The sequence below is a fragment of the Amblyomma americanum genome, chromosome 1 (assembly GCF_052857255.1).
Source record: "Amblyomma americanum isolate KBUSLIRL-KWMA chromosome 1, ASM5285725v1, whole genome shotgun sequence".
Classification (NCBI taxonomy): domain Eukaryota; kingdom Metazoa; phylum Arthropoda; class Arachnida; order Ixodida; family Ixodidae; genus Amblyomma; species Amblyomma americanum.
In genome coordinates this window covers 69,597,450-69,810,911 of record NC_135497.1, presented here as the reverse complement: position 1 = coordinate 69,810,911, position 213,462 = coordinate 69,597,450, and the positions used below count along the sequence as shown (strand labels likewise).

At 47.6% G+C, this 213,462-nt stretch overlaps 1 protein-coding gene and 17 non-coding genes across 18 annotated transcripts; 17 read left to right on the top strand and 1 right to left on the bottom strand.

The window, feature by feature from the left end:
- Positions 1 to 42,184: 42,184 nt before the first annotated feature.
- On the bottom strand, positions 42,185 to 183,840 carry LOC144112969 (uncharacterized). Its single transcript, XM_077645818.1, has 3 exons — positions 183,729 to 183,840; positions 175,351 to 175,375; positions 42,185 to 49,261 (listed from the first exon to the last, which is right to left on the bottom strand). The coding sequence occupies exons 1-3, from the start codon at positions 183,771 to 183,773 to the stop codon at positions 42,483 to 42,485; spliced, it is 6,849 nt and encodes a 2,282-aa protein (XP_077501944.1). The 5' UTR covers positions 183,774 to 183,840; the 3' UTR covers positions 42,185 to 42,482.
- TRNAN-GUU (transfer RNA asparagine (anticodon GUU)) lies at positions 71,575 to 71,648 on the top strand. Its single transcript has one exon. It is a non-coding gene; the product is annotated as a tRNA-Asn (tRNA).
- TRNAN-GUU (transfer RNA asparagine (anticodon GUU)) lies at positions 71,905 to 71,978 on the top strand. The gene has a single exon. It is a non-coding gene; the product is annotated as a tRNA-Asn (tRNA).
- On the top strand, positions 72,236 to 72,309 carry TRNAN-GUU (transfer RNA asparagine (anticodon GUU)). Its single transcript has one exon. It is a non-coding gene; the product is annotated as a tRNA-Asn (tRNA).
- On the top strand, positions 72,567 to 72,640 carry TRNAN-GUU (transfer RNA asparagine (anticodon GUU)). Its single transcript has one exon. It is a non-coding gene; the product is annotated as a tRNA-Asn (tRNA).
- On the top strand, positions 72,899 to 72,972 carry TRNAN-GUU (transfer RNA asparagine (anticodon GUU)). Its single transcript has one exon. It is a non-coding gene; the product is annotated as a tRNA-Asn (tRNA).
- Positions 77,122 to 77,195, top strand: TRNAN-GUU (transfer RNA asparagine (anticodon GUU)). Its single transcript has one exon. It is a non-coding gene; the product is annotated as a tRNA-Asn (tRNA).
- TRNAN-GUU (transfer RNA asparagine (anticodon GUU)) lies at positions 77,451 to 77,524 on the top strand. Its single transcript has one exon. It is a non-coding gene; the product is annotated as a tRNA-Asn (tRNA).
- On the top strand, positions 92,386 to 92,459 carry TRNAN-GUU (transfer RNA asparagine (anticodon GUU)). The gene has a single exon. It is a non-coding gene; the product is annotated as a tRNA-Asn (tRNA).
- On the top strand, positions 94,861 to 94,934 carry TRNAN-GUU (transfer RNA asparagine (anticodon GUU)). Its single transcript has one exon. It is a non-coding gene; the product is annotated as a tRNA-Asn (tRNA).
- Positions 111,197 to 111,270, top strand: TRNAN-GUU (transfer RNA asparagine (anticodon GUU)). The gene has a single exon. It is a non-coding gene; the product is annotated as a tRNA-Asn (tRNA).
- On the top strand, positions 111,527 to 111,600 carry TRNAN-GUU (transfer RNA asparagine (anticodon GUU)). The gene has a single exon. It is a non-coding gene; the product is annotated as a tRNA-Asn (tRNA).
- Positions 111,859 to 111,932, top strand: TRNAN-GUU (transfer RNA asparagine (anticodon GUU)). The gene has a single exon. It is a non-coding gene; the product is annotated as a tRNA-Asn (tRNA).
- On the top strand, positions 116,848 to 116,921 carry TRNAN-GUU (transfer RNA asparagine (anticodon GUU)). Its single transcript has one exon. It is a non-coding gene; the product is annotated as a tRNA-Asn (tRNA).
- TRNAN-GUU (transfer RNA asparagine (anticodon GUU)) lies at positions 117,178 to 117,251 on the top strand. The gene has a single exon. It is a non-coding gene; the product is annotated as a tRNA-Asn (tRNA).
- TRNAN-GUU (transfer RNA asparagine (anticodon GUU)) lies at positions 122,578 to 122,651 on the top strand. Its single transcript has one exon. It is a non-coding gene; the product is annotated as a tRNA-Asn (tRNA).
- Positions 122,913 to 122,986, top strand: TRNAN-GUU (transfer RNA asparagine (anticodon GUU)). Its single transcript has one exon. It is a non-coding gene; the product is annotated as a tRNA-Asn (tRNA).
- Positions 132,696 to 132,769, top strand: TRNAN-GUU (transfer RNA asparagine (anticodon GUU)). Its single transcript has one exon. It is a non-coding gene; the product is annotated as a tRNA-Asn (tRNA).
- Positions 183,841 to 213,462: the final 29,622 nt, after the last annotated feature.

The window sequence follows — 213,462 nt, the reverse complement described above, 5'->3', positions numbered from 1 at the left end:
ATCCCAGAACCAGGAGCATTCAAATCTGCACTTCATCATTTATGTTAATATCTCCTTTTGTATTTGATTTTGATTAATCACTTACCACTCCTATCTGTAACACCTCAAAGGCCCTGATAGTAACAAACGAAATAAATAAAAAATATGACTTTTAATTGGCTTACTACAACTAACGTGACTACTTGGAAGAAAACGTTTAGAACTGAATAATGTTTGAAAAAAAAAAGGCCAAAATTGCAAAACAATTGCACTGTGCTGCATATTCTTCACACGAAAATTTAATACTGAGGTGCTCTTTGCAGAAATGCAAAGCATAGTTCAGCTGATAGCCTGTTTGATTGTCATTTCGCTCAACAATTTTAATCGTTTTTTTTGTTTTAGTCGGGAAAAAAAATTGTTTAAGTTGAGCACTGCAGCACCGGTCATGGTTTCCTCGTACTGTAACTTCACTGCAGAACACACACAGTCTCGGCGGCGCTGCACTGCTCTCTCTCCGTGCACTCACGTGTTCGGGCGCTGCTCATCCGCTTTAAGCGAAGCCGGCATCATCGCTTCTCACGTGCGAATGATCGCCTCGGGAGACCAGAGTTTCACCACCGCGTCCCTCTGCTTTTTTCTCTTTCCCACCAAGCTCCCTGCCGGAGTAGATTTTCGCCGGGCTCCCGAGTTCTTAATCAACCACGGTGGCAGTCAGCGCATTAATTAAGGTGTGTTGTGTAGTTTTAGTGAACGTGCTAACAAAAAAAAAATCACCCCTTCGTCAGCTTCAGCCGCAGTAAATATGGAGGTTATAATGCGAAGAATAACATGAGTCGGTAACATATTCGAGAACATTATTGTGAGCATTCATGTCTTACAGAAACAATATATTGAAAGAATTGCAGCCGCGTCTTCCATCGTCCTTGCTTAATTCATACCGTGATCGCACTGAAATGACGCTTTACCAACTGCGAAGTGCGTCGGCTCAGGCAGAGTGGAAACAAGAGAAACCAGAGGGTAGCGGTGGCGAGACATGTCCGGTCTTCCGAGGCGATCACGTTCGCTGCTGCTGGATTCCCCTTCGAGCCACATAATTCCATTCTCGCATAGCACTGGTATTGTACACGCGAGAAGCGACGTACGTTTCCGGTTCTGCACATAGCGGATGAGCAACGTCCGCATGTACATGCGAGTGCACAGAAGGAAAGCAGTTTGAGCAGCGCCGAGGCTGTGTTCTGCAGTGAAGTGGCAGTACGGGGCAACCATGACCGGTGCTGTGGCACTACACTTGACAATTTTTTTTCTCGACTAAAGCAAAAAAGACCGATAAAAATCGCTTAGGAGATTTACAATAAAACAGGCTATAAACTGAACTCTATTTGCATTTTTGCAACGAGCACTTTAAGTATAAAATTTTTGTCCGAATACGGTGCACAACCATTTTTTTTTCAACTTTGGCATTTTTTTCTCTGAACGTTTAAATTTACTGAAAGTTTAAATTTACTGCTAAGATTTTTTCCAAGTAGTGATACTATGGCCACGGCCGCCTCGATCACGCGCGCGCGGCGGGGCTCGCGTGATCGAGGCGGCCGTGCTATGGCGAGCCGATTAAAATTCTCATCATGCCCATGAATTTCACGTGGTTTTTAAATAAAGTTAAAAAGTGTTGCGTTTTGAGCTAAAAAACCGAACTACACACGAAAAACTCTGTGCTGCCAATTTCTTGATGTTTCATTACAAAGCACAACTCGTATAATTGTTATAAAAACCTTAGAGCGCAAAAAAGACATACAATTTTTTGTAATTTTTTGACGGAGACCTTCTTTCGCATTATGCACTCTTGAAAATTCTAAGAGCTGTCTTATGGCGGGAGAACTTTTTTTCGGCAGATATTAAAGGAAATTTCTTCTTGCGCGTTTTCTTCTTTCAAATGGTGCGTTAATTGGGCATTGGTATATATGGAGCACCCCGTGGTATTCGCCTACTACGGCTAAATAATTTATAATTGAATTTCTTCTTGACGCTGTTTGTTTCGCGGTTTCATCAGTACCGAACAATGGCTGTGACGTGTTGAAACTTTAGGTCGCGTGATGCACGAAAAAACGGCACTATAACTGCTGATACGTCAGCTCAATTCAAGCAGGCTGGTTTAAATGCTGTAGTGAGCTAAAACTACGTATCAGCGCTTATACTGCAGTTTTTTCCGTGCTTCACACATGACCTAAAGTTCAGCTACACGTCACAGCCATCGTTCAGTCGGTGAAACCGAAACAGCATGAGAGAAAAAATTTAGCAGTCGTAGGCGCGAATACCACGCGGTGATTCATATACAGTATTGTGATCGAGTTTTTATCGTGAAGACTTTCAAAAATTTCCCTCCTCAACCGCTGGCTCATTTGCGGTGAAACTGCACACAGAGCTTGCGTATTATGGTAATTTTTGTATCATAGCAAGCTTGACAACGGTACTTAGCTGAGCCGTGCATGATACGAAAACGTAATCGTCTACGTAGAGATCGGCGAACCAAAACCCGCAGACGACGTTTTTTTTTTTTCGCTAAAGGGCGGCAGTGGCGCCATCTGTTTCCAGCAGTGGAAAGCGTGACGACAAAAGCCGCCGAGGCGAGAGTTGCAAGAAGCGCGGGCCCTTTGAATATGCCGTTCCGGCAGTTTCGTCTACTTCAACTTCACGTGGAAGGTGGGGCCCAACATCACGTGGAGCATCACCCGAGATCCAGGCACCGATCTTCGAGCCGGGCGAGGAACCAAACATGGAACCAGGGCAGAGATAGATCCAGTTCCTTCCCGCCGCTGAGTGGGGCGGCTGATGGAGAGAAGAGCACAAGTTCAGACCGAGGCAGAAGCAGCAGCCGAACCAACAACAAGGTGAGCTGGCCAAATCCGGCCTCCCAACAGATGAGCGCTAGGGAGAAGGAACTTATAGAACAATTCCACAAAGAGCTTAAGGCGCGTGACGAGGAAAACGCCAGACTAAAGAAAGAAATGGCGGAGCTTCGTCGACTTGTCATGGCCTCGAGAGAGCAAAGAGCACAGTCACAGCAAACACCTGTGCAAGCCCCTCTTTAAAAAGCACTCATTCCCGCATGCGAGGCTATAGAAACAGACAAACGCACCGCAGTTAAAAGACCCCCTCCCCCAGCGGAGAATACCCAAAACAAACGAGCTGCCGAAGCCTCTGCAGGCGATGTACCGCAGCCGGCTACGCCCGCTCCATTAAGAGCTGACCCTAATGCAATCACTACAAGAGTGGATAGCATTCAGAACAAGGTAGACAGCCTAGAGGTTAGAGTAGGAAACTTAGAGGCTAAGGTAGATGCCTTAGCAGTGGAATTCAGACCGTTCCAAACTCAAGTAATGTCTATGTTCCAACAAGTGATGGAGAAGCTGACCGCATTGGAGAACAGCTTAACATCATTACAGCAAAGAGTGGATCACCAATATGGCCCCGTCGCAACAAATTGAGGTATGGCAGTGGAATTGCAGAGGCTTCCGGCGCAAACGGGGGAATCTGCAGTTTCACATTCAAGCACAACAACGTCCACCAGGCATTATTGCTCTACAAGAAGCTAGTGGCGCGGTCAAATTACCGGGCTATAAGGCGTTTCTTCCGCCAGGATATGATGCCGGCTCAATTACGGGCGTGTCCACCGCCGTATTATTGCAACGCAATATTACTGCTCTACAGCACTCCATAGAAAGTTCAAAGGAAGACTACATCCTCCTTGAGATTTTACCCAAGAAACGAGGAGATACAAATTTGTTTCTGCTTAATGTATATAGCCCACCCAAAGATAAGGGTACCGGTATACCGGAATTACTTATCAAGACTCTGAAACTAGCGACTAAAGCCCAGCTATTAATAGTAGGGGACTTTAACGCACCACACCCGGAATGGGAATACACTAGAGCCGGTCCCAAAGGCAACAGGGTATGGCAAGTGGTCCAAAATCTAGGCCTAACTGTCCTGAACAACCCCCAGAAATCACGAGACTAGGCAACAGTATATGTAAAGACACGTCGCCAGACCTAACCCTGGCAAAGAACATACAAAACCGAACATGGACTAACACAGGACACAAGCTAGGCAGTGACCATTACATTATATCTACCACCTTTGAGACAGCAAAGCATAAATCAGTCTTCAACAAAGTAAAAATTACGGACTGGGACAAGTTCAGGGCAATAAGAGAACAAAGACAAAAAGATGAAAGCACAGACCCAGTAATTCAACATCTCGGGGGCTGGGTGGAATCACTAAAAATGGACATTAAGGCTACCACAGCCGAAATCGGCATGGAAGAAGGACAAGTCACTGACTCTAGGTTATTGCATATGTGGGAAGCACATTTCAGCTTGCAAAAACCGCTGGAAGAGGAACAAACACAACAAAAATCTTAAAAAGAGAATTGCACAGTTGCAGAGACCAATTGAAAAATATACTCTAGAGCTTCAACACAAACAATGGGAGCAAATTTGCGACCGCATGAATGGCAAGCTCGAGTGCAGGAAAACTTGGCATCTGCTAAGGCACCTTCTTGACCCCACAGAGGCTAAATCAACTAAACGAGGTCAACTTATGAGATTAGTGCATCAGTATCAAGGCACCACAGAGGAGTTCTTAACGGAACTACGAGATCGATACTTAAACACAACCCCAGATGGACCGCTGCCAAACTATCAGGGAACACCAAACGAGGACTTGGACGCTGAGATTACAGAGTCGGAAGTGTGGCTTGCCATGGGGCAACTACGCACCACGTCTGCAGCCGGGCCTGACGGTGTTACTAACAAAGCACTTAGAAACTTGGACGCAGGGTCAGTGACAGCACTCACTGATCTCATGAACAAATACTGGACGGACGGAAACATTCCACAAGAATGGAAACATGCAAAGATTACATTCATTCCAAAGTCAGGCAAGAAATTGTGTATAGAGAATCTACGCCCAATCTCTTTAACATCCTGCTTAGGAAAGTTAATGGAACATATAATTCTGAATCGGCTACAAGAATACGCTGAGGACAATAACTTACTCCCTAACTCCATGCTAGGCTTCAGGGCTAATCTTTCTACACAAGGTGTTATGCTGCAACTCAAGGCAGACATAATAGACATGGGACGCAGCAGAGGAACTAAAGCCATATTAGGCTTGGATTTGAACAAGGCGTTTGATAATGTCACGCACGATGCTATCTTAAGGAATCTCTCGGACATCAACCCAGGGGAAAGAACTTTCCAGTACATCAAGTCATTTCTCAGTAACAGAACGGCAGAGATAGCAGTGGGAGAGATTAAATCAGACTCTATCTCACTTGGAGGTAAAGGAACGCCGCAGGGCTCAGTCCTGTCACCCTTCCTTTTTAATCTCTCACTAATTAAAATTCCTTCTAAATTAGCAGCCATCCCGGGGCTGCAACACACATTCTACGCAGATGATATCACTTTATGAACCACAACTGGCAGCGATGGTCAGATAGAGGATACCCTGCAACAAGCTGTAGACATAATACAAGACCTGGCGGGTAAAGCAGGGCTAACCTGCTCGCCCTCCAAGTCCGAATTATTTCTAATCAGATACAAACCAAGGGGCGCTCGAGCAAAAAATTACAAACCTCCGCCTCCACTGAAAATCTGGGTGGAAGGGCTCCCTGTAAAGGAAGTTCAAACTATAAGAATCCTAGGACTCTTTCTTCAGTCGAACCGGAAGAACAAGGAAACACTAGAAAAACTCCAGACAACCGTCAATACGACGATAAGACTAATTAGACGAATTGCAAGCAAAAGGAAGGGAGTGAAGGAGACAGAACTTTGCAAAATAGTACAAGCATTTGTAATAAGCAGGCTTGTCTACGCACTCCCATACTTAAAATTAGACAGTAGTGAAAAAGCCAAAGTAGAGTCTATGATTAGAACAGCATACAAGGTAGCATTAGGGCTACCGAACTGTACCTCCACCGAAAGGTTTCTGGGCTTGGGAGTACACAGCACCTTAGACGAGCTTACAGAGGCACACTTAACAATGTAGAGAGGCCGGCTTTCCCGCACCAAAGCAGGAAGAACCATACTTGATCGTTTAGGATTAGGCATACAGTTGCCACCCCAAGATACCAAAACACAGATACCTAAGCGCATCGCTAAGGTAATAAGAGTTAAGCCACTAGCTAAGAATATGCATCCTGCTCACCACGAGGGGAGAAGAAGGGCTAGGGCAAAAGCTCTACACAACATATACAACCAAGATGAACATGCAGTATATGTAGATGCCGCAGAATATCCCCAGAAACAAGTGTTCGCACTAACGGCGGTGGATACGCAAGGTAGACTGATAGTCTCCGGCACTACCATAACGAAATCCTCGGAAACGGCAGAAGAGGCGACAATCGCCCTTGCTATCATTAACACAGAAGCTACTACCATACTCAGCGACTCTAAATTTGCCATACGCAATTATGCGAGGGGCAGAATTTCTCAGGCAGCAATGAGCATATTGGGTAAAACCAAAGACTTAGACAGAATTATTGAATTGATATGGGTCCCGGCTCACTCGGGGAACCCTGGTAACGAAGCGGCACACATAACAGCTCGAGGATTCGTCAGCCGAGCAGGGGACGCTGTCGTTGCTGAGAGTTTTTCGAAGGACGGCCTATCATCTTTTCACGATATTACTAATCATTTTAAACTTGAAAGGAGAATATTCCCTCCTCCAGACAAAGCCTTTATTAAGGAGCAGGAGACCACTTGGAGGCGACTCCAGACGCGATCCTTCATGACGCCTTACCTGTTGTCAAAATTCTACCCCGGTGAATACGACCCTGCATGTATATTATGTGGTGATTTAGCCACTTATGATCACCTATTGTGGAATTGTAAAGAGGAGCCGCCCCCGAAATCTCTAATGCAGGTTCCTACTCTCGAGCAGTGGGAGGCCGTGTTGGTCAGCTCAGACTTGGGAGTTCAAACCCGGGTCATTGAATGGGCTACCCAGATCGCTGTCAGCCGTGGACTGATAGCCACCTAGCACGGATCGTCTGCATTCTGCCTTTTCTGACGAATTAAATGTTTTCCAATCCAATCTACTTCAACTGAAGCGCTTACATTTTCGGCTAATTGAGCGGAAAAAAATATCAGAACAACCGATTTAATGAGGCTTTACTTTTCAAAGAATATTGTTTGCAACGCTCACCTCGGCGGCCTTGTCGTGACGCTTTCCACTGCCGAAAACAGATGGTGTCACTGCCGCCCTTCAGCGAAAAAACGTCTGCGGGTTTTGGTTCCCCGATCTCTACGTAGACGATTACGTTTTCACATCATGCACGGCTCAACTAAGTAAGTACTGTTGTCAAACTTTCTACGATACAAAAGTTACCATAATACGCAAGCTTTGTGTGCAGTTTCACTGCAAATGAGCTAGTGGTTGAGGCGGAGAAACTTTTGAAAGTATTCACGATAAAAACGCACAATACTGTATTATAATGGGTAACGCATCATTTGAAAGAAGAAAACACGCAATGAAATTGTCTATAGTCCTTTTGAGGGAAATTGCATTTGGCAGTTCAATAAAAAATTCAATTAAAAAAATAGGAGAGGGTCGAGCGCAAGCAATAGTGCGTTTGGCTGGCAAGACAATTCACTAATTTCTAATAGTTTTTTTTTAACTATTGCAGTTAGGCGCCTGGTTGCAATTGAAGGTTTGTAGCATGTCACCGCTTAGAATTTCGAACCCTGGGCGAAATGGCACAGCAAAGTTGCTATAGTGAACTAGAATATTTTAGCACACTAAATTTGCGCCGCCGCTTGCCCTTTTAATAATAATAATAATCGGTTTTTTGGGGAAAGGAAATGGCGCAGTATCTGTCTCATATATCTTTGGACACCTGAACCGCGCCGTAAGGGAAGGGATAACGGAGGGAGTGAAAGAAGAAAGGAAGAATAGGTGCCGTAGTGGAGGGCTCCGGAATAATTTCGACCACCTGGGGATCTTTAACGTGCACTGACATCGCACAGCACACGGGCGCCTTGGCGTTTTTCCTCCATAAAAACGCAGCCGCCGCGGTCGGGTTCGAGCCCGGGAACTCCGGATCAGTAGTCGAGCGCCCTAACCACTGAGCCACCGCGGCGGGGCCAAAACGCGCGTCTTTGGCTGTGTAACGAGTGTTTTTTTTTTACGTCCGTCATGGTGCGTCACGCCGTGCCGCGCGTGTCACGTGACCTCTCTTCTGTGTGGGCTCGAGCAGCGAGTACCGCAGAGCGGGTGGGATAGAAGAGGTCACGTGGCACGTACGTCACGCGTAGTGAGGCGTTGTGGTGGACGCTTTTCGAAAAGGGCTCGCGGCGATCGAAATTTGTTGAGGCACAGCGCCTAGGATGATCGCGTTTTTGAAATTCTACTTAGTGATTTCGCTATATTACTAATGCCCAACTACAAATCCTCAGTTGTAACCGAGCGCATAACTGTGATGCCGTATTTACTTGATTCTAACGCGCTCTTTTTTTTTCGGTTAAACGCCTAAAATTGAGATGAGCGTTAGAACCGAGCACGAACATGAAACTACGCCAGCAACACCCTATATTGTCATCAGCATCACAAAATGGCTTCTTCGTATTTGTTCGTACTTGCAGTTAGAACTCGTTCTGTAATGCGGGTAATTATAACAGCCGCCGCGATCTTGGCCAGCGCTGCGTTGCGCGTACGCGTCCAGGTACGACAGACACGGCAAGCGATCCTCAAAATAGGCCTACTGAAACCTTAATTGCATCTTGCAGAGTTGCCCGTGCACCACTGACATGCGCGCAAGGGAAGGCGCGACGAAAAATGGACGCCTCACACCCGAGATTACTCCGACCACATAGTTTCGGTTTCACTTTCCTGAGCTTCGCCCCAGCACTCAGCGATGCCGGCTGATTGATGAATTCTTATCTTTTTAAAATGATGGTCTATTTGCATAGTTAATAATAATAATAATTGGTTTTTTGGGGAAAGGAAATGGCGCAATATCTAGCTGTCTCATATATCGTTGGAAGCCTGAACCGCGCCGTAAGGGAAGGGATAAAGGAGGGAGTGAAAGAAGAAAGGAAGAAAGAGGTGCCGTAGTGGAGGGCTCCGGAATAATTTCGACCACCTGGGGATCTTTAACGTGCACTGACATGGCACAGCACACGGGCGCCTTAGCGTTTTGCCTCCATAAAAACGCAGCCGCCGCGGTTGGGTTCGAACCCGGGAACTCCGGATCAGTAGCCGAGCGCCCTACCACTGAACCACCGCGGCGGGTTGCGTAGTTGGGCTAAATGCGAATTCGGTGCGCTAGCAGGGACCCCGGAACAGGAGGGGGCAAGGGAAGCGGTCGCCCCCCTCTTTCTCGCCCCCCCCCCCCCAACATTTTTCCAGGGAGGCGTGGTTCATGCGTCCACCGAGATGTGTGACTGCGCTATTTCCTTTCCCCAAAAATTACTTTTCAATTTTTAGACAGCGATAATTTGTTAATACCCATACATGCGGAATTATTCATTCTCTACTTTACATTCATATAGACCGTTTACAGAGAGCAGTATGCTCTCTCGACGGCAGGCGGCGCCACTAGGACGGCCGCCACTTCTGGCCTTCGGAGCCGTCGTTAGCAGCATCGGCGCGCCGTGCGGAACGCTGCTGCGCTTCTTGTATATGAACGTCAAGTCACTCAAGCAATCTGGCTGTGATACGGATGTCATGCGTATTGATGAATTAATATCTAGAGCTGATGTCCCTATGGTCTAGTGTCGAAAAAATAGTTGCACTAGTTACATACGGCAAACTTCGCAACACAACAGCCGCCGTCTTTCGAAGAGCTGTCTTGCGACTTCATGACGCTTTCAGGGAGAACAGAAGGTTAATGTTAAACATCTTACAAATGCAATGCGTCAGTTTATTTCAGAGCCAGCAGTAGCTACGGGAATGCCAGATCGAGCGTACATGCCTGTAACCTTTCTCATTTTTGACAAACAATGGTCTAATACATTGAACACGTTACAGTATTATTTGTCAATGCAGCTTAATACGCATTTAATGGCCGCGTTTTATCTTCTCCCCTTTTATATGTTTATTTTATCTTTTCCGCACCGCTCTCTTTCCGCCTTTATCTCCCAAATTCCCTTCTCCGCGCAACGTAACATGCCAGAGAGTTTGAAGCACTGGCTAAATTATGTTTTTCCATTAAGGATTTTTTTCTGTATATAATCGGTGCTATTTTAGACCTTTGCAGTAAGTGCTTCCTGGGCGTCGGCACAGTGCTCACTAAACTGTCGTGCCTACTTGGCGCTAGCACAGTGGAAGCGGCAACGGAGCTTTTCAGAAGTCCTCGGAGCAGGCGCTTTGACATCCAATTCTATCGCCCAGTGCAAAGCTCTACAGAAGTACTGTAATGCACCGGAGAGAGGTGAAATTTATCAAGACATGTATATTTCAGCTTACTCCGGCAGGCTACATCTGCGGGTAATGAACTCCGGAGCAGTTTTAAGTTTTACGCTTATGTAACAACAGCGCACAGTCGAACGTCGCCGAGCTTCTGAACGGGCCCTTGAAAAATATGCATCTTCTTTTGGAAGCCGGAATGTTAACGGAGGATAAAGTAAATACCTGGGCGATCGGCCGGCAGGCGATCACGCGCACGTTCGGTTGTAAGTCGTGTGCACAGTGCTGAGCAGTGAACGTTCTTAATAGCTGTGAACCCATATTCCTTCACTTGGAAAAAAACATCGGGCTCTAAAAAGCAAGCTTTCAGGCATTGTCCCGCTTTTAATCTGCAGTTCGACAGCTAGTCATGCTGTCCACAAATTGCGTTATACGGTGAATTGACTGAATAAATATGGACGCGCAGGTAGCTAATCGCCGTTTGGTGACACATTCGAACCGATGCGGGCGGTCTGAAGGAGACGAGTAAATTAGCTGTTTGAACCAAATGTTTTGCAGTACCAGTACGTTCTATGAGCGCTCACACTAAGTTTTCGTGCCGTCCGACAGCTCGTTATTCACAGCGAGAACCGGAGAAGCGTCTTGCAGCCGGGCATCAGCACGCCGGCAGCCGTCGGAACGAGAAGGCCCGAAGGCCGGCGATGGCGAAATGGTCACGTGACCAAATATGGCGTCGCCCATGCTCCCGCGCTGTAAATCGTCTATATTCCTGGGAGTCCTCATACCATCCTCGCGCAATGCTGCAGCTGTTAAACGATGCGCCACTGCCCTGCGATGGCGGTGTTGCCATCGGTGGGTCTTGTGACATCCAGGTTTCTCTACCCGAGCAACCTCTCGCGATCAATCATTAATTGAACTAGCACTTGCCACGGTGGGCAGTTTGCTAGGTGTATTTATATGCAGGGTGTTCCGTGTTTATCTGTCTGGGCTGTAAAATACTCTCTTGTGCAAACTGCTTGCCTGCTTGGGCTGAAGCACGGCCATAGGGCAGCTTATGATAGTCTGCGTTTTTCGGTAAGTAATTTAAATATCAGAATTTGCCTGAATTGTCCGGAATCAGCGAAAAACTGCGGTCGTCTGCGCGGGAAATTTTCGTCTAGGCGAGCGGAACAGCAGATCTGACAGCGCTTGTCTTTGTGTATCATCCTGTGGTCCTTGCCTTTTCGCGCTGTTCTTCTTGAACATGGCATACCAACTCGCCCAAGCATCAGTCCTAACGAGATCTGACAGGCTGCGCCATCTGGGGTACTGCGAGACCTACCCGAACTCCCAGCAAGGATATTGGTTGCCTCGCAATTCGCCAGATGGCGCAGCCCCTCAAATCAGCTATCCCGCTCGCCTTGATGAAAATTCTGCGCGCATACACCAGTTTTTCATCGATTCAGGGCAGTCCAGGCAAGTTGCGATGTTAAATTATTGGCCAGAAAGCGCAAACTATCATAATCTACCTTGTGGTCCGTGCTTGAGCCAAAATAAACCAGTGGTTTGCGCAAGAGAATTTTTTGCAACCCGGACAGATAAATACGGGGTTTTGCGACAATGCGGATAGTAATGCTAACGATCATTGACTAATACCGAGTTGCTGATACATGCATACCCTCATACGGGCAAATTTCTTGCCACAGCCGCCTCGCAGCTGCCGCTGGCCCGCCGTTGCGGTCCGGCTCGCACGCCCGGCGTCCGCTAGCTCCGCTGCGGAAGGTGTACCGGAAATTGACCGTATTTTTATTTTATTTTGAAATTATGCTGTTGACAGTAAATCGGTGCCATATATTATATCGCAGGAAATCTGCGAAGCGCCGTGCGCTGCGGCTTCGATGACCAGGGCAGCCAGGCAGTAGCTCAGTTCGTCGCCCGGCGCGTGCGTGTCCCGCCGTTGCCGAAAGCTCGCTCGGACAGGCAGCTTTGTCGCTGTCCAATAACATTGCTATTTTGTCGTTTAAAAAAAGCAGCAGTTGCTAGCACTGTCCGCAGTCGCAACAGTAAAGACATCTGCTTTTTAATCTCTGACTATATTAAACAAGCTAAGTATCAGAATTCGAGAGCTTATAATTTTTTTATTGGTGATAATCTTCTTGTTTAAGTATCAAGAAAAGTTTCAGCAACGGACTACTTTTTCGTCGTGGAGGGTTCTGTGCGGCGGTCCTGAATGTTGGCGGAGCTTCACTGCAGACTTTTTAGCCAATCAGCGCCCAGGCACCGCTGTGACACCGGCTGTGGGCGGAGCTTGAGTCGAGCTGCGCATCGATGCTTGCCGCTCCGTGTGCCCTGCTTGCAGTGGGGAGGCAGTTAACAATTGGCAAGCGGCGACCGGTGCGGCTTACCGGCAAATCGCACATATGTGTCGCCGTACGGCTCAAAGCCCAACAGCCGGCTCCGTTCTCGCAGGTGACACTGCAGCTCGGGAAGATCGACCATTTATTAATTACCTGCATTCACTTTACGGTGGCTTCTGTGCGCGACGTAATTTTGACGCCACATTCGAGGCTCTGACCTCGGTCAACTATGGCCATCTGCTATGGCTCAACAGGCGGCGCTAAGCCGCCAGTGACGACATGAGTCGCTGATTGGCTGCTTAAGATGACGTTTGCTGTAGAGCTGAGGGGGAGGCGCGCTCGGGAACTGAAATTTCGTTTTTTTTTTCACTATTCAGTCAACCCGCATGATCAAACAAAACAAACCAAGCTATGCTATAGAATGAAAGGTAAGAATTCCAAATACACACGTCTTTCAAAATTTTCGGAAAGCATTTCACGACCCCTTTAATTGGCATCCGACTGCAGTTAACATGATTAATCTGTTTTACGATGTCCGCGAACACTGGTATTGCAGTGTCACAGAAGCCATCTCTGTAGCTAAAAAAATCCCCCCTTTTTTTTCATTCTGGTTCGTCCTTCCCTTAAATAGCCTATATAGTATATAAAACGCGTTTTAGACCAGGGATCTCAAACTTGCTTCAATTATGGGGCTGCACTGTGGTGAAACAGTGAAGGGAATGGAAGGGAGAGATTTTCCTTAGCACACAAAGTACATATGGATTACGCAAAAAAATAGCACAAAGCACAAAAAAATGTTTTTAATAGATTTATTTCTGGCGGAACGATGTCCAAATTTTTGGGCAGTTTGAGGCAATGATCATCACCAACTGAAAGTGTTATCACTCTGTTTTGGTTGGAGCCACTCTTTATTCATTTTCAGCAAAGAAAACTGCTACCACTAATAGTTACCCCTAGACATGGCTGCGATGATCAGTGTGCAATGCTGAGATACTACAGGCTTGTAAACTCTTGGTACACAGGCATCTTCAGACTTCAGTTCATATGTTCTACCGGCCTGCAGTTCACTGACTGAGAAATGCAATGAAAAATATACGGGACTCTTAGTTCAGGTGGGCAACTGGCTCACAAAATCGTATGCATGCTTATTAGCTTGGCGCACTAAGATGGGCAAAGTGCACTGCTGAAGACCCCTTTCCTAAAACATTTGCAAGCAACCATGAGATATCAGACAGAAATCCTGAAAATGACCCAAATTTGTACACCAGTGCCACTGAACCATTGGATATACTGAAATTCTCTGCCGCTGGGCGTCCACATTATGTGCGGTGAATATTTGATGGACGTGCAAGATTAGCTGTTTTTGTTTTTTAGGGAGAGACAAATATTTCGTGCATATTGAGTGTGTCTTTGTAAGACAAGTTTGAAGTTTTTGGCTAGATATGTCCTTTATATGGAGTGCAAATTTGCTGGGGTTAATGCTTTTGCAGATGCCAGGAAAAGCATCCGGCTGAGGAAGTCCTCACAGCATACAAGTGATACTGTAAACGACTTCATTTTCAAGAGGGCCTAATTTTTGCGCTGTGTTTTTCCAAACCACTTTAGAGCCTGCAGAAAATTAGTCTCGTGAATAATCTGGAAAAAGGAGCGCTAAGGGGCCTATCACCTCGCGAAGCAGAGGTGATAGATCCCTTAGCGCTCTTTTTGCGGGACGAATTTTTCGCGAGCTCGCCTATACCTCGCTCTATATTCTGGTACAATTACTTTACCCGAATTCGCGAAAAATAAGTCGTTTACAATATTTGTCTCTGCTGCATGCAGCTTTATAATGGTGTGAAATTCAATTTATGAGAAGATGTTCACACAAATGTTTTATGTACTTAACGTCAATAGCAGACATTTTCTTTTACTTTCAAGGGGGGACATCAAGGGTGCATTTAGTGTAGTCCAGGAACATCACATCAGGAAAACAACATCAAAAGTAAAATATGCATTTATAGAAAAAACCTGTGTCAAATAATCTTCTTTAAATGTTCTAAAAAATATGAGCCCACTTATAAATGGTAAATTTTCTTTTTTTGAGCGCCACCTTCGAATACCACCCAAACAAAGCCTAAAATCCTTAACCTACCTTACATGACTTTTCCAGCCAATGTGAGATTGTTGTTTTAAGTGTTCACAAACATGCAGGTGAACTCTGGCAGGATGCAAATACAATGTGCGGGCAAAATAAACATGTGTACAGCAGAATTTACGAGTTGCAAAACAGGAAGTAGCTTGCAGTACGCGTTATGTGCCAGGTGCAACTGTCGCAAAAATGCATTCGGAGACTGTGGCACTAACCAAGGGTTGAAAAAGAAAGAGAAATCTCAAAGTTTCGGGACCAACTCTGTCGGAAATGGTCAGTAGGGAGCAGAGCTCACTTTCGCTCCGTGGTCACGTGACGAAGACCATTCACGCTGGCAGAGGGGTGAGTTCCCGGGAACCTGTTCATGTTCTCCTTCGTGTGCTGGATGTGCCGATTCGAGGTAAAGCCTCTAAACCGTATTATGTTCCATGCCCAGCACGCTCGCTCTCTGGAAGGTGAGTCGAAACGTTCGCAGTGTTTGGTGACCATAGTCCGGGCGCCGTTTGTGTGTTCAGTCTAGCTCGCGCAAGTTCTTTTCCTCGCCGATGTATATGAGCCGGCACACGTGGCACAAGACCCAAGGGATATATTGGCGATTAAAAATGATGCTCCTCCTCTGCCCCCGGAACACGTACGCGCTGACGCGCCAGAAAAAAACAAAAACACAATAAAGGAAGCAGGTCGGGACTGCACACCATCGCGCCCCATGCCCAACGAAAAGGCTCGTCCAGTCTGCCCATTCGCGTCATGCGTGCAGTCATTGGTTGCGGCGATAGCATAGTGCTTTCGTGCAGCCGCCACTAAAGCTGTCCGGTTCGTACATCTGAGGGTTCGAAACCCAGGCGCTGTGCAGTCGCGGCCATACTTATTTTATTTATCCAGGTCTAGCTGCCTTCGGACACTCAAGACAACGGCCTTTTTTTCGAGACAGAAGCCTTAGTGCTAGCGCACTAAAAAGAAGGCGTACCGGCATTCCTTACATCCATAATTTCTCTCGCCGCCTAAAGAGAATCGGGCAACGCGCCAATGTGGACGTTATGTTCTCAGCTCCTAAGAAGCTTTCTAGGCTTTGCAATCACGTACACCTGCCTAAGGAAGCGCATGCAGCATAAACCGCAGACTGCAGTTCGTGCCGTGCACTATCGGAGTTGACTCAATTCCATTAGTCTATGGTGCGGTTTGCATTGGCCAATCCGGTAGCTGCATGCGTCAATGATCGCTATACGTAAATACCAACATAACGTGGAAAAAATGATTGCGTGAGAACAACGTGAAAAATCATACCTGAAAAACAACGGACGGCAACCTTGTTTTTTGTCTTCCTTCTTTAGCACTTCCTGCGATGTGTCGCCACATGTGAATATGGGTTGAAAGCTAAGACCGCTCAATGCTCCTTCAGACGGGCACTGATACAACGGCGCGTCTGTCCAACACAAACCTTCCCACATAATGGGGGGGGGGGGGGGTTATGTGGTTATCTTTGACCTTTCTGTATGCTATATTCATTGTGCATCACCATCATAGCCTGACTACACCCACAGCAGCACAAAGGCCTCTCCCATATCTCTCCAATTAACCCTGTCCTGTGCCAGCTGTTGTCACCTTATGCCCGCAAACTTCTTATTCGCAGCCGGCCAACTAACTTTCCGCCGGCCCCTGCTACGCTTGTCTTCTCTTGGAATCCAGTCCGTTACCCTTAATGACCACCGGCTATCCTGCCTTTGTATTACATGCCCTGTCCAAACCCACTTCTTGATTTCGACTAGGATTTCCTTAACCCACGTTTGTTCCCTGCCCCATTCTATACCGTCTTCCCGTCTCTTAACGTTACAGGAATCATATCCCTTTACACAGCTCTCATTAAGTTAAGTTTAACCCTTTTAGTTAGCCTCCACGTTTGTGGCTTTTCTCTTGAGGGATATTAATAACCCGCCATTCATCATCTGAGAGAACCTGTCAAATGCGCTCCAATGCATTGTTTCGCTCTCGTGATCCGTATCTGCGGTCACTACCTGCCCTGAGTAGACGCAATTCCTTACCACTTCCAGCGCCTCGCTACCAACTGCGAACTGCAGTTCGCCTCCAAGGCGGTTGAAGTTTACTTTGGTTTTCTGCATATTGATTTTCAGACCCACCTTTGCTCTGCCTGTCATTGTTCATGCTCTGTAGTTAATCCCCTGAGTTACTTAGAAAGGCAATGTTATCGGCGAATCGCAGATTAGTAAGGTATTCTCCGTTAACTCTTATCCCGAACTGTTATTTCAGGCCTGTGAATACCTCCTGTAAACAGGCTGTGAATTGCATTGGCGAGACCGTGTCTCCCTGCCTGACATCCCTCCTTATTTGAATTTTATTGCTTACTTTCCGAAGGGCTATGGTGGCTGTGCAGCCGTTACAGATACCTTCCAGTACTTTTATATAAGGCTCATCTACACCGTGATTCTGTAATGGCTGCAAGGCTGCTGAAGTTTAGACTGAGCCAAATGAATTCTCGTAATCTATGAAGGCTATATATAGGGGTTGGTTATCTGCACATTTCTCTATCACCTGATTGACAGTGCGAATATGATCTATTGTGGAATATCCTTTAAGAAAGCCTGCCTGATCATTTGGTTGATTAAAGTCTAAGGTTGCCCTGACTCTATTAGCGATTACCTTAGTAAATACCTTGTCAGCAACGGACAGTAAGCTGACAGATCTGTAATTTGATGCACGCGTGCATGTCCTAGTAAAATAAGTTGAGAGTCTGCACGTTTCCTTTCTCCTACGTGGTTGGCTGTGTCTTTCTAACTCAGTAACGGTCTCTCCGTCGTGGAACTTTGTAATTCATCAGTCGTGTGCACTTCAGTCCCCTGCTTTTTGGTAATCACGTTGTTGATATTAAGCATGGCGAGGTAGTGCTTTTTTTTGCAGCTTGATTCAGAGTAAAGTGTTTTGTTGTACGGTGTGTTGTGCGCGCTTCGTGCCTTCGGTCAGCGGCTGATCAGGTGTGACCCCTGTCATTGGTCAGTGGTCCGAATTTCCCTCTTGTGCTCGTGGTGTGGAGTAGTTTTTCGCTCCGCCCCCTCCAAACTCATGAAGTGTGAATCGATGGGCAGGTTGACCTGATTAATTACGGCAGTGTCTCTTCTACTGACATCTAGGAGAATTTTCAGGCTGAAATACTTCTTGAACTCGCATGTGATTGGATACTTAGGGCGCCGTGAAAAGTTTTCTGCGCTTTTCACGGTCCCGATTCTCCCGGCACAGTTCATTTTAGCCGCTACCGCGGGAATTATCAGACTTACCCGGCTGTTTCCAGTGATTAGCTACAGTTATTAGCTACAGCTACCTCTGTTATTTCTTGGAACCATTTTTGGCTACTGAGAGCTCCGGAGGGCTAAGCTTAAAGTGTCTACACGGCTGGACGCAGCCGGAAACGCACGCAGTGAAGAACTGTTTGCGCCTTGTGCGACTCATTAACATCGGCACATATCGGCAGTAAGGAAGGACAAGTTGAATGACAAAACTTGTGATTGGGAGGGTGAGGGAGAGGCGATGAATTTAGGGCGAGAGTGGGTGAGCAAGTTTTACGAAGTGAGCGTGAGGGCGAGGGATGGTCAGCGAATTTTACAAAATGAGGGTGAGGGAGGGCCAAGGATTTATAGTTGAGGGTGAGGGAGGATTGCCGAAAATGAGGGCATTAGCCTACCTCTGCATGTACCACATCAAGTCAGGCTGGACAGTGGCATCTCGCCCAGTGCATGCGGCGGAGCGGGCCAGCCGCTCCCATCTTGAGCCTGGTCTGCTTTTGTTACCCGAGTGAGGAGGAGGAGAGGTGCCCCAAACCTATTTCCATTCATTGCGGAAGTCGACTTGCCTTTCTCGGAGGGGGCGAGTCGGATTGATGCTGGTGACGTCACTCGCGTGTGGCGTCTCTGCCACGGGTTTCTGGCACGCGTGCTTGCCACGGCTTTCTGGCTACGGCGTGGCTTTCACACAACGAGCCAAGTAATGCTCTCGCATTAAAATGTTGTGCCTTGCAAGCGCTCACTTAGCTCGGCATGCAGGACAGTGCGCTGCGGAAGTGTAATCGTTTTCAATTATTAGCTCAGAAGCATTCATAAATGTCAGTGGCCGTTATGACGAGATCAACGGACGCAGTTCGCGTTCTTGTTACTTAAAAAATTGACGTGCTCGTGCTTAGCATGCGCGTAACCTTGCTGGTAACGCAGTTGTTGCAGTTATCGCTGGCTGCATGCTATCGTAATCTTGGAGGTCTGTATTCTGCAGCAGCGAGGCGCCGTAAGGCGGCAGCCCGCAACCAGCTAGCAGCTTCGATCACGCAAAAGCGAATGGCAGTAAGAGCTCTTACTGACACTGAAGGAAAACAGGACACCAGTTAGAGGAACAAAGCAATCAGGATCATAGCTGGAGGGCGTGAAGTGGATAAATTCGATGGCCAAGAAGCAAGTTATAGGCCAGAATAGACCAAAACCGTGTTTACAAGCATGGATGCGCTTGCGGGCCACGGAGGTTGACGTGGGTATCGGCGGCGCCATCTACTGCTACCGTGCCCGGTTCGCTTATGCCATTTGAGAAGCTACCTTCCATGTATAGCTAGGCTGTGTATTTTTAACGACTGTATTTGCGAGCATATATTGCTGACGCAACAGCATGTCAGGCTACACGAGAAGTTTGTCCAATTCTAAAAACATCCAGCTGATTGAGTGCCTAACGTTGTACCTTACAAAAATGCACACTGAGTTTTAATTCACTGCTTACTTAGTCTGATTGCAGTCAACAAGAAGCCATGCAATTGCCTACACATCAATTGAGTCTCGTTTGAATCTGAGTCAAGAAGAAGCCAAATGCTTACGAGTCAGTTGAATCTCACTTAATTCTGCTGGGCAATAATTTTGCTGGAGTTTAATTTTCATGGAACGCTCAATAAGCAGCTGATCAGTAGTGCTAGAGGTAGAACGCTTAAGAAATATTTATTAAACACTGACTTGAAGCATTAAAACATTGCTGCAAACCAAACAAAAAAAGATATAGACGATCACTGCGATTGATGTGACAGAGTACGCGTTAGCATTAGTGTTCTCCCCGCACGGAGCATCCGCTTCCGCTGACGGGTTTAGACCGTGCGAGCGAGTGGCGTGATCCAGTTCGATAATCACCTGTTACACGCCGTGCCCCCACTCCACTCTCCCCGCTCGCAACCCGTCGCCTCTCACCCTCTCTTCATCTTCCCTCCCCTCCCCTGAGAGGGGAATTTCTCCCAGCACTTTTCCGCCCGTCGTCTTCCCTCTCTCACTTTTCCGCTCCCTCCTCTCCCCTCGAAAAAGGAATTTCACCGCTTTCCACCCGTCGCCTCTCACCCTCTCTTCATCTAACCTCTCCCACTTTCCCGCTCCTTCATCTTTCCTGAAAGGGAAATTTCTCTCACCACTTTCCCACGATTGCCTCCCTCCCTTTCTTCATCTTCCTTCTCCCACTTTCCCGCTCCCTCCTCTTCCCTGAAAGGGGAATTTCACCACTTTTCCACCCGTCGCCTCTCACTCTGTCTTCATCTTACCTCTCCCACTCTCCCGCTCCTTCATCTTCCCTGAAAGGGAAATTTCTCTCAGCACTTTTCCACCATTGCCTCCCACCCTTTCTTCACTTCCTTCCCCACTTTCCCGCTCCCTCTCTTCCCTGAAAGGGCAATTTCTCTCATCACTTTTCCACTCGTCGCCTCCCATCCTCTTTTCATCTCTCGCCCACTTTCCCGCTCCTTCATCTTTCCTGAAAGGAAAATTTCTCTCACCACTTTTCCACCATTGCCTTCCACCCTTTCTTCATCTTCCCTCTCACACTTCCCGCTCCCTCCTCTTCCCTGAAAGAGAATTTCTCTCACCACTTTTCTACAATCGCCTCTCACCCTCTCTTCATCTTCCTTCTCCCACTATTCAGCTCTCTCCTCTACCCTGAAAGGGAGATTTCTCTCACCATTTTCCGCCCATCACCTTACACCCTCTCTCACTTTCCCTCTCGTCCTCTTCCCTGTAAGGGGAATTTCTCCCACCACTTTTCCACCTGTTGCCTCTCACCCTCTCTTCATCGTCCCTCTCCGACTTTCCCGCTGCCACCTACTCTCCCCTGAAAGGAGAATTTCTCTCACCAGATTTTCACCCATCACCTCCAACTCTCTCATCATCTTCCCTCTCCTACTTTCCCGCTCCCTCCTCTCCCCTGAAAGAGGAATTTCTCACCATTTTTTCACCCTTCGCCACCCACCCTCTTCATTTTCCTTCTCTCACTTTCCCACTCCCTCCTCTTCTCTGAAAGGGGAATTTCACCATTTTTTCCACCCTCACCTCTCACCCCTCTTCGTCTTCCCTCTTTCACTTTCTCCTCCTATTTCCTTAAAAGAAAATTTCTCTCACCACTTTGCCATCCATCGCCTCCCACCCTCTATTCATCGGCCATCTCCCACTTTCCCGCGCCCTCCTTTCCCATGAGAGAGGAATTTCTCTAATAACTTTCCCACCAGTCGCCTCACACCCTCTCTTCATTTTTCTTCTCCCTCTTTCCCGCTCTCTCCTCTTCCCTGAAAGGAGAAAGCCACCTTTTTCCTCCCATCACCACACACCCTCTTTCACTTTCCCGCTCCTCCTCTTCTCTGAAAGGGGAATCTCCCACTTTTCCACCCGTTACCTCTCACCCTCTCTTCATCTTCCCTCCCACTTTTCCACTCCCTCTTCCCTGAAAGGGGAATTTCTCTCACCACTTTCCCACCCGTCGCCACTCACCCTCTTTTCATCTTCCCTCTCCCACTTTCCCGTTCCTTCCTCTTCCCTGAAAGAGGAATTTCTCTCACCACTCTTCCACCCGTCGCCACCCACCTTTTCTTTATTTTCCTTCTCCCACTTTCCCACTCCCTTCTCTCCCATGAAAGAGGAATTTCTCTCAACACTTTTCCACCCATCGCCTCCCACCCTCTCTTCATTTGCCATCTCCGATTATATCTTCCCCTGTTCTCTTCCGAAAGTAGAAAGGGGATTTCCCTCTCATCACTTCCTCACCTGCCAAATGAGGTTTCAGATAGATGGACACAGATTTTTCCGATATAAGGGTTCTAATGATAACTCATTAAAAAACGTTTCACATTGTAGAGGTCTATGCCAAGCGTCGATTTCAAGCAATGCACATTTTTTTTCGCTGCTCGTGCAGTAAGGACTGATTTCAGTTCACATAACTTTGCAGTTCATTGCACCAACCAATTGGTTCGTGGCACTCACAGACCGCCTGAATGGAGCCGACATTGTGTTCGAAATTTGTGCTTAATAAGAATTCACCGCTAACACTAGATTACTCCCGTTCATAGCCAGTACGCATATAAGCATGAGCATGTAGGTTCGAGACAAGTGAATGTATTCGTTATCATCACCATCCTTAGTATGCCCACTGCAGGGTAAAGACCTCCCATGTCTCTTCAATTAAACCTGTCCTTTGCCAGCTGCGGCCGCCGTATCGCAAACTTAATATCTGCCCACCTAACTTTCTGCCTCCCCCTGCTTCGCTTACCTTCTCTTGGAATCCACTCTGTTACCCTTATGGAGCAGCTGTTATCTTTCCTTCGCATTGCATGCCCTGCCCAAGCCCATTTCTTCCTTTTGATTTTGACTAGGATGTCATTGACCCACGTTTGTTTCCTCACCCACTGTGCCCGCTTCCGGTCTCTTAACCAACGTTTATAGACATAAACGTTGCTCTTAACGTTACACCTACCATTTTTCTTTCCATAGCTCGCCGCGTTGTCCTTAACTTGAAGCATTGTTATGCTTGGTTGCAATGCTAGCTCTGCAACCTTGCTGTTACCTGGTTCCTCCAAAGCGCTGGCAGAGTGTGCGCGCTCTATCATTTGGTGATTCTGGCAAGATAATGATAACTTAATGTTTCAGCGAAAGTTGTATACACGTCTTTGGTTTCGTGGAAGCTTAAAACATTAACGTTCAAGTGCATTTGTGATGTTTCAGGAAGGCTAGAATGTGTTGGACAATTACTTTATTACTTTTTATTCAAAGAAATGATTTTAAGCATTTTGTTAACCTTTTCGTACGAAAATCTGTTGAGGTGGGTGAAATGAATTTAATTTGAAACGCGGAGGCCAATTTTGGTATCTAAACTCAACGTAAATAGTCGTTTAGGAACAAAATTTGTTCAAAAGACAGCCTTTGCCGCAGAGCACTGTCTATACACTCGGAGAACTTGCACTACGAGCTAAACGAAGTTCGACGAGTGCTATAGCTGCTGACCTAAGTTCGCGTTCGAGCCCAGAAAGAACACTCCTGAGCTGCTATCCATAATGAGGAGAATTTCACCCCTAGCCAGCGCAGCCGACAACGACCGATGCATTCTGGAAGGCGTGGGCGTCCTGTCGAGACCTTGGAAAGCTCCAGGCGACTGCCCGTAAGAACGACTGTTGACTTTCTGAAATGCAATTCTCTGCCTTTGCTACAGTTCCATTAGGAGGGAGGGTTTGTAATGTCGAACGATTCTTTCCTAACCAAAGCAAGCAACGCGCGGCGTGCTGTATTCAAGGAGGGCTGTATAACGTGTCCCTACAGAAGGAAAAAAAAAACCTGCAAAGAAGCGGTGTAATGATTGCAGCCTTACGAAGCTGGCTCAGGAGATTACCGATAACACTAATCTTTGTCTCAACATGTTTTCCTCTGCGAAGACACAGGGTGACTGTGGCTGTGCGTTACGCGTAATTGTGTCTGAACGGGGTACTTGGCGGAAGTTCCTCGCTGAATTTATTCCGAGACAACTCGCCCTAATCAATCACTGTGGGCGATTCTGTTCAGGTAAAAAATTTCGCGCAAGTAACCGACTTCCTGACAAAAATCCTCAAAACCTTTTAGCCTTTTCCATTGGCGCGAAAGATTTGTCACTTTCGATTCCTCATGACGGACTACTATCGAGTGTCAGTATGTATCGATCAACATGGTGTGCTTGCCTTTCAAAAAGCTTCCGAAATCTCCGTGGAAAGATTTTTACTCTTGCTTTTTGTTTACCTTCAATTCACGTTCACAGAATGGAACTCGGTGATTTTCATAAAAGAAAAGGCGGGGACAGCACAACAGTGGCGGGACATGACAAGACTAGCGCTGCTGACAGCGCTTGCCTTGTCTATGTCCCGCCGTTGTTGCGCTGTTTCCCTCCAGTGAATGCATACCAACTCGCCCAAATTTCGGCATTTGTATTGGCTCCTGTATTGTCCCCATACTCAGCGTTATATATCTAGCAAGATGTGACTGTGTCCTTAACCACTCTCTTCGGACAACAAAGGCTGTAAAAGCATTTAGGTTTGTTGACGGTTGCCTTGTTTTTATTGATTTCGCTAGAACGCAATTTGCAGCTGAAATGTTTCTTATTCTGCCCATTTTTTTCCGACTGCCTCGCCTCTCCTAAAATAAATCACGAAATCCCTGTTGATAACCGCATCAAATTTCTATACCACTGCACATATTAGCTGGGCTTTCAAACCCCGTCGTAGTAAGCCTCTGCTCCCGTATGGATCAAGTCATTCAAGGCTATATAGTCAAAAGAGGTATCATACTGTCATGCTTCAAAAGCTCAGTCTTGCTGTCATAGACTGGATTTCAGCTTTATAGAACAGATGAGAAGGCTACTTTTGGCAGGTTACCCTCATGAACTTCTTAAGTCCACGGCCGAGTCTGCCCTGAGGAAGAGCATATCTAGTGCAGGAACATGCGATGGCCTGGAATCGGACACGGGTCGCAAACGTGTCTGTGATTCCTCACCTGCATGACATCTCACACAACCTGAAAAAAAAAAGGTGCAAAAAAGGTAGACGTCGATGTCGTGTTCTCGACGTCTGATTGTCTGGCTGACTTGTGCCGAGCCTTAAACAACGAACATGGCAAGCAGGCTAAGTGTACCAGGATGCACCAAGAACGCTTCGTCGCTTGTGATCAGGCTGTTGTTTATTCCATTCCGCTGTCCTGCGGTGGGCAATATGTAGGGCAGACTGGACGGTGTTTTTCACAAGTAAAATCTGGTCACCACGGCGTTCACTGCAGAGATTGTAAACAAGCAAAAAAAAAGCAGAAAAAAAAACAGTGGTTGCCCCGGTATAGCGGACGATACCTTGCGTGGCGTCAGCTCGGCAATAGAGGGAAGCACATATGTCAGGGGACGGAGGGCAAGCGTTGTGCTTCCGTATATTCCCGAGGCTGCCGCCACACAAGTTCTGTACCAACGGCCTCAGGTTCAACCTATCGTATAGTGATACTGCAGTGCTTGCAAAGAATCGTGACAGATGCATAAGAGAAATGATCAAGGCTATCAAGATTAAGAGGCTAGGAAATTCGTGCGTAAGCAGCCCTTCAATCGCACTGCTGCACAAGGATCTTTCACTTGGGAAGCTTAGTAATTGTCTTATTTTTATCCTCAGCATTTGTTTTTGAAGTTATTTGTTCTCAGCGCGTTTGTTCTGAATCTTTGGTGTTATCTGTGTACTTCTACTTGATGTCGAGGAAATAAATCTTGAGTTGTTTAGTCTGCGCTCTGTTCGTCTCGTTCTTTGTCTTACGGTGTTTTTAGGTATTTCTTCTGCCCATTCTGCTCCTTGTGTGTGTGTCTGAGATTGCCCTTTTTCCGTCATGATGCTAATAGGGGCCGCGCTCCCGTCCAGTACCCCGCCCCGAGGGTAGTAACTCCGGCACGCACATATTGTTTTCTGAATATACAGCGGCTTTCAAATAACGTTTCATACTTTCACATTCTGCTGTAGGATGCACTCGGCTTATGTTAGCGAAAGGACGACCTCACAGGCGCAATGTGAACTCACATAACTACTTTGAAAACTTTTGTTTGCATCCTTATCGCTGTAACTCCACTGTTAACCCCACCCGATGATAGCGCCGCCGCATCTAGTTTATGTCGCAGATCGGTGTGTCTATGGAATAGGAAAGCGCTAAACCAGAAATGAATAGCTGTATGATACCTCAAGAGACAGCGCCCTACTGTTTTTATAAGGATGCCTTAGAAGGTGAAGTTATAAAAAGTGTCTACCCAAGATGGATGACTTGCGAGGAGCATGTCCAGCATTCTTGAACAAAAATTGCGAATATTGGAATATTGTAAGCTACTGTTATCGAAATATTGAAGGTAATGGTCCGTTCTTCCGATTCGTAGCAAAATCTTTATTTTAAAGTTTTTCCATCGCTCGCGTTGGGCAGTTAAGACTGCCATTGAAAACCAATGGGGAACGTTTTTGACGATAGCAAAAACGTTTGTAGCAAGAAAACGCAAGCCTTCCAAGGGGAGATCTAAGGATATATTGCTTGTTATAGTGAAACATTAAAGATGAACTAAAGAGGAATCTGAACTCGTCTTTTTACCGCGGGTATTCGATCTACACGTTCCGAGCATCCTTAGAAACTTCAAATCATTGTCCCGCACGGCTGATTTTCCTAATTTAAATCGGATTAAGCGTCTCGGCTCCCGCCTTTTTTTCTTTTAATCAACACTGAAGGTAGGAGGAGTCAATCAACGCGGGGAGTGCCTTTCAGCCAGTCCCGTGGTTGCTTGCCCCTCTGCCATCGGCGGAGTGATACGTAAATCAGAGTCCACGCGTATTTTCATTTCTGTGGGCCTAATATGCGGCTGTGTTGTCTGCGACTGAAACTATTTATTCACAGACACATAAAGCAAAAACAAAATAAAAGCCAAACCGAAGCCGCCACGGGAGTGTCTGAAAGGCACACCATGCGTTGGATGACTCTTGAGTTCAAAAAATGGCGGAAGCTGGGACGTTTAATCCGATTTAAATTAGTAAAATCGGCCGCATAGGACAATAACTTGGAAGTTTCTAAGAATGCTCGGAACGTGTAAATCGAGTTCCCGCGGTAAAAAGACGGGTTCAGATTCCTCTTTAGTGCGCATTTAAAATGTGACAAAATTGCGTTGATAAACTCTTTTTCGTTGAAAAATGCTTTTGTCCAGAATCGCTGGGTATGTCAAAGGGTGTGAAATATGTTTTGTTCGAATGTCGCAGCATCCATCCATTTTCGACGCCGGCATGGGCAGCATCCCTGAGACCCTATTACTGGGCCCTTCGTTTCCGGAGAAAACAAGATTTTCCCGATTCTTGCACCCCGAAGATGTGTCTTAAAAATCGGGTTAAACCCCATTTCTCCCCGAACGTGTTGACTTTCCAGTTCACGAAGCTGAAGACACAGCAAAGAAATTCGTGGATATGTAGTGTTTATTCCAGAGTGGGGCATTCTGTCAACCAGGGGTCTTAAACCTCTTTCAACGCTCGTTTTCATGAGGCGGATGAATTTGAAGATAGGTTCCGAAAGTGAGATTTAAAAGCGAGAGGCCAAAACATAACGACAAGTCGTCTTATCAGAGTCGCTGCATTAAACGCTAACAACGCTAACGACATCCTGATCCATGGACCTTGTGCGTTTAAACTTGTCCCTGTGATGTTGAATGTGTTCGCACTGTACAAATAAAGGCAGGCTAGTCTTGCTCAGACGCGGGAATGCTCCATAGGAGATTGGTAACGTAAGCGAGGAAATATTTATAATAGGTTAAGAAAAAAATCTTAATTGGTGAAAATGTTTTAGCGAAACCTGATTTCTTTGTTGTTTATGAAATAGTGAGCAAAAAACAGGACGGTTTACGTCTAGCAGAAAAACGAACTGTTATATCGAACTGTGTTGTGCTGAGAAAAATGACCTAAAGAAAACCCGAGCTACGCGAATGTTTTCTGTATTATCCGATTTTCACCCCAATTTAAGCTCGAAGAATATCAGCCAATTTTTAGCCCCCGAATTCTAGAAGAAATAAATCCCGAAAACAAAGGGCCCTTATAATGTAGCATGAACGTATCCGCGGTAGAAAACAACGCCGAGATTATTGGTGGCGGACAAACGGAAGGGCACGCAGAAAACACTGTAAGAGTCAGTAAAAGTGGAAGTTTGTAATTAAAGAATGGTTAATTTTAAGTTTGTAATTCTTAACGGGTCACTGAGGGAAACTCCATTCAATTTTTGTTCTCGGTAAAAATCGATTCTTGGGATCTTTCTGGCTAGTTGAGATTTCATCGCCACTTGCTGCTAAGAATAATTGGGCTGAGAAAGGCTCATTTGTTGCTAAGAAAGTTCAGTTTGAAAATTTTCCCGCCTCTCGGCTCAAACTCATGACGCCATGGCAAACAGGCCTCCATATTGCCGTTTGCGTGCGAATGGCGGAGTAGCCTAGCCCCAGTGATCCGCGTGAACCCTGTCTTGACTTCACCATGTGAAAATGGCCGGTGGTGGCGACACCTGTATCTAATTTTGTTCACCTTTTCTAGCTATAGTTAAAGCTCCAATTTCAGTGAAAGAAGTCTCTTTGTCATTAAACTTGGTAATCAATCCATACAGGCAAACTTCAATTTCTCCTTGGTGGCCCTTTACGGATAAGGAAACAAAAAGCCTGCTGACCTCCAACTATCGCCATATGCATCTATCGGGTAGGGCTTCTCAGAACGCTTTCTAAACCACCTGAATGCGAGGTTCGCGGAGAGCGTTGTCAGGCCCGTATATAAATTCCCGTTAAGTCGTGGAAAGATATCCTTTAACCAAGACGTTCCGCTGTATTAATGACTGCAAGCACGCGCTTTCGAGTGGTTCGCACCTGCCGGATCACTGCATACCTTCCTCGTGCCTGTCTTCGTCACTTGCTCAGAAGAAGAGGCACTTTTGCAAGTGAGATCGTTGAAGCGTTCCTTTTCCGCAGAATAGCCCTTCCTGCCTAACTCAACCGTCAGCTGTGCATCATAATAATAAGTTTATTGACCGTACGTGAGCTCTGCTTCTGTGCGTTTGCTTCTATCGATAGTCAGTGGACTGTCGTGCCAAACCCACCTAAATAATTTTACATAAAATCGACTTGTTTTTTACTTAATACTATGTCATCCCTTAAGTAGTAGCCCCCGTAGGAATTCTTGACGTAAAAAAATTAAATTAAGAGAGAGGAGAGTTTTACGAGCAACTCAGACAAAAAAAAATGCGCCTGTAGAGAATAAATTAAGTGCAACTCCTACTGAAAGACGGAGATGAAGTGCTTTGAAAGCTTGCAAAACATCTAGGCACGTCCTGGTCAAGGCCAATCCTCCTTGTGGGTATGCGCCAGTATGTCTAGAGGACAACAACAACAACCCTGTATTCTGAGAAACTCCATCTGTGCCCTCATGGTATACAAAATACTTAATGACCTCAAACGTGCCGTAGCCGTGGAAGAATACGCTAACCTAATATGAATCCACAAGAAGGGTGATGTCAGACTAAAGATTTCACCGGTTAGCTTACTGTCGCTTACAATATTTTTGCTAATAGAACAACTTCACTGAACCAATGAAACGGAACAGTTTTTTTTTATAAAAGTACTCGACAACAAACCATATTTATGGCCCCAATCAACTCACAGAGAATTGTTCAGAATACGAGGAGTCACTGTAATTTGGTCTTTCTATAAAATGGCAAAGCATTTGATTCGTTTGAAACATTAACAGTCATGTAGGTATTGTGTAACCAAAGCGCAGATGTAGCTTAAGTAAATGTTCCAGAAAATAACTACAGGGAGATGCACAGCCACCATGGTCCTCCAACGGGGGAGTGAAATATCATAAAAGGTGATAGGCAGGGACGCAATCTCTTCGCTGTTATTCGCTGCATGTTTACATGAGGTATTCAGACGGTTTGGTTGAGAAGAACGAGGTATGAGAGCTAATAGAGAACTTTTGTAACCTTCAATTTACTGATGACGTTGTCGTTCAAGTAATAATAATAATACCTCATTTGCATTAAGTCAGGAGGGGCAACTCAGCAGACGATTGCAACACATAATTGAGGACCTCAAGGAGCAAAACAGAACGGTTGCCTCAAATATTAATATGAAGAAAACAACCGCAACGTTCAGCCGTCTGGGAAGCAAGCTGTAGTTTAAGATAATTGTGAGGTATGAGAAATGGCAAGAGAGTACATCAACCGAAGCCAAGTTGTGATCGCTGCAAAGCTATTACAGGGGCTAGTTGGTTGATCATAGTGGGAACAAATGCGCTACAAGCGACACAAAAAGGACACATACACACGGAACAAGCGCAACGGGTGATGTCAGACTAAAGATTTCACCGGTTAGCTTACTGTCGCTTACAATATTTTTGCTAATAGAACAACAACGGTGCGATTTCTGCAGTAGAGGAAAGTATTGACAGCTACGGAGCGACTAAGTTTCAGAATGAATGTGGGACGAGCGTCAGTGGGTTCCTTGAACTACTTTGGGTATATTTAAGATCCCTGTACGTGCTGTATGAAGAAAAAGTGTGCGCACAGAGAGGCGGCATATGCATTGGTTCGTGTCTGGCCCCTGTGCTTTCGAACCTGTACATGGCAAAGGGTGATCGCACCCTCAAACGAGAGCTCGAAGGCAGGAACGTGTTGGCATGCTTTCGGTATGTAGACGGTTTCTTGCTCTGTTTTAGTGCGGAAAAAGCAGGCGCGGTTGACGCGGAGGCGATGGTCACGCTTTTTAAACGCATATTTGATGGCCTTGACTTCACGTATGAGCTCCCGGAAAAAGCGATGATAAGATTCCTTGATCTACAAATGCAGGAAACCCCTGTCCATACTTGCTGGTGGTATCACACAAAAAGTGGAAAAAGCATCATGCGATATGATTCCAGCCAGTCTAAGCTTGTCAAAAGGAGTGTTGCCCAATCGTGTATGATGCAGAGCCTGACGAAGTCCTGCGAGCACAAAATGACTGAGAGCATCAGCATGCAAATAAGTCGGCTGACCGATAGTGGGTGCCCTGACAACATGATCGCGTCAGTGGGCGAAAAAGTGCTGAAATCCCTGACGAGGAGGGAAAAAAAGAAGTCGAAAGAACAGAGTAGTAGAGAAGGAATGGTTGTTATACCGTATATACATAAGGTATCGCACGGATTGAAGAAGGTGGCGAACAAACACCAAGTGAAAGTTGTATTCAGCGCACCAAAAAAGCTGATAAGCCTGTGCAGCAAGGTGAACGCAAAAGGAAAGAGTGACAAGCGCAAGGAATGTGACATTGCCCACAGGGAAAGGTTCGTACCATGCCAGAAGAACATCATATATAGAATACCAATATCATGCGGAAAACAATACATTAGACAATCGGGAAGATGTGTCAACACGCGACTTTTTGAGCATCACAATGACTGCGACAAAATTAACCACCCGGGAAATCTAGCGCAACATTGCAGCAGGTGTAAGAAGTGCACACCAATGTTCCACAGGACCACAATTGGAGGGAAACAGAAAGAAAGGAATGAAAGAGAGATAGTCGAAGCATTTTTAATCGAGAAGGCGGAAAATGGAACTTGTGTGAGCACTCCTTCGATTGCACTTACAAAAACTGAGATTGACATGATAAGTGCAGATGCTTTGTCGTGGTGATGGTCATGTGTTGGATGATGGGATGATTGCTTCTTCAAAAACTGACGCTGCGTATATAAACGCACCTTCCGTATGGAATAAACAGTTGCTAGTTTTTGCGCTTGTGCCGTGTGTATGTGTCCTTTTTGTGTCGCTTGTAGCGCATTTGTTCCCAGTGTGATCGCTGAGCGGAACCATGAGGAAGAAATTACAGTGCAGAATAGAAATGGCCTGGAGTGCATTTGGCTGGCACTCTCAAGTTTCTAGCAGCAGCTTACTGATGTACCTCATGTCACTGACCCTGTTCATGAGCATGATTAGCATAATTGAAACAGATTGGGCGCAAACTTTTTAATGCTTTCGATCACTTCTAGGGTATGCGTGTTTTGAAGCTGCCCATGCCAATGCAAGTTTTGTATGCATGAAACAAATACATCTTGAAACAGTACAGAATAAGAAAAATATTGAATGAAAATATATAACATTGAATAAGTAGAAACTAAAAACGAAACAAGCACCCCACCCCCCTCCGGAAAAATAATTTAAAAAAGTTCAGTTGGATCCGCCTATGGTAGCGAAACCTAGAGAGTAATGAAAATTCTTCAAATTAAATTGATGCATCGAGCATTGAAAACAAAAATGATAAAAGGAGCTTTGACACAGAAAAGGAGCAGTGTGGATTAGAGAACAAACTGGAGTTAGTGATATCCTAGCGGAAATCTGGAGGAGAATAAATGCTTCCGATCACTCGAGTCCAGCATTCCTGGAGGTCCTTTTTAATTGTGACGCAACTGTGGGATATTTCAAGATACTATTATGAACTTATTAATGTGAATGATCTAACCTCTCGATGCTTAGCAAAATCTTGCTCTTGATATTTGTCCTGCGCTCGAGCCCAATATAGTTAATACTACCATAAAAAGCCAATGAGGTGTGTTTTTGACGATAAATAGCTGAAGACTATAAGCGTCCAGCGGAGGGATCTGCGGATATATTGATTGTTTCGGCGCAATCTTACGATATGCGAAAAAAATTGCTTCCGTAAACGACTTCCCGTCAAAAAAATGCGTTTGTCCGGAATTTTTCGGTATGTTATGGCTGCCGCCGTGGTGGCTCAGTGGTTATGGCGCTCGGCTGCTGACCCGAAAGACGTGTGTTCTATCCCGACCACGGTGGTCGCATTTTGATGGAGGCGAAATTCTAGAGGCCCGTGTGCTGTGCGATGTCAGTGCACGTTAAAGAACCCCAGGTGGTCGAAATTATCCGGGGCCCTCCACTACGGCGTCCCTCGTAGCCGAATTCGCTGTGGGACGTTAAATTCCGCACAAAACAGCATGTTATGATTATAAGATGGAAGGGAGACTAATCTGACAACTTATAATGAAAGTTGACACGTGAAGTATACAACTTTTGATATGATCATGCTATAAAGATGCGGCTTTTGTCTTATCCGCATGCGCTTGTCTTTGCACGTCAGGTAGTACTGTCGAAGGTGTGCTGACGCATGTGTCACAGCTGTCGCTAATTGCTGAAGCCACTCAAGGAATTCGCGGGGCAATTGGTCTATGCTTATTTCAGCGGCAATAAGCGGCACGGTTGAGGTTTGAAATCAAGATGATCAGCTAGGCGTTCTTTTCAGTCATGAAGCGTGTTCTCGCTGCCGTCAGGTTGATTTATTTTGAGTATTTTTCCTCATCCTGCCGCACATTGACGCTTCGTCACATTTGCGGTTCCCGGGTAAACTGCATCGTTGCTCCCGCTTTGTAGAAATCTTATACAGAGTATGATGGGCCGTGGGTATGCGGTACAACGGCGAAGCGTCGTGTGTCCTTACCCGCTCGCGGAGCAATATCTCGAGCGCTAGCGCTGAAAGAAGGACCTGAAATTTAGCTTAAAGGGGCTGTGAAAGCAGCGTTCAATAAAGGTGCAGTATTCCTGGGGTGTTAGAGGACGCCAATTTACCAATATCCTCCAGCAAGAATTTTTGTAATAGGTAATTCGTAAGCTTAGCTGTCTGTATATAGTCAAAATTTGAATTTCAGCGTCTTCGTGTCTCGGCATATACCTCGATTAACATTTCATTAAAACGCTGCAGAAACAACCTTTTTTTTGCAGTAGTTATTTGACGAAACTAGACGCAAACAGGCAAGTCGAACCAAAGTATTGCTTTATGTACTACCTTTCTTGCTCACTGCACTCGTACCAACAATTATTGCTATTAACAAGGCATACCACAGAAACGTCAATACATTTACCTTTCACATGAGCCAAAGCCGTCATAAGCGGAAGGACTACAGCGATAGCACGAACATTGTGAAAAATGACCAGTGGCCGCGAAAGTGTGGGACACCCGCCTTAACCAACTCCGAGCTGTGCTCGTCACATGAAACTGTACCAATATCGCCAACATGGTCCATGATCGCCAATGACAAGTCACACTCGTCTCGCTCGATATTGCACTGCTCCCGCCGCCAATGAGTTAAAGAGACCCTGAAATGATTTCTAGGAGCATATTGTGGTGCAACACATCTGTAGAGGTGGTCTTTGTGGGTATTCTAGTCAAATTTTAATGTTCTGCATGGAACCTGTAATTTAGAAATAATTTATAAAAATCGCTGCGCGCAGTAGCTCGCAATCGATTAGGGCGACACCTCACCACGCGTCCCCTACTCCGATGACGTCATTGGGGTAGGGGACGCATGGTGATGTGTCGTCCTAATCGGTTGCGAGCTACTGCGAGCAGCGATTTTTAGAAGTTATTTCTGCTTCCGAGCTTAGTAGTGTCTTCATATGTTACTGGACGTCCCTCGTTAATGGGATTTGGTAAAAAAGAAAGTGGTGTGGTAAAAATTCGTAACTTGTATAAATATCGTCTAAGTATCCGGTTTAAACTTGAAACATGTAGGAATGTAAAGTATATACGTGACCTTGCTGAATTACATGCCCGAGAAGCCAGCTACACGACAAGGTATGCGGAGACTTGGGTGGTGCCGACTCCTCGAATAAATTCAGGTAGAGAACGCCTGCAATTCACTCTTCCTTCCCTGTTAAATACATATGCATATATTAATTTTGACCTCTTTAGTTCGTCAAAAAAATCTTTGCGTGCTATGTACGTTGACATGTACAATATGTTTGTTCTTTTTCTTTGTTATCAATCTGTGTTTGTTGAGTGCGAATATCGATTCAATATTGTAGAATGTTGTTTCACTTTATTTTGTAGTTTCATTATTGTACACCTGTTCATACGTTCACCAACTGCCTTTGTTTTATAAGCCTTGCTGTCAAGCCGCTGCCAAGCTAAACGGGGCTACGGCTTTGTCAAGCTGCGTCTTACGGCTTTTTCTGCGCCTCCGCTGTCTGTACCTTTTCAAGGCAGAAAAAATTTGATTTGATTTGATTTGAAATTAAAGCTTCGATACGTTTTTGGTCGTTTTTTTTCTTTACAGTACTTTATTCTCTTTCGCGCAAAAGGTTCTGCAAGGAACTGACATCAGTGCTGTTTCGGCCCTTTTTCTTCACACTACACACTGCAGTATTACCTGTTAAAACTTGGCCTCACAGGAAATGTGTAGTTGTCTCTTCCGTTAACTGCCGTCTGCGTGCTCTACCAGAAACCATCGAGCAGTACCAACTGCAAAGGCACAGTGTTGTTTTGGTACGTCCTCTAGAGAACACTAAAGAAAGACTTCGTTTTAAATTCCCCATAGTCTGCGATATCTTACGGCCATTCATCATGATCATGAACCCTACTATTGCGGCATTCACACTGGGGAGAATTCCACAGCACTCGGGCGTTGAGTGTGCACACGTCACAAAAAACGTCACGCCTTTGGCGGCCGCGGCGGGTCTAGCATGGGGGTGCCAGCCTGCCAGCCACCCCCGGAGGTCAGGGAGGTTTTGCTTGGGCGGTGCAGACACTCTACTGCCTCCTCCACGGGGAGACAGCCAACACCCGCTAGTTTCCCAGCTGGCGAAGGCGCACAAAGAGATGGGGCAGATAAATCAAATTAAACCAGATAGAACTCGGGAGGCGGGACAGGGGGGCTTCGCCGGCTGGCGGCGTCATCAACCCCCCCCCCCCCCCCCCCGAAGGGCCCCCGTGTGGATCCCGCTGATGTGGCAGTTCTTGGAATGCACAGCTCGTGAAAAATGCATATGTTGGACCGGAAAATTTTTTTTCCCTTTTTGTTTTGTTTAATAAATAACCATATACTTGGACAGGAATTCTGAACCTGTTGCTTCTCCTTACACACATTACAGACAGCTGATGCTTCAGCTGAACGACATTTTTGACAGAAGTTACTTTGAACCGGACTGATATCCCATGTTGATGCGCTGTGTCTCCTTGCCCCCCTTTTTATTTGTTACTGTCAGGGTTAAATGCGCATATTTGTTTTCTGCTGCGTCAGTGCAGCGCAGTCATTAGCTGGCTACTCTGTAAATAACCTTTGAATATAGTCTGTTCTTGTACACAAACCTCCGTACGTAATAAATACCGTGCTAGAAAAAAAAAATAGCCCAATGGTCTCGGGCATCGGTAAACGAAGCAGCTGTGTTTGCGCCGCTGGTGGTACGAATCCCACTCCGGATTGAAGTTTTCACTCCTGGTTATTTCTACGGAAGAGTTCGGAAGGTTTCAGGCAACTTTGGCTTCATGTTTGGTCTCCGATTTGGCCAAAAGTTGCACCACAGGTTCGCCGCTGTTTCCGGAAGATGTTTGCCTCAATTTGCCGAGAAAGGGAGCTAAATGCATTTCACTGAATTACCTCTAGTGGGGAGTATTGCAATACAGCGACACTAAAACCTACTGGACAAAAAGTCCCTGTACATGGGCCATCACAAAACCCCTGTACTTTTTAGTGCAGTTTTCTTCTTGCTGTTATGCATTGGTTTATTATATTGGCTCCATCGAATCGCAGTGATAGCCACCAAAATAAGCAACAGAAGACGAAGAAAAGCAGTGCTCTGTTCTGAGCATTGCCGTTTAGAAACTACAAAGTGTGTTGGAAAAATAATTAGAATTTTTCTTCGAAATTCCTGTTTTTTTTGCAAGAATTTACGAACTGATGATATGACTCTTTAAACGCAGCGCTTAGAAATGATGTAACATTTGCAGTGCTTTCACCATTTTAGTATCCTTAAAAAAAAAAACGTGTCGCGGAACTAGTTGACTAACCATGGTTCCAAAGAGAAGAAATTCGGCGCTATTTTGACGGACGGACACGAAACACAAATGAGCGCCCGTCCCGCCATGGAGATTTTGTGTTCGTCCGCCAGAATAGCGCTGAATTTGTTGTCTTTAGTAGCCCTGCTGGAAATCTTCAGCTGTGAGCGTGTTCATAGCCTGTGTCACTGACCGCTAGCTTCTTTGAAATAGTGCCATTCCCGCGTGTCTTCAGCTTCCGGAAGGAAAAAAAAAAGTTCCCGGAGTCTACCCTGAGGTTTAATGTAGACCTGAAATCTCTGGGTTCGCTTTCCAACCAAAACCTTTTTCACATTACACTGAAGTGAAAATCTGTGTGTTGCCATGAACAATGATTCATCAGGCGGCGACGTCGCCATACCCACGCTCGCCTCGTTCCCTCAAATGATCAAGAACTTCGAAGTAAAAGTTTTGATCTGCATGTTGTTTGGCGCCATGGCAGGAATTCCTCATGAATGATTTTCGAAGAGTCAGATGCGGTAATAGGTATTTATTTCATTCCAGATTTTCTGGCGCTAGTCTTTCTGGGGGTAGCGTACGATGCTGTGTCGTATTGAGCAGTTTGTCCCGTCTGGGGATCTCAAGAAAACATTCAGGACTCATCTCGAGTGATTACGATTCTCTTAAAAACGGAACCAGTTTTTATGAGAATCTTCTCAGCATTTTCTCCAAGGATGGGCATTTCCCACGACAAGATGATCTAACAGTGTTCGATGCTAACAGAAATCTCAGCACCGAAAGGCCCCAACTGCCACTTAATTAAAAGGGCTCTAACATGCGCAAATGGAGACAAAAATAAGACAGGACATGCGAGCGCCATCCGAAGTGGATCGCCGCGCCTTCTGGCGGCGCTCTCGTTTTGTCGAGACCTTCGCACTAGTTTATTGAGGGGCTTTGCTTCGCACGCACATGCGCTTTCTTTTGTTCTCACTGAGTGGAGGAAAAAAGAAGAAAAACTCGAGAAAGCGTGACGTCACGCGGCCAGCCTTCGCAAGCCAAGTGGTCATGAAGTCATTCCCTCCCCTGGTTTTTCGCTCTCCGAGTCGGTCCCTAATGATTGGTGCCGGTGTGTATTAGTGCGCACTCTGCGCGGCCTACGGCGCGGGCGACTACAGCAAGGAGGCTGGTCTACGGTCAGCTGCACCGCGGTGATCTGCGCATGCGCGCGCGCGCAGTGGTGATAGATATTGCCACACGCCATCACGCTGTGTGATCGTGTGGAGGACCTACTCTCCCCTTTTTACTTTTAATGACTAGGTTTCAAGGTTATCGCCGGACGCGCCCTCCTGCGTGTTTTTACCTCCATGCTCGCGGACGTGTCTTCTTCCTCGCTTCAGGCAAACTAGTTGAGAGCGTGTGGCGTGGGCGCAAAGGGTTCCTTTCACTTTCGTCGCTTTCTGCGCAGTGATGAATGGTCAGATAATAAATATCGTGCCCCTCTCGGCAACAATCCGGCTCAGTCCGAATTTTCGCTTCTAGGCCTTTCTTTTCTTATCTGAGCAGATGGTTAACCGATGATTGTCTATCAAGTTTTTACGTGCCAAAGCAACGCAGTGTAGGCTACGAGGCATGTCACAGGGGAAAATCTGCGGATTATTTTTGTCGTCTGGGCTGCTTTTACGTCCACTGAAAGGCAAGTACACGATGCCCATTTAACCTCCATCGAAATGCAGCGGCCGCGGCAGGCCGGGATCGAGCCTGTGAAGAGCGGTGCCATTGAGCGACCGGAGTGGAAAATACACACGTAGTGGAGGATATATACCAGGTGCCCCAGCTAATTGTAACCATGCTTTTAAAAAAGACGAAGCGTCCTAGCCCAGTGAATACAACTGAGGGTTGTTCAGAGTCGCGTAGCCTAGTCTGCAGTATGTTTTCGCTCTTCAGAGTTAATTATTAGTTAAGTCTAATTAGCTAAGTTCTTAATTATTGACTTGAGGAACAAAGTGTCAATGAATAAGTTGTAGATCGTCTCGAAAAAACGCTAGCAGCGCTGTCCATCAAGGTACGCAACACGTAAGTTTATTTATTGGCCTTAAAAGAAAGCTATCACGTAGCTGCTGGGTCGCATCTCTGCCCCAATGTGCACGCAAAGGCTCATCGAGGGGAGTACTCCTGTAAACATAGATTTTGTTCTCTAATACGCGTCTTGGGACGTTTAAGTGGCACCGTTCTCACATGGGAGCTTTTTTTTTGTTGTTGTGCGAATTATGGTTTAATGCCGGTAAAAAAATCTACTTTACGTTAAAGGTATATTGTTGCAAACGTTCCAGTCAACTGTTTTTCAAAGTGGTCTACAATTTTTCTATTGACACTTTGTTCCTCAAGGTAATAATTAAAAAGATAGCTAATTAGGCCTAACCAATTAGTTAACCGTGAATAACGAAAAATACTGCATGATAGGTCACACGACTCTAAACAATCCTCAGTTGATCTCACGTGGCTAGGGCATTCCGCGTTTTTTAAATGCTTGGCTACATTTGGCTGGAACACCTGGTATATAGCCAGCGCGTGATGTATTGGTGGGAATTAAAAAAAATCTATATCAACCACGCTGTGCGCATTGTTCGAGTAGCGTTGAGCGCTGAAATGGAGACCATTACACTCATCACACTTAGCTCATGAGAAAAAATTAATAGACGGGGCCCACCTATTACAGCGCGACAAATGCTCCGTTCACTTCAGGTGATCAGTTTGCTCAAAGAACTGGGCCGCTGCGCACACCTCGGCCCAGCCACCGAACGGCGCGGACGCAGATCACTTTGAGGGTGAGCAATCTCAGATAAACTGTTGACGCACTCTGTACAGCCGGTGCCCCGTGGGAAGCCATAAGCAGACCAAAACTTCACGATAACCTTGAGAATGTGCTCGCTGTGTACAATTCTGTGATCGCCATGGACCGACACATCACTCGTTAAGGTTCGTTGCTTAGTGGAAAAGAGAGCAAACTTTTTTTTCTTGTGCCTCAATTGCTGTCAGCCAGTCTTTAATTTCAATTCCTTTTTTCCCTCAAAGCTTCTTGCGCACATATATGCGCTAGTCTCAATTTTGTGTCGTCAACTTAGCTTCTGTTACTTTTATCGCATGCGCCTGGTGGGCTGCATATCACGCATTATTTTGATGGAAAGTAACGAACCTGTTTGTTTTTGTTTTTTTTGTCTCGGAGCTTTTTTCTCCGCTGGCAGATATGTAAAATTCCATAACGTAAAATTTCCTCAGTTAGACACAAAAATACCTATTTCAGGCCCTTATTCCCTGCAGCTGCTTGAAAACTCCTTAAATGCAAAAAATCAGACTATTTAGCTTCTTAAAACTCTCTGATAGTCATTAAAAATGTTCTTTTCGATAAATTTACTTCACGAGTTCCCTGAAAAAGACAAAGCGCCTGATGTCTTAAGCTAGTCTGCAAATGACGCGTTCTGTATAAAATCACAAAAGTGCAATAAAGGGAGAAAAATGACAATTTATGATGCGCTTGTTCGTCGCCAAGACACGCTAGATGCATCATCTGGTCATTCGCAGGCTGTTCACTACCGAACCTTGCGCGCGATATGGCAGCTGCGAAAGGCACTATTCGCATCTTCAACTCCGCGTATGGCTTGCTTGTCGACGGAAGCATAGAAGAAGGCACGTCTTTGAGCGCTAGAGATATAATTCTCGATTGACGTGAAGGACCTTCTTGTTGTGCTCGTATACTCCGTTTCATAAATCAGGTGCAATGCTGTCAAAGGTACGGAAGTAGTCTGCACAAAAAAATAAAGGGAGGTGTATTACTCCGCGCTTGTTCTATGGCAGGTTGTTCTAAATCAAGAGAAAGCGACAGCGTATCGTCAGGAATAAGAGTACATTTAATCAGGGTGATGACAAATGTGTCATGTAGTAAGCCTACAGGCAAATGGTTTGCTATGTTTCGCTCACCACAAGGAGCGCACTACTTTTTGGTCGCGGATGCAGGCAGCGCAAATAAGAGCTCTAGCTTTGACAGCGTTTCACCTAATGTATGAAATGGAGTAACTATAGGGATCACCTTATGACACATACGGTTCGGTGTAGTTTCAGAACTGCACTGGAAAGGGGGTTGAAGAATTTTCGATTTTGCTCGCTCTGTATTTCAGCAGTCTATGTGTAGAGGTGAATGGCGTTTTGTGCGCTGAAAAGGATGACATGTATGGATAGGTTCCGGCATTTCCCCGGCGATTTTCGATTTATACGTGGCAAAAAGAAACACAATTCTACTCGAAATTCGGAGAACTGAGAACCACTGGATGCTTCCGCTATGTTGACGACTTTCTGGTGTGCGTGCTTGTCAGTATTTACTCTAAGCCAGTGGGATAAAATGTCTATCCAATGTTTGAAGATGCACACAGAGGCCTTCAGTTCAAACGGCCGCTTACACTGCATAGAATTCAGCTTACGTTTTGAGAAGACACAAATGCTGGGCGTACTTGACTAAGGAGAAAAAAATACACCCTTGAATATGATTCTGCTCGCTCTAAACTAGTTAAGGGCGTCATAGCCACATCATGTATGTCTGTGGCTCTTAACACTTTCGTGTCCCCATTGGATGGAAGGTGCTTTGCAGAGACAATCGGTGAGGCTCAGAGGCAGCGGGTGACCCGCCCGCGTACTTGTTCCAACCGTTGTGAAGTGTTTGCGGAGCGTGATAGAAAACGCAACTACTAGGGACTATTCGGAACGAGCGTCGGCCTGCCGTGATGGCCGACACAAAAAATATCATTCGCTGCTGTTTCATGCCCAGAAGTGGACAGGCATTATTTCTCTCTCTAACTTCTCTACTTAGTGCACTACCCCCCCCCCCCCTTTTTTTTTTGTCAAGCGCCTTATCATTATTTTGTTCTATCGAGAGATTAAATGCGCTGGAATTCTTGCAAGCCGTACAATATGGTTTACCCTCATCAGACCCCGCGTGCATTTATAACAAAGTCTCTTAAGTGAAGTTAAAAAATAACGCATTAGTTCTGTAGCCTAAAGCCCATTGGAAGTCAGAGGGTACTCACTGTGCTCCCATGTAGTCACCTTTTCAAGTATTGTGTAGTGATAGGGAAGTTGATTTCCAAGTTGAAGTTGTTGGTTAAATCAACTTCCCGCTCCCAGCAGCGGTCAAACGACCCCCAAGTTTCTCGCTTTTCCCAATTAGTTTATTTGTAACTCTGATTATGTATTCTTCCGTGTATGTGTGTGCGTCATGAGACGCTGTTGTATGTTGCTGAGGACACAGAGCACAGAGTATGGAGAGAGGTAATATATAACTGTTGGACTTGCGGATGCAAAATTTTACGTTCATGGGAACATCCAGACTTATGAGATGTACTTATAATAACGCTCACAAACCAGACATTTCCTCAGCTCTGAGCAGTGCATTGTGGACGTTTGTAGTCGTGCAGCAGGACATGCGGGGAAGGGAAACTTGCATGTTTTCGGAAATGTTGCAGCCTCTTGTGAGTGCGCGAGCGACGTAGCAGGGCATGTGTCTCAGTATACGCAAACATGAGCCGGCAAAGCGCTGGAGCCGAGCCGTCAGTACACAACACAGCCACAAATGACAGTGGCAAAAGTGTCAGGATCTGACTCTCCGCTCCATTGCTTGTGGAGGTCGCAGCGGACACTGCGGAAAGGTATACAGTGCGCGGAAGTTAGGACTACGCAGCCAGAGAAAAGGTAAAAGTTATTCCTTGTTTCAAGAATCAGCGTTTTCAATGGTTGAGCGTTATCAATCGCTAGGCTTTTTCTTCTTCTTCTTTTGGGTACGCGTGACAAACACAAGTGCTTGATGGAAAGCCGTGATTTCTTTTTTTAAATTCCGTCTTCTGAAACCGAAGCAAAGTTTGTCCGTTACCGTGCGTGCCGTTACGAAACACCCGTACTGCACCGAATTCTTGGCTGCCCCAGAAGCACATGGTTGTGGCACACTCTGAAGGCTTTATTGCGTGGCAAGACCGGACCGGCAGTCTTTACATGGCGGGCGGGTAGAGGCCACCCCTGGCGTTTTCGTGCCGGATGTCCCGCTTGAGCGCGTCCATCACGCTCTTGCTGCGCGGCAGCAGCGTTGCCGGAAACATGGGGCTGCTGATGGCCGTCTGTACAATTGTGAGCAGCTGCCGGGCCAGGTCGCGGTGGATGATCTCGTGGTTGAGCCGCAACACGTCCTCTACGCCGGCGATGACGTTGCTAAGCGCGCGCGGCGGCAGTGGCAGCATGACCTTGGGCAAGTTGCGCATGCTGCTCTCGTCCATGCGCACAATCTCGTCCCTGTGCGCCGTCTTGAGATACTGCAGGAACTGCGTGATGGAGCGCTCCTCAGTAGTGGTGTGCACCTTGCGGATCACGGTCCACATCTCCTTGCGCAGCTGCTTGTCGATCTTGCCGAGGATTTCCATGGGAATGAAGTGCTGCAGGTCGAGCCGCCGCAGCAGGTCGGCGAGGCGCACGCGCAGCTCGCGCGTCACCTTGCGGAGCGCGAACTTGTTGTCCACAAAGGCGGCCACAGCCTTGATGAAGTGACTCTCGACGCTCGCCGTGCTCGTCGTGGGCAGATCTCCGCTGCGCAGCACGGCGTCCAGCAGCCGCAGCAGTGTCTGCACGTTTACATGGCTCTCGGACTTGTGTGTCACCTTGGTGGCGAGCACGAAGAGGATGTCGTTGACCAGTACGAGCTTGAGGGGCTGCGGGATCACGCTGTCACGCGCCTGGTCTATCACTTTGACCAGGGCTTTCTCAGTGCCGTCTGTGTAGTTGTAGAGGCGCAACAGGCGCATGGCCACGATGGCGACGCTGCCGACTACTTCGGGTTCTCGCCTCTTGGCCATGGCGTCCCTCACCAGGCTAACGACCGTCTGCAGGTCGTTCGGCGTCCAGCTGGGGAAGTCTTCAAATATGCTGCGCACCAGCTCAACGGGCGCAGGTCCCTGCAGTGTTCTTAGGTATTTCTTGAGGTTTCGCAGCGCACTCAGAGGCTCGCTCTGCAGCCTGCGCAGCACTTCGTTGATGTACTTAATGACCGGCTTCAACTCAGGGCTGTCCCTTGCGGTTCGGGAAAGGCGATCCTTCAGACGCGTCAACAGGTCGGCTACATCTTTTAGGGGCAACGAACTGCTCCCAGTCCTTTCATCTAACATTTTTACCAGCTTCATGCTGAGGTCAGCCTGCTCCGGTACATTTCTGTGTTTCAGCAGCGCTGCTATTATGTCTGTAACGACCTCTGTGGCATACTCCTGGCTTGGTGCAAACTTGATGAGAGTGTCGAGGATCGGCTTTGGTATATGTTGAGCCCTGTTTATCATGTGGTGCAGCAGTGACGGAAGTATAGCAGTCTGCAAAGGCGGCAGGGATCGGATGATGGGTCTTGTTATGACAGTCGGGATGTCCTGGAGGAGTAGCAAGCTGTTTTTTGGCCACAGCGAGGGAACCAGTGTAACTGCGGCGTGAATGGCGCGAAGAAGCTGCTGAGCTAGCGTTACGGTCATTTGATCAGTTGTGAGCAAGCGCATGGATTCCACGAGCAGGTTCCCTCGAACGGTGGGATCGAGGGCGGGCGATACGAGGTCGAACGACAGCTCTTTTGTGAGATGGGTGATTTTATAATCGCGATCTTCGACTTCTTTTGCGATATTATCTACCAAGTCCGGCGGCATCTCGTACGTCGGCCAATGAACGTACGACAGAGGCGTAATACCGCTCTTGGGGATGTCCGTAAGCTGCACAGGTTTCTTCTTAAGTAGGCTGGCGATAATGTACCGTATAGAGCGCGGATATTTTGGCTGTTCGGGCGGGTGAGAGTTGAGCTTTACAGCAATGTTGTGGAGGTCTTCCGGCGAGGAACCGTTGTTAGGAGCGATCAACCCTATCACCAGCAAAATCTGGTTTACCGCCGTCAAGCCTTCAATGGGGCCATTGGGCTTCACGCTTATCACATCTCTGCGTAGGGTATTGAATGTTCTTCGTGTTTTAAGGTTGGGCCACTTGAAACTGAGTAGCCTCGTCACAAGGTAGTCATCGACACGTCCGTTCAACAAGGAAACCAGAGTAGTCAGCACCGTGGAACGGGCAGTAGGGGACAGATACTGGAAGCCGTCATTACCGTAAAGAATCAAGCAATCTGTAAGTGCAGCTATCCTCAGGTGAGGCGCAATTAGGTCTCTTCGGTGGACGATTTTGTTGAGGCTTGTAAGCAGCGGTCCAATCTGCATTCTGGGGACGTTGTTGGTGCTGAGTAGCCTGAGAAGCAAAGATACGACGTTTCCAACTACTACCGGATTTCCGGCTGACTGTTTTACTACAGACGCCAAAATCCGAATAGTCTCTGAAGACCCCGGCGCAGTTCCGCGCGGGTTTGGTTGTATCGAGAGCAGAAGCGTGAGCGATATGGGAGCCTTTGGATTTTGCAGGTACTTTCGAACTTCAACAAAATTCGTGCGCTGCACGGGTACCTCCTTCAAAAGAATCTGAAGTATGGCAGTCAGACGTTGCTTTGACGTGTCCGGAATCTTGGGACTTCTTGTAAGCTCTTCTATAATTTCGATCAAGAAATGCCGCAGGTCACCGCTAATGCTGCTTCTGTTAGTTGTCTGGACATACTGAATGAGAATGTGTATGAACTCCTTCGTTGTGAGTGTGGAAACGTGGTGCACAGCTAGGTACGGAAGCAGTATCTCCAACACCTTGTGCACTTCCTCAGTGGGTCCGCGGTACGTTTTGTTGACCAGGATGGAAATGATATTTTCTCGAAGCGTAGCAGTCATCTTCAAAGTGAGGATGGTCTTTAGGATGTCTAGACGAATTCGGACTCCTGTCTTAATTATTCTGTAGAGTTCCATCACTAGGCGTTCGGTTCTGTCGGTAACTATCCCTTGAAGTTGTTCAGCTGTCAAAGCTTCAACAATGATTTGGATAAGCTTCTCGTCCACTGCCCGCTCAATGTCAGGGTGACCTATAGTGATGTTGTGTGCCCCTTCGATCATCATTGTAATGTCTGTTGGGTGTGACATATTGGTAATACTCTCTATGATGGCCAGAATGTTAGTGGTAGACTCATTCGTGTGGGTTATATGGTGCGATATTTTCTCAATGTTGAACTTCACTGTGGCACTTTCGGGGAATGATGGAACCGTGAACACCTTTAGCGTACCCGTCGGAGTGGGAAGCGTCACGACCGTAGTGCCCATGGGCAGCAAGTTGTCTGTAGTTACGATGGTGCTTCCGAAACCGGTAGGTGTTGTGGTGTCATTCTCCCGATTTTCAGGCTGCTCCGGCACCGTGGGCTGCTGCGGGTACGTCACGCTGGTCGACGTTCCTGGCGTAGTGTAAACAACCTGTGTTGGCGTTAACGTCACTTGGCCCGGTGTAGTGGTCGTCGATACAGAATAACCTCCCGTAGGCGTTTCAGTCGACGTTGTGCCCTGGGTAGATACCTCCGCTGAGGGCGTTTCTGTTGATGTTGTCTTGATAAATGCAGTCGATGTCGTCGTCTCAGTTGAATGCGTTCCTGCAGGTGTCTCCGTCGTGGTGCCGTACGTGGATGTGGAACCTATTGGCGTCTCACTGGATCCTGTCGAAGTTGTTGTGGTTGTAGTGGAATAACCCTCGGATGAAGTCTGGGTTGATGTGGAGGTTGTCGTAAATGTTGAATAACCTTCGGATGGAGTCTGCGTCGACGTTGAAGTCGTTGTTTCTGTCGAGTAACTCCCGGAAGGTGTTTCAGTTGAGGTAGAAGTCGTTGTTGACGTCAAGTGACTTTCTGAAGACGTCTCAGTTGTCGATGTTGTTCCCGTCGAGTACATTTGGGACGGCGTCTCCGTTGACGTCGAAGTGGTTGTTGCAGTCGAGTACGTTTCTGACGGAGTCGCGGTAGATGTCGAAGTCGTAGTACTCGTGTAGCTTTCGGAGGGGGTCTCTGTTGGCGCCGATGTGGTTGTCGATGTCGTAGTGTAGCCTGTAGAGGTGGTTGTAGCTGTAGAGTGTGTGCCTGAGGGTGTTTCAGTGAAGCTTGTACTTGATTCCGCAGGTGTTGTTACAATTGAAGGCGTTACCTCAGGTACAGTCTCAGTGGTTGTGACAGCAGATGGTGTTGTAGACCATCTGGAAGGAGTACCTGTGGGAGTCTCGGTCGTTGTAATAAAGGTGGTTTCGGTAGATGTGGTCGTCCCAAAAGAAGGTGTAGCCGTTGGAGTCTCGGTCGTCGTAGTAGTTGAAGTGGTTTCGTATGATGTCGTCGTTGTCGATTCTTTGGAAGTTGTCAGCGTTGACTGACTCGCTGAGGGTGTTTCTGTCGTTGTCATTGTGGATGTAAAAGCAGTGGAAGTCGTCATCTCTTTAGACTCACTTGCCGCAGGCGTTTCGGTCGTTGTCTTTGTGGATGTAAAAGCAGTGGAAGTCGTCACCTCTGTGGACTCACTTGCTGCAGGCGTTTCGGTCGAAGTCGTTGAACCAGATGTTGTCGAAGGGGTCATGGTCGGAGTTTCGCTTGACAGTTCAGTTGGAGTGGCTGTACGTTCTGTGGACGTAGTTATAAGCGTAGATTTGGTCGCGGTGCTTGTTTCGATTGATGTGGATACTCCCGGAGTTTCGGTCGTTGTTGTGAACCCTGTCGTTTCTGTCGATGGTGTTTGAGACAGTGCCCTCTCGGTAGTAGTAGTAATCATTGTTGTTGTGGACGGCATTTCCGAACTCATGACGGTGGATGTAGTGGTTTCCCCAGATGGTGTTGCAGTAATGGTCTCTGTTGCACTCGACGTGGTCGAGAATACTTCTGTCGTAGGTATTGTGTTTGAAGCGGTCGTTGACGTTTCTGTACCTGTGGGTGTTACTGTGCTAGAAAACGTCATGGTACTTTCTGTGCGCCCGGTCGTAGTGCTTGTCGTTTCATAAGTGGATACTTCGCTCGAAGGCGTTCCTGTAGTAGTTTCTTTGGATGTTGTTGGGGCAAAAGAAGGTGATGTTGGCGTTTCCGCTCCCGTTTCCGTGGTCGTTGGTACTTCTGTAGTTGCCGATCCGGGCGTAGTGGTGCTGTAGGATGTTGTTTTCTTGGACGTCACCTGGCCTTCTGGCGTGGTGGTTTCTTCTATTGAAGTAGATGGCGTTTCCGTCATTGCCGCTGTAGGCGTAGTTTGTACGGACAGGCCAGGTGTGCCAGTTGTGGTATGCCAAGTTTGGGGATGACAAGGACCTTTTGGCGTTGGTGGCACAATTATGACGCTCCAGTCAATCTTGAACCACCGTGGCACTTTTAGCAAGTACAGTATGAGACATTCAATGTATGAGAAAGCTTTACTGCTCACAGTTGGAGTCTCAAGCATGCGGAACAAGACGCTGACAAGGTTCAGCTTTTCACATGGGCTTGCGACTACGGTTTCTATGGCCACAAGGATATTTTCATCCATTTTATCCAGCTGTTCAATCAACCGCAGCAGTGTTAAATATAGGTAAGATTTTCTCTTGGGTGAAAGCCATTCGTAGTACGGCCTGGTGTGAATCCGGAGCAATGCCGGTATCATTTTGCGAGCCATTTGGCGACTGACGCTGCCGAATTGGAGGAGGGACGCACTGTCGATTAGCAGGTCGAGCACTTTTCCCGGCGGCCAGCTGATTGTGAGCAACGCAGTGGCGACGCCGAGCAAAGCGACCCGACGTTCGGCGGGGATCTGGCGCGCCATCTTTGCGTAGATGCTGAGCTCCGTCACGAGGTAGGCGCGCACACTCGGGGACTCAAAGAGGACGCTCTTTTGGAAGTCTTCCAGCAGTTGTGGAACGAGGTAGTCGTGCGCGTTGATCAGGTCTCTGATGCTCACCTTGGTGCAGTTTTTCTGGCGCTGGAACGAGCTGAGCACGTGAGTGAACACTCGATTGTTCTCCGGACTGATTCCTCCGCGGCGCTGGAGCTCAGTGATGATGCTGCGCAGGAGTGCCACGGTGCTCCCCGGCGGTCGGCAGTTGGTGGCCACGTCTATGCCGATCTTGAGCAGCAGCTCGATGGAGAGTGAGGACAGGCTGGCATTGCGCATTGACTCGCGCACGAAGCGCAGCATGTCGTTGTAGGCGCGTTCCTTCTCGATCGTACGCGCCCGCGAGTAGTCGGCCGCTTCGGACTCCTGCATGCCCAATGACTTCGGGTAGCCGTGGTCGAAGAGGGACGGCGCCTGCCACATGATGGCCGCCGCCTCGTCGCTCGGGCCCGAGGGCAGCAGCGTCGAGCCGGCGCAGGAGCGCGCCCGCGCGAAGTGGCTCAGGATGACGAGCGCGTGGCGAGCCGATGGGGCCGGCAGCCGATCCAGCTCCGAGTCTCCTGGCGGCGCGCGGCGACAGTCAAACGCGTGCTCGGCCAGCTGGCGGGCCACGACGCGGGCCTGGGCTGACTGGTCCTTGAACAGGGCCTCGTAGCGGCGCACCACGGGCTCGGGAAGGGTCGCTCGGCCCAGCAGCGCACGACCCGCGGCCCTGGCACGCCGGACCACTTCCCCGGGGAGCCGCTGCGCCGGCGTCGCCCACAGGAGCCGCAGCATCTGCGCTTGCGCCTGCCCGTCGGCGGGGGGCGCCCGTTCGGCGAGCTGGGCGATCCGGCCCAGGTCCGCGCCCAGCTGTGCGGCCGGCCAGCGGGGCAGCTCTTCCAGCAGGCACTCGAACAGGTCCTCACGCATGGCCACGCCGGGCACGGCCAGGTGCCGCTGCAGGTAGGGCCGCAGCGACCGCGCATCAGGACCCAGGGCACGCACCAAGCTCTCGCACCCTCCAGGACCGCCTGCGTGCCACCGCGCGTTAAGCTGTGGGCTACGCAATGACACCTTCGAACAGGGAGCCAAGTCTCTGAAATTAGAGGCTAGCGTCTGCTGAGCTTGTCTCTGACAGCAATTATTAATGCGAAAACATTACGATAGTGCCATTACGAGAAAAGTCGGTGGCGTGTGTGTGGTAGCGTATGTACTCACAGATGGCCCGAAAATCCCTGCGATAGCAAGAAAAATAGAGTGACGTCATAAAGCGGCCGTTAGACCCGCACAGCAAGCCGAGCACCACCCCTTCAGACAATCACATACATGTCGTTCATCTTCATATACTCCCCACTGGACGACATCAATGTGGCGCCAGTTTTACCGACAACATTCGTACGAAAATTTTGACGCAGCACTTTGTCGTACAGCGTTCCGGGTGGTGTCATACGATTTCTCGTTGCATTTATTCTCGTTGCATGTGCTAGTCAAGTTGAAGGCTAGCTTGCGACGGGGATTGAAACCGACGACTATTGCACCTTCAATTGTATGCCCTGCCGGACTTTAGTATCAGAATTGTGTTGCAACCGTCCGTCGTACAGCGTTCCGGATGGTGTCATACGCGCGCGTGAGTATGTTGGTGGTGTGAGTATGCGTGGGTGTCAGTGCACCCATGGACAGTAATGCTTTCGCATTCAAATGAAGTGGATTTATCGCGAAAACGGGACACGAGAAGGAACAGCAGACAGCAAGAGTGCTGCTAAAAACTGAAGCTTGATTACAGACAAGGCAAGAAATAAATAAGAAAAGATGCAAACACAAAAACGCACAGAATAAAATATCAGCTAACGGAGGTGATAGGTGAAGGCTCTTCTAGCTATCTATAAATACGGGATTTCTTTAGCTAACAAGCTAAGTGAAGGTGCGCTGACGAGTCTGCGCCCTTTTTGGTGATTGTGAATCCTTGGGTGATTTCGCGCGTCAGCTGATCACGATGAGTCATAAGAATCTTGCATCCTCGCAGGTCTGGCCTACATCTACCCTCTTGGCAATCCCGACAATTGGGGACCATTGGTATAGAAGGGCCATGCTCCCCAGCCTGCAGCCTTGTAGTTACGTATTCTAGTTGCTCATCCATTTGCACTGGAACTGGTCGTACGGAACGTATGACGACGACACGAAACCGGGAGAACCAGACTAGTACCGTTTAAACATAAAACAATTACAGCCGATTCAGCTTACTTGGCCAAATGCGAAGTACTCACGTGCGCTAGCACGTCCTGTTTCATTTCGCTTTAGGTTTGAGACTAGGGTTTCAAGGTCTGGCTTGAGGCAAAGATCGGCGAAATCGGTGACTGGGGACCTCGGTGGTAATGCACTATAAAAATTTAGGACCACTTAACGCATCTTTTGAGAACACTGCGATAGCGTTGTGTTCTGGATCCATTGCGCACGGATAGAAGTTGGTGAAGACGACATGCAATGCACATCGAGAGAGAGAGAGAGAAGTGGCAGAGGAAAGGTAGGGAGTTTAACCAGTAAAATGTTCCGGTTGGCTACCCTGCACTGGGGGAGAGGAATGAGGATGACGTGAAATTAAAAGAAGAAATAGACAAATGCGGTCAGGAGCAATATATACAGTAAGTAATACTTCGAATATTCGCCAAAGGATTTGCACTGGGTTCAATTTGTGGGGTTCTCCATGATTACATAATTGCAACTGGTAGGTTGATTTGCTAATTCTTTTAAAATTCTTCGAGCTCTTCTTTTTTCAGCAAAATGTTGTCTGTTATTTTACTTTAAATATTCTTCTGTCGTTTTTATTGATACATTTTTCAAAATTCACGCTTGGTGCTAAAATTTTGTCATAATCTCCTATGAAAATTTCCTTGTTTATGCCACTGCACCTTGGAAGTACCCCATTTGGGCATGTGCCATGCAGAATAAGAAGAAGAAGCAAGCACAGCAAGGCAAAGATAGTGCTCTCGTGTAGTGGCCAGCGAAACCCAGGCACGGCGCAGTCGCGGCCACAATTATTTTTGTTGTGCAGGTCTAGCTGGTTTCAGACACTCAGATAACGGTTTTTTTTTTCGAGATTGGAAGCTGTTGTGCTAGCGCATAAAATTTTTCAACGGACGGGTCACAGTAAAGAACCACACAGGTCCCGTCCGTTGCGACTTCCACTGCACTCTTCTAGACTAATATGCTTACTGTCGCGATCACGATATTGCGGGACGTGGGAAAGCGTGGTAGAACTGCGTTTTGCGCCCCCTAACGGCACAAGCCCGCTCTTTTGTCCCTCGCAGGCATGTCTGTGCCCTAACTCCTACCTCCTAGCGGCGCCAGGTGCCGCTTCGGTGTTCGGCAGGCGTCTGCACTAGCCACTACGATGGGCGACGCAGATCGCGTGCCGCTTTTCGCGGCTCGGCGACTTTGCGTTGGAGGAGGACGTATAATTATTGGTTTTTCTTTTGCAGTCATGACTGTCAATTTTCAACGCATGTACGCCGAGCGAACGGGCAAACATGGCTCCGAATTCAAGGGTGATCAATGAAGACAAATTTGACAGGCGATCTGTGGGCCGATCCGAGGGAACTGCGTAGCATTGCACTTTGGCGCGAAAGCGCTACTTCACTAGCAAAACTGAAAGAAAAAAACCCGAGATATAGAGAAAGCCTCAACGGAGCGCCAGCGGACCTTGCGCAGCTGCTCGTGCCGTGTCTTTTCATGCGGTTCCCTTTGAGGCGTAGTTACCGCAAGTGCTTTCGCACGTCCTAGTCGATTGAACTGCGTCAAAACCCTACCATTTTTTAATATTTTGCATGGCACGACACATCACGTTTCTTGACGCCCACCTTTATTGCGCCCTTAGTCGTCTTGGGACACCTTCACACTGGACTCCTTTGCACACTTGTTCTTCTCATGTATGATCTCCAGATTCATAGACACTCGGTTCTAAAAGGCGACTGGCGCACAACCACTTCAACGGAAGAGCGGCATACGGCGCGCCGCTCTGCAGTATCCGCTCCTGCGGATAGCTCACCTTACTCCCCATCCATCACCCTCCACGTTATCCACCCGTCGTGTTGTTCCCGTGGCAGCCACTCTCAGGTTACGTATTCCTCCGCACTCGTCAGCACCTCCTCCGTACATGGCCGCCACCCTCTGCTTTCTTTCCTTGACATTGATTTCCCTCTCTTCACTTTGCACCTGGCAGGTGGAGGCGTGAGAGAACGACGCACACTTTTTTCCAACATTGGGGCGCCAATGCTTTTTCTCGTATCACATCGTACGATGTGATGCGAGAAATCTGCACGAGCAGAACTGGTCTTGCATTTCGCTTTTACATTGATCTCCTCCCATTGCGTCTTCGAATTCGATTGTGCCGTCGCGTTTTGGTTCCGCTGCTGCGGGGGCTTCTGGTGGCTGGATGCTTCTGGGAGGTGTTTTGGAGGGTGAAATGGGTAGGTGGGCGGTGGCCTTCTGGTGGGTTGATGGGTAGTGGGCGGAGCCTCGTATGGGGCAAATGGATTCTTACCCTGGTGTGCACCCACCAGAGGGTGCTTCAAGAGGGTGAAGCCAGACACATGCGCGCGCACGCACGGACAGTGCACGACAGAGCAGAGTCGCCGCACAGCGAAAGACAGTACGTGATTTGCTTCACCCATCACACGGCTAGGGCAGACGCTAGCCGTAGCCGGATAACGAATTGGCACCTGCCGCCAGTTCCAGTCTATGTACTGCGCGCGTAAGGTATACCTTACGCGCGCAGTACATAGACTGGAACTGGCGGCAGGTGCCAATTCGTTATCCGGCTACGGCTAGCGTCTGCCCTAGCCGTGTGATGGGTGAAGCAAATCACGTACTGTCTTTCGCTGTGCGGCGACTCTGCTCTGTCGTGCACTGTCCGTGCGTGCGCGCGCATGTGTCTGGCTTCACCCTCTTGAAGCACCCTCTGGTGGGTGCACACCAGGGTAAGAATCCATTTGCCCCATACGAGGCTCCGCCCACTACCCATCAACCCACCAGAAGGCCACCGCCCACCTACAAAAGTACGGGCCTGCGCCGTTAGGTGGCGCAGAACGCAGTTTTACCACTATTTTACCACGCTTTCCAACGTCCCGCAATATTGTGATCGCGACAGTGCATAAAAAAATTGCTGGTGCTTTAGCACTGGTTAAACCTAGTGTGTTCGCGATAGCGATCCCCGTGTTGAACGGGTTCACTTTAGTTTGGTCAACCTTTCGTTTGAGGAGAAGTGTCGGTCTGGCAAGGCCAGACTGTCCTCGCTTCTTGAGCACGCTGCTGACCCGCCTTGTACCATGCTACAACTTCGAGATCCGTAGACGTGGCTTCGCGTAGCTTGTGCTGCTGCCGTACTGAGTACGTGCGCTGTCATTCCGCCTGTTCACTCATCGCGCATCTGACTAGGGAGCGCTTCGCACCCCCTTTCTATAAAGTCACTGGAATGGGAACTTAACCTTTCTATGAGCAGCCGAGCAACGGCGCGTGGCGCGTGCTGTACTGCGCATGCGCGGGTGTGACGTCACTCACGGCGGAGGAGCTGCCGGCGGCTCCGGCGCAGCAGAGAGAAGCCGGCGGCGGAGGCGCGCCTGTGACGTCACGCGCGGCGCTTGCCCAGTAGATGGCAGTGCTAGGCACTGCGAAATCAGCTTTACATAGCATAGTGAAGCAATCGCTTCAAAAGTTGCGGACTGTTAGAAGGCAGCAAACCGGGGGAACCGTCACTGTAACGAATTAAGGCGCGCTCCTCAACGAACGCTCACTGCTCCATGAAACACGCAAAAGTGCTCTCTAGGCCAAGAATCGGCAAAATGTACTAACTGCATCACTTAGTCCTCGCGACGAATGGTTATTCCATGGGGAGGCAGTAATGGTTACTCTTTGGGGGACTAATGGCTGTGGTAACCCAGCTAGTCCCTATGGGAGCCATCGCTGTAGCCCTTGTAGTCCTCACTGAGAGTGTATCGTCTTTACTGTGTGCGTTCTCTCTTGTAGAGCTTGTTTATGAACAGAATTCTCTGGGATGGCTAGGCGCCTGCGTTGCAGCATGAGATATGTGGCATCGAGGAGTCTCTACTATCCTTATCTTCTCGAGGCCAGAGTGAGAATGGTCTGCTAATAACAAGGATGACAAGCTGGGCTTGGTCTGACCCCACCGTTTGTGTGTCGTGCGTTTGCGCGACCGCAACACACTCGCTTTGGCTGCAGATAAATTGCGCTAAATGCCATTCTCAACGATTCTCAACTTTTCACCTAGGGATCGTCAAAAACCACCGACAGATCAGCTAGAGATCTTTTATTATAACAGTTTGCGGAACCGTCCATAGGTCCCATAAAGGGTGTTCGCAGGAAGACTAAGTAAATTTAAAAACTAGGCTTTTTGAGATGCTGTCTAATGGCAGGTGATGGTCCCTAAAACGTGGCACCTATACTTTTAGATTGTTTTTCGCACGTCCTGGAGTCTTTTTGTCCTTGATAGTAATTTCGTTATGTCACAGGAAACGTCTCTGCCTTTAGGGATTATGGAAAAGTACGCTTCACTTTGTTCATTTGGCCGCCGCGGTGGCTCAGTGGTTATGGCGCTCCGCTGCTGACCCGAAAGACGCGGTTTCGATACCGGCTGCGGTGGTCGAATTTCGATGGAGGCTGAGTTCTAGAGGCCCGTGTAGTGTGCGATGTCATTGCACGTTAAAGAACCCCAGGTGGTCGAAATTTCCGGAGCCCTTCACTACGGCGTCTCTATGGCTCTTACAGAAACGTCTGTACAGAAACGTATCTATGGCTCTTACGAGCTTACGAGCTATGGCTGTTAAAGAGACGGTTCTGTAACAGCCGCAACCGCTATTTCTACCTTCCCTGAGTGTCTGCACCCTCTGAAGATCACCCATGAGCTTCCGGTTGAGCGCACTATTCGGCTTCTTGACCTAAAGCTGGTTACTGGACAGCAGGTTTGTTGGATGTATGAGCCCAGAGCTGAGAAGCCCCTATTACTCTTTTCGTCTGCACATACGAGGCTGGTCAAGCGAGGGGTCGTGAAGACGTGCTTTCAAATGCAGTTAGCAAGTCCTGCGCATGCTTGATGAAAAGTAGTTTTTATAACCAGGTGGACCGCCTCAGAGCAGCAGGACTCCCGAGACACTTATTAGTTCCGGTCGCTGAGAGCTTGCATCAGCAGGAAAAGGCCAAGAAGACTGGAACTGATGGCGAAAGGGGCAGCAAGTTAGTGTTGGTGCCATATATCCACAAGCTGCCACACTCCCTCAAGAAGCTAGCGCAAAAAGTGGGAGTGAAGGTGCATATGTCTGCACCAGAAAAATTGTCCCGCATTTGCAAGTCCACCTGTCCTGACAGCAGGCTTCAGAATAGTTGCACGATTCGGCATAGAAACCCCTTCGTGCAGTGCACTGAGGAAATAGTCTACAGTATCCCGCTTTCATGCGGCAAGGCGTACATTGGGCAGTCAGGCAGATGCCTTAATGAGCAGTTAAGTGAGCACCATAGGGAAGTTAGGGATGGCAGTTCCAGCAATTTGGCACGGCACTGTCGTGCTCATAAATGCAAGCCTGGTTTTCAAGAATGCGAGGTGATTGGCAGAAATGCGGATAGATTAACAAGAGAAATTATCGAGGCCGCCGCAATCGAATGAGCTGGACTTGAAAGCTGCGTCAGCAGTCGTCATTGTCGCTGACAAAGAAAGATATGGCTTTTTTAGACTCAGGACAGTATGCCAACCGGTGAAACGTGTTGCATTTGCTTTTTAAGGTTGTTGTTCACAAATTATCTTGTCTAATCTGACACGTATAATTTTTTCTTCATGTATAAATTTGTGTATACCAAATAAAGCCTTAGTGGAAGTTTAGTGCATGTGTTTGTCCCCAGAGTTCTTGCTGCGCTATGGAACATAACGCATACCCAGTAGCCCGAACCATCACCTCGTTAAGGTTCTCAGCTCTAGACAGCTTTCGTCAGTATCCTGAATCTGTTGCTGCTTTCTTTGATTATTCTTACGCAGAAAGCTTATGCGATTTCAGAATTTTCATGGTGCACGTTTAGTTGTATCGTGAACTTAAGCCATTGAAGCAACCACTTGAATGCGTTATTTTACCCTGGACGAGGATCTGTACTTGCAGTTTCTTTTGTTTATATGATTCCCATTCCCTGTGTATTTCACCTTGAGTAAGCTGCGCCCTCTTTGCGTCGCTGCGCTCTCTCGAAGCCATGCGTATTTGTTCGATGACCTCTTTAATTTTCTTATTGTAGTTGCTGTTGTTTGCCTCATAAAAATCCACCAGTTTCGTGGCTTCCTCTCTCTTTTCCACCGGTTTGCCTCTCTTTTTGTCGCTCGGATGAGCCGTTTTACTTCGTTATAATCCCACATTTCCAAAGGGCACTTATCCATTTCTTCCTAAATGTGTAATGCCATTTTAGATATTTATCGGTCATTTGAATTTGCTTTTCCTTGCTGCGTTTCATGTATTTCCCTTTTGGCCAGGTGTCCCATCTGGTGACAAATGCGTTTATGTTCACTCTACAAACTGTGCTCCCACCCTTCGTCTTTCCATTTTTGCGAGCTTGTTATAAATCCGTTACGACATTAAACAGTAGTCAATGGACGGCTGCCTGTTCCGGAATTCTCAAGTGATTCGTACTTCTCATTTAGGTTCACCACATACTACAGCCACGTTACTATAACCGGGAGTTAGCTGACTGTCGCACCGCTAGCGGCAGTCAGTTGAACTACTCAGGATGGCTCAACAGTGTGCCAATCTCAGCTAACTGCGCTGCTCACATGTGGCACCGTCACCTGTTAACCACCTTCCCAATCCCCACCCCCCACCCCCCAAAAAAAACAACAACAAAAACGCGGTGTTTACCCGGGTTCTGACAGCAGTTCTGTAACCAGCATGGTCAAGAAATCCCCACGAACAAAAGCACTCCATTTTTGCAATCACGTCCCCAAAAGTAGTCTAAATAGCTGCACATTGGAGCATTGAAGTTCAGACTGATGTGAACTTCGCTGTGATTCTTGCGGCTCAGTGGACACTGGCGTCGCGAAACAGTTCAAATCGAACCCACCCTGTTTTCCACCTCGTTCCATTTTATTAAATACCTCCCTACCTTCCTTTTCTTAGCTGCTAAGCATGTGTTTCACAACTGTGGACATACGAAGGCGTTTTGGCTCTGAGATGTAAACGATGTAACTAGCAATTAATTGTTTCTCAAGCCCCCCAACCATATGAATCCGACTGAACTTAATGGGATGACTTTTAGCCACTTGTATCAGCACCCAGGTGCTACGTGAAGAATTACCGCTGTACAAGTAGCAACGGAAAAACGAATCACTTCTTTCCTTGAGGCTTTGAGCACTCGCTCATGCAGGACAAAAAAGTGGTAGGGTTTCAACGCAGTTAAACCTAGTAGTGCGCTCAACTGTCTGCGCCGCTTCCGGTGCCGCGATATATGGCACCCCCCCCCCCCCCCCCACACACACACACACACACTCGCGCGCGCACGCGCACGTGTATGACAGGACCCGGAACGCTATACGACGAACTGTTGTATCACAAATATGATACGAAAGTCTGGGAAGGCATACAATTTAAGGTGCATATGTCGTTTGTTCGAATCCCTGTCGTAAGCTAGCCTCAAGATTGACTAACACATGCAAGCGTATGACACCATCCGGAATGCTGTTTGACAAAACGTTGCGTCACAATGTTGGTACGCATGTCGGCAATACTGCCGCCACATGGAAGTCGGCCGGTTGCGAGTATAAAAAGCGAACGGCATGCATAGGACTGTCTGAAGTGGCGGTGCTCGGCTTGCTGTATGTGTCATACGGCCGGTTGATAGCGTCACCCTGTTCTTCTTGCCATCGCTGGTATTTTCTGTAACATCTACGAGTACACGCACAAACGCACGCCGCTATCTTTTCTCGCAGTGGGACTAGTAATGTTTTCGCATTAAAAAACTCAGACTTTTCGTCAGCCTCAGGCACAAAGTGATAGTGACAGTTGTAGATCACCACCTACAAGACCGCCCTCCCCATTCCCACGTAGATAACATAATACGTGCTGGCTAGTAGGTTAGTTTTCAGTTAAGTCACATGTATAGTTATTACTGTAAAAAAACTCAATGTGGAACAGTTAATGATATTGAGTTCAAAAACAAAGGCGAAAACCATCAGTATACTTAAATGGCAGTCGTTGGTTCAAAAGTTTAAAAAGCAGCAAACGAAGTCATTGGAATAAAACGCGGTTACCTATAGCCAATAAAACCTTGGCATCAAGAAAGTTCGTGTCTGTGGTGTGCAATGAGATGGGCGCGTCACTTTTTTTTTTGTGTAGCGCGTTTCCATGAAATGAGGTGTGTTTTGGTCTTGCCTTGTACCCGATGTCTTCATCTCCTCAAAAACTGGTACAGTTGCTCTCGCGCAGTTTGACTTTCGCTTCAGCTCTTTCAATTCAAGCGTTCCTCATAGCCTGAGTCGCTTTGGGACGTTAAACTCCCATAAATCAAATCTTTCAATTCCCGAGCACGCAGTTCACACGAAGCCCTCACTTTTGACTAGGTGATCGCGCTTGAACTTTCTGCTTTTTACTATATTTATCGTCTTGACCAAACGACTTGCCTTAACGTTTTCTCAGTTTTGACTTCTTGATTGTTAGTTTTCTTGTTTTTTTTTACTCGGCATCTTTTGCGCTTAAGATTCGTTAAGCTACCGTCTATTCTGGGGCTTTTATCTCTTATTTTTCTTGGCATCACCAGCTTCGGTGTCAGCGCGTTGTTTTTTCGTTCGACACGTGCTTTCGTTTGAGTCATCTGCAGTGGTGAAGGGAATGTGCATGTTTAAACATTTATCGTCCTTTGAATAAAGAAATTGGCGTTTTCGTTGTGTTTGTGCATTCCAGCTTGCCTGCTGTGCTCTCGGTAAAATGTACTCACATCAGCGGTGCTTCGCAGACTCTTGCTTCTGGACCCTTAGCATGCCGTGTTCGCAGACCCATGACCGTGTTGCGATTTCTTAGGCTTAAGTTGGCCTGCGCAACTCAGCGACAGTGGGTCGTGGGTCGTACAGCCGAGTACGGTTTATGTGATAGCAATCCAATTTTAGTTAGTTTTCTTTTCAGCTCAGATAACTTCCTGCAAGCTTTCATTCGAAGTCATTCGCATTGCTTGGTTTCAGAAATCGAGCCGCCACACTGAGCGGCGTATGCTTGGAAATATCAGCCAACCGATCGGTCAGACGGAGAGCCCCACTGTTCGCCTTTCGTTCTTCTTTTGAAGCTGTGGTTCGTCCCGCTAGTTCCAGACTATTCTTCCCGACGCAATGCAGCCCTGCGCGACACGACGGAGTCGGCGGGGATTCACAAAGCCTCTAACCCTCCGTGCGCACTGCATGCAGCTCTATACGCGGGACGTATCCCCTTCCTTCATAGACTGTGCGTACGGAGCCCAGGCACTGTCGCAAATGTTACGAGGCGAAGGATATTCGCGTCAGAAGCAAGGCTCAGCTATGCATTCCTCCATGCATCAAGAGTTCACCCGTGGGGTGTGTCGTCCCTGCTATAAGGCAAAGAGAAAGCTCTCGAGCGATTCAGAGACGCAAACACCAATGCGAGGCAATCACAGACCTCTCTGTGCCATCTCTTTGCGCCACCCAATGACGGCTTGAGTGCGAAAAGCCCGGTCGGACTCCGTGCAACGCGGTCTATAGCGTCCAAAATAGGGCAAAGCTTTTTTGCGCGCCTCGGTTCAGGGGGACGCTGACGTGCGCGGACTGGTCGCTGGCTGCTGCCCAGGGTTGGGGCGTACCCGCCTATTCTCTTTGTCTTGCTCCCATTAGTTAAGGGCGCATACAATGGCCGCTCGCGCCCTGTCTGCTTCGTTCACTTATTGCGTTCGCGCCGATCCCACGACCTTCCTTTCACAGGTGACGTGAGCCGCGCTGGTTGGAAATAGCCTGGCACGACTCGAACCACAAAAGTGATAGGCTTTGATAGACGACACGTTTTCGTAATAACGTGCCATTCATAGTTCCGAAACCGCCCGGAAGAGGAACACGGTGCTCTCCTCGCGAGCAACGGCTGCTCTCCCGCCTGCACGCCGCGCGGTACGCGGTTGCTGCGCCAACTGCCGCGGCATAATCTCGCTCCTGGCGTGGCTGTACCCTGACTCATATATACTTGCCTACAGGAGGAAACATAGAAGAGACGCACTTACGGTATAAACAAAAAAAAGGACGAACGTCGCAGATACTGCAACATGCGACGCTCGCACGCTCAACGTCTAATGCAGGGGCTTCTCCAAAACATCGCTATGCCTCACGATGGCGAAAGCCTGAGTCAGTGACGGCCTATAAGAGCACTGTTCGTTGTTTTCTTTTCTTTAATTTGTTTTTAAATGAAAAGGAGCGCAATTCAATTATAAATTATGTGTATAAATTTTGTAATTGATGTTGACGTTGCATTTCAAAAAACACCATGAGCACGCAAATGCATGATGCATAAAAAACTGCAAATTTGCAGAAAATTACAGTCGGCGGTTATAACTTGTGGTCGCTCGTCAGGTACAAATGCTAATGAATCTTGCAAGCCTAGGTGCTACATAAAGAAATGGAAAGGATACAGTGCTTGACCTACATGCCTGTGTTAAGAAATGACAGGTTTGCGAGAAACAAATGCAAATGAAAAATCTTCACTGTTCGCTCCCTTTTGCGGATGGGGTGCAACCATCTTGGATAAACCGTCGCGGTGGCTCAGTGGTTATGACGCTCGGCTGCTTATCCGGAAGGTGCGGGTTTGATCCCGGCCACGGTGGTCGAATTTTTATGAAGGCAGAATTCTGGAGGCCCGTGTACTGTGCGATATCAGTGCACGTTAAAGAACCTCAGGTGGTCGAAATTTCCGGAGCCTTCCACTACGGCGCCCCTTATAGCCTAAGTCGCGTTGGAACGTTAAACCCCCATAAACCATGAACTTTGCAAACCGTCAGTCCCGTCAACCTCGTGTTCTGTGTCTGTCTTGTGTGTTTGCGCAATATGTAATCAATCTAAAACCATAAAGCAACTCGACCAGCAAGAAGTACTTCTAAGAGTATGGACAAGACAAACTGAAGATAGCCTACATGCACTGATTCCTGCGTTCTAATGACAAAGAGGCTACTTTCACTGGAAACGGACCTTTCATAAGCTACGGAAATTTAAAAAAATTAAAGATAGGCATCGCCGCCATCGGCTGTGCTTTGGCAATCAAAGCGCGATGACGTCGGGTGCAGTTCTTCTCGCGGATCTTTCAGGCTATGCGCCATCGCTCGCCTCTTCCTGGCCGGCCGCCATGAAAGTCCCTGATGCGCTAGTTTCAACCAGAGCAGCGGGGGAAAACATTCACACTGCAACTTTTTCATCAATAGATGCGTCCTTTGTTGCCGAGCACACGAGTACCGGATTCTGCTGAGAACAACAATTCAGTGCAGCTGTCCTGGGCGTCCCTTTGAAGCGTGCATCGATTTGGACAGCGGAAGGGCTGCGAGGCTTATCAAGTGGACAGTGAACTCGGAGCGAAAAGCGTGTGAGAAGTGGACATATACAGGGACGCACTCCGCGAGCTCAGCCACTTTCAGGATGTCCACCTTTATTGAAAAAAAAAAGACTTTATGGGTGGTTTTCGTGTTATATGACGGCCGTCAGTCGATTATTAAATAGAATCATCATCATTGTCGTCACCAGTCTGGTTACAAACGCTGCAAAACAGAGGCCTCTCCCATTCATTTTCGATCAGGCCCAACTTGAGCCAACTGCAGGAACTCTGTTCCAGCTAATTTTCCAATCTCATGTTCCCACCGTACAGGTGTCCTAGTGGTTACTCCACCTTGTGCGCGCAAGGCGCTGGGCTCGTAGGGGAGAAGGAAGACATATTAGAGTGGATTGCTGTAACCACTAGACCGAGCTTCGGCCTAACCACTATGGGTGCCCGGCGGTAGACCTGCGGACGCCGACGCGAAATGCGCAATACTGAGGGACCGGCGGTCTAATAACAGCTAACGATGCAACAACAATAATAACATTTGCCGCACGAATCGTGCACAATTTCACAATAAGGCGGGCCCGTCAAAGACAGCTTGAGACTTGTTGGACTTTGCCCAAAAATGCAACCATTTCAGATACAAATAAAGATACAGTATACACTCGGTTAAGGGCCGCGCTCGTGAATGGGTCGCTCCCAACTTGAGAGCCAGTAATTAAAAAAAATCCGTAGGGAACTACAGCGTTTTTTATGCATATAAGTTCCTCTGCGTTGCATGCTACCCAGGAAGCTCCCATATGACGACAGCTGTCTGCTGCTGTCATCATTATGACCTTCCAGCATGCAATGCTGTGCAGCCGTGTGCCATTTAGAGCGCGATTCAGAGCCCTGTAGAAGTGGATGCCAGCAGCCGGCCAAAGACATCACTGTAGTGCGTCGGTTCGCAGATGTTGAATTTGTTTCGCGCGGTCTCTCCGCAAGTTTCAGGAATTTCAAACGCAATTGATGGAACTGAAGATGACTTCATTTTCGTGGGTGGCGAGAAGTCGATCCTGAGCAGCGGTGACAGCAACAGCGATGAAGAAACTAAAAGATGTCGGTAACTCTGTGCCGTGCAATATAGTAGTTTCGGCGGCATATAGCCGGAACATCGCAGTGAAAAATGGCGCTTTCGTGTAAGGGCCGCACCCCACCAAAGTCGCAAAAAAAAAAGCGCGGCCTTTATTCAAGTGGATACGGTGTATGACAAAACTTTGAACAAGAAGATATAATAATGATGAAAAATGATATAAAAATAAATAGCAATAAAAATAATTCTTTCTACATGCAAACGCCGCAGAAGTGTCTATGAGCCACGCCGTATTGGAATGCTCCGGATTGACTTCAATCGCCTGGTGCATCGAAAGCTCAGTACATGTGGACGTTTCATACTTCGGCTCCGTCAGAAAACAGCCACCGATGCAGGGTTTTTGGTGGTGCTCAGAATTAAAAGAACGGGTTCAACGTTGTCCAAGACAAAGTCATGTCTTGCACAAAAATGTGCCCGTGGAAGTGAAACTCTGTGAAGCATGGATGTAGTACACACGGCAAGCGAGGAAAACAACAAGGACAGCGAAAAAGAAGCAGGGGACAAGCGCTCATCCGTGAAACCAAGAAAAACGGAAATAGGGGGCGAGAACTAGGGAGAGAAAGCGCTAGCCGACTGCGAGAGAGTGGAGGATACGAGAAGCTGAGCAAGTCGAATAGCGCTCATTTCTGAAAGGAAGGGAAGGGAGACACAAAGCAGTGACAGCCGCTTATCCAACGATGGGACGAATACCAGCGCTAGCTGCCGGGTGGAAAGCTGAACCGAAATGCTTGAAAAGACAGTATTTTAGCGGTAGTAGGGTACGGCGATGAGAGTGAGCCGACTTATACAATTCGTTGAGTAGGCGTACGAAATAATCAGATAAAGCTTTCTTAAACGTCTTTGAAGTCGGTTTCCCCGGGCGTTTCGCTGCGAGAATCTCGCGCGCTTTTACCCTTACGAAATTTTTTAAACAGTTTATAGACTGTCCATAGACTTCTGTCTATAGACTATGATATCCCTATAGACAAAGCCTAGAGAACAGTATATAGTCAATACAAATTCTATAGAAAGTCTATAGATTTATGGCCATACACTTTTAGTAGACTTTTGTCGATAGACTGTCTATAGAGTATGAATAAACAAAAAGAATTATATATAGGAAGGAAATAGAGCCTATAAGAAGTCTATAGACTGTCTATAGACCATTATTATAAGGGTAGTCTCATGCAATAGAGCATCGAGCGTACCTGGACTTTGGGAAGAGCGGCGTAGAGTGCTATAGCAAATGCGTAGTCCTCGAAATAACAAGGCACTCAGGCCAGGAGAGCCGCCATGACTCCCGCTCCATGGGCCACGCAGGCGCGCGCACTAAAAAATACCAAGACCAAAACATTAGGGACTGACTCGGAGAGCGAAAAACCGAGGGAGAGAGCGGCTTCATGAGCACTTGGCTCGCGAAGGCCGGCCACGTGACGTCATGCTCTCTGCCGAGTTTTTTTCCCCCCTCCATGACCAGGCGAGGCCTTTATAGCCGGGCTTCTTAAACACATTCCTCTAACGGATGAATGATAGGACAGATACATGGGGCGCAGTACGTTATGTAGCGCCCCCTATGGTATAGCCATCTTGCAGGTGGCAAAAAATGTGGCACCGCCAATGAGTGTGCTGACATGGGGCTCTAATGCTATGGCATAAAAAGGAACGCTCCGAGAACTCCGCAAGCGTGGGAAAACAAAAACAGGAGTGTATCGAAATCAGACAACACGAAAGAAGACTGAAAGAGCTGGAGGCCCGGGAAATGTCGTCGGCGCCTAGCCTAGCTTCTCCAGGCTAACGACCCAGGCTATAGCGCCAAAGAAAGCGGGACCAACTGCCGCCGTTTGTCATCAGCGAGGACATTACAAAGTATCACGCAAAAATTGAGCACATCTGCGAGGGAAATGATGTTGAATGGTTTATTTTATAATTATAATTAGTTTCTGGGGAAAAGAAATGGCGCAGTATCTGTCTCACATATCGGCGGACACCTGAACCGTGCCGTAAGGGAAGGGATAAAGGAGGCAGTGAAAGAATAAAGGAAGAAAGAGATGCGGTAGTGGAGGGCTCCGGAATAATTTCGACCACCTGCGCCGTGCGATGTCGGTGCACGTTAAAGATCCCCAGGTGGTCGAAATTATTCCGGAGCCCTCCACTACGGCACCTCTTTCTTCCTTTCTTCTTTCACTCCCTCCTTTGGGAGCCCAGTTTTTTAGCCCCCCTTCTTGAGTTAGCAGCTGACGTGATGACGTACTTGCCAAAGAAGGCGTTTGAGAGCTACGACGAGGTCAAGGATGTTCTTTTCAGGAAATATAAGCTGTTACCCGAGGCCTTCCTGCAAAGGTTCCGCTACGCAAAAAAAAAAGAAGACAGTGAGTCGCACATTGACATAGCGTTGCAGCTGAAAGCCTACTTGGATGGCTCAAGGGCGAGGAGGTTTATAGCGGTCGTGATAAGATGGTAGAGCGCATAGTGTTGGAGAAATTCTGCCGCTGCATGCAAGATGCTGCAAGGCTTTAACTGCAGGTTAGGCTTACGGAGAATTCAAAACTAGAAAAGGTTCAAAATAAGGCCCTTCGGTTTATTTATTCCTGATAATCACGCCATGGCAGCGAATCTTCCCTGCGAGCTAAAGCGCGTATCCCTACCCTTGCTTGTCGGCAACACGTAGCTTCTATGACGCTTCTTTTTATTCTTTACAACAGTCGTATATAAGGATTGATAAAAATCAGTACATCAAGGCACCTTATCGTCGTTCAAAGGGATTGAACTATGAAAAGTGCATTAGACCTACCCCAGCGCGATGCAACACATTTAAATTCTAATTTTTTTCGTTAGCCATTGAAGAATGGAATAATCTGCCTCACGAATTCATGGACGACATCTCTCTTGATATCTTTCTGGAAAACGTAGAGTCATTCTTTGAAAAACAGAATTTACAAAAAAAACCTCCTACGATGTCTCCTGTTACTCACCGCGAGTGTTCAGTTTAATATTATTTTTTCTTGTGCCTTTTGACTATCGTGTTGACCTGATTGTATCTCTTCGTGGTTTCGTCGTTCTTCCTTCCAGTGTTTTAGATGCATCGAAATGAACGTGTATGGCAATGCGCTGTCCGTTGACAGTCGATGGTATCTTAACGCACTGTATATTTGTTATCAGCCTACCTGCTATGGTCTATCCTACTGCAGTGTGCATGTTTTGTATCTTGTGTATGTTATACTGGATATGCTATTGTTTTGTATACTGTCCCATTAATTTGCCCACTCCTGTAAGAGCCTAATTAGTCTTACAGTATGTTTAAATAAATAAATAATAAATAAATAATCCTTGAAAAGGCTGTCGAGCTGAGGAGTACTACACCCGCCAAAACTTGCACAGCAGGGCATCACGCAGGGAGCATTCTCGGTCCCCTCCCACTTGTCCTTTATATGAACGATATATTTCCACTATTAACGAGCTTCAATGGATCGGATATGCAGATTATAGTGCACTGTTCATTAAGAGAGATAATCCAAATTAAATGATATACATGGCACATCTAGCATTGCAGTCGATTAAGAATTAGCTCAAAAATAACCTCCCGAGAAATAATATTTCGCACAAGAAACACTACTGTCACACTCACAGAAAAGCTATTTCTAGTAAATTATAAAATTGAGCTACAAACGCACGTTCAATCGCTTAGGGTCTTTTCCTAAAAAAAAAGAAACAAGCTGGGATAAGCGCGTTGAACAAGTTTGCTACGAACTAAATATAATTGCGGGATTATTAAACAGGAACCGACATATACTGCCATCAAAAGCAAAAAGAGTGCTACACAACGCTTTATTTTACCCACACTTAATTACTGTCACCTTGTATAGGCCACCACATCTAAAGAAAACATTCATAAACTACGTACTATCTATGATGGATCATACGTCCGATTACTTCGCATCCTATGGCATACTTCTTGGTTGGATTCATGTACTCATTCCACATTATTTGCCAATACTGGGCTGGTGTTTGCACCCGGAATTACTATTATCTTAAACTGTTCAACCATGCTACTCACAATCATATCCATAACACCAGACAAAAGACTTCATGGAATGAAGGTTTCCGCCCGCACAACATACGGGAATCAATCTTTATGGTTCCTGAGGACCCACCGTCTTCCTCTCCCCCCCCCCCCCCCCCCCCCCCCCCCCCCCCCCCCCCCCCCCCCCCCCCCCCCCCCCCCCCCCCCCTCACCTGACCCTCCTGAACGCTCTTTTTCGCGTTGATGTGGATGTGTACACAGAATCTTCCTGGTCACTTTGCACAAAATTTAATTGTGACGCATCCACTTTCTGGCAGATTCTGAAACGATTGTCCCTATTTTCATTCTTTATCTTTTGCTGCGTTAAACCAAGCTGCGTTATTCATATCCTTTTTCAGTCTCTTCGTATTTTCTGGTGACTTCGCTTCTTACATTATCGTAGTGGTAATGCCCTTTTTCATGTACACTACATTTTTTTAACCGTTTGCTTTTATCCGCGTGCATTGCAGTCACGGAGCCTTTGACAAGCTACATCCGTAAAAAGAGGGCTTTATCGCGGCAAATTGCAAAACAGAAGATTTGCTTTCGCAATCATATGGAAACCGACAGAAACATCCAGCTTCCGGAACAATACATGCAAGAGATATGTGTGAACGGCAAGAAGTGCAGAGCGCTTCGGGACTCAGCAGCAACAGAAGACGTTGTCCACCCGTTTTTCGTTTTCCCTAGTGATTTTACGGGGGAAATCGCGTGGATTAGTCAGGTTACCGAGCAGCAGAGCGTTTGTTTGCTGATCGCAAAAGTGTGTATCGAAGGCAATATTGGTAACCTCAGCATCGAAGCTGCCGGGTCCGCTTCCCTCCCCGAGCATTTTACTTACCTCTTCTCAAATAGCTCAAAGAAGCTATTAAAAGATCAAGGGACATCGTTTTTTGCCGGTGTGGCATGCATGACCCTCACTCGATCTCAAGCGCGGAAGTTCTCGCAGGAACTTCACCTTGCGCCGGAGAGGTGAACACAGCCCGAGAAAGCGGATAAATGACGTAGCTTGGATAAGGACGCGGCCGGTTGGTCGTCAGATCCAAATCTCTCGGGGAAGTGCTGAGCCGGCTGCGGATGTAACCGGGAGTAGTTTTAGTGCCAGTGGCGACGAGATTGTAACAGTTCCACTGTTCAGCGACGCGAACTCGACACTGACCCCAGTTTCTGACAGTTGGCACGAGCTAACCAAGGTTGATCGAGCGACGCTCATTCGGGGACAGTAGGAGGATAGCTCGATAAAAGCTTTCGTAAATAGCGTAAAACTAGGCAATGCAAAGGGGAAAAGCAACTGATGAGGATCAGGTAACAGCAGCTCTGCTGAAGGACGCAGGCGAGATTGTGCTAGAAAAACTAGCCACCCTGTATACATAATGCCTTATGACCTCGAGCGTACCTGAAGCTTGCAAGAACCCTACACATCAGGTTAATCCATAAGAAAGAGGACGTCAAAGACTTCAAAAATTACAGACCATTCAACTATCCGTTGCTTACAAGGTATTTACTGAGGAAATCTATAATAGAGTCAGGACGACCTTAGACTTCAATCAACCAAGTGATCAAGCAGGCTTTTGTAACGGATGCTCAGCAATAGACCAGAAGAATACACATATGGGCAAGTTGGTTCGGTGTCATTTTAAATTTACCGGCGCGGAAGACAATGACAAAGTAGTCACGACTTCATGTACATCACTTCGCGTCCTTCGTGTCTACTTCATGCCCTTGTCTTTCGCGCTGGTAAATTTAAAATGACAATAGACCATATTCACACTATCAGTCAGGTGCTAGAGAAATGTGCAAAATATAACCTCTCCCCCGAATTTCTCCTCTCTCTCTCTCTCTCTCTCTCTCTCTATATATATATATATATATATATATATATATATATATATATATATATATATATATATATATATATATATATATATATATTATGGACATTATGGTGGTCTACCGTGGCTGTGCGGAGGTTATAGTTATCTTCCAGTAATTTTACATAAGGATATATATATATATATATATATATATATATATATATATATATATATATATATATATATATATATATATATATATAGTTTTTATAGATTATCAGAAAGCATTTGTCTGAGTGGAAACCTAAGCAGTCATGCAGGCATCATTCGCGAATAAGGGGTGTAGATGACCCTTATGCAAAATTACTGGAAGATACCTATAACCTCTGCACAGCCACGATAGAACTCCATAATGTCAGCAATAAAATTCCAATAAGGAAACGTGTCAGGCAGGAAGACATAATCTCACCAATTCTTTTCACCGCCTGTTTGCATGAGGTATTCAGAGCCCTAGATCGGGAATATTTGGGGAAAAGAGTTAATGGAGAATGCCTAAGTAATTTGCGATTCCCTGATGGCATTGCTTTGCTATGTCAATAAGGAGATGAGCTGCAAAGCATGATCAGTGACTTAGACAGACACAGCCGTAGGGTGGTCTAAAAATTAATATGCAGAAAACCAAAGTAATGTTCTGCCGCCTCGGAAGGGAACATCAGTTTATGAGTGGCAGCGAGGCGCTGGAAGTGTTAAGGGAATTCGTCTACTTAGGGCAGGTAGTGGCCGCTGATCCGGATTACGAGAGCGAAACAACGAGAAGAATAAGAATGGAGCGTAGAGCATATGGCAGGTTCTCTCAGATCATCAATGGCAGTTTACCAATATCCCTCAAGAGAAAGTATACGACAGCTGTATATATAACAACTGCTACAACGGAAAAGTATATAACAGGCTAATGAAAAGAAAAGGGTTCAAATTGAGGACAACGCAGCGAGCTATGGAAAGGAATGTGATAGGTGTAACGTTAAGGGACAACAAGAGAGCAGAGTGGGCGAGGGAACAAACGCGGGTTAATAACACCCTAGTTGAAATCAAGAGGAAGAAATTGGATTGGGCAAGGCATGCGATGGGAAAGCAAGATAACCGATGGTCGTTAAGAGTAACGGACTGGATTCCAAGAGAAGGGAAGCGTAGCAGGGGGCGGCAGAAGGTTAGGTGGGCGGATGAGATTAGGAAGTTTGCGGGTATAAGATGGCCGCAGTTGGCACAAGACAGGTTTCATTGGAGAGATATGGGAGGGGCCTTTGTCCTGCAGTGGAAGTAGTCAAGCTGGTGATGGTGGTGTAAAACAGGACATAATGAACAAGAATGAACTCGGCAATCGCGCGCCGCGCATGAGATTTTTCTAAGCTACTTTGCGCCCCGACGTTCAAACAGGGTGGTGACGACGTCTCCGGTCACGTTACCAGCCTTGAATCCGGCATTGGAAAAATGTATGAAGGTAAGCGCGTGGCGATTACAGTGGCACAGAAAATCAAAACGCAAGATGACAGTGGGCCGCACTGACGTGAGATGTAAGATAGTTTGCAAGGAAAGGGACAAGTCGGTAGGCAGAGAGAGTAAACCGCCCTCATCTTGTTGATCCCACCGAAACTGAAATGACAAGTAGAAAGAAACAGACAAACGGAGCGCGCGATAGATGTATTGGCCGTGCAGGAGACGAAAGTGGACGGCAACGAAGGAACCGACAGCATGGTGCAACGCTTCACTACCAGATTTTTCGCTGTCGTCAGTCATGCAGTGGGGACATCGTCTGGTTGCGTGCTCTTTGTAAAGAAGATGCCGGGGCTAGAGGTGCAGGCTTATTTTTCTTGTGTGTCTGGCTGGTGAATCGTTTTTTATTTTCTCGCGACGTCACAGACCCGTTCTTGCGCACCGTGTGCCAAGTGAGGCTGCGGTGATTGCTGCCGGAGTTTGTTGTATCTATCCACAGAAGAGCTCTCGGGTGGAATTTTTGGTTACTACAAAGAGATTGTAGCAAGTGTTAGGTTTCTTTCTGCACGTTTTTCCAGCGATTATTTGTACAAAACTAAAATGAAAAAGTTGTACCATGATCTTTGTGATATTGTTTTCCCAGAGCCCATGTACAGGGCCTAGTACAGTGGAGGACCGGGAGGTGATGTTTTAAAAAGGGTGAAGAAAATACGGGTGCCACCAGGAGTAATGACCTTCTTTAAGTTACACACCGGGACACTACCAGTTAAAAAGTTTTTAGAGGGAAAGGATTTCTTTTTACCATGGGGATCGAACGGCTTAATTTGTAAACAGCCCAAAACAATATACCATGTAATATACCATGTTTTTTTTTTGCATTGCTGGGAAGGGGTTTATTTTTGGGATGTGTTACAAAGGACAATAAAGAAAAGAGCTACCACTTGACGCGCAGGGGATTCGTTATTTAAGCACTGATAATGAGTATGGGGTGCCATTTGACCTCATAATGCTCTTGCGCCTCCACAGTAATTGGCGCTCCATAATGGAAGGCTATTATTGTGACAAAGACGCACGACCTGCCCGAATTTATTTTCGGGAAAGAATGGACTGCTTTCCGGCCATCCAGAAAGCCTCTGCGGAGCCTCCCGAGTGGCTCTCGAGGCTAGAGCCGCTCTTTATGCTACGTGAATTTTAGTATGACGAAGCCAGACTCCTGCTGGCTGACCATGACAGTGTCGTATGTACATAGCGCTTTGTGTGTTTTTCATGAGTGTTTTTTGGTTAAATATTATGGGCCAAAGCCAGGCAGTAAAGAAAAAAAAAAACCTCCGTGTCGCAATTGGCCAGCGCGTTCGGCTGTTGACCGAAAGGTTGGAGGTTCGAGCCCTCCCGGGGGCGAGCTTATCGCTTTTGTACTTTTTATCCTCACCCATTTTTTTCGTTATGAGGATTGTGCGCTTGTCCTCTGCTTATGTTCCGCCGTCCTTGTCTTTTCTGCGCTGCCTTGTCCATCTCTTCAAAAATGAAGAAGCTCTGTTCCTGTGCTTCTTTGGCCGTTTTCTGCATCCCCATTTTCTTCATTTAAGAATGCACGCTATCAAACTTTCCCAGCTTACTCCACTTCCCTAGTCCAGTTATCCTCTGCGTACCGTCAGCCTCCGTGGCGCAATCCGCTAGCGCGTTCGGCTGTTAACCGGAAGGTTGGAGGTTCGACCCCTCCCGGGGGCGATGTAATTGCTTTCACACTTTTTACCTAGTCCATTCCTTTTTTCTTTTTGACGGTTGCGCGCTTGCCCTGTGCTCATGTTCAGCCATCCTTATCTTTTCTGCTCTGCCTTGTCCATCTCTTCAAAAATGAGGAAACTTTCTTCCTGTGCTTCTTTTGTCAATTTTTGCGTCCCCATTTCCTGCTTTTAGAAGTGCACAGTATCAAACTTTCCCAGTTGCTCCACTTCCCTAGCCGAGTTCACCTCGACATACCGTCAGCCTCCGTGGCGCAATCGGCTAGCGCGTTCGGCTGTTAACCGAAAGGTTAGAGGTTCGAGCCCTCCCGAGGGCGATGTAATTGCTTTTACACTTTTTACCCAGTCCATTCCTTTTTTCTTTTTGACGGTTGTGCGCTTGTCCTGTGCTCATGTTCAGTCATCCTTATCTTTTCTGCTCTGCCTTGTCCATCTCTTCAAAAATGAGGAAACTTTCTTCCGGTGCTTCTTTTGTCGATTTTTGCGTCCCCATTTCCTGCTTTTAGAAGTGCACAGTATCAAACTTTCCCAGTTGCTCCACTTCCCTAGCCGAGTTGACCTCTACATGCCGTCAGCCTCCGTGGCGCAATCGGCTAGCGCGTTCGGCTGTTAACCGAAAGGTTGGAGGTTCGAGCCCTCCCGGGGGCGATGTAATTGCTTTTACACTTTTTACCCAGTCCATTCCTTTTTTTCTTTTTGACGGTTGTGCGCTTGTCCTGTGCTCATGTTCAGCCATCCTTGCCTTTTATGCTCTGCCTTGTCCATCTCTTCAAAAATGAGGAAACTTTCTTCCTGTGCTTCTTTTGTCGATTTTTGCGTCCCCATTTCCTGCTTTTAGAAGTGCACAGTATCAAACTTTCCCAGTTGCTCCACTTCCATAGCCGAGTTGACCTCTACATACCGTCAGCCTCCGTGGCGCAATCGGCTAGCGCGTTCGGCTGTTAACCGAAAGGTTGGAGGCTCGAGCCCTCCCGGGGGCGATGTAATTGCTTTTACACTTTTTACCCAGTCCATTCCTTTTTTATTTTTGACGGTTGTGCGCTTGTCCTGTGCTCATGTTCAGCCATCCTTATCTTTTCTGCTCTGCCTTGTCCATCTCTCCAAAAATGAGGAAACTTTCTTCCTGTGCTTCTTTTGTCGTTTTTTTGCGTCCAAATTTTCTACATTTAAAAGTGCACAGTATCAAACTTTCCCAGTTGCTCCACCTCCCTAGCCGAGTTCTCCTGTGCATACCGTCAGCCTCCATGGCGCAAGGCGGCGAGGAAACGCCAGTGCCAGGTCAGTCGCCTCTTCCTAGAAAATGAACTGGATATAGTGGCGCTGCAAGAAACAAAGATTGAGAGCCAGGAACACACAGAGCGCAGGTTGAAAATTTTCGGGCCCGGTACATTGTCGGTATATGTCACGCGGTTGACAAATTCCGGAGTTGTGTGTTATTTCTGAAGAATAATGTGGGCATTGCAAATGAAACTGTTGTTGCGTCCGAAGGACGACGGTTGCTGGTTGTTTATTTTTGCTTTTCCGGATATGCTTGAAGAGTGATTTGTGTCGATGCTTCTAACAGTCATAAGGAGAGTATTAGTTTTTTTGAAAAAGTCGAGTTGTATTTGAACTGCGGGAAAAGTGTCATGCTGATGGGCGACTTCAACTGCGTTTTCATGCCAGAGTATCGACAGCCGAACGCCCCGGGGCGTGATCAGAATGCACAGTACCTGGATGCAATAATTCAAGAACACGACATGGAAGATCTCGGCTGGGTGTTGTCCCAAGACTTTGCAGCTATGCTTTACGCACTTCTGACGCGGCAGCATTGCGAGGCTAGATAGTGTATATAAGCATAGGATTTGTGGCCGTGTGCAGCAAATATGAAGTTAAACACGTTTTATTCAGCGTCACAACCTTGTGATGTTAACCTTTGGGAATAAAGCCGTTAAGACTCGCTTCAACTGGAAACTTTGGAAACTAATGTGAAACTGCTATAGAAGACGAAACCTTCGTTGAACAAGTTAAAAGAATTGACCAATCTCTTCCGTCCAGTCAGGAAGCTGTGCAGATAAGTGGGAAAACTTTAGGAACACCGTCAAGATGGTAGCGACAGAAAGAGGAACTAACCTTCATCAAGATCAAAAGAAAAGAATCGAAGAATTGAAGTGCCAATTAAGCTTTTTGACGTGTATGGAACCAGCAGCGCCTGGGCTGCACATAAAAGAAATCCGATAAGTTAAAAGCCAGCTATAAGCTCTGGAAACAGATAAGTACCGGGCAGCTGTGACAAAGGCGCGCGCTGAAAAGCTGTGGCCGGGCGAAACGCCCAACAAGCGTGCGTTGTGCGATGAAAGAAGGTATGCTGCACAAAATGAAATCCGACAGATCCGTTACCGCAACGGAATAACGACCGATAAAGAAGAAATTGAGCAGGCGTTTGTCGAGTATTACAAAGAGCTGATAGGGAATGAAAGAAGCGTGAAGAGAGGGCAGTGGGATGATTTTTTTGCAGCTCATGCCTCGATTAGACAAAGATACCCAAGCTCGCCTAGAGCGGCCTATTAGTTTAGAGGAGGTTCAGAAGGCTATAGATAAACTACCACTTGCGAAAACACCGGGGCCGGGTGGTGGTCTAGGGGCTGCTTTCTATAAAGCATTCAGAGAAGTCAGCCCAGTTTTATATAAAATGATTACAGAAACATATAGAGTGAATAAAATTCCACCTTCCTTTCGCAGTGCTCGCATAGTATTGATCCCTAAAACAGAAGACCGAGAGAAATTGCAGTCAGTGGGGGCTTATCGTCCGATAACCTTCACAAATGTTGACTATAAGATCTATATGAAAATTATAGGACGGCGGTTGCAGGATGGGATCACGAAACTCGTTGGACCGCACAAAACGTGCGGAGTGAAAGGCCGTACAATTTGCACGAATGCACACGTTGCTCGCAGTATTCTTGAATGCTGTGATGTCTCCGGGGACCGAGTAGCAATGATGCAACTAGACCTGTCGAAGGCGTTTGATCGCGTGGCACACGATGTCTTGTTCTCGGTCCTGGAACAAGTGAATGTGGGCAGTGTAATACAAGATGGGCTTAAAATGGTTTGCAGCAATTGTTCTGTTCACATCATTGTCAATAAGAACCTGAGTGAAGCCGTTCCTCTGCGTTCCTCCGTTAGGAAAGGATGCCCACTTTCGCCCTTGCTGCTTGCGCTTTATCTCGCGCCCTTCTGTTTAAATCTTATTAACAGCGAACGAATTAATGGCTTCGGGTTTCAGTCATCTAATGTTAAAATTCTTGCGTATGCAGGCGACATAGCTGTATTTTGCAGTCACCGCGAAAGTGTTCAGAAAACTGTTGGTGTCGCCAAACGGTTTTTTCAGCTAACAGTGGCTGAGATTAATTGGGACAAAAGTTTAGATTTTTGGCATGGAAGCTGGGATATTACACCGCCGGCGTTCGCGAATTTGCAGTGCAGAACCGTGCCATCAAGCTACTTGGGTGTGCCTCTCTAGAGCACTATGACAAGAGCGCTGATTATTGGAATGAGGTGACGCCAAAAGTAAAGGAAAAAGTAAGGGCATGGCAAGGCCGAGACTTGTCGATGTTTGCGAGGGCAACAGTTTGCGACATTTTCTTAATCGCGAAGGTGTGGTGTGTTTTGCAGTTTTTGGCTATGTCGCGTGTAAATGTGCAAAAAATGCATAGGGTGTTTGCTGTGTTTATCTGGAGTGTAAGTTGGGAGAGGGTTAAAAGAACCTATTTGTTTCGAGCTGTTCAAGATGAATTAGAGAAAACCTAGCGCCAAAACCATGCAAACCACAAGGAAGAACGACGACGAGACACAATTCAAGTATGCACCAACTACCCCAAAAAGAGGTGTTAATGCTGTTCAAGATGGCGGTCTTGGTCTCGCACATTTGTTTGTCCGCCAGCTTGTGCCCCGATTTATGTTAATGAGGGATCAAACGACTCCTTTTTGCGTTCCATGATGCAAGTGCTGAGCAGTGCTCTGCCAGATTTTATAGTGTCTACTGTGAGACTGTCAACTTATGCTGCTAGAGGTTACCTAAGAGAAGTTGTGGACTCTGTGCGATTCCTTAAGGTTCGGTTTTCACTGGAGTACCTTAGTGCTGTAAACAGGAAAAAAAACTGTACAGAGATCTGATAGACATCGTAATGCCTGTGCCTCTGTACCGTACAATAGATCCTGGAGGCCCAGGGCAAGATGTTTTTAAAAGAATTAAAAAGATGCCAGTTAAGGCAAGTACAAATACATTCTTTTTTCAAACTACACACGAGTACTTTCCCGGTTAAGACGACGTTTGCGTACAAATGCATATTTGTGCCATGGATAACGAACTGCTTCGTTTGCAAAAAGCCTGAAATCATAGAACACGTGTTCATTGAGTGCTGGGACCCGATTTTTTATAGGGATGTTCTAGAACCTACACTAAGAAAGGAATTACCCATAACACCAATTGGCATTCGCTACTTATCGGTAGACATAGACGACACAGGTCTCCCTTATGACATGACTATGCTTCTGGTCCTCCATAGCTTATGGAAAACTCGAATGGCTGTCCGGAATGCTGATGTTTTTATTCGATCTGTCAGAGAGAACATTGTAGAGAGTGTGTGTTACATACGAGATGTGTACAAGCACAGGCAGACCCACCTTTATGGTTCAGTGTGCTTGATGAATTGGTGCGACTCAAGAAATTTTAACTTGTGACCGGCCGAAGCAGGCCGAGTTGTTTTAGCAATGTATCGTGTTTGTTTCAATAAAAAGGCATTTAAATAAAAAAAAGCCTCCGTGACGCAATCGGCGAGCGCGTTCTACTGTTAACCGAAAGATTGGAGGTTCGAGCCCTCCCGGAGGCGGGATAATTATTTTTGTACTTTGTTTCATCGTCCCCATTTCTAGCTCCGTTTTGACGGCTGTGCGCTTGTCCTCTGCTCATGTTCCGCCGTCCTTGTCTTATCTGCAGTGCCTGGTCCATCTCTTCAAAAATGAGGAGGCTCTCTTACCTGTGCTGCTTTTGTCGTTTTTTGCGTCCCCATTCCCTTCATTTAAAACTGCACGGTATCAAACTTTGCCGGTTGCTCCACATCCCTAGCCGAGTTATGTGCATAACGTCCGCCTCCGTGGCGCAATCGGCTAGCGCGTTCGGCTGTTAACCGAAAGGTTGGAGGTTCGAGCCCTCCCGGGGGCGGGATAATCGTTTTTTGCATTTTTTCCGTCCACATTTCTAGCTCCGTTTTGACGGCTGTGCGCTTGTCCTCTGCTCATGTTCCGCCGTCCTTGTCTTATCTGCAGTGCCTGGTCCATCTCTTCAAAAATGAGGAGGCTCTCTTACCTGTGCTGCTTTTGTCGTTTTTTGCGTCCCCATTCCCTTCATTTAAAACTGCACGGTATCAAACTTTGCCGGTTGCTCCACATCCCTAGCCGAGTTATGTGCATAACGTCCGCCTCCGTGGCGCAATCGGCTAGCGCGTTCGGCTGTTAACCGAAAGGTTGGAGGTTCGAGCCCTCCCGGGGGCGGGATAATCGTTTTTTGCATTTTTCCCGTCCACATTTCTAGCTCCGTTTTGACGGTTGTGCGCTTGTCCTCTGCTCATATTCCGTCGTCCTTATCTTATCTGCGCTGCCTGGTCCATCTGTTCAAAAACGAGGAAGCTCTCTTCCTGTTATCTTTTGACGTTTTTTGCGTCCCAATTTTCTTCATATAAAAGTGCACCGTATCAAAGTTTGCCAGTTGCTCCACTTCTCTAGCCGAGTTCTCTTCTGCATGCCGTCAGCCTCCGTGGCGCAATGCCCCTTCTGGACGCCGAAGTGAACGGACGTGCTATCATGTACTCCGACGGAGCGGTGTCAGCGGCCGTTGCTGGTCGCGGAAACATGTTTTTTGCTGCTTCGGAAGAAGATTACCAGGTTATCTTGCCGACGCTGCCAACAGGAAAAATGTTTTGAATGCCATCTTTATGCACGCTGATCCGAAGAACAGGCCTTACTGTGTCGAAGATTTCCGGGATGCGCTGGTTCGTCCAGGTTTGCTCCCCGAAATGCTGGCTTTGGGGGTGTACCAGATGAACCATGTGTGGGCTGTCACCATGAAGAGCGCCGAAGCGACCAAGAAGCTTTTGACTGCCAGCGATGTTAAAGTGAAAAACAGCCAGTGTATACCCGTGCATCCGAACAACCAAGACCTTCGGCTTAAGATTCACTGGGTGCTGTACGGCGTCGCTGAGGAGAATGTGCACGAGGCCCTATCCCCGTACGGAAAGGTCACGAACGTGACGAAGGAAAGTTGGCGGGCTCAAGGCGTGGTGGACAAAGGAGCCACAACGCGTACCTTGAAACTGAAAGCCTGAGTCAAGACTGACTACATTCCACACCAGCTGAGAATCTCCGGTGAGCTCGCACTTAGTGTTGTGCCGGGAAGGCCGCCGCTTTGCTTGCAGTGCAAGTCGACCGGGCACATTCGACGGGATTGAAAGGTGCCACGCTGTAGCCTGTGCCGCCGCCTCGGACATAACGAGGGGCAGTGTGTGAAAACGTATGCAAGTGCGGCAGGGCCTGGAAAAGGTGATGGTTTCACGGAGCACTTAATGGATGAGGCGGAGGCCGAAAAGGCGTCAGGAACGCAACGGGGTCTCACAGAAACGGATGCGGCCAGCTCGTCTCATTCTTTTGAGCAGGTGCCTGAAAACCGTGAGAACACTGTTCAGGCACCACCCACCGTACAACATGAACATGAACATGCTCTTGCACGGGAAACGAGCTAACAAGAGAATTCCTTAGGCGACGGTTTGGGGGCTGTTGCCAGGGATGGCACAGGCCCCATGGACATGAGTGAGGACGTGTGCAGCGGCGGTGCGGCGAAGCGTACTCGTGAGGATGACGGCATCTTGACAGGTACTTCAGAGAACGCCGAGAATGAGGAACCGCCCCCCAAAGACGGTCCTGACTCGGCGCCCAAGCTTCAAGCCAAAGCCTACCATCCCACCGGAACGGAGACCTGCGGGAACTACGCCCTCCTCATGACGGGGAAAAGTGTTTTTGTTACCAGCGTGGAACTAAGAGGTGTCTGTGGCGTCGGTGACGGGGCCGCGACACCTAAGCAGTTGCCGAGGCGCCAACCACTGGACCTTCGGAGCGATGTTGTGGCACAGGGGACGTCTTTATTCGCCGACGAGCTCAAGGTGAGACCATGCGGCTCGTTTCACTATTTGCGAACATGGCAGCAAATTCCATCACAGCACTGCGTGTAGCCACTTTGAACGTGCGAGGGCTGTCTGCGCGGCGCAAGCAGTATCATCAAGTGTGACGTGTTTTTTTAGAAAATAACTTAGATTTAATTGCAGTGCAGGAGACGAAGGTTGCAAGCGAAGAGCAGACGAACCGCATGGTCGAGCCTTTTAGAGAAAGATACGACGTATGTGTGTGCCATGCTGTTGTGGCTTCGGGAGGTTGTATGTGATTTTTCTTTGTCAAATGTTGAGTGGCGTATTATCTGCGTTTATGCGCCAAACAGGGAAGAAGAACGTAGATTTTTTTGCAAACGTAGGGCGTTATCTTAAATGTGACAGATTCGTTATTTTTCTTGGAGACTTCAACTGCGTATGCAGAGCCGAAGACAGAGTTAGTAGGCAAGCCGTACGAGATAGGAGTGCACATTTTTTGAGGGAACTAACCATTGAAAATGTCTTGGAGGACATTGGATACGCTTTATCGAGTGCTGATATACCAGAGTTCACGCACTTTGAGCGGACAAGCCATGCGGGGCTCGATAGACTGTATGTGTCCGCCGATCTTCTGCCAGTGTGCGCGCGCTATGAAGTCAAACATGTATCTCTAAGCGATCACAGTATAGTAAGCGCCACAATAGGATTAAAGCAAACGAAGACGCTGTTCAACTGGGGAGTTATGGAAATTGAATGTTAAACTGCTACAAGACGAAGTTTTCCGAAATCAAGTTAAGGAAAGTATTCAGCTTCTAGTGGAAGCTCAGCCAGAGAGAGCAATCGTATTGTGGGAACAGTTTAAAGAACAAATAAAGATAAAAGGCATTGAAAGAAGTAGCCTCCTATGGTACAATCAAAAGAAAAAAGAAAGAATTGCAATGCGACCTAAAATTTATTTATTTATTCAAGTTACTCACAGGCTCCTTTACATTGGAGCATTGTGTGAGTGGGGCAGTACATAGAAGTTAGAGAACAGCGCAAAAAAAACACAAAATAAGGACAGAAAATAAGGACAGAAGAAAAACTTTATACAATAGTTAGCAAGAGGCACTCAGAAGAATACAAATAAAGTAATACAACACACAATAATTACGTATTTCAAAATGTGGCAACATGGAAATGGAACACGATTTGACAGAGAGGCTAAAAAGTGCACAAGTTAGTTCACACTAAGCAGCAATAAAACATTTTTCGCAAGAATACACAGAACTGAGACAACTAGGCGAAGATTGCGGTTATTTTATCACGAAATGTAGCAGGATTTCTGGTATTAGTAGCATCGTCAGGAAGGCTGTTCCAATAGTTTATGGCACGTGGGAGAGCAGACATGTTGAATGCTTTTGTATGACCAAAAATACGCGTAAAGCTACTATGATTATGGAGGCGATGAGATGTGCGACATGGCCGTGACAAAGGTAATGTGTGACTGTGAAGACTGAAAATCATTTTATGAAATAAGCAAAGAAGGGCTACGGTAGGACGTGATTCTAAAGACTCAAGTGATAGCGATAACTTGATCTTAGTGACGCTGGAATGCCGGTTATAATCACGAGCGATGAAGCGTGCAGCACGGTTCTGTATAGATTCGAGATTACGTGTTAGATACGCTTGGTGAGGTGACCAGATGGGTGATGCAAATTCTAGTTGTGGGCGGACAAACGTCTGGTAGGCTAGTTTTCGAGTGTCAGATGGTGCACCTTGAAGATTACGCTTTAAGTATCCAAGGGTTCGTGAAGCCTTAGCTGTAATTTTATTAATGTGTGTCGACCAGGAAAGGTTTCGATTTAGGTGAATGCCGAGATATTTATATGAGGACGCTGTTGTCACATGATTACTGCTGAGCGAGTAGGTGAAAGAAGAGTTTGAAAGTTTACGGCTGAAAGTCATTAATTTACACTTATCAGTGTTGACCGGCATTAGCCACATGGAACACCAGTTTGTTATATGGTCTAGATCTTTCTGTAAAGCGATATGATCGGTTTGATTAGAAATTCTGCGGTAAATAATACAGTCGTCAGCAAACAAACGGATGTTAGAGGTAATGTCGGTTGGCAGATCGTTAATATATATTAAAAATAGTAACGGGCCCAGGACACTGCCCTGGGGAACACCGGACGATACTTCAGGGAGAGAGGATGAACAATTATTTATACTGGTAAATTGTTTGCGAAATGAGAGGAAATTTCTAATCCATGATAGCGTTAATGAGTCGATATTTAAAGCAGAGAATTTGGCAATTAAACGACAATGTGCTACCCGATCAAAAGCCTTAGAAAAGTCGATAAAAATGCAATCAGTCTGTTGGTTATCCTTCATGTTAGTCAGAACTTCGTGCGTAAATTCCATGAGTTGAGTATCGCATGACAGTCCTTTTCTAAAACCGTGCTGATGAGGGTAAAAAAAAACGGTTTTGTTCAAGGTGCTGCGCAACATTTGAAGCAATGATATGTTCTAGGAGCTTACATGCAATACTGGTTAAAGATATAGGTCGGTAGTTACTGATGTTACTTCTGTCTCCGGATTTGAACACGGGGATGACTTTGCCTATTTTCCAATCAAACGGAAGTTCACCTGTAGATAAAGACTGCTGAAAAATGTGATACAAGATTAAGCTGCTCGAGTTTATAGTGAGTTTAAGAATTTTGGCGTTGGTTCCGTCAACACCAGAGCTAGTGGACATTTTAAGGTTTTTGATAAGTGACGCGATGCCTTCAACAGTTAATTCGATGGGGGTCATATATCTGTAGTCGACTTCGGCGGTGGCAGGAATGTTAGAAAGATCTTCATGGGTGAACACTGAAGTAAAATAATTGTTAAAGATAGTCGCACTTTCTTCGTCAGTAATGAAATTTCCGGTATTGTCCTGTAGAGCGATTTGGGTATGAGTGTTAGTTGGGGATATTGTACGCCAGAATTTTTTAGGGTTGTTGCGCATAAGGGATTGAAGATCATGAGAATAAAATTTATGTCTCGCTTTACGAACGGCACGGCAGTATTGTTTTTCGCAGTCTTTCTGTTGCAGTTTCAGAGAGGGAGATCCAGATTTTTTCATTGCTTTAAATAAGCGCTTCTTTTTATTCTTAATTGTGCGAAGTGACCTATGATACCATGGCTTAGAAATGTTGACCCGAAATGAAGTTTGTGGTACGTGAGCAACCATTAATGACAGCAACTTTTCTTTAAATAAGGTCCAGTTTTCATTGACGGTACGGGAAGAGAAAGTGGAAAGGTACGAGGAGCAAAATTCTTGCAGACCAACGTTAAGAGCTTTGCAATCAGCTTTTTTATAGTTGAAGATGAGCTTAGACGTTAGATGCCGCGTATGTGATGGAATGCTAACTGCAAAATTAAGAATCAGATGGTCACTGAATCCCTCACTAGTAGAGACGATGCTTGAATTGTCGGGGCATGAAGTCAAAACAAGGTCAAGAATATTCGTTCCGCGTGTAGGTTGGTTTACTAACTGAGTTAAAGAAAAATCTAAAGTTAAGTCGATGAAGTCTTTAGAACAGCGAGAGTCAGAGGTGATGTTAGACCAGTCAATGTCCGGGAAATTGAAGTCCCCCATCAGAAATATATTAGCTTTAGGAAACTTGGTCCTTATGGCACTGAGGTTATCGCGCAAGTGAGATATGAAAGCAGCGGAGCTATCTGGTGGTCTGTAACATGCACCTATTATTGAATTAACGAATGATGACGTAATGCAGACCCATATAATCTCAAGGGGACTGGGTAAATTAACAAGATGAGATGCTATACGCTTCTTGACGGCTATTAGGACACCTCCTCCTCTTTTGTTGTCTCTATCTTTGCGGAAGATTATGTACTCGTTGGTATCGGGCAGTACCTCAGTGTCAGAAATATCAGGATTAAGCCACGTTTCAGTTAATGCTAAAATGTCACACTCACTGTTATCCAGGTATGAACATAGTTCAACACGTTTGGGTAGCAAACTACGCATATTAGTGCATGATAAGTGTAATCGTGATGGCGTGTGATTACGACAAGTAGAGTTTGAATGATCGATTGTACCAGCTATCTTTTCCCTTGTGAGCTATCTTGTAGATCGAATGACGCTCCCAGATGCAACATCAAATACGAAGGTGACGTCACCGATGTGCAGTCTGTCTACGCTAAGTTTATACGTGGCGTTTTGTGACTTCGCAAAATCAAGTAGGTGTTTCCTTGATATTCGTGTTTTTAACGAAAAATCTTCTCGTACAGCGTAATTTGTATTCTTGAATTTGGGCCCCTTTTCCAGAACGAGCTGTTTGTCTTTGAAAAGTGCAAATTTAACAATGACAGGTCTGCATTTGCCTTCCTGGTACTTCCCGAGGCGATGTGCGCGCTCTATTTGAGACGGCTCGACTGTTACACCGAGGGTTTCCGAGCATAAGTTTATTACTTTTGTCTCAGCGGATGACCAGGTTTCGTCAGAGGTGTCAGGTAGGCCGAAGAAAAGGAGATTGGAACGGCGTAGACGGTTTTCGGCGTCTTCGCAGCGCGATTCGATAGACTTTAACTTGTCCGAGATTTCGAGAGCAACCTCGGGCGCCTGAACTGGTGAAGCACTACTGTTTTTTAGAGCAGCAGTGTCCACCTCTAGCACCCGAATTCGAGCTGACAGCTGTCTCAACTCGACATCAACGGACGCCTGCCAATTCTTTAAAGCGCGAAGGTCGTTGCGGATATCATCCTGGCCTAATTCAATTCTTTGCACAGTTTGCAAGACAGTTGCTAGAACTTCATCCGCTCCCGGGCCAGGATTCGATTCGACATCCCCTGACAGAAGCAATAGGATTCTACACAGCAGGTCTTTTACAAACTTGTCACAGTTCATGAAAGCAACAGGCCACTCACTGGGGCACAACACCACAATAAGAAAACGATTGTCGCTCTTTACGCGGCAGTAGGAGCAGTCAAGGTAACTGACCTGAAAGAGCAACATCGGTGAGCGCTCCATTGCAGTCGTGGTGCTGTGCCCCAGCGGGGCGCGGTGAAATGGCGGTTGATATACTGTGCATCCTGTGGTGATAGCGTCGACACGTGTGGTCCATCCCGGTTGCCAGCAGAGGCGGTGGCAGCTGTCCAGAAGTGGCGACCGCTTCCAGTTTTCGCGTCCGCCATGCCCGGTAGAGCTCGCGCAGGATTTTGCGTACTGTGCCTCCAGAGACGCGCCGAGAAAAAGGGCCACCTGAAAGAGCAACATCGGTGAGCGCTCCATTGCAGTCGTGGTGCTGTGCCCCAGCGGGGCGCGGTGAAATGGCGGTTGATATACTGTGCATCCTGTGGTGATAGCGTCGACATGTGTGGTCCATCCCGGTTGCCAGCAGAGGCGGTGGCAGCTGTCCAGAAGTGGCGACCGCTTCCAGTTTTCGCGTCCATCATGCCCGGTAGAGCTCGCGCAGGATTTTGCGGACTGTGCCTCCAGAGACGCGCCGAGAAAAAGGGCCACCTGAAAGAGCAACATCGGTGAGCGCTCCATTGCAGTCGTGGTGCTGTGCCCCCTTTTTTTTCACTAATTAAATGACGAGGCATTTGGCTATTTTTTTTTTCATAGCCTAACTTTTTTGGGAATTAGACAGTCTTACTCCCTGATTTTGGGCAGGGGTACCCGTTTTGTCGCACTGCGACGGTTTGATGAGGACTTGGCGATCTGGGTGTGCGTCACTCCGCCCGGCGGCTACCCGTTCACCGAACGGAGGTCGTCCGCTGGTGCACCCAGAAAGCCCTGAGCCCGCCCTGCAGGCACCGGACTGTCATCACTTTAAAATCGTTCCTGGTTAATCTCAGTTCCACAAGAGATCTTACGCTTTCCCTGCACCAGACTCCACGATAGGACATGGTGATACTCCGCACTATCGGGGTCTTTGGGCTGTTGCCCTGCACCAGGGCCAAGAGCGAGGGTTCCCTGTACTTTCTAGCTTTTTCCTGATATGCCTCTTCCAGGGGCACCCTCGTCCCGACTACCTGTACATCCAGAATGATTGCCTGGTCGTCGCTCTTAATCACCAGGTCAGGCTTCCTGGTTCCTAACACAGTCGAGTAGTGAGGCTCCTCCAACACTTCGAACTCCTTCTCGCGCAACCGTTTTGCAAGGTACTTGGCTATCACATTGTGACGCCTGATGCGCTCGTAGTGGGTACGCTTGCATTTTTGCAGGATGTGCCCCATGTTCTCAATGGATTGACACTTCGCGCGGCAGGTCGTTTCACCATTGCGACCGCGCTGTAGCCTCTGAAGTGTGGGAAGGGCGTTTATATGGATTTTTACAAGGTTGATGTACTCCTTGCCTCGGAGGAAAGTTGTACCCTCCCCGAGCCACGCCGTACTTCCCGGTGCATTACTGCACCCCTTCAGTGCCGCCCCGTCGGCGCTACTGTGTAGAGTGTCTCTCCAGAAGGTATGACACTCCTTCTTGGTGCGGATGGTCTTGCCGCGGTACTCTGAGAGTCGCCTGGCCTGGCCCAGACATTGCCCCACATACGCTCCGGCGGCTGCTTGCCGACACATCGGGCTGTCGGAGTCACCAAGACGTTCGAGCCGTCGGACGCGTAGGCCTGGTACTATAGTACGCAGGCAGGGGATGCCCAGTCCACCATGCTTTACCTCTGAGTGGAAAAACCCCAGCGGGACGTCGTGCGGAAGCGCTAGCCACCGCCGGACCGCGGCACGCACCATTTTGTCAATCCCCGAGAGCAGCTTTGCGGATATTGGGCCCCAACACCAAACGGTGGTAAACTCTCGGCAACAGGTAATACTTTAGTATTACCATCCTCTGCTGTGGCTTCAAGGGGCCTTTAGACACCCTAGCCAGCAGGGTCTTCATTTCTCCTTCGACCCGGAGTTTCTGCATCCCCGTTGCTGTGTAACGCAAACCAAGGTAGCGCCACGTGCCAGATGTATCGGCTTTGGGGATGGCTTCACCGTTGATATAGTAGGTGTGAGTACCGTCCACTTTGACAACTTTTCTTCTCCCACTCGGCAGGAGTGTGAGCGACAGTGACTTGGAGGGGTTAAGATGTAGTCCCCTCTGTGACAAAAATCTTTCGAGGCTGCTCAACTGCTCCTGCAGACCTCGTGGCGTGGATGCCATGACGACGATGTCGTCGGCAAATGCCATGGCTCCCACTTTCAGGTCTTTGCCTGAGAAGTTGATGTTTTGGTCGCAGGTCTCTAACCATTCATCGACCACCAGATTGAACAACAGGGGTGACAGCGGATCTCCTTGTCGGACCCCTACGGTGGGATGTACTAGCAAACTGGTTTCGTCGTAGCTGAGCACTGTTGAGGATGTGACGTAGAATTCTTTGACGTACTCTACAAACTCGTCACATATCCCTTTTCGGCGCAGACCCCTTAGGATCGCAGGAAGGGTAAATCGGTCAAACGCTTTCGCCACGTCTAATGATGCCATACACAGGGGCCTGATTCCGCGTTTAGCTTCCTCAAGCGCCGCTGCTAGCACCATGAAGTTTTCTGCGCAGCCGTCAACTGGGATAAATGCCCTTTGGCGATGGTCCAATTTCACCTCTGACAAAATCCTCGCGGCATACACTCTGTGTAACAGTCGTACGATGACTGACGACATGGTGATCGGCCTGAAGTCTGCAGCGCGCGAGGCACCCATCTTTTTAGGGATGAATACTGTTCTCGCGCTCCGCAGACAAGCCGGAAGCCGCTCGACTGAGACCATCAGGTCCAGCGGCCGAACCAGGGGATGGCATTGCTGCCTTGATCTCCCTGGCAGTGATTGTTCTATAGGGATTTATCATTTGTTTTTCCACCTCGTGCTCTACTACGTCGGAGACAGTTCCTGTGGGCACCGATTCCATCACCGACCTCCACTCTTCCAGAAAAACTTGGGGATTCTCAACCGCAGCCGTGACCTCGCCGTCCAATATTTCCCGGGCGCACTTGCCTTGTTTGCGCTTGAAGCGCTCTTGCGTTTGAGCATAGAGGCGTTTCTTCGCCTTGCGCCTACTCTCGGGTTTTTTTGGCGGTCGGGGTCGAGACCTACCTTTCTTCTGGTGGTCTTTTTGGAGGGCTTCCCGCACATAGCTGTTGATGGCGGTACTTAAGCCACTCCGACTGGTCTCTCCTCCAAGGTACCGCTGCACTATTTCCCAAAGCCGGGAGCCATCGTATTCGGTTGGCGGTGGTTTTGCCACCAGAGCTCGGAGCTCCTCTTCGATGGCCTCCCTCGTCTGATAGACGGTAGGCTGGGAGGGCGGAGGAGTGCACCCTGCGATGGTCTCAGGGGCCCCGCAATCACCGCCCCCGCTGGCGAGCCGTGATCGAAGTTTTACGACCAGCTCTTTGTAGTGGGGGCTCTTGCGATGGGACTTGATGGAATCGAACGATCGTTCATTGAGGCGATTGGCCAGCAGCTCGTTGATGTTGCGCTTGGCACCCGTTAGGGTTAGATCAGCCTCTAATCTTGCCATCAAGTACTCCTCTTCTTCCGTCCATCTCGGCCTGCTCCGAGTGACGTCAATCGCCCGATTGTACTCTTCATAGTGAGCTTTACGCCTGTGGAGACTCAGTCCGACCTTTTTCGTAAAGGCCCTTCCACACTCTGGGCACGTGTGGTGACTGCAGTCTTGACTCCCCGTCTCCCTTTCGGAGCGTCCTTGGCCGGGTGGTTCCTCTCCAACTTCAACTCCGTTGCTGCAGAACGCAGCTTCGGAGGAGCGAACCATCTCCGTGACAGGCTTCGGAGTCTCCCGCCTGCCCTTCGGTCGTGCTCCCGTACCCTCCCAGACTGACGGCTGATGAGGCCCATTGGCACCCTCTCCAGCTGCTGGAAGGCCGGGGGAGACCGGTCCAGTTTGCGTCGAGTCGTCATGAACCAGACCAACATCGTTGTCACTTTTTCTTTGTTGAGGCTCGATCACCTGAGCCTCGGTCACTGTCGCCTCGGAGCGCTCCACCTCGGCCCCACACAGTCGGGCTTCGGAGTCGCGCTCGTTCCTTTTGCCGGGGCGGATGCCGGCGTCGCATGCTCCCGAGTTCGACATTTTCTTTTTTGACACTTTTTTGGTTGCCTCGACCTTGTTGACGTTAGGCCTTTGCGATTTGGAGCTCTTGGTCTTTGGAGCCCTTTCCTCTCCCGTGCCAGAACAAGCCTGTTGTTTGTGCAATCGGGATACGTGGATCCTGAGACCTCTTTCTGTGGGCAGCCATTTCTCGCATGCCTCACAAGTGAATCCAGGTCCAGCGTTCACAGGGGGAGCACAGAGCCCCCCAGACGAGCCGGGGGTTTTCGCCTCATCCCCACCAATACTTGGTGCGACCGCCGCTCGGCGGCCGCTTTCTTTATTCTTTCTTTGATTGTCAGGGCCAAGTGATTCTAGGTCGAGGGGCTGGCAACCCCATCAACCCGTTTTGCGAACCACCCTTTTAGCCCATAGACATCACGGGGAGGGCGGTCTTAGGTGCCCGGTGTGCCCGACATTCAAGGAGGCGCCATGTGTGGGGGTTTCACTGCCTGGGCGTTATAAACAAACCTGTTAGCCCACTCCCTCGCAGTACTACCCCCCGGCCGCATTCCATCCCCGGTTGCGGACGTTGCCCTGGTCTGGAACTGGGGGTGAAAAACCATGCCAACAGACGGTGGCTGGTCGAAAAAACACCCCCAAACGGATACCAGTTGGCCTCCTATGTTGGAATAGAGCCACTGCGGTTTCCTTCATTGCGGCCTCCATCTCCTGGCCGGGCACCGTGCACCCTATGCACCAGCGCCTCCCCTGACACCCATGGGTGGCAGGGGCACCCTTTCGTAGGGCGGTGGATTCGGCTTAGCCTCTCAGCCACGTCATCCGTTCGTTTCCTTGGCGGTCGAGCTTGTTCATCCAAGTTTTCTATCCGGTGCAGCCAGGGTCACCCTGCCGGCTGCCGCCGCAACCGACCTGGTCTAATAAAAGCACCCTCCGGCGTTCCCTTGGCGGTGGGCCTGGGCTTGATTAGCCCTGGCTGCGGTCCCAGAGTGGCCAATCGGACCCAACGTTTGGCTCTAGCCAAGGCACCCACAGGTTTAGGGCCTGCAGGCTCAGGCCTGACTAGCTCTGGGTTGTCACTCCTCTCGGTCACCTACAGCTGGGATCACTGTAGGGTCCGGCACGCACCACGGGGAGGTGGGAGTGACGTCGGACTGGGTATAGATCTGACCACGGCCAGGCGGGAGTGCTTCCACAACCCGCAAGTTCCGTGGCTTCACATTGCCCCCAGCCAGTAACTAGACAACGGAAACTGCCTTCAAGGTTTCCCGCACACACTACCTGCTCGTCGCTCTATCGCCTCCTCTCCTGGCGGCATGGACAGAGTGTCCGAGGGATCTCAGGTTCAAAGCAATGCCTGCCCCAATTTCCCTCTTGGATATGGCGACCTCACGAATCGCCCGAGTCCTCGGCTATCCGATACCGGATCAGGAAGCTCGGAGCAGGAAAATGTGGCGCTTGTCCTTGCGGTTCTGGTGATCTGTCTTAGCTTAAGTTTCCTTGAGACATCTGATCAAAGGACAAGAGAGTCATAGTTCCACAAGAGAGTCATAGATACTCCCGCCGTTTACCCGCGCTTTTTTGAATTTCTTCACGTTGACATTCAGAGCACTGGGCAGAAATCACATTGCGTCAGCACCAATGCTGGAAAGTTTGGAAAGTGCGCATCCAGGCAGGTATACGAAGGGAATCAAATAACTCAAAAATAAATTAGAAGCTATCGCCCAAGAAAAGTACATGGGATCCGTTGTGCGGGCACGTGCCGAGAGACTGCTTTTAGGGGAGGCACCAACGAAGCGGTCGCTATCAGACGAAAAGAGACACGCAGCAAAGAATGAAATGAAACAGATAAGTCAAGGGGACTCTGTGACCAGCGACCCAGATTTAATCCGGCAAGCTTTTGTACATTACTACCCTGATTTACTCGGTCGGAAGAGAAGTGTAGACGACGGATTTGAACACGAATTTCTAAGCCTCATGCCGAAGTTAGATCAGGAACTGAAGTCTGCGCTAGAAGAGCCAATCACGATGGAAGAGATAAGGAAAGCTATTGGTGAACTCTGCCTTGGCAAAACACCTGGACCAGACGGCATAGGCGCGGTGTTTTATATGTCGTTCAAGGACGAACTAGTGGCTGCACTGCATCGCGTATTGAAACAGGCTTATGACGGAAAGCGATTGCCCCTGTCTTTTCGAAGAACGCATGTTGTGATTATTCCTAAAAAAGACGACCTCGTGAAACAGCTCTCAATAACATCGTATCGCCCCATCAGCCTGGCAAACGTGGATTATAAAATTCTCATGAAGGCTTTGGTAAAAAAGACTCCAGCGAGTGATAAAACAAATAGTTGGACCCCACCAGACATGCGGGATTAAAGGAAGATCAATTTTTACAAACATACATGTGGCCAGAATCATCATGGAGTGTTGTGATGCATGGGGGGAACGGGTCGCCATGGTGCAGATTGATTTGCAAAAGGCCTTTGATCGCGTCGTGCATGAAATTCTCTTCAGCATATTAGAAGACGTAAATGTAGGTTCGGTGATATTGGAAGGCGTTAAAATGTCATATGCCGAGAGTTTCACGAGCCTTATTGTCAACAAGTGTGTCACAACACTTTCTCAAGTGATGACATCAGTGAGGCAAGGATGCCCACTATCTCCTCTGTTGTTTGTGACATACTTGGAACCGTTTTGTTTGAAGGTTATTCAAAATGAACAAGTGAGGGGTTTCCGCCTAATGGCGAGTGAGGTTGAACTCTTAGCTTACGCTGATGATATAGCAGTTTTTTGTACAGACAGGGACAGTATCAACGAAACAGGGAGCACTGTAAACAGGCTTTGTAGAATGTCAGGAAGCAATGTGAATTGTGGTAAATGCTTGGGTTTTTGGCACGGGAGCTGGGAGACCAAACTTTAATCGTTCCAAAACATGCAATGGACTGAATCACTGGGAAACTTTAGGGGTACCTCTTGAACATTACAAGAACGCTACTGAATATTGGAATCGCGAAACTGACAGAGCGAGCGAGAGAACACTAAACTGGGGAAGGCGAGAGTTGTCAGTGTTTGCTCGGGCAACAGTATGCAACTTGTTTATAGTGGCGAAAATTTGGTATGTGCTTCAAGTTATGTGCATGAGACGAGTAAATATTCAGAAACTGCACAGAATTCTCGCTGTTTTTGTGTGGGACTTTACATGGGAGCGAACGAGTCGGACCAATTTGTTCCGGTCGGTGAGAGAGGGAAGTGTGGGGCTATCCCATTTGTTTTTGAGACAGGTCGTCTCCACACTTATGTTTCTGCGGGAACAAAGTGACCCTTTCTTAAAAAGCGTCATGCAAGTTAGGCTACGTGAACTCCTTCCCAATTTCGTTGTGTCGACGAGTGACGTAAGAAGCACTTGCGTTCGCGGTTTCCTATTTGAGGTTGTTGGTGCTTTCCAGATGTTGACAGCTCGTTTTTCTTTAGAATTTTTGTGTACTGTCTCTAAGAAGCAACTGTACAATGATATATGTGATTTAATGATGCCCGCGCCTTTGTATCGTTCCATATACAGTGCAGGTCCAGGAGGAGACGTCCTAAAAAAAGTCGAAAAGATGCCAATTCGTTCTTCAGCCAAAACATTCTTCTTTCAGCTCCACAGCAATACACTGCAGGTAAAACCCTGGCTTGAAGCTAAGGGAATCTTTGTTCCGTGGTCTACAAACTGTCTACTGTGCAGAAGGCCAGAGACCACAGAACATAACTTCCTCGAGTGTTGGGATGCCGTATTCCTGTGGGATATCCTTTAAAGAACCTTAAAAAAGGACCTCCCGTTGTAACCTCGTGGCAGCCGTTTTCTACCTGTCCAAAATTTTGGTAGCGTACCTCTAGATATGGTCATGCTACTGGGCCTGCAAAGTCTGTGGAAAGTGTGCATGGCAATACATGCAGACAATGATATTCGCCCTTCGAGGCAGTACTTTATTGAGAGCATTTTATGTCAGAGATGCACTCAAAACCCAAAATGACCCCCCAGAATGGATTTGTATAATTAACAAACTTGTAAACTTGAAACGTTTTTAATGAACGCTCCGCCCAATGTGGGAGGACGTATTTTAACATTTCATGTACAGTAATCTTGATTGTCGCAAAGCCGGCAATAAAGAAAAAAAAAGCCTCCGTGGCGCAATCGGCTAGCGCGTTCGGCTGTTACCTGAAAGGTTGGAGGTTCGAGCCCTCCCGTGGGTGGGATAATTGTTTTTGTATTTTTTTACCGTCCACATTTCTATCTCCGTTTTGACGGTTGTGCGCTTGTCCTCTGCTCATTCCGCCGTCCTAGTCTTATCTGCACTGCCTGGTCCATCTCTTCAAAAAAATGCGGAAGCTCTCTTCTTGTGCTGCTTTTGTCGCTTTTTGCGTCCCCATTTCCTTCATTTCAAACTGCACCGTATCAAACTTTGCCAGTTGATTCACTTCCCTAGCCGAGTTCTCCTCTGCATGCCGTCAGCCTCCGTGGCGCAATTAAAGCTCGGAAAATCACCAGGACCAGATGGATTCAGTGCGGCATTTTATAAAGAATTTAAGCATGGAATTGCCCCGGTGCTGTGTTCAATGTTTAATGACGCCTATAGAATAAACTTTTTGCCTCCGCCTTTTGGGACTTTCCATACAGTGCTCATACCTGAAACTGATGATATAGAGAAATCACAATCTGTTTCCGCATATCGACCGATAGCATTAACTAATGTGGACTACAAAATTTTTATGAAGGTATTGGCGCGTAGACTGCAGACAGTGATACCGGATATTGTTGGACCCCACCAGACATGTGGAATAAAAGGGCGCTCGATTTTTTCAACATTCGCAAAGCGCGCAGTGTACTTGAAAGCTGCGATGACATTAATGGGCGAGTGACCATGCTTCAGATTGATCTCGATAAGGCGTTTGATTGCGTTTCTCATGAAATCTTGTTTTCTGTTTTAGACCATGTGAACGTCGGTTCAGTTATCCGCGAGGGTGTAGCCCTGGCGTATCGAAACTGCACGACAAGATTGATCGTTAACAATTGTCTGGGGGCCCCCATTAGCGTGCAGTATTCGGTAGGTCAGGGCTGCCCCCTCAGCCATGTCTTATTTTGTATTTACATCGAAACACTGTGTAGGAAAATAATAGAAAACAATAGTATTAATGGCTATCGGTTACAAACTGCTGGCGTATGCTAACGACGTTGCTGTATTCACAGTTGATCAGGGGAGCATAAGCGAAGCTGTCGGGTGTGTACGCGAGTTCAGCGAAGTCACCGGTAGCGAGGTTAATTGGTCCAAATGGCTTGGACTCTGGCATGGATTGTGACCATTCCACCCGGACCATTTCGCCAACGTACCGTGGGCGACGACCACGGGCAAGTATTTGGGCGTTCCGCTCGATGCTTATCGCAAAAGCGAGGAGTATTGGAAACAGCGAACAAAAGAAGCACGTGACAGAGCTGGAAAATGGAAAGGCAACAATCTCTCAATTCTCGCCAGAGCTACAGTCTGCAACCTTTTTTTATTAGCAAGCTCTGGTATGTGATGCAGGTTTTGCATTGCTCTCGGGTGAACATTCAGAAGCTGCACCGGATTTTTGCTGTCTTCATATGGGCTTCCGAATGGGAACGTTGCAGCCGAACGAACCTATTGGCGGGTAAAAGAGGGGGGGGGGGGGCTGGGGCTAGGGCACCTCTTTTTAAGGCAGCTGGTGAATCGTTTTTTGTTTTGTCGCGACGTCACAGACCCGTTCTTGCGCACCGTGTGCCAAGTGAGGCTGCGGTGATTGCTGCCGGAGTTTGTTGTATCCACAGAAGAGCTCTCGGGTGGAATTTTTGGTTACTACAAAGAGATTGTAGCTAGTGTTTGGTTTCTTTCAGCACGTTTTACCAGCGATTATTTGTACAAAGCTAAAATGAAAAAGTTGTACCATGATCTTTGTGATATTGTTTTCCCAGAGCACATGTACAGGGCCTTGTACAGTGGAGGACCGGGAGGTGATGTTTTAAAAAGGGTGAAGAAAATACGGGTGCCACCAGGAGTAATGACATTCTTTAAGTTACACACCGGGAGACTACCAGTTAAAAAGTTTTTAGAGAGAAAGGATTTCTATTTACCGTGGGGATCGAACTGCTTAAATTGTAAACAGCCCAAAACAATAGAGCATGCTTTTTTGCATTGCTGGGAAGGGGTTTATTTTTGGGATGTGTTACAAAGGACAATAAAGAAACAGCTACCACTTGACGCGCAGGAAATTCGATATTTAAGCTCTGACTATGAGGATGGGGTACCATTTGATCTCATAATGCTCTTGGGCCTCCACTGTATATGGCGCTCCAGAATGGCAGGCTATTATTGTGACAAAGACGCACGACCTGCCCCAATTTTTTTTCGGGAAAGAATGGACTGCTTTGCGGCCATCCAGAAAGCCGCTGCGGAGCCTCCCGAGTGGCTCTCGAGGCTAGAGCCGCTCTGTATGCTTCGTGAATTTTAATATGACGAAGCCAGACTCATGCTCGCTGACCACGACAGTGTAGTATGTACATACATAGCGTTTTGTATGTTTTTTGAGTATTTTTTGGTTAAATGTTACGGGCCGAAGCCAGGCAATAAAGAAAAAAAAAGCCTCCGTGGCGCAATCGGCTAGCGCGTTCGGCTGTTAACCGAAGGGTTAGAGGTTCGAGCCCTCCCGGGGGCGGGATAATTGTTTTTGTACTTTTTATCGTCCACAATTCTAGCTCCGTTTTGACGGTTGTGCGCTTGTCCTCTGTTCATGTTCCGTCGTCCTTGTTTTTTCTGCACTGCCTGGTCCATCTCTTCAAAAATGAGGAAGCTCTCTTCCTGTGCATCTTTCGTCGCTTTTTTGCGCCCCAATTTCCTTCATTTAAGAATGCACGACACTAAACTTTCCCAGCTTGCTCCACTTCCCTTGTATAGTTCTCCTCTGCATACTGGCAGCTTCCGTGGCTACCTATTCCATTGAAAATATCTGTTCGCCAAGGCTGTCAATTATCGCCTTTGTTGTTTTGACCTATACCTGGAGCTCTTTTGCCTCAGCATTAATAACATTCCCATTATCCGTGGTTTCTCATTGGCGCTATGTGAAATTAAGTATAATGCGATACAGCGCGAATAAAGACGGGGACGAAGCGAGACAAGACACCACAGCGCTGACTTCAACTGAATTTTTATTGCGGAAAGGGGATATTTATACAGGAAATGGAAGGGAACGCAAGATGCCGCTACTGCTGGAATTGATACGCGGGATAAGATATTTAAAGGCGAAAAGAAGAGGCTGCAACAGCGCACAAGGATGACTGCTAATAACAAACAACAACGCAGTGCAAGTCAATGATGAACGATAAGACAAGGCACCGGCATTTTGCAACAAAAACACAAAAACAAGAGCCAAAGGGCCTTAAACCGCAGTACAAGGCGAGGAATGAAACTAGGGAGCAAAAAGCAGGGCACTAACAATTTGCTAGGGGAAAATAAAGCCAAGAAAAAGGGTAAAAAAGATCTAAAACCGTGCGAGAGAGACTAAAATTGCAGGGCCAAAAGGGGCAAATAAGAGGCTGCTCATGACATGGCAGCAAACACACCTGAAAACTACTAAGAGCCAAAAGGTTCTAAAATCGCTGAAAATCAAAACCAAATGAAGAAATCACCTAGATGACATCTGGCTCAAATAATCTACTTCTCGTTTCGTCAGGGCGATCGAGGGAGAGCTGACACAGTCCTCTCCTAGTTTCAAGATGTGCAATGCCTCCATGATTTCGCGAGTGCTTTGATGGGCATTTTTATCTAGAACAGTGCAATCTTGAAACAACGGCTTGCAAGGGCGAGACGGACACTTCAAGCAATGCACTCCCAGGTTCCTCTTTTCTGTGTTGCTGACGTCATTAGAGTGCTCCATCAGTCGCTCATTAAGGCACTAACCAGTTTGGCCTATGTAAGCCCTGCCACAACTCAAAGGAATTTTATACACGACACCGATTTTGCAGGATACAAACGGTGAACGGTGTTTGACCGGGCAGGCTGGTTTACGCTCTGCAGGGGCGTTTACTCTGTGGCAGAGCTTGGAGAGCTTGTCGGGAGCCGAAAACACCACTCTAACATCAGCCCGCTGGCCTATTCTCTTCAACCGGTGAGACACCGCGTGCAGGTAAGGAATCACAACAACCTTGTTGTGCTTGTCCGGAACAGCCACTTCGCGTATTCCTCCCTTAAGCTTCTTCAGGAGGCCTTCTGCTACCGAGATGAGAAGTGACTTAGGGTAGCCTGCTCTTTCCAGCCTAGAAGACTGTTTGTTTAAGCTGTCACCCATAGAGTGCAGGCAAGATTTCTTTAGAGCATTAGTAAAACACAGGTTCGCGATGCCGCGCTTAACAATCTTAGAGTGGGCAGAACTATAAAGAAGCAGGGACTTGCCCCCTCTCGGCTCATACCGCCAGCATAAGTGTCTTTCTGCTAGAGAAAGCCTTAAATCAAGGAAGCGTAGTGACCCACTCTCAGGTGTCTCATGTGTCAGCATGAGAGGTGACAGGCACTGCTCAAAGGAGGAGAGAACACGAGAAACAGTACATGGAAAGGAGCAAACATTGTCAGCAAGTAATACTAAGTAATCGTCTACAAATGTAAAAACTTTTGTGACAACTGAAGGGAGTCGTTCAGCGAGCAGTCGGTCATGATGGGCAAGGTAGATGTCACTGAGGATGGGAGCAATGCATGAGCCAATGCACACACCGCTTTTCTGAATGTAACTGCTCTCGCCCCATTTAACAAAAGTGGAATTAAAATAGACCGTCAAAAATTCTAAGAAGCCACCTACCGACATACCGGAAGAATTTTGAAATGCAACCGAGCCGAACGCATCGATGCTACTTTCAACGCAAGACAAAATCTTGTCATGTGGCAAAGAATAATAAAGATCTTTAATGTCAACCGAGAATGGCATGAGAGCTCTGCGGTTAGATTTCAGGAAGTCAAGAACTTTACTCGAGTCCTTCAGAAGGAAGGGATCGTCAAGTGCCAGAACCTTGAGCCTAGACTGAAGGAATTGCCCCAAAGCTTTCTGCCAAGTGCCATTCTCAGTGACAATTCTCAGTGACTCTAATGACGTCAGCAACACAGCAAAGAGGAACCTGGGAGTGCATTGCTTGAAGTGTCCGTCTCGCCCTTGCAAGCCGTTCTTTCAAGATTGCACTGTTCTAGATAAAAATGCCCATCAAAGCACTCGCGAAATCATGGAGGCATTGCACATCTTGAAACTAGGAGAGGACTGTGTCAGCTCTCCCTCGATCGCCCTGACGAAACGAGAAGTAGATTATTTGAGCCAGATGTCATCTAGGTGATTTCTTCATTCGGTTTTGATTTTCAGCGATTTTAGAACCTTTTGGCTCTTAGTAGTTTTCAGGTGTGTTTGCTGCCATGTCATGAGCAGCCTCTTATTTGCCCCTTTTGGCCCTGCAACTTTAGTCTCTCTCGCACGGTTTTAGATCTTTTTTACCCTTTTTTGGCTTTATTTTCATCTAGCAAATTGTTAGTGCCCTGCTTTTTGCTCCCTAGTTTCATTCCTCGCCTTGTACTGCGGTTTAAGGCCCTTTGGCTCTTGTTTTTGTGTTTTTGTTGCAAAATGCCGGTGCCTTGTCTTATCGTTCATCATTGACTTGCACTGCGTTGTTGTTTGTTATTAGCAGTCATCCTTGTGCGCTGTTGCAGCCTCTTCTTTTCGCCTTTAAATATCTTATCCCGCGTATCAATTCCAGCAGTAGCGGCATCATGCGTTCCCTTCCATTTCCTGTATAAATATCCCCTTTCCGCAATAAAAATTCAGTTGAAGTCAGCGCTGTGGTGTCTTGTCTCGCTTCGTCCCCGTCTTTATTCGCGCTGTATCGCATTATGAAAATTACCAACTAGCCCGATCTGCCACTCGTGCACGTGAAATTAAGTTTTTTACCTATGCAGATGATGTCGCCCTCTTTTGTTCTGACAAAAAGAGTGTGCTTGAGGCATTACATTTGCCTGAACCGTTTTGTGAGTTATCAGGTGCGGCTCTTAATTTAGATAAATGCAAAGGGTATTTCTTTGGTCATTGGGATACAACGCCAAGTCGTTATGGTGGCATAAGCTGGGACTACGGGACTCTTCAGTACTTAGGGGTTCCTCTTTACCAAATTCGCAACAGTGTAGCCTACTGGGATTCCCAGATAATCTTCATAAGGCGACAAACCCAGGCTTCGGTGGGTAGGGACCTCTCAGTGTTTGCTGGGCTCAAGGGCTCAAACAACGCAGGCATTTAGATGTTGACCTGGAGCACATTGTCACACCCGTCATGATGGCGCGGTGGACTTGACAAGCTCGTTAGTCATGCGGTCGAACACTGTCAAACAAGTAGAGCCACCAGCGAGTCATCCGCAGCCCCTCTGCCTCGAACAACGCAAGTTTAGCCGCTTGCACCGAGCAACTCAGACCTCTCCGACCGACCGCCGTGATTTAAAATGGCGTCGCAGCGAGAAAGAGGCGCTGCGGGAGCAGTCAAAGGATGTCACCACCCTGAACGGCGACGCTGGCATTTAGGCACCCTAGCCTCAACTGCCAACAGTGTCGTGTGTTTTAAACACCATTATTCTGGATGGGAACATCAGAGCCAGGCCTTTTAGAGTCGAATATTTCCGCGATGCATTGCTTCGTCTGGAGTTGCTGCCCGAGGTGTTAGCTTTGGGAGCGTTCCAAATGAATAATCTGTGGGAGATGACGTTTAGCTCCCACGCAACAACAAAGAAAATTCTGTCGTTTGGCGGTATCATTGCGAAGGAACACCACTGTGTTATGGTGGACCCGACCAACCTGAACGTTCGGCTAAAGCTTTTCTTGCTTTTGCACAACGTACATGACGAGAAAGTGCGAGCAGCGCTTGCCCCGTACTGTAAAGTGACAGATGTGTGCAAGGAGCTGTGGCGCCTTCAAGGAATCACAGACAAGGATTCTTCGACACTCACGGTGAGTCTTCAGCTGAAGGCTGGTAACACCATCGAAGGAGGGCTTACCCCATCAGCTGCAAGTAGCCGGCATCACAGCCTTAGCGGCCGTGCCAGGCAGGGCGCCCCTGTGTTTAAGGTGTGAGGGAACAAGGGCACATTCGCACAGTGTGTTGTGTGCCTCGATGCAAGGTCTGTCGGCGGTTTGGCCACGAAGAAAGCCAGTGTACGAAGACATGCGCAAACGTCGCTTGGCATACGAGTAGTGACGGAGTGTCAAAGCACATGATGGATGAGGCTGACGCGGATGATGCTGTCGGAGCTGGTGGCAATGAGCCAGCCTCGCAGGCACCCGCTTTGTCAAAGGACTCTGTCCGGAATGTCGTCGATAGTGTGGGCACCGACGGGTTGCGAACCCTGGATGAAAATTATCTTGCCACAAGCGGTGACTCGGTTGAAGAATACGCTAGAAAAAAGCAGCCCGCCTTCGTCAACAGAGATGTCCGGCGACAAAGAAAATGTGGAGGTCGTCAGCGTGAGCACGAATGCTACGTTGGCCAGGCGAACGCATGAACTGGTTTCCGAAAACGCAGATAGTGCTGCGACGGCCAGGGCAGAAGAGCCGCCTGCAACGGCAACCCCAGCCCGCAGTGCGACCCTCAAGCTCGAACCGAACTTTCCGCCGGACCGGAGGCCGCCGGTTACGGCTCCCCCGTGACGAGTGCTTGGCTTTGTGCGACACCTGTTAGAGGTGAAGGTGAAGGGTGGTTAAGGTTATCCTTTCTCATTGAAGCTCGTACCTGTAATCGCGCCTTTTTCGTTGGCTTGCGTACGAACCTGTGCATGCTTTCTTTTTCCGGTACCTTGCTGCGTGCAAAGGTTCGAGGGCTGAACCAGGCGGTCCATCTGTTCATTCACAATAGCAGTAAACGACAAAGCAGCGCTCAGAATTGGCACGCTGTACGTGCGGGAAATGATGGCCAAATGGCGTCAGTACTAGTTATATGTCGGCTTTTTCAGGACGACCTGGACATAATTGATGTTCAGGAAACAACAGTCGAAACTGAATATCAAACGGGCCGTATGGTTGAGCCTTTAAAACGCATTACAATGTCTGCATGCGTATGCCATTCTGTCGGAACTGCTGGTAGGTGTGCCTTTTTCGTTCGTAAAAGTGTGGCACAGTGGAAGTGGCTGTGTCTGCAATGCTGGCCGTCTTGGTGCTTGCGATTTTTTGTATTGCGGCTCAGAATGGCGCTTTGTGTGCGTTTATGCGCCAAATAGCCAAAAAGACCCGCATGAGTTTTTTGAGCTCGCTGATAAATTTTTGAACTGTGATCGAAGAGTCTTTCTCTTGGGTGATTTTAACTGCATATGCTTTTCTGAGGACAGGAATAAAAATCTGCCAGTACGCGATCACAGCGCGCATTTATTATGCATCATAGTTGGGAATTGTGAGATGGAAGACGTTGGTTACACACTCCCCAGGGGCCAAGACACCATATATACTTACTTTTAGCAAGCTCGTCGGGCTAGATCAGACGCAGCATACGTTTTAGTGGCGCTGCTTCCGCTGTGGCGATGCTATGCCGTGAAACACGTGTCGCTTAGTGATCACAGCCTAGTTACGTTCACACTCGAGTACAAAGAAATCAAATCGGGTTTCAATTAACCGGCAGCTATGGAAACTCAGTGCTAAGTTGCTGGACGATGAGTTTTTTTAATGTAAAGGGAAAGACAGAAAGACTGCTTACTTTGATGCATGAAAATTTTGCTTCTTTGTGGGAAGAATTCAAAGAGATAAAAATGATGGCAATTGAAAGATCCTCCGTGTTCTGTTACAACAAAAAACGCAATGAAAAAGTGCTTCATAGCAGGCTATATTTTCGCCCTCCTTGGAAAAGACACGAGCTGGAGATTTTTCAAAGGAAATACGAGAAACAGAAAACCAGCTTGAACTTATCGAAAGATATAATGGAGTGGTGGTGCGTGTCCGCGCCGAACGTCTTTGGATGGGTGAAACGCCCACCAAGCGCGCTCTCGGTGATGAAAAAAGATGTGCCTCAAGGAACGAGACAAAAGAAATCGAGTACAAAATGAGATTACTAGTGACAATGGCGCTATAAAGCAAGCTTTTCACGAATATTACAGTGTACTGCTTGGTCGGGAAGACGAACTTGAAGATGGTTTCGAAACCGAATTTCTTTCACTTATGCCTAGATCTGAGGATGACATGAAAGCATGCCTGGAAGCCCCCATTGCTGTTAGTGAAATCGAAAAAGCCATCGATGACTTAAGCCCAGGAAAGACACTTGGTCCCGGCGGCTTAGAAGCATCCGTTTATAGGTGTTTCAAACATGAATTAGCTGGAGCCCTGCACCGATTGCTTACTGCAACATATGATGTGAAGCAAATGCCACCGTCTTTTCATAGAGCACACATTGTACTCATACCTAAACGTGATGACCCAGTTAAGCTCTTATCAGTACGTTCTTATCGTCCTATAAGTCTTACTAATGTAGACTAAGATTTTCATGAAGACCTTTTCGATGTTTGCTAGAGTTACGGTGGGTAACATGTTTCCTGTAGTGAAAGTGTGGTATGTACTCTAAGTGCTTTGTACGTCGAGAGTAAGTGTGCAGAAATTGCCCAGAATATTTGCGGTGTTTGTTTCGGCCCGGGTTCGAACCCGACCGCGGCGGCTGCGTTTTTATGGAGGAAAAACGCTAAGGCGCCCGTGTGCCGTGCGATGTCAGTGCACGTTAAAGATCCCCAGGTGGTCGAAATTATTCCGGAGCCCTCCACTACGGCACCTCTTCTTCCTTTCTTCTTTCACTCCCTCCTTTATCCCTTCCCTTACGGCGCGGTTCAGGTGTCCAACGATAAATGAGACAGACACTGCGCCATTTCCTTTCCCCCAAAACCAATTATTATTATTATATTGTTTCGGGCTCAGAGTGGGAACAGACCAGACGAACAAACTTGTTTCGATCCCTGAAAAGCGGAGGTATGGGACTAATGCATCTTTTCTTGAGACGGATGTGCACTGTGCTGCAAGTTAGGCTACGTGATGTTCTGCCGCATTTTTTCGTGGCATTGAGTGGCACTGGAAGAAAATGTGTTCACGGCTACTTAAGTGAGGCTGTGAGCGCATTGGAAATCCTTGAAGTTCGCTTTTCATCAGATCATCTCAGTTCTGCCACCAAAAGAAAGTTATGGAAAGAGATTGTTGATATCATGATGCCAGTGCCTGCTTATCGCGTGAGATATCTTGAGGTCGCACGCAGTGAAGTCCTAAAGAATGTCAAGCGAATGTCCTGTTCGACCTTCAGTCAAACCTTTTTTCCTTAATCTTTTATAGTGGTATGCTAACTGTGAAACCATTGCTCCAAAAGAAAGCAATGTTTGTCCCTTGGACGATTCTGTCTCCTGCTTCGAGAACCCGGAACAATTCATAATAATTTCCTAGATTGCTGGGATGCAATATTTCACTGGGGAGGTACGCAACGTACCTTAAAAAAGGACCTGCCTTTAACGCCGCTTGGTATTCGTTCTCTCCCAGTGAAAAACGAAGGAGGTGTGCCCTATGACATGTTCATGGTGTTAAGCTTGCATGCAATGTGGAAAACATGTATGGCTGCCCAAAACGCAGATGTTGACGTGCAAGTGTCGCGTATATTCATGATGTGTTCAAAACGCAAGACGATCAGCCGGTATGGTTCAGTACGTTGACAGAACTGGTAGCCTTGAAGCGTTTTTAACAATATCGCGTCAATCAGGATAAGATTGGCGCTTTTGAACGTTTGCATATGTTGGCTAAGAGAGGAGCCGGTAATAAACAAAAAAAGCCTCTGGAACATCCACATGATGGAACGCCACGCCGAATCACCAGAGTCCTCGAAATCTTTGTTTCGTGAGCAATGCGCTTTGGTGCGGGGAGTATATGCTGCTCTGGACGAGCCGCCTAGCTGGCTCCCCTATCTGGATGCATGTGTGTGCCTCCCAGACATTTTATGTTTTGGAAGGTGGGGTCGTGCAGGCGTATGGTGGCCTGGTGTTTTCTGGCATAAGCATGCTTAGATTTTTCATTTAGGCACTATTTCCATGCAATAAAGAAAGAAAGAAGCCTCCGTGGAGCAATCGGCTGGATTCTGCTTCCGGCCAACGGAGTGAACGGACGCAGCATGCAGGGCTCCAGTGGGGCGGTTACGGCGGATATGTCTGGCCGCGGAAACAGGTCTTTTGCATCAGATGAGGAATATCAGGTGATTCTGCCTTCCCTTCCTACAGGACGTGTTGTGTTAAACAGTTTTTTTTTGCACGCTGACGTGCGGGTCCGTCCTTATCGGGTCGAAGATTTCAGGGATGCGCTGGCTCAGTTGATGCCGCTCCCCGAGGTTATCGCCTTGGGGGCATATCGCATGAGCCATGCGTGGGCTATTACTTTCGCGAGTGCTGATGCGGTGACGAAAATTCTTTCTGCCGGCGAACTGAAAGCCAAGGAGCGCCGCTGTCTGGTCATCGACCCGGAAAACCAGGACGTCCGCGTCAAACTACACTGCTTGCTGCACAACGTGCCCGACGAAGACGTGAGGGTAGCCTTTGCTCCGTACGGCAAAGTGCGCGGAGTCACCAAGGAGCGGTTACGCGTCCAGGGCGTCGCCAGCAAGGGGTCGACGACGCTCTTGGTTTCATTGAAAATGAATCCTGGCGTGAAACTGGAAGACCTCCCTCACGAAGTCAGGGTTGGCGGTGAGCTGGCTCTCGTGGTTGTGTCGGGCAGAGCTCCGCTGTGTCCGCACAGCAACGGTACTGGGCACATTCACCGTAAGTGCAAGGTTTCACGGTGCGGCGCCTGTCGCCGGTATGGGCACGAAGAAAGCAGCTGCGTACGCGAGTGCTGCCGTCCCATTCAACACTGACATGTCGTCCGAGCTTGTCATGAACGAGGCTGACGTAGAAGACGCTGCAGCAGACTGAGGCAGGGGACGGGATGGAGCAGGAAAAATCCCCAACTGTGTCTCCTCCGGAAACATCCACAAGACAAGAGAACCTCAGCAGTAAGCGGCAGCAACAGGTAGTGCAGCCTGCAGAAGTTAAGGCGTCAACGGACGAAGTCTTCTTGGGTGGTAGGTCGTCAGCTTCCGTCGTTCTCCAACATGGTGACAGCATGGAAATCACAGATGCGTCAACCAGCAACCAAGCAGGAAAGCGACCGCACGGGCACAGTGCGAATGGAGAGCCCAAAGTGAGCGAAGGCGACGAGCAACCGCAGAAGACTTCGTGTGAGGCGAGCGACGCTGAATCCGCGGCCGACCAACGAGCGGCGGCTAAGCCGCCGCCTTATTTGAGTGAGTGCGCTGTGAATGCTTTCTGTGGACGTGAGATGGCCTTTTTCGGCGACGGACTGCATGGGCCGAGTTGCTAGTTCATACGCATGAGGCACTTGTGCAAGAGACGTTGGATTACCGCCACCGCACCCATCGAGCACCTTAGACTAGGCAAGTCGCCCCCATCGTAGCCTTGTGTCCCTAGGTACTACATACGCACCACATGACTCCTGTACCTAAACTAGATGGCTTCGACACCTCTTGGACCGTTGCGCATTGCAACAATTAATGTCAAGGGACTCGCTTCCAAGAAGCGTCAGTGCCAACTAAGCCGGCTGTTCCTCGATAATGACCTAGACATAATAGCCGTACAGGAGATGAAAGTGGAAAGGCGGGAACAAACCGACCGTATGGTGCAGCCTTTTACGACACGCTACAATATTTGTGTGTGCCATTGTTCTGGCATATCAGGTGGTTGTGCTGTATTTATTAGGAATTATTAGGGGATTATCGAGCAGAATTTAACTGTGTGTCAAAGTGGCCGTTTGCTTGTAGTTGATTTCTTTTATTGCTATTTGCTACGGAGGGTCATATGCGTGTATGCCCCTAACAGGGAGAACGAGCGCAAGGAATTTTTTGAGCGCCTTGAACAATATGTGTGCTCTGGGCGGTTCATTGTGCTTTTGGGTAATCTTAACTGCTTATGTAAAGGAGAGGACAGAATTAGAAAAAGACTTCTCCGCGACAAAAGTGCGGAATCTTTGAATTCGATTGTACAAGAAAATGCTTTACATGATGTTGCTGATGTTCTTTCGGTAGCGCCGCACTTTACTCACTTCCAGGGTGAAAGTCACGCGAGACTTGACAGAGCGCATGGGTCGCTTGATCTGATTCCTTTTTGCAACAGCTATGAGGTGAGACACGTGTCGTTTACCGACCACAGCTTAGTTACGTTTACCCTGGGAAGAAAAATCTTGTTTCTCGTAGGACCTTTGGAAGTTTAACGCACAGTTACTCGATGATGAACGTTTTGATATTAAAGTTAATGAATGTATTAAAGCATTGCTATCTGCAGAGCCTGGAAACTGGGTAATTAGGTGGCAAGATTTCAAAAAGCAAGTGAAAAAAAAAACGCAATTGAAAGAGCAAGCGTTATATGCCACGATAAACGTTTTAAAGAAAAAAAAAACATTGCCAACTTGACTTGCTCGTAAGCCTGGAAAGTTCCCAGCCGGGAAGATATAAGAAAGAAATAAGAGAAAAAAAAAGTAAACTTGAGATTATCGAAAAGAACAAGCATACAACTGCCGTGATACGGGCGCGTGCTGAACGTCTCTGGATTGACCAAGTGCCTACTAAACGCTCGCTTAGTGATGAAAAGAAGTACGCCACTCAAAATGAAGTAAAACAAATCAGGTACAGAAACGAGGTAACGAATGATATCAGCATGAACTCAGTACAGCGTAAATTAAGAGAAAAATGGCAGTCATCTTGGAACAACGAAGTCAACAAATTACACTTGATTAAGCCGGTTTTAGGCGGATGGAAGTCATGTCTGCACCAGAAACGTTTCAAGGAAGTGATTCTCTGCCGTCTTAGAATAGGCCACACACACCTTACACACAACTTCCTGCTAACAAAACAAGACAAACCTCCTTGCGAAAAATGCGGAGATGAGCTTACGGTTAACCATATCTTATTTTCTTGCATGAAACTCGAAAAACATGGAAAAAAGTACTTTAATAAATTTTATAATGAACACATTCCTTTCCACCCCACACTAATTTTAGGAGATAATGGAATCGTATAGACACGTCGCGTTTTTAGCTTTTTAAGAGAAACGGGATTTCTCGGAAAACTCTAAATCTTTTTCCCACTGGTCTGTTCAAAATTTTAATACACCTCAGCCACATTCTCAGCTCTGAGAAAAAGGCTGAGGTTTTTATTTGTTTTATTGGGAGCCTCAAGACCCTTGCCCAGCCAAGGATAGCTGCTGAGGTTACCCATCCCTCTTGAAAGCTTTTAATAGTAGCCATTTCTAAAAAAAACTTCCCCATCTGTTCACTTGATAGCACTAACATCTGAGGCCCTCTACACCAAGGATGTTTTTCATATTTCTATAAAATTCAGAGAAAAACTTCTCCGATACCTTGTGCTTGGCACATGATGGCCTTAGTTGCCTATGTGCCATAAAACACAACACAACCACAACCACGAATGATATCAAAGTGATTTAGTTAGCTTTTGTTGAGCAGTATCGGGAATTGTTTGGGCGACGACGGCTTGAAGAAGAGGTGTTTACAAACACGTTCTTGTCTCGTATGCCAAAGCTTGGAGACGAAATAAAACAAGGGCTGGAGGTACCAATCAGCGCAAGCGAAGTGTAAGGAGCAATCGAAGAGCTGAGTGCCGGAAAATCTCCTGGTCCTGACTGCCTATGTATTGATTTATATAAGAGGTTCAAAGCCGAACTCGCCCAAGCTCTCCACTGTGTCTTCACCGAAATTTATGAAACAAAGAAAATGTCACCGTCATTTAAAACAGCACACGTGGTTTTAGTACCCAAGGGTGAGGACTAGGTTAAACTGTTGTCCGTTGGGGCTTATCGGCCGATAAGCCTCACCAACTTTTACTATAAACTGTTTATGAAGATTCTTGCCAATAGACTGCAAAAGGTTATAAAGGACCTGGTAGGGATGCACCAAACGTGCGGCATTAAAGGTCGCACCATTGGTACGAATGTGAAAATTGCTAGAACTGTTCTTGAATGTTGCGATGCCTTCGTGGACCGAGTTGTCATAATAAAGGTTGACCTTGCAAAGGCCTTCGATCGCGTGTCACACGAAATTCTTTTCGCCATTCTGGAATATGCCATTGTAGGCTCTGTGATATTACAAGGTGTGCAGATGGCGTACGAAAACTGTGTTACGCGTATTATAGTGAACAAACAGCTTACTGAACCTGTGCCTGTCTGTTCCCCGGTCAGGCAAGGTTGCCCGCTCTCGCCTCTGCTCTTTGCAATCTACCTTGAGCCCTTTCTGTTATCGCTGTTACACAATGATGGGATCTGCGGTTTCACTCTTCTGTCGGCACAAGTAAGAGTGCTTGCTTACGCCGATGATATTGCTGTTTTTTGCGCGGATCAGGAAAGCGTTAAAGAAGTTGTGAAAGTTGCGGGGGACTATTGCAAAAGGACTGGGTACGATATTAACTGGGATAAGTGCATTGGATTTTGGCACGGCGATTGGGAGAGCACACCTGCATTGTTTGCTAACATGCAGTGGACGACCTCCCCTGCGAAGTACTTGGGGGTACCCTTGGAGCACTATAGGAACAGTAAAGAGTTTTGGGGAGAGATAACGCAGAGTGCAAGGAAGAAAAGCGGATAAATGGAAAGGACGTGACCTTTCTGTTTTCGCGCGCTCAATGTGCAATGTATTTTTAATAGCCAGAATTTGGTATTTGTTGCAGTTCGCGCTCCTTATCCGAACATACGTGCAGAAGCTGCATAGACTGTTTGCTGTTTTTATTTGGAGCTCAAACTGGGAGCGAACAAGGCGAGTTAATCTGTTCCTTCCGGTCAAAAAGGGCGGCCTTGGTCATTCTAATTTGTTTCTGAAAAAGTTGTCTCAAGATTTTTGTTTCTACGTGATAAAACCGATCCTTTGTTGCGCACAATGTTGCAGGTGCGCTTAGGCAATGTGTTGCCGGAATTTGTTGTGTCCAGTTTTCCAGCCACGAATCGTGCTGTAACAGGTTTTTTGCGTGAAATTGGGGCAGCCTTTCGCACTTTGAGCGCTTACTTTTCTACACAGTATCTAAGTGCTGTACCCAGCAAAAAACTCTACAAAGACTTGCTAGATATTTTTATACCTGCACCCTTATACCGATCCTTTTACTGCGGAGGCCCAGGCAAAGATGTGCTCAGTCGAGTTTAGAAGATGCCGGGAAGACCGGCTGTAAAATCCTTTTTCTTTAAACTTCATACTGGTACCCTTCCGGTGAAAACGTGGCTAAACGATAAAGGCATTTTCGTGCCATGGACCGTCGACTGCATGCTGTGCAAAAAACCCGAAACCATCGAACATGTCTTTATCGACTACTGGGACCCGGTTTTCCAGTGAGATATATTGCAAAGAACTTCAAAAAACATCTACCTGTTACTCCTTATGGCATCCGGTTTCTACCTATAGAAAGTGACGAAGTTCCCTACGACATGTTTATGCTACTGGGCTTCCACAGCACCAGGAAAACGAGAATGGCGGCTAGGCACGCCCCGCCGCGGTGGCTCAGTGGTTAGGGCGCTCGACTACTGATCCGGAGTTCCCGGGTTCGAACCCGACCGCGGCGGCTGCGTTTTTATGGAGGAAAAACGCTAAGGCGCCCGTGTGCTGTGCGATGTCAGTGCACGTTAAAGATCCCCAGGTGGTCGAAATTATTCCGGAGCCCTCCACTACGGCACCTCTACTTCCTTTCTTCTTTCACTCCCGCCTTTATCCCTTCCCTTACGGCGCGGTTCAGGTGTCCAACGATATATGAGACAGATACTGCGCCATTTCCTTTCCCCCAAACACCAATTATTCTTATTATTATTAGGCACGCAGACGTAAATTGTAAATGTGCGACCAGTGAGGGAAAACTTTATAGAAAGTGCAGTTTTTCTGAGAGATGTTCTCCGCAGTCAACCTCAGCCACCGGACTTGGTTGTAATTATGGACGAATTGATCGATATGAAAATGTTTTAACCCATCGTTTCGGCCAAAGATTAGCTAGAGATTTTTATTCCAGTGTATGTATTGTTCACCGGCAATAAAGAAAAAAAAGTAGCGCAATCGGCTACGGCGTTCGGCTGTTAACAGAAAGGTTGGAGGTTCGTGCCCTCCCGGGGGAAGCTTATCGCTTTTGTACTTTTTATCTTCAAACTTTTTTCCGTTAGGACGGTTGTGCGCTTGTCCTCTGCTCATGTATCGGCGTCCTTGCCTTTTCTGCAATGCCCCCCCCCCCCCCCCCCCCCCTCCATCTCTTCAAACATGAGGAAGCCCTCTTCCTGTGCTTCTATTGCCGTTTTTTTTTGCATCCCCATTTTTTCATTTAAGAATGAACGCTATCAATCTTTCCCAACTTGGTCCACTTCCCTAGTCCAGTTGTCTGCATACCGTCACCCTCCATGACGCAATAAACCGTTCTGCCTGGCGCTTTTAAAGGGCAATAGGATTGTTGGCTACAGGTCAACAGAAGCGAAAGTACTTGCTTACGCTGATGATATTGCTGTTTTGCTCCGATAGAGACAGCGTCCGAGAAGTCGTTGCAGTTGCAGAAAAATATTGCAGAGAGGCCGGTAGTAAAATAAACTGGGATAAGAGTTCCGGTTTTTGGCATAGAAACTGGGATGCCACGCCTGAGCTTTTTGCTCAAATTCAGTGGTCGGTGATGTCACGGAAATATTTAGGAGTGCCCCTTGACAGTTACCGAAAACCCGAGCCTTACTGGAATGAGCAAACGAATCAGGCAAAAGAAAAAGGAATTGGATGGCGGGGTAGATTACTGTCAGTCTTTTCACGTGCCACTGTCTGCAACATCTTTCTGGTCTCCAAAATTTGGTATGTTATGAGCGTTTTGTGCATGTCGAGAGTCAATCTCCAGAAAATTCACCGTGTGTTTGTGGTTTTCATTTGGGCTTCAACGTGGCAGAAGTCGAGTCGATGCAATTTGTTCCGCCCTGTGAAAAGCGGGGGCCTTGGCCTGGCACATTTATTTCTATGCCAGGTTGTGTCGCGATTTTGGTACCTACATGACCAAAATCATGCCTTCATACGGACCGCCATGCAACTTCGCCTATGAAAACATTTCCCGGATTTCATTGTGTCGACTGCTCAAGGATCTGTATGTGCTGTTACTGGGGACTTGAGCGAGGTTGTGCTTGCATACCAATTGTTGCGCGTGCGATTTTCGAGGGAGTACCTTGCTACGATATCTAGGAAAAATTATACAAAGACCTAGTTGACACACTAATGGCAACACCCCTGCTCCGCGCACCATACCTTGGAGGTCCTGGGCATAATATTCTGAAGAGAGTGAAAAAGATGCCCGTTAAACAATCTCTTAAAACATTTTTCTTCAAATTGCACACAGGGACACTTCCTCTGAAAACTTGGCTTGAGGAAAAGGGAATATATGTGCCGTGGACAACAAATTGTTTGCTCTGTAAAAAACCAGAAACCCTAGAGCACGTTTTTATAGACTGCTGCGACCGAATATTTCACTGGGATTTCCTCCAGCGTACTATTAAAAAAGAACTCTCCATATATCCGCATCGAATAAGGTTTCTACCAACAGAAAACACAGGAGGTATACCTTACGACCTTATAATGCTCTTGGGTCTTCACAGTTTGTGGAGAACGTGAATGCAGGTGCGGCACGCAGACGTAAACATACGATCTGTGCGAGAAAATGTTATAGAGTGTGCCGTGTATATGAGAGAAGTGTATCGGGCTCAGCCCAATGCGCCTGACTGGATTAGCCTTTTTGATGATTTGGCCGCTTTAAGGAAATTTTAGCCAATTCACGGCAGCTGGACAAAAGCTGACGTGATTTATTTCTTCGTGTTGTACTTCTGTGTTGTGTTGGAAATCTGGCAATACAGAAAAAAAGCCTCCGTGGCGCAATCGGCTAGCGCGTTCGGCTGTTAACCGAAAGGTTGGAGGTTCGAGCCCTCCCGGGGACGAGCTTATCGCTTTTGTACTTTTCATCCCCGGCCTTTTTTTCGTTATGACGGTTGTGCGCTTGTCCTCTGCTCCTGTTCCACCATCCTTGTCTTTTCTGCGCTGCCTTGTCTATCTCCTCAAAAATGACGAAGCTCTCTTCCTGTGCTTCTTTTGCCGTTTTTTTGCATCCCCATTTTCTTCATTTAAGAGTGCACACTATCAAACTTACCCAGCTTGCTCTACTTCCCTAGTCCAGTTCTACTCTGCGTACCGTCAGCCTCCGTGGCGCAATCGGCTAGCGCGTTCGGCTGTTAACCGAAAGGTTGGAGGTTCGAGCCCTACCAGGGGCGAGCTTATCGCTTTACTACTTTTTATCATCAGCCTTTATTTTTCGTTATGACGGTTGTGCGCTTGTCCTCTGCTCATGTTCCACCGTCCTTGTCTTTTCGGCGCTGCCTTGTCTATCTCTTCAAAAATGATGAAGCTCTGTTCCTGTGCTTCTTTTGCCGTTTTTTTGCATCCCCATTTTCTTCATTTGAGACTGCACGCTATCAAACTTACTCAGCTTGCTCTACTTCCCTAGTCCAGTTCTCCTCGGCGTACCGTCCGCCTCCGTGGCGCAATCGGCTAGCGCGTTCGGCTGTTAACCGAAAGGTTGGAGGTTCGAGCCCTCCCGGGGGCGAGCTTATCGCTTTACTACTTTTTATCATCAGCCTTTATTTTTCGTTATGACGGTTGTGCGCTTGTCCTCTGCTCATGTTCCACCGTTCTTGTCTTTTCTGCGCTGCCTTGTCTATCTCTTCAAAAATGACGAAGCTCTGTTCCTGTGCTTCTTTTGCCGTTTTTTTTGCATCCCCATTTTCTTCATTTAAGAGTGCACGCTATCAAACTTACCTAGCTTGCTCTACTTCCCTAGTCCAGTTCTCGCCTGCATGCCGTCAGCCTCCGTGGCGCAATGTTTGGGCCATCACTTTAAAGGATGCCGAGGCGGTAAAGCGGATTACAGGCACCGGCGAGCTACTTGTTAAAAAGCGTCGCTGCCTGGTGATTGACCCGGCGAACCAGGACGTGCGCCTGAAGCTGCACTGGCTTCTACACAGCGTGCCCGACGAGGAGGTGCGAGCAGCCTTCGCACCGTATGGAAAAGTTTCGGAAACTTCCCGGGAGCGCTGGCGGGTGCATGGCATGACAGAAAAGGGCTCAACGACACGGTTGGTCACCCTAAAGTTGAAAGCCGGCGTGAAACTCGACGACCTGCCACACCAGCTGAACGTCGGCGGTGAGTTGGCCCTTGTCGTCGTTCCTGGAAGGCCTCCCTTGTGCCTCCGCTGTCGGAGTACCGGCCACATCCGTAAAGAGTGGCAGGTTCCACGTTGTGGAGTCTGTCGACGGTGCGGCCACGAAGATGACGAGTGTGCCCGCACTTACAAGAGCGTTGCTGGACCCTGGATAAGTGAGGACTCATCTGGACTTCTAATGGACGAGGCGGATGCGGAGGAAGTAGCTGAAAGTGAAACAGGGCTGAAAGTGAAACAAGATGCGCCTTTCTTGATGGTTCTAACGAAGCAGAAAGTTAAGGTAGTCAGCGATGATAAGGCTAGTGAAAAAGTCGTATATGCTCTCTCCGAAGACGACCACGACACAGAAAGAAACGACGAAAGTTTGCGTCGGAACACCTGAAGACGTGGAGTCTCCAAGTACTGACGCCATGGACGTCAGCCAGGAAATGGCGGCCTCAATGGCTGGGGAACGCCCACATGAAGAGAGCGTCGGTCATAAGCAGCAGTCCGGCAATAGCAGCGATGAGCCGCCGTCGAAAACACCTCGGATACGACGTTCAACGTTAAAACCGCGGCCGATTTTATCGGCTGGGACACGGCAGGCGGGGAAACGGCCTCCGTAGTTGTGTGGTGCTCTGGACGATATGTGTCGGTTTTCATTCAACTAACGTCAAGCGGCCTCAGCAACCAAGCTGGGAATGTGCGCGAAATGGGTTGCATTTGCTGGACATGCTTGCGAATGTATCCGAGCGGTTCGCTGGGAAGATATATGCGCTCCGGATCGTCAAACGAGGAAGGCTACATGACTGCGAAGGTGGGCAAGTACGTCTACTGGTGACGATTTTAACGCATGGCGCATAAGCTAAAGACACCACTTCGCGCAGCTACTTTGAATGTCGGAGGGCTAGGAGCTAGAAGGCGACAATGCCAGCTTAATCGGCTCCTTCTGGATAACAATATAGATATAGTAGCTTTGCAAGAGTCAAAGATAGGGACTCAAGAGCATACCGAACGCATGGTGTCTTCTTTTCAGAAATACTGACGTGTGTGTATGTCATTCCGTTGGTGCATCGGGTGGATTCTTGCTATTTATTCGTAATTCGTTCGGAATAAGCGTCGAGTCAGTGCTCGCCTGTCAAAGCGGTCGTCTTTTGGTAACTGATTTCACTTTCTCGAATTTATGTTGGCGTGTTGTGTGTTTGTATGCTCCTAATTTAGAAAGCGAGCGTCAATTTTTTTTTGAGTCTCTTGAGCCGTGGCTGCAGAGCGACAAGATTTTGCTTGTACTCGGTGACTACAACTGTCTGTGCGCAGCTGTCGATAGAGTGAAACGCAGATCGCGAAGAAACAAAGGCTCCGAACTCCTGAAGACATTAGCGCATAATTACGGTCTTGAGGATGTTGGCAGCGTGTTCTCCACTGGAAACCAGCCAGATTTCACGCACTTTCAGCGGGATAGTCACGCTAGACTCGACAGGATTTACGTAGCCGTCGATCTTGTACCCCTCTGCTCTGCGTACAATGTGAAACCTGTGTCTTTCAATGACCACTGCCTAGTGAGCACGACTTTTGGAATGAAGGAAAAAAAATCTCGCTTTAACTGGCATCTATGGAAAATGAATGCAAAAATTCTTGACCATGAGAAGTTTCTTGCGGAAGTTACAACCGGGATTAAAAAGCGGCTTGCTGCGCCCCCAACCAGTTTTGCAGCTCAATGGGATGGCTTCAAAGAATGGGTGAAGATAAAAGCAATAGAAAAAAGTTCTGTGATTCCTCACAAAGAGAAAGAAAAAGGAAGAAAACTGAATGCACAACTTGAGTGTTTACTGAGCATGGAAAGTATTGAGCCGGGAAACTTTGCTACAAGAATACGGGACTTGAAAAATAAGCTCGAAAGAACGGATACCGACAGGTACAGAGGGGCCGTTATGCGGTCAAGGTCTGAAAAATTGTGGGCCGGCAAATCGCCGACAAAGAGAGCGCTGTCAGACGAAAAAAGATAAGCTTGCCAGAAAGAAATCAGAAGCATCAGTTATGAAGGCCGCATAGCGGAAGATGCCAACGAAATTGAACGCGCTGTAGAAGACCACTTCGAACAGCTGCTCAGCAATAAGCTGAGACTAGACGGCTTTCAGCAGGATTTTTTAAGTCTGGTGCCAAGACTGGATGACGAACTAAAGAGCGTCTAGAATTTTTGCAAGAGATAGAAAACGCAATTGAGAACCTACCATCTGGGAAAGCTCCTAAACCGGACGGACTAAATGCTGTTTTCTTTCAAACGGTCAAAGAACACTTGGCCCAGTTTTTTATAAATGTGATTACGGAAGCCTATGAACGAAAAAAAGTTGCGTTGTCCTTCTCTACCTCCCACATTGTTTTAATCCCCAAGACTGATGACCCGGAGAAACGAATGTTGGTTGGGTCATATCGACCGATTAGTCTCACCAACGTGGACTATAAAGAGTACATGAAGATTTTAGCAAAAAGAATGCAGACCTTAATCACCAAACTAGTTGGGCCTCATCAGACATGTGGCATCAAAGGTCGCAGCATTGCCACAAATACGGATGTTGCAAGAACCATATTACAATTTGTTGACGCGGTTGATTGTCAGATAGCTATGATGCAGTTAGACTTGGCGAAGGCCTTTGACCGGGTCTCCCATGAAATTTTTTTTGCTTTGCTGGGTCACTGTACCCTTGGCAGCGTGATAGAGGAGGGTGTTAAAATGGCTTACACAAACTCAAGACCAGAATTATAGTTAATGGAGATCTCACTGATAGCATCGCAGTACGTTCATCGGTTAGGCAGGGCTGCCCGCTTTGACCCCTGCTTTTTGCAATTTATTTAGAGCCACTTTGCTTATTCATCATAAACAACGACCACATCACTGGTTACAAGCTGCAGTCAGCACATACTAAAATGCTGGCATATGCTGATGACATTGCAGTGTTTTGCTCAAATAGGGAGAGCATCTGGGAAGTGACGAGTGTCGTGCAAAAATTCTGTGATCAAACAGGATGTAAGATAAATTGGGATAAGAGCTCTGGGTTTTGGCACGGTGAATGGGACGCTGCACCAGAATTATTCTGCAGGCTGCGATGGTCCACCTTGCCAACACGGTACCTAGCGTGCCGTTAGATTGCTATCGGGATCCCAGTCTGCACTGGATAGAAGAAACTTCCAGAGCAAAAAGAGGAAGCCCATGCGTGGCAAGGAAGACAACTATAAATGTTTTCCCGTGCTTCTATTTGCAATTTCTTTCTCATTTCAAAGCTGCGGTACCTTATGAATGTATTGTGTGCATCGCGGACAGCTGTTCAAAAAATACACCAAGTTTTTGCGGTTTTTATTTGGGCATCGACATGGGAGAAAACCAGCCGAACGAATTTGTTTCGTACTGTCAAAAGCGGAGGGCTTGGGTTGGCACAATTGTTTGTGCGTCAAGTTGTTTTGCGATTTATTTTCCTCCGTGATCAAAGTGATGTCTTATTAAGAACGGTTATGCAAGTGCGCTTGCAGAGGCTGCTGGCTGGAAGAATAGTGTCATGCGAAAACATGAAAGGTGCGGTGACTGGCTACTTGCGCGAGGTTGTTCTGTCGTGCAAGATGTTGGAAGTACGTTTCTCCCCAGATTACCTATGCAATGTCACGAAGAAATAATTGTACAAAGACCTGGTTGATGTGACGCTGCCGGTACCTTTGTACTGGTCACCTCACCGTGGCGGCCCTGGGCAAGATGGTTTAAAGCGAGTTAATATGATGCCCGTTAGGTCAGGAGTTAAAACATTCTTTTTCAAACTCCATACCAATACGCTCCCGGTTAAAACATGGTTGAATGATAAAGGGATCTTCGTGCCATGGACGACAAATTGTTTGTTGTGTAAAAAACGTGAGACGATCGAGCACGTTTTCTTAGAGTGCTGGGACCCTATCTTTCTTTGGGATGCCCTCCAAAAAACGATTCAAAAAAGATCTTCCCTTACACCCTTACAGCATCCGATTCCTCCCAGTCGAAAATGAAGAAATGCCCTATGATTTGATTATGCTTCTCGGCCTCCACGGTCTGTGAAAAACGCGAATGCAGGCGCGACAAGCAGATGTCAACATTCGCTCTGCACGTGAAAACTTCATTGAGAGTGCTGTTTATCTACGCGAAGCTTTCAGGGTGCAGCCTGACCCACCAGAGTGGGTTTCTGTGTTTGATGACTTGGTTAGTTTGAAAAGATTTTAATTCCTCTGCACCTACTCAAGTGTAGCTGAGGTGCTTTTAACATTTGTTACTTGTGTTTTGCAAGGCAATAAAGAAAAGAAAAAGCCTCCGTGGCGCAATCGGCTAGCGCGTTCGGCTGTTAACCGAAAGGTCGGAGGTTCGAGCCCTCCCGGGGGCGAGCTTATCGCTTTTGTACTTTTTATCCCCAGCCTTTTTTTCCTTATGACGGTTTTGCGCTTGTCCTCTGCTCATGTTCAGCCGTCCTTGTCTTTTCTGCGCTGTCTTGTCCATCTCTTCATAAATGAGGAAGGTCTCTTCCTGTGCTTCTTTTGCCGTTTTTTGGCATCCCCATATTCTTCATTTAAGAATGCACGCTATCAAACTTTCCCAGCTTGCTGCACTTCCCTAGTCCAGTTCTCCTGTGCATACCGTCAGCCTCCGTGGCGCAATCGGCTAGCGCGTTCGGCTGTTAACCGAAAGGTTGGAGGTTCGAGCCCTCCCGGGGGCGAGCTTATCGCTTTTGTACTTTTTATCCCCAGTCTTTTTTTTCCTTATGACGGTTCTGCGCTTGTACTCTGCTCATGTTCAGCCGTCCTTGTCTTATCTGCGCTGTCTTGTCCATCTCTTCAAAAATGAGGAAGCTCTCTTCCTGTGCTTCTTTTGCCGTTTTATGCATCCCCATCTTCTTCATTTAAGAATGCACGCTATCAAACTTTCCCAGCTTGCTCCACTTCCCTAGTACAGTTCTCCTCTGCATACCGTTAGCCTCCGTGGCGCCGGTAACAGGTTTTTGGACACTGCTGACCAGGATTACCAAGTGATACTGCCGTAACTGCCATCAGGTCAGATTGTTTTCAACACCGTTTTTTGCACGGCGATGTGAGAGCGCGAGCTTTCCGCGCCGAAGATTTCAGGGACGCCCTTGCTAATCTTGGAGCACTCCCATATGTTATCGCCCTGGAGGCGTACCAAATGAACCATGTGTGGGCGGTAACTTTCAAGACAGCGGAAGCAGTAAAGAGCATGCTCGATAAAGGCGACGTGCTGGTCAAAGAGCGTCGGTGTCTGGTTATGAACCCGAACAACCAAGATGTCAGGCTCAAGCTTCACTGGCTCCTTCACGGAGTCAGCGACGATGATGTGCGGGCTGCTCTGGCAGTTTATGGCAAGGTGACTGAAATGACCCCGGAGAAGTGGCGTGTCTACAGCATTACCGACAGGTCGTCGACGACGCGCCTGGTCGCCCTGAAGTTGAAGGCCGGTGTCAGTGTGGAAGATCTGCCTCATCAGGTGCGTTTGGGCGGGGAGCTGGCCTTGGCTGTGGTACCGTACCGGGCACCGTTGTGTTTGCGCTGCAACAGTATGGGCCATATACGGCGTGATTGCAAAGTCCCGCGCTGTTCCCGATGCCGGCGCTTTGGCCACAGCATGGACTGCGTTAAAACCTACGCAACCATCGCCGGTCAGCCAAAAAAAGAACGATGTGACAGAGCTCGTTATGGACGTTGCAGACGCTGAAGAGGATTCCAGAGGGGCTGGGAATGTGCCCGTACACTCTCCCCTGGACGACAAAGCTGAAGCTGCCAAGGACCCTCAAGGCGCCGTCAGCAAAGGCGACCAGCAAGATCAAGTGAACAACACCCCCTCGGGGGCGGCGACTACGAAAGAGGACTCTGGCAAGGACTTGGAAGTAGTGTCGACGGGGAGCTGGTGGGATAGTGAGCAAGCAATGGATGCCACGAGTGGAGTGCCAGCAAAAGCATTGCGCGAGGAAACAGTCGTCGTGGGTGACAACGCCGACGTGGAACCGCCTCCCAAGACGGCCGCGACTCGGCGGTCGAGTTTAAACCCCAAGTCGAACATTCCGCCCGACCGCAGAGCGGGCGGCGCGGAGCCTTCGTAGCAGCGTGGGCCAGTCTTGTTTCCTGCCCACGAAACTGCAATTAGCGTGCATGAGGTGTATCAAGGGCCAAGACAACGACGGGGACTATTATCCTGCTGCTGGGGCGGAAAAGTCGAGTGCCACGGTAATCAGCGCCAGTGCCGTATCTCAGACTGTCGATGTAAGCCTCATGCGGTCCTTGTGCCCTAGCGTAAATATGGCAGCAAACTTTAAAAAATCGCTTCGTGTAGCAACATTGAATGTTCGGGGCTTGGCCAGTCGGCGAAGGCAGTGCGAGGTTTGTTGGTTATTTATTGAAAAAGAGCTGGACATCGTTGTCGTCCAAGAAACCAAGGTCAGCAGCGAGGATCAAACGGACCGCATGGTGCAGCCCTTTAGAACTCATTTCAATATCCGTACATCTCATGCAGTTGGAATCTCAGCGGGATGCGCGCTCTTTGTACGTAACAGTGTTGGAATTTTAGAGGAACAAGTCATTGTTTGCGAAAGCGGCCGCCTTGTTATCGTGGACCTTTCTTTCTCTGATTTATTGTGGCGTGTTGTGTGTCTTTATGCGCCTAACAAAGAAACTGACCGCAGAATTTTGTAGTGATAGCTACATTATGGTAGCATTTCGAGCCTTTAGCGCGGCGGCGCCGCCACCACGTGGCTGCGCCGACACGCTGTCACGTGTTGGTCACGTAGTGTGGAGCAGCTGCCGGCGGCGCGGCGCCGTGGCTGATCACGTGGTTCGTCATGTGGTTGGTCACGTGACCATGTTCCACTCCGCCAGCTGTAGCTATCGCGTCCCTCCAGGTTTAACCAGAGCTAAACCACCGCCAATTTTTTTTTTGAAAGCCTCGAGCAGTATTTGAAAACAGAGTGGCATGTTATATTTATGAGAGATTTTAACTTTGTTTGCAGGCCAGAGGACCGAGTTATGTCCGTCCTGTAAGGGATTAAAGTGTGCAGGTTCTGAATTAGCTTGTCAAGGAGTATGACTTAATAGATGTTGCTTGCATGTTATCACCTGGCAGTCAGGCACAGTTTACACATTTCCAGGGTGAAAGCCATGCCAGGCTCAATCACATGCATATATCGGTGCCCCTGGCGCCGCTGTGCGAAAACTACGTAGTCATTCCAGTATCCTTCTCTGACCACTGCATCGTTGCTTTCACCTTAGGATCAAAATTAAAGGAGGTGAGATTTAATTTGGATTTATTGAAATTTAATGCCAAACTTCTGGGCAATAAAAGCTTCGTGAGTGAAGTAAAGAATTTACTGAAGTCATTGGCTGTGTCTGGAGCCGAAAGCTGGTTGGAAAGGTGGGAAGGGTTCAAAACTGACGTAAAAAATGAAAGCCATTGAGAGAGCAAGCATGCTATGACAAGAAGAAATACAGAAAGAAGAGGAATTGCAGTGCCAGTTGAAACTATTGCTGAACATAGAATCTGCGCAGCCTGATTTCTGCAAGAAGCAGATAAAGGAAGTTAAAAGAAAACTCGAGCAGGCCAATGGAGATAAGTACCGAGGGGCCGTTGTGCAGGCACGCACTGAGCGATTATGGATGGGTGAGGCCCCCAGTAAGCGGTCACTGAGCGATGAAAAGGGATATGCCTCGAAAAATGAAATAGAAAGAATAATGTACAGAAATGAAGAAACCTCTGATCCAGAACAGATAGAACACGCCTTTGTTGAGCAATATCGAGTTTTTCTAGGAGAGGAGCAAGTGAAGAAGAACGGCTGTGAACGTGACTATTTGCGATTAATGCCTAAATTAGATGACAGTGAGAAGGAAAGACTTGAAGCTCCAATCAGTATAACAGAAATAGAGAAAGCAATTGACCAGTTAAATGCCGGGAAGTCCCCTGGGCCCGACGGCCCAGGTGCAGCTTTTTATAAATCTTTTAAAGATGAACTAAGTCAGGTCTTGCATAGAGTAATCGAAGAAGCCTATGAAATAAAACAATTGCCACCGTCTTGCAAAGCTGCCCACGTTGTATTGATTCCGAAGTATGAGGATTCAACGAGGCTGCTGTTGGTGGCGTCTTATCGGCCGATAAGGCTCACCAACGTCGATTACATAATCCTTATGAAAGTTTTAGCGAGGAGGACACAAAGCGTTGTTAAAGACCTAGCAGGCCCACACCAAACATATACAAGGACGAAGTATTACCACCAATATACATGTTGTGACAAGCGTTTTGGAGTGTTGCGATACTTTTGATGGACGAGTTGCAATGTTGCAGCTCGATCGAGCAAAAGCTTTTGATCGAGTATGCCATGAAGTGCTTTTTAATCTCCTAGAATCTGTGAATATAGAAAACGTTATTACAGAGGGCGCCAAAATGGCGTACTCGAATTGTGCAGTGCGAATTAATGTAAATAAAAAGCTCACCGAAAGAGTGCCAGTGAAATAATCTGTGAGGCAGGGCTGTCCATTATCCCCGTTGCTTTTTGCTTTATACCTAGAGCCGTTGTGCTTGAGCATTATAAAGAACGAAAGGATACGCGGCTTCGCGCTCGAAACAACGGAGGTAAAAATGCTTGCGTACGCAGATGATGTTGCTATTTTTTTAAGGACAAAGAAACCCTTCAAGAAGCTGTTGAAGTGGCAGATGATTTTTCTGCTAAAACGGGCTGCCATGTTAACTGGGAGAAATCATCTGGATTTTGGCACGGGGATTGGGATAAAAAATCTAAAGTGTTTGCCAATGTGCGATGGACAGCGCTGCCCTCAAAGTACTTGGGTGTACCACTTGACCAATATAATGACACTGAGAAACACTGGAATAAAGAAATAGAAAATGTCAGAAGGAAAACGAAAGCATGGAGTGGCCGGAAACTATCCATGCATGTTCACACAAGCAACTGTTTTCAACCTTTTCCTAGTTGAGAAAATTGGGTATGTCTCGCAGGTATTGTTCATTTCGCACGTTACCATACAAAAAATACAGAGTCTTTGCAGTTTTCGTGTGTGGAAGCATACAAGAATGTACGAGCCGGACTAATCTGTTTCTTTCGTTCGAAAAGGGGAGTGGGTCTTGTGCATTTATTTATCAGACAGATTTTGTCTCGTTTTATTTTCCTGCGAGATCAGAATGATACCTTTTTGCGTACTACTTTCGTGCAAGTGCGCCTGCGCAATGGTTTGCCTGAGTTTTTGGTATCCTGTTCTGATAAAAGAACGACATCTATAAGAGGATTTTGGCGCGAAGTTGTCACGGCTTTTAACATGCTGAAAGTGGCTTTTCTTTAGATTATTTAGGTTCTGTGTCAAGAAAAAAACTGTGTAAAGATTTGTTGGATGTCATGCTGCCTACACCATTGTATCGACAGCTAGGCTGCGGAGACCCAGGGAGGGATGGTCTGAAAAGGGTGAAATGTATGCCAGTAAAATCCTAACGTGAAACGTTTTTTCTTCAAGCTTCATACTAACACTCTGCCAGTGAAAACCTGACTAGATCAAAAAGGTATTTTTGTGCCATGTGACGGTTAACTGTATGCTCTGCAAAAAGCCTGAGACAATCGAGCATGTGTTTATAGAATGTTGGGATCCGGTATTCTACTGGGACATTCTGCAAAGAACAATAAAGAAAGACCTGCCAATCACGCCGTATGGAATCCGGTTCTTAGCGGTAGAAGATGACGGAAATGTTCTTTATGACCTCATCATGCTACTGGGCCTCCACAGCATTTGGAAAACCAGGATATCAGTGCGAAATGCCGATGTGAACATGCGGCCTGTAAGAGAACATTTCATTGAAAGCGTTGTGCATGTGCGGGAATGTTACCGTGCCCAACCGGAGCCACCCGAATGGCTCTTGCGTGTTGGATGAACTTGTAGTCCTCAAGAACGTTTAAGCAACTACTTCTACCGAAGGCCGGTGAACGTGTTTTAACGGTTTGTTATTTGTTATCGTCGTCTACACAGGCAATAAAGAAAAAAAAAGCCTCCGTGGCGCAATAGGCTAGCGCGTTCGGCTGTTAACCGGAAGGTTGGAGGTTCGAGCCCTCCCGGCGGCGAGCGTATCGCTTTAGTACTTTTTATCCCCAGCCTTTTTTTTTTTTCGTTCTGACGGTTGTACGCTTGTCCTGTGCTCACGTTCCGCCGTCCTTGTCTTTTCTGCGCTGCCTTGTCCATCTCTTCAAAAATGAGGAAGCTCTCTTCCTGTGCTTCTTTTGCCGTTTTTTTGCATCCCCATTTTCTTCATTTAAGAATGCACGCTATCAAACTTTCCCAGCTTACTCCACTTCCCTAGTCCAGTTATCCTCTGCGTACCGTCGGCCTCCGTGGCGCAATCGGCTAGCGCGTTCGGCTGTTAACCGAAAGATTGGAGGTTCGAGCCTTTCCGGGGGCGAGCTTATCGCTTTTGTACTTTTTATCCTCACCCATTTTTTTCGTTATGACGGTTGTGCGCTTGTCCTCTGCTGATGTTCCGCCGTCCTTGTCTTTTCTGCACTGCCTTGTCCATCTCTTCAAAAATGAGGAAGCTCTGTTCCTGTGCTTCTTTGGCCGTTTTCTGCATCCCCATTTTCTTCATTTAAGAATGCACACTATCAAACTTTCCCAGCTTGCTCCACTTCCCTAGTCCAGTTCTCCTCTGCATACCGTCAGCGTCCGTGGCGCAAACCATTCTGCTTCCGGCAGCCGAGCTGATCGGATCACAGTATCATGGGCTCCAGCGGAGCGACGACAGCGGCCTTCGACGGCCGCGGAAACAGGATTGATGATTGTGAAGATAAGGAGTACCAGATCATTTTGCCGACACTGCCAACAGAACGTGTTGCTTTCAACACGGTTTTTCTTCACGGAGAGGTGCGAGCGAGGCCGTTTCGGGTCGAGGATTTCCGTGACGCCCTGGCCGAGACCGGTACACTCCCCGACATGGTCGCGTTGGGGGCGTACCAAATCGACCATGTGTGGGCGGTCAACCTGCGGAGCACGGAGGCAGCAAAGATGTTGCTCGCCTTCAATGAGCTGCAAGTTAAGAGACGCCGCTGCCTCATCATCGACCCGAAAGACCAGCAGGTAAAGCTGCGGCTACACTGGATGCTTCATCCGGACGGCATCCGACGACATCCGGACGGCATTAGCGGCACTTGGCAAAATGACCGACGTTACGCGAGAGCGGTGGCGGATCCAAGGCGTCAATGACAAGAGCTCAACGGCAAGAACTGTCCTACTGATCTGAAGCCCGGTCTGAAAGTTAATGACCTACCACACCAGGTACGCGTCGCCTGAGAGTTGGCTCTTGTCGTGGCGCCTGGACGTCCAATGCAGTGCCTACGCTGCCATGGTACGGGCCACGTGCGGCGTTAATGTAAAGTTCGCCGCTGTACGAAATGTCGGCGGTACGGTCACGCGGATACCGACTGTGTCCGCACTTATGCGGTTGCTACGGGCGCTGTGTCGAAAGACAACTTTGCAGAACTCCTGATGGACGTAGCCCAGGCCGAGGAATCTGCAAAAGGCATAGGGGAACCCGAAAAGCACGCAGGCGCGACGGACTCTTCGGGACCCTCCAGCAGCGATGGCGGGCGGAAGCCTGAAGGGGCAGAATTTTCGACAAATGGAATGGAGGCGTCGAGTGATGAAATAAGCGTGCCGGCGATCCAAGAAACCAAGCTAGCGACTCCGAACGAGAACCATGACAAGAGCGGCGCCCGCACTACCAGTGGTCCTGCCCGAGCGAAGCGACCACACGCTCAGGCCGGAAACGATGGAGACAGGGCGGCAGCCCCCAGTGTCGTGTCGATGAGCCGCCGGCAAAAACGACCCAAGGACGGCGGCCATCCATCCGACCACGACCTAATGTGTCGACGGAGAGGAGAACCCTCGACAAACCGCCCCCGAAGCCAGGCCTGGAACCAGCACCGGATGGCTCCGGTGTCAAAGAAGTCGTCTAGCCACGCGCTAGACGGGAAGGGTAAGCACCATGTTCCCGGCCTCTTTCTTCTTTATGAAAATGGCTCCTGCGTCCCCCATAAAAGTCGGCACACTTAACGCCAGGGGACTGGTTAGCAAGAAATAGCAGAGCCAGGTATACTGCATTTTACCTAAGCATTACATAGACGTCCTGGCAGTGCAGGAAACGACAATTGACGGGGAAGATGAGACCGGGAACATGGTGCGACGTTTCACGTCTAGGTTTTTTGCAGTAGTGTCCCAGGCTATAGGCACGTCTGCGGGCTGTGTCATTTTTGTTAAGAATTTACCGGGACTTGAGGTTCAGGGATATATGGCGTGTCCATCGGGTAGGTGTGTTTTGGTTGACTTCGTGTACAACAAAACATATTGGCGCATCATTTGTGTGTACGCTCCAAATGCGGTGGATGAAAGGACAGTTTTTGTCTCAAAACCTACAAAAGTACTTAATTTGTGAGAAATCCCTGATCGTCATGGGTGACTTCAATTGCGTCCTGAGAGGTTGTGATAAAACCAGTGCACGGGCGTTTAGGGACAGAAGCACTGAGGCACTCTCAGAAGTTATAGCGACGTGCAACCTCGATGATGTGGCGGAATGTTTAGAAGGCGAGCGTTGTGTGAGGTTCACACATTTTCAGCGGTCAAGCCATGCACGGTTAGATCGCATTTATGTGCCGCCGGACGTTATTTCAAAATGCAGTACCTACAGTGTACTACCGGTATCATTTTCTGATCATTGTTTAGTGGAGTGTGAGATAGGGACAAAGAATAGAGGAAAGCAGTTTTCTTGGGAGATGTGGAAATTAAATAATAAGCTCATTACAGACGACATCTTTAGCAGGAAAGTAAATGAAGAAATAGGCAAATTAGAGACGAGCGGTGAACTGAAAGTATGGCAGTAGTGGGAACTTTGCAAACAACAAATAGCAGCGATCGAAAGGTCAAGCTGTATACGACAAGAGAAGCGTGAGGAAGAAAAGTTAAGATCTTTACTGGCTCGACTTCTCGAAAAAGAAAGCGAAGAGCCTGGAAAATGGATAGACGACATTAGAAAAATAAAATACAAGAGTGAACTTTTCGAAGAAGAACGCTATCGTGGCGCTCTTGTGCGGGCTATGGCGCAATATGTAGCAGCGGGGGAGAAACCGTCAAAACGAGCGCTAGGAATTGAAAAAACGCATGCTCAGCGAAAGCACATTGAAAATATTGATTGGGGTGGGGCGCTATCTGGAGAAAGCGGTCATATCCAGCAGGCATTTCTTGAATATTATCAGGTGCTGTTTGCAAAGCAAGAAGTGGATGTGAGCGCATTCAAGGAAAAGTTTCTTGGCACTTTACCGCGATTATATGACGAACAGAAAGAAGGGTTGCAGCTGTCGATGACTGCGTCAGAGGTCGAGCATGCGATAGAAAATTTGAAACTTAGAAAATCTCCTGGACCTGATGGATTAAGCGCGGCTTTTTACAAAGCATATAAACACGAAATAGTGCCAGTCCTGACAGCAGTGTACAATGAAGCCTACAAAGTAAAGGAATTGCCTCCGTCTTACGGTAAATCCCACAAAGTGTTAATTCCTAAATATGATGAAGCAGAAAAATTACAACAGGTAACAGCATATCGTCCTATCGCACTCACAAACGTAGATTATAAAGTTTTCATGAAGATTTTAGCCCGTAGACTACTCAGTTATTCATGATATAGTCGGTCCCCAACAGACGTGTGGGATCAAGGGACCCTCTATTGTTACCAATATATTCATAGAGCGAGGTGTGTGCTTGAATGTTGTGATCATACAAATAGCGGTGTAGCCATATTTCAGCTAGATCTTGAGAAAGCATTTGATTGTGTTTCGCACGAAATCCTGTTCTGCATACTCGACCATGTAAATGCAGGGTCCATTATTCGCGAAGGAGTGGCCTTGGCGTACCGGAGCTGCACGACAAGATTAATTGTAAATAAGAGTTTGGGGGCCCCCATCGTCCTGCAGCGTTCGGTGCGCCAGGGTTGCCCCTTAGCCCCCTTCTATTCTGCATTTACATCGAAGCGTTTTGTTTGAATATCATGAAAAATGAAAAACTTCGTGGCTTCCAGCTGCAAGCGGCAGAAGTTAAGCTGCTGGCCTAGCGGATGATGTCGGAGTGTTCACAGTGAATCGGGAAGGTGTAACCGAGGCCGTGGTATGTGTAAAATAATTCACCAAAGTCACAGGCAGTAAAGTGAATTGGTCAAAGTTCCTGGGGCTTTGGCACGGAGAATGGCCAACGAAGCCCGACAATTTTGCGAACGTGTCTTGGGTGACGACCCCAGTAAAGTACTCAGGCGTCCCACTAGACGGTTATCGTGACAGCGAACCGTACTGGAGAGAACAGACGCAAGCCACGCGTGAAAAGGTGGAGAGGTGGAAAGGGCAACATCTGTCAATTTTCGGAAGAGCCACAGTGTGATCTGTTTTTTATGTGTAGGATGTGGTACGTGATGCAAGTGTGTACATTGTGCAAGGATGAACGTACAGAGATTGCACCGGATATCTGCCGTTTTTGTGTGGGCTGCGGGATGGGAACGATGCAGCCGGACGAATTTGTTTAGGCGGGTGAAGGACGGTGGCCTGAGTCTGGGGCACTTATTACTGCGGCAGATAGTAAGCAGATTTTTTTTGTGCGTGATGTAAGTGATCAGTTTTTGCGCACTGTGTGACAATTAAGGCTTGGAAATGCACTGCCGGATTTAGTTGCCTCAACCGAAAGTTTATCGGGACGTATTTTTGGTTACTTTAGAGAGGTTGCCGCGAGTTTTAGATTCCTATCTGTTCGGGTTTCGTATGAGTATTTGTCTTCTGTTAGCAGGAAGAAGTTGTATAGGGAGATGTGCGATGTAGTTCTTCCACAACCTATGTACAGGGCCGTATACAGTGGAGGCCTGGGACGCGACATACTTAAGCGTGTGAAGGCGATGCAGGTGCCGCCAAGTGCAAAAACATTATTCTTTAAGTTACATACCGGAACAGTGCAAGTAAAGAAATTTGTGGAGGGGAAGCATTTATTTCTACCTTGGGAATCACATTGTTTAATCTGTAAACAACCAGAGACAATAGACCACGTTTTTTGCATTGTTGGGAAGGGGTGTACTTCTGGGACATCTTGCAAAGGACTTTAAAAAAGGAATTTCTGCTAGACTCTCATGGAATACGGTACTTGCCTGAAGAGAGTGAGGATGGGACACCATTCGACCTTATTATGCTAATGGACCTCCACTGTATTTGGCGCTCCAGAATGGCAGGATATCATTGCGATCCTGATGCACAGCCAGCACGGATCTATTTTCAAGAGTGTATGCATAAGTATACTGAAATTCGGAAACTCGCTCCTGAAGCTCCTGAGTGGCTCGAAAGATTAGAGCCTTTGGTGGCGCATAGAGAGTTTTGAGTTTTAATATTACGAAGCCACAACCCACCAGGCGGATACTGTCAAGTATTGTTCATTGTGCCGTGTAAGTGTATTTGTGCATTCTGGTACTTGCCGAAGTCAGGCAATAAAGAAAAAAAAAGTTCGTGGCGCAATCGGTTAGCGAGTTCGGCTATTAACCGAAAGGTTGGAGATTCGAGCCCTCCCGGGGGCGAGCTTATCGCGTTTGTACTTTTTATCCTCAACCATTTTTTTCGTTATGACGGTTCTGCGCTTGTCCTCTGCTCATGTCCAGCCGTCCTTGTCTTATCTGCGCTGCCTTGTCCATCTCTTCAAAAATGAGGAAGCTCTCTTCCTGTGCTTCTTTGGCCGTTTTCTGCATCCCCATTTTCTTCATTTAGTAATGCACGCTATCAAACTTTCCCAGCTTGCTCCCCTTCCCTTGTCCCGTTCTCCTCTGCATACCGTCAGCCTCCGTGGCACAATGCAGGCAGGGTCACATACGCCGTGACTGCCGTGTGCCGCAGTGCAACACATGTCGCCGCTTTGGGCACACCGAGGAGCAGTGCGTACGTACTTACGTACGCCAATGCCGTAGGAGTGGTGAGCGGTGAGGATACATCCGAGCTGTTCATGGATGAACATGGATGAGTTGCGAAGACTGCAGGGAACAAGGCCTCGAAAGTGGTATCGCCGGCTCCGCCTCTCGAGCCTACCACGGAGTTGAAGGAGACGCTAGTCGAGGCGCCGAGGGCACAGGCTTCGGGGGCGGATAATTCTGCCAACTCAAGGGAGACTGTAAGTGATACCAATAATGTGCCGGTGATCAAACAGAGCCAACAGCACGACAGCATGGAAGTAGGCGAGAATGGAGAGAGCAATCAGACTGCCAAGCGTTCTTGGGCTGACACCGAAGGGGCGAAAGGGACGACGGAAGACTGCTCAACCGAGGAACCGCCTTCAAAGGCGACCGCGGTTAGGCGGCCGTCGGTCAAACCGCGGCCGAATATGCCGGCCGAACCACGGCCAGCGCCTAAACCGCCGTCGTAGTGCCCTACTTGTGTCGGGCAAGGTGGTACGACACGGCATCAGAATTTGTGTCTGATTCATGCGTGTGGTGCTGTGCCGACGACAGATCGACTCCTCCCCAAAGATGGCAGAAGGAAAAACACGCACGTATGGCTCACATTAGCATCGAGTCGTCAGTACGACGTGGGCCCGAGTTTTTTTCTGGCGGCTAACTTCAACTGATGGCTTTTAAACTACGAACTCCTCTGCGGATTCCCACACTGAATGTGCAGGGACTGGGAGCGAGGAGAAGGCAGTGCAAACTCAGCCGCCTCTTCCTTGAAAATGAGCTTGATTTGGTGGCAGTCCAGGAAACAAAGTTGGAAAGCGAGGAGCAAACGGACAGAATGCTGGCACCATTCCGAGCTCAGTATGATGTATGCGTATGCAACTCCAGCGGTTTGTCTGGTGGATGTGCTTTGTTTATAAGAAATAATTCGGGAATAATTGTAGATTCTGTCACTGTCTGTTAAAGCGGGCGGCTACTTGTTGATTTTTTTTCTGATAAGTGCTGGCGTGTAGTATGTGTTTATGTCCCAAATTTTGAACGTGAGCGTAAAATTATTTTCGAAGACCTTGACATGTATTTGAGCTGTGAAAAAATGATTTTTTTGTTAGGGGACTTTGTGTTTTTAAGGCGGAAGACAGCGAACTGTCACATTGTGCGTGACAAAAGTGCTGAATTGTTGAACGTATTGGTTTCAGAGAATAACCTAGAGGATCTAGGTAGTGTTATGACGAACGTTGTGCGCCCACAGTTCACACACTTCCAGCGGGGAAGTAACGCTAGACTGGATAGGGTGTCTGTTTCTTTGGAGGTCGCGGCACTGTGCACTGGCTACGACGTTAAGCCGGTACATTTTAGTGAGCACTGCTTCGTAATAATCACGTTAGGGAATAGGGAGAGGAAGGCACGCTTTAACTGGCAGACCTGGAAACTGAATACAAAGCTCCTGGACGACGAAGCTTTCGAAATTATCGTGGCGGAGGAAATTGAAAAGTGTCTGGTCGCCTCGTCAAATTACAGTAAGGAATGGGAAGAATTTAAACAAAAAGTAAAAAAAAAGCTATTGAGATAAGTTCTGTAGCCGAGTACAACGAAAGGAAACAGCAAAAAGAATTATCCGATGAACTTGAGTATCTGATTGGACTAGAATCTGATCAACCAGGCTGCTTCACGAAAGAAATACGGGAAGTTAAATGCAACCTCGGCCATATCAGCAGTGACAAGTATAGAGCCGTAGTGATTAGGTGATTAGAGCGAGGGTCGAAACGCTCTGGGCAGGCGAAGTGCCGAAAAAACGGGCCCTAGTGGACGAAAAAAGGCACGCATGCAGCAAAGAAATTAAGCAGATCATGGACAATAATGAGGTAACAAATGAAAAAGAAAACATCCACGCAGCCTTTAAAGAGTATTTACAGGAGTTGTTTGCTCTCAAAAGCGTAACAAAAAATGATTTTGAGCAGGATTTTTTGCATTTGATGCCGAGGCTTGAAGATGTAGTTAAGGAGCGCCTCGAAGAACCAATCACTATTTGGGAGGTCGAATGCGCAATCGATGACCTGGCAGTTGGAAAATCACCCGGGCCTGATGGCCTTGGCGCGGCTTTTTACAAAGCCTTTAAGAACACGATTGGTCAAGTCCTTGTGAAGGTATTCGCTGAGGTCTATGAAACGAGGCGCGCCCCTCCTTCGTTCCGCACGTCACACACTGTGCTCATCCCGAAAACAGACGACCCACAGATGATATTGTCGGTGGGGTCTTATCGTCCGATAAGTCTCACCAACGTCGATTACAAAATTTTTATGAAGATACTGGCGAAACGATTGCAAACTTTTGTAAAACTAGTTGTCGGACCGCACCAAACCTGCGGAATTAAATGAAGGACGATTGCCACCAATATACATGTCGGTCGAAATGTCTTAGAGTGCTGTGACGCTTCTTCAGGCCGCACTGCCATGATGCAGCTTGACCTGGCGAAAGCGTACGATCGCGTATCGCATGACATACTTTTCTGCATACTTGAACACTTAAATGTCGGTGATATAATAGCCGAAGGCATGAAGATGACGTATGCTGACTGGACCACACGTGTCATGGTGAATGGTGACCTCACAGAACCTGTGCATGTACATTCTTCAGTGCGGCTGGGGTGTCCGCTCTTGCCTCTACTTTTCGCCCTTTATCTTGAACCGTCCTGCCTAGCTCTTTTAAATAGCAATAGAATTGTCGGCTACAGGATAGAGTCAACAGAAGCGAATGTACTTGCTTACGCTGATGATATTGCTGAGTTTTGCTCCGATAGAGACAGCGTCCGAGAAGTCGTTGCAGTTGCAGAAAAATATTGCAGAGAGGCCGGTAGTGAAATAAACTGGGATAAGAGTTCCGGTTTTTGGCATAGAAACTGGGATGCCACGCCTGAGCTTTTTGCTCAAATTCAGTGGTCGGTGATGTCACGGAAATATTTAGGAGTGCCCCTTGACAGTTACCGAAAACCCGAGCCTTACTGGAATGAGCAAACGAATCAGGCAAAAGAAAAAGGGAATGGATGGCAGGGCAGGCAATTGTCAGTCTTTTCACGTGCCACTGTCTGCAACAACTTTCTGGTCTCCAAAATTTGGTATGCTATGAGTGTTTTGTGCATGTCGAGAGTCAATGCGCAGAAAATTCACCGTGTGTTTGCTGTTTTCATTTGGGCTTCAACGTGGGAGAAGCCCAGTCGATGCAATTTGTTCCGCCCTATGAAAAGCGGGGGCCTTGGCCTGGCACATTTATTTCTACGCCAGGTTGTGTCGCGATTTATGTACCTACGTGACCAAAATCATGCCTTTATACGGACCGTCATGCAACTTCGCCTATGGAAACATATCCCAGATTTCATTGTGTCGACTGCTCGAGGATTTGTATGTACTGTTACTGGGTACTTGCTCGAGGTTGTGCTTGCATACCAATTGTTGCGCGTGCGATTTTCGATGGAGTACCTTGCTACAATATCTAGGAAAAATTATACAAAGACCTAGTTGACACACTAATGCCAATACCCCTGCTCCGCGCACCATACCTTGGAGGTCCAGGGCATGATGTTCTGAAGAGAGTGAAAAAGATTCCCGTTAAACCATCTCTTAAAACATTTTTCTTCAAATTGCACACAGGGACACTTCCTGTGAAAACATGGCTTGAGGAAAAGGGAATATATGTGCCGTGGACAACAAATTGTTTGCTCTGTAAAAAGCCAGAAACCCTAGAGCACGTTTTTATAGACTGCTGCGACCGAATATTTCACTGGGATTTCCTCCAGCATACTATTAAAAAAGAACTCCCCATATATCCGCATCGAATAAGGTTTCTACCAACAGAAAACACAGGAGGTATACCTTACGACCTTATAATGCTCTTGGGTCTTCACAGTTTGAGGGGAACGTGAATGCAGGTGCGGCACGCAGACGTAAACATACGATCTGTGCGAGAAAATGTTATAGAGTGTGCTGTGTATATGAGAGAAGTGTATCGGGCTCAGCCCAATACGCCTGACTGGATTAGCCTTTTTGATGATTTGGCCGCTTTAAGGAAATTTTAGCCGATTCACGGCAGCTGGACAAAAGCTGACGTGATTTATTTCTGCGTGTTGTACTTCTGTGTTGTGTTGGAAATCTGGCAATTCAGAAAAAAAGCCTCCGTGGCGCAATCGGCTAGCGCGTTCGGCTGTTAACCGAAAGGTTGTAGGTTCGAGCCCTCCCGGTGGCGAGCTTATCGCTTTACTACTTTTTATCAGCCTTTTTTTTTCGTTATGACAGTTGTGCGCTTGTCCTCTGCTCATGTTCCACCATCCCTGGCTTTTCTGCGCTGCCTTGTCTATCTCCTCAAAAATGACGAAGCTCTCTTCCTGTGCTTCTTTTGCCGTTTTTTTTTGCATCCCCATTTTCTTCATTTAAGAGTGCACACTATCAAACTTACCCAGCTTGCTCTACTTCCCTAGTCCAGTTCTACTCTGCGTACCGTCAGCCTCCGTGGCGTTATCGGCTAGCGCGTTCGGCTGTTAACCGAAAGGTTGGAGGTTCGTGCCCTACCAGGGGCCAGTTAATTGCTTTTGAATGGGCGGTTCTGCCCTCTCTTCCTTTTTTTACGTGATAGAGTTAAAGGCCTCGCTACCAAGAAAATCAGGTGATGCCCACAGCGCAATCTACGGGGCAGGTGGGCCACCTAGGTCTCGTGGCCTTGCGGCGTCATCACAACCTGCATTGTGAGAAAACTGCCCAGAGTGGCATGTAGTTAAATTAATGATTGGTTGCTCGGGACGAGCAACCTAGTTCGCACAAGGTCCATCGCTTGGAGCACCTGCAATCGCAGGGCAGTGGCGCATCGCTTAACCACTGCACCACTGCGCCACTAGGGGTATAAGGACTGCGTGATACCGTTACGGCGGGGCTTAAATGTCTCCTGCGATTTTTATTTTTTACTTGCTGAGGCAATAACTTCGTTGAAGCTTTAAATCTAGTTTTATTATAGCGCTAACGCTAACTAGACACCTGACCTACTCTCGTAGATCTAACCTTTCTACGTTCGTGGTCTCAGTGATTTCAGGCGGTATGTCAATGCTGTCAAATTCCACAATAGTTAGAAACCAATGCATGTGGTCCTCTGAAGAACACCATCAGTCCGACCAAGCACATTGAGCTGTTGTATAGCCCTATTTTTTCCCGTCCTTCACGGATCACCCAGACATTGACGCAAATGTATATCGTTGACCTGGCAATCCGCGAAGATAAAAAACTGCGAAATGATCAACCTGAATCTTCCAAAACTTTTCGTTGGACGAAAAAAAAAGGCCATAAATGCACCAATTGGTCTCAGAGTCTGATCACAGATGCGTGCGACGATAAGATTAGATTTCTTTCAAGGTCGCTGAACGCCAGCAGTCCGCCGACAAGGAGTCGAGCTTTATTTGTTTCACGACAGGGGCCATTTTTATGGGGGGCAGGAAGAGCGTGAATTAGCCTGTTTTTCCTTTCGTTCTCGTTCTATACTGAAGGCCAAAGATCAGCTTGACGCTACGATTCCCTTTTTAATCTGAGCCGCACGTAAAATAATAGCCACGGAAAGAAATTAAGGTGAACGTGACAAGGGCAGCATAACATTGTTTGTTAGGTCATCCCACGCTTGCCATATGCAATCTGCAATTTAAATAGTCACCGCCTGGTTATGGCCAATCCCCCTTGTGGGTATGTGCCATTTTGTGAGGAGAACAACAACAACGAATTTACTGTGCCAAATCTCGCGGCAGCTTGTACAGGCACTAATATACAGGGCGTGTCACGTAACTTGAACCAAGGATTTAAGAACAGTGGTAAACCGCAGCTGCGTGAAACCAATGAAATATTGTTTGCTGTCATGTGGCGCTCCTTAGTGTTTTGAAATTTCGCTTAATTAAGTAACCGAGATGAACTATGCAAAATTTTATATATTCACTTTCGGTTTCTTGTAAATTGTAGAAGGGGCCCACGAATAAGCCAAACGTTTTTATAGCAACGTACAGGATTGTCCACTCTTATTACGAACAGAGCGCAGTGTGGCCGCGCTCTGAAGCGGCGCAGGCCGACAGCGCCCTGCAGGCGGCGCTTGGTGTCATTTAAAGAAAGCCCGCTAAAAAAAAAAAAAACTCGAATGTGCTCAGGCGCTACCATATTGCAGCACACTCAACCGTGCTTTGAACGAACGAAACATGCTCGATGATCGTGACAAAATGAGCGGTCGCCTCTCAGTTCGACAGGTTGCACAGTGGCGAATAACGGAAACGGAGGCTGCATTGAACTACGCGACTTCGCTGCTTTTCCTTCATTTTTGTTTAGTTTGCGTGATTTCACAATAAGATGTCAGTCTGAATGGGCTGGCGGTGGCCTGCCTACCACTTATCGCAGATCAGGACTCGCGCTTTCCATGTTACGGACACATGCGGTGACGCACTTTCAAGACTACGCCGACACCGGCATCTGCCTCTCACTTCGACATGTTGAGCCTGCGCTGCCTTTATAGAGGAGGCGCTGGTTGAGCGCTTCGTTTGTTCAACACGTTCGCTCAAAACTCGTTTGGCATCACTACAATACGGCAGCGCAAGAGCGCAGTCACTTATTTTTTCATATTTCGCGGGCTTTCTTTAAATGCTGCAAAAAAAGGAGCACGTAGACGATACGTTGCTAGAAAAAAACCTGGATCAGCTGCTTCCTAACCATGTCTACAACTTGAGGAAACGTACTTGACCCTAAACCGAATAAGAAAAATTTAGCACATTTAGTTTCACCTAATTAAGTAATCAAACGGAATTTTAAAAATAATCTGAGTAGCGCCACACAATCGGGAAAAAATGTCATTGGTGTCACTCAGCTGTGATGCACCACTCTTTTTTAAATCCTTGGCTCAAGTTACGTGAAACACCTTGTATGTATACCCGGAGGCAGTCCAGCGTTTTTAGGCGAAACCCCCTAGATGGAATAGGCTTCTGTTAGGAAACCTCATTAGTTAGGAATTCTGTTAGGAATCACTCATTAGTGCCCATTTAAGCGCAGCCATACGGCTACATAGAGAAGCTATACAGCAACTTTCAGAAGAACCTGGGACCACCGCTTATCCGGGGCAACCATATACAGGGCATTTCTCATAAGGCGTTACATGATTTTTAAAGGTAGCCTTTTTGAGTTAGAACGACGCTTTTTTCGGCGCAGCATTGTCCGCAATGTAGTACATTAAAATACAGCTAAGATGTGCTAACTAGCAGGCTGGTTAACTAATACAGATAGCTAATATAGATAACTAATATATATAGATATAGATAACTAATATAACTAATATAGACTCTTTTACTATTACTGTTAGACTCCTTCGTTATTGAGAGGCGTGTAGCCCACCGTAAGCAACAGTAATAGTTATAAGCTATTCAATATTAGTTAACCAGCCTGCTATTTAGCACGCTTTAGCTGTATTATGATGTACTACACTGCTGACAATGCTATGCCGAAAAAAGCGCTCTTCTAACTCAAAAAGCCTCTTTTTAAAAATTGCGTAAAGTGTTATGTGGAACGTCCTGTATAGCTAGCTGCCACATAGCATTGCTTTGCAGCCGTATCTACTATGTTGCTTTAGGCGGCATGCGGCCAGCCGAAGGGGAAAGAACTCGCATCACATTAGTTCAAATGAGCGAAATGGAGGAACAGCAGGTCCGTGAACACAGCTTGATGTGTTGCCGAGCAAGATGTGGCAGAAAAATAAGCACATACCAAGCTTGTGGCTCTTGGCAATGAAAAGCTGAAAGAGCCAATACATGTAAAGATCTATGGACCGTTGTGCATTCAACGACATTTTCCCGCAGTGAATGATGTCGTGCACAGGTTGCCCATGCAGCCGTTCAAAATAAGTATTTGTAGCTGCAACTGCTCGTGTGAAGTCGGAACAACGCCCTGAACCCGGTGGAACAGACAGCTGTCTTTCATTCGGTACAGCGCATTGACATCGGAGTTGGTTGCCCGCTCTTCGCGACTTAAAGCTCTTATTTTCTGTGTCATTACTAAGATACTATGCCTTGACGGTGAACCCTGTTACAGAACGCCCTTTTCACACGATTGCGCGCTTCCAGTTTGTCGGCATTGTCCCTACTCCAGCACAGCGCGCTGCTTACGATATTGGAAAAGCACAGCCAGCTTTCAGAGAGGCAAGGTGACATATCCTACTAGCTGTCAAAACACTGCAAGCACACGTGCCCAACAATTCTAGACAAAATTATTTTTGAACGAGTTTTATGAACGCAATTTTTTCATACATTGTAAGATTTCACTATGACAATAAATATATCCGCAGATCTCCGAACGACAGGCTTGCATTTTTTTGCTATTAACGTTTTTGCTATCGTCAAAAGCTTTTCCGAGTGGTTTTCTGTGGCAGTTTTAACTACTCCATGCGAGCAATGGAAAAACTTTAAAAGATTTTGCTACGCATCGGAAGAATGAACCATTACCTTCGAGATTTATATATATAGCAGTAACTTAGTTTTCCAATATTCAAAATTTTTGTCCAAGAATGTTGGACATGACACGAAGCGACGGCGGCTGCAGCACATCAACCGCCGTTGCTTACGGTGACGCTTGACTGGCACGTAGCACGCCGCTGGTTGAAGATATTGTGACGGACTAGAAGACGATGAAGCGGGCAGTAGCGGCGGTCACCGTGTCTTCTGGTTGGGGCTTGGGGCGGGGCGGAGGAGAGCGGAGGCGTCGGGGCATACCTGGCTGGCTGGGGAAGCGCCGGTAGGTGCGTAGCCACGAGCACACCACAGAAGACCTTGGTGGACAGCGGGCTCCTGAGCTCTGAGACCGAGATAATGAAGGTACCCAGCACCTTACACCAAATGTTACCGGACGGCAAGCCGAAGAACTAGACCTGATGACCGATGGCGATGATATGATTTAATGGCTGCGGGCCCAGCCCGAGCGCTCCTCTCCGCGTCACTGCCCGCTTCATCGTCAGCTAGCCTGTCACACTATATACAGACTTTCATTTTCATGCTTTCACTACGCATTCACAGCTCGCGTTTGTCGTCAGCTATTCACAGGTATCACCACTCCGCGCTTCTGAGACTTGCTTGCTCTTACGGCTCTTTTGGTCTCACGGAGGTGTATTGTCAACAGCTAAGATTAAAAAAAAGGAGAAAAACACGTCGACGAAAGTCACTTTGGCAGCAGGGGATGCAATGATGATGAGGACGAGGATTTTTCAAGCACATGCTGAGTTGATGTTCATTACAGCTCATTAAGCCAGCGTCAGTGAAAACTTCCAGGAGAATCAGAAGCGCCGGCTGCCTCTTCGAAGACTGTTCAGAGCCCTTGTGGAAGCAGCGTGAGGCCCATCGCAGCGCATGCAATACTATGGCTTTTTGTTCTTCAAGCGCAGCCTATGATCCGGCGTCAACTCCACGAAAATAGCGTATGCGTGTTCAGAGCCCCTCGTCGAACACTGCACGCAGGAAGGTCTCGCAGCTCACGTGACCACGACAGTGTGTTTCCACGAATGCATCCCACGGTGGTCATCATCACCGTCATCAGCCTGACTACACCCACTGCAGGGCAAAGGCCTCTCCCATGTCTCTCCAAGTAACTCTGTCCTTTGTCAGCTGCGCCCACCCTATGCCTGCAAACTTCCTAATCTTATCCGCCTACCTAACCTTCTGCTGCCTCCTGCTATGCTTGCCTTCTCTAGAAATCTACTCTGTTACCCTTAAGAACCAGCGGTTGTCTTGCCTTCGCATTATGTGCCCTGCCCAAGCCCATTTCTTCCTCTTGATTTCGACTAGGATCTCATTAACCCGTGATTGTTCCCTCTCTCACTCGGCCCGTTTCCGGTCTCTTAACGTTACACCTTTTATTTTTCTTCCCATGGCTCACTGTGTTGTCCTTAACTCATCTTAAAGGGCAAGGTTCTTGAAACTTGCTTTCAACATTTTCCAAACAATCAGCAAGAACAACGCACTCTCTCTTCTTTTTCACATCGCTCAAGGGCACCTTTTGTAAGTATACTTTCGTTTGAGCCGCCAGACCTTACGAAGCGGACATTTTCGAGAAAAATGAAATCCATTAAACTTTCGCTCCGACGTTACAGAGAGGTGCGAGTTTCTTGAACTCTCTTTTATCCCAAAACTTTCAATGTCTTTTTTTGTTGTTGTTGTTGTTGATACAGTATAGTGGGAGGGCACATTTCAACAGAAGCGTTTACCATCCAGCGCCTCCCGCTGGCGTCATACCTGCCTTTCCTAACGCGTCCCACTCCACTGCAGTGAAGGCGCCAAAGCAAAGGCACGAAAAAAGTATCAATAGAGGCGCCATTCACAGCACTTATGATGCAGGAACCAGGGCAGTACGCCTCAGAAAGACGATATAGGGTACGATGAGCAACAACGAGAGTGCCCCCCCCCCCCCATTCCTTCCTTCTTTTTCATTCTGGGTGCACACTTTATTCACGCACACTTTGTCGTCTTTGAGAGGCGGCCGAAAAGAGACCGTTCGCCTTTTGTGCACGCGCAACCGCTGCTGCACGCAATCCAGGAAATAATGGGGGAACGCACCCGAGCCACACAGATGCGATTCGCCCCTGCAGCTGACGTTCTCTTTGTGTCGTTGCACTCTAGCACACCCTGAATGTGCAATAAGTGGTGTGCATAATGCCCGTGCATGAAGCCGTTTATCCAGTGTCGCCCCAGTAATGTCTCGGCTTGGATGGCTAAGCATGCATAGTTATGTCTTGTGCCACATATTGAATGACATGCGATTTGGGACAGCTCAAAGCCACGAGACAGATTGTCCATGGAGAACGTCCATGGTTACTTGGCAATTGCCGACTGTACCACTAGATACTCATTACCAGAAATCCGGCACAAGCGCTTCTAGTTCCCTTGGCTGTCACCACGTGGCCCATGGCTTTGAACATTCAAAAATATCGCACTGGCATTATATTGGACATTGACATAATGAACTGATTTTGATTCAGTCACGTTCCCTTTACCAGTACACCGAACTGCGCCTGGAGCGAAAGCATTCGGCTGGCGTTGTGACCTTTAACAGAAGGAATGGAAATGGCCAAAGAGAAAGACAAAGACAGCGGAAATTTCACACGCTGCAATTCTCGCCGACCAACGTGTTAACTGCGACAGGCAATGATTGTAACACCCGCCGCATGCGCCTCTACGCTATATCGTGATGAATGTGCCCATACTCGGCCGTTCATTTAAGGTTGGCGGGCCGCAGTGGGAATCGATAATTTTTGCTAATTTATTGGCCCTTGCGCTCCTGAGTGGGCCCGGTTGTTTAGCGCTAACCGGATGCTATAAAATCTGACAGCGTTCTGGAAGCTACAGCAGCTGGCGTCAGCAAATCAGGACCGAGTTCCCGAAGCTGTCCGCTCGTGAGAGCAGTTCGTGACTGATTCTCGACATGATAGCACCCCGTATCAGATAGCCAGGGTCGTGGACAATTCGCCAGCTACTCTTGCGTGCGAGCAGTTTTCAGAATTCGGCCCCGTGATTTGCTGACACCAGCTGCAGGTTCCACAGCACCGCCACATTCTAGTGAGACAAAGTACAGCGCTCAGTCATTTAGAGACTGCTCCACGGGAACTGATGGGTTTACATAGATATAAATAATTGCAACCTCTTTATGTCAAGGCGGTAACAGTTGCCACGTAGTAAAACTCCTCACGTGTCTTGTTCGAAATCATAACAGAAATTTTATTCTTTACCTGCTTAACTAATTTGGTCAAATGTTTAGGGGAATTCACCAAGGTGGTGTAGATTTGAAATAAGGAAGTAATTACTCATTGAGTAATTACTCCTTATTTCTTAACTCATTTAGGGCTCTCGTTCATTAATCCTTCAATATAATTTCACTCATTTCGATTTGTTAAAAACTGGGCACACATTGCCTGTCTTTAAGTCCTAGAGCGTGTCAAATCTTTGTGGGGGCCTTGTTTACGGGGAGTTGGAGGGCCGGTCTTGCTTGCTGCAGTATCAAAACGCTTGCCCTGATACGTCGAAAACGTGAATCGGCATCATGCGGCAGGAAATGCGTCACACAAAAGCAAGTCATCAAGAGAGTAATCCGCCATGTAAACTTACAAGGGACCCCGAACAACCCCTCGTCAAAGCTGCCGCGTCCTTGTCTCTGACAGATTTCCTCAACCATCACAGTGCTAGCGTGCTGGAGGCTCCTTTGGCACACCCGGTGGTACACCCGCAATGCTTCCGATGCTCGGCCAATTCATTTCATTTGTGCACTAAGAAGGCCGGCGGTGATGTTTTTTTGACGACGCTACGAAGGGTGGTGGGGGTCTACATTGGTTTACAGTCCTCGGGAATCTAATTCGCGTCCAAAGAGCTTCAGCAATTTTCGCTTTATAATAATGTTCGCCCCAGTGCACACTGCTGTGAGAAAGACTGCTTCCTTCGCGTGCCCGATGCATCCGGGGCGCATTTAAAACGCGACCGTCACGCTCGCACGGGGCGGCAGGCGTCGACGCTGACGCCCTTGTCGGTGACTGTCTTCCGGGTGCGCGCCAAAATGCCGACTCTGCTCAACCCACACCCACTGCGCTGACGAAACCACGCGCGCCGTGCGTCCAGCCCCCGGCGTATTCCCCGCAGGTAACCAAGCGTGCGACAGGCGGCCACGTTTTTGGCGGTCTTGTCCGGCGTTCACGCGTCCACGTCTGAATGATCGCTCGTTAGCGCCAGCCGCCGCTCTAAGCCGAGGCCCGCCTCGTGCCGACTACGCCACTGCTGCTCTCGCGAGTAAACACGACGCCAGCCGCCGGCGCATGCAAATGGCGCCGCAGCAGCACGTCATCAGAGCGGAGAATGCGGCGGGCAGCCAGGCTTCCCATGCGCCCCTCGCCAACAGCTCATAAAACCTCATTCGGGCCATTGCCGCGAGCGCCGCTCGCGTTCTGCGCCGATCATATATGCGCGCCCCGAGAGCACTTCGAGAAGGGCGCGAGCAGATTAGCACGGTGCCGGAAACCAGCCGGCAGCTGCTATATGCACCTCAACACAGGTTCATTGGGGGGCTCTTCTCAGTGTCGTGACTTCAGCGTCCTTTTCTTGCGTTTTCGTCCGCGTCTGCAGCCGATCTCACGGAACAGCCAACTTCATCACCGTTAGTCTCATTCGCTGAGATCATTCCCTTCCCCTCTTCTCGCTGAAATTAAGTTGCCAGGTCTACCTGCCTTGTCGAAAATGAAGATCTGGACGAAAATTCAGCCAATCTCAGTGCGGCGATATTTGCCTTGATTTCATTGAATATTTGTAGGTTAACAGCACCGGCCGCTTCTTAAGGACGATTGAAAACGTGCACCTCGGCCGGAGGCTGTCGTTATTATGTATTTTAACTGTCCTGTGCGCCTAATGTACTAAAATGGGGCCGCTCATTCTGACGGCTGCACTCTGATTCTCGGAAAATCAGTGTCGACCGAAAAGTGACGTGCTGCAGGGAATAGGGGCATTCAACACTTTCATTTGAATTCTATACCCTATTCAAAACGCAGCAGCTTATGAGGCGTAATTTATTGAACTCCCCTGGCATTAATCAAGATTGTCTACAGCAACCAAAACATCAATGTCAGTACTGGAGTCATCAATGTTTTATCTTCTCAACAAAACAAGCTCTCGTTAATCGATGCTATGTATCCAGGCACTAGTGCACGCTAAGAACGAATGCTGGTGGGACAGTATCTTTCCAGCACGCAGTAACGTTTAGCTTTTGATATGAGCGTATTTATTAGTTACCTGTGCGTGACGCACATGAAATAATCTGGGACAGTGGTCTAGCTCCCCGACGAAAAAGTCCTCAAACCTTCGACGCGACTAGCCGCACACTTGCTACGTTGGTAACTACATCCGTACTACAGAAATTAAGCGCAAAACTTGAGAATCGCGGTTGCCATAGTATTTACGAGCATCGCTGGCAAGCATTCTTGCTGTAGTTCACTGCCAATGAGCTGCTCAATATTTATCGTCCAGTAAGCGCCACAAGGAACATGTAAAAGCTTACGGTGAACACCGGTCGCCGGCGCTTTTAAATGCAGAATAGCCGGTGTAAAACGTACGCGAAGCTAAGCTGTCGCTTCAGTGAAGTGCATTAAAGCGGCATTTCGCCGTCGACGAGCGCGTTGGCGGCCATTCCGCGGAGCACAACAGCAGTGGCAAGGACTGCCACAAGCTCCGAGGTCGCCATTCAGAGCGGCATTGACGCGCCCAACTGGGAGCGCGTTAAATTATACAACGTCTCGTCGCAACGCTCCGTTATAAACCACTCGCAGTTTTGGAAGAAGAAAAAAAGGGGACGCATCGTAAGGTGCGGCGAGAAAGGGGCTGCCTGGCCGCCGGGGGAACGTGAATGAGCGAGAGAGCACGCGCAGCGCGTGCGGCGGCGCAGAAAAGCACGGCGGGACGACACGCGCCAGTCACGCCTTCGCAAAAGTCTCCTCATTCATCCTCTGTCTGGGCCTGTCACGCTGGCACCGCCAGTGCCTTCGGCCCGTGCTCAATGTACTCGTCTCGGCGCGTCCCCTGAAAAAGCTGTCGCGTGGCGTGTCCTCAACGGCTGCTCGTCCTCGATCGCCGCGGGGCGTTTTTGTTGGTTTCTCTGAAGCGGAGCACTCCCTATACGCGCATTCGCGCATCATGCGTTGAACAGGCCAAGGTGAACGCACTGGCGGCCGCTAATAAGGCGTCGACAGGCTGATGAGCGCGCGCCGAGGATGCGTCGCCTTTCAGCCGGCGGCGAAGCGCGTTGGGGGCGATCGGCCGACTACTAACTCGCCGCCAGATGGGGCTTTTGTGGCGGATGCCTAATATGCCAGCTAGCTATTTATTCGGCTTCTCGGAGGCAGGCCACACAGCGAGGAGCTCAAATGTCCCCGCACGGAAACCGCTCCACCGGCTGTGATGGCTTTTGTTGAGTTAAAAAGAGCGAAGTGGTTTTATTTCTCAGTGGTTGTATAGGTTTATTTCAAGCTCTTTCGCTTCTTCATTTGGTGGCGTGTATCGCGAGGTTTTTGATCTTCAATGCACTCTTGTTGACAGCATCTGTATGCGACGTCACGCGTCTTTCTGTTGTTTGACGAAAATTCATCTGGGGGACGCACTAAAGATATGAAGAAATTAATAAAATACTCCCACACTATCAACTCTCAACCGTGTAGTCTCGTAAGCGCGAATACTCGAGAATGACGAGCTGGATTCTGGTCACGGGACCAATGAGTGCGAAATATAATTCTTCTTAAGCCGCCATATATGCTTGTTCAACGGCAGTGCGCGCAAAGTTCGAGTCGTGTTGCAGGATCACTTCCCAACTCTTGCAAAAAGTTGTAGAATGTTGAATCGACCAGCTGAGATTCCGCTGTAGTGTCCTGAGCAGTGCAAGATGCTTTACGTGCTCACTGACCGGCAAATGCCGCAAGCGACGTGAGAGCGGCAACTCGCCTTTACTACCGTCATTTCCATGTAAGGTCTACAGACAGCAAACGTCGCTCGGCCGCGAAAAGCCGTATCGATTGTGTGGCTTCGGCATTATAACCCCCCTGTTTATGGCACTCTCCTCAATTAATTAATGGGTAATTAGTGAATTGTAAAGTGCCAAAACCAAGGAAGCGGCTGATAGGCACGCCGTCGCAGGGGGCTCAGAATCAATTTCGAGCACCCTGATATCGTGAGGCAGTGAATCCGGATATCGCATATGCATGTCGTAGCTTTTGAACTTGTCAAGCTGCTGCATGCAGTTTTTTTTCCCTCAAACCTGCCCATAAGCAAATGTTTATTGTTCACGGTTAGCAAATATTGCATGTTGTATTACATTGTAGTTATAGACATCTCCGGAGCGGCTCTCACCACTTGGGAAATGCAATTTTTTTTTCATTGCATTTTCTCTCTATCACCAGTTCGGCAGTGAGCGCATTATAGGCAGTGGACATAACAAAAGCAGTGCGGCACAAAAGACGCCACTTGGAGATTATCTCAAGAGCGGTACAGGTTAAGGAAGAAAGAACAAAAAAGAAACCGAAGCGCGAGAGAAGTACAGCGGCAGTCGAAAGCGAACTCGGATGTGGCAAGAATTGGGGGACACAAGTAAACAAAACCCGTAACGAGATACTCCGACTCAATGGGCAGGTTCCGCGGAAACAAGAACCGTGCACGTAAGCACTCGGAGCCATAGAAAGAAGAAAAAAAATCGCAGCCAACTCGAGACACCATTTTAGGCGATTGAGAACACGCCCTGCGCACAAGTGGCTTGAACACATCGCTCCACTTGCTTCATTTTTTTCCCCCGGGTATACAGACTACACCTTTCTCTGAAGAAAACCGGCGCGCTCTTCCTGGCATCCCCCGGCGTGAGACGATAGTGGCATTAGCAGCCGTTCTTTCTCGCCCCGTCTCTCCTCCCAGTCTGCGTGCGCTGCCAGCTGCTGGGAGGCTCACGATTGCAGCACTCACGCCGGCCGAGCCACGACGGAGCGCTGAGCTCCCGCTCGTTGCGTCCTTGCCAAGTTTTAAGCATGAAACGCTTTTAGCTCCCGTTTAAAGCGCGCCGCGGGCCACCTTGGCTCCACAACGGCGGAAGAACACGTCGCATACCGAACAAGAAGAAGGCGAACCCAAGCGAACTTTGACGAACCTTTCCGTCTTCCCCCCGGTGGCTACGTGCTGCGCTGCCGCCGGAGCAGCGCACTCGTATTCCCGGCGTGGGAGCATCATGGGCGCAGCTAGCGTTCGGCTCGAACAAGCCTTCACTATGTTGTTGTTGTTGTTGCTGCCTTCGTGACATGGCACATACCCACGACGGAAGATTGGCCAGGGTTCATTGGGGAGACCCCATACAATAGGGTAAACTGGTGCCAAGCTAATGATTGTGCCTTGGGTGAAATTTCATAGTAATTAGAAAGAAAAGGAAAAAAAACTACATATCGGGAGAGAATATCTGAGAAATAAATATATGAAAATATCCAAACGCTCTTTTAAATGCGGAAATTTTGGAAACAGCAAGGGAATCTGACGGTAGCTGTTACATAATTGTGGAGGTATTCGCGAACTTAATGCAATGCAAATCCCCCGGCGCCCGCGCCGAAAGAGAGGAAGAGGGGAACCGTCAAAGTGAGTCCCAACTTTGTAAAGGGAATTTCTACACTATGTCCCGCAGCCCGAGCGGCGCACACGCGCTCTTCGCGACGTGTGAGTGAGCAGAGAGCGGCGCGCGCCTGCGGTCTGACGATGATGGTGATGTATTGGTCAGTCCCTTTGTAACGGGTGAGCATGCAGTATCTGTCCCGGCCAGAAAAAAAAAAAAAACCTCCCTCTGCCAAACCTCACACTCAACAAAAAAAGAAAAGAAAAATACTGTCGAACATGATAGAAAGGCAGCGCTTGCAGACGAGGACACAAGAGGACACACACACTACTGCGCAACTGTGTCCTCTCCGTGTCCTCGTCTGCAAGCGCTGCCTTTCCATGATGTTCGACAAGTACCAACTAGACCAGCCACATACCCTACAAAATTACTGTACACGACAGAGTTAGCAAGTGAATGGGAAGCGTCTGTCCCTACATTTCGCGCACTGCAGTCCACCACTCGGGCAACCCCTCTACGATCACCAGGAGAAACTTGGGAAACTGCTCGACCAAGCGTGCTCACAGTTGCTGCTCGGCAGGTCAACGGAAGGCTACCTCTGGGACTCAAGCTGTCCGCGCACCACACCCCACCACTGGGTGGTAGTCACGGGCCACGACCTTGGTAAAGCGTCTTGAGCCTCATTGTAGGGCAGCGGGGGGAGGAGAAGTCGAGCGCCTGTGGCAAGGTGGTGCTGTCGGCGGGGCGCGGGAGGAGCACCAGGTGTTCATCGTCTTCAGCGGCGCTCTCGCACACCCGGCACAGAGCTGTTTGGACGTCGGGGGAGCAAACGTAGTGGCGTCGGTAGACATGCGTGTGCAGGGCTCATGCCTGCGTTTCAAGTAAAAGCGTGCTGCCAATGCCGTTGTCATACTAGTTTCCAGCACTGATGCCTGTTGTATGTTGGCGGTACGTAGCGAGCGTGGATTTTTCTTGGATCCACTTCAACCAAGCTGTACTTTCCACTTCTTGGACGCGTTGGCGCACCTCTGCGGTCCATTGAAATGCAGAGTCCGCATTTATCGGGGTACTAAATAGGTCATATTTGCTTCCGATGTGGTGGACACGGCGCAACCAATTTGTCCAGAGAAAGGTGGTAATGAGGTAGTCGAAGGCCTTCCGGGCTTACCGGTCGTGGTGCATCATCAGGAGGCGACCGCGGTGGGCCATCTTGCTGGAGGCTTCTGTGGCTTCGAAACTAGGCCAGCCGAGGTATTCTTGTACGGCTTCATTTCGCCCCATGACAGCTCGCAACGATTCATTCCTCTTCCCGTTGCCGTCACTCCAGCCATTCCCAGGTATCCGAAGGTAGACAAACCACCGTATTTGTAGAGGTGACGCCCGGGACGCTTATCAGCTTCCATAGGTCCCACGCCATTTCGAAGCGGCTGCAACCCCAGAGGCAGGGGCGCTGAAGGATGCGTTGGGCCCCGAGTACTGATTGCCAGAGAGCTGCCTCCTGAAGTTTGAATAGTTCATGTTTGGCGCAGTGCCCAATCCTTGGCCCTGGGGCCCGAGAGCTGTGTCACTGCCATTATCACCAGTTAATCCCCTAGAACTGATAATAGGGTCCTTGCATGGAAAAGATTGACGAGTAACACTGCGTGGCACTCTGAGACATCACTTACCAATGAGCACCGCATAAAAGCTAACGGAAGAATGGGTTCTTTTGAGCAGGTATTTGAAAGATGAAATTGACAACCGCAGCAAAAAAAAAAAAGAAAACAAGGGTAACATATCATGACTAGAGGAAGCAGCGCGAAAAGACGAGGATGAAGCTGACAGGACAGGCGCCGTCTCGTCTTTTTCGAGCTGCTTCCCTATTCATGCAACCAGACCAACAAGCCCAAGCCACTACTCGAGGAACATAGCGATTTTTTGTTGTTTCCTCCTTTATGTTTTTCTTTAGCACTTTCTACGCCTGCTGACGTGTGCATCAGAAACTCCTATTCTCTTTGCTATACACTGAAAAAGAAGTTGACCAACAGGTGATAGCCTGACATGCGGATCATTTTGTGCTGTTAATCCCTGGGCAGAGGCCGAAGAACGGTACTTTACCCTCAAAGACCCAATTGTCGTGGCTCAGCGCAGTCACTCCTTCCCCCGAGCGAGGCGAAGTAACACCGGCCTCTTCCGAGACCTATCCCCTGTCTCACTGTTATTCACTCTTGCGGAATGAAGTAATTACTCATTAACATCGACCAGAGAGCATACATGCTGCTAAAAAGTAAAGTTACATAGATATTTCAGAAGCTTCGCAGTGGAAGCCAAGGGTCGAACCCGAGACCACTACGTTTTTGGTGCAGTCGCTATACCAACTAAGTCAACCAGGACGGCTAGCAGGTGGTAGGACGATGCCGAATGGACCAGAAATTCGAAGCGATAACAGTGATATGTTCTGTAGCTGTATGGCCGCTCTCATTTTGTTCCTAATGAGTAATTACTCTGTTCTTTGAGGTGCACTCCCTCTTGGGGGATTCCCTAAAATACGTTGGGCAAAAACTGTCACTGCCTCGTCCTCATCTCCCACCTCATGTGAGCATTGGACACCTAAAGCTTGCAGGATTCTGTATCCGCGAAAAATGCGAATTGTTGCACATCCTGAGCAAGCATCCTGCCACAGACGGACGTGTGCGAGTCCCATGTATACAGTACTGTGCGTTTTTATCGCTGACACTTTCAAAAATTTCCCCGCCTCAACCGCTGGCTCGTTTGCAGTGAAACTGCACACAGAGCCTGCGCATTATGGTAACTTTTGTATCGTAGCAAGTTTGACAATGGTATTTACTTAGTTCAGGCGCACATGATGCGAAAACGTAAGCGTCTACGAGAGATCGGCGAGCCAAAACCCGCAGACGACGCTTTTTCGCTGAGAACCGGCAGTGGCACCATCTGTTTTCGGGAGTGGAAAGCGTTGAAACAGTATTCTTTGAAAGGTAAAGCCTCGTTAAATCAGTTGTTCTGATATTTTTTCCGCTCAATTAGCCGAAAATGTTGTAAGCGCTTCAGTTGAAGCAGACACAGATGCCGAACGGCATATTCAAAGGGCCCGCGCCCTTGCAACGCTCGCCTCGGCGGCCTAGTCGTGACGCTTTCGGCTGCCGAAAACAGATGGCGCCACTGCCGGTTCTCAGCGAAAAAGCTTCGTCTGCGGGTTTTGGCTCGCCGATCTCTCGTAGACGCTTACGTTTTCGCATCATGTTCGCCTGAACTAAGTAAGTACCATTGTCAAACTTGCTACGATACAAAAGTTACCATAATACGCATGCTCTGTGTGCAGTTTCACCGCAAACGAGCCAGCGGTTGAGGCGGGGAAATTTTTGAAAGTGTCAGCGATAAAAACGCACAATACTGTACAAGCGCAGACTGCACCCTTCATTTATTTCATCCGGCGCCTGCCGCTCCGGCGACCTTGCGATCACCAGACCACTTTCGCGATCACTGTTCGTGTCATCCGTCTAAAAACCGCCTATAGAATTACCTACGTTCAAACATGGTGTGCACCGGCCACCAGGGAGCATGCGGTTTCTACAGATGGAGGTAACCTAAGCGGCACCACACGTCGGGCACTGCACGGCGCGCGTCAGAGAATGCGCGTCCCGGTGGCGGCGTAAACATTTGCGCCCGACAGTAATAATTTATAGATAGAAAATGCACTGAAAGTGCTAGTAATTGCGTTACTGCCACATAACGGCAGTAACGGTGGTGGTGGTGGTGTTGGTGTTGGTAGTGGCAGCAGTGATAGTAGTAGTAGGTCTTTGAGTTTAGTGGCACAGCGGCAACTATAGCCATAATGCACCAAATACAAAAGAAGAAACGGTGAAAAATTCCGCGGAAGAATTCAGAATGCAAAGGGCTGCCCTTGGGATTGGCTGCGGGGTAAGCTGGACGAGTACCGACCTATTCCAAGCTCCCGTCTGCCTATTTTTTTTCATGAAAAATGCATGGTCAAGCTTCAAGAGAGGAAGGAAGGCCTTTCGGAAAGAGGGAGAGACACTAATCTGTACTGGACAGATTTGCCTGGCAACTTGGTGCACTGCACCAGATGACAACGATGAAGTACGATGCAACACGTACTACGTGTTCAAAGCACTCACACGCAAACAAAAGTACACTAATAGGTATTCACGTGGTACTGATGAGTTCTGTTTGTTGGAAAAACAAAAGTAAAGTTTTCATTGTAAGCAACACAAAGATGGCGCTGGCCTGGAAATGAAGAATGTAGACAAGATTAAGGCAGGAGTCGATTCACAATCAGAGCGCAGTCTTGAGTACCCTCAGTGATCACGCGGAACGGCTGCACATTCAAATGACACGCTCAAGGTCCTCGCGCACATAGCAGGCCGCACACGTATACGAGTCCTCGGCAATCCGCTTTCAAAGGGCGCCATAGGCGGAATGGAGGAACCCACGAAATGTCTTAACAGAATGAGCGCACGGTCTGTCTGAAGATGTCTTCGGCGCTATTCACCAAACACCTCAGATTCCCTTATATGTTCCACTGAGCCTATTGCAGACGGGAAGCAAACGGATGGGTGGCAGTTAGCGCTGCTCCTCGGTTCTCTTGTATCGTTTCACTCATGCTGTGCGCCTGTCATTATGCTTGGGGATGTTGTTTCCGAGCTGACTGTGGGTAAAATTCTCACTACCTCTCTTGTTGACCGGCTTAGAAAGGCTGGTATTTTTTTTATAAGTCAATTATAATATAGCTCTGTAAACTTAATGAGCTAACTTGTCAGGCATTACTGTTTTTCCATGTCCATCCATCTAACGAGTAATTTATCCAGATAACCTCTGGGCGATAATAAATGTCGTTTTGGCGGACCAACCAACTCGCAGGCCAACTTCATGGTGGCTAGCACTCTTGCTGGTAGAAGCTGTGTCAAGGCTTCGCACGCCGTCATCAACAACAGGGAGCTGGGATTTCGGAGAGCATGATGATCAGTGAGATCAGTGTCCACCACGTCGCCCTGTCGTTAGACAATGACGGCACTTCTACAGGGCAAAGATGTAGTTGGTGCAGGGGGCTAATCGCGCAGAAGTGTGATGCTACACGGGTAATAAAATGATGAACTGCGGTGTGTGCATCTTATCCTGTTCAGTTCCTAATTTCAGTTCATCCCATTCTGTGGAGTACCGTGACATGAAACTGAGCCCGTGCGTCAAACTGCTATTTTAGAGGGTGTTTCAAGTTATTCAATAGAGATTTTTCCTTGAAAAGCAGTGAAAGATACTTTGGTGTAGTGTCTTTAGTTTTGTTTTACCACGCGAAGGGGGACATTATTTATGTGATAAATTGCAATGCAAAGACTAATAATTAACTGAAATTAACTGCTTACCTTTTTTAGTTTTAGGGCGCAAGTATATATTGCGCAATTGAAGCCCGTCAAGATCGAAGGCGAGCAGTTTTTTTTTAATTTGAGAATCGGCATCATGCTTCGAGATAACGAACGTGAAAAAAATTGGCTGCGGTTTAGTTCTGGTTAACCCTAGTTGAATTGCGAAAGCTTCGTTTCCTTGGCACGTCGTCTACGCAGCGTGTCATTCCGACGCCCTCGAGAACTCAAACCGGTCTCTTCCGCAGTTGAAGAGTCACTCCGGGATGTGGCACGACTTCTAGCCGCATCTTCGTTACAACGCTTCTCGAGTCGTGCGGCGCGTTCTTCTGGCATCTCTTGAGCGCGTTGTCTCTTCCTCGCTTCGTTTTGTCGTTGTTGCGTCTCTTTCGCGCTCTCGATAACGACTGCAATACACTGAGGCGAAGCGCGGCGACACCTCTCCCTCTACCCCAGCGGAGCACATCTGGTGGAGGGAGCGGCGACGGTGGCGCCATCTCTTGGAGCGCGGCTGCGGTGTCGCTAGGCAACGGCGACTCAAGGTCAGGCCACGAGCATACGGCTGAAGTGCGCGACGAGCCGGAATGGCACGCTGGCTGGAGTAGTAAAGCTTTCGCTTTAAAAAAAACGCTTTTGAAATCTCTTCAAGTTGGCTTTCCCACGTTGCACATTGATAAAATTGGCGTTCCTTGAATCAGATGCAGCCGCAGTTTTTTTTTTCTTTTGAGGAAGTAGATGATGTTGACGTGATTACCGTGACGATACCACGAGCAGCGACGCCATTTTGTCAACATGTAACTCGGGAAGGCGAACTTAACTAGCTACCAAACGCGTATATTACACGCTCCATATCTCGAAGAACGATGCTGATTCAGAAATTTTGTGAACTGGGTTCGCCTTTTATGTCGAAGGCCATCTATTTCTCAGTATAACCTTGTGTCCTAAAACAAAAATTAAAAAGTTCAGTTTATTTTAGTTCTTTACTCGCGTTTTGGTTGCACTCTATTACGTAAATAATGTCAGTCATGTTATACAATCATTGTGAACACTGAAGCGCTGGCAGACGACGGACGAAGGGAGGACGAGACACACAGTCTCGTCCTGCCTTCGTTCATCGTCTGCCAGCGCTTCCGTGTTCACAATGTCAAACCAACTCGCCCAGCAACACACCCTGCTTAATTATATAATTAACCTGCACAGACCGCACAGGTATATCGTTCACGGCGGTCCAAAGAAAAACCTGTACAGAAAAATTTGAAACACCCTGTATATTAACTGCCGGCCAAATGCTACGTGTCTTTCGCGACAGGGACTTAGAATGCGTGCCGATACAAATAATTTGAAAAAGCAAGGGTTAAATTGTCATTGCTGTGAATGAATTCAGTCTGTCAACACAAATCGCTCACGAAATGGGCGATTTCGAACGACTGGGTTTCGAATCCGTGGCGGCGCGAACAAATATCAGCTTCGCTGGTCACTGCACGAGAGCACTGTGCTATTGCTGCAGCCGATCACTAAACTAAACTGCAAAACACTCTCGCGCTGTGCACTGCACGTAGTCGTCTTCATCAACTTCTATCTGCGGCTCGAACAGATCAGGTCAGCTTAACCTTAATCAGATCTTGACCTGAGTCTGACGTGCCGACGACCCAGCAAAACAAAACCATGAGACAACCAGGCTAAACACATGTTTTCGCACGTCTACTAGGCTTAGCTACGTTAAAATCCTACCACTTTTTTTAATACCGTGTTTTCTACTTATTTATTAATTTAGCGCGTGTGAACGTTTTAGAGACGTATGGAAACTACCAAAGCATTCCTTGGAGGTTCACCACGATTGTTGTGCGCCCAATCTCTTGTTCGGCGAATTAAGATTTTTTTTCTCTAATACAATGGGTGTCTAACAGCCCTGTCGGCAGAGTCCAGTTTTTCAAAAATTCACGCCGCCACCAAACATTTCCCTCTCCGGTGTCGTGTCGTCCATAAAGGCCTTGCGCTGACTTCACGCGACAAGTATCAACGACAGGAAAAGCGCATGCAGAAAAAAAAGGGACCCAAACCGAAGTTGTGGCATGACACGGACATATTCAAGGGTAACTCTCCTCTTTTCTGGACAAAAGTAGTGAAACCAGCCTACGGAAGCGCAGCATATGATACCGACAAGACAAGAGTGCGGGAACGCATCTGCTTCAAACTTAGCATGTAGTATTTTGTGTAATGTGTAAATGAACTGGCGGTAAAGTAAAAGGTCGATTCCACATATTACTCGCTGCACCTCCCCCCCCCCCCCCCCCCCCTCCATAGAAAAAAGTTTTCCACGAAGGACGAACACATATGCCGTGCCGCCACTGGTGGCGCTTGTCTGCGCAGTTAACAGACGCCCTTGACGTGCTGTGGGTGGAATGATCCACATCGTTACGGAGTTTTTTTTTTTCTAGCTCGGCTTCGTCCTTTCCCGTTGTTCGCTTTAGCGAAACAGTCATGCGCGTTGTCTTCGATGCCAATGGGAGGCAATTCTCTCGCCTCTCGTGCCACGTCTGACTGCTTCTTTGGGTACCGCGGATGGGACAGTGCGCGTTGAGATAAAAGGCCGTTCGGGCAGGCGTCTACAAAACGAGCCCCAAAGCGGTGAGCTGGGGAGCGGGCCCAATGTTCACAATACGAACGACTGCAGCCGACTGCTGTAACGCGACATCTTGAATGGCATAAATAATGGCCCCCGCGTCATCGCCTTGCCTCCTCCCGTTGTTTTATTTCGAGCCGCGTACACTGGGGCGACAGAGGGAGTAGAAGGTTCTCGGTCGCTACGGCACCCATAAGAGCACGCAACGAATGCATGCAGATACATACATCTGTGTGTGTGCTGGAAGGAATAGCATTCAGACGCCAATTCTATTTCTTTTCATTTCCCCTTTTGCTGTAAATTTTGAGATATTATTATTTATTTGTTTATCTTCTCGGAGCGTGGCAATGGAGAAATGCGTCTTTACGTCTTCGTCGAGGCGCAAGTGTTGCACGCCCTGGAGAGAAGCGAATCATTATGGCGTCCGTGAACAGACCCGGCATTAAAAAGCTGGAGGCTCAGCTGCGCGACGGGCTGTCAGCGCGTTTCTTTTTTTTTTTCGTCCCGCGGGTTCGGCCATCGAAAAACTAAGCGAAATTTAACGGAAAATGGGAGGGAGGAAGTGAAAGCTTCGATCCCGGCTTTCTTTTTGCCCCTTTAACCTTTCTCTCTCCCTCGTTTATTTTTTTTTTGTCGTTATTAGTGCTTTATCTTTGCCCTCCTTATTTTGCAATCCCAGGAGCACGCGCGCCGAGCGGGGTCCGTTTAAAATACGACAGCACGATTCCAGCTCGAGGAGAAAAGAGAGAAAAAAAAAGCGCCCGAAGCAGCCAAAACGGTGAGAAACGCGCGCCGGTGCGCGCCTCCGCCGTTCGCCCGAGAAAGGAAACGGGCTGCGCAGAGGTGCGCACAACGGCGAACAGAAGCCTCTTTTTCTGTTCGGGTTTCACACCGGAATCAGCGAGCGGCTGCGGTACTGAAACGTGCCATCGGTCGTGACACTTCCGTGGCCGGCATGTCTCTGGCAGCAGTGGAATCCCTCGATCGGCAGAACTGCTGTGTTAATTCAATCCAGCAGAAACAACAGCAATAGCGGGACTTGGTTTCTACGTTTTTGTTGTTTTTTTAGACGTGACAGGGATCACACTACACCAGTGCAAGGCCGCGCGCATGGACTGTGGCCGGGAGTTTTTGCAGCATGTGGCACATTTAACTTGAGAGAGACAGAGGTAGACAGAGACACGGATTTATTTACAACGCCTTTCTCTTGTTCGGCAAGGGTGACAAAAATGTATGTGTGCCCGTATGTTGGTTTGCTATTACGCTTCGTCGATTCTTAAGTTACTTTCAATTAACTGATCGGATGGCGAGCCATTGCTCCGTGCGGTTCCCTCCAAGTAGTACGTACATGTTATGTTTCGTGACCAGAGCCGGTTAGAAATAGATGGCTGGGTTCAGGTGAGAGTTGTTGAGCGCGGAATAGATGAGCTAACTTATGAACGGTCAAAAATTGAAATTCTCTCCGGCATCCATCCTTTAACGAGTACCACCTCCCACACACGCGCATATACGCAAGCACGTGCACTCACGTACACGCGCAAACACACACACACGCAAACATTTTGTTTGGACTCGAAGGTACTGAAACGTAATTTTAAGAACAACGCCCTTGCACGGGTGTTGCGTGTGTGTGTGTGTGTGTGGGGGGGGGGTGAAGATAGAGAATTCCAACTCGGGACCATTTGCCTTAAGGTCGAACATCTCTTCCGCGCTCAACGACTGCCCCCCTGAGCCCAGTTCGAACCAGTTTCAGGCATGAAATTTAATATGTTCACTAGTGCACTATAGGGCAGTCAGAAAGCACCCTGCAAAGCGCCCGTCCACTAGAGTGCACGGGCTTTGCAGGGCGCCTCTTGACTGGCCTTAGCGTTGAGCATCCATTTTCCGCCACAAAAAAAGCCACCTTTAACGACTTTATTTTCAAGAGCGCAGGACACGACTGAAAAAATAGCACTCAAGAAAACTCCGACGAAAGACTCCACAAAACGGCCGATTATTCTTCGTAATCCGGACTGGCTGCTTCAGAAATTACCAGCATCTATTTCAAACTCAGCAAAGAACCAGTCATCCACGGATTGGCTTCGTGGATATCTGCCCCGAAATTGAAAACCAGCGGCCGTATACTATGCCGCCAATGTCTATACCGACAGAAATTCCTCAAGTCGCAAACGAATATAGTCTGAGGCTACTTGCAGAATTTTACATTTCATGAGGAGGACCTGGCCTTTTTTTTTTGTTTTAATGCGAAAGCATTACTTGGCTATGTTTGCGGTTTCTTGTCCGCAGAAAGTGGACGCAGAACGTGTCGGCAGCCCTTGCGTCGTTCGAGGAAGCGTTAGGGGTAACCGAATGATTCTATGAGATATAGGATGACGTAATGGCACTGCGCGCCAAATTTGGTTGATGTGGAGTAATTAATTAATGAAAGGCAAAAAGGTCAATTAGCCATTGAAATAGCCATGGACATCGATATAGTGGTGTGGTTGTCAAAACAGCCTTGGACGTCGAAATTGTGTGAAATTACGCAACCAAGCCGGATAAAGGTTTGAAATAGCTTAAAAGATGATTAATTAACGCCAATTAGTTCAACAAAAAGCCATTGTTGCTCGATGTAATTAGTTAATTAGAGGCGAGAGATTCAACTAGCCGTCAAAACATCCTCGGACGTCGAAATAGTATAAAACAAAAAACGAGGTAAAAAGAGTTAACCAGCTTTAAAGTGTTAATTAATGTAAAAGTGAAAAGAAATGATAAGTAATGCAAAAACATGCTTCGCGTCATCCGGCGACGAGAGGCGACGAGTGTGGAAGAAGCCTCAATGCTTTCGCATTCCCCCAATGCGGGGCGCCGCTGTGATCTCTACCGTTTTTTTACTACGTAGTCACTATTAATGCTATAATCTGAACAAAGGTTTTTTGTATCTGTCACAGTGAAGGCGCAAAACCTACCAAGTCCATTATTGTAGCGCGCATACTGACATATGCTACACAGCTGGAACACTTTCTTTTGCTTTTTCATTAGAGAAACAGCGTTTATATTTGTTTGCCCTTTATGATACCTAATAGTTTGGTTTATGGTTTATGGGGGTTTAACGCCCCAAAGCGACTCAAGCTCTGAGAGACGCCGTAGTGAAGGGCTCCGGAAATTTCGACTACATGGGGTTCCTTAACGTGCACTGACATCGCACAGTACACGGGCCTCTAGAATTTCGCCTCCATCGAAATTCGACTGCCGCGGCCGGGATCAAACCCGCGTCTTTCGGGCCAACAGCCGAGCGCCGTAACCACTCAGCCACCGCGGCGGCTTTATGATTCCTAATATTGCGCGTCAGACTGCACGAAGAATAACAATGCACCCATGTCTCTTAAAAGCTGCGTACATTTAGGTATGTGGTGATTACCGTCCCCAAGCTGCACGTGGACTGCGAGAGGAATGGTGGGGAGGAGGGGGGCTGGGCTCTGGAATAATTTACACCACCACAGCTCTTTTAACGTGCAGAGACATCGCCCAAAAAACGGGCGTTTTTTTTTGCATTTAGCTCATGTCTAAAAGCGGCCTCCGCGAAGGGATTCGACGATGCTGAGCTGCAGAACGCCTTAGTATACTGCGCCACCACGGCCGGTCACACATGTAGAATTCACGTCACCAGCAATTCGTGAAAAGCGCTTCTAGTTCCATTGGCTGCCACCACGTGGCGCATGGCTTAGAACATTCAAAAATAGCACTTTGATGGCCTCCGTGACGTAAGAAAGATAGAGAATGACCTACCCGCTGTAGAACAGAATGTTACAGGCCGCTAGGCATAACGGCGCAGCCTGGGCGCTGTCCCGATTTCCTGGATAGGGCTACTGCGGTGAAAAAAAAAGTAACCGTCGCACATTCTGAAACCTCAACGCGCAATGCGACCGCTCTGGCGGTTCGTTTCGATGATTCCATGATTACTCTGTATAAGGGTTTCCACAGATGCCCGATGATTTTTTTTTGCTGCGAAACTTACGCGACCGTTAAATATTACCTACCACACGTTCCCTTTCTTCAAGTAAACTGTGAACTGCACGAAGTTCGCGCTCAAGCCACCCTGGCCATTGTCTAACTGGGACAAGCCTGCACTTTTAATCCTGTAACGACTAGGCAGCGAAAACGTCGGGAAAAATTCATCAACCTCCGGTATTTTGTCACTAGAAGTTTCTACGTTGCGGAAATGAAAAAAAAGACAGGTAGATTTATTAAGACAAATATCATTACCGCGCAATAAAAATGTCCGAATTGTCATAATTTGTGAACACCTAAGAACGACAGAACTGCGCACAAATACTCAGGCGCGTAAAGTCAAAAGCAAAATGCAAAACTATTTAATCACCTGCCAATGCGGCAGGATGACCACAGAAAGTTCAGGCTGTTTGGTAATAGGGTAAAGTTTTGTGGTGAATTATGTTCCAGCCGACCTCCTGCATCTCTGGCGCGGTTGGAACCTCGATCTTCTTCCGATAAACACGTTGCCAAAGTCGCATACGACTTAAGTCTGCAGTGAAGCACAATCCCCATTCAGGACCCCCGCACAGAATACCTCCACGACAAAAAAAAAGTAGTTTTTTGTTCAAACTTTTCTTGTTACCTAAACAGGAAGGCGACCACAAGAAAAAAAGTTATCAACTCTAGAATTTTGATACCTGACTTGTTTCATAAATTCAAAAATTAAAAATTTGATTTCGTTTACTGTTATGATTGGCTAGCGGAGTAATACAGGACACCGCGGACCGTGGCCTAGTGTAGACATCTGCAATTTATTTAAGCTGTATCCACTATAAACAGGTCGCGAAATCGAATCTCGGGCGCGGAGCCCGCATATCTATCGAGGCGAATTGTAAAAATCGGCCGTGTGCAGTGCGATGTCAGTGCACTTGTAAGAGTCTGAGGTCATCAGCATCATCAGTCTAGTTACGTCGACTGCCGGATAGAGGTCTCCCCTATACCCTTACAATCAGTCCTGTCCCGTGCCAGCTGCGGCGATTGTATCCCCCCCCCCCCCCACTTTCTAACCTCATCCGCACACCTCACTCTCAGCCGCCACCTGCGGCGATTTCATTGTTATCTTGTAATGTACTCTGTTTCCCTGAAGGACCATCGATTATCGCCCTCTGTATTACATGCCCAGCCCAAGTCCACTTCTTGGTTTCGACCAGGATATCATTAACTCCTGTTTGTTGCCTGAACAGTTCTGATTTCTTAGTCTCAGCGTTACAACTATCATCTTCCTTTGCATAGCTCTCTGTGTTGGCCTTATTCTCTTCTAATGCTCCCAGTTACGTGAAGGACCATCGATTATTTTTTCTTCGCGTTATATGCCCTGCCATTGCTACTTTCTTCTTTTTTTTATTTCAACCAATATGTCATTAACTCGAGTTTTTTGCCTGACCAGCCAGCTCTCTTCCTCCCTCTGAGCGTCACGCCAATAATTTTCCTATGCATAGCTCTCTAAGCTTGCCTGAGTTTCCTACAATCCTCTCTTTCACCCTGGAGAACCACCGCTATTCTCTGCTTCCCATTTCATGCTCTGCTCATGTTCATTTCTACGCGCTTTCAACCAAGATATCAGCAACTATAGATTTTGTTGCTTGAAAGCTCTGGTCTCTTCCTCTCTCTTAGCGTCACACCAATCATTTTCGTTTGCATAGCTCTCTGTTCTTGCGTTGTTCTCTTATAATCCACTCATTCACCCTGGACAACAATCGGTTATCTTCTCTTTTCTTCGCATTACCAGCTCTCCCCATGTTAATTTCTACGTGCTTTCAACGTTGATATCATTAACTAGATTTTGTTGATTGACAGCTTTGCTCTCTTCCTCTCTCTTAGCGTCACACCAATCATTTTCCATTGCATAGCTCTCTGTTCTTGCGTTGTTTCCTTATAATCCACTTTTTTACCCTTGAGAACCATCGGTTATCTTTTCTTTCCTTCGCATTACCAGCTATCCCCATGTTAATTTCTACGTGGTTTCAACGTTCATATCGTTAGCTAGATTTTGTTGCTTTACAGCTCTGCTCCCTTCCTCTCTCTTAGCGTCACACCAATCATTTTCTTTTGCATAGCTCTCTGTTCTTGCGTTGTTCCCTTATAACCCACTCTTTTACCCGGGACAAAAAACGGTTCTTTTCTTTTCTTCGCATTACCAGCTCTCCCCAGGTTAATTTCCACGTGGTTTCAACGTTGATATCATTAACTAGATTTTGTTGCTTGACAGCTCTGCTCTCTTTCTCTCTCTTAGCGTCACACCAATCATTTTACTTTGCATAGCTCTTTGTTCTTGCGTTCTTCCCTCATGATCCACTTTTTTACCCTGGAGAACCATCGGTTATCTTTTCTTCGCATTACAAGCTCTGGCCATGTCAATTTCTACGCGGTTTCAGCCAGGATATCATGAACTCGAGTATGTTGCTTGAGAGATCTGCTCTCTTCCTCTCTCTTAGCGTCACACCTGTCATTTTCCTTTGAATAGCTCTCTATGCTTGCCTTTTCTATTCTTCCTTTTTACCCTGGAGAACCGTCAGTTATCTTCGGATTACATGCTCTGCCCATGTTCATTTCTACATGGTTTCAACGTGAATATGATTATCTCGAGTTTATTGCTTGATAGCACTCCTCTCTTCCTCACTATTAGCGTCACACCTATCATTTTCCTTTCCAAAGATCTTAGTGTTTGCCTTATTCTCTTATAATCTACATTTTTACCCTCGAGAACCATTGGTTATCTTCGCTTTACAGGCTCTGCCCATGTTAATTTCTACGTGGTTTCAACGAGGATATGATTAACTCGAGTTTATTGCTTGATAGCTTTGCTCTCTTCCTCACTCTTAGCGTCACACCTATCATTTTTGCACTCCCCCCTATGCTTGCAGTACCCACTATATTTCTCTACAGAACCATAAGTTATCTTGGAATTACATTCTCTGCATATATTCATTTCCGCGTGGTTTCAATGTTGATATCATTAACTAGAGTTTGTTGCCTGACAGCTCCGCCCTCTTCCTCTCTCTAAGCGTCACACCGATCATTTTCCTTTGCATAGCTCTCTATTCTTGCGTTGTTCTCTTATAATCCACTTTTTACCCTGGAGAACAAGCGGTTATCTTTTCTTCGCATGACAAGCTCTGGCCACGTTAATTTCTACGCGGTTTCAACCAGGATATCATTAACTCGAGTTTGTTGCTTGAGAGATCTGCTCTCTTCCTCTCTCTTAGCGTCACACCTGTCATTTTCCTTTGCATAGCTCTTTGTTCTTGCGTTATTTCCTTATAATCCACTTTTTTACCCTGGAGAACCATCGGTTATCTTTTCTTTGCATTACAAGCTCTGTCCATGTTAATTTGTACGCGGTTTCAACCACGATATCATTAACTCGAGTTTGTTGCTTGAGAGATCTTCTCCCTTCCTCTCTCGTAGCGTCACACTTGTCATTTTCCTTTGAATAGATCTCTATGCTTGCCTTTTCTAATCTTCCTTTTTACTCTAGAGAATTATCGGTTATCTTCGGATTACAGGCTCTGCCCATGTTCATATATACGTGGTTTCAACGAGGATATGATTAACTCGAGTTTATTGCTTGATACCTCTGCTCTCTTCCTCACTCTTAGCGTCACACCTATCATTTTTCTTTGCATTTCCCCATATGCTTACCTTATTCTCCTATAATCCACTCTTTTTCCCTGAAGAACCATAGGTTATCTTGGGATTACATGCTCTGCATATATTCATTTCTGCGTGGTTTCAACATTGATATCATTAACTCGAGTGTGTTGCCTGACAGCTCCACCGTCTTCCTCTCTCTAAGCGTCACAACGATCATTTTCCTTCGCATAGCTCTCTGTTGTTGCGTTATTCTCTTATAATTCACTATTTTGCCCCGGAGAACCTCCGCTATCTTCAGATTACATGCTCTGCACGTGTTCATTTCTACGTGCTTTCAAGGAGGATATCAGCAGCTCGATTTTATTGCTTGATAGCTCTGCCGTCTTCCTCTCTCTTTGCGTCACATCAATCATTTTCCTTTGATTAGCTCTCTGTTGTTACGTTCTCTTATAATCTACTCTTTTACCCTGGAGAACCATCGGGTATCTTTTCTTCGCATTACAAGCGATGCCCATGTTATTTTTTACGTGGTTTGAACGTTCATATTATTAAATCGAGTTTGTTGCTTGACAGGTCAGCTGTCTTCCTCTCTCTAACTGTCACAACAATAATTTTCTTTTGCATAGCTATCTGTTCTTGCGTGTATCTCTTATAATGCACTCTTTTACCTTGGAGAACCATCGGCTTTCTTTTCTTCGCTTTACAAGCAATGTCTATGTTATTTTCTACGTGGTTTCAACGTTGATATCATTAACTCGAATTTGTTGCTTCACAGTTCTGTTCTCTTCCTCTCTCTTAGCGTCACAACTCTTAGTTTTCTTTCCATAGCGCTCTGTTCTTGCCTTGTTATCTTCCAATCTACTCTTTACCCTGGAGAACCATCGGTTACCTTCGCATTACATGATCTGCTCATGTTAATTTCTATGTGGTTTCAACTAGGATATTAGTAAATCGAGTTTGTTGCTGGAAAGCTCTGCTCTCTTCCTCTCTCTAAGCGTCAACCTATGATTTTATTTTCCATAGCACTCTGTGCTTGCCGAATTCTCTTATAAATCACTCTTTTACCCTGGGGAACCGCTGGCTAACGTCGAATTGCATGCTCTACCCATGTTCATTTCAACATCGTTTCAGCCAGGATATCATTAACTCGTGTTTTTGATTGACAGCTCTGCTCTCTTCGTCTTTCATTGCGTCACACCAATCATTTTCATTTGCACTCTATGCTAGCCTTATTCTCCTATAATCTACTACTTACCCTAGAGAACTATTGGTTATCTTCGCTTTACATGCTCTGCCCACGTTCATTCCTACGTGGTTTCAATCAGGACATCAGTACCTCGAGTTTGTTGCTTGACAGCTCTGCTCTCTTCCTCTCTCTTAGCGTCACACCTATCATTTTCCTTTCCATAGCTTTCTGTGTTTTCCTTATTTTCTTATAATCGACATTTTTACCCTGGAGAACCATTGGTTATCTTCGCTTTACAGGCTCTGCCCATGCTCATTTCTACGTGGCTTCAACGAGGATATGATTAACTCGAGTTTATTGCTTGATAGCTCTGCTCTCTTGCTCACTCTTAGCGTCAAACCTATAATTTTCCTTTCCATAGCTCTCTGTGTTTGCCTTATTCTCTTATAATCCACATGTTTACCCTGGAGAACCATTGGTTATCTTCGCTTTACAGGCTCTGCTCATGTTCATTTCTACGTGGTTTCAATGAGGATATGATTAACTCGAGTTTATTGCTTGATAGCTCTGCTCGCTTCCTCACTCTTATCGTCACACCTATCATTTTTCTTTCCATAGCTGTCTGTGTTTGCCTTTATTCTCTTATAAACCACATTTTTACCCTAGAGAACCATTGGTTATCTTCGCTGTACATGCTCTGCCCATGTTCATTCCTACGTGGTTTGAATCAAGAGATCAGTAACTCGAGTTTGTTGCTTGACACCTCTGCTCTCCTCCTCTCTTGTAGTGTAACACCTACCATCTTCATTTGTATCCCTATTCTATTGCCCTATTCTCCTATAATCCACTATTTTACCCTGGAGAACCATCGGTTGTCTTTTCTTCGCATTACATGCTCTTCCCATGTTCATTTCTGCCTCTTGATTTCAACTATTGTTATCTGGGGTTTGTTGCCTGACCAGCTTTGCTCTTTTCCTCTCTCTCTCAGATTTACGCCTATTATTTTCCTTTCCATAGCTCTCTGTGGTTCCCTGATCTCTTATAATCCACTATGGTACCCTGAAAGACTGTCGGTTGTCTTTTTTTCCATTACAATACCGACCCAAGCCAATTTTTTTGTTCTTGATTTCAAGCAGAATATCATTAACTCGAGTTTGTTTCCTCACCAGCTCGCTCTCTTCCTTTCAGTGCCACCCGTGGGGGTTGTGCGACCCAGGTTACTCTTCCCGAGCAGCCTCTTGCGGCCAAACAATACTTTAACTGCCACTTGCCGCGGTGGTCAGTGTGCTCACAGTCCGGTGGACAGGTTGTGATGTCGCCACAAGGTCACGTGACCTAGGTAGCGCACCGAGGTTACTGGGTGGGAGGGAGGGTAGCGGTGGCTCCAGTGCTCCAGCTGCGGGGCTTCAAATGGTCGACCACGCGTAAGGCGGAAAATTTTTCCGACGTGGGTACTAACCCTCTCGCGATAAAAGGGAATGTCTTGAACAGAATGAACAGTTAATTCGCATTGTACGAAGACCATAGAAAGAGGCGTCAATATAGAGGTTGTTAGTTCCTTGAATTTTTGCCTCCAGTGGCTGAGCATTTTGAGCGTACGGTCAATTTACACCCTCCCGATTTTTTAACAATGACACGCGTTGCGCCGCCAAATGCCACACGTAAAATGCTTTTCTCGGCTACATGCTTACTCTTGATGTAATTGCTTATTCGTGTTGTAACTTAACGCATGACGTGGCATTTAAATATTCCTCTTCTGTAATAACATTTTGCTTGCCTGATTCAGTCAGAAATAATTGAAAATCTACATCATCTGCTGAGACAGAATGCCAAACAAGCAGCACATTCTGCCTACAAATGCCGGAAGGGGCTTTCGCTTTGCCTCATCTCACCTACAGCACAAAGAATATGCTATTAATTTACCCTATTTTTTATTTTGTTCAGCTGCTGCGGCGCCCTTAAGATTAACAAGGTGCGTCGTTTTCAAGTGGATCGCCTTGGCTTGGATTCTTGCACCCATGAGGTCGTGAAGAGAAATTGTATCCGTCTCGCCGTCTCGGTGGTTACTGTTTAGTCGATATTGTAGCTCCGCTTAGGGCAGTTTGCTCTTTGCAAGATGGCAGCCTACGTGACAACAGCGTAGAGAAAGCCGGATCCTGCGGTTTGTATTCGCAGATGATATACCGCTCCTTCGGGAGGGGAACGCGCAGACACAGCTAGGCTGAACTGGCTACAGGCCCGGTACGACTTGGCTGATCCTGATTCCATCCATCCATCCATCCATCCATCCATCCATCCATCCATCCATCCATCCATCCATCCATCCATCCATCCATCCATCCATCCATCCATCCATCCATCCATCCATCCATCCATCCATCCATCCATGCATCCATGCATCCATGCATCCATGCATCCATCCGTCCGTACGTCCGTCCGTCCGTCCATCCGTCCGTCCGTCCGTCCATCCATCCATCCATCCATCCATCCGTCCGTCCGTCCGTCCGTCCGTCCGTCCGTCCGTCCGTCCGTCCGTCCGTCCGTCCGTCCATCCATCCATCCATCCATCCATCCATCCATCCATCCATCCATCCATCCATCCATCCATCCATCCATCCATCCATCCATCCATCCATCCATTCATCCATCCATCCATCCGCTTCTCTGCCTCTGCCGATGCACATTTTCGCTCTCGCCTCTTGTCGGGGGCCATACTCACACTCGGTTAACTCAGCTCGCTGCAGGCGCCGGAGGCTTCACTCGGCGGCTACGCAAAGACACACACCAGCATGCTTCCTTAGCGGCACTCGTACTGCTTACGCAGTAAAAATGTCGAACCAGGGTGCTGGCTTAAAGGATTCTTTTAAAAGCTGTACTTGCGTGCGGTTGAGACAGGTCAGAGCGGATTTAAGAAAAGAAAAATGTAAAGGCTGCGTGCGGAGCGAAACGTAGGTAATTTTGGTTCTTGCTCGACAGATATGTTCTATCATGAATCCGCGTCTTTCGGAAAACCGGCTGTCGCTCAGATGTTAGGTTAAAGGAATACCAAAAAAAAAGAATGGGGGCGGAGGGGAGAGAGCTGTGCTTTGTATTAGGGTTCATGAGCATGCACTTCGTTGATCAACAAGTAAACTACTATGATCGGCACAGGGATAACCTAAAAAATGTTAGTTTTAGGGCCTTTGCACGTCAACAAAAAAAAGAGATGTCCTTAAAAGAATGTCTTCCTTGGCAGGTTGTTAACTATTCATCTTTGGCCACTGGCGCGAAAGACAATAAGTATGGTGGGGCAGCCAGAAAAAGAACGTAAATCAATAGGCCCCTGCCTGTGCCAGACACAACACAAGGCATAAAGACGGGACGGAGCGCTCCGTCCCGTCTTTCTGCCTTGTGTTGTCTGTTATTCTCGCCTGTGGCCAAAGATGTAAAGAGATGCCCGTCACTGAATTCACTGAGAATGCAATCATGAGGAATGTTCATAAAGTCACTGCCTTATACAGTAGCCTCTCAAATTTCTTCGCATATTTGTGCCGTATTTTGCATTTTTATAAAAACGTTAGGAACAGGGAGGCGTGAAAATGACACTATCGTACATTTTGCCTAAACTTCTTAATGATCTGAATAAATGTGGAATTGATTTAGGTCGCACTACAGTTCGTGAACTGCGCCACGTGATATGTCATGTTTTTGAACAATTCTAATATTGATTTCCTTGTGATACATTAAATCGAATCAATTTTGCGTTTCTGCATGTTTGTATTCCTGTATGTTTCATGTATGCTCCTGTACTGCCTTGTAGAGGGGACCGTGGGCTCTAGTCAAGCTGTTCAGCAGCTTTTACCCACGGCCCCTCCATCGTTTTGATGGAAATAAAGCTATTATTATTATATCGTGGCCCAGTTTGTTTTTTTGCAAACTGATCGTTTGATTCATATAAAACCTATTCATATACTTCAAAGGCTGCAATGCGAGGGGGACATAATGCAGAAAGAGGTTCCGAAGTAAAATACTCTTCAGAGAACTTGCGAAAAAAATAGGCATAGTTAGTAAAATATAAACGCCATTAAATTCTACCCCCCAAAAAATTGATATAATTCCACGAAACCGAAGGTAGGCTGCAATTTATGACAACACGTTTGAAGCGATATGTCAGCATAATCGGAGTTCATTTTACTTACCGTTCCTTTGTGAGCGTATAAGCTATATATTTGCAGCCGAACCCACTTATAACGACCGCAGCTACAGCTAACGCTCGCTTATAACCAACGAGGGCCGTGCTGCCATGAAAAAAAATTGGAGGGGACACTTAAGCTTCGCCTTAAGGGTATTACGCGATAGCTGCAGTGATTTAATGCCCATACATGCGGAATTGATCATTCTCTACATAGCATTCATAGATCCCTGGGAGTCCACATAACCACTCCAGGCGCAGTGGTGAAACAGTTAAGTGATGTGCCACTGTCCTGCGATGATGGCCGGCGCTGCCACCGGTGGGCTTTGCGACCCAGGCTGCTCTTCCGTAGCAACCTCTGGCGACCAGTCGTTAATTTAACTGCCACCTGCCACGGTGGTGAGTTTGTTTAAGATCCAGTGGACAGATTGTGATGACGCCACAAGGTCACATGACCTAGGGGGCCCCTCCCTAGGTTGCTTGTCCGGGGATTTTCCGCTCACAGCGCCGACGACGCCGACGATGGCGATGACGCCGGATTCTCGGCAGAACGGGAGCGTTAACGCTATCCCATCAAAATTGTGGGTGATTAATTGGATTGATGCGGAGTAAATACGTTGTCATTGTTCATTCACTCGCCAATCTATTCCACCTCTGCTTTTATACAGAGTCCATTGTCTTTCACTCCCTAACCTACTCCTATTCTGATTCTATTCCAATTCCGACTACGCACAGATTACGGCGATCGTCATACCACTACCGGCGCAGCGATTTAGCGATGCGCCTACTGTTGTTTAAGTCATTTCTTTCTTAATCACTTTTTGTTTTATCTGAGTGATTTTTCGTCCGGCCTCTCCCTTTTAGGTGGAGAGCGGGAGGAGGAGAAGGGAACTGTTGATAGGTGGCAGTTGGAGAAAAAAATCCCCCCTAAACACTCCCTAGCAGATGGAGGCTTCGCACAGACTCCGCCGGACAGTTTTCGCCTTCGTAGCCCTCCTCATGCTGTCATGTGTATTAAGGAAATGACACTACGTCGTAAAACGAACAATCACGGCTGCACAACTTTAGAGCGAACGAGGAGGCGTCGTGAACTCGCCACCGTAGTTGAAAACCTCGCACTTTCCGCCAGCGCAGAGACGGTTCGTAGCCACCGTTCACTATGACCCCCCCCCCCTCCTCCCCAAACCTCTCTTCCCTACAAAGAAAGCGGCAATAAAAAAGGCGGGGTTCATATCGCAATTAATCCACAGGTCAAGTGCGCGCAGGCTGTTTACAATGTCAATCAGAGCGTGCTTGTATGCTGGCTGGACAAAGCACCTGAAGTCGAAACAGAATCGTGGTGGGCGTGAGATAGCTAGGGGCAACGTTAAATGCGAAACTACTACACACGTTCGATGATCAACGAATAACAGGGACCAAAGAACTTTGAATAGCAGTTACATGGTATGCCTTGCTGGCCTAGCCAGTCGCGTGGCGTGCGTCACCTGCCCAATCCCGGGAGGGCGGCGGCGTGGCATGTATAGCCCTATAGTCCAATCGGCACTCCACCCTATGTGCTGCCCCCGTACGCAGCTGGAACGCAGACAGCCGTGAGCACATTCAACGCGCACGTGCACCGCTCTAGCTTTATCGCTGCGCCAAAGAGGGGAAAAGGCCCACCTACTGCAAGCTGCCATCAACGCTTCGACCGTGATTAGTTATATCGCGTCCCTAAGACAGCTCATTGGTTGCAAGTTTCGGAGAGCAGCACATGACAGCACTGCGAAGTTTGGAAAGCGCAGCGTAACGGGCATTTTTAAGAAATAAAACCCACTTCTGCCGACTGTATTTCTGGCTGTAATGTAGGCAGCCCGCTTACAACGAACTTCGGATACAACGGATGCAATCCGAACGAACGCTAAGTTCGTTATAAGTGTGCTCGACTGTATAAGCTGCGCTTGCGACATATAAAAAGTCAGCCGAGGGTCAGCACTTGTCTCAGTGTCTTTCTTGTGGCGACGTTTGTAGCGGTTTAGTTGGAACCATGAATGAACACACACTCGCACGCGCGAACACACGCGCGCACGCGCGCACTACACACTACAGCCAAGGCCCGCTTGCACAAACGCGAGCCTCTAAGTCCAGACTTAAATCCGATTCTCGTCTTATTATAACCTAAGATAAGTCTGGACTTCCCTGCAGACGTAGCGTGCTTGCACGAACCGAAAAACTGAACTACAGTCCAGACTTATTGCAGACGGTAGGTAGTTTCAGTACCTAGGCCGGAGATTTAGCCGCCGACCAGGAATGAGATGGGGAATCGGCCGGAAGTCGGTTTGTGAGGGCGACGGATGTTCGCGCTGTCCAATAGCTGACCGCTATTCAATGTCAACATCCGGACACACTCCCGCGCTTTTTGAACTGAACATTGTGGTATCCTCTTTCTCACGGCGGCGCGCCCGTCCTAAGTGCAGAAGTTGGACGCAGCGTTAACGATCCAGACTATGTTGTGCACACAGCTGCGTTTCACCCTCCCTTCCCAATAACTACCAAGAAGAGGGGGGTATTTTATCTGTAAAGCAATGGTTTGGCAGAGGTGCGCTTAATCCCTTACGGTTTAATCCCTTAAGCATTACGGCAATTATCAATATCAACAGAGCCGCTACCACCGCGAGTAACAAACTACTCGTCTTCGTGACGACTGTTGACAGGCGTCCCCCCAAAATCTGGAAAGCGGCGCCAGCCTGTCGTTGATGCCTACCGAGACAGCAGGCTGCAAAGCGATCGTTTTGGCGTCGCGATCGCGCACTGCATTCAACTGTCTGACATCGGCGCCAGTCGAGGAAGCGCATGCTCGCTCGGCTTCGCTCGAGAAACACTCTAACTGCGTCGGTCCCCACTCTCCGATCTTCCCGCGCCGACGGCGTCATTCAAGCGCCGAGAGGTGTGAGCTGTTTCCAGCAAATCGTGGGCGAGAGCCGCGATGCGCCGCAGCGGAGCCCAGCCTTTCGGTTGATTTACCGTCGGGTGGAGGTCGACGATGGCGACAGGGCGCAGCGTGAGCGATAAAAAGCGCGAAACAAAGGAGGGCCCGCGCACCCTTAATGGCCCCGTCGGCGCTGACATTCTGCAATAATGCGCGTCCTCGCAGTCGTTCGACGTGCCAGCGTGGTTTTTCATTGAAAGGATAGATGGGCCAAAGCGTGGGCCCGAAAATATGGACGACCGACACGGCTACACGCGTGACGCCCGCGCACGCTGGTTGCACTTTATATGTACGTATATATAAACAAATAACGTCCACTGATGCGCTTCCTCTAGGAGGCAACGAACTCGGCCGGGTGTGCTCGGGGTCGAGAGTCTGCCGCTGCACGAGCAAGCTCAAGCGATGCAGCGGCAACACACGGGGTGTTAACTCGTTTCCTGCATGCGCCGTTAGCTCATCGACGCGCACCTAGCAGCTTACGGTCGCTTTAACCATAGAAGTGGACATAATAAGTTGGTAATGCATGTTAATTAGTAGCGCAAGGCAGTGCACTCCCTTCCTTCATTAGTGTGGTCGGTGCGCTGCCAGTTCGACACCGCTTTGATCGCAGCTTGCATCTTCTAAACCCCGTGAAGATAATCACGCCCGCATGCGCCAGCGATTATGTTTCCCATGAGAATATCGACTCCACTTTCCCTGTAAGAGCGAGATTACAGCACTAGGTCTGTGATGTGACTGGGAGCACTTGGGTTTGTGCCGTTTCAACTGGGAACCAGTTCTCATCACAGTGTATATATGTAGGTGTATATACAGGGTGATTCTTTTAGAAGCTAAAAAAACGCTTACGTCCAATCGCAAGCTCTTCGCAACCTGGGGCGTACTCTCCAGCAAGACCACGCCATTTCTTGGGTCCCCAGCCACGAGGGCCTGGCTGGAAACATCAGAGCTTAAACACTAGTTCGCGACTATACTCACCAAGCGCGGCTTCCTCACCCTGAGATCTACCCCCTATCTACCCACTAATCAACAGGCCTAGAAACCTTGCGTGTCAGCAGGAACCTATACCCCCACCTCAAAAAAACCTTAGCCCGGAAGACTCCTACTTCTTCCGGGGAGTTCAGACCTTCACCTACGAGCACGGCTAACACGTGACAGAGCGAGGCTGAGTTGATTGAAAGCTTCAAGTTGAAGTGCCGGTAGTCCAGTGAATTCGGAGGCCCCCCAAGTTGCAGCCAATTTCTAATTGCATTCCATTGTAACAGTTATTCTGTTTTTAATACAGAAATTCATTGCGCGACCATATTTTCACCTCCTTTATGCGTCAATTCTTGCCTGTCCGGCTTCTTCCGGCCACACCACTGGAAAACTCGCTAAAACAAAATACACTGAAGAAAATTATGTTTCAGTGCGATTCGAACTCATGCCTTTTGGGTACTAAAGCGTTACGCGACAAGCTTAGGCGGATATATTAGCACACACAAGAAATATGTGGGGTAGCGGCTCCTTTAGGCGTTCACATCGTAGCTACCAGTGTGCAGGAGGTTATACATGTATAGCGTGCTGTACTATGGATGCCTTTTAACATTCGAAGGAATTTCACGCTATTACGCCAGTGACGGTTCAATAAATGGCTTCCAGAGCATGCCCGTGTGGCTGCGTGGATCCGGCAACCGAATCGGTGGACATTGTGCCCGACGCGACCGATGCACTGGACGGTTTCCGTCGCGAAAGCCCTGAAGCCTGGTTCATCACGCTCTCTAAGCTAAATTGGAGGTGGTTGTAGGCCGTTATCAACGTGACACGTGTGCGCGCAGCACACGAGTAAAGGCGGCCTCACTAGAGCAAAGCGCGTAGCCACTATGCAACCTGTTACGCATCTAAGAGCATGCTCAAAGAATCAACAAAATACGCTTTCTTGAGTTAAACGTTCAGCAAAAAGGCTGCCAAATTGACCTGTAGTCGACCAATAACAATATCCCTCAAGATAAAAGCGGACAACAGCTGTATCTTAACGGCACTCACCTATGGGGCAGAAACATGGAGGCTAAAAAAAGGGTTCAGCTTAAAAATGATAGGTGCAACGTTAACAGACCGGAAGCGGGCAGAGTGGGTGAGGGAACAAACGCGGGTTAATGACAACCTAGTGGAAATCAAGAGGAAGAAATGGGCTTGGGCAGGGGATGTAATGCGAAAACAAGATAACCGCTGCTCCTTAAGGGTAACGGAGTGGATTCGAAGAGAAGGCAAGCATAGCAGGGGGCGGCAGAGGGTTAGGTGGGCGGATGAGATTAAGAAGTTTAGGGGATACGGTGGCAGAAGTTGACAAATGACAGGGTCAGTTGGGGAGACATAGAAGAGGCCTTTGCTCTGGAGTGGGCGTAATCAGGCTTATGATAATGATGATGGTCATGATGGACAGGCAAGTCAACGCTTATTATTTTTTAAAACTGACAACAAAGTTGCAGCCTTTATGCTGCGTACACAAATAAAAAAGAGGGCTGCCACCGTCTGGAAGACGTTGAAGTAACGAGCGTTAGTTCTTGGTTTGCTAGAAGAAAGCAAAGAAGAACGCAGCGCCCGTCTCGAGAAACGGAATGTAATACCCTTTGAAACGGGGTGGATTGCCACCATACTCGGCTACGCGTGCACGCACGCCGCCTAGCGGAACGATCGCCACCTAGCGCCATCTATCAGAGAAATTACAATCCACGTCTACCCATTGTCGAGTTGCACCCCATCAAGATACGTCCCAAACGGAATTTGCTTCGTTTGGGGGGCCAAGGTGGGCCTAGAATTCGGCTAGCGGTGCGATATGGTAACGCTTCAATTAGTAATTGCATGTATACAATGCTTACGTATTATTTATTTGTGGTTTTTTTTCTATACCACAACCCATAGGGTTTTATTTGCCAGCCAAATTCGGTATACAGCTGTACCCGGATGGGTACCCGTTGTTGCCGGAGTATATATAGCGGAACAAATGCAAACATGCATATCGGTCCTCTAACCGGACAGTTTTCTTACCCGTTTTAGGATTGGTGAGGGGAGGAGAAAGGGATGAGAGGGCACAACAAATTTTAATGGCCGCCATCTTGGATTCAAGAAACCGAAACTATGCCGTCATTTCTTCCCCTGTCGTCATACACACATACTTCTATCCACCATATTGAACTGTGACGTCATCATTGGCACGCGGCAGGTGATTGTTTCTACAATGCTATTGCAGATGGCGCTACAAGTCTCAATGCGAGATGCGCTGTTTTCTAGTTGCAGCCACAGATGGCGCTTTGATCTCGGGGTGGTAGGAGACCTCACGAAATCTCGAAACATGATGAGTAGCTGCTGCCACAGATGGCGCTGTGATCAAGGGTTGTAGCAGACCCTACGATATCTCGAAACGTGAGGAGTAAGAGCTAACGCTCTTAAAAAACGCTCAAGTGGGGGCAAAAACACGAATTCAAGCGAACAGGTAGGCTACGCTTGCTGAAGCTTTAAAGGGACACTAAAGGGGAGTACTAAACCGGACTAGACTGACAGGGGACGAAATGACGGCAGAGTTTCGGTTTCTTGAATCCAAGATGGCGGCCATTAAAATTTGTTGTGTCATACGATAGCAAATAAGCTATTTAACCGAAAACAATTTTTTATAAGCCAGAAAACTGCGTAAAAGCGGAGTGCGCATGGCGCCACCACTTGCGTATTCCTGCAGCAGCGGCGGTGTCGTATTGATGAGCTTTCTGGAGGAACTCTATTTCCCTGGCATTGGGAAATCACCTTTGAAATAGAGCAGCGCGGCGAGCATAGGCAAGAATACGAAGATTCTCATAGTTAAAACAGCGGAAAAAAGACGAGGGAGATAAAGGTTATACACAGTAAAATTGGTGCCCGATATACCTGGTTAAGCTAAATTCGATCTAGATGCACTAATGCAAAAGTTAAACAAAGAAAAGTACCAGCGCGGGTCATCCTGCACGCAGAACATGAGGTGCCAGCACACAAGGTCGGATTTTAGCGCGTTGCATTCGAGTGCTGGTGGTGAAGCTATAGCGTACAGACGCGATATGCAGCTAAATTGGTATTAACGATACACACGCTTAAGAAACCACTGATGTTGCTGATGAATGATGCTGATGTGTGTTGAAGATTATGCACGCAATCCGGAACGTACTTTGATTCTTTTCCGCTTACAACCCACAGAAAGCAATTCACGAACGTAGAAATCGCAACGACCGCAGTGGGGTCAATCACTAGGGTCGTCTGCAACCACACTTAATGCGCAGTTAGTCAACAAGTACGCGATAATCGACAACACTGCGCGACGTTTGGGGAGCATTGCGCATGTAGTTTTCGCTCAGGTATGGTGTTGAATGAAATACGTGAGAGAGCGACTGATGCTCGCAAGCTTCTGATGTTCTCCCGAAGCTTACGTGTACACTTGACGCCAGCACACAACGCACTGAAGGCGATAAGCTCGCCTCGTCGTCACCGATATTACGCGTGTGAGCGTGATAAGCAGTTTGTTATGCAGTGTACGGCTGTCCTCGATAACATCACTGAATTTTTTTTTGCACCCGCGAAGTCTATTCCTACCGTACGCGCGCGTAGCAACAAGACGCAGCCGCACGCGAGCAGCCAAGAGCATCTGCTGCAAGGCAGTGAAGTGCCGGGGAAGGGGGGAGGAAGGGGGCTGACGGCTGAAACGGCTTGTATTTGCCCCTTGCCGCCGTGATCACTAATCTGTTGACTTTGGTTTGCGGTTTCCTACCGCATTTCCGGTCCTTGGAAGTGGCTCCTCTGATTGGTGGGAGGGTTTGGCTTAGTTATCCCAAAGCGACTGAGGCTATGAGGGACGATGTAGTGGAGGGCTCCGGATAATTTCGACCACCATGCGTTGTTTAACCTGCACTGACAATGCTCAGTACACGGGCCTCTCGCAATTCGCCTTCATCGAAATGCGACAGCTGCGGCCGGGATCGAACCCGCGTCTTTTGGGTCAGCAGCCGAGCACCATAACCGCTTAGCCACCCCGGCGTCTAAATTGGTAGTAGAGCTCCATTGCAAATGCATCATAGAAATCAAGTAACTATGCTCATTGTTTTTCGAAGGCGGCCTGAATGTGTAAGGGTTTCGGGACTTTCATTTGTTATTTTCTCGGCAACGCAGCCATCTTTCCGCGCAGAAAAAAAAAAAAAAACGTTGGTAATATTCCTGAGGAGTAATCAGTGCATCTTGCGTAGTCTAGCGTGGTTCGTTATTTCAATTTAGTGTCCCTCTAAAACATTATACGGGTGACGGTCAGGTGAAAACGGCTTCGCTGATATCATCGCTCTGTTCCCTGATCCTCTTACTGCTCTTGCAATACCGCTTGGACAGTTCATCGCTTACGCAGTAAGGTCAACTGTCATTAACGTCCCTCTGACCGCATTTTTTAAAGTGCATACAGTGTGAGCTCAGCAATCGAACAGAATGACCTGCAGGGGATGCAAACACATGATGCTCATCGGATAGTTAAAGCGCGCCCCATTCTTTACTTTAAAGGGTACAGACACGACGCCAGTGTGGACAACTTCCTTCTCGATGCGTAGTGGGGAGAACGCAGATGGCAGTTCGTCAGCACATTCGCCGACCTCATCAAGCCTAGCAGTTGTTTTCCCTGGTGAACGCAAAGCTTACTTTTCGCGCTAGCAGACAAAGAAGGGAAGGAATAGGAAAGGCACAATGCTTACTCACGTAGCCCAGATGCGAGCTGCGAAATCTGAAACAAGCAAACAAAGCAGCGTAACGGTTAATTATTCGCTCATATTTTTCTTCGGAAATCAGCTGTTGAAACAAGGGCAGCAACAATAAAAGTTTCGTCCCAACAACAACGAAAAAAAACGGTATCAAGGGAGGCATCAAAACGCAGTTATAAACACGCCTGTTCAGTAAAGTTCGACACAGTAGTAGCGGTCATGTTCAGCTGTGCAGAAACAATGTAGCGTGAGCAGTCTACATGTCTCTTGACCGTTAGTCAAGAGCGGCCACTGTTCATAGAGGTGTCAATCAAAAATGATAAAGGCAAAAAAAAAAAAGATTGGCGCACCTCAGTGCAGCCTGTTAGTGTAAGTGTAGTCATTTTTCTTGCTCGTGGTTATGCGTTAAAGTAAGTTTTTTTTCTTTTCTGTCTAAATCTGGAGTACTGCAAGTGAATAAGGAAATACCCCGTTCGTTTTTGGGAAATGGCATGAAAAGTTGACTGCACTATACACAAGTGTAACAGCTGCGAGTTTGACTTGTTTTCCGCCTAAATCTGAGGGAGAGTGGGAAGGAAAGCGTAAAATTTGCAGATTGCGCGTGAACAGCAGCTCTGCGCTGCAACTCCACTACCTTTATGGTCAACACTTGCGCTCCAGTATCAGTATGTGCCAGCCCAAGTGCGGCGCCCTTACTCTCGGTAGTTAATTTTTACAGCGTAAGCTGTTTAAGTCTTCTTTTGCGGAGGTACCGTGGTTAGCATGAAGTGACGCGATCATCACGCGACCATTATCAGTGACGCCATCACGTGACCAGTGTGGGCCGCTGTCATCAGTCACTTGACTCATGGGTCATCCATGTGACGGCGCATTGTTCGTCACGCGACTCACTCTCATGTGACCCATTATACCCCAGCCACGAGTGAGCATGACTCCCACCACAGGTGACGCTGAAAGTCGTGTAATGTAACGTGAATGTGCCTTCAAATTTTTGCTTTCTATGTCACCATGGCGTGCAAATGGGAGCGGAAGAGGCCTTTGCCAGTACGTAAAATACCGCTTAAACAGGCAAAACATTTATTTGCCCGAAGGTAACCCGCCTGATTTCTTAGTGCTTCTACCTTTAACCGGCTGACGAGCGTAAGGTGACCTTTCTCTCTTCACGGCACTGTTAACAGCGACTCCCTTCGTCCCCTGACCAATCATCGTGTTTCCACTAAACCGACTAGAGCGCACCGGCCTTTTCATTCTTCACGTTCGTTGAGCAAGCATTCTCCTCAGAGAAGCACCCTGTCCTGCAGCTTTGACACCTTTCAAAATTCCATGTCCTCGTTTTGCAAATAGCTGCAGAACGTGCCTACTATTGTAGGACACAGCCTAAAAAAAAAAGAGCAGTTGCTAACACTGGGCCACGTTCCGCGGCGTACTGTATTACTCCGATGGCCCATCACGATAATAAATGAAATCAACTTTTTGATGTTTGAGTGTATTAGACAAACCAGGTATCAAAATTCTAGAGCTTATAATTTTTTTTTTCTTGCGATTAGCTTCTTGTTTAAGTAGCAAGAGTAGTTTTAACAAGGGACTACTTTTTTATCTTGGAGGAATTCTGCGCGGCGGTCCTGAAAGTGGGCGGAGCTTCACGGCAGACTTAAGTTGTATCCGACTATAGTCCAGCTCATTTCTTCACACGTGTCACTTTCTCCCGCTTGCTTTTGTTTTTCTTTTTAGAGCCACAGTTCGCCCTGAATAAAGTGAATTGATCTCGAACACTTCGTTTCAGATTTGTTATGACCGCATCCAGCGCGCCTCTTTATACGAACTTCACTGGATTGCTTTTTGTTCCTTGCGGTAGTGTTCCTCATTCTGCTATTCAGTGTTGCTTTGTATTTTTGTTAATGTTACGTTGTATTGCTTGTTTTTCTGTGCCATGTGTTTTGTACCCTGAATTTGAATTGTTGTTTCTGTTTAACTAAGCTTTGCATCCAAGTATCCAGAGAATACGGTCGTTGCAAGGTACCCTAAATAGTCACTGATTATTACTGTTTCATTCAGACATATTTACTTGCGCCAAAATACCGGCGCAAATTGATCCCTTTTCCTGGTGAGTTTGTACAAACTCTTCTCGGTTTTCAGGCACTCTCCGATATAAGTTCACGGGAGCCGCACGGTACACGCCGTGCACATCCAATGATCAGCCTAGGAGCCCTGTGACAATATTACCGCATTTAGCAAAAAGGCATTAACACGGAGAGGGAAGCCTCGCTTTGTGACTTTTTAGGAGGCGCGAAAAAACTATAGCTTTCTTCGCTCATCGCGTTGTTTATTCGTCCAAGGAAAAAAAAAACTGCCTCCATCGTGCGAGCAACTAGCCTGCACACACTGCAGCAGTGGGGACAATATCGCCCAGATTCCTGGAACCTGTCCACTCAAGAAATGGTTTCTGGGCGCAAATAGCTCGCGCAGTAATTATAACTTACTGGCAAACCGTTACTGATGCGTGTGCACGTCTTTCGCTGCATCAGGCTCTTGTGAGAAGGATAAGTCTTCGGCCCGCATTTACCTGCCTGGTGTTTACTAGTTGGTTACTACATTACACCGAAAATCAGGATGATGCACAGTTTCAAAGCGGAGAACTGTCATTGGAAGATTCGCCCTAGTCGTTTGGGTATTGGAGGAACGGAAAGAGTGGGATATATTTAGCGTTCAATTCCTTGTAATTACAATGAATCCCAATCTAAATAATGTTAGTGGACATGAGAGACAATGCCCATCTATTCATCTGTAGTGCAACTGATGGTCCCACGCAGCGCGAATGGCGTGCGCATAAATTATGACAAGGAATGAAAATTACTATCGTCCAGCTTAAGAGAAGCTAAGCTGTACTGAATAAAAAAAAAGCGCAGTGCGTATACCGCTAGCTAGTCCCAGTAAAAATAATCACGGAACATTCATTTGCTTTAAACAAGCTCACAAGTACAGTCCAGGGGTCGCTGCGATCTAAGCACATCTGACGGCTGCCGCCAGAGCCCAGGACCAACACAGGCTTCTAACGGAAGGCGTGAAGCAGCACGCCGCTTGGCACGGGGCCTCCAAGCTCGCGTGGAGCGCTGACATGCGCCCAGCAGTGACGTTCGTCGGCTGAGATCTAAATGTGGCCGCTGCGATCGTTAGCCCGGAAGTGGGCGTGAAGGTTTTGATTGCGCGCCAGGCGAATATGTTAATTCACGCACGAGTGCACTTGATCGCGCGCCGGGTGATTGCACGCCTTGTGCACCTCCAGCGCGGAGCGCACAAGTGGTTGCTCGCTCTGTGGTCACAGCTAGGAATACGATATCACAAATATTAAAAAAAGAACAATAAAACAACATCTACTGTGCATGTCGCAAATGGCACTTAAGAAACAAAATGCTCACATACATTGCGGGTGCAGCAGGAGCCTAACCAGAACTATCTAAACACACACGAACATCAGCATGTGCGCAAAATAGTTTGCGTACAACGGAGGTAGCTAACCTTGACGGCAGACCTACACTGAAGAGTTGTGTTTCTGGGGCTTTAGATGGTTTCTTTCACCGTTGACGCGCGATAACAAGATTTTCGTGTATCTTCGTCTTCTCTGCTTGTCGTTCTAAGGCTGTTTTGTTCGATTTGACCAGCCCTTAGCAAGCGAGTCGGGCGATCTCATTTTGAGAAAAAAATGTTGCGACCCTCCAAAGAGAGCCAGCGACGAATGCGTGAGTGTTAGTTTCTTTTCCTATTTAACGCCTACCGACCCAGTAATGGTCCTTGGTACGAGACTATTAATTATCATTAACACCTACCCGGGCGCAACGACTACATAGCCTTCACTAATCTTTGTAGTCCTGGTCTGGTAAGAATTATTTGCTCCCCTGCGTCAGCGTATGGCTGAGCTAAGGTGTATTTCAATGGTAATTAATTTTCTAGTTCAAATTCTACTGCATACTGCGCCATGAAATTTCTAGTATTGGCTTTGTTTCATAAAATATACCACCACTATTCATCGCGAGACGAACCCATCTCTCGACGACATTATGCGTCTCATTGTGCAGTTCACTGTCGTAAAGTTGGAATCGAATCGAAGTTTTTTTTTTCAGCCATTCGTTTTATGCCTCGCACATTTATTGAAAGGACCACCGTCTTGCAGAAGTTGTAATCATTAATGTTCACTTGTTTCGCGAAACCTTAGCTGATTAGTGTATAGAGAAACGTATATTTGTGTATCTGTTAATTTCAGTGTATACTATACAGTATTTTATTGTTATGCTCGTTCCCATTCCACTCTCTAACGTCTCTACCTCTGAGAGTGTAATAAGTAAACATATAAATAAAAGTAGTCTTTCAGTTTTGTTATTTCTGAGATGAACGCTATTTTACAGACTTCTCGTGTACAATCCAAACAAGATAACGCCATAACAATGACTAAATATTAAGTGATTTTCAAAGCCTTCTCGCATAAATTCACGAGAATGTGAAATTTTAAGCTAGGCAAATAGGATATGAAACTTCTGGCACTCTTTAGTGACTAACTTACACGCAAGAAGGAGTCAAGGTCATAGAGTTGGAAAGTTCAATGTGATTATCAAAGTGCTCTAATACATTCCATCTCAACGTTTGCGCAACCTTGAATGCGTCTCGCCATCAGGAAGCTCGCGGGATCCAGGGCCTGAGAGAAATTATTAAGATACGGTGCTGGAACAGCAAATTACATTTCATTCCAAAGGTTGGACGCGCTTAAAAAGCAGGTTCCCCATAAGTAACGCAAATCAAAATATATTTTCTTCCCTATCTCTTGTTTCTTTTTTCATTATTGAATGGATTATCCACAATAAATGCATGCCACACGCACACGTTCAACTCCCACAGAGATTCGCTGGACGTTCACGGTTCGTCGTTTTGCCGGGGTCATTATTATATTGCATCATGTATTCGTTTCGGTGACAATTTAGGTTGCATTGGGTCATGTTTTGGTTACCCAACGTAAAAAATTTAACCGGATGCGTAACTGAGGAAGCACGTCTGTACTGCCTCGCAAACTGTATTGCACAAATTTTGTGAAGCGTGGTTTTCAACCCATGCCCGTCTGCTATGCTCTGAAACCAAAATGGCAGGATCGCTAATAAATAGTATGACATGGACTCTGCGGCTACCAAACGGCACTTTGGAAGTATAGCCCGCCTGCACCCTTCACGGATATCCGACCAATTTTGGGGAGCAAGTCCTATGTACCTTTATGAAAACTACAGCTATTTCTTTTTATGACCGGCACGATGCCTATGAGCGCGAAGTCTGGCGTATACATTGCCTGTCCACGTCGGACATGTTGTCGAGGGACTAGAATATCAACACGTCAGTGCGTGCTAATGCTTACGTTTGTGTTGAACAACTTGAGATCGCGAAAATTAATCTAAACCTCTCCGCTATAGCTTTTTCCATAGCCCACGTTGCATATCTTGCAAGGCAAATATATTAATAAGTTATAAAATTATAAAATGGTAAGTGCAGGAGCTTTGATGTTCCCAGAATGATGCTTTTTGTTTTCATTTTCAAGGTTGTTCAGCTCAGCAGAAAGAGGCGTTCGAAGACCCTTGTGCTCGACGTCGAACACTGTTAGTGGCGTGTTATAAGCGCCATCCAGTCCTCCACGTGACCTAATCATTGTAATGGGGTCCATGGCCAGTCAAACAGTTGCAAGTGGTTGCAAACTGGTCCAGCCACTGTAGAATTGTGACTAGCGCTCGACAACTGTGCTTCACACTTTTCATCGGGCGTCAGCCTAGAACCTTCGTGCGCATCACTAGCACGCAAAATTGAAGTTCAGGTTTCGTTTCCGCAACAAAACTGTGGTTAAAAAGGGGTGCCTTCAAATGCAAGCGTAAGGCGTGCACAGTGAAACATGCAAGGAATCTCGAACATGTATCAGTCTATTGCAATGACACATAAAAAGAAAAATTGCTTGAGGAAACTGATATTGACGATCTTTATGGATAGAGGTTGAAAAGCTCTGGTGAAGATCTGACAGTGTACTAGGCGAGGTTTGTTTGATAATGTATAAACGACCGGTTTTTTCTTGCGTTTGTTTGTTTTTCGAGAGGTTGGGCGTGGCAACACTTTTCGCTTAGCAGCATCTTTATTCGTTAGTACCGCGCGGTATAGCAGCCTGCCCACGTGGAAGCTTGCCGACGGGCCAACGGTGATTAAAATAGCCTACAACTGAAGAGGGTTGGACTCTCTCGGTGCGCACCTCACAAGAACAGAGAACAAGAATCCTAACCGTAGGCTGGTCAACGTAAGCCACCTAGTCGGCCAACTGAGCTCATCGAGCCTTTCTTCTCATTGAGAAGCATTTGCAGACGTTTTTTGTGTTGTGCTTATTTGAAGTCTAAACGCTCACGCATGAGCTGTAGGCGTGCTTAGCTTTAAACTCTGGATGAGCTAGAGCATACGCTTGAATAACAACGGGAAGGCAAGGTTACATAAGGAAACAAATTTTACATGTCACTGCCCTCTGCGGCATAGAAGGGAGCAACCTCTCGGCAGCGCAGCGTCAAGCCAACGAGGCTGACAAGCACCTTGTGAAGCGACGTAGTAGAAGTGGCGGTGCTGACAGGAAAAAAAAAGGCCACCTGAGCTCCAGTGACATTTCTATCTGTCCACAAAACTAAAACTAAACAGAAATAAGCAGTGGTGGAGGAAAGTGATGACCTCCAAATAATTTCAGACAGTACAGATACCTACTCCGCTCAATGCACGCCCTTAACAAATCCCCTCAACGCATGCGCTCAGAAACATGACGTGGCTGCCCGTTCCCAAGACTACTGAGAATTGCTAATCTCTCACTTGTTCGCCATGCATCCTTCACAAAGAATACAAGTCGTCAGCGAGCGTAGCGCACTGGTGCTTCCCAGGTTTTGACGCGACTGCGATGCGGTCACCGCGGCGACTCTTCCCACGTGGTCATTTGTTCGTCAGCGTCAAGGTTTTGTCAGCACACATTGCTCTGCGCGCCCTAGCGCTGCCTCTTCCACTCGCTTCAATCACCGTTCCATCTGGTTGACCATCATCCGAACGCGAAATACGAGTGGGCGAACGTGAAAGGCTTCCTTTCGTGTCACTCGTAAAGCTACAATGACAACCGCGGGCAGGTGCGCCTCGGGCGTGCGGCGCCCACGCAACCAGGCGACGCGACCCGCAGGGCCGAGGCAGCAAAGCGAGGGATCGAGACGGCGCCAGCTTGGGCTCTGATCACCACCGAGCAGTGTGCGCCGCGAGCCGGACTACGGCTGCGAAGCCGTCGCGGCGTTTTAGCGGCGATTAGCCGACGGATTTCGCCCGAAAGCGGGGCCCGCTCATTGGCTGCACCATTGTGGTTCCGGGGAGCGCGCGCACAATGAGCCATTTCGCGCGGCGTCGCTCGCGGTTCACGCCAATCGAGCGGCGTGCAGCGCGTCGGCCGCGCATTGTTCGGCCGACCTGTCACCTGCGTCGGCCCGGCTTCTCGGAAGGCTGGCCCCTTTGTGTCAGCTGCTTTGCTTTACGAGCTTCGGGCCCCTTGACGTCCCCCTCGCCACCCCCGGCGGCAAGGGTGCGCAGCCCCACATCTGATTACATCAGTCTTCGCGGAACCGCTGTGGCGCGCGGACTGATGGGCGCCGAGCGCTGCCTCCCTTTGTCATGCCTGCCTCGGTCGGCTGCCGCTAATGAAGCTGATGGTCAGATGGTCAGAGGGCTGCCGCGACGCCGGACGAACGTGACCAACGCTTCGTCGAACGGCCGCCGCTCGCGAGGTTGCCGTAAGCAGCGGATTCTGGCTGTGGCCCGCGGATCGCCGAAGCGAAATAAAGTTTGTTTCCGACCTCACAACACGCGCAGGGATAGGCGAACGGACGGTGGCAGTAAGGCCCCGCTCGCGGACAACGTAACGGGTACACCGAAGGGGCTTTCAACCGACTCCCGCCACACAGTGATCCTCGGGGCTCGAGCTCTGCGAATGACTCGCACGCACAGTGGACAGAAATGAGGTGCGACCAATCGTCCCCCGGGTACGTACGTCTGGGACGATAGCGGCAGGCCCTCGAATGAAATCGCTGCCAGTTGCGAGAGCCACTACAACTCTCGCCGTTCCGCGCGCACGGTCACCGTATCTGCCGCCTTAGGCCTGCCACAAATGTTCGAACAAACCTCCGCAATATGGCGACGGCGTAGCGCACAGGTCGAGCAGCTTAGCGCACTCCGTACTCCGCTGTAGCCAAGTGGGCGCGAAGCGAGCGGCGAAATCTAGCGCGGCCACATCGTCCTCGCGGGGCCAGCTCGCTCGCGCGCGGACGCAGGGCACGTGGCAGCAGCCGGGCTCACCTTCAGAGCGAAGAGGACGAGAACAAGAGCTGCCTCACGATGCATCGCATATCGTGGATACACACCGTTCCCACAGGGTGCACGCAAATGAATCTACGACGCGTCACAGATATCGGAGTCCCACAGGTGCGATTTGTCAAACAAGAAAAGACGAATCTATTTATGCAAGCCCCGGTCGTAAATTTTATTTGTCGATCGAAAAAGAAACATGCCCCGCTGCTGGCTGCCTCCTCTCCCCCGGCGGCGCGCTCCCTCCCCCACACCGGGGCGGCGGCCTAAAGAGTCGGCCCCCTCTCGCTTTCGGGAAGGCGGCCGCGCGCTGACTCCGGCGCTGGGCAGAGCTTGGACCCGCCGCTGGCCGCGCCGTGGCCCCGGGGTCGCCGCACAGAGCGCCCCCCACCTCCCACCCCCACTCCCCCGCCTTCCAGCGAAGGGGGGAGGGGAGGAGGGAGCCGCGAAAAAGAAAGAGCGCGCCAGGAACAAAGGTAAACGGCACTGGCTGATTGTGCTTGACGACCAGGTTGCTTCGAGGAAGCACGGCTCAGGGGCTTGACGGAGCCTGACAAGCATTGTGTGCGTGCTTACGTCAAGCTTCCCACAATCCAGAATTAATAGTGGCTGCTGCTATCCGGACCCCGATTCCGGGCCAATGTAGACACGGGCGCGCGCGTGTTACCAGCGCCGCGGGGATCCACAAAACCAGACTAATCACGCTGACTGCTGGGCGTCGTTTTGTCGCCAGCCAGCGCAGTGCCCAGAGCCATCACGGCTCGCCGTTGACGCGGCCCACTTAACGCCGCGGCTGAAAACCGTCCGCGCGCTCTGGCACCCGGGATAGGCCTCGGCCGCGCACGGACCTCCGGCCACAGTAAGCACCCCTCGCTCGCGGCCGGCCGCCGAGCGCAGCTTAACGAGGACGGAAGCCTGGAAAAGGGGAATCGGTAGTTGTAAGTAGCAACCACGCCCGAGAAAGAGGATCTCCCAGCGTTATACATTTCGAAATAAATGCATGCTTTGACACCCCAGAGATTAGTTTAATGACATTTTACGCGGCCGCTAACTGTACCTGATGCTGTCCTCCCATCCAAAGTCGACATTGCAATCAACCACCTTGTACACGTCACACTGTGGCGCAGACCCTGTACGAAACCTGCACATGTTGATTCCTCTTCTTGTGTGCACACGTTTGACAGCATTATTAAGATTTGGGGACGTTGTCAAATATACTGTGTAATTGTAAGCGTTCCACCGTATAAGAGTAAGCTGACGGAAGGAGTCTGCTAGTACCGGTTGTAGAGCAGGCATGCAAATGGTCACGTATAACTGCTTTCTGTGATCAGTGCAGAACGGAGTGTTTGCAGTCACGTCTCGGCACGTTTCAGCGTACTGCGGATATTTCACCAACCATTCGGCAGCCCCCGCGCTACACAGTTTTGAACGTTTACAAGGTAAAAGTGCTTAAGCTGCTTCGACTGCAAGACGAAAGGTGGCAAGATTATTTGCAAGAAGAAACAAAGCTCCGAAAATCACACATGCAAAGACAAAGATTAGAAGTAATACGACCCCCCCCCCCCCTCCCCTCCAAATTTTATCCTACTGATCAAGCATTGTATCACATTTGAAAACACTTCAATGTGCATCGAGGTTAGAATTGCGATAAAAAAATAAGCGCAGCGAAAACAAAAAAAGTAATAAAATGTGAATCGGGGGAAACGACGACTCTTAACCGCAATATGTTTTTTTTTCTTGCGACCGGAAAAAGCTTGACATAGAAAAAAGGGTATACGCGGCCCGTAAGTATAAATGAACAAGCAGTATATCACATATACACATAAACAAAAGTTATGAACGCTGGGCGAAAAAATAGCAAGGATAGATTTTCACAAATAAATTGAGCGCGAAAAATGATTTTCAGGTGTTTGAAAGCTGGTAAAGAAAGTAATTGAGAAAAAGAATGCTTTCGTGCAATGGATGTAATGGGATTTTCTGACGTTTCCTCTTCTCTTGCGCGACCACTGGCCATTTTTCACAGTGTTTGCGCGATTGCTATAGTGCTCCCGTTTGCGACAGAAAAACAAATTTTAGCTCATTACAAAGATAAGTGTATTTGAGCTTAATCGGCATGCGTTGTTATGGCATTAATTGCTGGTACGAGCTGAGTGAGCAAAAAACATAGCGCATAAAAGGGTACTTTTGTTCGGCTTGCCTGCTTTCGTGCAGGGTTTCGGAAAAACTAATGCACCAAAAAGAGGGCTGCTTATGAAGCGTTTAAATAAAACGTTAATCTCAGTACGGAGGCAGCGGTTTTTGGCTCCAGTGGATAGTCATGTAGAACCGCCAGACTAATAAGATAAAGAATGAGTTATATTAGAGGCTTAATAACTTCCCGTCTAACTGACAAATCACAAGCGTATTTGGCACATGTATAGGACGTGAATATTCCGTTAAGTGTGCAAATTCTTTTTAAGCTGCATCTGCACCTAGCAGTATTTCAGTTTTCATTGTTCAATGTTAACCGGCCACAGTTTAACTGGGTCATGTTTTCGCGACGTCGGTTATCTTTGAACAATAAAAACTAAAGAAGTACTAAGTGCAGCTTAGAGAAATTTTGCACACTTAACATAATGTGCACATGCCACAAGTGCGCTAAATATGGTTGTGTTTTGCCAATTAGACGGAAAGCTATTAAGCCTTTATTATACCCACTTTGTCATTTTTGATAATCACATAGTGAACAGGGGAGGGGAAAGAGTCAGGGTGCTTGCCAATGTTTCCACAAGGGGGCTTGTCTTCGTCTGGGCAAAGCGTTCATTATTGGCGAGGTTTAATTAGGGCCTTCACTCCAAGGAGGAAGGCCCGGTGAGGGGGAGAGGAGGAGGGTGTTAAATGGGAAGGGTGTTAGGATGGGGAGCGTGAATATTGTCCAGGTATGATGGCTGTTAAACATGATTAACTTGCTGACCTGCAAAACTGTGAACTGCAAACCTATTTTAGAGATCTTGTTCTAAATGACTATCTACTGGAGCCAAGAACAGCTAAGTCTGTACTGAGGCCAACAATGCATTTAAACGCTGCAAAATCAGTCCCTTTTCTGGCACAGCAGTTCTTTCGAAACACTGAATGCAAGCAAGCGAGTCGAACAAAAATATTATTTTATGTGCTAAGCTTGTTGCTCACTCTACCCGTACCAACAACTAATGTCATTAACAACGCACACCAATAAAACGTAAATGCATTCATCTTTCTAATGAGATGAAATTCGTTTTTCAATCTCAAACGGGAGGACTATAACGATCGCCCAAACATTGCAAAAAATGGAAATACAACTGTGACGCGTCAAAATGTCCGCGACCATCCTTACTGACTGCTACCTACCGATTTTCACATAATTAAACCTGATATTCAGCTTGGCTTTTAATTACGTATCCGTAGTGCCGTGAGAAAACAAAGAAAGCGGGCAGCTGCCCCCTAGCCGCACTTCCTTCTGAGAAGTTTATCGTGAAAGCTAAGCTTTTGCCCGTGCACAAATGAACGCAAGCAGTTCTTTTTTATTGTTATTAACGTGGACACAGGTGACGTCAGAGCTGCATACGACGCGGGCTCCTCCTCGGCACGCAGAAAGCGGAAAACATAAATATGCCAACAACTTCCGAACAGCACGCTCGCGATAAGAAGCTCCTGACGCTTTCATTCACATGCATGTGTTCCACATCGTTCACCTGCTGACACATAGAAGGTATCCGCATCATCTTGAAATGCGCACATATGAATTAACATCCGCTCAGATGCATTGACAAAAGGCACCATATTCGGCGGGATTATCATTCAGCTATGTTAGGTGGCAGCGGCATCATTTTTTTTTTTACGTAGGGATGCTTACGATATTCTTGCCAAAACGCGCATAAGACCCAGCAGCTTAGCTTGCAAACTGGTTCCCGGTACCTTTTTCCGCGTTCGGATAGTTGGAAGAGCTTGGGGCGCTGTACTAATCGAAAGAAGCCGAAAGGCCCTGATAATAATGAATTATCCACCCTACCTATATATCGCATGCATAATCCCCCCCCCCCCCCCCCCCCTCAGTGTAATGCCAGATTGGCGCTTTGGTACACTGTAAACAAGAATAAACCCAAATTGGAGTTTAAATGGTTGGCGCCACCCTTTTTACTTCATATGCTTAAACATTTACACCACGAATATGGTGTGTACAAACTGCACTAAATAAGGGGGTATAGAGGAGGCTTCTCTTCCTTATAACTCCTATATTTATGTGAAGTTTCTTGGTCTCAATGCGCCCCAAGTTCCCAATGGGGTAAAAAAACAACAACACCATTCTGCACCATCCGCCTCGCCACCTAGCGTCTCGTCTGCTTCTGTTCAGTCGTATGATAATGGCGGTGAGTGACGACCCCCTGGTTGCAATCGTCGCTGGATCTCTGTTCACTTCTGCGCCTTCACGGGCGCCTGCCGCGGCACAAGATATCGGATTGTCGCCGTTTTCTGCTACAGTAAGCTAAATTATTGAACTGCTCTTGTGAAGCCTCCAGTGCTTTAACCACACCTGACCTTCTTTTTTTAGTGTCGCCACTCCGTTACAGCGGCCCCCCTAGGCCTAATTCTCACAGCTTTTTTTTTTCATTGTGGTTCGCGCGGTGTGTTGCAGCAGATTATAGTGCGCTGCATAACATGGAACTGTGAAAGAATATATTTTCAACGCTGAGTTCACGATTGAGCTGATGAGGCTACATTTTTCCTCAGTCATTTTGAAATGCCAAGCTTTAAATAAGTGAATATGAAAACAAACACTGCCCTACTAAACTGCCTTCAGGGGTATTTTCATTTTCAACTTATTCTGCTGTGGTTTTAAGTCAAATATATCGTGGTGCATGACCGTGAAAACTTCTCCGCGACTCCTTCTCAGTTTTGAACTATTGATTCTAATGCTGCATCCCTTTATCTACGAACACAGCCAACGAAACAGGCTTGTACAGCAAAAGCAGACGACAAGCAGATGACTCCTGCAGCCTCCACCTACGCCGCCGCTGGGTTTGCAGACGGCGAAAAGAACGCGCCACGCGGGGTCACATTAGGGCAGCGCAGTTTCCCGAGTTGGGTTGCTGGCGGCCCCCGCAGCTACTTCCCCTTTCCGCCCCTGGCACTGCTGTAAGAATGAGTCTGGATGAGGATCGATAAACACGCCGCCCCGCCATTTCGGGCGCCATTTCAGTGGGTAGTAAAAAATTACTCCCTTGTACTCCTAAATAACTCTCTTGTATAAGGAAGTAAATGAAATACTCCATTTATATGGAGTAAATAAAACCTCTTTTTGGGTGTTCGCAAGAAGACAAGCCATTTACTCCCATTTAGGTGTTTTTTTTGTTAACAGTGCACAAGATAAATAAATAAATAAATAAATAAATAAATAAATAAATAAATAAATAAATAAATAAATAAAGCAAATTTTGATCTTACAGGACGCAGGCCTCCTGGGGCTGTAGTAGGCATGTTTAAGGTTTGTTGAGAGTACAGCGCTCGTCCTGTACTCTCACTGCATCTGTGTTCGTACTTTTGCGCTGCTACGTCTTTCCTGAATTCTACAACTACCGTCGACACTTACATTTTACTGTTCTTAGTGGCTGTGTGCCGTGAAAGACGGAATACAGCTGTTCTATCTTTTTCTTTTGCAATGATAGCTGGGTGAAAAAAAAAACAAAAAGCTTCAGGACGATTACCACTGAGTAACGAACGCGAAATTCAGCGACAGCTGTTGAGCGGTCTCCATCTTCGCTGATCCGCTCCCCGGGAGGTGCGCTTGGAAGCAGCCGCTGCAGGCAGACGGCGCCTGCCATGTTCCCCCGCTCTGCTCTCCCTCCTCCTGTGACGGTAACCGCCTTGAGGACGGTTCCCGTGGAAGCCACCCGCTGTTTGCGGATCCCTCTGCTTTCGCCAAACACTCCTCTCTCCACATTAACCCCCTCTTCTTCATTGCACAGCAACCAACCTCTGGACGGTTCCCGCGGAAGGAATGAAAGTTGGGATCATGGATTTCGTGGACAACGCAGGGTACAAAATGCTTTTCATTAGCTCAATACTGCGATTTCTAAATGTAGCTATATGCCTTGAAAGTTCAGAAGAAAAAAAGATCCATTGCGCCACCTGGTGTAACCTCAACTTCGTCGTGAATGATTCTTCACGTTAATCCCCCAAGGCGAGCTTCCCTGCGCATCTCCGTCGACGCCTGTAGGTGAAGCACCATGGAAACTGGGTTTCTATAGCGAGCGCTCAAGGCTTTGTTATGCGTGATGCGCGACGTAGCCTGCCACCTTAGTCGCTTTGATCCTTCTGCTAGCAGCAAAGCTAGCTTGCGTGCTGCACTGCATGCAAACCATGATGACGTAGGCGCGAGTGAACTGCTAGCATGACTCATCTATTCCTCGTCACTTGAACAGTACGAGTAATGTAGAAAACGTAGCCTTGCGTTTGTGTTAACGTGCATGGCATCGCAGAACACGTCCAACGACGGCGGAGTATGTCAGCATTAAAAATGCAGATGCGAAATGCGTCCGACGCGATGCGCGACGTGCCAACTGCTGCTTCGTGAGTTAACCGCCTTTGAATGACCACTTGTGACTGCTTGGGTGAGTTGGTAGGTTAAGAATTCTTGACAAGACGACACAGTTTGTTTGAGCCTTTGTTTGAGCCAGAGCAAAGAAGCGTTCATCTGCTCTGCGACGGCAGGATTTCGCAGGAGGAGGAAGGGGCCGAGCGTGTGGCTTGAGGCTGAAGAAAAGAGGACGCCGTCCGAAACACTTGGCTGATACTGATTCAAAGTGGACGGTGGCCAGCATCCATGATTCGTCCAAGAGTGCATGACGTACCCCATCCGAGGGGTGGGTCTCCAAATAAGTACCCACAAATATCACTGCAGAGCACCCGATGTATCACGTATAGGCTCGCAAATTTGTTTCTGAGCCGCGGTGTTACGTCATTAGTGAAGAAGGAGTAGTCGGCTGCGAAGTAAGATGCCAACGTATCCTTTAAGCACATATAAAAAATAAAGACTCGTCCTAAAGTTCTGTACGATTATAGTTCAAGCATTGTTATGCCTGTGTGGTAAATTCACAAATTAAACGAGGCAGTCTGGACCAGCATTGTGCTCAGTTAGTTATTTTCTTCTTTTCTAGTAAGATACAACCTTAGTCTCCAGTGAAGCTCCGCCCACATTCAGGACCACCGTACAGAATTCCTCCACGACAAAAAAGTAGTTCGTTGTTAAAACTTTTCTTGTTCCCCTAAACAAGATGCTAACCGGAAGTAAAAAATTATAAGGTCTAGAATTTTAACACCTGGTTTCTTTAGCGTTGTGGGCAAGCCACTCATTTCTCTTCAGTATATATATAAAGCAATGAGAAACTTACTCGAGTGCTAATAACACAATCAAATAGTTGAAATAGGCTTCTTGCAGAAACATTAATTGCATGGACGTTTCGACCAGCAGTTGACCTTTACCAGGACTGAAGATGCAGACATTGCACATAGGTTTAAAAAGGAAACGCGGCAAAAGTGGTAAAAATGGGGGGAGTAAAAAAACTGACCAATAAAAGGCAAAAAGAGAAAGGGGGAGAGTATGGTTGACTGCAATTATAAATTATAGTTTGGACAGTAACGTCTGGCCATGATCAGGAAAAGTGAAAAAATAATTACATAGAAATGACAAATGGAGGAGAAGAAAGGCGGCATGTGGAAACAAGCAAGCAAATTGGCATGACCTCAGGCGACGCAGCCAGGGGGCTGAGACCCTCACTTGGTGTTGGGGAGCTGGCATTGCAATGCCAGAGTGTACGCCCACCGAGAGGCGCACACGGAAAGGGAACTGGACTCAGTCACTACATGGCATGGAGCCATCTTGGAACACCAACGAGCCCTTAGGAGAACCTACCCACCTCCACACAAAAACCTTAGTAGAGAGAAGTCGGCTGCCTGGAGACAACTGCAGACTAATACATACCCCAATCTCAGTTTACTAAGCAAAATCTCTCCTTCAACACATGACAGCAAATGCCCGCTCTGCAGGGAACACTAAACGCTTTATCACGTTACATGAGTCGGTCGGAAAACGCAGACAGAGCCAAGAAACAACACACCAACACCGGAGCAGTGGGAAGGTGTGCTGCCCGGCTCCAAACCTGAAACCTCGACAAGTCTCGCAAGACACTGGGGCCCTTGACTGAGAGACCCACCTACGCCGCTAGAATCCTCCTTGACAATAAAGTTTTTCATTCATTCATTCTTTGTGGTCACTCGTTTCCTTCAGTGGTGGGATGCCTAGGAATGTTGCTTATAGGAAGACAAGTTTGACTGCGGTAGCCTGAGGTGATAGCTATTGTTGGAAAAGAGTGTTCGCGTCTCAAGCGGCACAAGGGGGGTTTTTGAGGACAGAATTTCAGTAGCTCTTTGACCTCTCGAGTGCGGAGAGAGCACCGGGGTTCGCATTTATGCCGGTGCGCAACATATTAAATTTAAAAATAAACTTTGATTCCCGTTGCTCACGCTCACGGGTGTTCTGGAAGCCGCTCTGTAGCATTGTAACTTTCAGCTTGTCAAACTCCTAACTCTATTTACGAAGGTGTTACGACAGGAGGAGGAAAGGAAAGGATTTGGCGTGCGCGTGGTGGTTATTGAATCTAATTCGGAAGGAATTCTCGCCCTGACCAATATACTGCATTTGAGGCTCACCGCACTCTAGCATGCACACTATACGTTACTACTGTCACAATTCAAGTTTTCACGAAGGGAGACTGAAATCAGAGTGTACGCTTTGAACCAGCCTTGCTGTCTGCACGTGCCTCAAATATTTGGCATCGATTCTACCCGCAAGGTGGACAGCTTGAAAGCTTTCTTTCACTGATGGTAGAGTGAATTACATAATTTTACAAACTTTTTGGCCGTCTGCAGGTGACCCGTGAAACAATTGGGAAAATTTTGGAGAGTCGATTGCTTTGTTCGATTATATTGAATTTTTTTTAGATTTTTAGATATACGGAAGGTACTTTGCGAATGTTAAGATTAGATTAGAGCGATCTTCATTATAGGTTGCTGATCACCGGGGATCGCCCAAGATTTCATTGCGATTTATTGCTTCTACCTTTCTAATGGCATCATTAATAATAGAGGACGAATAGCGCTGGTGTTTCAGAACCTCTCGCATATGGTTTGAATTTTCAGCAAAATATGCGGAGTGTATGCAAATTCGTTTGAATATGATGGCCTGGGAGTAGAGAATTCAAGTTTTGCAGTGGAAGGGTGGCATCTGCTGTAATGAAGACACTGATGCCTTTCGGTCGGTTTTCTGTGGCTTTTGGTGATTAAGGTATCCTCTTCTATTCGAATTCAGACATGCAGAAATTGCTTTCATTTGTTGAGTAGGTGTCTGTGAAACAAATGTTTTGATGAATATTGCTAAGTAAGGAAATAAATTGGATGAGTTCCTCCTCGGCTTTCGTTCAAATCATGAATATATCGTCTAGGAAGCGTTTGTCAAGAGCCAGTTTTGTTGAATATGAGTGAAGAAACTCCGATTCAATGCAATGCATGATTATGTTAGCATAGTTTGATGTCATGTCTGTGCCCATAGAGGTGCCACTAGTTTGTAGGTAAGAGGAATTGTTGAATTCGAAGGTCGAGTTTGAGAACCAGATTAGTAACTGCCTCGATGCTCTTTTGATACTTTGGCTAGCGGAGTCCATGGTTTTGTATTTTTCATAGGATGTGACCAGAGCTCGGATGCCGTCACCATGCGGGATGTTAGTGTAAAGCGACACAACGTCAAAGGGTACTTAGAAAGAGCTTTCTGGGGCGGTAAATTGACATAATTATTTCAGGAAGTGATTAGATTCACGTATGCAAGATATATGTTTGAGAGGGATATATTTGCTGAGGGAATCGATGTAGTTAGAGATCGGCTCTGTGAGTGTAACCATGCCGGGAACTGTCGGTCGACCCGGATAATTTTGTTTGTGTATTTCTGGAACTTGCTTATTCGTGGTGGTAATTCGCCTTCATCGGTGAGTTGTTTTAAAGTTTTGCTATAATTTACTATGCTCGATAGTGGGATCTGATGGAAGTAACCTAGAGAATTTTGAATTGTTGAGAAGACGGTGTTCCTCCTGAGTGTACTTTTTTGTGTGTAAAATTACTATGCCACCTCCTTCTTCAACGATTGTGATGACAATATGCGTTCGTTTGTTGAGTGATTTTAAGGCGTTACGCTCTTCACTTGAAAGGTTGGCTGCTCCGGGTTCATGTGTCTCGAAGGCGCAAAGGATGTCTCACTGTACTGCTTTTACATTCATGCCCAGATTCTTATCCGTACTGGATCCGGGGGTCCACTGTTACTGGAGGGGGGAGTAAGTTACAATTTTGGTTTGGCTTGACGTAAAAGTATTCCCGGGGTCTGAAAGTTCGGGAAAAATTGTCGAGATCCTTAAGTAATTGGTATTCATCATATCGGCCGTATTTGGACAGAGTTTCAATCTTGATGTTTTCCTCTTCGTTCAGGCGCGCGTCTGAGAGTTTAATAATGCTCTTCTGAAGGTCTTAAGCGTGCAGTGTTTGGTTAAATGGGGTTAGATGATTTCTTGCAGCCTCGTGAGTATGGTTAGGCTGCATTATATGACTTCTTGGTTGTTATGCCGCGGTGCGCCCTATTCTTTTATCAAGGGGGATGTCATCTCGCGAAAATTTTTTACATTTCTTAGTCCGGATTTGTGCAGTTTGCTGGACTGTAAAACCTCAAGCTCGTCAGTCTCTTTTGTTGAAAGTATCAAGTAGCGACGAACCGTAGCTCTAGCACCGTGTAGCCATTCTTTTGCATTCTTTATCGCCCATCTGCCACCTATGTCACGTGACCCTGCGACGTCATCGGAACCTGCCACGTTATGTATGTATATAGGTGGCAGGTGGACGGTGACAATTGGAAACAGTGAACACTCAGCGCTAGCGCACTTAATACGGATTTGGCCAAACAACGCAGACCTCCGTCATTTTCAGGCATAGCTTCACGTGGCAAGGACACATCGTATCAAAAATGTTCTGGGACTCTGTCCAACGACTTAAAAAGTAAGCTAACCCCGCCTCCTTTTCCGGAGGTCTTGGATTAGAATCTCGATACCACCGGGTACCCACTGAATCGGTTCATGCTACCCGACCAGGCTTTCGGCTTTTTCCATGGTCAGGGTTTTGGCAAAGCATCCAAGTCTGCGACTGAAACCTTTACCGGAAGGTAAAAATATTACCTGCCGGACAAGAAATTCAGGCGGGGTAACACTTTCAAGAAGTGGTATTTGCGACATGCAAGTGAAAACCAAGTGTTGTAGTACTAAGACTCCCTGGATATGAATTCTTCTCGTTTTGCTGTTCCTGTTTAAGTTGTCTTGTTTGCGTTTCATATTTCGCTGATAGCGCATGCTAATCTTCACTGTGTATCTGCACCCCTGTTTTCGCCTTTCTTGTTTTGTACTCAATACAAAGCACGGTTCTCTTCATTTTTCGCAGTTTTATGCGAAAAATTACGAGTGATGTGGGCACACATAGTGGCGAGGCCCCTTTTGCGCATGCCGAAATGCTGAAAAATAGCCTGGCAAGAAAACAGCCCTTCCACAGGTTCTAAACGGTAGTCAGTCACTGCGGCCAACGAGTTGCTTTGCGCACAGTATTTTACGCCTGCATCAGACGCCCAATATACCCTAATCAACTCTGACCGAAGAAATGAAGTTAAAGGAACTATAACAGCTGATATCACGCACCTGAGTGAAGCCGCATGGCTAAAAAAGAAATCTGCGCAGCTTCCTCATTGTTGATGGAACAGCGCGGAACGAGAAACGACAAAAGAAGAGGACACACACAGAGACGAGCGGGGGTTCGAGTGATCAAATGCGTTTGTGTTCCCTAGTGTTCCTGTACTCAATTGGTCGACTGTGGGTTGTGGAACATCTAGCGATCACATACTTATCGTTTATGATGTTAATTGCCGCTTAACTCCGGCGTGCTCTAAGTTGAGGTCATATATAATCTGTGACCAGTTTCAGTCCTCTTTCCGCTCCACTCTTGCTTCAGCGGTTCATTCTGCTGAAGAGCATACAGCAAAGGCATATGGTTGGCCATTGAGGAATGCCGAAAGACGTCCGAATTTTCGGTACGTACATCAGGAGGGAACACTTCAGCTAGATGGTGGAATGCAGATTGCTCGCGGGATTACAGGCGCAGAAAGGCTGCATGGAAGAAGCTCCTACACAATCAGTGCGCAAAACATTGGCATGATTATAAGTTCATTGCGCCTACATTTAAGTGCATTCACATTCAAACGACAAGCGAAGAGATAAACAGGACGCGGAGCAATCTACCTGAGATATATATATGCTCTGCACGCCACATTTTTCCAACATAAGCGACAGTCCTTCTATTTTCGTCTCATTGTGAGCAAGGCACCCGTAGCGGTGCCGAAACGCCAATGTTTCTACGTGCTTCTTCAATGACCTTGGCGAATGCTTGTTTCTTCACATGCAGAACCCCACGTACACCGCACTGGATATACGACAAATCGGTTTTTCTCAGATTTCACTGCGGGCATCAGACACGTCGACGGTGTCTCCAGCATCGCTGCCGACGCCCTGTATCGCGTTGGCTTCCTTCCGCAGACCCAGCGTCTTTTGTATTCGGGAGAGATGCGGGATATATGACATGTACAGGGTTGGTAAAAAGTACACAGGCTCTGCTTTAGAGCCTTGAAGTGAGACATGCGCGACATTCCCGAAGCTCAAAACCTCCGGAGGGTAAGGACGAGTGTCATCCTCACCGCTGAAGACCTTGGTAGTTTCACAGTCGCCATAAGTGTCCGACTGCGGCTTGATAACTTTTGATCTGTTCTGTAGTTTAATTTCTTTCTCTATCACCCATTTTTCCTGCCCTTCATCCTTTCTCTGACAGCACGGCTCAGGTGAACACCCAGATTGAGCCACTTTTCCCACACATGGCCTTTCCTTCACCATCCAACATAATCCAAGAGAGATGCGCAACAAATCGCAGTTCTTCAGCACCTCTGCTTCTCTATTGGTGGCTGACCTTCAGCGCCGTGCTGTATCCAGTCACAATTACCTGCGAGACTTCTCGCTGCTCCAGAATATTCGACGCGGCTCTTATTTTCATGTGCTCTCGTAATCTCGCAGTCTCCCTATCCGTATCATTATTTTAATCTTTACTTTCTTCGAGCTGAGGCTGGTGAGCTTTACACTGGATTAAGATGCGTACTCTCGTTGTCCTGGCTTGTACGTGCAATTATAAAGCACCGCAAATCTCTTCGCCAGTATCCTTTCACCCTGGAGCTCCCGGCCAGGCCTTAGAAATGCAAAACACTTCCCAATACACGCGCGATCCGACCGCGCCATCTGTGTCACCGCTATGTCACTGCAACTGTGAGCACGAGGCCATTTGTTTATGCCCGTCGACTGCGTGAGCCGGTAGCTCAGCGGCCTTCGAACCTGGTTCGTAATCTAAGGGACATCGCTTTGGTCGCGGCGCTTTCTTCTTTGTCGCCGTACGAATGATCTCGCGCCTCGCTTTTTCTGAGCGTGAAATAAACGGCTGTGAGCGAAGAGTTCTGTACCGAACTCACGCAAAGTAGCGAAGCCCTACCACGGTCTCACTGTGTCCCGCAGGAAAGCTTGTTTTAGGCTTCAGCGCCTAATAAGCGGGACCATACAAGCAGGACGTAACCTTGACCCCTACACGCCCGCTTACTGGGTCCACCTCACTTAGAGGGAACACGGCTCCGCGTGGCCAGGTGCTTGTGGACTGCCATTGCGTATAACGCCCTCTTGAATAAATGCAGAGTGGCTACCGAGAAGAGGGACCCTGACGTGGTGATTCGTGTCATCGGCCCCTTTGCACGGGCTTGCTATCGGCTTGGTCTCAATAGCGCTGCGCGTGGGCGCAGCCAGGTGGAGCCATGTTCCCTCTAAGTGTGATTGACCCTGTACATCGCTGCTACTTGGGACTGAAATGTGATCGCCGAAATATGAGACAAAAATTGTCAGTACGCAAAAGCAAGCCTATTCAGTGAAACATAATTGGGGTATGCGTACTGTAGCCAGGAAAGGAGACAGTCGGCGTGAAAAAATAAAGCTCTCAAAGAACGCGGAAAAAAAGTTAAAACCTCTTGATCTTAAAGAGCAGCAGACTGAGCAGAAAATGGTTGACGAAGGAGAGCCCGGCAAGACAAGTGAATAAAATAATCCACAGCAGTATTCAAATCCAACCAGCGAAAGACCTCATCAAACCGTAAGATGATATCACACGCGGTTTTTGCTCAGATAGCAGAAGAGCATCGAATGTGCTTACGTTAGAGAGGTGTACGGGACACATTCAGGCTAAAACGGTAACATCGATTTCGTTTTCGCGTGCAACGGTATGGATAGCTTTGTGCTTGTCGCATACTTTTTAGGAAAGCACAGCCTCAGAAGAAAGTAAACACTTACTCTTGAGTAGTGAAAACATCCGCTGAAAATGCCTTTGGATCCACTCTCTTTGGTACAAAATTGTGGCGGCGCGGAGCAGTGACGAAGAGTCTTTCGAAAAAATAACCATCACATGTGTTGATGCTCCCAGAGAAATAGACTCCGCACTAATCGCTCTTCGTAAACCGAAAGGCATATTGCAGACGAATATTTCTAGGTATGATAGGCACGAATACAATTTTGAGCGGCGAAGCAATTCACTGTAGCTCGGTAATGGAGAGCACTAGGGAAATTAAATTTTGTCGGTAGGAGCACTGGTCCTTTATCACATAATCTATACCTAATTATTGTTTCCGGTTTTTTAGCGTAAGCCACCGTGAATTATCAACGCGACACCCTACTACGCCAACGTCCAACGTGCTGTGATCGAATTCCTCTCCAAATCCGTGGAAAACTCAGTAACATTGATTCATAGTGAGCTGTTGTAGTGTAAGGGGACAACACAATGGATCGAAGTAATGTGTTTCGATGGCTTCAGTGGTTTCGTCGTGGTGATTGCAGTATTCTGATTCAGTAACTTTTAATTAGACTGTAAACCGTCACAGCCGAAAAAAAGGCATAAGTCTTTGATCTGATCAATTCATCCAAAATTACAGATGCGTCAAGACGAGACAGACCAAGGAGCACGCAAGTGTGACAAATTATCCGTCGTAATGCTAACTGAACAACTGGGATACAGAAAAATTTGTGCTCGCTGGGTTCCACGGATCTTGACAAATAGATGACGCAAATCAGAAACAACGTGTGGATGGTGTTCTGCAATGTTTCTTTGTGGATTGTCCATAGTGCATTTATGAAGTGATCACGTGTGATGAAACCTGACTGTTTCATTTCGATTCTGAGATGAAAGGGCAGTCAATGGAATGAAAGCATGCGGGATCTCCGAGTCTGAAGAAGCCGCGACTTACGAGATCACACAACAAACCGATGACGACATTCTTTTGGGAGTACACAGGGGGCGGAATTTTCGCAGACTTTCTCAAACATGGAACGGCCATTATCAAAGAGCGATGCAGTTCGTTCTTGGAGAAGCTGCAGTATACGTTACGAACGAAGGGGCCAGGGTTTCACGGCAGGGACACCAAGTTGCATCACGACAACGTAAGACCACAAGCAGCACACATGACAATTCAGAATATTGGCCAGCTGGGATGGGCAGTATTGGCATAATCCCCATACAGTTCCGACCTGTCGCTATCGGATTTCAATCTCTATGGACAATTCAAGGGTCATCTGCCCGACAGTCAGGTTCGAAAGGTCAACGCGTTCATTGCCTGTTCGAAATAATGGTGTAATGACCCACCCGAAGAGTTTTGTGGACGTGCATTCGTGCCAAAGAAACAAAGGTGGCTGCAGTGAAGGGAACGAAATCTGCTGAGTATCATTAAAAAAAAAACAAAGGAGTAATGCTTCAGCCTACAAAATTTCATTTCCCTTGTGCTTACCATTACCGTGCTACAGTTCATTTTGCGTTACAGTTTGAGCGCCCTTTGTAATATATATCACTAAGAAATTTCAATATTATATGTTTCAGAATAAGTTGGCGCGCACAAAAGGCGCTGGCTCATCCTAATCGCTTTCCTTGAATAAAAATTTTACCACCACCACCAATTTTACGAAATCTAAGAAATCCTGGATTTATTTTTCCCTCGACACCTGCGTAAGTGACGCAATTTGCTTCCGGCACCACCTCTCCTACCTTTTTCTCTCTCTTTCTTAGTCGCTTCTACACGCCGCTCATAAACTAACCTGTGCCTCTTAAGCGAGTGTCGCCTGTCGCTATCATACTATAGATCGAACTGCGCAAAGAAATGTTTTCGCTTCTGATTAGGGTGAAAGCGTTATACTTCCCATTAGCGCAAAAGCCTTTGTCCGTCGTCCGTCGGCGTCCATGGCACGAATTTCCCCAGTGACGTCACCATGCTCTTGCATGACGTCAGCACAGATAATAAGATAATGACGTCTACAGCAAATATGAAAAAAACTAAATTTCTTCCGAAGGTGCGGGGAATATATCACCAATGACCTTCCGATTTCGAGGCGAGCAGGCAACCCATAGGCCACAAAACCGCGTTACTTCTTGGCGAATAAAAGTATGCGTTTCCTTGCGACTGTATGCTAATGAGTAGGCGTGTCATTAGACAGGAAGGAATCTTTAATGAACGTCGCAACATAGCTCACGATGACGCAATGCTTTCGCATTCAAAATACTTATACAGCCTTAAGTGCCCTCCGTAATTTTTCTTACCGAGTTTATCTTTCTGGGCCTCCATGTGGACATTTGCTCCCTTGCTCGCATTTTAGCGCAACCTTGAGACAAGTGTCAGTGTTGCTTGGGGCCCTACAGGGTACGCACAAAGTGTGCACGAAATGTTCGGTACAGATATGCACCACATTCCGCGCATCTGCTGTATAATTACGCGCCTCGCGTGGCCTTTGAAAACCACGGCGGCCGATACAAGCATCCTGCGGAACGCTTTTCCAGTATACCATGGGGCATACACTTTTTGAGCGGTGTCCGGAGCTCGGTAAGCGGGATGTCGCAGAGTGGAGCCACGCGATGCCCATATTAGCAAGAGCAATACGAGCAGGAGCACGGGAGCGCATGTCCGATTGCCTCGAACTCTTTAGCGATACGTGGCGGCACCTTTCAGAAACAGAGTGGAAAGGGGGTGCGTTCTTCCATTTATAATAATAATAATAATAATAATAATAATAATAATAATAATAATAATAATAATAATAATAATAATAATAATAATAATAATAATAATAATAATAATAATAATAATAATAATAATAATAATAATAATACTTGCTTTTTGGGGAAAGCAAATTGCGCAGTATCTGTCTCATATATCGTTGGACACCTGAACCGCGCCGTAAGTGAAGGGATAAAGGAGGGAGTGAAAGAAGAAAGCAATAGAGAAGTGCCGTAGTGGAGGACTCCGGAATAATTTCGACCACCTGGGGATCTTTAGCGTGCACTGCCATCGCACAGCACACAGGCGCCTTAGCGTTTTTCATCCATACAAACGCAGCCGCCGCGGTCCATTTATCAGGGGCAGGCAACGGCTTTCCACAATGTTACGAAAAGCGGCCGTCGTGCAGCGCCACAAGGAGGGTTTGAGACACGCGCTCCCGTGTTTCGGCTCATACTGCTCATGATAGTGCGTACATTTGCACGCTGCATGCGAACACAGGTCCGCGGCCACTCGCGTAGCTGGCCGGCTCGGTCAGCAGTTTTCGGCCAACTTGGCTTCAGCCCCTAAGTCATGCGCTCTGTCGCTACAATGCCGCGGCGCCCCCCGCAAGCAGCTCCGCTCTCCGCTTTTCGTACCGCTTGTTCATAGTGCGCCTTTAATGTTGCCGCCTGGAGCTGTCAGGGCGGCTGTCGCATTACTTTTCGCGCCATTCAACGAGCCACGGCACGTAACTACCCACGCTGATGCTGCTCCGAACACTTGCAAGCTCCAGGCGTTAGCGAGTAGATTTCTTCAGCACATTTGGGGACTTTATTGACCTATGCTTATGTCGGAAGAAAAGAGAGAACGAGTCCCAAACAGCTGCAATAAATTCGCGACTGCTCTTTGGACAACGGTCATTGCTGTGATTTCCTTCTTACTTATTCAGGGGTTACGGGGGTGTCACAAAAGGCTACAGGGGTGCTGCGAAAGTCAGCCACTGACTTCAACACCTTGTAGCGCGAGCCACACGCGTGATCACCTTTGCAGTTCAAAGAGCGCTGCTGTTTGTGCATATAACGGCAGTTTGCAGAGACTTTTGTTTGTTGTTTGACTTTTTCAAAACTTCTGATGCCACGTATCTGCAGAAGAGGTGGTGTTCCCAGGGCGAGAGAGGATTTTGAATGCGTAGCGTTAGAACCCCCATGTCGGAAAAAAAGTGCCCGCCGGCGGTGTTCTCTGAAGCCTCCGAGAACCACGTGCCACGGTTGGCAGGTGGCAGTCTAGAAACAGGAAATCCCCTTTCCATTTGTAGGGGAGATGAGGGAAAGGCCGTAAGGCGGCTGCTATGGTGGCCACTCTCTGAGTGGCTACCGTGGGCGAAGAAGGTTCTGACGCGGTCGGAGAAATGCGCAACCTGGGGGTGGTTGCCAAAGGAATAACCCGGCGGGTGGCTGCCCTGGAAGGTGGAGGGGGAGGAGGAAAGTGAGCTGAGAAGAGGAGAGGAGACCTCAGAGAAGCGCTCGCTCACCGAATGCCACTCTTTCGTTGAAGTGGCAGTGTACGAGCTTGGTGGCTTAACGGCCCTGTGCGGTGTTTGTGAGTGAGTCTCATGGAAGCGGGACCTTAAGCAAGCGTCGTACAGGGCGTGAAAGACGTGCGGTGAGCCCAGCGAGGCGAACAGCAACGCCTTCGAAGAGCGCATCAGCGACAGCCGGGAGAGCCTGCTCTCTAGGGAACACAAATAGCAGCATGTGTACGTGAAGCGAGAGGATGATTTCCCTTCGGATACCCTTTATGCATATATGACGCCTGATGTACGCACAACCAGGGTCAGCATGGCATCAAAGGGTCTGGGGTTAAAGTTGCAGTAGTCAGATGAAATGCCGAATGATTTCCCTAGGATTGTGGAGCAAGACCGATTATACGCACGCGCACATCAAGCACCGAATGGTGGCCAGGCGCGTCCATCTGTCCGTGATGGTGAATAAGGAAGGTAAATCGAGTGTAAACACATGTGTGTGCTGTGTCGTGCCATGCAAACGAAAATGAAAGTATAATGCTGCGTATTTACGTCGGACCGGCGCATTGATCCTCTATCAGATTCTTTTAGTTCCTTTTGTGGCTGTATGCGAGAAAAGAGTTTGTGTGTGTGCGTGGGGGCGGGGGGGGGGATACATAGATAAGAACTGTATGCGTATATATTTGTATACCAGGAGGTGCTTCAGGGAAACCAGTCACTAATTTTTAAAAAGAGAGTTTTAAAGTTAAAGACAAGCTGTCTTTGGCATAGCAATACCAGCGTTAGCGGTCGTCAAAAACAGATTAATAAAGTTAATTAGTAAAGTGATTAATTAAATTTCAATAGTTAACTTTAACTATCACCGATAGGCACGTGATTGTAATGAGTGATTTGTAGCCGGCCGTTAGTAATAGCCATATCAGTTTTTTTTTTCAATTTCGAAAACGCGGTTACCCTCGCCGCTGTGGCTCAACTAATTTTGGCTGCACTGTGCCAAAATACATGCGCTTTGGACAAGTATGCAAGCAAAATAAGCCCTCCAGAGCGCGTAACTAGCGAAACAGGCAAACTTTGACGAGCCACAATGGCAAGAGTAATCGGATTTTTGGAATTTAAAAAAAACTGACATGGCTATTACTAACAGCCGGCTACAAATATCTAACTGAAACCAGGTGCCCATGGTAATAGTAAAAGTTATCGATTAGAATTAAACTTCTCACTTTAATAGTCAACATGTTTCGCCTGTTTTTGACGTCCGGCAACACTGGCTACTATGCCACAAAAAGGCTCACTGTACGCCCAAACCCGACTTTTAAAAATTAGTGGCAGGCTTTCCTGAAACGCCTGCAATATAAACACCGATGTGCTGGTTACGCGCTGATTACAATGGGCTGCATAACGTTACTCCATCAATTTTACTGAATTTTTCGTGCCAAATAACGATTATGATTACTTCTTTAGTCAGCGATATCCCAACAGAGAGTATATATATGACAAGGTCTTTTCACCTGCACCATAGCCTCGTACAAGTTTCGGCCACTTATTGATATATTTAACCAAGGATAACACGAACAGCTGGAGACAAACAGAAAGTCAAACAGCACAAGTGTTGGCTTACAACTCCATATTATTCCGTTAAAATTATAAATACAGGCACACGGAAAGATGACCTGAAGGGGAAGAGACAACAAAGCATGACTAACTTTGGCCAAGGAAAAAAACAGGCACAGACATGATAGAAATAACTTGACGTTCAGCTTCCGTTCCGGAGACAGAGGCTCATGGCCGAAGACGACGACGACCATCGGACGCCGGAGCCGAAGACAGAAGACGACGAAGGCCGTGCTCCTAGACGGGTTCGATTCGGACCTGGATGACACTGACCACCAGGGTCAGCAGTGTCCGGCGAGAATTGCGTAGCGCGCCGTTTCCGTCATCCACAACCTCCATCAAGGCGTCAGAGCAAGGCATGGAGTCGACCACGACGTCCCTCCACGAAGAGGAGTGCCCTGTCGACGAATGCCCGGTCTCCAAGGAGGTCATGCGAGCCATCCAGAACACGGACCCGATGTGCTTCAGTGCGCTGACGTCGGGCCCGCAGTTCGTCGAGCAGAAGAGGTCCCCACAGGAGATCTGCGTGCTGACCGACCAGACGAAGGCCGCCACAAAGTCGAACCGGATAGAGAAGAGAGGCGGATACGTGTTCCAGAACCAGACGTTGCCGCCACCGTTCAGGTCTGGTGGCACACCCTTCCGCTAGCCGCTCAATTTCTACCGGTGAGCTTCCATTTTCTAATAGCCTTACTTTTGCTTTTCCTCTATTTTCTTCTGTTTTTTTTATTTCGCCTTTCCTACCTGCTTCCACGCACTCATGCTCTGCTGCTTTTCGTCCATGCAGACCGGTCCTCTGCTATCCTCTGCTTGGCCGTGGGGACACTCGACTGCCAAGAGCACTTAGCCAGCTTGACCGGCTGACCGTAACCTGCACAGTTATGGACTACGGCCCTTGTGGAGGCGCTCACGACACCATTGCGCATGCTCAATAATAGCATGCTATCGATTTCTCACCGATAACTGAGTGAAGATGAGCCAGCGATACGCTCGTAACTTATATGCCGACTGTAACTGCATTTATTTTGCAGCTCTCTACCATTGATAATGTCGGTTTCGCTGCGTAAAATAAAAATGCGTTCTTTTTTTTATAAAGTTCTCTTCCAAATGTTTTGCCTCCAGATCCATCACGTGCGGCCGAGAGACCCCCACGTGCACATTCCTCTTCGGCTTCGTGTTCTGACTACCCGCGTTTCCCAGGCACGCTTGCGTGTTTGCGCAAGTCGTCCGCCTTTATGCGCGTCCTCCTACATAATGCTGCGCGGCCGTACAAGCGAGCAGCCGAGGTCTGCGTACCAAATCTGTCCTGCGTTACTTTTACTCAGTAGTCGATTTAGATGGCTACGCTCAACGATTTTACAGGGTTCAAATATTTGAGGGTCGGCGTCGAGGGTCGGCGTCCAATGTGTCACAACACGCATCTGCACTGCACCGCAATGGTTGCGCTAGAAACGCTATAATACCGGACGTGTTTCAGCGAACACTCAAGTTTTTCAAACATAAGCTTTTCAGGGTAAAAATATGGCTTTTGCGGCATAGTATTACCAGTGTTGGCGGACATTGCAAAAACGGTTAATCATCTTTAGTTGTAAGCTTGTATTTAATTTTTTTAAAAATGACTTTTTAACTAGTAGATTTATGCGCCTAGTTGCAATTAGAGATTTTTAATCGGTCTTTAGTAATAGCCATATCATTTTTCAGAATTTCGAAAACGCGATTACCCTTGGAGCTGTAGCTCGACAAAATTTGGCTTTTTTTTACTGGTTACGTGCACTGGACGGGTTCCTTTGCCTGCATGCTTTGGAAAGCGCGTGCATTTTCGCACGATCCAGCCAAATTTTGTGGAGCCACAGCGCCGCGGGTAATCGCGTTTTCGAAATTCTAAAACTGAAATGGGTATTAGTAACGACCGGCCACAAATTTCTAATTGCAGCCAGGAGGCTAACTCTACTAGTTAAAAATTAATTACTAAAACTAGTTAAAAATTAATTACTAAAAATAATTAACCAGCTTACTAAAGTCGATTCACCAGCTTTCTGGTGTCCGCCAACGCTGGTAATACTATGCCGCAAAACCGATATTTTCACTTCAAAAAAGCCTATTTTGAAAATTTTTGAAAGTGTTCGCTGAAACATCCGTTATATTTCTACTCAGATGTGCAGGCCATTTTTGCTCGGCTAATTAGCGTCCACGTGCATGCCGCAACCGGAAACATCCTCGTCTACCTGCTGGCCAACAATTGGCGGTGGTTTAGCTCTGGTTAAACCTTTAGTGACGCGATAGCTAGAGCTGGCTGAGTAGAACTTGGTCACGTGACCAACTGCGTGATCAGCAACGGCGCCGCGCCGCCGGCAGCTGCTCCGTACAACGTAAACAACCACGTGACGTCACCACCCTGTTGCTGCGCCGCCACGCTGAAGACTCGGAATGCTACCGTAATGTAGCTATCGCCACACAGGACTGTTGTCCAGGCAAACTTGGGAGGGGCACCCTTGAGAGAGAGAATAAGCGTTTATTTCTTAAAGAGGGTATATGCATCTGTCTTATGGTTGGGATCCTTAGTACAGATTCCTGTTAGTGGTCGCAATCACCCTTGATCGGTCGACCAGCCTTCGCTGATACTACTCTGATGACCTGGATAGCGCCGCCTCCCAGCAAGCTAGGATAGGCTAGAAGGGTTGGGTACGGGGTTTGCCCCTTTGGGTTTGGAGAACTTCCAGTGTTGGTGGTAAAGCGCGCCGATGTCGTCGCATGCAGGACAGCAGTGAGTGTATTGGGAGGGCTAGGGGTGAAGGACATGACGAACAAGATATGTCCCCGTCTGAAGTCTGCGCCAATTTATGGCGTCTCGTCTGGTGAAGGACCTGCGTGGTGGGCGAAGGATGCTGCGTGCGTCACGGTAGTTAGCTGGTGCTAATGCGTAATCGAAGTGGGTGTGGTTTGTGGTGCTCCACGTCTGGGCTGGACAGCTCCTCCCCAAGGCCCCGGCTGGTGTAGCCTTGGGCCAGCGCATGAGCGCATATTTCCATGGAGAGAGGCGTGCCCAAGGGTCCAGATTATTCGCACAAGGGGTGCTGTCAGTCTGTGTGTTTGTCAGGTTGTTCTGGTGGAAAATGATTTTCGTAGTGACAGTTATCACTGCCTGTAGGAAAGTGCGACGAGTTGCATCCGTGACTATGACTGTTGGGGTGGTGGGGTGGGCTGTGCGAGAGGCATCCGCAATGCTAGCGCTACAGCGTGTCTTTCAAGACGTGAGATGTTGATCGAAGTGAGACTGCCACCTAGTGGGTGCCTTTTTGGTTGAGAAACACAGCAATTTCCGGTGCTTCGGCATAGAAGAGCGAGGCATCACCCCATTTCCAAATATCCTGGCCAGTGACAGAGCCCTGCTGGTGCGTGATCCCTGGTGCCGTTCGAAGTGCATGTTACAAGGGATCCGAGTCACGGAGATGAGTGATCAGATCCGTTACGAGAGTCGAGATTTTGAAGTTAGTGGGGGTCTCGCGAGACTGTAGTCGAAGTGGCGTAGCACCGATATGTCTTGTTTTGTGAGGAAAGGCCGGTAGGACCAGGGCGTGAGGAAGGATGGAGGCCCAGAGCCGTTTTGTCTACGGATGTAAAGAGGGCGTCATTTTTCTTGACCTCTGTTTCTATTAGATTCTGATAAGAGACGGAGGAAGATCCGACTATGGAGAAGAGCTTTCCTGATGCGGTGCAGTCCGCTTCGTGTATTCCCCAACGAATACTTGTGGTGCGTCGCGTCATCAGCATGACTGCCTTAATTTGATGCATCAGGAGAAGGAATTTGTGTGCTTCGCTTTGCCGTCCTCTTGCAAGTGAATGCCGATGATGCACAGGTGTAGTTCCTGCAGGTTCCCTTGTAGGTGCAGGTTTAGGATCCGATGGGGAGATCACGCACGCGTTGCAGAAGGCTGGCAACAGGGTGCAGGAATACGCCAAAGTAGGAGGGTTAACCTGCGCTGTGCCTTTGAGGTCCCGGGATCCAGGCGGACCAGGCCATGATGAACTTCCAATGGAGGTCCCCGGAATGGGGCTGTCAAAGCCCCTTTTCTGTCCCCCCGGGTGATAGCCAGTCTGCGAGTTCTATCAGAATATTTCGATCAGCGGACACGCTTTTAGAGTGATAGCTCTACTCGATCCACCAACCCCGCTAAATACAACGTGATCTGTCCGCTGTCTGAATATGACTTTCAGCCTAGCCAAGGTCAAAATATGCCAAGAGCTAAGATAGAAGAAAGGCGCAGAAAAAAAAATCACATCCAGGACTGGGAGTCGAACCCCCGACGGCACAATCTAATCAGCTTCACAAGAAGCTGCGCGAAACCACTAGCTTTTTTTTCTTTATTTCCGACTTCAGCACGTCATTTACAAACCTATGCACGCGAACAACACAACACAGATGCTAAAACTACGTCGCCCGCACTTGTGGTTACGTAAACACATTAAAATTCGCGCATGTATAACAAAGCCTCCATTCTCGGAAGCCACTCAGGCATTGGGTCATGTATCTTGCGGCCTTCAATAACTCTTGCAACAGATTCACCAAAATTCTCTCGTATCAGCCTCGCGTCAACGTCGGCATCTCTGACTGCCATCCTGGATCGCCAAATACTGTGCAGTTTCAATATCATGATCATGTCGAAAGGAACCCCGTCTTCATTGTCAACAGGCAAAAATCTCATTCCGGCTGCATCCACCGGTAAGTGTTTTTTAATCGTGCGTTGTAGAATGTCCCAAAGAAAAAGGCTTCCCAACAATCTAAGAAGACGTGTTCAATAGTTTCCGGCTTTCGGCATATGAAACAATGATTTCCGTAAAGTACAAAAAACCCTTCTCTTCTAGACACGTCTTGAGTTAAAGTGTTCATATGGAGCTTAAAAGAATTTTAAGTCCACCTGGTACAGCCATGCTTTTCACTCGTTTTAGAGCTGTCTGCCATGAACCTGCACAGTACAACGATCTGTACAATGGGTGCGGAAGAAAGACATCACAGAGGTCCTTATAAAGTTTCTTTCGCGATACAGTTGACAGATATTCCATTGAAAATGACTCTTGCAACGCACGACATGGCATGCACATCTCTCTAAGGAAGCCGAAAATGCCCCATTGCATAGTCGCCGCCCCGCCGCAGTGGCTCAGTGGTTAGGGCGCTCGACTACTGATCCGGAGTTCCCGGGTTCGAACCCGACCGCGGCGGCTGCGTTTTTATGGAGGAAAAACGCTAAGGCGCCCGTGTGCTGTGCGATGTCAGTGCACGTTAAAGATCCCCAGGTGGTCGAAATTATTCCGGAGCCCTCCACTACGGACCTATCTGTTCCTCTCTTCTTTCACTCCCTTCTTTATCCCTTCCCTTAAGGCGCGGTTCAGGTGTCCAACGATATATGAGACAGATAGTGCGCCATTTCCTTTCCACCAAAAACCAATTATTATTATTATTAGTCGCCGATCTAAGCACTAAATTTGGCAATACCCTACCCAGCCTAACTTGACACACAGTTCACAGAAAGGGGTCATTCACGTCACGAAAGAACATAAATCGATTCACCAACTGACGCCGATACAAATGCGCCAAACCTACTCCTCCAGAGCGTACACGATGAAACAGATTGGTTCGCCGTGTCCGCTCCCAAGTGCTTCCCCATACATAAACCGCAAAAACCCGGTGCAAACTCTGCACATTGACTCGAGAACAATAAATTGCTTGCATAACATATCAAAGCTTGGTTGCAAAAAATATGTTACATATTGTGGCAATCGTAAAAATAGACCAACTGAAGTCTTTTAGCCTGTAGGCCTTCTCACGCGCTTCAGAAACATTGCCTTTCCAATACGGCACATTGTCGCGATAATTCTCCAGCGGCACTCCTAAATATTTTACTGGGGTTACTGTCCAAGCCATGTTCGCGAAAACTGTTGGGGTTGTTGGCCACTCGCCCTACCAGAAACCAAACATTTAGCCCAGTTAACAGCGCTCCCACTCACAGAACAAAAGTTTTTCACAGTTTCAACCACCACACGGACGCTTTCGTAGTCAGCACAAAATACCGCAATGTCATCTGCATATGCGAGAAGGCGGACCTCGGCCGCATGCAGACGAAAACCACGAATACTGCTGCTTTTAATTATGCTCAAACAAAAGGGTTCCTTGTAAAAACAAAATAGCAATGACGACAGGGGGCAACCTTGACGCACAGAGCGTTGCACTAGGAGGCGCGTACCTACCCCTTTATTCAATATCAACCGCGTCATGCATCACATGTACGCCATGGCTAAGCCCTGGAAAATGACTGATCCGACATTCACGCTCTCTAACAGAGAGAACAAGGGGTCATGTGTCATCCTGTCAAAGGCTTTCTCTCGATTAAGCTCATTGCGATGCTTTCATGCATGGCGTCGTAACACTCGAGCACAGACCGGGCTGTGTGGATGTTGGTATATATGCTGCGACCTTTAATACCTAAGGTCTGAAGTTCCCCCACTAATTCTTGCAAAACAGTTTGGAGTCGTTTAGCCAGAGTTTTCATGAAGATCTTATAATCTATATTCATCAGTGATCGGTAAGCGGTAGCTTGTCTCAGTTTAGTTTAATCGTCGCTTTTTGGTATTAAAATTGTGTCGGCTGTTATAAATGACGGGGGAAGCATATCCTTCTCAATGACCTCATTAAACAACGCAGCAAAAACTTGTGAAAAATCTTTCTCTAATGCCTTACAGAGCGATGTTACTAGCCTTTCTGGTCCTGAAGACTTTCCAGGGTTGAGGTCTTGTTTGGCTTTCCGCACTTCTTCAGTTGAAATAGACACTTCTAACCGTTCTTTCGTTTCATCCCTAGGCTTCGGCATTAATGACATTAAATGGGTTTTAAAGTCTTCGGTCCTTACTTTCGTGTAACCAAACGCCTCACTATAGTATTCATAAAAGGTCCTCTCTATATTTGCTTTAACGGAGTAAATTACACCGTTCCACTCTATTTTCAGCATGTCATTCTTGTGGGCATGCCTCTTTTCCACGCCTAGAGCACGTTTCGATTGCATTTCGCCCAGGCACGACGACTAACACTGTCTCATTCCGGATACGCATCTGATGGGGTAGGCGCTCGAGACTTGCACCTTCTCGTAGAACCAGCCACACAACTAGACTAGTCGAGTCAGCGTTTTCAAACCCGCCGGTCCTCCATCTATCGCTAGAGACTTCTTGCACTTCGCTGCACTCAGCGAACGCCCGCCTCAGAGTTTCTTTGCTCACATTGAAGGCGCACCAATGCACCTTCAGCCGCACTTCGTCCCTTTTAGGGTAGAAAGCACGCAAGTCTTCCCTTTAACAGTGATAAGCCCGGCGTCGAGCAGCTTTTCCTTGGCCTCCTCACTGTTTACTAACCAGACGTGCGGCATCTGGTATGCTCTGATACCGCCCACCTGTTCGATGACGCCGGCTTCTTTCATCGGCTGGCAAAAATCTTCAATCTTGCAAGGCCTTCAGCGGTGTCACAGTGAAGAATAACCATTGTTTTCAGTCCTTCTCCGGTAGGCAGGGGCGGCAGAACAATCCTGTAGTCTTTCAAACCGTCCAAAAACGATGTTCCGCGGCCAGCATCGGCCGTTGTCACAGCTCGCGAAGAGCCAGCCATCCTGCGTCCTTTCACGACCATGGCCGCAAGCAGAATTCGAGAACTATTAGGCTATCGCCACATTTTTTTTCTTTATTGCCTGTTTGGACCATTTACAATAGATTACAAACAGATTATGTTTTGCACTGCACTCTCATGCATCGGGAGCGGACATGCGCTTCGCTTACAGGAGAAACTCAGAACCGTTTCCAGGACCACAGCTGTCCCATCAAACTGATAACTTCATCTCCAAAACATAGCTCCGTGAACACTTCAGGCAGCTTAATTACGTTTTCTTTGAAGAAATCGCGGACCGACCGCGCATCTTCATCGCAGTGTCGTACAGCCATCCTGGTTCGCCAAATACTGCGCAGGCCAAGAAGGAAGAATACATCGTATTTATAAAGATCTGGCTCAAAGTCCAGGAACCGTATCCCATACGATGCCATCGGTAAGTCTTTATTGTCCGCTGGAGCACGACCCAAAAGAGCAGCGTATCCCTGCAATCAATAAAGACGTGTACGATTGACTCTGGTGTGTGACACAACAAGCAGTCAGCTCCCCGTGGTAAAAAACAATCCCTTCTACAACATCCATGTTTTAACCGGCAGTGTACCAGTGTGCAACTCGAAGAAAAATGTCTTCACTCCTGCTGGCCCCACCATTTTTCTCTCCTCTTTTTAAAACTTTACCCCCTTGGCCTTCACTGTATAAATATCGGTACATTGGCTCGGGGAAGACAGAGCCAAGCAAATCTCTCAGCAATTACATTACCGGTGACATTTTGAAGGTATCCCAAACTGAAGCGAGCATTCAGAAACTGGAAATCAAAAATCACTTCTTTCAAAAATCGACTTGCACTGTGAAGCATCCTGTCGACAGTGGAAACAACATAATTCGGCAAAGTCGAAGAAAGCCTCACTTGAATGAAAGCCCGCAAGAAAGGATCGAGCTGATAGAAACAAATCTTGACAATGCTTGCCTTAGGTACAAATGTGACAAGGAAAGACCCCTTTTTCTCAAACGTAAAAATAGATTATCACGCTTAGTACTATCCCATGAGAACTGCCAAGCAAAAACAGCGAACAGACGATGAAAGTTTCGAATGCTAAGTCGGGAGCACGAAAGGTCGTGCAGAAAATACCACACTTTTGAGACCAAGTATACATTACTTATGTTTGCGCTCGCGAATAGACAGGTCCCTTTCCGACCATTTGTGTGTTCTTCCATCTGTGACGAAGCTGATGGAAGTTTATGAGGAGGACGCTCTGCAATGCAGAACGCGAGAGTGTGGTGCAGTTTTACTCAAGGCGTGTTCGGCTGTGGCGTTAGCCTAAAAGTTTATAACTAATGTTGATTATTAACATTTAGGCTATTGCCGCAGCCGAACACGCTTCGTGTTAAACAGCCCCACCCTCTCGCGCTGTGCATTGCAGAGCGTCCTCCTCATAAACTCCCATCTGCTCCTTCCGGCGGCACTGCCCGCTTATCGTCGTCTTCTGCGTAAACACAAATCCGTACTTTCGCACTGATTCAAATCTAGTAAACATTCTCTGTAGTTTGGAAAATTCAAAAATTTGGCCCGGCCCACCCTAGAAATTTGACCTTGGCCGATTTCGACCGTAATCGATGACCAACCATAACAGAGCGTGCCCGACACGATGGCGACCTCCAAATTTGGCCCCGACCATTGCCAAAATGTTATCCCTCGGCCTTTCCGTAT

What these genes read in the sequence shown, in the direction of transcription:
- LOC144112969 (XM_077645818.1), bottom strand. Translation starts at nt 183,773, where the DNA reads ATGCATCGTGAGGCAGCTCTTGTTCTCGTCCTCTTCGCTCTGAAG. An exon ending in TCGTCCTCTTCGCTCTGAAG is followed by an intron (nt 175,376 to 183,728) that starts GTGAGCCCGGCT and finishes TGCTTGTTTCAG; the next exon opens with ATTTCGCAGCTCGCATCTGG. An exon ending in GCAGCTCGCATCTGGGCTAC is followed by an intron (nt 49,262 to 175,350) that starts GTGAGTAAGCAT and finishes GGTGGCACGCAG; the next exon opens with GCGGTCCTGGAGGGTGCGAG.